The following is a 262,588-nucleotide window of genomic DNA, read 5'->3' as shown; positions in this document are numbered from 1 at the left end:
CCAAGGGCTATTTGCATTGTAGGAGAAAAATCCCAACCCATGGCTCTGCAGGAGCCTTCTTGGACTGGGTTGTTAGCCAGCTGGATCTATACTTGGTGTGACAGAACCCAGATAAAGCTGCTGACGTCCTCTTTGAGAGAGGAGCAGGGGCTTGAAGAAGGAGGGTGCTACCATCTATGCCTCTTAAGCTGTACAGGAACAGGGATCTACAGTTGCAGGGTTGAGAGCTGTGCCATGGCAGCTCCTAGGATACACAGGCATGGAAAAAGCAGACAAGTGGAGCTGGAATACTGCAAAAAAACAGGAATGCAACATCAAAAGGGAAATCATGCAGCCCCTCGCACGACTGCATTGCTGAATTATACACAGGGCTCAGTTTAGCCTTCCTGGGCTGCAGCTAAGTTATTACTCTTTAAGAGATGGAGAAACTGAGGCACAGAAAGTTGAAGCAAGTTGTCCAAAGCAGCTGGGATTAGAACTCAGGATTTCCTATTACCTGAGCCTTGCTCAGTCTAGACAGTGCCTATACATTTCCCCTAATATGTTTTTTGCTGCTGGAGCCTACGTTACTAACGCTGTGGAACCAAGGGACCTGTCTCCTGATGCGAGAGGACAGCTGCTGCGTTAGCGGACTCTGCAGAATCCAAACTGCCTCACATCCAAAAATGAATGAGTTTATTAGACAGTCAGTGACACTGGCTGACCTGCCCCGGAGTGGGAAGCGAATGGAGGTGAATGGGAGATGGTTATTTTGGATTTGGAGGGTCAATAAAGAGCAGAGTCAGGAACCAGAAGCCATCAAGAAAGCAAAGCAAGAGACAGAAAATAAGACTGTTTCCCCAGCCAAGCAGTGAGGCAGCCTTGAGGGCAACAGACAGCACTCAGTCCAGCTCCTCGTCAGCTCCCAGAGGCTCATGGCCGCAGTGTGCACAGCATGGAACCCCTTGTATCTCTGGCATGGTTCAGAAAACTTACTGCAGTGATCAGGATTTGTTATCAATCAGGATTGTTTCATGCTGCCTGGAGTTTTCCACTCTAGCAATTTTCCCTTGGGCTTTTCCCCCTCCCACTTGTTTCCATATTTCCTCTTTCTGGGGTCTCGCTTCCTTTCATTCAAGAAGCAAAGTGGCTGGCTGAATAGCAGGGAGGATCTTCTTGGCCCAGTGAGAGCCTGAGCTTCCTCCCTTTGTAGTCAGTTGCAAATCTTCCATTGACTTGGTGTTTAAAAATCAAAGTATAAAAGAGTATGGCTACACTATGGTGACTAAACTGGCATAGCTATCCACAGCTATGGTGCCATAACCCCGTAGTGTAACTCAGCCTCAGTGGAAGGGGTTTTCCCTTTACTGTAGGAACACCACCTTCCTAACTGATGGCCGCTAGGTTGACAGAAGAATGCTAGCTAGACACCTCGCTGTGTCTACACTGAGGGTTAAGTCAGCATATCGACATCATTCCGACCTGTGGATTTTTCACACCCGTGAGCAATGTAGGTATGTCTACCACATTTTTAAATGTGGATCAGGACTAAGCGTTGGTCAAAGACCTCTAGGTGTGTTGTATAGAATGTAGACAGGGACTCAAAGTCCTCAGCATGAGGGGCCAAATGCAGCCTGACATGAATGTGTGAGTCTCCCATAAGCCTCTGGGCCAACTGTTCAGTAATTGGGTATGAGCCAGTGCTAACAGGTAATTTACACCAATTGGCATCTCATATCTGAATTTGGCCCACTGAGCCAGAGCGTATGAGAGTGGTAGGCCTGGTCTATGCTTAAAAATTAGATTGACCTAGGTATGTCACTCAAGACTGTGAAAAATTTCTCACCTTGGCGACCGTGACTAGAAGAGGAATTCTTCTGTTGACCTAGTTACCACCTCTTGTAGAGATGGATTAATTACATCAGTGGAAACAACCTGTCCGTCGACGTACAAAGCATCTACACTATAGCACTATAATTGCACCGCTGCAGTGCTGTAGCTTTGCCACTCGACAGACTGTAGCGTTAAGCATGCCCTTAAGTTAGATTCTCACTAGAGTATGCCTACACTACAGTCTCACAGCTACAGCCCGGCAGCTATGCCTCTGTCTTGTAGATGCTTCCTGCACAGACTGAAGAGTTTTTCCATTGATGTAGGTAATCTACCTCTCCGAGAGGCTGAGACTAGGTCTTCCATTGAGCTGGCTGCCACTCCACCAGAGTTTAGGTCGACCTAATTATGTTGCATGGGGCATGAAATTTTTCACAGTCCTGAGCGATGTAGCTAAGTTAACCTAAGTTTTAGGGGACAGAGATGCATGGTAGAAAAAGGGCATCTAAGAGCAGGGGGATCAGAAGGTGTAAAGGCTAATTTACACCTTCTCATGACTCCTCAGACAATAATTCATACTAACAGATTACCATACACATAGGTAAGTGGGTCTAAGTAGGTCTAAGGAAGTTCTTTTCCATCTTTCACATTATCTCTGCATTTGGCTCAAGTGTATCCAAAAATACAATGAACCAGGTCTAGCCCTCAAAGTTTTATAGTAAAACCTGTTGTGCTAGCAACCTACAGATACTCATTTGGTGAATTACCATATAAAGGTTTCAGCACTATTTAGGACTTCCTGTTCTTGTCTATCTGTCTCTAACTCATCCACAAAGCCAGTACTAAAGAGATGTCTATGGTAGTAATTTAAGGCTAGATTGCACAACCTTTACTTACTCATATTCGTGAACACTTAAACAAGTAGTTACATTAGCCCAGTGTAAGGGTTACACAACCTCACCCTTGATATTTGGCAACCATTTCCCCACTGATCTTTTGCAGGGAAGCTCAGAAACACCTAAGGGATCAAACTTCAGATGGTGTAAATTGAAGATATCTAACTAATGGCAGTTATTCCTTTGCACCGTAGCAGAAGAATCCCAATGTAAGGGGTTTCGGATCTCCAGGAGGTCCTGATACAATATATCTCTGAACTGGGGATTCTAATCAAAGGTTTTGTAAGTCAATAGAGCTAGGACTCTGGAGTGTTTACACTAGCTGATGATCTGCCCTATCAAGTGTCAGAGTGAGCATTCTGCAATTTCTGATCAGCAAAATCAAACTTACTCAGAAATAATTAATGGCCACATGCGAACTCATACCAAAAACAACAACAAGAGGTGAATTAAAGCCAATTCTGTTATTTCGGTACAAGTATGTGTTTGGATGAGGCCAGAGATGTGGCCTGAAACAAGGGGGGGGGGGCTGATTCCTAAAATGAAGAGCCTTTTCTCTCAAGTGTTTTAGCCAAACAGATGTTGAAACAATTCAGCAGTGCCAACTCTCAGGATAGCTGGAGTTTTTCCTCTAAGCCCCAGCTTCTGACCATTGCATGAAAACGTTGCCTTTCATTTGAACAAAAACAAAAACACACTTCTAGACTTCCTGGTATGGTTTCAGAGGGAGAAGAAAAAAAACCTCTGAAATACAAACACTCAAGATTAAGATAGCAAAAGATGAACACAATAAACCCAACGTGTATTCTTTTTGAAGTCTCAGCTATGTTAAACCAGTCGCAGGATCTTTGATTGCTTGGGCTCAGCAAGTTTGCCAATATGAGTGCCCAACATTAGGCACCTCCTGAAAAGTGCCCTGATTTTCAGAGGTGCTAAGCAGCTGCAAAGTCCAGTGAAGTCAATGGGAATGGCAGGTGCGCTAAACAAGATCTCATTTAGGTGTCTAAAGGCACATTTAGAGGGCTACAGTGCCATTAAAAATCTCTTTCACACAGTGCCTAACTTTGAACATTTTGACTAGAGAGTTAAACAGTCTGAATAAAAATCGCTTCCTTTCTCAGTCAGGTTTGACTTCTTTCATTTCTCAAGGATAAACCTACTAGTTTCCTAGTCATCCATATAGTCCTCCAGGGGAGGGGAGATTAAGATCTAATGCAAAAAAACAAGGCTTGAAAAACAAGACGCTCTCTGGTCAACTTCCCTCACTCTTCTCAGAGAGCTGGAGTACAGGGGTCAACCAGAGAGTGCTCTGCCACTACCATCTTTGAGATCTTCTTTATACATTGAAAAAATGAGAGCATGAAACATACCCGTTCCCTTCCACTTTGCAAGTCACCTTTGGAGACCATATGAAAATGAACTAACTTTAAAGAGCTGAGCATCACTACTTTTATACTTCTCCCCCACCCCGCCCCTGTTTGTGGATCTCTACTGTTTATTTCCCCTCTGTGGGGTAGGACTTAACATTTATTAATAGTGACTATCCCCTCCTTGCCTGAGGCCTCTGCTGCTCTAGTCTTTCCAGGTCACTTGGTAGGTTGTTTCTGTCCCCCTGCGTGTTGGCAGGACTCTGCTGAAGGCCACACGGATTGGAAGAAAAGGAGACGACAAATCCTTGCCCTGACTTCTGGGGAGTTTGGAACCACAGGATCATCTGCTCCTGAAGGATCAACTAACCAGACACTGGTGGATCAATAAGCCTGGGAAATCAAAGGCATTCCTAAGGTTATGTCTACACTAGTCTGTTTTCTGAAATGTGTCCCACTCTATCCAACAGTAGTGCAGTTCCACTAGTGATAGCAATGGTGAGACTCCAGGCACCCCCCGCTGTGCTAGACACCCCATCATCCAGCCGTGCTTGGAGAGGAGCATGAGACACTCGGAGCTTTGAGTGGCCAATACAGATTGTAATTATTATAGAAGGATGACATATTTAAGCTTTTGTCTAGGAGATATCTGAGAAAGCGGTCACCGAACAAAGAAAAAGATTGACTGAGATGAGGGTGCCATTAATAGGCCTTGTTTTTTAAAGAACGGAGAGGAGATGTTTATTCATAACTAGTGGCTATCTTCTGGGGAAATGCCACGCAACACATAGGAAACACACTTGAGAAATTCTTATTGAGTCTTTGTAGAAGATCAAAAAAAACTTCTGAATGCTGATATGCCAATTACAACCATAAACACTAATTGGGGAGCAGCTCCCACAGTTTGGGGGATCAGAAACCATTAATCACGTTGTAATTCACTGAGAGTATTAGTGGCACAATGCATGTCAATAAAGATATCTAACCCTTAAATCACAAAGACTCTGAGATCTATTGAGCTGACACAAGTCAAAGGAGATACCTACTGAACCTGTGGAAGGAGGAGATGTGAATTGATTGGCTTGCTCAGTCCATCACTGAGATGTGAGACTTGTGCTGTAATTAAAATACTCAGTCTATTGACTAAGCAGGAGTAGAACAGGCTAGTCTGTTGCTCAAGTCATTTACTTGGATTTTCTCTCTAATTTCTTGATCAAGCCAACCTTGGTTTATTTAAGCGAATGGGAATTGTGGAACATCATGGGGAGCAGGTACAGCTGGCCATTTCCAGAGGAAGGAAGCTCAGAGGAGGCGGAATGGGGATAGAAGTGCCAGCATTTTGGATCTGTCACTGGAGCCTCAGTTTGCTACGCCTGCTGGCATTTCTTGTTGTCAGTGATTGGGTGGGTGCCTAGGAGTTCTCCCAGCTCAGGAGCACAGTTCTAAACAACATACTGTCCTCAAGAACCAGAGAGCCAGTGTCCTCACTTTGCTTGGAGTTTTTCTGTCACTCCTGAAGGACCAATCCTCAAAAGAAGCTATGCCAACGTATCGTCTTGGGGCAGAGTTATTACTGTGTCTGAAATCTTACTGCTCCCTCCCACTTATGGGTCAACTGTTTGGCATGCCTGTAGTATTGCTTCTTGTCCAATTTCCTGGCACTTAGTTATTTGCAACTATTACATCCACAGAGGAAGGAAGGTCCACTCATGAGGGCGTTTGCCTGGGATTCCAGAGACCGAGGTTTAATTACCTGCTCTGCCACAGACCTTGGGCAAATCACTTAAGCTCAGATTTGTAAGGGTACTGAAGTCTGTGGGAGCTGGGTGCCTAAACAACTTTACAAATCCAGCCCTTAGTCTCTCTGTGCTTCAGTTTCCTGTAAAATTAGCTTCAAGGTTCAGGGCACACTGCACCTGGGTTCCTGCTCCATGGTTCCTCGAGGGCTCCCACTCTAGGCTCCTAGTTCCTCAGCCATCACCTCTCTTGGGCAGAGACCCATGACAGTCTCAAAGATGTTCTGGGTGCACTTCTCCCCACACTTTTTCATTTACACATTCCCTGTCCATGGCCACAGAAAGTACTGAGACCTCCTCCTCAGTCTTCTCCTGCCACTGGCCAAGATGACCAACCAGCAGTCCCAGAGGAAGAAGCTGGATGGGCTGGTCCTTTGGAACCCTGGGGGCCAATTTATAGCCATTAACTATTTACAGATCTCCATGGAGTTCCTTTTGGGCAGCATCCACTAACTCTTGGGATACTTTCTCACATAGTGAGTGCTCTCAGGTTCTCAGCTTGGTGTCACCCTCTGGATTCCTTGTTTTGCCCCACTCTGTTGTTTGTATTCTTTGCTCTCTCCTTCCTTCCCTTCCCCCCATTTAACTGATTTCTGGGCTCTGCAGCCTCTCCTCTCAGGAGAGGAGAGAGGCCTTGTTTTCCTTGTCATCTCTGCTCACATAGGCTGATTGTAGCTCTGTTGGGTTTTAGAAGCATATGCCACCAGGCAATCGTCTTGCAGGACAACCCCCAACCCGTATGAACATGCATTCACTGAGATCGCCGGTTCTTAACCCAAAGTATTTCAATACCAGTGCTTCTGTGACAGCTTGTTTGTAAATAGCTGGCTTTTGCTAGTCATGACTCTGCTATCCTGTACCATCCACAACCAGAATTCTGAGGAGACTTAAGTAACAGGTGACAGGTGAATCTGTTTAGATACGTTAATGAACTCATTCATCTCCGTAATAACTTTTATTTTTAGGTCCTTTTCAACTATGCAGTTACTTCCACCTTTCTGGAGCGGGGTCAGATGCCTTTGTCACCAAGTAGGTGTCCTACATAACTAATATCCTCAGCCTAGTTTGGCAGCGGTTCCTGTTCAATTTAAGGCTTTATTATTTTTCATGCTGGAGAACACTGTAGTTTTTTATTGTGCTCTTGATCGTTTTCAGCCCGTGTGAGGAGACTGTCAATTCTACCCGAGCCAGATTCTCAAAGATCCAGGACATGATGTTTTGTACACCTTTGGCAGAGGCAATTCCAAGGGAAAGTTGCTTAAAAATATCTGCCTGGAGGGGAGTTGAAGGTGTTGAGTCAAACCTGCCAAAAACCCTTGGCTTGTACCCAAAACCAAAAATATTCTTGTATTTCAAAGTCGAGACATGACCTCCTCAAGTGTTCTCAGGGAGGTGGACTCACATTAGATACCCTTACTTGGATCTATACTACTCCTGAGCTTGTTTGATTTTATTACAGTAACCATACTATTAATCAGAGCTGGTCTCTACCTGGTGTTTATCACTGTATTCTCTCTAAGGGTAGACTTTGCATTCTAGAAAAGCAGTCAAAAGGTCTGCAGTGTCACACTTTAATTTGAGAAGTGTAGTTTTCATAGCCCTGCAAATAACCACTGTTCTTTACAATGCAAAGTCCATGTTTCTCACAAACCTTGGCCTGGCTATCAATTATACTATCAATGCCTTGGGTTCCACTTTGGCTATCTGCCCAAATTCACATAACAGCTTTAATACATAGGACTGCAACATGACAATCAATGGTCTCACCTGGCAGCTAGAGTCTTGCAAAGAGAACATGATTTTCCCAGGTAACACTCTTGCCGGGATTATAGTAGTCTTGGAATTCATGAATGATCCTATCTTGCTGTTTGCAATCCCCTTCATGCTCCTACTAACACATGCAATAGCTCTTCAAACCTGCTGCATGCAGCAGAGTAAGAAATTTCACTTCCTCCAGTTTCTCTACAATTCCCTTGCTTCCAGAAAAACTTCTAAGCATTGCAACCACCTCCTCCAGTTTCCTGATCCCAGTCACCTGATATAGGGCTGGGTTAGAAAAGGACAAGGATCAGCAACCACTGATTGCAGAGGTGGTTGTTATATTCCCTGTTTGTTTGGGGGCTTCACTTTATAGCCTCTTGTGAGAACCCCCAAATTGATTAGGGAGCTAGAAGATGAAGCCAAATACAATTTCCCCGGATGGGGATTGCAATCAGGGAACTAGTCTCTGCTGAGGTTTCACCCTCCACAATCATTGTGATATTCCTGTGCCTTTGAACAATAATAAAAGGCAAAGCCCCTATAGAATCACAGGACTCTGAACAATAAACAGCTTGTCAGCCTGGCTTAGTGGATAAGGTACCAGTCTGGAAGTTAGCACAGCCAGCTGTTGGCCCCATCTTTGACTTGCTAATTCATGACCTTGGGCAAGTCACTTGCTCTCTTTCTGACCCTTCAGAGTAGCAGCCGTGTTAGTCTGTATTCACAAAAAGAAAAGGAGGACTAGTGGCACCTTAGAGACGAACAAATTTATTTGAGCATAAGCTTTCGTGAGCTACGATGAAGTGAGCTGTAGCTCACGAAAGCTTAGAGACAAACAAATTTATCTGAGCATAAGGTGCCACAAGTACTCGTTTTCTTTTTCTGACCCTGTTTCCCCATCAATAAAATGAGGGTAATTAGCCACACCTTTGTAATGTGCTTGAGATTGAGGGAGGGAAATGCCATGAGGGTTCTATGTATTCCATAATGATTAGCAGGCCCTTTTTATTTTTCCCCTATTCCCAAAGGAAGGGCATGCAGCTGACATGCTGTATAACTCTGGCTGGATGTAAAGCATTTGATACAATGACTCATGGAAATCTTATGAGGAAAATCAGTTCAAAGTGGCTGGGACATGCAGGCTGCAGGTCTGTGAACAAAAGACATGCTAAACGGCAATGTACTGAGTTGGGGCGGGGGAGAAATCAATCCCTGCAGGGAGCAGGGTAGGCCTGATTTCATTGTTAACGCTCTGGCTGCAGAAGTAAACAGCACACTAATTAATTTAGCAGCTGACACAGAATTAGCAGACAACACGATGCGAGAAGGGGGAATGATAATTCAGTGGAGCAGAGGTGTTGGAAATCACTGAATGAGATTCTGGAAGAAGGGGAGTGAATCCATTGCGGGGGGTGAGGGGGAGATAGGAAAGTTGATCAAGGGGAGTAAGACTGTGTGTGGGTGGTGCAGTATACTTGTGTGTGGATGGGGGCACAGACCCATATACACTGCTGTGAGTTTGGGTGGGTGGATGGACAGCGCACTGCTCTGTCTGTGGGTGTGATCGTACAGTTTGTGTGAGTGGGTGTACAGCATACTGCTGCGAGTATGTAGGCTGTACAGCTGGTGCCTACATTGTGTACGCTTCAGAATACATCCTGACAGGCAATAACACAGCTGGAGAAGGTGCCTGTGACACTGGAACTCCATCAAACTTCCCTGCAGACAGAGAACGCAAGCTCAGAGAGGGCCTTCTGGAGAGATTCTCCAGGGACTTGGAGTCACAGTTCAGGGCACCCACTCTAGGTTCCGAGCACCCACCCCTCAACCCTCTGGGTAGAGACCTGCATCTCTGTCCCTCCTAACGGAGGGTTTTCCAGGCTGCACAGTGCCTTGCCTACACTGTGATATCCCCAGCAAGACAGACTGCCTAGCCAGACCAATGTCTGCACTTTGCTTTTTCTATGAAGGCTAAAACAAGGTAATTGGCAGCAGTTACAAGTCACCGCACAGCTCTCTCCAAGCAGGCACACTTATTCTTCGGGTGAAAGCATTCCCAAGAACACACATAAAAACAACATAAAAACAACAAAAGTTCTTATATGCATGCTAACTCTTTCAGAGGTCACCCATTAGTCATACGGGGCCATAGTACGCCGAGGTCCTTCCAACCCTTCCCAGGCAGGATTGGGGACCCCCCTGGACAGAAGGTTCTGTCCATTTAGTGGATCAGAAAGAAGGCCCTGAGTCATTTTAAACTCAGGCTATTTATACAAAAGTCCATTCTTCGTCGGTCGGTCTCTGGAGAATCCAGTTTAACCCAGTACAGAGGAGCCTCCCCAGGGGGTGGCACCTCTCTGGAGTGTTACAGCCTGAGTGAATTTGCCTAGTTACCCCTCCCTGTTCTTAGTTCCGGGGGGGCTGTGGTTCCCCCTACCCCCAATGGAATCATATACAAACCTGGCCCACAATGATACATACATTAATACAGTGAGGTCACCCAAAGAGATTGTAGGAACTTGCCATCTCTGTCACCTCTCCCCACTAAAGGAGTGGGTGTAACTAAGGTGCTTGACCTGTATCCTAGGAGAACCCACAGGTTTATTCTCTGGACAGCGTGTCGTAATTCTGCCATAGGCTGGGCAGTGCACCGCAGCTGCTTCAGTCTCCCTACGTTTGGCTGGAGACACTGCCATCCCCATGCTCTGTGCTGTCTCTGGGTCCCTGGCAAGGGCAGGCAGAGAGCTTATTTCCCTGGCCTGGGCTTCAGGCTTCAGAGAATTTCCCTTTAAGTCAGTTGGTCTCATCCCTCCCCTGGAGCAGGCGGCTCTCTCACCCCTTCTCTCCTCAGGTATTCGTCTGTGTAACCCTTCTGCCCGTCAGAGTTGGCAGCAACAAGGACCAGGTTCAGCATCTAGGGGTTCTGTTCCAACAACACAATGCAAAACCGGCTCGAGCCCCCACCCAGTGACCTGGGATAACTACATACCACCCTCCCTGGGCACCTCCAAGAGGCAATACTTCCCCTCTGGCAAGCACAGAGTCTGAGTGTAGCAAAAGCCTTTTAATAACAGAGAGAAACAATGTGGCATTATGCTGGGGAAACACCACAAACAGGATTTGTAACACAAACCATGAGCAAAACCCACCCCAGCAAATTGGGCCGTGTCCTTTCCCTTTGGTCCTTGAGTCCAGCAACCCCAAAAATCACCCAAGGTCCCAAAAGTCCAATAACCCAAAAGTCTCTGTCCCTGGTCAGTGCAGCCCCAGAGTTCGAAAGTTTATCTGCAGAATTTTACCTCCCAGCTTGGGTGGAAATGTGGGGGGGTTAAGGGGCACCTTACATGGTCCAAAGCCAACTGCTCCGCCTCTCCGTGGGGCTCTGCTCTGCTCCGCCAGCCATCCCACGAGTCACTCTGCTCCACCAGCCGTCCCATGAACTGCTCCAGCCATCCCATGATATATTGTCAGCCCCCTCCCCCCTACTTAACACAGCGCTCAGTGACTTCAGCTCTTAGTAATTTCAGCTTGTAGTAGGGGAGCCTCAGTGCTGGTACACCATTAGCCCAAAGCGAATTCAGCTCAGCATCCTGTAACTAGACTCCTAATAGAATCAAAATTAGCTCTGATATTCCACAATGGAGAAAGTGCAATTACTGTTTCAGGCCCTCACACCCCCCAAGATTTAACAATTTTACTAATACCTATCTCCCAACCTCTCTCAATTCACTAGGTTTTGGAACCCACATCCCTTGCCTAGCAAGTGCTGCTTAGTTGATGGCGAGTCCCTCCATCATAACAAAAGGCCAAGTACAGTTCCACTGTCCTAGATTCACATAATAAGGATAATAATAATTTATTCTTCCTGTCCCAATAACAGAGAAATTGGGGCTCCTACAGCAGCCAAAGTGACCATCTGTGCAGGGTGGGTGTGCCTATGCAAATGAGATCAGCCCCTGAAGTTCTTTTCCACAACCCACCACAGCTCACCACCAGATGTCAGAGTAGAGCTCATCCTGACTCTGCTTAAATCTGCATACACTGGGAAGGGAACCAGATTCCTCTTGGATACTGGAGGGGGGAGCCACCGCCCTCCTCCTTGTCAGTTACCCTGTTTGCGTTTTGTCTGACAGTCCCTTGCCTATCGGGAGATCACTGTGGGTCTGCCCTCCTGCTTTTAAAGCCTTAACATAATTTCTCCAAAAGCAAGTAATATGGAATATCTACACCCAGACACCTGACCCTTCCTGGGTCTCTACAGAAATCTGTGATGGTGTCTACACCAGGGACTTTAACCCAAATTTCACCCCCTGAGAGTGTTTGATGGTTTCATAACATGCAGTTTAACTCTAGTCTTAGCAGCCCCAAAGTCACTCCCACTGGTGATTCCACAGATCAGCACCCAGGCAGGTTCAGCTGGACACGTGGGTGGTGCTTTGGGGTGTGGATGTCTCAGTATGAGCATTAGATGTCATCAGGGGACTGGCTGTGCAACTTTCTCCTTCCGGAGATTCAGCCACACAGTTAACTCTGTGAGGTTAGGGTACAGCTGGCCTTCCCAGCAGTGCACTGGGTATCCCTGGTAAATTGACCCCACTGGCCACATATGGGCCACTGCTTTTCCCCACTCACCCCCGGGCTTCTCAGAGGTGGCTTCCCTCTGCTTGGACCCAATCCCTGTCTTCTGATCTCATTCCATTCCTGTTAGGTTTTCTATCAAACCCAGGCTGACTAGCCACATAATAGTCTGCTTATTTCCCAACTATGGTTACCTCTCTGGATTTTTCTGTTAGCCATGATTTCAGGTCAGGGTAGCAGAGTTAACAGAAACATTCTATGCCCATTAATTTGTAGGCCTCATTGATCGTGGTATTCCCCCCTCCAGTTTCCCTTTTTTTTACATAACCCCTAACTTGAGTTGAAGCCTCAGCAGAGGTCATGTCCCCTTTTTCTGACCCCCCCCCCAATCTTCTCCTACATGCTTCACGGGGCAGTTAAACTTGTGCAACAAAGCTTGTTTGCATGGCTCATAGTATTTTCCTCTCTGCCCATAAGGGTGGAAATTTCCAAAGCCTTGGCTCCTGACAAGGTGGAGCCAGATACTGTCCTCCAGCCCCACCTTGTTCAACTGACATCCCATTTCAAAAACATCTAGAAACAGCCCCTCCCTAAAGTCATGTGGTACCTAGGCCACTCACTGGGACAGGCACACTGGGCACACTGGGACTGGCTCCACATACCAGACTATGTCTCTCCATCTCAAGGTGATGTTGTTGAAGCTGGTCCTGCTGGTGCAGTCTCTCCATCTTCAGCTGCTATTGATGCTCCTTGTCCTTCTCTCATTCCTTATGCTGGTGCTAGTTCTCCTTGTGCTGGCACTCCTGGTCTGCAAGCAGTCAGGTGTATCATCTCTTGGTCCACCTGCGCATCTGACCATGATCCCACTTGCAGCGACGCATTCAGTCTGGTAGCCTCCTCCCAACCTCACTCCATGGAGTTGGCTCCAAGATTGTCTCTGCCTGCTGGACCCTCTGCCGGTGGGCCAGATGTTCCCTGTGAACCTGGACTATCATTCCTCTTCTGGTCATGAGAATAAAGTAAGTCAACTAGCTTTGTCTTTCTTCACTCCTTAGTGCAGAGTTACCTTTCTCTCCATAGTTCAACCAGCTGACCTTTCTTCAGCCATCCATAACTCATATTGACCTGTTTCTCTTTTCGCTCTTCCATTCCTCAAAAGACCATGAGCCCTTCCTCTGGGCTTTTCCCATCTACGCTACTTGCTGTCACTGCACTTATGGCAATTCAGGCTGTTACAGATTCCACACACGTTCCCACAATATATATCACAGTTCAGCACAACTGTACCTGTATTTCCTCCTCCTGGGCCACCAAGTGCACCCACTTTAGGTTCCTTGGACCTCTGCTGCCACCTGTCTTGGGCAGAGACATGCGTCTTGTTCCCTCCTGGCTGGGGTTTTTCCAGGCTTCACAATTCCTTGCCGACATCCTTGATATCCCCAGCAAGTCAGATTGCCTAGACAGGCCAGTGACTACACTTTGCTCTAGCTCTTCAAAGGCTATAAGCAGCATAATTAGTCACAGTTATAAGTTACCACCCAGCTCTTTCTAAGCAAGCACATTTATTCCTAAGCATTACCGAGAAAACATAAAAACAATAAAAGTTCCTACAAGCAGGCTAAAAGCTTACCAGGGGCCACCCATCAGTCTTATGGAGCCCCAGGGTTCCTTGTGGAACCCTTCCACAATGATTGCCGTCCGTTCCCCCCAGACAGAAGGTTCTGTCCATTTGATGAATCAGAAAGAAGGTTCCCCCCGAGTCAGTTCAAACTCAGTCGATGTATCCAAAAGGCCTTTCTTTGTCTGTTGGTCTCTGGAGAATCCAGTTTGAATCAATATACTCTACCATCTGGCAGTGGTACTGCCCTGGCGTCTTAGGACCAGAGTGAATTTGCCTACTCACGCTGCACTGTTCTTAGTTCCTGAAGGAGCTGTGGTTCCCCCTCTCCCATGGACTTTCATCCAATCCCTGGCCCACAATGATACATGCCCTGAATATGAGAAGCTCTCCCAAAGAGAGTGGAGAAATTGCCATCTCTGTCACACCCAGGTGAACTGTGCCACTTTCGGCCCAATGGAGGCACTGGATGAGAAGCTACTGATGAATGCCAAAGTGCATGAGTGGTGGGAGAAGGGATCTGATGCGATGTAAAATTCATAATGCATAGTAATATTTTGCCCTCCCCACCGAGGCTACATGTGCATGAGGGGGTGTGATTTCCCCTGCTTGTGAATGCCTACTGGCGTTAGCGCACATCACACTAACGTGAGCACAAGTAGTAGTGTGGCCAAGGTAGCAGAGGTGGCAGCAGAGAAGACACAGCTGAGCCATTCTGAGAACATATCCTCTAGCTAAGGCATGTCGCCTCTGCTTGTTGTGGGTGCTACCGGTGCTACAGAGCTATACTCAGGTGCTGAGCGCTCGCCCGAGTATGTGTCTACGAGCAATGGCATCACACCCCAAGTTTGCAGCGTAGATGTAGCCTGAGGAGCTCAAATCCTTTACAGGTGTCACTGAATTAACCCGTGAAGGACCTCACGGAAGCAGGTCAGGAAAAGCCTCGTCCTCATGCTACAGCTGAGGAAACCAAGGCACAGAAAGGCTAAAGCACTTGCCTGGGATCCCCCAGGGTGTCAGCAGCACAGCCAGGAATGGAGCCCAGATCTCTGACTTGAGCCTCCAAGGCACTTCCCATGAATTTCGATGTGCAGTAGGTACCTAAATCCCTTTGAGAAGCTGGGCCATGGTGCTTTCACCAGACGACCTCCTAAACAAATGACATATGGCATCAGGAATCTCTGCATGTTGTCTTCTCCCTGCAGAGAAAGAGCCCTTCTGATCAGTGGGGAACCCCAGAGGGGCAGTGTGGGGAAGCGTGCACTGGTGCTACCCAAACTGTACCTGCTCTGGGCATGACGATGACCTCAGTCTCCAGGCCTAGCCATTGGGCCCCTTTCCCTGGCGCTAAAGTCACAGGTACAAACACTCACGAAATCATGGTATGATGATCTGTCAGAGAGCCAAGCGGCTGCCCAACAGCACCTTAGGAGAGCTGGATGGACTTGGGGCATTAGATACACTTTGACCATAGCGCTGGCTTGGCTGAGAGCTGCAGTCCCCGGTTCAACACAGAGCAGGTAGCAACAGGGCAAACTCCATACCACAATGTGGCTCACCTGCAGGAATTCAGTCTCCACAGCTTAGTGCTTGGCCTACTAGGACTGCCAATCAAGGGGCTTTCTGTGATGCAGACAGCTGCCTGCTGAGAGCCCCATTGCATTCCACACAGCCTCACAACCAGCCATGAGATGGTAGCAGCTTCAGTGCTGGGCTGGATTCGAGCTGGCACCTTGGGGTGGTGCCATGCATCTCATCACCAGCTCCCACCCCCAAGACAGCCACTCCGGCCTCCCACCTCTCTTCTCCTGCCCATTTCATCTGCAGCTTCCTCCAGTTAGAAACCAGAACAGTCACCAATGGCCAGTAAGCGTAAAGAGAGAAAAGGGCAACACCGTCAACCCGTGGCTCTGGGGCCGGATTTTCAGAGGGGCTGGGACTGGAAGTGAGCCTGACACACCTCAGAACCGGGTGTGGTACTGCCAAGTTAAAGGCCCAGCTCCTCAGCTACTGTGAACAACCATCACTCCACTAAAATCAGAGCTACGGTGATTTACTGTAGCCGAGGAGCTGGCCCCACACTCAGCTGGTGCAAATCATCTTGTCTACACGTGACTGTTAAACTGGATAAAGTAGGGTGTGACTGGAAAGCAGATGAACTATTCCTGATTCACTCTTATTCCAGAATCAGAGTGCCTTCTTGCAGATTAGCTAAATCCACATCCAAAATGGATTTTGTTAGAACAGAACACTCTTAATCCAGAATAAGAGCGTCCACAGAGGGAGTGAATCAGGAATAACTCCCCTTGTAGCCACGCTCCCAGAATCTTGGCATGTGGGACAAACTACAGCAGCACTCAATGTATGGGCCATTGGTGGAAGGCAGACCCACTTCAAATACCCAGTCCTTTGCCAGTCCTCCCTCATCATCAGCCACAAACCTGGATGTCACAAGTGGCTCTATGTGGATGAGCAATTTTCCATTTGGGCCACAGCAGATGAGGATTATGTCCCATTCAGCAGTGAATAAGCAAGCCTGGCTTCTGGTTCTTTGCCCAAGACGGGGAAATCTAGTCCTCCCCTAGGAGGAGCCAGGGAATGGATGCAACACTGCAGTGGAGACAGACAGAGAGCAGAGCCACATGGTGTGCAAAATATTTATTTATACTCCAAAAAGGGTCAGACTTCAAATGCGGGTCCTGCCTCTTTCCCTCGGCCATCCCTGCCCCTCTCAGCATGAGGCACCAACGCATTGCTTGGGAAAGCTCCCAGCAATGCCTGCTGCCGTGGAGCGACTCCAGGAGGTGTTTCACACCAGCTATTGAAAGCTCTAGGGTGTGCAGGCTTTGGGACCTGGAGAGCCAAACTCGGGGTCACAGCTGAAACGAGTCTGGCTGGTCTCAAGCTCTGATTTGGCGCAGAAAAAATCTTGTTGGCACCAGAGTCCGTCATGTAAAAGAGCAATTTGTGTTGGGAGGCCCTGGCCCCTGCACAGTGGGTGGGTGCTCAAACTAACCCTGAACTGTGTGCCATGTGAGCTCTTAAAGGATTAAATAAGCCAGGGAGCACTGTAACTGCCCTTGGTACAGAGACCAGAGCTTGACATGGCTGTTTCCTAGGGATAAAGGAAAGATGGGCTCCCTCCTGACCTGCTTCCTGGCCTGTGGCTACACTGAGATTCCATCAGTCGCTGCACCCAACTGTATTGGCCCTATCTTCTGCAGAGTCAGGGGGCACCCGTGGCTGCTGCTGTCTGCCGGGTCTCTGCTGGCCATGGGCAAATGGAGTCCCCTCGCTACTCTCTACTGGGCCTGGAAGCAAGGAGCAGAGATTTCATGCAGGGAGCTTTTCCACCCTTACCGTGCTGCCCCCGCAGGGCTCTGCCATAAGGGACTGCACGGAGAATGGGGTGCAGGGATGGGGAGAAGCAGGAAAGGAGGAACAGAGGGCATGAGAGCGAGCGAGAGAACCACCTTCACAGGGGAGCAGTATTTTACTGGGGTCCCTGCTGTACTGGTGCTGCCCAAAGCAGAGTAGCTGGGCTGCCCCCGCCCCCAAGAGAGCTAAGGAGAAGTAGGGGCAGGGAAGAGGTAGGGGCAGGAAGACTGTACATTCAGTAGGGAGCATTGGCATACCCAGCCTGGCACAGGGGGGCCGGTCAGCCGATTCACTCCCACTCACGCTCACCCGGGGGGCACACTCATTCGCTCACACGCACGAGGGCGGAATAGCTTTCTGGCCGAGCTCGGCTGCGCAGGGAAGGAAGGGGGGTTGCCTCGGGATTTGCGAGTGGGCAGCGTTCCTTGTTTCCGTGTCACGCGTCTGTTGCCTCCCAGCCTCAGGCAGGGGCCGAGGAAGATCCAGTCCGGCATCCGGCTGAAATAACACACTGATAGAAGAAGTGTGTGGCTGGTAACAGGCAGGGCTCCGGCTGGGAGGTTGGCACCCGCATTGTCTGGGTTTTGGCACTTTCAGGGTGGGTGTGGAAGGCCGGGGGGATGCTATGGCGGAGGAGGGATATGTGTCCCCAGCAGGTCATAGGCGAATATGTTCCAGAAGACGGCGAAGACAAGGAAGGTGGCGTAGGAGAGCAGCACCACCCACCAGACACACTGGTCCTGCAGGTTCTCCTCGTAGCTGCGCAAGATGGTCAGCCCCATGCTGATGCCCACGATGGCGCCTGCCAGATGGGCCATGAAGCTGGGTTGGGGGCCAGAGGCCACCAGGGGTGGAGAGAAACGGAGCCATACGGCACGGCCCACCTCGGAGCTCACTGCAAGGGGGAGGACGAAGAGTGAGAATGTTCGCCACAACTCTGCTGAGGAGGCTATTGGCTAAGAGCCACCGCTGCCCTAGAGAGTCTTCCCTTCTCATGCCCCAGTCACCTCCCCTGCAAGTCTATCCCATAGAACCCTGCTGATCCCCAGCAATCCTGCCCACTGTGCCAGGCCTCCCTTCTCCCAGACGCAGACAGGGGGTTCCCGGTGGAAGGTTGTGCAATTCTTCACCATCAGCATCTGCGTATCAGTGGGGGTGACAAGCCATAGGAAGTGGTGGGCTCTCCATCCCTGCGAGTCCCTACACTGAGCCCAGATGCCTCTCTAAAAGAAATGCTCTAATTCAACTCATCCCTTAGCGGTGGTCATACAGGCCTATGGGGGTAACAACCACCTGCCCCTCCTTTTGGCACATGGGAAGGGGGTAACATGGGGTCCTGGCATGGAAGAGAGTGAGAGCTAGTTCAATCACAACGTACTGCACTTGGGAGCAGTCGCTTACGGAGTAAGGAAGATAATTCTCCCCAGGGATTCCTGCAGGGTTCCAGGCATCCGGTTTTGGACTGGAACGCCCTATTGAAAAGGGATCCTGGCAGCTCCGGTCAGCCCCATGGACCAGGCCATTAAAAGTCTGGTCGGTGACACAGTGGGGCTAAGGCAGGCTCCCTGCCTGCCCTGGCTCTGCTCAGCTCCCGGAGGCAGCTGGCTTGTCCCTGCGGCCCCTAGCTCTGTGCAGCTCCTGGGAACCACAGCCAATGGGAGCTGTGGGGGTGGCGCTTGCAGGCATGGGCAGCGCGCAGAGCCCCCTGGCCCCTCCACCTAGGGGCCACAGGGACATGCCACCACTTCCAGGAGCTGCACAGAGGCAGGGCAGGCAGGGAGCCTGCCTTAGCCCCACTGTGCCATCGACCAGGAGCTGCCTGAGGTAAGTACCGCCTGGCTGGAGCCTGCGCCCCGATCCCCCTCCCACACCCCAACTCCCTGCCTCAACCCAGAACCTCCTCTTGCACCCTGAACCCCTAATTTCTGGCCCCACCCCAGACCCCACCCCCCCAGCAAGATCCCTCACCCCTTCCTGCACTCCAACCCCCTGCCCCAGCCCTGCACTCTCTCCTGCACCCTAACTGCCTCCAAGAGTCCACACCACCAGCTGGAGCCCTCACCCCCTCCCACACCCCAAGCCCCTGCTCAAGCCCAGTAAAAGTGAGTGAGAGTAGGGGAGAGCAAGCGACAGCAGGAGTGGGGATGGAGTGAGCGGAGTCAGGGCCTCTGAAGGGGCGGGGCAGGGGCAGGGGCGGGGCCTCAGAGAAGAGGAGGGGCAAGGTGTGCCCTTTTGTGCGATTAGAAAGTTGGCAACCCTATTGGGTGAGGTTCTCTGGCTTGCGTGAGACCGGCAACTGGACTAGGTGATTAGATTGGTCCCTTCTGCCCTTGAAATCTCAAGACACCACAGTGCTGCCAGCAGCCTCACCCAGCTAGGCTCCCACAGGCCCTGCTCTCCACTGCCTGACCACATCTGACATGTACTTACTGCACACCAGAGCCAGGACCATCCGGAGCAGCTTGTATGGGCAACGCATCCCCGCCCAGTTCTGTGGACAGAGACCCCAAGTTACGGTGGCATGAGAGCTGTGGTCTGGGATCCCCTTTGGACCATTTCAAAGTGGGGAGGGACCTGAGGGTGGCCGGCCAGGCTGTTGCTCATCATTCAAAATGGCAGCGGGAGTGAGTGGCGCTCCGTGTGCACAGGGAGCCCACCGCCTGCCCACAGCCGCATCCCATGGAACAAGACATGGTGGCCAGAGCCGGCTTACAGGACCTGGAAAGCAGGGGGCCTGTGCTGGGCCCATCAATGGGCATAAGCACAGAGATAGGACAGCCTGCGGGAGGCAGATACCCCACACTGAGCCTACCAGAGCTGCCCAGCTGTCACTGGTAATGACAGAGGCAGAGGCAAAGGCTTCTCCGGGTAACTATCAGACCTCTCCCACTCAGCATTGCCCCCCCTGCCAGTGCAATGCCCCAGTTGGTGCTGGACAGGAGATCAGGAATGAACCGGTCCCTCCTGCAGTGCTAGTCCCCCAGCTGGTTATGTATCAAAAGACACAGACCAAAGCTGTTTGTTGGAACGTGAGCAGAATGGCGACTTACAGTAACCCTGCAGGCCCAGACACACCCCTGGCCTGCCATGCTACTCTCCCCAGTACCTGGCCAAATCCCCTCTAGCCTCGTCTCACTGGGGGCTCCTGGCCCAGGGACATCCTCTCTGCTGCCTGTGACCCTAAGGGACACCAGATCTCCAGTGCCAGGGAGGAGAAGCAGATCAGCGACCTCTCAGTCTGTCCTTCCCCAGGGCTGGCCTGGCTGCAGAGCCAGGTACCTACCATGACAACGTTGGCCAGGTGAGCGGAGCAGAGGGCGTAGACACCCCCCGAGCCTCCGACCAGAGGGGCCCTCATGTCTGTGATGGAGACAGTCAGGGAGCCTGCGGGGGAGAGAGGAAAGGGGGTTACAGAGTGGGGGAGAGAGGATCACCCTAGGCAGGACTAGACCCCTCTCCTGACGAAGGAAGATGTGGGGGGGCAGGGCAAACAGGTGCTCCGGGGCGTCAGTCGTTCACTTGCTCAGCATCCAATTTGAATGGGAGGTTTCCATACTCGGGCTTTTCCTCTCCATCTGCCCACGTGACAAACTCAGTTACACACGCTCCACCTATCTCCCCCACCCCCTGCCCCAGCGCACTCACCCCTCACACGGCACGGTAACTCTCGGCACAGCCAGCACACCACCACCCAGAACACACAGCACTCACCCCCGGAGCCCACACTCCACACGCACCCCATAGGCCCCAACCGCATCCCAGGAGCTCACACCTCGCAGCACACGTGCCACACCTTACCCAGGCCATATATACACACGGGCTAACAAAACACACGCACCCCGCCTACAGTCGGCACACTCCACACCTTACCCAGGCCGTATATACCCACTGGCTAATACAACACACACACCCCACCTACAGTCAGCACACTCCACATCTTACCCATGCCGTATATACACGCTAGCTAAGACAACACACACACACCGCCTACAATAGGCACACTCCACATACTAGAAAGAAGTTACTGGACTTGACGCTGGTAGAACCATAGGATCATAGAAGATTAGGATTGGAAGAGACCTCAGAAGGTCATCTCGTCAAACCCTCTGCTCAAAAGGTAATAACAAAATGTTTTTTTAAGTACATCAGAAGCAGGAAGCCTGCTAAACAACCAGTGTGGCCCGTGGATGATCAAAATACAAAAGGAGCACTTAAAGACGATAAAGTCATCGCAGAGAAACTAAATGAATTCTTTGCTTCAGTCTTCACGGCTGAGGATGTTAGGGAGATTCCCAAACCTGAGCCATCTTTTGTGGGTGACTAATCTGAGGAATTGTCACAGACTGAAGTGTCACTAGAGGACGTTTTGGAATTAATTGAGAAACTTAACAGTAACCAGATGGCATTCACCCAAGAGTTCTGAAAGAACTCAAATGTGAAATTGCAGAACTATTAACTATGGTTTGTAACCTGTCCTTTAAATCAGCTGCTGTACCCAATGACTGGAAGATAGCGAATGTAACGCCAATATTTAAGAAGGGCTCTAGAGGTGATCCTGGCTATTACAGACCGGTAAGTCTAACGTCAGTACCGGGCAAATTAGCTGAAACAATAGTAAAGAATAAAATTGTCAGACACATAGAAAAACATAAATTGTTGCGCAAAAGTCAACATGGTTTCTGTAAAGGGAGATCATGTCTTACTAATCTATTAGAGTTCTTTGAAGGGGTCAACAAACATGTGGACAAGGGGGATCCGATGGACATAGTGTACTTAGATTTCCAGAAAGCCTTTGACAAGGTCCCTCACCAAAGGCTCTTATGTAAATTAAGTTGTCATGGGAGAAGAGGGGAGATCCTTTCATGGACTGAGAACTGGTTAAAAGACAGGGAACAAAGGGTAGGAATAAATGGTAAATTTTCAGAATGGAGAGGGTAACTAGTGGTGTTCCCCAAGGGTAAGTCCTAGGAACAATCCTATTCAACCTATTCATAAATGATCTGGAGAAAGGGGTAAACAGTGGGGTGGTAAAGTTTGCAGGTGATACTAAACTGCTCAAGATAGTTAAGACCAAAGCAGACTGTGAAGAACTTCAAAAAGATCTCACAAAACAAAGTGATTGGGCAACAAAATGGCATATGAAATGTAATGTGGATAAATGTAAAGTAATGCACATTGGAAAAAATAACCCCAACTATACATACAATATGATGGGGGCTAATTTAGCTACAACTAATCAGGAAAAAGATCTTGGAGTCATCGTGGATAGTTCTCTGTAGATGTCCACACAGTGTGCAATGGCAGTCAAAAAAGCAAACAGGATGTTAGGAATCATTAAAAAAGGGATGGAGAATAAGATGGAGAATATCTTATTGCCCTTATATAAATCCATGATACACCCACATCTTGAATACTGCATACAGATGTGGTCCCATCATCTCAAAAAAGATATACTGGCATTAGAAAAGGTTCAGAAAAGGGAAACTAAAATGAATAGGGGTTTGGAATGGGTCCCATAGGAGGAGAGATTAAAGAGGCTAGGACTTTTCAGCTTGGAAAAGAGGAGACTAAGGGGGGATATGATAGAGGTCTATAAAATCATGAGTGGTGTGGAGAAAGTGAATAAGGAAAAGTTATTTACTTGTTCCCATAATATAAGAACTAGGGGCCACCAAATGAAATTAATGGGTAGCAGGTTTAAAACAAATAAAAGGAAATTCTTCTTCTCTCAGCGCACAGTCAACCTGTGGAACTCCTTGCCTGAGGAGCTTTGAAGGCTAGGACTATAACAAGGTTTAAAAGAGAACTGGATAAATTCATGGAGGTTAAGTCCAGGATGGGTAAGGAATGGTGTCCCTAGCCTCTGTTTGTCAGAGGGTGGAGATGGATGGCAGGAGAGAGATCACTTGATCATTACCTGTTAGGTTCACTCCCTCTGGGGCACCTGGCATTATCCCCCTTCAGGTAGTTGAAGGCTGCTATCAAATCCCCCCCTCACTCTTCTCTTCTGCCAACTAAACAAGACCAGTTCCCTCAGCCTCCCCTCATAAGTCATGTGCCCCAGCCCCCTAATAATTTTCATTACCCTCCGCTGGACTCTCTCCAATTTGTCCACATACTTTCTGTAGTGGGGGGCCCAAAACTGGTCGTAATACTCCAGATGTGACCTCACCAGTGCCGAATAGAGGGGAATAATCACTTCCCTCGATCTCCTGGCAATGCTACTACTAATGCAGCCCAATATGCCGTTAGCCTTCTTGGCAACAAGGACACACTGCTGATTCATATTCAACTTCTCATCTACTGTAACTCCTAGGTCCTTTTCTGCAGAACTGCTGCTTAGCCAGTTGGTCCGCAGCCTGTAGCTGTGCATTGGGTTCTTCCGTTCTAAGTGCAGGACTCTGCACTTATCCTTGTTGAACCTCATCAGATTTCTTTTGGCCCAATCCTCCAATTTGACTAGGTCACTCTGGACCCTATCCCTACCCTCCAGTGTATCTACCTCTCCCCCCAGCTTAGTGTCATCCGTGAACTTGCTGAGGGTGCAAACCACCCCCCCATCCAGATCATTAATGAAGATGTTGAACAAAACCGGCTCCAGGATTGACCCCTGGGGCACTCCACTTGATACCAGTTGCCAACTAGACATCGAGCTGTTGATCACTACCCGTTGAGCCCGACAATCTAGCCAGCTTTCTATCCACCTTTCATTTATCCAATCCATACTACTTTAACTTGCTGGCAAGAATATTGTGGGAGACTATATCAAAAGCTTTGCTAAAGTCAAGGTACACCCAGCTGATTTGATACCTCAAAATACATGCAGTGCACAAGCATGCATTGGGCTGAATTCATCCCTGCTTGATCCCTGAAACCAACAGGGTTACACCAGGGATTAACTTGGCCCATTAGGATGACTGGTGGGCGACAGCCCCGCAGGGCTCTTCCTGGCTTTTTGTGCTGCTCTAGAAGGAGTGGAGGTTCAGAGTAGAGGAGGGACACAGCTCCCTGCACACCCCATCCACTGCTGCCCTGGACAGCCGTGCTGGAGCTGACTCCCCGAAGGACTTGGCAGAGCAATTCCATCTAAGGCCACTGGGCGTGGCAACAACAGGATCTGGGACTGCATCCTGCCAGGTGGGAGACAAGATCTCCCTGTCACACAGGGAAGAGGTGTTTGGGGAATGGAGCCCTGCCCCACACTGCACTGTGTGCTGCCTCTCCCAGCTACGCCACCATGGCTTTGCGGAAATCAGACAGCACTTCTCATGCTGCTCCCAGTGAACCGGGGAATGCCTATCACTATAGTATCTAGGTATCAGTTCTGGGGACTCAGGCTTCACCCAAAAGACTCCAGCAGCACAGTGCCCCCTGCAGCATTGATCTGGTACTGACTCAGGTAGCCAGAGCCGCCACCACCACTTCCTGCGCTCTTGGGTGGGCTTTCCCATCCACGACGAAGTCTAATGCGATCACAGCGCAAGGTGCTAGGGGGTTAGCGACAGTGGGGTGGGGGAAAAGTCTGGTTCCGATACTTCCCCAGGGCCCCCGCTCCCGTCTCCATGGATGCAGGACAGGCCACGGCAAAAACCATGGTGCGGGACTGCAAGAGAAACAGAGGTCCCTGAAATGAGGATGTCGGGGTGGCTGGGGATTCCACCCTCCACCCCGATGCCAGCTAGTTCCCACCTCACGGCCACACAAATCCACAGGTTTGAAACGAAGCTATTGCAAGAAGCTGGTGCGGGGACACTGAGCCCCTCAATTCTAGGTCACTGGTTCAAACCCAACTCAGCTATGAGCGAAAGTCAGGGTCATGTGAAGGCTATTTTGGAGTCTCAGTGCTGCTCCTGGGGGGCACAAACCCATCGTGCCTGGCCCCGATTTTCTCCCATTTTTGGCAGCAGAGGGGCCTTGCATGGAATGTGCTGTGGATCCTGGCCTTCCCTCCAGCCTCAGGTCCCTCCAGGTCAGGCTGGGCAGACCAGGGGAGTTGGCACTGCTCCTGCTACCTCTTCTGCAGCTGCAGAGTGAACGTGGTTTACAAGGGCATGGCCAATTTCCACCAGCTGAATATAAAACCCAAAGCTGGGGACCCTCCTGCATGTACTTCCCAGGGTAGCATCATCCGAGCTAGAGGAGAATCTCCATTCGCTGTGGGGCATGTGATGCAGAGCTGAGAAGTTCTGCTTCCATCCAATAGAGGGCAGCGGTATCACACACACAGGCACTTTACTACATGGCTGTCCTGGGCAGATGAGATGGGATAATAGCCCTTCCCCAGTGTCCCAGGGCTGGCTGCAGCTGCGTTCCCCCACAGCAGGGTTACAGTACAGGACTCCACTCTCCCCATGCACTCCAGATATCACAGGGACAATATCAAGACCCACTGGAGGAGCTCTGAACCCCTGTTAAAGGGAGCCAACCCACTGCAATCACTATCTGTGCCTGTGGAACCCAGATCTGGTTTACAGGAGAAGAAAATAGAGCCGTAGGAAGGGGACCTCTGGGAGCAAGTCAGTAACCAACTGAAGCTCAGCAGAGATCTGGGTCACCATCTCTACAAGCCCAACAAAGCCCAGCTCTCCTGGAAATTGCCCCTGAAGGGCAATCTTTCTCCCAGCCCTGCTGTCCTCAGCCATTTCAGTGGGGCTCCGCCTGACCTAAGGACACGTAATGTATCACGAGCAGCTCTAATTCTTTATCGATCTCAGCTGGCGGTGCTGACCCGCCTTCTGGGAATAAGGGAGATGGAAATGCAGAGCTCTGACAGCTTAGCGGGTGGGTGTGGGGAGAGCCCAGGAGCGGCCTGCACCGCCAGGGGGAAGAGGGGAAGGCGGAGAGAACATGGGAAGGGAAAGACAGGCCAAGAGAAGAGCAAAGGAGAAAAGAAGCTGGCGGGAGAAGACAGCGGTGAGCTCTCAGGCTGACTGCCACAGCGTAGGCACACACCTGGGCTTTTGCAGCCATCTCAGGAGGGGCCCAAGGGACAGCTGAGGACTCGGTTCTAGGAGGATACCATGGGAATAAGGAGGAGCTAACGGCTGGGTTGGCAGCGGGACGGGGTCTTGAATGAGCCTTCGCCGCCAGTGCAGGGGAAGGGAATTCCTGCAGGAGGCAGCCTCCAGCCAGGTGCTCCCCACCCACCTGCCAGCACTCCCGCCAGGTAGAGGAAGCTGATGCGTAAGATGCCATGGACCATCTCCAAGGGGACCCCAATCATCAGCTGAAGGAGGGCGTTGAATCCCAGCTGTTCCAGCCTAGACAGAGAGACAAGGAAACATTTATCCAGCAGTAACTCGGTACGGACTAGGCAAGCAGAGGGCGCTGGCCAGCTGCGCACACAGGGCAGGGGAGGGAGGGTACACGGTGCCCTGTGCAGGAAGGCAGCGGGTTAAACCCAGGGCCCAGGATGGATCAGGGAGTTTCTGGGAATAACAAATGCAAATTGAGACTGTGGCCCAACCCTTCCCTTCTGAAGGCTTTAGGATCCCATGCTGGCCTCATCACAGAGCAACTAGGCCCAACCGTGGGAGATGCTGGTGAGCACCTGAAATTCTCACTGGCTTCAGTGGGATACCTGCTGCCTCTCAAGAGCCTCCCTCCCCAGCCCAGCCAGTGTGCCAAAACCCTGAGCAGGGAGGGCCTCTGTACGGGGGGAAGGGAAGGCCGCTCTTCATGGCCCAGCTCTGCACATCTGCAGCACCTCGTCTCTTGGCACTTTATACACACCAATGAGTCCTTCCAGCACCCCCGCTTTACTGAGCAGGAGTCGAAACAGAGGGGCAGTGACTTGCCCAAGGGCACAGACTAAGCTAGTCGCAAATAAAACCTCCTGCCTCCCATGCTTCCTTGTGTAGCCCAGACCCTTCTCCTGCAAGCCTCGCTGTGATGGCTGCTCCCAGCCACACCTGTGGATATCCACCCAGGAGGGAACTGAATTGAGCCCACCTAACCTGGGCAGGATTGGAAACGGAGACCAAAAAGATCCCTCTTCCAAGATCCGCTCCCTGAGACAGTCCATCCCATTGCAGCTTGTGTAAACCCCACTTCCAACTGAATTTGTTTTCACTTGGAGCCTTGAGAGCCAGTGGCCACATTCACTCACTGAGCTGAGACCTCCCGGGACCGAGGGTGGAAGGTCTGAGATAGGAAGACCCGGCTGCAGCCTCCTGCCATGGGGCCTGTTCCCGGGAATGCCCTGGGTACATAGCAATGAGTCCTGGCCGAGCCCTGAAATGCCAGGCAGCCTCTAGGATCCCACTGACATTGGCATCGGGGATCTATTTCAAGATAACACCACCCCAGTGCTAAACGGGCGACGTTTCACCAAACAGCCTCCAATTAGAGGGCGGTCTGTTGTTAATCCCACCAATCAAGAGGCCATGATAAGCGTTAACTGCAGCTAATCCCACCAATCGGGGGAACGGGCTGCACTCCCGTGATCAGACCTTTGTCGTTCCTTTCAATGATAATTATTTGTATCATCCCTAATTGACATTCTTTGCTGTTACCACGCTGGTGAGCCCCACAAAGCCGTGGTCTCTGCGCTGAGAGCATCTATGAGGGAGGGAGATGGCTGTCATCCCCGTTAGACACTAGCTTGGGAAGGAGTCGAAGCCATGTCTCTCCCGCGCTGGGACACAGAGCCACGTAACAGAGCGGCTTGCTTTTCTGCTGCTATTCGTGGCCATTGCTGGCCGTTGGCCCCTTTGTGTGATCCCTCTTCCCCCTTACTCTGCCTTTGAGCATCAGTGTGTGTGGGTCTGGAGCCGTTCTCATGCAAAATGTATTGGGAGGGCCCCTGGGGTCCGGCCTATTCTGAGCCACTGGTCACTTGCTTCATTCTCCAGGCATTTGAGGTGAATGCTTGTGCCCTGACACAGATGGAGAAGGGGGAAAAGGAAGAGAAACCCGGCAACTTTGGCATGAAATACATTTAAACATGGATAATGCATCTGAGCTCACCCTCAATGTGCCCCAATTCTGGGCAGGCACAAGCAGGAGCCAGGTACAAGAGAGCACCTCCAAGTAGCTCACGAGGAACTTCAGTCCTGCGGAAAAGCTTTCCAGCCCTACGCTGTCACCTGCCACCTCTCATCTCTCGTGACAGTGCTTGGCCAGCATGCAAATACCTCAAGAATCGACAAGGTGTTTCCTACCCCATCATAGTCCCCCTTATCCTGCCTCCCACAGCAACATCATAAGGCTGGATTCATGACATCGCAGCTCTTTCCATGATGACAGACTGGGAGGTGAGCAACCTTGGGATTCGGTCTTGGTGCCAGGATTTAGCTGCCAGGACACAGCTTTTCTTTCACAAATCCTGACAGCTTGGATGTGGGGAGTAGTACCAGGGAACGGTTGGCAGAGGTGGAAGGGCCTGGACTGTCAGTAATGCTAGGCCACAGTGACTTTATCCCTTTTTCCTGTTGGGGAACTGTCTGCTCCACAAATCTGACCCTCTTCAATATAGTTTGATCAGCGTTGTGTGCGAATGAATTGCAGACGGTGGGCTGCTCACCCACTGTCCCAGCAACCATTTGATGCTAAAACTCTTGTGTATTTATAGGCTTTTCAGTGGGGCTCATTTCCATCCCAGTTGATGTGCTTACAAGTGTTAATGAATTAAGCCTCACAACTGTGATGCACCCTGTTTTACAGGTGGGGAAACTGAGGCACGGAGAGCCATTTGCCCCAAGGTCACATAGTGAGAAAATAGTAGAACCGGGACTAGAACCCAGGTCTTCTGACTCCAAGTCTTATCCACAACTGTATCCTTCCTTCCAAGTCACCTGGTATTGCTTTTGCTTCCTGATTGGATGACCTCCCCTTTATTATCTGCCTCTGCCCATAAGGAATGTCACTTCATCACAAGACAAATGTATTGAGTCAAGTCTTGACCACTGGCCCAAATTTGCTTTCTGTGAAATTCGACCAAACCAAACTGCCCGTCCAGGTATTCGAACAGCAAATCAGATCATTCTCCCAGCCCATTGCTTTGACCCTGCCACCCCTCTCTCTGCGTCCCTCCACTGGTTCCGCCTTCTCTATCGCCTCTAACATAAGTTTCTTGTCTTCACTTTCTAGATCCTTCATGTCCTAGCCCCACCCGACCTGTCCTCTCTCATTCTGCATCAGTAGGTCAACTCCCGCCCCCGCTCGGCCCAGGAACTCAGCCCCTCTGTCGCCCACTTCTTACATTTTCAAACAAGCACTTTTGTGCTTTCTCCCTTGCACTTGAGAGAAGCTCCCTGTGCACAGCTGCAAAGCCACGTCATTGTCCTCCTTCAAACCCCTCTTTCCAACTCTCCTTTGGCATGAGGCCTACAAAAAACTGGACAATGGTTGGGCTGCAGGTGCACTGAGATCACTGCCTACCATGGTGACTAGACTTGTCTCACTGTTCCGCCCCCATTTTTCTGTCCGTATCTGTCTGGCATCCCTTGTCTTTTACTTAGATTGCAAGCTGACTGTCTTTCTGTTCTGTCTGTACAGCACCTAGGACCGTGGGGTCCTCTGACAAGGGGGTTCTAGATGCTACGATCATACAAAGAGTAATAATAATTATCATAATTAATAACAAAGAAGGGCTGCAAACCCAATTGAGGCTAAATTCTAGTCCCCAAAATGTAACTGTCTCACTATTCATCCAGCTCAAATCCCCCTCCTGGAATCTGATGTCCTTTATTACCCACAAAGCAAGGCACCATGCTGGCAGCTGCAATACAAGGTACCGCCCACCCTGTGCCCTCTTAGGGGATGTCTACACTGCAGCTGGGAGCCTTCCTCCCTCCCAGCGTGGGTAGAGACAGACACATACTAACTTTGCTTGAGCTAGGCCTCTCCGACTAGCAGCACAGGTGATGTGGCATGGGGGAGGCTCCAGGCTGAGCCCAGGGGGTTGGGTGGCCAGCCCAGGCGGTTGGGTGGCCAGCCCAGGCCACCGCCTGTACAACAGTATCCACCCTGCTATTTTTAGTGTCCTACTCAAGCAGAGCTACCACGAGCCTGTCTCCCCAGCTGCCATGTAGACAGTGTAGACAGACCCCCAGCGGTACCTGAGCTCTGACCTGGAGGGACCACACGTACGGGGGAGAGGATAGGCCAGCCTCAAAGCCCATTCAGCCCTTGGCCTCTCTTCTGATACTGCCAGGGAGGCGCTGGGGGCTGTTGTGCACTAGGAACGCACTGAGACCCCCCCACCTCACTCCACGTAGGCCAACAAAAGGCCCATCGGGTGGGAATACCTTTCAGCCATTCCTGATCTGAGCTAGAGACAAGGAGGCAGCCTAGAGGTGACCGGTTCCCAGGAGCCATGCAGTGCCCCAGGAGTTAAATAAATGGTTCTAGTCTGCAGTTCAGAGCAAGCAGAGCGAGCTGTCGCCCATACCTCGACCTTAGCCATGATCTGCAGGCTCTGTGATCTCCGGGGGGGGAGATAGGAATTCATATGCCAAGTTCATCCAGCCCTGGGCTGGCCCACCCTGCTTCAGTGACAGTCCCCACCACCCCACCTGCTGCAGAGAGACAGGAACACAGTCTCTCCACACCAGCTGAGCTGGCTACCCGCAGGGGGCATGGGAGTGGTATGTCCTTACCCGACGTGCATGAACATGTAGGTGAAAAATCTCCAGGCCCGGGCTCGGTGCCCCGGGTGGTACACCAGCGGGCTCTTCATGTACTCTGGGTGGTAGGTCTGCAGGACCCACCGGTTCAGCCGGGCCCCGTAGCAGAGGAACACGATGATCTGCAGAAGGGAAGGGGCTAGTTGTCAGTTATAACCAGAAGGAATTCCCCGCCGCGATGCTAGGCCGAGCTGAGCCTGTGATAGCCCTGCCTGCTGCCAGGCTGGGTGACGCTGTGACATCCTCCTCCTGCCCTGGCTTTGGAGCTCAGCATCCCGCAGGAAGGTGCCCAGGGTGGATTATTTCCTTGGATCCCATGCAGGCGCCAGGGAGCCCTACCCCAGTGACTGGTTGCTAGGGCTCCCCTTCTCCCCCAGCAGATACAAGGGCAGGACAATGTGGCCCCCCGGAGCAGTCAGCATACCTGGGTCAGCGTGATGGCTGCCATGAAGATGGGCGGAGGGCAGGTGCGGTGCTGGTAGAAGTACCAGCGCCGGTCCATCTCGCAGGGCAGGATCTCATAGGCCACGTAGCGGACAAAGCGCTTGTAGAAGCCCAGGCCGGTCTCGTCCAGCAGCACGTCCCGGGGCAGGGCCCTCTGCCCATTGGCAATAGCTCGTTTGAAGCTACTGGAACGTTTACTGCTAATCTGCAAAGAGAGACTGTGAGGTACACAGCCCGCCCAGCTACTCCACTCCCAGCCCCTGCCAGCAGGGGTCAGCCCAGGGCAGGGATTCCTCGTCCCATTCCTTCCAGGTCCTGCCATCATCAGGGAAGCACTGTGACCCAGGCCTTCTCCATCCTCAGCTGAGGAGAGGGGGAGGAAGGGCTTTTGCTGGGGCCGTGGCGGGTTTGGGATTCTGAGCACACAGCAGGGACGGGGACAGCATGCCAATGCCTCTCTCTTGCCGGATCATTTCCTCGCTCGGCCAAGGCAATCAGGAATAATCTATGGAGAATTAAGGATTTCTTTCTGCATAGCCAGCGGTGCTGCCTGCTTTAGTCGAGAGCTCAGCAAAAAAGGGGGAAAATATTCTTTATTTTCCACCTCCCTGTTTGCTTCCCTCTTGGAGGCCTCTCACACGGGTCCTGAACCAGCAACTTAGGTCAGAGCGAAAGCCCGACCTCCCCGGTTGCAGCTGCTAGAACAGAATGGGGCAGCAGCCCTGGCTGCGCGGGAGCCCCTAGCTGTAAGCTGTCCCACCATCACCCTGGAGAAGGAGCTGTAGGAGCTCCCTGCAGCAGTCAGTGATAAGGGTGGCTCTCGATGGCGGAGTCACATGAGTTCCCCTCCTTTTGCTCACAACTGTCTTTTCCTCTCACCCAGTGTTGGCACCACATGGCCAGCCCTGGGGAGGCCTCCCGAGAACAGCAATCAGCGACACAAACCATCCCCACCATGTCTCAGTTCAGGGAGGGAGCGGCTCTGCTCCTGTGGCCCGTGCCATGCTGGGCCTCCCTGCTCAACAATGCTGGCTTGCGTGGAACAGCCTCTTGTCCCCTGGGAGCTGAGCTGAGACCTCCCCAATTCATTTAACACAGGCCAGCCAGCAGGGAGTGCTGACTTGGAGTTCCTTCTCCAGCACCCCAGCCCAGCTGCCCACAGTGGGCACTGGGCCGGCCTGAGGGATCCCACCAAATGGGCTTCATTCCATTCTGTGCAGCGGGCACCCTGGGAGAGTGGTGTCTTTGAGTCTCAGGGCCACGTTCAAGCCTGGCGTAAGCGGGGGCAGAGGGCATTGACATCAGCAGGAGCCGGGCTCGCTTACACCAGGGATGAATTTGCCCCATGGTCTCTAACACCGAACTAAACGGAGGGCTGGGTTTTGCACTTCCCCTCCCTAAAACTCCTGCCTTTGAGTGGCAGGTCCGTGCATATGAGCGATGCCCATCTGTCCTTCAGTTGCCACCCTGAGCCTGTCCTCTTGGGAGCTGCAGGATTAGAACTGCCAGGTGGGTTGATCCAGCTGCCATGTTTCCTGGGCAAAGCATTCCCCGGCCGCACACAGATCTACAGCACTTGCACAGCGCCTCAGGGCTGTTACTAGTACTCACGTTACTGACCAGGTCTACCAGCTCCTGATAGCAGATCTGCCCTTCATCGTTGCTCTGGGCCAGAGCCACCAGCATCTCCAGCTTGGCAGGATCCAGGGGCAGCTCATGGCTGTGCACCAGGCTGGCGAAGGTCTCTACACCAATGAAACCGGTGTTTTCTGGATCAAGCTGCAAAAGAAACCAGAGTCAGAGAACCCAAGGCCGAAGCGGGTCAGCTCCAAGCATTGGGAAGATGGCACTGCGGCTGGAGTAGATGGGAGCTTCCCTATACTAGGACTCTTACACTATTCCCTAAGGTCACTTCTTCTAGGAGAGACTGGCACTGGAGTAGCTGTCAACTTGTGGGGAGTGGAGTGGCTGGGCGCTGCCCACAGTCCTCACTCTGCTACAATGCCTGGCACAGTCATGGGGGGAGATTTTTAAAGCAAAGGATTTCAACAATGGGTTTTACTAACCCTGGAAACCCTCAGCCCAGCTGCTCTGTCTCTCTCACTCTCCCACATGAGTGCAGCCAAGGAAGTCTAGGACATGAACCAAGAGCTCCTGAGACTCAGTCCAGACCACAGAATCCTTCCACTCCATCCCTCCTACACAGCTCCTAAGATGGGAGAGTGGGCTCTGCTAAAGGCAGGAGAGAAAGTTATGGGGTGACTTGATCACAGTCTATAAAATGGGGCTAATGCTGCCCTGTCTCACTGGGCACACTCATTAACATGCACGGAGCTCAGGCAATTGGAGCTCTGGAAGGACAAAGAGAGGTAAGTCAGCATGTGCAGGAACCCCTAACCCTAGCACCTTTGTTTATGACACTCCTGCCTCTTCCTCCTTCACCAACAAGCCCCCGAATTCTTTGCAGGTCAACTTCCAGAAAGCAGAAGCTGCACGTAAAACGAGGGCCCTGGAAAAGGAGCAAAACTCACAGGCCTTCAAAAGGCTTGGGGAAGGGGGTTTAGGATGTTCTTCTCGCTCTACAAAGGACAATGTTCCCCAGGTGGGTGACCCCTTCAACCTGCCCTACATTTACTGGGAGAGCATGACTGGAATCAATAACCAGCTGTGATTACGGAGTTCAGAACCAAGGTGTCCAAACCCTGAGTCCTTTCAGAAACTTCCCAGATTCATACCGCAAGTCCCAGCAATTCCAGCTGCAGTATGAGCAACGGATCAACTCTGAAGACCTTGAACCTGAATCAGGACACGCAGCCCAATGTCGCCCCATTTCCCAACTTCTTCTGAGCTTCCCATGCAGTTTAAGAACACAAGAAAGGCCACACTGGGTCAGACCAATGGCCCATTTAGCCCAGGATCCTGTCTTCCAACAGCGGCCAATGCCAGATGCCCCAGAAGGAATGAACAGAACAGGACAGTTATCAAGTGATCCATGCTGTGTCGCCCATTCCATTTCAACGTGTCCACATCTGCACCCTCCTCTCAGCTCCAAACTCTTTGAGATGCAATGCCCCTTCGATGTGCAAATGGAGGGATTCTGATGGGCTGATGAGCGGGCCTTTTTCAAGTTCTCCTTTGCACTTCCCACCCTTTCCCTCACACTCCCATCTCCTGCTCCCACTTCAGAACAGGGAGCCAGACTCACACTGTTATTACACAGGTGAACAGAACCCTATCGAATTCCCCGAGCACCACCTTCAGCTCTTCCAGAAGTGTCACGTCCTCACTCACCCAGAGCAAAGCCACAGTCATGCTGGATTTACCAGGAAGGTTTGTATCCAATTTCCTCCTTGAAAAGTACTTTGAATAATGTGGGGGAAGGGCTAGTCTTTTAAAAAAAAAAAAAACCACGCTGGAAGGTCAAGAAGAAAAGTCAGAGTGTGGCTAAGGGCCCTGCCGAGGGCATGACAGAGGCTGGGTTCTGCCCCGGGGAGGCAAAGCCAGTAAAACAGAATTATTCTGCAAATAATATTGTCTCTGTCATCTTATTCTCCAGGGAACAAAATGCAAAACACAGAGCTCCCTGACAATGTCCTTGTGGAATGGGCAGGACGGAGAATGCTGTGGGACACGGACACGCTATTCTGGTTTGAGCTGAGGGAGACTGCAGCCTCTCCAGCCCAAAGAATCTACTGCTCCCTGGGGCTACTGACAGATCTAGTGGAGACTTCGCATCTCGCCCTGGAGGGCGCAGCAGCTGCAGAGAGGGCCCAATCCAGGGAAGGGGAAGGGACCCTCCTCCCCACAAGAACATGAGAAAGGGGATTACAAGGAGGGGGGATGCAGCATATGGCCAAATTAACCCTTTGGAGGCTGATCACAGCACCTAGACCTTGCTCTAGACAAGGAAAGCAAGTTACAAGCAGAGCTCTCTAGGGCAGAGGTTCTCAAACTGTGGCCCGCAGACCGAGCTCCACTCAGGTGGTCCACAGATAGTTCCCTCTAAGGTGCGCACCTGGGTGGCTGCACACAACAGAACAAAGGGCCAACCACCTAATTAGGAGCCACGCAGGCTCGACTTCACTAATTAGGTGCCTGGACCCTGGAGAAGATGCACGTGTAAGGTGAGGTGGGGACCTTGGGGGGAATGGGGGTAAGTGGGAGGGAGCAGTGGGGTGAGAAGAGGGGGCGGGGGGAATTTGGGACGTGCAGGGCTGTGGCAGCCAGAGAAAGAGGCGACTTTCCCCAGCTCCAGGCTGCTGTGGTGGGGGAGAGACCCCCCCCTCCTTCCCAGCCCCAGCTCAGGGGCTGCCGTGGCAGGGGAGAGAGGGCACATCCATCGCATTAGAAAGGTAAAACTACTGATATAAAAATATGAGTTGTGTGCTTTTCTTTGTAGAACAAAAAAATATTATTATAAAGATTTTTTTATATAGCGCTTTTATCCAATGCGCTTTACACTCGTTAGCTAACGGTGCAAACAACATTTGGAAAGGTCATTAAGTGGTCCGCCGAGACCCCCTGCAACTTTCAAGTGGTCTGTGAAAAAAAAAGGTTTGAGAACCACTGCTCTAGGGGTTACTGCCTCTCCACAGCGCTTGCTCCTGATCCTTCATGTGGCTGGCCATGTGCCCTGGGCTACATTTCCAGAGCCCAGTGAGCCTAGGACAGCTCTGCTGTAGGAGGGGTGGGGCAGTGCTCCAGGAAGCAGTCAGGAAGGGGCTGTGTGGGGGCAGTGTAGGACATTGCACCCCCACACACACAAAAAACCCATGTCGGGTACCAATTCCACTTTTACTTTCTCCTTGGAGCCCCCAGTTCCCTGCACACTGGGCCTAGCAGGGAACTGGGGGCTCCAAGGAAGCTGTGACACCCGTGTTCACTGAACAGCATCTCAGGTAGGCAACCCCCCAGCATAAGCAGCCACACCCAAGTGTGGGCTAATGGATAAATAGCTACGGTGCTGGACTGGGACTCAGGAAACTTGGGCTCTATTCCCAGCTCAGACACAGACTGGCTGGGTGGCCCTGCCCATGTCACTTCACCACTCAGTGCCTCCCTGTGCCTCCCCTTCTTTGTCTCTCTAGGTTGTAAGCTCTAGCACCTGTCTCTTACTATTGTACGTACAGCGCCTAGCGCACAGGGGCTCCCACCACACTTGTGGCCTGTAGGTATGACTATAATACATATACCAGGAATAATAATCCCTAGGGTACTTTCCAGTACCACTGGGTTTGGCCTCCAGTAAACGACCCACTTCCACCAGCCAGCCACTTGCCCCCTCTCCCTGGGTATGAAAGCTGGGCCTCCATTCAGCTCACTAGAGTCAATAGCTATTCACTTGCTCTTCCTATGGCCAATACCATTGCCATCGCTGCCCCCTAGCCCCACCGTGTACCACAGCAAATGCACATGCTCTCACCCGTGCACACCACACACAAATGCAGACCCAAGCACACACAAAACCCGTCTGCATGCACGCATTCACACTGCACATACATGCATGCCCTATGTGAATGCACACCCATCTACACGCATATATAGACACTACAGTATGTCCACACTTAGGATCACACACTTGTTCTGCATAGGCACACATACACACGGAGATGCACACATAGTATACCTCCACATCTCGTGTACACGCATGCCCACCGCACGTACACACGGAGATGCACACATACTATACCTCCAGATTCTCATGTACACGAACGCCCACCCACATGTACAGACGGAGATGCACACATACTATACCTCCACATCTCGTGTACACGCATGCCCACCGCACGTACACACGGAGATGCACACATACTATACCTCCAGATTCTCATGTACACGAATGCCCACCCACATGTACACACGGAGATGTACACATACTATACCACCACATCTCGTGTACACACATGCCCACCCACATGTACACACGGAGATGTACACATACTATACCTCCAGATTCTCATGTACACGAATGCCCACCCACATGTACAGACGGAGATGCACACATACTATACCTCCACATCTCGTGTACACACATGCCCACCCACACATACACATGGAGATGCACTGTATACACATGCCTCACACATATGTATACCTGTACGCACACGATACACACGATAAATATGTATGCCTGCAGCCTCCCCACCACACACGCACGTGCATGCACATAGTATACACAGGCACACACCCCATGGGAAGCACACCCACCCACCTGAATATGCACATAGGCATCTCATACACACAGTGCGCACTTAGAAGCACACACATACCCACATATGAGCATGCACACTTGCTCCATGCTTGCACAATACACACGGAGATGCACACCTACCATGCATGCACAAGTACATACATGCGCTCAAACACACACTTGCCCAGCTTCTCTCTTGCCTTGTGCATTTCAGTGCAAATTGGCCAGTCCATAACAGACCAAAGCAGCAGCAGCAAAGTCATTCCCCACTCAGTGGCCTGCTGAGACCCCATCTCCAGCCACACTCCAGCGCCTGTGGCCAGCACCCTCCCAGATCAAACGGTCATCACCGATGCTCATATCCCCTGCACCTAAGGCTGCAGCACCACAACTCCCACAGGGCACGAGGACTGGGAAGTTTATTCAACCTCTAGCTGCTGAGAAAGGTTGGACATGGAGGTGACAGGATCTGAAGCCAATGTCCTCCCCTAAGAAGCTCTCTAACCTTTGAACGATCATCTATAGGCCAGTGGTTCTCAGCCTATTTACCACTGTGGGCAGCATATGCAGCTCTCTGTGTGTTGTGTGGGCTGCATCCACACAATATATATACTGCCTGTATGGCCCTGAGGAGGTCACCTGGGCTACAGCTATGTGCTGATTGGGCTGCAAGTGGCCCACAGGCTGCAAGTTGAGAACCACTGCTCTAGGCTGACTGGCATTGCTGCTCCCCTTCCCCCAGGAGTGTAACAGGCCCAAGCTCTCTCCCTTTCCTTACAGAGATATTTAGACACATTTGTACCCCTCAACTCCTGGAGGTTCAGCTCAGATCCCACATCCGATTGCCAGTGAGATGCCTGGTAACCCAGCTCCCCCCTCCAACGAGGTTGTGGGACTTGCCCAAGGTTATGCAGTGAGTCATAGGGATAATTATTGAAACGGGAACTTGGAGTCTAAATTCCTAACTGAAATTAACGACCAATCTCCCCCACATCGGAATCCCTGGCAGTGCAGGGGACCGGCTAAAGAGACTGAATTTGGCTGCCAGAGTATATGAAGGGGTTCCAGCCGGGAAGCAATCAGAACAGAGTGCCGCTCGGTGCCACCAAGGGTTAATGTATTAGGGCCCAATCCTGCAACCAGAGCAGAGAGCTCAATGCAACACAGTGTTAACACATTAGGGCCCGATCCCGCAGTCAGACCACCATGTATTAATGCACTAGGGCCCAATCCTGTAGTCATGTCACAGGGCTCAGTGCCACCATGTGTTAATGAATTAGAGCTCAGTGTTTCCAGGTGCTGGACACCCCTCACCCACTCTTTGCCCAGTCTGAGGGCAGCTGCTGCTGCTCAGCGCTGCACTGAATCAGGTCCTTAGCCTCAAACTCTGAGCTAGAGAGCTCTGGGCTGGGATGAATGAGGAGGTCAGAAGTGAGAGGAGCTGCATGGTCACTGAGGCTGCTGGCTACAGCACGTATTTACCCCTCTGCTGCTCGAGCAGGTGCCCCGATCCAACACCCTTGGCAGCCGGTGGTTCAGGAGGTGCCCCCGGAGCTGGAATAGCAGGGTCACGGCAGGCCAGCTTCAGAGTGCCTCTGACAGAGCTGGGGGGGGGGATGCTTGGCTCTCACTAGTGTAAGCCGCCCCCTCGCTGCCAGCAGGCACCACATCCATGCTCACGAGCGCATCCGTTCTATTTCAGAGGCACGACAGAGACGGTGCTGGCTGAGGACACCAGGGCTCCCTGCCTGGACGCCACCAGGAGGGGAAGACAGACCCCAGAGGTGCACGTGGCCTGGTCTGCTCGAAGCCACGAGCTAACCACACGGCGTGGGGGGAACCCACCAGGGAGATACCAAGGGGATGGGCACAGAGCCGGGATGGCACATCTGCAGAGAGCCCCTGTTCCACCGCCCCCCCCATGGAAAGTTAGCCCCCTCCCCAGCCTGCATGCCAGAGCTGGGCTGGCACCCACCCCTTCCGAGCTGGAGAGGAGCAGCAGCCGCTGCCTTGGAAACCAGCACTCACCTGCTCCTGGATGAGCTGCAGCAAGGAGCTCCTATCCATATACCTGCCGGGGCTGGCTGGCTGCAGGGGCGGCCGGCTGCGGGGCTCATCGGAGGCACGAGGCGGCGCGGGGCGGGTTTGCTGCTCGCCTCCCAGGGCGCCGGGAGCGATGGCGGGGGGGGGGGGGGAGCCGCGCTGCAGCCGCCGAGCCAGCCAGCCAGCCCCGCGTCGCTGCGGAGCGATCGGAGAGCGAGCGCCGCTCCGCTCCCGCACAGCCGGGCTCCGGGGGCGGGTGCCAGCGAGAGGGGCTGCGGGAGACGCGGGGCCGGGAGCCAATGGCAGCCCAGAGGGGGCGGGGGCAGGGGGCAGCCGCGGAGCGCCGAGCCCACCGGAGCCGGGAGCGACGCTGCAGCCGCCTTTGGCGCTGGCGAGACACCTGCGGGCCCGGCCGCCGGGGAGCGCACGGGGCGGGGTGCGCGGCGGGCACGCAGCAAACGCCGGGCGGTCACCGGGATGCTCTGGGCACCTCCCCCCTGCATCCCGGGTGACACCCGGCCCGGGCGCAGCGCCCGCTGCCCCTGCATCCCGGGTGACACCCGGCCCGGGCGCAGCGCCCGCTGCCCCTGCATCCCGGGTGACACCCGGCCCGGGCGCAGCGCCCCCTGCCCCTGCATCCCGGGTGACACCCGGCCCGGGCGCAGCGCCCGCTGCCCCTGTATCCCGGGTGACACCCGGCCCGGGCGCAGCGCCCCCTGCCCCTGCATCCCGGGTGACACCCGGCCCGGGCGCAGCGGCCCCTGCCCCTGCATCCCGGGTGACACCCGGCCCGGGCGCAGCGCCCGCTGCCCCTGTATCCCGGGTGACACCCGGCCCGGGCGCAGCGCCCCCTGCCCCTGCATCCCGGGTGACACCCAGCCCGGGCGCAGCGCCCGCTCCCCCTGCACAGCGCCCCCCTCCCCTGTACCCGCGCACAGCGCCCCCTGCATCCAAGGAAGTACCTGGCCCGAGCACAGCACCCCCTGCCCCGTGAGTGGTACCCGGCCCAGGCACAGTGCCCCCCCCTTGCATCCAGGGTGGTACCGGGGCACAGTGCTCGCTGCCCCCCTGCCTCTAGGGTAGTACCTGGCCTGGGCCCAGCACCCCCTGCCCCCTAAGTCCAGGGTGGTACCCGGCCTGGGCACAGCACCCCTAGCCCCCTGCATCCAGGGCAGTACTCGGGCACAGGGCCCCCTGCCTCCTATAACCAGGATGGTACCTGGACACAGCACCCCCTGCCCCCCCATAACCAGAGTGGTACCCAGGCACAGCGCCCTCAGCCCCCTGCATCCAGGGTGATACCCGGGCACAGCACCCCCTGGTCCCCTGCGTCCAGGGTGGTACCACTGCACTAAGCCATTATCTGTCTCTCCACGAGTCCCCTGGGCCAGACCAAATTGCTCCCCCTGCTGGTGTCTCAAGTGAACTGTAAGCTCTGGCCTGGCCTGCAGATGTGCACAGCTGTGGGCATAGGAGGTGCAGGGTACATGACTAGCTGTTGGGTGAGTGAGCCACGTCCATGGTAGAGGGGGTGGACAGGTATTTGAGATGTAGTTTCATTGTGATGGCTGCATGAGTTTGAGCTCCTGGCTCTTTGGAGCTTCCTTCCCCAGTGTGATCCTCCGCCCTGAGACCCCTCAATAACTTCACCCCTCAATAACTGCCATGGAGCTGCACGGCGGAGATAGGGGATGCTGGCAGCAAGGAGGCAGGTTAATAAACTGTGGAATCCTCAGAGCCTTGTGCTGTGAATATTCATCCACTTCCCAGCTGTACCCGCGCGTTCCATAGGGCGCACAACTGGAGGCAAGATGCCAGCTCTGCTCCAGCCCTGCAAGAGAGGGGGCAGCCCAGGGCACATGCCTGCTAGAGCCCGACCCGGGTGGAGGGGCTTCACTTGGGCAGTGGAAGGATGCCAGGCTGCAAGTTCCTTTGGTGCTGGGCTCCTCCTGGCTGATCCCAGCTGTGGCTGTGGGACAAAGCTGCCAGAGGAGGTCCTGCCACTGGGCTGGGCCTGAGGACATGCATTTGCACTTGCGCTTTCAGGCCTTGCTAGCTCTGGTGCAATTCAGCTACAGCAGCAATAGTGAGCTGAGGAGCCGGTCTGCTTGCTGGCCGGGGCTGCCTTGTCCTCTGTCCCTTCCTCTGCCCTGCTAGAGGGGTCCGATGGGCCATGCAGACTCATCCCTGGGAGACAGTGTTGTCCTCAACACTATGACCCCTCTGATATGGGTGGGATGGGGCCCTGGGGTTCTCTGGGATAAATCTCTCCTCTGCAATCTCAGGGCTCCCTCTGCCCCCCTCCCATCTGGGCATTTCGATGGTGCAGCCTCGCAGCCAGCCTGCCTGGGGATTCCAGCGTTGCTAATATCCAGCATCGCGCTTCTTTTAGCATGTTGCTGCACTCTGCCTTCGGGCAGCGAAGTCGAATTTAGCTCTTCATTAGAGAACACTGCGCACCAAGGACAAGTCCCACACTGGCATTGCACTCACCCCCTTGGCCAGAGGCTTCTCCCTGTACAGCTTACACCCCTTATCCTGAGGCTCCCTCCCACCCCCCACTATTATGTGCTGTGCCCATCACCTTGGTATCTGAGCACCTTCCACAATTAACTATGAAGACTATCATCTAACAGTTACTCTGGATACCACATAAAGCCTCCATCACCAGGTAGTGGGTCAAGGGGACGACCTTTCCCCTCCCACCCAGCCACAGCTGCCTCTGGACTGGGAGGGCCTGTCACTGCCCTCGAGTGCCTGGAAGCAGAACTGCTCAGCTCTGTGGTGCAGTTCCCCTACGAACACCTGAAGAGCACTCTCCTGTAGCTCAAGTGGCAGGGACCACTAGCCCCATAGACCTTTCTCCCCTTCACAGCCCCGTAGACCTTTCTCCCCTTCGCAGCCCCGTAGACCTTTCTCCCCTTCGCAGCCCCGTAGACCTTTCTCCCCCCAGCTCTCCCTGTCTCTCAGATAAGTGGGCTGCTCCAGTTTCTAGCCACTCCCTGTTTCTCTGGAGGGGGCAGATGGGGCTCAGCATGTTTAAAGTGCAATGACAGTTTGTGAAGGGCCATTTTTGCCGCTGCCCCCGTCTATTCAAGCGTCACACGTCCTCAGTTTCTAGGTCATACTCCCCACCCTGCGAGCTGGGCCTGGGACCGGAGAGGCAGCTGGGTTCTTTCTGCTTCTTGCACCATCCTGAGGCCTGGCTCTGGGGTGAACTGCGCAGGGCCCTGGTGATGCACAGGCCAGGGCACAGCTAGAGGGCTCTGCACCAGGGCTGGCAAGTGGAGGAGCTGGGTTTGGTCAGTGAGCGGAGCAGCTGGGGTTCTGAGTGCACAGGGAGCCCGGACAGGCAGGCTCAAGGAAGGAGAACTCCCCCCCACTCCCCACAGGTAACCCCATCTGAAGGGAGCATGGTCCTGTTGCTTTAATCACAACCGCCAACCCTGCTCCCACATGAAGCTGCAGGTGCACTACACTCAGCCTCTCAATCTGCCAGCCAATGTCCTGCGCTGGGGGTTAATGCTTGGAATGTCCCAGGGATCCCAGCAATACAGCAGGGTAGCTCGAGGTCGCCCTCTGGAGGAGTGCTGCACACTTACAGTAGCGAGCACCATTCAGCTGCTTTTCTAACCGTCAGAGCCCCCCCCCCCCCAGAGGATGCAATGTTGCATTTTACAAAGGAAACTGAGGCACAGGGAAGGGGCTCACCCAACTCAGATAGATCCCAGCAGTTCTGACCCCAGCCCTCACGCTAACTCACACACACACGAGTGTGTGTGTCAGGAAGGGGTGGTTTCCTGCCTCAGGCACTGGCCTTGTACGCTGCACACCTTGGGCTAGTCACTGATGCCGTGAGCCCCTCCCCTCTGTCTGCCTCCCCAGGGGATGAGGACACTTTCCTGAGGAGCTGAGAGGCTGAAGCTAGCCAGGTCTGGCAGGTGCTTTTGACCCCTTGGTGCACGCAAAGGGCAAAGGCTGGTTACAGTAGCAATCCCGCTCCGCTTCGAGCGCTGCCTGCCCCACGCTGATTGCTAACACAGATCCCTGGGAGAGACAGAACTAATTCAACCTGGTTAATTAAAGCCTCCTGCAACTTATCTGCAACGGGCAGGACTTCCCCCGCATTGGCTGGCAGCTGATTTTTTCCACATGCCCTGCTCTCACTTGGATGAACTGGAAACTCCTTCATCCACAGCCTCCCCATCAAAGGGGCTCACTAGCAATGGCAGACAGCATGGAGCTGGGCTGCCTCCACCTTCCACTGCCCTTGAGCCTCCCAGCACCAGTACTGAGCAAAGCTGGCCATGTCACTCAAAGGCTAGGCCTTCCCCAGCCCCCTGTAGATGGGTCAAAGCCCTAACCTGAGCTGCCTTAGCCCACAGACTTGGGCATATCAGACCACTTCACAGAGATGCTATGTGGGGGCGGGGCCAGGGGGCGGTTTCAACAAGTATTTTGGACTGGTGCTGAGCTGGCCAGGTATTGGGCAGCATGATTCTGGCAGGTAATGACCCCCGGGGTGGGGTATCAACAGGGCTTGCCCCCAAGGCCCCTCACCTCAAAGCATGAGCCTCTACAGGACTGAGCCGAAAGCCCATGGGAGTTAATGAAAAGATGCCCATTGCCTTCATTGGCCCTGCTGCTCTTACACTTCTATGACTGGAAGGGATCAGGCCCCGAGTCCCCTAAAAAAGACTCATTACCTTCTTGTGGCCCAGCCATTAGATGGGGACAGAGAGCCAGGCTGGATTATAGGGGCTCCAATCCAGGACCAGTTCCAAAACAGGATCATGTTCAGTCTTAGCCACACTGCCCAGATCCCTAACTCACTGCCATCTGCCCCTTTGGGGGCCCAGAGTAGCTGTGAGCAGTGGGGGGCCAGGGAGCGCTAGGCATACGCAGTGTACCCACTCCCCTGGCACTGCTCAGTGTCCTGTGGAAAGGGAGGACCAGCCAGAGAGACACAGGCTGGGCAACGCCAAGGGGCACGTTTATGCTGCATTAATCACTGAAGGATCCCAGGGCACCGCACAGCCCCTGGCCTCACCCTCCCCTCCCACATACCACCAGCCAGTACCCCCACTGCAGTGAACTGGCTGACACTGGGGTGAGAGGAGAACCAGGTCCCCCACACATGGATCTGTTAGCCAATTGCTCAGCATTCCCAGATTGACAGTCCTTCCTCATCCAGAGAGCCCCAGGCCCCTGTCCCCACTTCCCCTCCAGGATAGCTGGTCCTAGGCTATGTGAGGCCAGGTCCATGCTAAGAAGGGCCACATGGGACCTCCTTTGGAGCCTGCTGCTGCCCTGGTTAGGGAATGGGGCAGTTAGGAGCAGCACAAGCCACAGGAGGAATAAGCTGTTCCCACAGCCCTTCCGGCCAGGAGAGCATAAGGCCGGGCTGAGGAACTGAAATCACATTTAGGCAGAGCAAAGTGCTAAGTCAGGCCGATGCCCACCTGTGGAAGGGGCTTCCCGGGCCTCGCGGTGAGCTGAGCCCATGTGCTGCAAGGCTGGGGCTGTGACTCTAGGGCACCACAGGGGGCGCCAAGGAGCCTCTGCTGGCTGGGCTTCCTCGTAGCCATTAGCTGGAGCAATGAGCGGATGCACATTGCTCCCTGTCCAGGGGAAGGGGCTCAGACTCTCCCTCACCCCAGCTCACACAGGAAGAGGTTTGCAGCCCAGCCTGCTGCTGTTGGGAGTAAAGGGCAGATGTGCCCAGCTCTGGGGAGACAGCAGGGTTAGAGAGAGACCCTTACCGGAAGGGGTGGGGGGCTGCTCTGCTTCTTGAAGGCTGGAGAGTTTCCCCTCCCCATTCTAGTCTATGGGGCTCCACAGCACAAGGAGGGCAGGCGGTTGGGATACCTCAGCTGCCAGGAGTCCAGGACCGAGCACGTGGACAATATTGGCTGACCCCTGGAGGGAGCCCTGAGCTTGCAGTTTCCACGCTTCGCTGCAGACCTGGAGGGCCAGCTCAGTGTGACACCAAGCCCATCTCCTAAGCAGCAGATAAGTGAGGGCCCCGCTGCGCTGGCTCCCCTGCTCTGCACCATCCTGCAATCTCCTGCTGGGAGCAAGGACCTTGGGCTGTCCTCTGTAATTAGCTCACCTCATCAAGAGAGAGATGGAGAAGCCAAGAGTGGAAACTGAATGCTCAAGGGCCTGCCACTCCCATCCAGAGAGGGAATGGGGAAGGAGCACTAGCAAAGCAGGGAGTCACAGCGACTGCAGGGTCTGCTGGCTGGACTAGTGTCGGCATGCTGGATCTAGGGGGTGAACACAGCTACTGCAGGGCCTAGCACTACCAGCAGGAGGTGCTCAGGGCCTGGTGCTGTCTCCCAGCAGCCCTGCCTGCCCTCTGAGCCAATGTTCATTCTGCATAGTCTCCTCTCCTCCCAGATGTGCTGAGAGCCCCTGTTAAAGGGGAGGCCATAAAAGCCCAAGCGATTAACTGATTTTGTCCTCAGGGGAGCCATTGCTCAGCAGAGGTGCTGAGAGGCAGAAAGAGACAGCAGAGTAATTCTCAGCAGAGATGGGGCCTAGAGAGAGGAGATGGGCTCTTTCTTCCCTTCCTGCCCCCTCCGGGGGAATAGCACAGAAAGGCCAGAGGCTGGGCTGGTGCCAGCCCACTGGGAGCCCTGAGTAACCCCCCTGCCCCAACACTAAAACAGGCAAGTTCTTATAATAAAAAGTGAACAGGCGCTCCCTCCAGCTGCTTGGGGCCCAAAGCAATTGCTAGTCTGCTTAGGTGCAACACACAGCCCACCAAACCGACAGCAGTACACTAGAGCAGGGATCGGCAACCTATGGCACACGTGCCAAAGATGGCACACGAGCCGATTTTTAATGGCACGCTGCTGCCTGCCGGGTCCCAGGCGCTAGCCCCGCTCAGACCGCTGCCAAACCCAGGCCGGCAACGGGCTGAGCGGGGCGGGGGCCCAGACCCCGGCAGGCAGCAGCGTGCCATTAAAAATCCTGCTGGCCCTGGCCCGCTCTTCTCCGCCCCACCTTGCAGGGGCAGGGTGAAGAAGCTTGGTCCTGCCAGCTGCTGCTGCAGGGCAGGGGAGCTCCCCCGTCCCACGCATGCGGGGTTCCTGCCCCTCCTCCTCTCCCTCCCTGCCGCCCATCAGCTGATGGCCCTTGCGAGGGAGGGGGAGAAGCGGAGCAGCAGCGTGCTTGCTGCTCCAGGGAGGAGGCAGAGAAGGGGGGGGACGGGCCTTGGGGAAGGGGGGTGGAATCAGGGCATATCCCCTCCAGCCCCGTTGTGAGCCGCTCTGGACAGGGGGCTGGGAGCACCGCCACAACCCCAGCCCACACCCCCAGCCCTCTGCCCTGACCCCTACACCCCCCACACACACTCCCAGCCCTCTGCCCTGACCCCTGCACCCCCCTCACATGCTCCCAGCCCTCTACCGACTCCTGCACCCCCCACACATACCCAGCATCCTCACACCCCATGCCCTGACTCTTGCACCCCCCACATCCCCACCCCCACCTTGAGCACCAAACGGGAGCTCCTGCACACACACACACACACATTCCCACCTGCACCCCTTGCACCAAATGGGAGCTGCCCAGGTAAGTGCTCCACACCCAAACCTCCTGCCCCAACCCTGAGCCCCCTCCCTCATTCTAGCTCTTGGCGAGGCCCTTCACCCCCAGCCCTATGCTCAGTGCACTCCCACCTCAGCTCAGTGCAGAGAGAGAGGAAGAGAATGGGCTAGAACCAGGGAGAAGGTAGGTACCCACTCTATACGGGCAGGGCCGGGATCCCAGACTGGCAGCGGGCTGAGTGGCAATGGGCTGAGCCACTCAGCCTACTGCCAGTCTGGGGTCCCGGCCGCTGGCCCCACCCAGCCCGCTGCCAGTCTGGGTTCTGGCTGCCGGCCCCTTGCCAGCCAGGGTCCCGGCTGCAGGCCCCGCTCAGCCTGCTGCCGGCCTAGGTGAACAGAACCCCAGGCCGGCAACGGGCTGAGCGGGCCAGTGGCGTAAGAGCAGCATTTTAATTTAATTTTAAATGAAGCTTCTGAAACAATTTGAGAACTTGTTTCCTTTTCATACGACAATAGTTTAGTTATAGAAGATACAGACTTACAGAGGGAGACCTTTAAAAACGCTAACATGTATCACGGGCACGCCACACCTTAAATTAAAGTGAATAAATGAAGACCCGGCTCACCACTTCGGAAAGGTGGCCGACCCCTGCCCTAGAGCCTCAGTAGCTCACCATGAGTCCTAGGTAGGGCCCTTCTTGTTCGTTTTTTATTTTATTTAGTTTTTCCTGGGAATTTATCTGTGTTTATTACCACAACAAAAATCGGTGAAAATCCGTGGAAAAAACCATTAATACTTTTTTCTAGCTCAAGATGGGGGTTTATTTTGGTGGATGAAAGGATGTGGGCGGGGGGAAGTATTTGTAGCTTAATGCTTTGATGAATGGAATTCAATGTGGTTTGCTGCAGAACTAAAACAGAACTCAGAACACAACGCCGCCTCGGCATTCAAGAAAAGAATATCTCTATAATCCCCCAATAAAACTGTTCATTTGAATAAGCAGTTTGCTGCTGGAGACTTAGAACTATTAGCCTGTAAATATTTACATTTAATAATTGGGCCCCACCATTTGCAGCGCATAGGCTCAGCTTCACCCTTTTCTCCTGGTTTTGTTTTTTTAAAACTGTTGAATACTCCTTTGTGTTGCGAAACATATTCAGAGAGAAAAGGAGTACATATTCAGAGAGAGAGTTGCATTTTCTTCCCATTTTAGCATGTCAGATCTTTACACTGTTATCTGCGAACAGCTTGAAATGCGTACATGGTGGGAGTGAGATTCATCAGAGCTTGCATGCATCCCTGTTTGTTTATTGTGTGTGTCTTAATTTAGACTAATACATAGCCTTGCTTCAACAGGAAGCTTTGCATACACACACAGGCTCATGTATTATCATAATCCATATATCTCATGTAATAGATTGTATTTTCCTAATAAAACAAGTTTTTGTCTATATATATTTGAATGATACAAAAGTTGGGTGAAAATTGGGAAAAAAATGAATACTACTTTTTGTAAGCCTGGGATTTTTTTGGTAAAAATCGGTTTAAATTGCAAACGAAGGGGATTAGTAATAGGAGACACAGACCCTTTCAATAGTCTAGCAGGATTAAACCACTGGCTTCCAGATCAGGAGCTAGCCAAGCTGTGGGGGGCACAGGGAGATCAGAAAAGTAATGAAATTGAAGTAAAGCAGCCTCCCTCCATCACCTCCTCTCTGCAGACCCGCTTTTCCTGGGCGCCTGCTAGCAATCAACCAGTACAGGAGGACCAGGCTGAGGGGATGTCTGGGGAGAGTCACTATATCTATTATGATGTTTATTACAGTAGTGCTTAGAGATCCCAGCCGAGATCAGGGCTCTGTTGGGCTAGGTTCTGCAGTGGACGTAGACCCAAACCATCCATGCCCCCCTGAAGAAGACAAGAGGGACAGAGGGCAGGAGGAAAGCAGGATTATGCCCCTTTGACAGCAGGGGAGATGAAGCGACTCACCCCAAAACCCGTGACAGAGTTGGGAACTGACCCTAGGACTCCCAGGTCCCAGGCAAGCGTCTTGACCACAAGATCAACCAATATAGCCAGTGTATATTAAACAGGTATCCAACTGGCTGGCTCACACCTCTCGCCCCACCACCCTTTGAATGTCATTTGGCTTCTGAGACTGCGTCTACTTCTGTGTACTGCAACCGACGTAATGAGCCCTGCGACCGCGATCAAGGCCTCCAGGTGCTACTTAACTGACACAACCTAAACGTAGCAGTGACATTAAGCCCCAGTGGAATGCAGCCATCATTGGGGTGGCACACACAATCTTTGGCACAGCAGTTTAGGCCAGGAAGAGGAGAGGAGCCCTGCAGCTAGTTGAAACCACAGGGCAGTTTCCTAGGCAGAATGGACTGACCCAAGTTAGCATTTGGCCAGAACACCCCAATTAACCCCCCAGCACTCACACAAAGTACCAGAGGAGCTCTAATGACTGCAAATGGGCAGGGCCTTGATCCTACTTCTCATGCAAAAAGCTTTCCACTATGCTGCGGTCTGGGCTTCCACACCAACTCAGGGGACAGCACCCCCTAGCAAATCACCACTACCACCCTCCCCGCAGCACAACGCCCCCTAGCACCAGGCAGGGGCCATCTGCTTCTGAACTCTTTCCCCTATACAGCACCACCAATGCTTCCAGCAGCTCTGGCATGTTCCTTGCCTTTCAGATACTGGCAAATCAGCCCGCCAGTCTGGAGCCGGTTTAGAAGGGAAACGGACGAATCTCACAGCATCCCAATGAGCGCCCGTCTGTAGCTGGGCCCCAGCACAGCCAGTTCGATGCACACGGAACCCGAGGAACCCTCATTAGGGTGATCGGTCTCCCCCCACATCAAGCTCAGATGGGTCCTGGCAAAAGCATGTTGCCTGGGGGTGATTCAGTTTCCCTCGGCAGCCCTGCCCCATGCCGTGCGCTCCTGCTGACCCTGCAGAGGCAGAAATAGCTGAGGCAAGAGCAGCACGAGGGAAAAAACAGAGCCAAAGGGAGAAAAGCGGAGAGAAGTCGGGGAGGGAGGGAGCTGGAGGGCTACTCAGAGGAAACAGAGTGATGGGTGGTGAGGAAGAGGGGCAGGAAGCAGAGGGGTGGGGCAGCAAGGGCAGCATGTACCTTTAGCCACAGAAAATTATGTGCAACTGCAAAGGTTTAGTGCTGAGCAACAAAACCACCCCTGCTTACAGCTCCCTGTGACCTCAGCCCCATTCAGCAGGACGCTCAAACGGGCTGGACTTTAAGCACAGGTGCAGCCCCACTGGCATCTCTTACACTCTTAAAGCTAAGCTTAAGTACCTAGCTGACTGGGGGCCTCCAGGCCTGCTGAGCCCCCGCCACACCTATTGGCTTCTTCAGCCACTGTATTTATTTTTCAGGTTCCTTCCACATGAGGCTCTTTAAAGAGCTTGCTTCATGTTTAGCCTTAGCATGCCCCTGCTCAGGAAACCGCCCTGCCCCACACACTCCATTGGTAGCCTCTCAAACTCATCTGCTAAGCAGTCTGTGCAGGGTGTGAAGCTGTGGGGACATTCAGGGAAACATTTCCCCTAGGGCATGCACCCCACCCCCTGCCCATCAGCACCCCAGGGGTGGGGGGAGAGTGTGTGGGGTAACCAGAACCAAACCCTGCTCCGCCTCACTGCAGGGCGGGAAGGCAGGCAGAAAGGGTCTGGGCAGCACTGTGGGTTTAATATCCATTGTCTCTGCCCACGGGCTCTCCATGGCTCTGTTTCTGGGTGGTGGCAGAGGCATGGCACACCGAGGCGGATGGTGCACCCTTTCGTCGGCTGGAAGGCCCACATCAGATGAGTTTCCGTTCAGCTGAGCTGCTGGAGCTTGCTGGCTAAAGGCACATGCTCACGGAGCTGGGCTGACAGTCCCCTGCCGGCTGTACCTGCTGAGCTAAGAACTAGGGGGTCATTCCTGAGCACGTTTGCTGCTTCAGTACCAACAGGATGGCTGGATGCCTCTATGAGTTCAGGCGAGCCGCTGTCAGCTTTTCCCACCCCGGCTGATTGAAGTAGCTGGCCTGTTCTCCTAAGACCAGCAGCCCCATGATCTTCCTTGCACCAGCACTGGATGCCCTTATACCAGGCTTAGCCAAATCATGCCATGGCCACTCTGGGAGCGGGGGCCGGATGAAAAGAGCGTGAACAATCCCATTCGTCCCTAGACAGACTGGGTGTCAGTGGGGCTGTACGGGGAGAACACCTGGATTTCATACACCTTGCAAGAGAACGGTGTGTCTGTCCCATCCCGACACGGTCTGGCACTGCTGCTGGAAGGCAGGGTGTAAGAGCTCTGTTAACAGCGAGCCTCCTCTCTCTCCTGCTGCATTCCCCAGCTCTGGCTGCTGCATTTTTCCTAGGCCTTTGTCATGTGACAGGAGTAAAACAGCCAGCTTTATTCCTGTGGTTTATGGAGTGCAGCAGCTGGCAGATCCTGTGCAAGGATTGCTGTGGCGCAGCGAGATCCTGGGCCAGGGAACCGCCTCAGGCTGCCATGTGGACCCACATCTGCTTGTCAGAAACTAGGGGAGCTGGAAATGCTGAGGTGTGAGGCCTACAGAACTGCCCACAGCTCTCTGATACCCCTAAGATTTCACAGCTGTCACTGTGCTGCACCCCCACAGCCACTCAGAACTTCACAGCTAGCACCGAGGCTACATTCAGACCCTCCTTCTCCTCCAGTCACTGACAGCTGAGTCAAAGAAGAATCTCCATTTGGCATTAGCAGTGGAGGGCCGATGACACGCAGCTGAGCAGTTCTGATCCTATCCAATAGAGGGCAGTGGTGCACACGCAGTATTCCAAATGACATTGGAAGGCTACTGCCACTGCCGTATCTGAGCACCTCCCCTACGTCAGGGACTTTACACTCATTGTGTGGTTACAGAAGCAGAGGCTTGGCGACCCTAAGGGACTCACCCAAGGTCACCCAGGCAGTCTGTGGCAGAGCAGGGAACTGACCCAGGTCACTGGAGCCCCAGCCCAGTGCACTAGCCGCTAAACCAGCCCGCCTCCACAGCTGCAGCTCTGACGCTTTCCAACCTGACTTTCTGGAAGGGACTTTAATTGCTCTTCCCATGTATTTCCCACCTCCAGCCTACTGCTCTGCCCAGCCCTGGCTGCTCTGCTCCACAGCGATGGTTGGTGGGGCAGCGCACCACGCCTCACCCTTTTGGCTGGAAGCCCTGCTGGCCCCTGGCATTGCCTCAGGGCATGGCCCTTGCTCCATCAGTCCCGCAGAGCCCACTGAGTGTGCTCTGCTTGCGGGGCCGCAGGGCTGGAAAGGAGGCCTGAGTGGCTGGGCTGAGGAGTAGGCTGGAGATGGAGCTTGTACCAGCTGTGGCCAGGGCATGTAACTGGAATGGAGGACTGCTTGGGAGGGGGCCAGCAGCCCAGGTGCCCCCAGGGTAAGGGTGCCTCTGGTGCCATCGCAGTGGGAGCTGGGAGGACGTAACGGACTCTTCCCGGAGCTGTATTTGTTCTTGGGGTGGCAGCAGTGATGACAGGAGAGGAGCAGGGCTGCCGTCGGGGGCAGATCTCAGTGTCACCTGCATAACCCGGGCAGTAAGACAGGGGGCGATACACACATCAGCTCGTCCCTCCTATGGTCACACACAGCACACAGCCCAGACCCACTCCCCCCGGCTGAGTGCATGTGTGACACCGACAGACCCGGGTCGTGCTCAGACGAGATCAAACCTGGGACCTCTGAAACTAAATGCCTGAGCCGCTACTGCATGAGCTAATCTCTAAGTCGGGGTGGCCAACCTGCGGCTCCTTGTACAGGCACCGACTCCGGGGCTGGAGCTGCAGGTGCCAACTTTCCGATGTGCCGGGGGGGGGGGGGGGCTCACTGCCCGACCCCTGGCTCTGCCCCAGGCCCTGCCCCCACTCCACCCTGCCCTGCCCCCTCCCCTGAGCCTGCCGTGCCCTCGCTCCCCCCTCCTCCCCAGAGCCTCCTGCACACCAAGAAGCAGCTGATCGGGGAGGGAGGGGGAGGTGCTGATTGGCAGGAGGCGCGGGGGGGGGGGCTGCTGCTGACGTATTACTGTGGCTCTTTGGCAATGTACATTGGTAAATTCTGGCTCCTTCTCAGGCTCAGGTTGGCCACCCCTGCTCTAAGTGGTCTCGGTGCCACTAGGGGGGACAGAGCACCACACCCAGGAGGTGTGTGGGTTACACATGCACACACGGCAGGCACATCCCCCCCTTGCTGAGTGCATGCACCCTCCCTCTCCCTGCTGCGCTCATGCACACACTATACAAGAAACCTCAATCCCAGATTGCCCTAATCTCCCTGTTTTGCTGGGGAGGGAGGGGGAGGAAGAAGGATTCTCTCAGCTGCTCTGCTGGAAGTCCAGGGGGAAAACACATTGATGGTCAGGTGCCTTGCAATCCCTTCAAGCCCCTTACCGGAGAGAGGGGGAGGCCGCAGTGACCATCTTTCTCATGGCTGTGGATTCCTCCCATCCAGATTGGAACCGGACACCCAGAACAGATTCTGGGCAAGGGCTCCTGAAATGTGTCTCCAAGGCCCTAGCCAGATTTCCAGAGATCAGATCTGAGCACATCATACTGAGTCCCTGGCAGCCCTTTGCTGAACACACACCCTGTCCAAACAGCAGCACACACACAGGACAAAGCCCCAGGGGGCTACAGGGCAAAGCCCCTGCCTCAGGCTGCTCAGACCCCGAGAGCTGAGGAGCAACCAGCCATGACAGCAGATCTGAGGGCTCTGCTGTCGGCACCACGGCAGGCTGCTTCAGCACCCCTGAGGAAGGAAGATGATCATTCGCGCCTGGCAGCTGTTCCCATGCAGGCAGGTGCTGACCTCTGGGAGGGATGGAAACACACTCCTGGCCAATGCCTGGGCTCTCAGGGCACCAGAGCATCCCAGGACCCTGCCGGCGACACAATGGCCCCGCAAGAACCCAGGCGAGCAGGTGCGGCTCAGGGTCACAGGTACCAGCATGGTGCTTCCTACCCTGGCATCTCTAAGGTGATCCACCAGAGCAGCCGGGCTCTGCAAACCCAGCCCCCCCACACCATCTGATCATCCTCCGCATTCAGGAAACATTGGGCTAGCAGGTCTGACGTGCATAGCTCGAGGTGCAGCATCAGATTGAATGGCAGCCATTGGGGGGAAGTCAGCATCTGCCCCATAAACCAGGTGGGGCAAGCCAATTAGCCTCATCTTACACAAGGGGAAATTGAGGCGTGGCGAGATTAAATGACTTGCCCAAGGTGTCACTGCACATCACTGGCAGAGCTGACTCCCCCCGCCGAGTCCAGTCCTGTGCTGACCACTAGCCCACACTCTCACCAAACTGAGAGCACCCTTCTGACGCCGCATACCAGCTGCAACAGAACCGGCAGGTCCCCTTAATGTACCCACGCCTGATCTTGCCAGGCTTAATTGCTTGCATGGCAGCTGTAAATATTCACATAGTAATTAGCCCTATTGACTGTAAGAAGTGGCCAGCAACGCCAAGGTCAGTCAAGTGTCTGAAGCTGAAGCCAGACTAATTCAAGTGAGAACTAAGGCCTGGGTTTTACAGGGAGGGTGATTAACCCCGGGAACAAACTACCAAGGAGTGAGATGGCTTCAAAGCAGGAGTGGAGGCCTGACTGGGAACCATGCAGCCATGTCCCAGGGCTCAAGACAAAGGTCACTGGGAGAAAGTGAACACTGCAGCTCAGAGTAGGGGGATCTCTTTGGCCTTCAACTCTAGGACTGTTGAACATTGAGCAACACAAACTCATGCGGCACAGTCACGAGCTACCTTGAGACAACCATCCAGTGACAGCCCGCTGTCAAATGGAGCGTGCACGTCACCAGTGGGTCGCACAATTCCTAGTGGGGCTGAATGGTCAATGACATCCCACTGCCTTCTCGACTGACAGCTCCCTCCAGGGAGGCTCCCAGTGATACTCGCCCACCAGCTGCTTTCTCTCAGCAAGGCCCTATTACATGGGAAGGGGAAAGGGATTCTTCTCACTTCATTCCCTCTGTCATCTCGCCCTCTTCAGCATTGCAAGGCCCCCACCCTAACTCACACCCACCGACCCTCTAGCTCCTTTCCCCGTCCAGATCGCTGCCCTGGTCCGGACACCAAGCGTCCAGCTGAGGGACATATCTGTCACCGTCGCTGTAACATCTGGGCACCTCACAGCCTCTGGTGTATTTATCCTCACAGCGCCCTTGGGGGGCGGGGCAGGGCTGTTATCCCTATTGGACAGATGGGGAAACTGAGGCCCAGAGAGGCAAGTCCTAGAGTTTCAGACCAGAAGGGACCGCTAAGTCATCCAGTCTGAGGCCCTGCATAGCACAGGCCACCCGCACCCAGCCCCAGCCTGCCATCCCAGCAACAGAAACGAGATCCACAGGAGACTAGACTATTATAGGCCACAGGCAGAGAACAGCCACTTGCCCAAGGTCACCCAGCAAGGCTCTGGCAGAGCAGGGAACTAACCCCGCTTCTCCAGAGTCCCAGGTTAGCATCCTACCCCCTGGCCCCCCCTTCCTGTCCTCCTTCTCCTCAGTCCAGGGCCCATCCTACTGGGCGTTAGGAACGTAGCAGCATGTCCTCTTTGCAAAGGGTGGCGTGGACCCTGGCTGCACTGACTGCACCCGGGGAAAGAGAACACTGGGGCTAGCTCCTTGAGCAGCACCGTAGACTAGAGGACAAGCGAGGCCCATGTCCCCTGAGAAACGTTGCCTGGTGTGGCAGTCCAGTAGATCCCTATCTAATCCAGGGATGGACTCAACCCAGTAAGGGAACCAAGAGCCAGGAGGAGAGAGAAACCAACAGGCAGAGGAGAGTGGAAGGGGAGAGAGGGGAAAGCCTTAGGGAGACCCAGAGGCTGGAGCTGGGAGGGACAAGGAGTCACTGGATGGGGAAGAGAGGAGACAATCCGAGAAGCCCTGTTACCCTGCACCACGGTGCATGATGGGCCCAGAGCAAGTTGCTGGTAAGTCCATTTCAGGTGCACAGAGCACTACCTGTGAGTCCTGGGGCTGGAAGGTGGCCCTCCATCCCACACTGCCCTGCACAGTCTGGGGTGCTGTTTGCACCCGTTCGCCTTCGCTTTGCACCAATGGATGTGTCAATGGTTCTGCCCTGCGTGAGACTCGGCCCACAAGGGAGCTTGTAAGCAGTGCAGAGCCTGGGGGCATGTTGCAGCGGCAGTGCAAACTTCTGTGCTCTGCTGGCCAGTGCTTGGGGAGCGGGAGAGGGAGACAGAGAGGGATCACTCCACCTGCAGCAGCATCACGCTGCCCCGGGCTATGACACACCTGTGCCAGCACCCCGAGCCAAGATCCATGCAGGCAGCGAGCCAGCGGGAGAGTTCCGGCTCCGTTTACTCCCCTCTGACTGGCTGAGGAGACACCGCCGATAGCTCTGCACATCATGCAATGGTCTGCCTGGGCCGGGCCTGGAGAGCATCGTCCCATGAGACCAGCTGCCCCAGGAGAGTGTGGCCCAGATACAGCACCTGCCTCCTCCGCCGGGGCAGCCTGCCACGGAGGAGAGAGACGCAATGGGAATGGCAGCGTTTCCCCCTGTGGCCAGCACGTTGAGGTCCAGAGGAAGCGTCCCTTTTCTTCCCCCTCTGCAGGCCCTCCCCAAGGCAGCGACTGGAGAGATCGCGGGGGGAGAGGGGAGAAAAGATGCAGGATCCATCTCGATGGAGACGTCCTAGAATGGGAAATGGAATTGAGAGTCAAGACCAAGGGACACTGGCAGAGCTGGAGAGGGAGCCCAGCACTGGAACAGCAGGGGGGCTGGGGCACTGGCAGACCTGTGGGGTGGGGAGCCCAGCACTGGAACAGCAGGGGGGCTGGGGCACGGGCAGGGCGGGGGTGGAGCCCAGCTCTGGAACAGCAGGGAACTGCCCATCAGTTTTGACATGTGCAGGACACTTGCCAGGGGCCCCTGTACCCTGGCTCCAGCCACTCAGCAGCCCCTGCCTGGCTTAAGTCCCCTCTGCTCTCTGAAGTGCTCAGATCCCATCAAGCTGTGAGGAAACCCCTGCTCTACAGTCAGCCTCTGCCGGCTCATCCCCCACTCTCATTGTTTATTCCAGAGGCAAAAGCTGTTTTCCATGTTGCAGGCAGCTCCCAGCTACGTTCCCGCAGGGGGCTGGGCCGCCTGATGCTACAAAGAGGCAGGTGCAGATTCCTCCTGAACCTGATCCTTTCCCCCCACCCCTCCTCTGCGCTACGGTCTCCCCTTGCCTGAGGGATCCCAGCCTCACATGGTGCTGCAAACAGCCAGGCCAATTGGGAGCACATGGGCTAGAATCATCCCCATGCTACAGGCTACCACCCCTTGGCATTGGCTGCGTATCAGCCCTAGATCTCAAAGCACTTTGCAACAGAGCCACAATGTCACTATATATCTATGCTCATTTTACAGATGGGGAAACAACTTACCCCAGGTCACACGGCACAGGGATGGCGGAGGCAGGAATGGAACTGAGGAGCCCGGATGCCCAGCCTGTCCCATCTGCCACACTGCTTCACCTGCAGAGAAACCCTTCACACAAAACAGCCACAGCCGTGATCTTAACGGTCTGGCTTCTGCTCTCTCCTTCACACAGACCTGTCCCGTTCTGTACTCATTGTGTGCTCCTGGGGGTAACCAGCATCAGCCCCCTGTTCAGCCTATATCCTGCAAACCCAGAGTGCTGTAGAAAGATCAAACTCCTTCCTTCCTCAGTGGCGCTCCTTTAAGCTCCCCTTCCCACTGTTGCCAACTTCCCTGTTGCTTGGTGTGTTTCCTAATGTGCCAGCTCCTGGAATCATGTGATCGCCAGGGGCTCAGCTTTAGTTTTAAAATAAGTTTCTAGCTCTCATGGCTGCAGAGGAAAGCTTGAAAATGTGACCCCCTGAACATCCTAACGGCAACCAAAAATAAACAGTGATTTAACATTGGCTACATCGCCTCACTTTTACGGCAGTCTCAGGATTTTTAGAGCTTGGGGCTGGACAGCCTGCCTTCCCCTGCCCTCCAGAGATCTGCAGGGCCATGCTAATCCCCTTTACTTTCCAGGCCCTCTGGGGCATAGAATGTTGATCTTGTCCAGCTCTTCCCTGCAGCAGCTGCAGTGACTCAGGTGCAAAGAGGTGTGAACTTTCCTGCTGCCCACTGGCGCACACAGTCATGGTGGCTCTTTCTTTCCCCATGCTGCGGTGGTAGCTGTTTTCTAAGCTCCCAGCAGCCTCATTCGGTGCCTCAGGCTTGGGTTGAGCAGAGGAGAGGCTGTGTCCAGGAATGGGTGAGATTCCTACCTATGGGATTTGCCACCTTTGCCTTTTCCTCTAACACTGGCTGGGATCTTCCCCCAGCACCTGAAATAACCTTTAGTATTTGCCAAGCTGCTAACATAGGAAAGAAGGGCCCTTTGGCTGGGGACCAGCATGTAACCATATCCCAGACACTTACTACCAAGACACATGACCAGGTACGCTCCTGGCTGATATACCAAGCACAAGATCAAGGTGGTTTCATCTGCATGAAACACTCCAGAGGACGACTCACCCTCTCCCACCCCGCCAATAAGAAAAGCAGACAAGGAATTTGCAGTCAGAAGGTGCATAAAAATGTATCTTTTTTACAGAATTTATCTGATAAAATCATATGGCTTTATAGGATCCGGACTGTCACTGGAACAATGTCAAGAGCAGACAGCCTTCCGGCCTCTGCACTTCATTACAGTGTTTTTCATATAGAAGATGCCACATTTGGGTCTTGGCTGTGACAGCAGGCCACCACAGACTTAACAGACTCAAACCAGGACAGGGAACAGCCAGTGAAATGGGAAACTTGAAGTGGACCCGGCCCCCCCAGCACAGACAACATGGCTTCTGGGGGCCCAAAAAATACTTCAGCCAGAAGATTGTACAGATTCCACTGTATGATGGAATCAACATTACTCCCACCAGCAATGAGAGGTGGGCAAGGGAACAAGGGGGGGGAAAAGCCACAGAACTGTGTCCTCCATTTCAACCAGGACGGCAGCTGTCATGAGAGTGACTCTTAGAGAAAGCTCAATCCCAGGCCACCGGTGGGCTGTCGGCATCTCACACGGACACTCACAAAGAGCCAGCTCCTCTCAGCTGCAGCAAGCCCCAAGGACAGAGACAGCTGGGCACTGCTAGCTGAATTCTGCTCCCTGCTGTTGTGGGGCAGCCTGGAGCACGACAGGAAGGCTCTCTGGCAAAGGCTGTGCACCATGTGAACACTCAAAGTTCACTGAAAAAGGGGAACGTGGCTCGGTTAAAAACAGAAATGCTCTGGAGCCCTTTGCCTTGATTTAGCCAATGCCCCATGGCCCGAGGGAGGGCACTCACTGCCAGTCAGCTCTGTGCTGCAGAGCCATGCAAGCATGGCGACTCACTGATCTGTGCAACAGCACCCAGCACAGGTGTGTCTGTCAGCTTCTGGCAGCCGGTAGGTGCTCTTCCTCCACCCCCTGGCGAGGAGACTTAGACCCACAGCCACAGGCTCCACACCGCAAAGCCAATGCCACAAGTTCAAAATCTCGCCACCCCACCCTTCTCTGCCTCAGCTCGGAGAGACAGGCTCCGCAGCAGGAGCCACTCTGACTAGCACACACGTTACACGCCACCAACAATCAGAGAGGATGAGAGCTGTGCTGAGCTCCTTCAGAAGGCCACTGGAGCAGGCCCAGCCTGAGAAGTCTGAGATGCATTGCCCCCAGACCAGGGAGCCAGCCCAATCCCCACCCCAGCATGCCAGTTAAGGAGGAACACGTTGTACTCAGTCACCAGAGGACCCCCTACACAAAAGGATTTAAACGCATGCTCCTGCTACGAGCCCTGCCTTCAGCCCGAAACTAGTTTAAACTATAGACAAGCATACAGGAAACAGGTACATCTTCCATCAGGTCATCCCACAAGGATACTGTACACAAGCCTGCCCTGAGTGTGTGCCAAAGGTGCTCGCGGCATTTCCCGAATCAACACTTTGTTTTTCTTCAGCTCTCCAGCAAAAGCCATAAACAGAGTGGAAACTTTATGTAGATCGGAGGTGAGGAAAGCAGAGACAGGCCTGGATTGGCTGGTGGAGAAGACGGTCCTTACCCCTGGGATGGCCTTCAGCTAGTCCCACTGGGGCTTTGTGCTGGGCCAATGAAATGGGAGCTGGTGTCTGTACCAGAGAAGGAGCAGCAAGGGGCTGGCAGCCCCTGTGTCTGCCAGTTAACCACTTTGGATCAGAAAAAGCCAGGGTGTCAGAGAAAGCAAAACTTCCAGTTCAAGGAAATTCCAGGAGACTCAACAGTGAAAGCTACGTATACGAAGTATTGTGTGCCGCTGGAGAGCCCTGCTCAGACCATGGCCATGCAGTACGGACATTGGCTACTTAGCTGCACAATACCCGTCACTGAGCATCTGCATCAACGGCACAAATTCCATCAGGGACTGCGGCTGACACAGGAACATTACAGTACTGGTTTGACACTGTGCAGGTAATATACCAACCCCACACTTCTAACGGCGAATTCAGGCACATCAGTCCTTTGCTTAAGCAGCCGGTATACCACGCTGCCAAACACGCCATCCTTGCCCAGGTTAACACACCTCCCATGATGCCTATTAATACTGGTGACCCAAGCGAGATGGGGTAGGAAAGGGGGAAACGGTCTTGTGAAGGGCGGCATGGGACAAGCGGATGACGGATCGGGCAGGCAGCAATCCCCCATACCTGTGCATGGTGGGACTGGCTGGAATAGATACAACAAAAGCAGCTGCTAGGAAGCTTGGCTGAGCAGGCAGGCGGTGAGCACCTGGAAATCATTTTCTAGTGACTGCCTTTGGCTGACACTGGAGTGATGTCACAATGCAGGGTCTTTCACAGGGACACCGGTAGGTTAGACCCAAATGGAAATTTAAAAAAACATCTGAAAAAGCCCACTATTAAAAAGTCATTTCATGACATTGAATGTAAAAGTCACAGAAAACAGGCAGGCAGATTCCAAACCAAACCGCTCTACCCCTGCAGTGTTTGCAACCCCAAAATGGCAGCCTTGAGCTAGTGCAGGAAAGCCAGAAAGGGAAAGTAACTAAACAATTTCCATTGCCCAAAGCCAAGTGAAGTATAGGAATACTTAAGTAGTAGATGAGGTTTTCAAAGGCTCCCTTTCACTAATCTAAGGGGGTTGTTGGTGACCATTGTAAAGGCTTCCGATATTAACTTGAACCGGATGGCATCCCTGGACATGTGGAAAGGGCAGAAGGGTCCCTGGAATACCTTGTAAGTCACAATGCTTCCAGAAGTGTAGCTTTGCTAAACTCCGGCTGCTTGGAGAGTCACAATGCCTCTAAGGTAAGGAGGTATTCAGGACAACTGCTCACAATAGGGTTTGGCCAGCAGTCAACTCAAGGATATGCCAACAAATACCAGGAGACATTAGATGGCTACTAGACGGCAAGGAGCACGATGGGTAAATCCCCCTCTGTGTGGCACCTTTTACAATACATTCTTTTAGGTAGCCTAGGCTTCCTAAGTCCCAGTTTGTCCATTGTTTCCTGATAGACCTTGTGCTATAGGGACAGGGCCGCGAGCTCATTGCACATCTCCACCCCAGAGGAGAGAAAACACAAGTTGGCACCAACTCTGGTGCTTGCAGAGTCCCCACGGGCTCCAGGAAGTCCCCGTGAACCACACTATGATATAAAATGATACCTTCCCTGGGAATAAAAGACTGGACAGGCGTGATCGCTGCCACCCCGCTCTGAAAGATATGTACAGCTTTCCCAGGGCACGTCGTTTGTTTCAAGTCTGAGATGGTGTTAAAAACAATATAAAAAGAGACACAGGTGACCCCCTCAATGCCCCGGGAGACTGGACTCCAGGCTCTGCAGATGCTCAGACATGGCAAGTGGAGACCATGACATTCCCACAGCAGAGTGGACTGAGGGTAACGTTGAGCAATGGGGCGTTCAGAGTCAAACCCCTAGTGATGGGTACGTTAGAAGTGTAGAGAACGACATTCTTGATCATTCTGGTTGCTGTCATTAGGTCTGGAGGATCCTGTTTGTGGGTCTGCTTTGCTGGTGCTGTAATCAGGTTTGGGGGAGGAAGGAATTTCCTTGTGAGGGTCCAGGCAGGGCCAGTTTGATCCTTCCTATCTGGGTGCATTATAGTAGGAGAGGGAAGCTGGTGTCTGTCTTAGGTAAGCATTGGGAAGGGAAGGGGGGGAAAGGTCAGTTCTCTTCTTGCTTATTTGCTCTTTGCCAGTGCTTTGTAAAGTGCAAATCCTACCACAGCCGTGATACTGGCTCCCAAGGCTACCCTGAGCCAGAAGGAAGCAGCTCCCAGGTCGGTGTCGTTCAGGTGACTGCAAAGAAACAGACAAGAAGCCATTCAGCGAACTGCACAGACGAGGGTCGTACAACCACACAGACACACACAGAGAAACTGTCAGCCCAAGAGGACAGGATGCACTTGGCCATGGGATAGATTCCTGTGGCCAGCCCTCAGCTTACAGAGCAGTAGTGCTGGAATAAGCGCTCTGCACTGGCATGACAACGCCATACCTGCAAAAAGTGCATGTACAGAGAGCCCCAGACCTAGCTCCTTTCAGTCCGCAGCTGACAACAAAGGGCCAGCACTTCCCCAGAGGACGGTGGAGCTAGCCTCACCCCTTGAGTAGAGCAGAGAACCTGTAAAGCAGCAGCAGAACGGGGGTGGGTGTGGAGGACAATTCCCCCCCTCCTTTTTTTTTCTTCTTAATTTGGAAAATTCAAAATTTAAAGAAAAAAATGTGCCCAGCTCTATAGCTGGCTCCAAAAGGGGAACCCGAGAATTGTCTCGAAATTTTGCAATCTGGAAATCTTTCACTGTCTCTAGGGAGAAAAGAGGAGAAGGGATATGGAGGACCAAAGGAAGCATTGTAAGGTTGGTCCTCGCCATCATCTGTGCACTGATCCCTTGGTAGCTCATCAGATCAGATTACAATGGAATGAAGCTATTCCTTTGCCCTTCTGAGTGCAGTTATGAATGGGTGGGATGGAAACAGGCTTTACCAACATGCTTTCTTCTTAGCAAGGGTATAAATAGCACATCATCATCAAAATAACTGGTACAAACCAGGAGTTCTACTTCTTCCTTTCTAGGCCAAGCTGCATTTACACCTTTCAACGCTGAGATCAAAATACATCAAACCCACTAAGGGCTGCTGAGACGTGGCAGTTACTGGCAAGCCCTAGAACAGCGTTTCTCAAACTGGGGGTCCCAACCCAAAAGACAACTGTAGGGGGGTTGTGAGATCACAGACAACATTACAATAATCTTTAGATCCTTTGCATTTCATTCCAAATGCTTAAACAGTTCACCCTTAATTTAGGGTTACTATACATTGGGATTTTCCCGGGCATGACCTCTGTTTTGGTCCGAAGGGTGGCATGGTATAGTATTGCTACCTTACTTCTCCTATGTTGCTCACGGCCTGAGCATGGCAGCTGCTGTACCCGCCTTCCCCGTGGCCTCTATTTGGGAACTTGAAATATGGTAAGCCTATATGTACAGTAATTTGCTAACCCCTTTTAATTTTTTTAGAGGGTTGGGGGGGTCCTCTCAGACTGAAATATTTTCAAAGCGGGGGACTCCATGCCCTGGAGGATCAAGGCCAGTAGTTGCCCACAGGACAGGTCGGTGGAGCCTGCCTGTCTGGAGTGCATTACAGTGCAGTTGCGAGGATGTTAAGCAGAACTGGACCAAGCCTCCCCATGCGAGTCAGCTTCCTGAGCAAGCCTGCATCATCCAATTCTATATAATCCAGGCACATCCCCAAGAAGGAGAGAAAAATCCATTATTCATACACTGCTGAATCAAAGAACAGCCAATCCCAGGGCCTCCATGATGCATGTTATTTACTCATACTGAATTTCCTAGATATATTAGGAATATTTAAATTTTAATATTGTGGAGAAAAAAGCAGCAGCGCTAAAAGAAAAAATGTTTACTAAATGGAGACCAACGAAAACATCTCATATCTGCTTATCGTTCTTCTAGTATCAACAATCTAATTTACTCCCAGTATGAGCTTTCTCCCTGCACCTAACTAGACAGGTCAGCTTCATTTTCTAGCTTCCCTCTACTAAAACAATGCTCTTACTGCAGGCAGTGGTCTATCCAGGAACTTTTCTAGTTACTTTCTTTTGCCAAACCTAAATATTGAGCCTAAATCTGCTTGACTGGGCGACCCATTTCTACTCCAGAAAGCAACTCTGTACAAATGGCCTCATGGGGCTCCATTTTACTGATCTCGGTATAAATCTGATCAGTTTAGGGGGAAAATACAAGACCGATTCGCCTGGGTCTAGAAATTCTCACTGGGCTCTTTCCAACTCATGCATCAACAATAAAGATCCTGCAATGGGACCATAGTTGACAATTCTGTTGGCGGTGCATGGGCTGGAATGGAATCCAGCTCTCTCCCCCAGAGCTGAGTTGGCTGTGCAGGGCTACACACTTATTTCAGTTTTTAAAAATAAACTTTGCTCCCAGGCCAGTGTGAACGAAGGTGCTGTTTTTACAGACTCGTTCTGCAGACCCTACTCACACTAAAGGACAGGAAGGCTGATCCTATGGCTAAGGCAGATCCGGGATCTTTTCTGGGCTCTGCCACTGACTTCCTGAAAGTGCTCTCAGGCATACCACGCTATGCCTCAGTAAGATGAGGACAGAAATACTTCCTTACCTCCCAGGCATGCTAGGGTAAGGAGCTCAGATCTGACAGCAATAAGCCATAAAATAAAAATAAACGGATGTATTTAAAGTGCTTTTTGGCTTAAAAGGGATCCTGTTCACCATCATCTAAGTGCCATAACATGGGCCTGAGCTGGTAACATTTGCAGGCTGTGTTAACATACACCCCTCAGTCTCACATGCATTCTGCCTGCCCACGGTCAGGCCGTATGCCTAGAAGAGTGCACTCTAGTGATTCAGAAAGAGTACTGACGGGAAGGCAGCTGCCGTGGCCAGTTTGGTATAGATGGTAGTGCTGGGCAGGCCAGGGCTGTTGCAGGTGAAGTAGAATGGTGGCGGCAGGCGATGCTTGTAACAGAACTCAGCAGGCGAGAGTCCATGCTGCTGAGTTGTTTCTGGCAGGTCTGACTTGGAGGCGACGAAGATGCAGGGAATTTGTCCATCCATGTAGTGTTGCTGTGTAGGAGACACAAAGGTCACGAGAGGGAGATAAAGGGAAGTGGTCATCACCCACTAAACATCGAGGGGAAAGGGAGCAGCAGAATCCAAAGCTGGGATGTGGCAGGGGTGGCCCCTGTGACGGGAAGGTCACCTTGCAGAACAGCAAGTGAGTTCTGTTGTGAGGGGGGCTCACCTGCAGGATCCCTGGTGGAACTGGTAGCTGTCATGGTGCCAGCACTAACAGATGGGACAGAGCAAGCAGGAATCCTCGGTATGGTACAGCCTGCCCCTCCCATTAGGATGCGGATTTCCTTCCAAGGGACTGGGGCTGCTGCTCAGGGGAGGACGTGATGCTTACCTTATAAATACAGGCGCAATAGTTGAAAGATTTGGGATCATTCACATTGTACATTAAGCAGGCGACATCGCACGCCGCGTCCGAGGCCTTCATGAACTCCGTGTCCACATCAATCTCATACAACTGGAGCAGAGGAAAGAAAAGGAAAGTGGCCCAAGAGAAGATAGCCAAGACATGAAGCCAGAAGATCACATGGCGTCTGGAGACTGTGGCACTTCTCCCACCAACGCACAGGTCACGCCAACCCAAGGCTGTCGCAGGAACAGCATGTCAGGGCAGCCGCTGAAGCAGAAGCCCCAAAGGCTGCTGTGATCTAGTTGCTACAGCAGAGGGCTGGGAGTAAGGACTGCAGCGACCTGCTCTATGACCCATGATGAGTCATTACCTTCTCCATGCCTTTGTAGGTGGTGCATATGCCACTCTCTAGAGAACACCCAAAAGTGGTTGCCTAGCAGAAAATAATCTTTAACTACAGGACAAAGCAAACAGCACTGGAAACCATGAGGATACTTCAGAATGGACTCTTAAGACCAGGGGTTGCATATTGGAGAGGTCTTAAATGCTGCTTGCATCCTCCTCATGACCATTTCCATTGAGACATCTCTAAGATCCCCATGAAGCCTTTCTGCTCTCCGCATGGCCAAGGAAGTGGCTAGTCCATCCTCGAGAGCTTCCCCAGTCTCCTGCTCCATGGGACTTACTATTAAATACTTTTCCTGGCCACTGACTTGGACAGTGTTGATTGCATAGAAGGACAGCTCTCCCGGGGACTCTCTGTGTGCCTGCAAGGAAGGGGACAACAGCAGTACAGCCATGAGGAAGAGAGAACGTTTACCATGGCTTGGTGCCTGTGAACATTGTCCCAAGAGTCCCCAAGTGCTACAGCAACCTGTTACTGGAGGCAAAACTATTACAGGGGAGCGGCTCCAGCACACTGTGCTTCTGGCACGTGAACAAAGCCATTCACAGCAAGCTGCTCTCTGAACCAGAGAGGATACAGACTTATTGAGTAAGCAACTATGAAGACTAGATGCTTCCTCATCCATTCATCCCAGGGAACGGGCAATTCCCCCAAAACCCCACAGCAGAGAGGGCCTCCTAGTGCGGGAAGCAGTGTGAGGAAGGACCCTGCTGCTCTGCTCCAGGAAACGAAGGAAAACTTAGGCTGAATATCAGGGGAAAACACCGTCAGTGAGATCTACCAGATCTCAGGTGGAACAGTCTGCCCACAAGAACTGGTGGGAGCCTCACAGTTTGGGACATTCAAACTAGTCGGAATAAAGTATGAGGGAACGTGCTGTAGGGAACAATCCTGCACTGGGCCAGAGGGATGAAGTAGATGAATTAATAGGTCTCCTCACTGATACTCCAGGCATTGGGCTCCCAGCCCTTAGTCAGTACATGCCCGGGACTGCTTTACATATGCACAGCGACACAGAAGGAGTTTGAAGGCCTCATCTTTTTAAGCTTCCAGGTGAGAGATAAGGGGTTTTGGGGGCAGGAAAGCATGCATACTCACAGCCAGGTTCCTCCCGAGGAAGGCCTGCAGAAACGCAGATTTGCCCGTGCCCCTGGGGCCAATCACTTTACAGAGGAACACATTCCTCTGGGTCTGACCCTTCTCCAGGTCAATTCTCTTCTCCCGGGTAACTGGAGTAGGGGATGCAGAGAACCCTGTGTTAGCACTAGGAAGGTGGGCACCAAGGGTCCAAGGATAGCAGAGGCAATGCTGGAGACACTGGAGGGATGACGTACCTGTGATTGCCTGTGTCTGAGAGTTGTGCTCAGAGAAGACGGGGTAGCCCAAGTAACCCAAGTACTCTAGGCAGTGATGGACATCCAGATAGGATACCAGCCTGGGGGATCCAAGCAAAGAGAACCCTGACAGTTACAGAGAACCCTGACGGAGCCAGGGATGTGCTAAGTGAACTGGAGTAAGGGGGATGGAGAGGGACTGCGCTTACGTCCATTGGCAGAGGAATCCATGCAGTGAAAGCAGGCCTTTATCAGTGGTGCATACCGTGTTGTAGAGTTCAGGTCCCCAGGGCACATAGGGGAAGACACTGAAGAAGCTCTGTAGTTCTACAGGTGAGAGGGCTCCGTCTCTGTCCTGGGAACACAAAGGGAGAGTTGATGCTTGAAGCGGGAGCCACCTGGAGACCCAGAGCATTATGGATACACTCTTGTGCACAGCTATACATGCCCACATGCTGGCTAATTATGCTGAAGTGATGTATTTATCCGGGCACAGCCAGAGCCCCATAGACTCTGCGATTCGGTAACAGCACACCCGGGTGAAGAAATCACTTGCTGCTGCAGAATTTTGCTCCCGATCAGCTTTCGCTGAAAAAAATATTTCTAATCCTTAGAGCTGCAGAGAGCCCCTCCACAACGGGAGCCACCTGTAAACAATGCAACCTTGTCTTCTTGAGTCTGCAGAAAGCCTGAATCTGCCTGAAACTGACATCTATCCAGTGTGAAACGGACATCATTCTTCAGGAGTGCAAACCCTGAAGCCTAGAGATGGTAACTTCACTGTCAACAGCTGTTTCACTGCTGATTGTTTTAGCAGAAACACCCAGCCCATGTGCTTACCCTACAATCCCCAACTTCCTTCCACACTTTTTCAGGGGCCAAAAGCTCTAACTGCCCATCACTCAGCTGCCAGCTTTGCCCCAGACAGCTTCTATGATGCAGTAACACACTGAGAATGGAAAATGCAGGAGCAGTGTTACACAGAATTGAATAACCAAATAAAGGGGGAGACGAGCGATTGGGCTGTTTGCCTTCAGGCTGAACTCAAGAAAACCCTCCTTTTTAAAACACGTAAAGGAAACTGCCACAGAGTTATCAGTTCGCCACACTGGAGTGCTGCAGATTTGAGGCTTGGCCTGCTTCAGAGCGCACAGGGGCTTGGGTATTTATGCAGCGCACAGCACTGCGGAACTGGAGCATCACGCCCCAGATGAGTGAGTTGCACAGAGGTGGCACGCTCTTCTCTCACTCTTCAAAGAGCCAGAAAAGAGCAAAAACTGCTTTCTTCCTTCTCCCCTCTTTGGGCCTTGTGCTCTCCCCTGATGGCTGTCTGGTATGTGGTCATTTATAATTGTTCCACTGCTGTGGGCCAGCTGCCAAGGTGGCTTTGTCTCCAATTCCTAGTAGCCTCCCCTTTGTCACTAAGACTTCACTGTTCGAGGATGGGCACTATCATAGGTTATGGCTGTGTGCTCTCAACAAGCTGTGTTGGTCAGACAGCTGGCTGCCATGCTCTGCACCAGCTGGAGTTTCCAGAGAGTCTGGTTTAACTTCTAGCTACGATGCATTGCAAAATATCCTCTGTATCCAGAGGTCACATGCATGCGACGAAGATGCTTTCTCTGGCCCTGGGCTGCCTTACCCTAATCCCCCCAAGGAAGGAGAATGCAAGGACAACAGAATAAGCAGATGGGACTGCGTGAAGAGCAACTGCAAAGATGCCCCTGTGAGCAAGAGCGCAGAGTCAGCTAAGCATGTCTGCGAGACTGTGAGGGTACTCGCAGTGGGATTGGACAGCCTGACAGCCACCTGCCTCCCCACTCCCTGCGAAGCCCAGTTCACCTTATCGTGCTTCTCAAACATCCGCTGCAGAAATTGGTATCCAAAGTGATTGAGCTCCGTGGAGCAGCCCTGGGGCACGCGGAACCTGCAGGGAGGGAGAGAGAACAAGTCAGTGCAACCTGTTAACCAGGCACTCAGGGACACACTAACTCCCCCACTGGGGACGTCCACTTAGACTTCTCTTCATTGAACCTGGTGACTAGCACAGGAATCGCTATGGCTGCCCAACGCCATCCAACAGCCCATGGCGGGGGGACAACACAAAACAATTCCACGAGAAAGGAGGATCTGGCCCATGGTCTGGATCCTCTGAACAGAGCCTGTTGCAGTAGTTTTCACTGGCAGCATGCACCCTCAGAGTCAAACAGGCCAACCACCTGCACACAGCTCCAATGGGCAGGCAGAGGAGACCTGGGTCAGTGGAGTCCAAACAGCCAACTTCCCAAACACCAACAACAGGCGAGGCCAGAGTGCATCCCCTGGCGCCCTACTATGGTTTTAAGAGACTAGCTCCCAGCTGACTATGCCTCATCTTGATCCCAGTGGCCTGGCTGCAATCTGCTCCATTTCAAAGCAACTGGGCGCAGTCTGTGGGCAAGTTGCTAATGCAGCCCTCAGTTGGTTATGTTTGGGTGCCCCTGATTTACAGAAAAAAGAACAGGAGTACTTGTGACACCTTAGAGACTAACAAATTTATTTGAGCATAAGCTTTTGTGGGCTACAATGAGGTGGGCTGTAGCCCACGGAAGCTTATGCTCAAATAAATTTGTTAGTCTCTAAGGTGCCACAAGTACTCCTGTTCTTTTTGCAGATACAGACTAACACAGCAGCTACTCTGAAACCTGACTTACAGGAATACAGGATTCTTCCCTGGGCCTGGGATGCTTATCTAAGTTGGGGGGGCGGGGGGAAATGCTGCTGCAGCCCCTTCTGTGTTGATTTTGCTCTGTCATAAGCTCCACGTGCAGTATTCAGCAAGAGACAGAGTGGCCGTGACAGAATACACCCATTTTCACACCCTACACGCTAGTGCAATAATTTTTGTGCAAGGCATGTCTTGTGAGGTATCATTTGAAAACTCAGTTTGCTGGTCAATATTGTCCTGTTAAAAAAAGTGTAGCAACACTATGTGACGTTACAAGAGTTCCCTGTATGAAGTTCTTAACACATGTTCCAAACCCCACAGCCCCACCCAAACTGAGGCTGGTAAACAGGTCTGTCCTCAACAAAGGAATGTGTGCTCTGCTTCATTTGCATTTAAGCAGGGAACAGAGTTATCACGCAGGACAGAAAACGAACAAAGCTCCAACAGGTGAGAAAAAGCCAGTGAGGAACATCCTTCCACACAGACAGTCTCCTAGTGCCCCGCTGGAAATGTTTTTCAAGAGAGGGACTGAAACTAGAGAAAGGAGGGACAAACACCCCCACAAGAGACCCTTCTTCTCTCTCCCTGCACCTGGAGCGACAAAGGAAGCATTCGTTGGACTCTGCGGGATGGGTCCTGCCCTACAGGGTTTGGTCAGTAAGACTGCAGAGGGCATGTTGTGAGAAACTTTGCTTGAATCTGGTATCATTTGTTAAATCTGGTATTAAGAAAGGTGTTATCTTGATTTTTCTTGTAACCATTTCTGACTTTTATGCCTCATTACCTGTACTCACTTAAATCTCGACCTGTAGTTAATAAACTTGATTTTCTGTTTTATCTAATCCAATGTGTTTAAACTGAGGTGTCTGAGTAACTATTTGAGACAATCAATCAGCTGGCATATGATACCCTTTAAAAAATAACGGACTGAAAATATTGTGTACTGTCCAGGAGAGGGCTATACATACATTTCCTGGAGAAATCTGGGACTGGGGGTGTGCTGGGGTCACCCTGCAGTATAACCCAGGCTGGTGAGAGCTGGAGTGTAACCCACGTGTGGCTGGCATGCTGAAGCTATACACAGACACTCAGGGCATGGCTTGCATGCTGGAGACTGTCTGGGAGCAGCCCAGTTGGGAGCTGCTTCAGCAAAACATTGTAAGGCACCAAAAGTTGCAGGGCAGGGATGACACAGTCTCCCACTAGCCTGAATTATACCCTGGTATGTCACAATGGTGCTTAAGTCACAGTAGCTCCCCTTCCAATGGTGAGAGCCCTGTTATACCCCCCACGAGCCCTGCTGCTTTAGCTATAGGATTCTCTAGCTCACAATACAAACCCTTTCGTTAGTTTGGGGGCATGACAGGGATCAGAGAAGAGGAGGCAGCTGCAAAATCCAGCTGAATACTGAGCTGACGGTTTACTGCTCCAAACAGTTTTGCTGAGAGAGAACAGACTTCAAAATCCCCTTAGTGATTTCACTTGAAAGTCACAGTCCAGGTCCCATTTGTTCCCCTCTGTGGGCACCAATGGAATCAACAGTGCCACTGGGGTTAGTGGTCTGTCAGCCCCCACATCCTGACTTCCTAGACAGGCCAGTGCAGGGGCACTGAGCGTGACTCTGCCCTTGCGAGAGAACTGGACTGGGTGCTGTGCGCTGTCATCCGGTTGGATTTCAGCTCCTGCCGCGCCAGACCCACTGGGAGTAAAGGAGAACCTCACTGCTCAGAGACCACACATCGTTGCAAACGGTCAGTTAGGACGGAAGGGAGACCCCAAGCCTCCTCAGAAAGGAATATGGTGGTTGAAAAGGAAGGCTCATCGAGATGGCTCTGAGCCGTCTCCCTGGGGGACCCCATCCCCAGCCTGCCAATCCCTCCCCAGCATCGGAGACGATGAGCCCTGTACGCACAGTGGGTAGAGATAGTCATCCGTCAGCTCCAGCTCATCAGCATAGCCAAAGCGGCGCAGGATGGTCCAGGTGGTCTCGTGCCGCCCCCTCTGGATGAAGAGGGTATTGAGGAAGAGGAAGCCTGTGAGCAGAGAGGCAGGGTCTCACCATGCAGACAGCGCTATGGTGCAATGGAGCAGCAAGCTCCGCTCAGCCCAGCCAGCAAGGTGCTTCAGCACAAAGTCAGAACAGGACGTTCCCTAAAGAAGCCTTCCTTCCTCTGGGAAAGCGGGGCCTTGAATCAGGCGGCTCTGGGGCTCTAGGCCAAGCACCAGCTCATCCGAGAAGATGCCCAATGAGCTTTTTCATTATGGTGTGTGGGCCGGGGTACAAAACCATGGCCCATGCTCCTGAAGATCTATTGCCGTCCTTCTCTGCCCAGCAAAACGCTTGTCTCCCAGCTGCCAGAGGGGAGAGTGGCCAGGAACGGAGCAAGGAGACAGTGACACCAACACAAAAGCTGCCCGCTTCAGTTACCGTTTAACGTCAGGCCATTGTCCTGCACCCCATCCGTGGTGTTCTTCCACACAACTGTCTTCACGTCTTCCAGGGCCTGGGGGGCCAGGGGATTCCCGAAGCAAGACTTCTACCTCCGAGAGAAACAAGGGCAAGGTCAGGAAAGCCCCTTGCCAGCAGAGAGCCTCCCTGTCTCTTTCCAGCTCTCCAGAAGGAAGGGAAGGAATTGAAACCCACTCCAGAGCCCTCCCCTGTTAATTACTTCATTTCTCTACTCCAACTAGAAGGCCGCTTCCCAAGAGCTGCCAGACTCTTGCTATACAGGTACCTATGCACACCCTGGGACTCCAAGCAAAACCTGCCACTGAATCACAGGGAGACAAACTCCACTCACCTCATGGATTGCCAGCTCTGCCTTATTCCTGTTACATGAGTCCCTACTCCTCAGTCAATGCAGCAGAACTCCTTGCTACTCTCTAGGGGTATCCTGCTTCACACATCACAGAGCAATCCCTTCCACAGCTCTGCTTGGCCCTGCTCACAGTGTGTGGGCATGAAACCCTTCTCTAGACAGATGATCAGATACACAGATCTCTGTGTGCCAGAACACTAGCTGCTGGCATTCCCCTTTGGCATCAAGGACCAGGAGTCCAAAAAGGTCTCAATGTGCCATGCAAGGGACTCTCTCTTTACCCTGGAGTTAGAAGAAAGTAGGAATCAAAGAGGCTTTCCAGAGAACAGGCAGGAGGGGATGTGTGCAGCTGCTGTAGGTAACACTACTGGTGAAACAGGAGCAGTGGTCATGGTGATATCACAGCCCAGGGACAGGGGACCCCCTGGAAATCCAAGCGCTAAGGAGTCTGTACCTGGAAGTAGTTGAGCTCATCATCACTTAGGATCTGGTTGTTATCCTGGTCTGAGATGTTGAAAATCCGTGTAAGTGCTCGTGCACACGTTGGTCTCAGCTGTGGGTATAATGAGTCATAGTGAAAAGCACACGAAGAGGTTGTCTTCAGCTCAGTGCTCCCTCCCACAAACCCACCTTCCGAGGCTTCCTGTACTGGCTCAGGGCAACGGTCCACCTAAACCAGTACTCTGGCTCTGACAATAGCCAGTACGAGCTGCTGCAGTGGTAGGGGTAAGTTGTGAACCATAGTCAGCCCACATGGGAATTTTCTTCCTCACCCCTGTCAGTCAGAGGCTGCTTGTGCCCTGAACTATGAAGGTATGCCTCCCTTCCGTGTGACCCCCTAACATAACCGTGGATGATCTTGTTATCCATGTAAAAGTCCAGTCCTTTTCAGAGTCCTCCTATGCTCATGGCCTCAATGACATCTAGTGGCAGAGAGTTCCACTGGCTAGCCATATGTTGCACAAAAAAGTATTGCCTTTTCTAAACATTAAGATGATTTGCCACCTTTCAGTGTCACTGAACATCCCTTTGTTCTTGTACCATTGGAACCAGGTGGACAGAGGTGGCTGGTTTCCCTTCTCCACACCAGTCATTCGTCTGGATACCTCCATCAAACCCCTCACTATACAGTCCCATGCTTTCCACACACTCTTCTCTGGGGAAGCCTTCTCAGGGCTCCGAATCACTCTGTCCCCTGCTGGGGCTGGTGATGGATCTATTGTATCAGTGCAGCATGGCTCAATGTGTACAAGAGGCACTTCTGGGTGAGAGACTCACCAGGGTGTGCTTCAGCTTCCCTACAACAGCTGTCTAGCACCCCATGAACTGCACCTGCGGAGGAGGGCAGAGCGCACACAGCGAGTTTAGCAGCAGAGGGGGAAGACTTAATTCTCTAACTCCGCTGAGAGGAGTGGCGCCTGTCGGCTGGCAGAGCACAAGGAGAATCAGGCAGCAGTTAAGAACAAGAGGCTTCACAATCATGCCAGAGGACTGAGGGTGTACAGGCAGGATATGGAAGGTTACTGGGAAGTGCGTGGATGCCTGGGAGGGAGAAGAGCAAGGCTGACTGGAGTTCAGGGATGGCTTCGATTACCTGTTTCTCCTCTGGATCGTACAAGGGGGCTGTCGGGTGCAGAACCGCTTTCTGGGCATAGTAGAACAATTCAGAGATATTCTTTAAGTTCTTGGCCGAACACTAGTGCAACGACAGAGAAAGGGACCATGAGTGGACATGGCCTGGGGCCAGATGGAAGATGGAGCTGAGGGCACAAGAGAGGTGTGAGTTTCAGCTCCAGGCAGGTATCAGATCAAGGCATGGACTGAAGTCAGTGACAGTTACCAGGAAACAAACCGAAAAGGGAAATTCCCCATTTACATGTTGGTTTCACTTGGCCCATTTCATGCTCCCAGAAGCCAATGAGAATTCTGTCATGTTCCCCTGTGGGCTCAGGAGACTGGATCCCACCAGGGCTGGGCTAAGGCTCTTTCAGGGATCAGTGTTGAGAAGGCAGATCCAAATCAGGATGGAGAATGTTCCTCCTACTCACTGTGGTGACAGCCCATGGAACCAGGGACAAGGCCTCTCGTTAGTAATTAACATTAGAAATTCACAGGGATGGACAGCCCCCTTTCACTAATCAAAGTACAGTGCTCTGGTTTCCCACCTCCACGCAGGTCTCTATCTCAGAGAACTGGTTCATGATGGGCAGGATGATCTCCATGGAGCTCCCAGACTGTAGGTCAGACTTGTTTCCCACTAGGATGATTGGGATTCTAGGAGGGAGAAGAGATGAAGTGTCATGGAGTGGAAAGACAGAGGCCAACGCAATTCCCATCTGGGCTCCCACATTGCACATGTGCTCTTAGGGCGGCTGATGAGAAGAGCACTCAAAGGAACAGAACTGCCAGCCCCCTGACTGCTCTTCCACCTCCAGCTGCTGGAACCAGGGACCGGATCAGCCAGAACAACCTAGGCTGATGAATACATCAGCAGGACTAACCAGACTATTGGGCACGTGAGACGACCTTATGTCCAAGCAACCCACGGTTAGCTTAGGCCTCTGTGGTCCTGCGCTGACTCAGCAACTCACTTGCTCCCCTACATCGGGAATCATCTCACCAGCAGATCCTCTTGCCTCGGTGGCAGCAAGACCCTGAGAGGAGGAAAAGCCTCCAGAGTCTCCCCACCTCTATCAGATGTGGGGCCCATGAGCTGGCCGGCCGTTCCCTAATACCGTGTACTGCTGTTCGCAGGAAGCTCCCAGGCAGCACCAAGCTATTTTCCCTGCAGGATCTCCCAGTTCCCAAGCCCATGTCAAACAGCCAGCAATCATCAGGCTGTACTCAAGTGCTTGTGTGCCCAGCCAACACACTGAGCAATATGGGAGCAGGACCCAGAGCCGGTCCATTGCGCCACTGGCACGCCCTCTTCCCTACCGGACTCCAGAAAAGCTGTGTTTGGTACAGTACCTGGAACCCTTTTCAACTCCCCCATTCACCAAGGGAATCCACTTTGTCCGAATCTGAAAGGCAACCAGGAGAAAGCCCTGTTAGAACAGACTAGCCACTGCTGTGAGTGACAGAGAAGGTGGGGATGTGGCGTGTGCACTAATTGGAAGCCAGCGGGGGGCTGAGGCAATACAACAATCTCGTCATCACAGCCCATCTGCTCCACGTAACCCACAGATAATCAGAGTGCATGTGACAATAAACAGGATGCAGGCTGCAGCCCCGAGGGTCCGAGGCCAATTCCTGGGGTGGTGGGCTGGCCGTGATCCAATGTGGGTTGCACCTGGAGTGGGCAGGAATTGCTCTGTCTGATGTGATGGAGTCCCATCGTGTCTGAAGAAATCCCCAGCACTCCATGCCCTGAATCACTTTAGGAACTGCCTGTGGCTGATAATGACGAGGCGCTAAGTGATGGCTCTGAGCAAAAGTGGCCTGGCTAATGACCAACTCTTGGCAGTACATTCCCTTTGCACACAGAGCTGGGGAGATGGGGCTGGGGTGGCATGTCTTGGAGACTACAACCAGCTAGCAGCTTCAGCAAGAAGCAAGAGCAATCAAATTACCCCCAGAAGCCCCAGCTTGCATCTGAGAAGCGTGTAGTGCTCCATGGAGAACATGGAACAGGGCAGTGTTGGGGCCATGGTCTGTGGCAGATCCCTTGGGGACAGGAGGAGGCAGCAGAGCAGAGTGAGGCCAAACACGACTCTGCAGGTCAGAAGCACACAAGCCTGGAGTCAGCCCATTACCTTCTCAATTGTGGCCTCCACGGTGACATCGTACACCACGCAGACCACGTTGGCCTGCAGAGAGAGCAGCAGGGTGAGCCGTGGGTAGCACTCCAGAATGCCCATCGCTCAGGCATGGCAGAGGTTGTTCTACCCGAAGGCCAGCATGTGCCACAGACAATGCTCCTCTCCCAGTGTGGAGAAGACAGGGCCCGGCCCGGGCATGGTACAGCTCTGTTACCAAGCAGACAGGCCTCCCACAAACAGCCAGGCAGGCTCACCACTGCCCTGGACTTTGTACCAACGCCCGCCCGCCCCTCCCTGCACACCCCGCCACACCCATACCAAGAGAGGCTGCCCCGCAGGCCGTTCGTAAGCTCTTGAGAAGCCAGATGATCTTAACTGAACAGATGCCGCCTGTAATTCCAGCTGCCAAAATCCACCCTCGGCACCAGGCCGGAGCTCCGATTTCATTACGTGTTGATCTTCAGTGAACCGGCTGCTGCTGAAAGGCAACAGCCCAACAGCCTGACACGGTGTCACTCACAGTCCAGCCCAGAACGTGGCCCTGGCAGCTTCCCCGCCCCCGCATCCTCATAATGGGACTCAATTCCTCTCTGGGAAAAGCTCCTTCGAGGAGGCGGGAGAGGAGATCAGCTGCAACTGGGCAGCCGTACGAACCCCTCAACCAGCCCTCTCTGCTCAGACTGCCAAATCGGCCAGCTAACGCCAATAATGAGGGTGGATTTTACAGCGTGGAAACTTGCTCTCTGGGAACTTCAGTGACACCCTGATCCACAGCCTAGCAAACAGCCGCAGATGGCACTGCCTTGCTTGCCGCTAGCCTGGGTTGGCTCTGAACTGGGGACAGACTCCATAACCAGCACCTTCCCCACCTGGGGCAGAACCCCTAATCCTCACCACCACCATGTGATATACCCCACATAGCTCCCAGCCACTGCACTGAGCCACTAACAGCTTTTCCACCTACTTGTTATGTTTTGCCTGGGTCCCCGCCCTTCCCCTCCAATCCCACCATGACCCCCGCTTCAGATAGCTTTTAAATAAGCAGATGGGCAGATCATTGCCCCTTTTGGGAGAGAGTTTATTCCTAACCCCAGAAAGACACAAGGGTTTAAGGCAGGGTTTAATGTAACCCACTTTAAGCCTCTTGTATACACCCTTGCTCTGGTGGGGTTGAGGGAGCAGGTTCACACAGCCACTCCAGCTTAGTTCCTTCCCCATGGGATCTCCGGGCTGGAGAGGGCAGAAGGCTGAGCTCAAACAAGGATTAGAAAAGACGTCCAGCTGTATTAGACATAACAATGGGACTTCCCCCTCCTGCCCTCACTCAATCTGCCAGACCTGCCAAGAACTGCTAACAGCTGGGTCCTGTCCACTCTTCTGGGGATCATCACAGATTGCTCACCAGAAGGTTGCTCTGATGATCAAACCATGCCACCTTGCCCACGCCCGCAATGCTCCGTCTTCTGCCTCTCCTGAGAACCCCCCCCCCCCCGGCAATCACTTCAGAAAGCAAGAGCACTGACCTTGAGCTAGCTCAGTGAGAAGAGAGAAGAGGTTACGCAAACTGTTAACAAACCACTACTCTTGAGATGGCCTATTGCAGAGCTCGGCGACGCTGATGGGCAGGCTGCCCAGGCAAAGAATCAGACTCCCTGACTTGCCATCTCAAACCCAGCTGCCCCAACCTCCTTTCCTCACTCACCTTGGCGATCTCCTCCTGTAGCTCATCCTCTGTTTGCTCCGATTCTGAAAGGGAAAAAGGCAGAGTCACCCGGCTGCCGCCACCTGCTTCATGACAGCCACGTGAACTGGCAGCACAGCACAGCTGGGAAGGGGCTTGGGCACAGTGTGGGTTTTGGTGAGGACGGAAGGAGTAGGAAGAGCTAGAGGTGAAGCAGTGAAGGTGCAATGGCGTGCAGGAGGAAGGGGCCCTACCTGAGTAGTCCACAATGTGGGTGGGGACTTTCTCAGGTGTGACGTCGGCTGGGATTGTGATCTCCTCTGCACGAGGGGGCACCTTCAAAACAGACAGACACAGTCAGCGGGGCAGCATGAGGAGGAGCAAGCCCCAGGGGCAGAGCATGCAGGGTTTGAGGGAGGAGACAGGCAGATCTATGCTGAATACAACAAAGAGGAGACACACAAGACTTCTGTCACCCTAAAGACGCAAAAGAGGAGGGGTCAGGGACTACATGAGCTTTTGAGGCTCAGCACTATCCCCTCTGAGGCCACAGCATATGCCTCAAAACAGCCACAGCTCAGGAGTGGGAGACACGGGATCAGCCTTGCTCTCCTCCAGGAGGCGCTCCCTCCTGGGCAGATCTGGGCCCATCAGCACAGAGAGGCTCAGGAGGAAGCTAGCCCAGGAGTGAATGGACATGGAGAGTGGGCGTTACTTCCCAGCCTGTTGATCAGCTAGCAGGAGTAATGCCTGACTTCTTACTCAGGGCTACTCCAGTGCTCACATCTCAGCCCAAGTTCTGCTGTGGCTCCAGGGCAGGGGCCAGTCGATGTTCTGGCACAACTCACTATCAGCCTGCACTGTGCACCCCACTGGCTCTGCATTAAAATAATCTCCAGCTTTGGTGGTGTAACGTGGAGGGAGAGGCTGAAATGGCATTACACTTAATGCCCAGGGGAGCCCCAAACGGGGCAATTCTACCTTCTCTTGCCCAGGAGAAGAGGGGACATGGAAGGGCAAACCTTCCCCTTCCTGGCCTGCAGATAAACCCCTAAGCACTTCCATCACCCCTTAAACCTTACACAAACATTGACTTGAAGCACTGACCTTCCAGCAGCCAGGGAAGAGCATTAAGCCGATTAGCTGGGCTTTGCTGTGGAAATGGGGCAGGCATTTAGATCTATCCCACCGAGCTGCAGCAGTGCAAGTGTCACTGAAGGCCAGCAAGGGGCTGAGGGACTTACACCATCTGTTCCACGACAGGGGGAGATGCTGGCCATTTGGGCTAATTGTGTTTTCCCTTTCTAAAACAGCCCACGCCCTGGAGCTGGAAAGGGCTCTACAGTGCATGAGGGCAGGCTGGCTATTCTGCATTTCACACAGATGGCTGCAGCTCAGGGATCTCTGCATGTAGACAGAAGAGCAGAGAACACTGACCATTTCAAGGGACTTTCCCAGCTGGGCCAGAGACAGCAGCCTGAACTGCCTTGCTAGAGAGGACACATTGCAGCTAGGAGGTGGAGGCGGGGACAGGGACACTGCTTTGTGCTGACTAGGGAAGCATCTTCTAGTGGCCAATGTATGGAACAGAGCAGACAGCTGTTCAGGTGGGCTGCTCATTCCAAAGGCCCAACAGCAGCAGGCTACAGAGAAAGGCCCAGGCACCCTAGAGCACAAGGGCAGGCTGCTCTCCAAAGCAGGACTGCGGTAAGAAAACCAAGGGGAGAAGCCTGCCTTTCAAACGCAGTCACACCCCCAGAAAGGCAATGAAGATTTTGCTGCTCCAAGATCATTCTGCCCTGGATAGTAGAAATGAGCCTGTTAACGCTGGTCTCACATCTAGAGGCTCTGCTGGTCTTTGGCCCATGACAGACAGGCAGACAGACATTCACCCTCCCAGGAAGACCAGGACACATTAAAAACCCAGGAAAGGCAAACCACTCCTCGCTCACCTCCTCAGGGAACTCCTCACCCACTAGAGCCATAATCAGCGATGTCTTCCCCACCCGGGCTGTGAGAGAAAGAAAGGCAAGAGGTTCAGGCTGGACCTTTGCAGGCCTGGCATTTGGGAATGGAGGTGGCAGAACCATCAGATACTAGGGACTGAAATCTGTCCAGGTGGCAAAGCAAAGGGGTGGGAGGTTGGGGCAAAGAGATGAAGGCAAATTCATTCCAAGCCCAGAGGCTAAAGGGTGAAATTTCCTACAACCACTGAAGGTCACAGGCTCCCTTTAACATTCATACCCATCCTTAAACCTGAAGTCCCAACTGTTTTGTGAAGCAGAGAGGGAAATCAGTGCCACATTACCACCAGGGCCCCCCACCAGTAAATACCATAGCTTCCTATCAGTAAACGGTTCAGAAGCTAACCACGCTTTCACACACTCCTAACTTCCCAGAGCATTTGCTCTTTGGGGTGCAATTTTCTCTGCTCAAGCTCAGTCTACGGGGAATCTGTTTGGAAAGCTTGAGGACAATCCCACCAGCTATTTTTTTGAGTTCTGAGAGCATGACAAAGGTAGTTCCTTCATCATCATCATCATGTTCCTATTACGCCTCTGGCGGTTAGGGCAGGGACGAAGCTTCTCTACTCCTCACTGTTTCTAGCAAGTCTTTCAATGGTTCCCCAGCTGTGCCCCAGGTTTTTCAGCTCAGCTTCCACAGCTCTTCGCCATGTTGTTTTTGGGTGGCCATTGCCTTCAGATGTCCATCTTATTGCTACTCTGGTGATGGAATCAGTTTCCATTCAAAGCACATGACCAATCCAGCTCCAACGCCTCCTGGCAATGACGGTGCTCAGATCCTCTTGGCTGCACTGTGTCAATAGATCTTGGTTTGAGATTGTTCTGGGCCAAAAGATATAGAGGATTTTTCTGAGGCAGGCTGTATGGAATGAAGATAGTTTGGACATGTCCTACTTTCTCATTCCCCAGCATTCTGCACTATAAAGTAGTGTTGAAAGTACGCAGCTCTGATAAATCTTGAGTTTGGTTTTGGTGGTGTATTTTGATGATTTCCAGACTGTATTTAAGCTCCTGAAGGTGTTCCTGGCTTTACTGATTTTGTTCCAGATGTCCTGGCTTGTTCCACCGTCCTGGCTGATGGTGCTGCCCAAGTATGTGAATGTTTCTACACTGGTGAGAAAATAATAATCCTCTATCTGTACTGGTGATGGTGAGGCAATATTAACGGTCATGATACCTGTCTTATTGCGGTTGATTTTCAGTACAATTTACTGACTGAATGCGTTGAGTCGAGTTGTTTTTTCTTGTATATATGGGGTTGGGTATGTGATAAGAGAGTGACATCATCTGTGAAGTCCAGGTCTTCAAGGAATGAGAAGGGTGTCCATTTAATGCCTCTTGGCATGTCTTCTATTGTATGCCGCATTACCCAGTTGATGGCAATGTTGAAGAGGATTGCAGACATGACATACTCCTGTTTTGACTTCAAAACTGAGCTCACCGTGATAATACACAGATAAAAGTGTGATACCATGCCAGTTATTACAATCACTGAGAATTCCTTTCTTTGGTATCTTCACTATAACCCCATTGGTCCACTTATATAGCACTTTTCCCCTTTCCCAGACTGATGTAAATAGAGGGGCCAGGATAGATGATGCTAATTTAGGATTTACCTTGAACAATTCTGCATTCAAGTTATCCTTGCCAGGAGCTTTCCCATTTTTTAAGGATTTGATGGCTTGAATGATCTCTTCGTTAGGGGTGTCTGTGTTGATATCAAGATCTTCTGCCTCCTGGATGTTTGCTTCCTCTTTAGGTGGCTCCCTGTTCAGCAATTCTTTAAAATGCTCTGTCCAGCACATTTCTTGTTCTTTTTCGGTTGTTCGTACATGTCCTTGTTTGTTCCTGATGAGAGTGTTTGTTGGTGTCTGCCATTTACCACTGATAAGTCGTGTCATTTTGTAGACAGTTCCTAGTTCACCACAAGCAGCTGCATCCTCTGCTTGTGTTGCCAGATTATCAATATAATGCCGTTGGTCTGCTCTCACAAGGCGTTTGACTTCCCAGTGTGCCTTGCTATACTTCTTGTGGTATCTGTCCTTTAGCTTCTGGGATTTTGTGTCTAAAACTTTTTTCTTCAGGGCTCGTCCGGTTTCTATGACATTCCATGTGCTGGGCGTGATCCTCTCCTTCCTTCTCTTCTGCCCGTAGCCTAGCCAGGCTTCACTGCTCTGTTTTGCTGTTACTTTGTCCCACTTCTTGTTCATCTCCTTAATAAGGAGGGGAATTTATATGGATGGAAAGAACTAGATGGGAGAGAGCTTTACAAAGGTGGGGGATTACAAATGGGGTCACCAAGAAACAAAAAGGTCAAGGGACTTGCCTGACATTACACTGCAAGTTGGAGCAGTCAGGAATCAAACCTAGATTTCCTGATAGTTAGCTTTGTGCCACTAGACCACTAGAACGCAATCGTCTCCTGAACAGGCCGCACTTTTTTAAAAAGAAGCTCCGAACAAACAATAAAAACCGAACCAGAGTGCTGCACCTTGCAAGATTGAAGAGCTAAGTGTGGAAAAAAGGAATAAAGTTATTCATATTGGAAAAAGCTGCATGGAGCCGGAACAGTGAGGAATGTCTACATTGTAATTGCACACGTCCCAGCTGAGATGCCTGTGTGCACACAGCTCTGGGGGCTGGTCCGCATGGGGAATTTACCAGCAGACCTAGAGTTATACTGATTATACTAGAGTTATACTAGAGTTATACTTAGAGTTATCCAGTTATACTGATCTGACTTCCCACGTGGACCCACTTATTCTGAAGAAGACAGTGCCTTTCTCCAGATTAATTTACAACACTTTCAGAATGACATAAAATAAACTGGAAAAGCACTCTTTCTGGAATAAGAGTCTCCTCATGGGGAGCTAGACAGGTAGAACTAACAGCTGACTAGCAGTACAATTGTCTTACCAATACAATTATACCAGGGAATGCCCCCATGTAGACAAGCCCTGAGGTGCATCTCTGAAACCAAGGTTAAAAGACATCTCTTGGCTCGAGCCTTCTCCTGGCCTTCACATCCGGCCAGGCCCTCAAAGCCCTCTTGCCTCCTCACACCTAAGGTCATATTTTTAAAACAAGGGACTTTTGACCATTTTAAGTCTCCTATGTGGTAGGAGTCTACATCCTAGAACACGCTGGCTCAAGGATTATGGGCAAGGATTGAATCCTTCTGCCATTCCTTTCCCTAACCCACTCCCCGGCTGGCACTGGGTCCCATGGCTGAAGCCCTAAAGCAAGAACCATTCTTGTTAATACTGCCTCTGTGAAGAGCACATGTACAAGCAGAATGCTGGGGTGCTGCGATTATTTCCCCTGCTCCTTGCCCCTCTTTCTAAAAAAGGGAAATGCAATGCCAAAACCCAATGGAACCCCACTGACGTACATTTCAAACAGGGAACGTAAGGTTCTTAAAGTCATGTCCATCCACCCCACTTCACACATTAGAGATCTTTCTTTTCTTTGGATCAGTATAACAATAAAAAGGGGGCACCTGTCCAGGGCTCTAAGTGCTGTTGTCCCACAGGACAAAAGTAAATACAAACTGCCAGTGGCGCAAAACCTGCCCCGTCCTGGTGGGCAATCTAACAACTCCATCCAAAGCCACCCTCCGCAGCGCCGCATAAAGAAATGTGCCTTGTAGAGCATGTTCTATCACCAGCTTCCCATCTTTAAAAGCGCGGGGGGATCCCTGCTCACGCACCTCTGCTGAACACAAACATGCCACCCGTCATGATAGGGAAGGGACATATTAAGTAATCTAAGCATTAATGGAAAATCCAGTGTATGTGGGGTCAGTTACTGTTAAAAGCAAAAACAGGGCCAGATCCCTAGTCAGTGTAAGTCTGTGTCACACCTCTGATTTCAATGAAATGAGGCCAGTTTACACTAACTCAGGATCTGGTCCCCCAACTTTTGCCGGTTACCAAACTTGTAAGTGTTTTCCCACTGAATTCAGCAATGCAGACCCAGCACAGCAGCAGCCCCCTCCTTGGGGCTGGTCAATGGGACATCCCAGACACCCTGGCAGTCATGGAGGGAACAGGAGGGACTTTGGATGTTGCTATGTTTCATAACTGGGGCTAATTTTACAGAAAATTCTGCTCCTGGCAGGCTGGGCTCCTCTGCCCTAATTCACAAGGCAATGGTAAGTTAATTTCTATCAGCTAATTCCTTCCAGATATAGGCCAAAGTAGGCAGAATGGTCTAGTGGTTACAACACAGGCCTGGGGTGCAGGAGAGCCAAGCTCCACTCCCAGCTCTGGGGCTGATGAGCAGCATGACCTTGGGTGAGCCCCTCCCCTACCTCTGCCTCAGTTTCCCCAACAGATCAACAGGGATGACAACTCCCACATCCCACTCTCAGGGGAAGTGTTCATCAGTGTGTGGAGTGTGGTACAGGGGCAGAAGGGCTCGCTAGGAACAGCCCTGAGCCCAGTCACCCAATTCCCCCCCGTCCAAGGAGAGAGGGTCTCTTTCCTCCCTGCCAGTCCACCGTTTCTTCAATTCCAGCCTCCTGCCTGGCAGGAAGCAGGAGGAGGGAGAGGAGATTGCCTGCACCCAGTATGACCTGCATGGATTTGATCTCTCTGCACGAGGGGGGAAGGGTTCACTCTCCATTACCCAATCTCTCTGCAGGGAGTTCTGCCCCCATTACCCAGCGTGCCCCGGGGGGGGGGGGGGCTGATCTCTCTGCAGGCAGGGGGTCTGCCCCCATTACCCAGCGTGCCCCGGGAGGGGGGACTGATCTCTCTGCAGGGAGTTCTGCCCCCATTACCCAGCGTGCCGCGGGGGGGGGGGGGGGCTGATCTCTCTGCAGGCAGGGGGTCTGCCCCCATTACCCAGCGTGCCCCGGGGGGGCTGATCTCTCTGCAGGCAGGGAGTCTGCCCCCATTACCCAGCGTGCCCCGGGGGGGCTGATCTCTCTGCAGGCAGGGAGTCTGCCCCCATTACCCAGCGTGCCCCGGGGGGGGGCTGAACTCTCTGCAGGGAGTTCTGCCCCCATTACCCAGCGTGCCGCGGGGGGGGAGGGGGGCTGATCTCTCTGCAGGCAGGGGGTCTGCCCCCATTACCCAGCGTGCCCCGGGGGGGGGAGGGGGGCTGATCTCTCTGCAGGCAGGGGGTCTGCCCCCATTACCCAGCGTGCCCCGGGGGGGGGCTGATCTCTCTGCAGGCAGGGAGTCTGCCCCCATTACCCAGCGTGCCCCGGGGGGGGGGGCTGAACTCTCTGCAGGGAGTTCTGCCCCCATTACCCAGCGTGCCGCGGGGGGGGAGGGGGCTGATCTCTCTACAGGCAGGGGGTCTGCCCCCATTACCCAGCGTGCCCCGGGGGGGGCTGATCTCTCTGCGTGGGGGGGTCTGCCCCCATTACCCAGCGTGCCCCGGGGGGGCTGATCTCTCTGCGTGGGGGGGGTCTGCCCCCATTACCCAGCGTGCCCCGGGGGGGGCTGAACTCTCTGCAGGGAGTTCTGCCCCCATTACCCAGCGTGCCGCGGGGGGGGAGGGGACTGATCTCTCTGCAGGCAGGGGGTCTGCCCCCATTACCCAGCGTGCCCCGGGGGGGGGCTGATCTCTCTGCGTGGGGGGGGTCTGCCCCCATTACCCAGCGTGCCCCGGGGGGGCTGATCTCTCTGCATGGGGGGGGTCTGCCCCCATTACCCAGCGTGCCCCGGGGGGGGCTGATCTCTCTGTGGGGGGTCTGTCCCCCTTACCCAAGCTGACCCTGCAGGGGGAGCCGAGGCCCCTCCCACTCCCCTCAGTTGCCCTCCTTTACCCAGCGTACCCCGGGATCCCCTCCCCCCCCGGCCGCCAGGGCCCGGCTCTTACCCTCCCCCACCAGGAGGATGCGCACGTCTCGCTTCATCGCCGCCGCCTCCTCCTCTCCCGCGCCGGGGGTGCCAGGCCGCGGCGCTGCCCCCTCCCCCTCAGCCCGCCGCCCTCCCGAGTCCCGCCCCCACTTCCGGCCTGCCCGCCTCGGCACAGAGCACGCGGGCCGGGGACGTGGGGCACGAGCGTCGCTGGCCGAGCCACGGGGCGGGCTGGGGCCGGCAGCGCCGCCGTGCGGCGAGTCGGGGCACGGCCGCACCTACCCGCCCAGCGCACAGCGAGGGACCGACTTGGGGAGGCTGCCCCGCCCTCCTGGGGTGGGGGCGAGATCGGGGCTTGGCTGTGCTTATATAGCGCCCGACCCCGGCTGCCAGTGACGTTAGCCTGGGCGGTGGGAGAAGGGTACCATGGGGCAGGGCTCCCTGTGCCCCAGCCCTCGCTTCTCGGGGAGGGGGTGACACCCGAGTCAGCACCCAGGGGGCGTTGGGGGGAATGGCCCCCTGGTTAATTACAACTAGCCCTAGCCTGGGTTGGTGTATTTAGGGCACAACAGGTCTGGCTGCCCTGCAAGGAAAGGCCAGGTAGGAGAACTCCAGTTGGCAGACCCTGGCTTGAGCGTCTACACAGAACCCCAGGTTAGGAAGTGTTGAACCTGGCTCCCAACCTGGGCCTGATTCCACCCACCTGATCCCAGACTTCGTAGCACCCTCTCAAAATTTGGGCACTCTAGCCCCTTGTTCAGGATGCACTGTCGGAAAATTTGATTGCCACCTAACGTGGCTGTCCAGAGTACAAAGAAAGTCAGCCTGTGGGATGTTAGGGGTGGATTCCCAGAGCACAAGTCCACTGGGGCTGCATTTACACTACCAAACAGTAGGACCTGAACTTGAAGCCTGCCGTTGACTCAGACCCAGACCCTCCACCCTCTGGGACCTTGGGTCTGAGCCCTGGGTTAGCAAGATTTGTGTGGAGATGGAAGGAGGGTTAGGCTTGAGCCTGAGTTCAAACCCTGGGCGATACAACCACCTCTTTCATACACAACCTGGTCCACAATGACGAGAGGGCCAGCATGCTTCCGTCGTAGGCCCTAGATACAGCTCTCAGTAGACAGTGCTCTGTTCTGAACCAAAACACATGGGTGCAGATAATAGGAATCTCAGGTTCCTGCATGCAGATAGGGATGGCACATTGCAAGCTAAAACATCCTGATACTGCAGTCAAGCACTCAGTGCATAATGGGACCAATGCAAATTAAGGGCAACTCTCAGAACCCTGGGAAGTTGCCAATGCAATCCTCTCAGTCGGCACAGTTGCTAAAATTTGAGCTCGTTTTGCAGTCACAATCTGATGAACTTCACCATCCCATACACACCACCCCATTACTACCTACTTGTCCCACATGCCTGTTTTGTAGTGTTTGCAGTCCAACCTAATGGAAAACTGCAGAAAGGAGTACACACCCACAATTTGTTTAACTACTTTAGAATTTCTGCTGTTAAAACATGCAGCACCTACACACATAGACCAGAGTGGTACTCTCTCAAAGAGATAATGCAGGTTTTCCTGGTAGGGCAGCTTGGCCCCTTAGAATAGCTGCTTGATTTTAACACCATATTTCCTTTGCCAGTACACATACTCCTGATCCATCAGCTCATGATGGTGTCAGAAGATTGTCCCTTCTTGTTGCCAGGTTATGGCAAAGCTATGGTTGCCACTTGTTCAGGTACTTAAGGTTTGCCATGCTGCAACAAACCAGCAGTTCTTCTGTTCGAACATCCCATCTCCGACAGCATCCAGTATTGGGTGCGAACTCCACATTCACCCACTAAATACACTTACCTGTGTACTTACTTAAATCTGGTAGGTGGCAGGGGTGCTCTTGATCACAGCTGTTGATCAACATGCAGCCTGAAACATTAAGCTTGATTGATTAAGATTAGATGCCAAGACATACATGCCATGTTGTGCAGTTAGAAGACAGCCTTCTAGTTTCCACCCCGATATCCCAAAGCAGGACAGTAGCTCCGCCCCTGAAACCAAGCAGGTTCATCATATAACTGGAGTTTCAGACAGGCACCATTTGTCTTAGATGTGTTTAAGTGCGAAAGCAGACCCTTGATGTGCTCATCATGCCACTTTCTACCTCCTAGCTGGTGCTCCCACTGCCTCTCTAAAACTCCCCGTTTCCAGAATTATACTGCAGAAGTTTGAAGCTGGTACTATTTTTTGTCCTGCATGTATGGTTTGTAGCAGCAAGATGATCTCCTCAGACACTGCAAGACCAGTATCACTGATCCAGTAACGATCCAGGAGGTCCAATTCTGGAGCTGCATTGCAGAATCTGGCCCAAGTGAGTAAGTGCAGAGAAGAGCACAGTGGACCACTAAAGAGGAACACTTCCAAAGCAGAGTATTACTGTCTAGTGTTCTCAACGCTCCTCAGTCACCACTTGTATGATTTAAAAACAGCTCAGCCAGCTAAACACGCCTTGCACCAAAGCAGGAGACTTTAGGCCAGATTCTGATCTCAGTTACACCAGTGTAAATCCAGAGACAATAAAGTTACTCTCTATTAACTCTGGTGAAACAGAGCAGCATTGTAATGCAAAATTATAGCTCATTCAACTAATTTCTTCAGGTAAGTAACACACTTATGCCTCCTGTCAATACACAGAGCAACAGAATTTAGACTTAATATCCAAGACTGCAGCTGCAAAGGAGCAGCGAGAGAGAATGACAGAGGCTCTACTTCATTAGATTTGAATCTGGGAAAGGGTCCTTCCTATTTCAGTTCCTTGCTGTGGTGTGAAAGACGTATCTGCAGGCAGACTGAACGGGCACCCTTTTTGAAACAAGCTCTACATTGTCACATACAGATCCCACTAGAAATGCTACTGACAATTAAAGAAACTAGGGTGAACCAACCAGACAGAAAATCAACCCAACACCTTTATTTAAGAACTATACAGCTTATAAAAACCAATACAAAACTCTTCCCAATAAAAATCGATGCTATGTTACATACAAAATGACACCCGGAGCCATTGGGTCCTGATAATTTACAAATAAAAATGCCACGTGTCTGCATCAGGTGGGCAGGCCAGACTCTTCCCCATGGAGAGCCTAGGAATGAAAACCCTAAAGGAGCATGAAAACAGAAAGAGGTCAAGGTACAGCCATGTCTTTCGCGAGCGTGTGGGGTGTTTTCTTTTGCAAGAGATGTTAGTGTGAGTGAAAGACCCTGGCTTGACAGCCCTGGAGATTGTCCTCTGTTTAACCACAGAACACAGCACAGGCAGTGGCAGGAAAAACTTCCCTTCCCTGACACTACAGTGTTCCTTAGTCCTGACCTGGTGGACCACTTCTAGTGGGGGAGAGGGGAATCCAGTCTTCTTGCCCCCATTCAATTGTCAGCCTCTGCTTAGACTGCCAAGAAGGTACCAACTGTGGGGGTGCCTTTTCTGATTTGGATACTGCCCACTAAGACCCCAAATTCCTTTCACATCCTGTAAGTCAGGTTGCCTGTTAAAGCAGAATTAGATTTATGATTAAATACCGTCCAACCCCAATTTCTGGTTAGTTTGGGCGCTGTGCCTTGTGAACTGGAACACAATGGCTGGTAGAGACTCTGAAAGGGGATTACTACCCAGCAGTGACTGAGGATTGAAAGGGTCTGGATCAGATTTATTCAGTTGCTAACAGCCTGAGACAGATAGAAACGCTTCTCTTCTCACATTATCTTCCTCAATTCATGCTGGAGTAAAACAGCTGTTTAGAAAACCTCTCTCAACTCTGATAGGAGCCAAGCTAGCTCAGTTCATGTGCTCGTTATCTCCCACACCAGGATTTCATTGTAGGAAGCCGTGAAGAGGCGTTTGCCCGAAGGGGTGAATCTGCAGAGGTGAATGGAGTCATCGTGCCCCACAAAGTCTTGTTCTGTTCTTGTCGTGCAGTCAATCAGCCTCAGTACACGCTCTGTGGAGCAAATACAGCCACATACCAGACTCAGAAACCGACCCACTCCTTTTGCCACATAGAAAGGCCAGCACTTCTGGGATGCTACTTGGTATATCAGAGTCCCCTTGCAGCCCTCTCCAGTTTTAGAAGTAAAGTACATTCCGTTTTGTGAAGGGCATAACAGCAATGGAGATCAAATATCTCTATCCACAGAACAGGGACAACCTCTCTTACAACAATCCCCTGCTTCTGGTCACGTCTCGTCTAAGATGAGAAGGGCCACCTGTAAGGATAATTCAGTCTCCATGTTTATTCATTAGAGACTGGCATCCTCGCTGGCAACTAGAGCCAACTCTGTGACAAAGATCTGTCCTTGCCTCCATGGGTCCTGCGTTTCCTGGCAGATTTTGCTAGCCTCAGAGGCTCACTGTGACCCTCCACGTAACCCTTCTTTCTCTAGAGACAAAGGTCACAGTCTACTGAGCCATTTTCATCATAAGCCAGCAAGGGAGGTGAGGAGAAGTTATCCTTCCTTGCACAGTCTCTGTTGTCTCCCAGTCTCAGTGATTAATCAGGGGGCAAAGGTGGGGGGGGAGCCCAGGCCCACCCTCTACTCCCGGCTCCAGCCCAGGGACCCTAATAGTATCAGCTATGGTAGCTGACCTTTTAGAAACATGACATGTAGAATTCCCTGGGCTACTTCCCCCACAGCAGCCCTCACTTCCTCAAGCTCCACTTCACTCTTACCTCAGGGCCTCCTTCCTTGTGCGTGATAATGGTGTGTACTACTCAGCCTCTCCAACAGCGCAACTTCCTCCCACAGCTCCTGACATGCACACCCACCTAACTGACTGGGAGGCATTTAACTAGTTTCAGCCAGCCCCTGATTGGCTTCAGGTATCCCAATCAACCTAGCATTCTCCCTGCCTTCTGGAAAGTTAATTGGCCCCAGGTGTCTTAATTGACCTGGAGCAGCTTCCATTTAACTTATCCTGGTACCAGGGATTTGTTTAGCCTGGAGCTAATATATCTATCTCCCACTACTTTTCTATAGCCATCTGGCCTTGCCCTGTCACACCTCAACTGCAGTTTTTGTGCTGTGTGCTCCTGTCTGAGAGGAACTGACAGGACACAGTTTTTCTCTCCCACAAGCCACCCAGTTCCTTTCACTGGGGTCAAACATACATCAGATGATAACGACTTTAGGTCACTGCTGATCTGGCCAGGATTAGAATCAATCACCTTGATGGGAAAGGGAAAGAGATTCTTTCACAATTCCGTGGACAAATCTCCCCCCTTGTGATACCCCTGGGTATCTGGCTGGTGAATCTTGCCCATATGCGCAGGGTTTGACTGATCACCATATTTGGGGTTGGGAAGGAATTTTCCTCCAGGGCAGATTGGAAGAGGCCCTGGAGGTTTTTTGCCTTCCTCTGTAGCATGGGGCACGGGTCAATTGCTGGAGGATTCTCTGCTCCTTGAAGTCTTTAAACCACAGTTTGAGGACTTCAATAGCTCAGACATAGGTGAGAGGTTTTTCACAGGAGTGGTGGGTGAAATTCTGTGGCCAGCATTGTGCAGGAGGTCGGACTAGATGATCATAATGGTCCCTTCTGACCTTAGTATCTATGAATCTATGACTCAGGGTTCAACAACTGCAGAGATGAGTCACTTTCCTTGCACCCATGGACGTGCATAAAGACACACGGGTGCCTCTTGTTCCCTAGCTCTGCACTAGAAACAACAATGCTGGTGGGATGGGGGAGCCAGCAGGATTAAGAGTTGAAGGCAGTTTCTTTGTGCCCGAAGCCCCCTGATAAAGCAAAAGCTCCCACCTTCATCCGTTTTATTCTGTTTAGCTGTTTACTGATAATTACCATCTTGCCCTGAGTTTGTAGGAAACCTTCCCCCACACACTGAAACTGCTCCTTGATTAGCTGAGAGATGTGGAAGAGTTGCTAACAGAAGCAAGCAGGCAATTAGTGGCTGGTAATCAGTATGAGGGGGTGTGACAATGGCAGTGCCATGCTGTGTGTCAGACTGTCATGCCACAGAACATACGCTGCAGAACATGCACGTAGAGATACTGCGTCATTTAGAGCTTTCCTGGCAAACCTATAGACAAGGAGACAATTTAATGAAATGTTCTCAAAAAGGAGGAGGACATAGCTGCATAAATTTTAAAGCCAGAAGGAACCAATATGCTCATCTAGCCCAACTTCCTGCATAATACAGGGCAGAAAACCTCAGCCAGTGATTCCTGCATCTAGCTTATAACTTCTGTTTGTGCTAGAGCAGCCATTCTCAAACTGTGGGTCGGGACCCCACAGTGGGTCACGGCCTCATTTTAATGGGGTTGCCAGGACTGGCTTAGACTTGCTTGAGCCCAGGGCTGAAACCCAAGTCCCACCACCAGGTACCAAAGTCGAAGCCTGAGAGCTTCAGCCCTGGGCATCGGGGCTTAGGTTACAGGCTCCCTGGCTGGGGATGGAGCGTTTTGGCTTTGGGCGGTAGGGCTCGTGCTTGGGCTTTGGCCCCCATCCTGGGGCAATGGGGGTCAGGCTTGGGTCCTGCCTCCTGGGGTCATGTAGTAATTTTTTTTGTCAGAAGGGGGTTGCAGTGCAATGAAGTTTGAGAACCAGAGCTAGAGCATCTGTTTCACAAAGACACCCAGTCTTGATTTAGAGAGATGGAGAATTCACCACATCCCTCGGTAAGTTGTTCCAGTGGTTAATTACCTGCACTGAAAACAAAATTGTGCTTTATTTCTAGTCTGAATTTGTCTAACTTCAGCTTTCAACCATGAGATCTCATGCCTTTTTCTACCTGATTAAAGCACATCCTGCTCATGGAGCTGGAGGAAACTCCCTGCACCCCACAGGCAGTACCTCCACATAAAGAAGGGGTTTTTTTTTGGTTGCTAACAAAGAAAGAAAGACTTGGCTGTTCATGCAGAGATGGGGAATGGAAGACACCCCCAGAATCACAGGTGAACTGTTGTTCCTGGTGCAGCCACCGCTAACAGTATGCCAGGAAGGAGGGGATCCATGTGTGGCAGTGTTTGACTTGAGCATGTCCTCTGGACACTTACCATTGAAGCCTACAGCCAGGAAGTGTGCTGCTGGAGACAGGCTCAAAGATGTGGCAAAGTGTGACAAGGGGATCTTCTCAACTACCTGCATGAAAGCAAGAGAAACCCTGACACCAGCGCCTCAAACTGAATGTGCAGCAGAATAGAGCCGTTAACTGATACTCTGCTGGAGGCCAGCTGACAGACGGTCACCAGCACTGACAGCTGCACATTTATCCTTCAGCCCCTCTGAGCTCAGGAAGTTGCCAAGCTCTTCATTTCCAGAGCAGTCTTAAGAGTTTCAAGCTTGTCTCTTTCACCAACAGAAACTGGTCCAATAAAAGATGTTACCTCTGAGAATATTAATGTTCATGAAAGCAAAAAGCAGAGCAGTGGCAGCAGATAGGTGCTTTGCAAGCTTCATGCATGCAGCTCTACCTTGAGCCTCAGCACTCCCAGCTATTCACTGGTGACCCATGTCAGACTTAAAGAGGTTTGTGGGAGTGAAAAGCTGTACCATTAGCTGTCTGTTAGGCAGAATCTACCATCCCCAACCCCACCACACACATGCACCATGTTTCATTCTATTTCAACTGCTAGACTGCTGGCCCACATCAGTTACACTGGGTGCTGCTCTGTATATTGGGGTGCCACAGAGAATACTGACACTCAAGCATCATGGCTATCTTTCACTGCAGCATTCCCATGCTACATCTGTTTGGCCTTTAGGTTTCCAAAGCCATGGCAGAGGAGCACCACATTATCCTCTATATTATTTTTGTTGTGTGTCACTCGCCATGAACTAAAGCTGGACTCAGTGACCAGGGTGAATGACACAGTTTTCCAATATCAGCACAGAGGAGTTTGTAGCAACTTGTAACTCCTCTCGTGAACTTGCCCCATTGATGATGGCAGATTGGAGAGGGAAGACACAGTGTACCTGTTTCTGGCGCAAGCTGTAAAAGAGGATCTCCTTCTGCATCCCAAAGCCTACGTACACCAAAACACCATTGTCCCATGGACAGAAAGCCGCCAGGCTAGGAGGGAGACTGCTAGGGGCCTAGGAAGGGAAACAAAAAAGGAGCAGAATTAGCACTAACTTCTCCCCACTTATTTCAGCAAGGCCAGGCATGCTGGGAAAAAGAAAGGAGAGTGGTTAGGTGGGTCAGCATTTCCTCTTTGGATCTGTCAGTAGCAGAAGCTTGTGACCCACTACACTATGCAGCTAATATTATGGAGGAACTTTCCCCTGTTCTTATGCTGCACTACAACACAGATGTGCTCACTGCTAACGAATGAAGAACAAATGTATATCGACCTGGGCACGTAACATGAGTCTCCACTGTATACTGTAGTAGGATTTAACATACTAAATACCACTCAGCATCATTTACACTGTTAGGAGAAAATACTAGAGTAAGTCATGGATATTGATGGGGTGGTTAATTTCTCAGGGAGTGAAAATAGTTTCAAAAAGTTCAAATCCCTGGTACTAGATGCCAATCTAGTTGAAACAGTAAAACTCATTCCAATTCATTGTGGTGAGAACTCAGCTGGACAGCCCATTGCCTGCACAGTGAGTACGACTACCTCTTTAACATTTGAGGACAAACAGAAAAAACTTGAAGTGGCGTCACCAGACTTACTGCTGAATCTGCCAATGCGGTATCTAAGACTAATGAAGCTTAAACTTGATAATCTGATGAGCCGCTGCTTCACATCAGAAGAGTTACCTACCACTTACATCCTTCCACATACCACTCCACTTCCTGTGCAGTAAGGATCCTCCTCTTCCCCCAAACCCACTTCTTTCCCAAAGCCTTCTTACATCAATCTCCTCACTGTCTCATGTCTCAACTGTTGTTCTAGGTCTTGTATCTAATTTGGGGCAGAAGTTCTGGTCAGGGACCCTGCCTAAGTGTTCTGTGAAGTGCCATACACTTAGGATGTTCCGTGCGTAAGACAGATTTGGAATGGATATACCTGGACTGTATTCAGAGTAACAGCCGTGTTAGTCTGTATTCGCAAAAAGAAAAGGAGTACTTGTGGCACCTTAGAGACTAACCAATTTATTTGAGCATGAGCTTTCGTGAGCGCTCACTTCATCGGATGCATACCGTGGAAACTGCAGCAGACTTTATATATACACAGAGAATATGAAACAATACCTCCTCCCACCCCACTGTCCTGCTGGTAATAGCTTATCTAAAGTGATCATCAGGTGGGCCATTTCCAGCACAAATCCAGGTTTTCTCACCCTCCACCCCCCACACAAATTCACTCTCCTGCTGGTGATAGCCCATCCTGGACTGTAGTAACCTATGTAACCATGAGGCTACTCGATCAGAACATTAATGCTATTTCTGAGCAGCCAAGTTAGTTCTCTCTTTGTATACCGACCTTGCTGACTCCTGGTTCATATACTCAGAAAAATCCTGTCCCTGTGTTTTATATAGCACAGAGGTACCAACTATTTGCAAATTTAATGTTTTGACTTGAAATGCTTACAAAGCAAATACCCTCTCAGGAATTATGCAGTGCTGCATTCACATTGAAAATCTACATCTTAAAGGAAGATTCAAAACCCCACACTGTTCTGTTTATATACACACACCTTGATTGTTAACGGTTCCTAGGTAAACCTTTCGCAAGTAGAAACAGGTAATAGTGCACATGTGTTGGATGGATCTGCTCTACTCCTGGCTTTGGCTGTAATGCTGAATGTACATATTATATAGTCAGTAAGGTTTAATCTTACCTCCAGGCTTGCAGGAGCTGGGAAGCTTAGCCAATCGATGAGCTCACATTTATCCTTCAGCCAGGCAGAGACCCAGACACTGACACGTCGATCTGAACTTGCAGCCAACCAGAGTTCACCACCTTCAACGCCAAAGTCATGGTACTACAGAATATAAAAGCACAGTTATGATTGTACAGACATAAAGCAATAACACAGCAGAGCTTTCAAATAAAACTGAACACTAAGGCCTGGTCTACACTGGGGGGCGGGGCGGGGGGGAGGATCGATCTAAGATATGAAACTTCAGCTACGAGAATAGCGTAGCTGAAGTTGATGTATCTTAGATCGACTTAGAATCACTTACTCCACGTCCTCGCGGCGCGGGATCGACGGCTGCCGCTCCCCCATCAACTCCGCTTCCGCCTCTCACCCTGGTGGAGTTCCGGAGTCGACAGCAGAGCGATCGGGGATCAATTTATCGCGTCTACACTAGACGCAATAAATCAATCCCTGATAGATCTATCACTACCCACCAATCTGGCGGGTAGTGTAGACGTGGCCTAATAGGCTATCACAGGGCAAAAGCTTATCTGCACTAAAATCTTAGAGAGTGGGAGATTAATGACAGAGGATTAATGCGCAAGCTTTTCCCATCTGGAGAATAGTGCTTAAGTCTATTTTATCACAGGTGAAACAGGCTTGGTGCCTCAGACTGGCACTCGGTAGATGTCTGTACACATCAAAACAACTCAGCAGTTTGTGGCATAATTTTCTCTAAGCTCAGGGTTGAAGGAACAGGGTTGCTTCAGACTGTTCACTGGCAGAGAGTATGTGGCAAGAGACTGTAGCGTCTAACTTCACTGTGCTGGCTCTAGCCAGCGCTGTCATGGTCTCCTTTATATAAAAGTCCCAAATTCCCTCTCCCACTCCATCGGCACAGTTAGTGGTGGATACTTCCTGGTCTTGCAGCAGAACTCCTCAAGTTCTTTGGAGCTTCAAGTGCTACTTTTGGTAGCAAGGGAACAGCAGCAGGTGATTAGACATTTAGCTCCCCTGGGTGGTGGGAAGCTGAGGACCCACCCACTCTGCGTACATCATGCTACTACTGCACCCTGTCATACTTGACTTTACTCTGTTGAAGATACTCCTAAACAAACCAAACAAGATTCAGTGGAGGTGGCATAGGCTAGAGAAGGAAATCATGTAGAGTGACAGTAAACGAAGCAGCTCAGTAATTCATCTGTCCCCGTATCTGCAGCTTTCTATGGCTGTGGAGTAACAGTACAATGGACACCTTGCTCTAGCATAAGAGTGCTACAGCAGCTGGACTCAGGCCTCACCTGTTTCCTTGTGCACTGGATGACAGTGATGGGGGATCCTTTGTGGTCAATGAGCACACGAATGGTCATTCCAGTCCGAGGGCTGCTGACAGCCATTAGCCCATCCTTGCCTCCAGACAAGATGATTTCTCCTGCAGATAGGGGAGAGGAGAGAGCTAATCAACTTCCTGCAGATGGAGAAAAGGCAAAAAGGGGAAGCCTGCAGGAATGCCTGACTCAAGCTTTCTGAGCGCATGCCGGAGCTGGAACAATCTGGTCCTGGGGGTGAGAGAGGAGAAGTGAGATGAAAAGACACAGGAACATTTACTTCAGTTTAAAACACTGCTTCAGAAAAATAGCTAGCATGAGTTTTGAGCAGAAGCAAGCTTCATTATGTGCCAAGTCCCTGAGCTGTACCAAAGCTACTGTACCATGGCATGGTGCCAGATATATAGCTGGTGAGAACTGGCATAGTTTCTAAGATGGAGAATAGAAGTCAATGAATCTGGCCCGGGGTCTTGGGAGGGTCACCAGTATTTGGAGTGGCTGGAGGTTAGAGCTGTCTCCTCCAAGCACAGAGAAACGGAGCTGCAAGGCCAAACTATGCTCCTTGAAGCAGCACCAATGGATTGGTTATGAAAAGCAGCATGTGATCTCACCATCTGCAGAGTAGGCAATTGCAGTCAGCGCAACCGAGTGTGGGTGCATTTTCAGTTCCATCTCTGTCCTTGAAATGCTGAACACACGGATGGTGCCATCGCTGTACCCTGCCACAACATGCTGACCCTCAGTCCCACCACGGGAGATGGGGATAGGGCTCCAGGCCAGACACTGGCAGCTCTGCAAAGGAACAAGATTAGAGACATGGGAAGAAGGAGCAGTATGTTCCAAGGAGGTGCGTGTGGGTTACTTCTCCACTCCCACACAATGAAGACATGAGAATGCTGCTAATCTCCATAGATTTCATACCTAAAGCCTTCAGTTACGAATATTTCTCCCAACTCTAGTTCATTCAGTGAAGACAAAGATCTCATCCACAACAGGTAGTGGCTGCTATCAAGACAACATAGGACATTGACACACTCTAAATGATTACCTGATTCAGCACTTGGAACTGTACCACCAGCTCCATGCTGGCCAGAGACCAAACCCTCACACTGCCATCCTCCCCACATGTGGCACAGTGAGACTCACCAGGGCTGAAGGTCACTTCATTCACCTGCAGCAACAAAGGGGACTGACACTCCACAAATGCAAAAGCAAGTTGCACATCTGCCCCTATTCCTTACCCATAGCTTCCCCTGCCCCCATCAAGTTCTCCTCTGGTAGGAGACAGCACACAAGAAAGGAAAGGAAGATTTTTTTAAAGGATGCCGGGGGATGGTGGTAATTAAAATTAGTGAGGGCTATAATGGAAATTTAGAACCATAATAGCAAAGTTCTGACTGCTTGTTCCATAATGAAGGTCTCAGAAGGGAAGTCTCCATATCCCATTACCAATCTAGTTACCCTCTCTTCCAGCCCTTTTTAGTGGCACAAATGTAGTGCAATGTAGCATCAAGACTGACACCCGTCAGACCCATTTTCCAGTATTCTGGACAGAAGACCACTTTATCCATTTGAGAAGTCTAGCTAATAAGTAACACTGCACTTCTAGAGTGCCTTTTATCCAAGGTCCCAATGTTGTACATAAATTAAGCCCCAATGGTTCTGTGAGATGCCTCAGGATTTCCCCCTTTTTACTACAAGAGATAGACACAGAGCAGTTAACTGACTTGACCAAGGCCATAAAGGAGGTCTGTGGCAAAACAGAAAAGAGAACCCAGATTTCCTGGCTTTCAAGTCCTCTGCTTTAGCCACAAGACCATCTTTCTCTCTTGGAGGAGATAATATTACCTAGCTCTTCTATAGCACTTTTCATCCATAGATCTCACAGTGCTTTACAAAGGAGGTCAGTATCACCATCCACATTTTACAGATGGGGAAACTGAGGCACAGAAGTGAAGTGACTTGCTCAACAGGCCAGTGGCAGAGCCTGGAATAGTCTCTCAAGTCACAGTGCAGTGCTCTATTCATTAGGCAACACTGCCTAGATTACAGTGACAGCTCTTTCACCAGTGCCCTATCAGTATTAGTCAAGGTTTGAGCAGTGCAACTTTTCTCAGTAGGGCCAATCAGCCCGTCTGTGATGTAAGCATCCTCAAAGTGCGTTGGACCTCAGGCTCAGGTGGCACTTGGAACACGTGCTTCCTTACAGCACAGGAACACCCCTTCCAATCCCTCTCACCTTGTTCTTATGTCCGCTGATTAGTCGGATGCTGGTGCTCTCTGCCCAGTTTATGTACCACAGTGTTCCTGCAGTGGTGCCCACAATTCCCATATCCAGAGAGTCATCAAAGGTTGCACCAACTATTGTCCCATCCAGGGTCATCTCGTGTTCCAAAAGGACTGAGCTAGACCTGGGGGAAAGTGGAGTCCAGAGTGGAATATACAAAATAACTAGCTACATCCTCAAGCTGGTAGAAGACAACCATTATCCCACCTTCATGGGAAAATTGTCTGGGAGTGTCGTAAGGACAATATGGTTATCTTTAACTACATAGATACTACAGTGATGGGCTCATTAGAACTGCAGCTAGTGACTACCTTAACCATACAGTGTAACCATCTTTCTGGGGGAATTAGGAAAGAAGCTCTAAAAGGATTATTTTGATCACCCACTATGCCTTCTTAATTTGATCCAATATATTCCACAGGTAAAAAAAAAAAAAAGTTAGAAAAAGAGAAGAGTTGACATGTACAAAGATATTTATCAAATACTTGTGCTGTAAAAGGCTTAGCTGTCTAAATAGTTTAGTTTAACAAGACAACTAAGGCTGACTTAGCTTTCCAACAAGACAAAAGCACATGCAAGGGTTCTGAATTGTAGAGCAGACACATTACCTCAGTATTGCCTTGTTCAACGTAACATGTAAGTGGAACAGTAAAATAAGCAGCTTTATGTAAGGCTGGGACAAATGACTACATGGCAAAAGACTGACTGAATAGCAGGTCTTCCTTTAGTGAGCTGGAATCATTCTGCAGGAATTACAATTCTTGACAGGAAATCTGGGGAAAGGAATTCGGGGAAGATTTCCTTGTCCTTGGAATTTCAGAGTTAGAGTGGGGCATCAAAGCTTGGCTCAGCTAAGGGATACATTAGCAGTTCACAGTGCATTCGAAGACCACACTTAACTTGAACACAATATAGCATATTGCAAGCTGAGCTTGCCTTTAGGATGCTTAGATACCATGGTGACAGGTGCCTTATAAAAACTTAAGACAAAGCAGAAGTACATCCCAAGGAGACCAGAAGGCTGCTCAGATCAGGATGGCGTATTGCATGCTAAGATCTGTAGTCTCCACAGGCTGAACTCCTGTAGGAAAGATGATGGTGGCCCCACATTGTGCTGGGATAGACTTTGCTGAGAAGAGAGGGAGTCACAGTTGTTAAAGGGGAAGCAAGGGATGCAATTTTCCAAGACAGAATAAGCAAATTCAGTTCTCTTTCCTGCTAAAAGAGGTTTTACAAATCACCAAGACAGAGATCAGGTGAGGTAAACCCAAATATTTTTAGTACCAAGAAAGTCTACCACTAGTGACATGATCAGTAAGGAGATGGAACATTCTTTAAGCCTGCCCAGGATTAAATACCTATCTGGACATGCTAAAATACGCCAATGAAGAAAATGCAAATTGTGTCTGGTTCAAAAAATGTGATACTTGGGCTTGTCACAGACATACACAAAAAGAATTGTAGGTGTTCTAAACCCCAACTCCTTCGGACAAGGATAAGAAAGGAACAGCCAGAAATTTCCACCTTGAATTCCAAGAGAATCCAGACCCAATGAACCAAGAGTCACAGGAATTTAGAGGAGGAGCTAAGAATTAAAGGACAAGGGAAACAATTGCATAGGCTAGTCAAAAGCCTACCTCTGCCAATGAAAAGATACCACCTACTGTGTTCAGGGAGTACAAGAGGAAGGAGAAGGTATGTCCAGAGAGTGGACTGAGTAGCTATGTATCTCAGCACAAACCTCTCTCTTCAGGTTTGTGCAACCATGAGTTAGACACTGCATACACAAGCCACCTCACCTGGCATCGGAACCTTTCAGCCTCAGCTCCTGCACCGCTGCCACTGACCACAGTCGAATTCTCTTTGTGTTGCTGCCACTGACCAGCCTGTTGCCACAACACAGAAGCACACCTAGGACAACAGAAAGGAAATGCTTTAATGCAACGTTAATACCCATACTTGTTGATCATTATAAAGGGATTGATAGACTCTACCAACTAAGTTCGCTGGTAAATGTTTGGGAGGAGGAGGAGTGGCTATACTAGCAGGGGTCTGAACCCAAGGCCTCTGGTTTGCTATCCAGAGGTTTCTAGAATTTGGAGGCTGAACCCAGGCCTCTTAGCAATTGCACAGGAAGTATGCATGCATACTTGCACCAGATATGGCATGAATCTAGCTCCAATCCATTCTAGCATCTGCCAGTGACTTAGCATTAAGCACTGAGAAACAGCTGGAATCAGGGTCCAGCAGGGCCAAGATTCTTCTTTCCTCTCAAGTCTCTGTGGAATTTAAGACGCAATCCCGTCAGAAGCCAGCAGCATCTGTACTTACCAATCTCACCCTCATCAGCCTCCCAAGTCATGAAACAGCGATTGGTCTGTGTGTCCCACACACAGATCTGTCCTGTGTTGGTCCCACTATAAAGAAGGTAGTTGGTGCTGTAGCAGAGAGATGTCAGTTCCACCAGTCCTACCGTATCAGGGATTGCAGCTCTATGAACCTGCCACATAACAAAAAGCAGCAAGGTCAGAGAGATCATGATAGTTTATTTTTAAAAACCACCCCCAAATTAAGTTAATTCACCCAATACTTTAGCATTAACTGAAAACCAGTCACCATCAGTAGGTGTTGCATCACTGAGGCTATGTGTACACTACCATGGTAAGTCGACCTAAGTTATGCAACTCCAGCTACGTGAAAAACGTAGCTGGAGTCAACATATCTTAGGTCAACCTACTGCAGTGTCTAACCGCGCTGGATCGACAGGAGACACTCTCCTGTCGACTTACCTTACTCTTCTCATTCTGGATGGAGTGCAGGGGTCAACTGGAGAGTGCTCTGCCATCGATAAAGCGGGTCTTCACTCGACCCATTAAATCGACCCCTGGTGCATCGATCGCCAGAGCCTTGAACCCGTGGTAGTGTAGACATAGCCTAAGAGAAACCAATCGCCCCCACCCGCTGGCACAGACTAGAAATGGCAGAGCCTTTCATATCAATTACTGTGTGGGCTTTAAAAGGAGACAAGGCAAAGTCTGACAAATAGAAAGGAGAAGTTCAGATGTTCAATCTGCAAACACCTAGAAGATAATAGGGTGATAAGTAACAGTCAGTATGGATTTGTCAAGAACAAATCATGTCAAACCAACCTAATAGCTTTCTTTGACAGGGTAACAAGCCTTGTGGTAATAGCTTTCTTTGACAGGGTAACAAGCCTTGTGGTAATAGCTTTCTTTGACAGGGTAACAAGCCTTGTGGATGGGAGGAAGCAGAAGATGTGGTATATTTTGACTTTAGTAAGGCTTTTGATACTGTCTCGCATGACCCTCTCATGAATAAACTAGGGAAATACAAGCCTAGATGGAGCTACTATAAGGTGGGGGCATAACCGACTGGAAAACCGTTCCCAGAGAGTAGTTATCAGTGGTTCACAGTCAAAATTGAGGTCCTGCAGGGATCAGTTCTGGCTCCAGTTCTCTTCAATATCTTTATCAATGATTTAGATAATGGCGTAGAGAGTACACTTATAAAGTCTGCGAACGATACCAAGCTGGGAGGGGTTGCAAGTGCTTTGGAGGATAAGATCAAAATTCAAAATGATCTGAACAAACTGGAGAAATGATCTGAAGTAAATAGGATGAAATTCAATAAGGATAAATGCAAAGTACTCCATTTAGGAAGGAACAACCAGTGGTACACATACAAAATGGGAAATGACTACTTAGGAAGGAGTACTGGGGGTTACAGTGAGTCACAACCTAAATATGAGTCAACAGCATAACACTGTTGCAAAAAAAGCAAACATAATTCTTGGATTTATTAGCAGGAGTGTTGTAAGCAAAACACTAGAAGTAATTCTTTCGCTCTACTCTGTGCTAATTAGGCCTCAGCTGGAGTATTGTGTCCTGTTCTGGGGATAAGACAAGAAGCAATGGGGTTAAACTGCAGCAAGAGAGTTTTAGGTTGGACATTGGGAAAAACTTCCTGTCAGGCTGGTTAAGCACTGGAACAAATAGCCTAGGGAGGCTGTGGAATCTCCATCATTGGAGATTTTTAAGAGCAGGTTGGACAAACACCTGTCAGAGATGGTCTAGATAATACTTAGTCCTGCCTTGAGTGCAGGGGACTGGACTAGATGACCTCTTGAGGTCCCTTCCAGTCCTACACTTCTATGATTCTATGTACCTTGAGGCTGATGTCAGCTCCCCGCTGCTCAATTAGCCAGAAAGCCACTGCTCCCCTGCCTACACAGGCAAGTTCACCATCAAAAAGAGGGTTAAAGGCCACCTCATGAACTGGTTCTAAGAAATGGGTGGACGACATTAGGTCATAAGTATGGGTGTTCCACAGGGCGAGGGTCCGGTCACTGTAGTCCCCTATATATGACATGAAAGACAGTAAGAACTTTAGGATATCACTTTAATTTCCTATACATGTTGTACATTTCCATATTAATCAGAATTCCCCCCAGTTTAACGTAGACACAACTTAAACTTCAACTCCCTTTGCTTAAACATGTACTACCAGCTTCCCTTATGTCAAGTCCTATACCAACCTAGTGATCTTATACAGAAGAGACACCAAAAATGACCCTATCACATCGTGTGTGCATTCTGTAGACATCCAGTGACCCAGGTGACTGTGTAACAGCAACTTGACATCCTAACTCTATGCCCCAAGTAACCTCATTACACCTAAATACCCTGTGGATACCATACCCTCAGTGACCTCTTTATACCAGCTGGCTGTCCTGGAGACATCCTACACAAGCTCATAGCTTACAGGTTCAGATGACTAACCTAGTGTAACAAGGAGCCTATCGTCACGAGAGTATGCCATGGCCTGTACTTGGGTCTCGTGATGGAAAATAACTTTTTGGCAAGTCCCATCCTGTACGTTCCAGATCCGGATCTGACAGCATGAGTCTCCATTCCCCTGGCCAGAGGCAGAGGCGAGAACCTGGCAAAACAGTAATATATCACCATTGGGAACTCAATAAAAAATGATATGGGTGTTCTAGGAGAGTCAACAAGCCCTATGCATTAAACCAGAAGTGAACTCATACAGATGGCAAGAGGAAAGCTCTACAGATTCATAAGGATGGAGGCACCTGATGAAAAAACACACAAGAGAAGAGTGAAAGCTTCATGGCCACATACACACAGCATTAAGTGCCAGAGTTAGTTGCAGATGTGGCATGAGGATTAGCATATGCATGCTTTAACTCCAAAAACCAGAGTCTCTATGCAGTGGGCTAGAGAAGCAGCTCAGGCAGAAGAGGAAACAGATACACATAGGAGCTCATTCAGCAAAGTCCATCCAGTCAAGGGCAAATAGTACATATAGCCAAACCAAAGCTTCTCCAGGAGGACAGGAGACATTCATACCTGGGCATCATGGCTGACTGCTAAAGTAGAGATCTCTTCAGGGTGGCCAATCCAATGCTGCTGCGATCCTGAGTGCAGGTCTTCAACCACAATCACGCACCCACAGGTATAGGCAAAAAAACCTAGGTGCAGTGTGAAGACGAGAGATATGACATCAGGAGAGGTCTGCACGGAGGCCTTGTGTACAGGCCCATACACTGTTGCATCTAACCTACACAGCATAATTACAGAAGTGAAACTAACTCTTCTGTCTAGAGTGCTTTAGAGTTAACTGCCTTTTCATTACAGGCCATAGGGTGTCCTTCCAATCAGGGAATGGGCAGAGGTAGAAATCTCTGTTCCTCCCACTTTGATAAAGAAAAGCTCTTCTGCATCTTCAGCGCTGACGCAAAGAGGTGAGACGGCCTATAAAACAACAAGCTCTCTTCCCTGCCATCATGTGAGATGAACAACTAAAAGCTGGAAATTACTTTGCTAATAGGATTCTCCAACATGCCTGTATCGCTGATGTATCGCTCCAACATAAAAAGGGTCCCCTGTGGTACAAAATAAACTCACTGCAGCAGAGTGAAGCTCTCATGTGGATGGCAACAAGACTATTTAACTCAGTAGTTCTCAAACTTTTGTACTGGTGACCCCTTTCACATAGCAAGCCTCTGAGTGCGACCCTCTTATATATTAAAAACACTTTTTAGTATATGTAACATTATAAATGCCGGAGGCAAAGCGGGGTTTGTGGTGGAGGCTGACAGCTCGCGATCCCCCAGGTAATAACCTTGAGACCCCCTGAGGGGTCCCAACCCCCAGTTTGAGAACCCCTGATTTAACTCATCTAACTGTGCAACGTTTGCACATTTAATGTACCATTACAGAAGTGCTGGGATACACACACACACACTTCCCTGAAGACTAAGCCCTAGAGTACCTGTGTCTGGGTTCCAGACCATATTCCCCCTTCCATTCCCATTGTAGCCAATGACTGCCTTTAATTTCAGGCCCTCGTTACCAGCTGGGGGATACAAGACACTCTGCAAGGAAAACAGACACTGGTTCAAGACCACGTTTGTCAGGATGCTCCATGTCAGTTCAATTCTAAATAGTTGCACAGGAACTACCACACACACACAAAGTTGAACAGTCAAACACATGCCCACCCATTTCTGTAGTTACACATACAAAAAGTGAAACCCAAACTAGATATATATACTCTTCCAGATACATATATACACCAGCATCCTGTAACAGGTTGGCAGTGTTTCCCCGAACACCCCACCTGGGGAGTAGGTGGTAGTGCTGTTGGGAAAGGGTTAAATGGATGCTGCTGACTCACTGACAGGGATGCTTATTTACCCCACTTGGAGATAAGGGAGGTGGGAGTAGCTCTCTGCAGGACAGGGGATCTAGAGTGTGAGTGAGCAGTCCCGAGGGAGGAAGTCTAGGAGCTGCGAAACCAGGGAAGAAGGATTGAGCTGAAATTTATGTTCTCATTGATTTGTTTGCCAATAAAGCTGAATCCCAGGAAGGGGTAAGTTTGGACTTTCTACACGGTGTGAATTGTGTTGGTACAGCAGACTGGGAAAGGCATCTGCTCTCAAACACGTGCCTACAGACTCTCTGAAGCACTCTAAGTACTTCTCTTGCACTCTCAGTATCTTTTGAACAAAGAATATACAGATGTGCACAGAAAAATAAGTGACCCAAAACCACTTATGGAAAGATCATAGTCAACTCATCTGTGGTCATAACAGAAAGTGAGACTAATGCTAAGGGTTTCTAAAACGTGGGAGTGCATTTCACAAAATCCTTTGCACTGCCGGAGGTATAAAAAGGAAGCTACATTAGGAAAGAACCAAACCAAAACCACCTTTCCTGCTCTTTATCTGGCCAGACTCTTAGCACTGCAGCAATTCTTACCTTGGGGAGCACAGATGCTTTGAAGCGAGGAGTAAAGTGCCTGTAGGAATCTGGGCGGATATAGTGCTGGGGTTCAGGACCCTTGGTCTCCTTTCTAGGTTCTAGCACAAAACATAAAATAAGCCTAACTTTGCTCATGGTAATGGTGCATCTTGAGCAACTAGGCCAGTTAATGTTCTGGTTTATTAGCCTTCTGGATGTTGAAGAGGTGTGTACACATGGACACACACACAGGCTGGATTCTCCACTGTCCTGCACCTTGTGTAGTCATTTATACCAGTACAAAGGGGGTGTAAAATGACCCAATCAGAATATAACATTCACACCCACTCTGCCCAGGTGCAAATGGCTGCACCAGGTGCAGGGTCATATACGTATTTTCCTACACAATCTCCTCTCTGGTTGGAAAATGCCAGCATACCAGGTGTAAAAACAGACTATAATTCAATAACCTATTTCTGTCATTTTGTCAGGGTGACAGATACTCCACAAACTCAAAGTACTATCACACTGTGCACTATGGGTCTCAGTACCTGAGGAGACAAGCCAAGCAAACAGAAAGCCATGACTTAATAGTGAGACAAGCCTTACTTTTAAAAAGGAAGCTCTCTCACAGATCTTGCCTGAGGCTTTGTGCACTGGCAGCTTCATGCCTCTGGCAGCTAGCCATGAGGTGCTGCAGTGTTGAGGTTGTATTTCTATTAATAGACACATTGAAAGCCTTAACAGAAAGCACAACTTCAAAGCAGAGACAGGTTACATGGTGGAAAGGACTCCTGTGTGCTTAGAAGCAGCAGCAGCAGAGATGGAGATGGACCAGGGAGGGAGACAGAGAAACAACAAATGGTCACAGAGACCAAAACAAATTTCCCTTACTCTATTCTTTTCGGCAAATGATATCCAAAAGAAGGAAAATATCACCTGGGAATTCTAGGAATGCATACTGCATTTGATCTTGTGGCTTAAATCACATCCCTCCCAGAAACCCATGGCAGGCCATTAGTATTTCTACAGACACCATACAGAATGCAACATACACTTTCCACTTGTGTCTATATTTTCATGGATTTTCCCTCATTTATTTTATTACTAGAAGCACACTGCCTTGCAGGTGAATGCTCTTTTTGTTCCCCAAAGGAGCGAAGCTCTTCAAAGGCCCAGAATACCCCTTGATTTACCATTTCCTGAGTGACTGGGAGACCTCGAACACTCCTGACTCACTTTGGGCCTCACAACAAGAGTTTCCTCATTCTCGACTGGTTCCTCCATGACAAGGGTCGAGTGGTCTTTGTTTCCATCTGAAGCCTCTCTGCTGCTACCTTTCAGACCTGCTTCCTCCCCTTCATCTGATTCAGAGAAAATATCTGCAGAGGAACATTGGTAGAAATGAGGGGAGAGTTATTCTGTGCTTCTCAGGGTTTATTTTATGAGTGGCTGACCCTTCAATTACAGAGAGGTTATAAAACAAAGTAGGATTTTCCTGTTGCCTGTGGGGAGAATCTGGGCATTCACCAAAGGTCAGAGATCAGAGATATTCACAGAACTCCTGGAAATGCTTGGCCAGCAGTTCAGTAGATGGAACCAGGGGGCAAGGGAAAAAGTGGCACCAAAAATTACCAGACAGTACTAGGCTGGGAAGGAAAGGTGCAGAGCTGCTCATCTCAACCTACAGGAAGAAATGGAGGTGGAGGGAAGAGGTGCCAGGGCAACTGTTGAATTATAGAGGGAGTTTTCCCCAACGAAACTTTAATTCCCCTTCTCTACAGGTGATTCCTCTTCTCACCATCACGTCCTGCTTGGTGGATAGAACTGATGTCCAGACATGGTGGTGAGGCCAGAGATGGAAGAGGAGCTGACTGGCGGGGTATCTCATTGGCACTGGATGTAAAATCCTTTAGCTTCTCAGAGCTAGTTTCTGTGAACAGAAAAGGGGACTGGGTAATTCCCTCTGATGTCCTCTGAAGACAGGCTGAGGCAATGGCAATACAGTACCAATATGCTCAGCTCTCCAGCTTCCTCATACCCAGATGAAGTCATTTACAGATGCCTTATCCTTTTGTCCTCAGGAGAAGAGAAAAGGGAGACAGGGAGAGGTGAGAAGCAAGAGACAGCGGAGAGAGAGAAACGCAGGAGAAATTAAGGTAACAGAGCAGAGGAGGAAGAAGAGTAAGAGATAGAAGAGATGAGGAAGAAGTTTATCAGCTAGCCCATGGCTGACACACTTTGCCCTTGCCCTCCTCAGCAGTGGTCTCTGTGACAAGGGGAAACACTAATCAGTTGGAGATTTCAAACTGAAGATTAATCCCTAGCACTAACAGGAAATTAGCTCTTAGCGCCCTGGCATCCTTGGCCAAAGAGTAAAAACCCATTTATAACCAATTCAAGGCTCTCCTGTGTCCTGAAAACAGATTTGGAAAAATGTGTCTGAATGTGCAACAAAATGAAAGAGGCAAACTCACCAGCTCTCGGAGGCACAAGGGACTCAACATAGGGATGAATGCTGGAAAGGTAATGAGACAAGAATTACAACAATGGGGGTGAGAACAGGAGAGAGAGGGGAACCATGGAAAGCGTTCCCAAGCCAATGAGATTTGATGAAGGATTGTAGTGCCCTTACTCAGCCTTGGGTGACTCTGCTCTGGACACAGCTAGGAAGTCCCAAAGGAAGATGGCATCTCCAATGCTGATGATGTGCTGTTGGTCAGGGGTGAAGGCCACCTGTCGCACTGGCTCCGAGTGGCCAATATATACCTGGGAGAAAGTAAGAGCGGAGGGGCATGTCTTGTACTTCCAATGCTCAACTGCTACACCTTTGCATGTTCTCAGGACCATTCATGGTTCCCCTCAGCACAGAAAAGGTGGTAAAGGGCCTTCCCAGAAAAGGCTCTTTAGTATTTTTCTATATAGTTATCGTACCATATTGGATATACAGTATGGCGGAATTCTGTCCAAAACTACCTAACAGAGGTTCTCTTATGTACCTCCTGAGGGTGCATACACCAGGCCTGCACTGCTGAGTTCTGGGGTCATTCTTTAATGAGGTTGCAATGGTCTGGAGGAATGAATATGGGATTGGAAACTGGAAGAACCTGAGTCCTCATCCTGACTCTGCCAAACTCCTGTGTGACCTTGAACAAGCCACTTCACTGCTCTCTGTTGTTCCATCTGTAAAAGGCGTAACGCCTACCTATCTATGTCCTGGATAGTGGTGTGATTAGGATTACTTAATGATGGTAAAGTGCTATAGAAATACTAAGTATTATTATTAAGTGAAATGAGTTTGGTGTTCTCCATCCATGCCCCATTGGACAAAACTATCACAGTTATGACGGGGAACCATGGATCAGTACTGGACAAATCAACGTTGAGGGCCATTGGCAAACCCACGTGGAGGAGGTTAGCTGCACTATTGCTTTCTGCTCAGAACAGCTAAGTGGCATTCATAGTGGAAAAATGTAAGGTGCCACTGATTTTTCCCTTGTGTCCAGTACCTGAAAGTTGATGTCGAACCTCATCTGATAGTCCCACACTTTGACAACCCTGTCACCGGCCGTCAGCAGGTACCTGGCATCCTCACTCAGTGCCAATGAAGAACAGGACAGCTTGTGCACACGAGACACCTGTGAATAAGACAAGACATCATCATTGCTAGCTGAAACGGCTGTTTCCAGCTTGATCAGAGAGAGAAACATAAGGACAGATTGTATAAGGTGTCCAATCGGAAATGGGAGGAAAAGGGGTTTATGCAAGGGAATACTTTTGCCCTCTTCTGATAAAAAAAGTTTCAAACAGTAGGACAGAGGGGGCAAAGATGCCCAGCTGTTCCAGACATGGAAGGTCTGTGATTGCTTCCAATTCTACATCACTCCGTAACTATGCATAGACTGCAAAGTTTGTTAGACACACCGAATCTGGATAAACGTGGTACTCTTCAGCCGGGTGACAGGAGTGTGAGGGAGCAAAGCAGGAGAGAACAGATTTAACCTCATCTGGGGAATAACCATATTAGCTACGTACATCAGGTGACTCAGTTTTTCTTAGAAGCCTGTGACTGCCAGGACTTCATCACGGAGTCCCATGTCCACATGTGTTCACTGTCAAGAGGTGTGGAAGCTGAGGGATATCTTACAGAGAAGATCTGGATGACCTTGTAAACTGGAGTAATAGTAATAGGATGAAATTTAATAGTGAAAAGTGCAAGGTCATGCATTTAGGGATTAATAACAAGAATTTCTCTTATAAACTGGGGACGCATTACTTGGAAATAACAGAGGAGGAGAAGTACCTCAGAGTATTGGTTGATCACAGGATGACTATGAGCTGCCAATGTGATATGGCTTTGAAAAAAGCTAATGTGGTCTTGGGATGCATCAGGTGAGGTATTTTCAGTTGAGATAAGGAGGTGTTAGTACCGTTATACAAGGCACTGGTGAGACCTCATCTGGAATACTGTGTGCAGTTCTGGTCTCCCATGTTTAAGAAAGATGAATTCAAACTGGAACAGGTAAAGAGAAGGGCTACTAGGATGATCCGAGGAATGGAAAACCTGCCTTATGAAAGGAGACTCAAGGAGCTTGGCTTGTTTAGCCTAACTAAAAGAAGGCTGAGAGGAGATATGATTGCTATCTATAAATATATCAGAGGGATAAATACCATGGAGGGAGAAGAATTATTTAAGCTCAGTACCAATATGGACACAAGAACGAATGGATATAAACTCGCCATCAGGAAGTTTAGACTTTATATTAGACAAGGTTTCTAATCATCAGAGGAGTGAAGTTCTGGAACAGCCTTCCAAGGGAAGCAGTGGGGGCAAAAGACATATCTGGCTTTAAGACAAAGCTTGATAAGTTTATGGAGGAGATAATATGATGGGATAGCCTAATTTTGGCAATTAATTGATCTTTGACTATTAGCGGTAGATGTGGCCTGTGATGGGATGTTAGATAGGGTGGGATCCGAGTTACTGCAGAGAATGCTTTCCTTGGTATCTGGCTGGTGAGTCTTGCCCACATGCTCAGGGTTTAGCTGAATGCCATATTTGGGGTCGGGAAGTAATTTTCCCCCAGGGCAGATTGGCAGAGGCCCTGGGGGTTTTTCGCCTACCTCTGAAGCGTGGGGCACAGGTCACTTGCTGGAGGATTCTCTGCACCTTGAAGTCTTTAAACCACAATTTGAGGACTTCAATAGCTCAGACATAAGTTAGGGGTTTGTTACAGGAGTTAGTGGGTGATATTCCGTGGCCTGCGTTGTGCAGAAGGTCAGACTAGATGATCATAATGGTCCCTTCTGACCTTAAAGTCTATGATTCTATGATATCCCAGAGACCACAGAGCATTTGCTTCACAAATTCCTTACCTCTCGGACCAAGCGGCCAGTTTTGGCATCAAGAACAAGGACTTTGTTGGAGGAAGTGGACACCAAGAGGTGACCAACAGGCATGGGAGCGAAGCAGATTCTCAGAGCAGAGTCCAAGTTGGTGCTGTCCAAGTCCAGGATGCTGACGTCTATCCTCAGTAGCTGTGAAACAAGACGCTATTGAACACTAGCTTCCTGAAGTGAACAGTTCCACATGAAATCATCCAGATGGCAAGGAATCCTAAGGAACTTCTACACAATCTGAGGATATTTTTAGACCATTTTCCCCACTGCTTTATTGTCTGAGGCTGCTAGAGGAGGAGGAAAATGTACCTCACTCTCTTTCCCCTTTAATCTTCTCAAGCTACCTGATTAAGTGGTGGCTCTGGGCAGGCATTGTAAGAGTGCATTACTCAAGAAGACATTTCCTCAAAAAGGTACAGATGTTGTAAGATTCCCTATTGCTTTTCAGCAACTTCACCTCTCGCTTCATAAGGGCTGCATGTGATTGTGGAAGGAAGACAGTCTGATTTGGTGTTTCCATCCCACAGCAGCATCAAAAAGGAGGAAATCAAAACCACATCCCAGGACCATCAAGTATTTTCCACATGGCGAAGGACACGTAAAGGGGCTATGTCAGATCCTATTTGGTAGAGTCTATGGAGTTCTCTAACCATCTGGGAAGAAATCTCTTTTCCTTTTCCTGCAAAGCATTCTGCAGTGTGTGACGCTAGGAATGCCCTCCCTCCTACTCTATTCTCCCTTTAGATCAAGGCAACTTCCTTCTGGTTACCTCATCTAGAGAATGGGCGTCCATAACGGTCACAGTGTACTTAGAGGGGCCCACAAAGGCGAGGAAACGTCCATCCCCGCTAACGGCCAAAGTGTTGGGACCATGCTCAGCATCTTGGGACACCACATTGGCTGGATATGACAAAACACAGGGTAAATGAGATAAATGGGAAGGAGAGAAAGCTTAAAGGGAGAATGACTGATTATATACTGCAGCTGAGATAAAATTCATGCTATTAAGGTTTTAGGGGGTGCTCCTCTCTCTGAATCAGCACTGAACCAGTGCCCCAGCATGGTGCTAAGGATCAATCTGTGCTGTGGAAGGTGCCAGACTTGAACAGATATTATATACACATTAAAGACAGATCTGAATCAGAACATTCACACCAAGATCTGGAACAGCCCCAAATTTGGGGAGGCCTGGAAATGGGGTTCCAATTTGAGCAAATGGATTATATTTGAGGCACACAGTACCACAGTGCAATATCAGTGGAGGAAGTTGGATTTTATTGTAGTTTTTTTTTTTTTAGCATAGGCAGGGGATTGTGACAAGCAGTTACTGCACATGGATCTCAGCGAGGGTTTAAACAGCTTAAATCCATAAAGATAAGTGGCTGCAAAAAACTGCAGTACAGTGAAGTAATTTTTAGCTAGTAGATGAACTCAAAGAACATCTTTTATCATAAAAATCAAGATGACTGCTCTATATTTAGCCTATTGCTGAAAAAGGCCAGTCTAGATTTAAGACCATGTGTTATTTCTGGGAGTGGGCAGGAAAAAAAGGGAGGCAATATGGCTAAGGCATTGGCTTCAGATCAGAGTCAAGAAGCTGTGGGTGCTATCCCCAGTTCTCACACTGGCATGTTGTGTGACCCTGGACAAGTCCCATCCTCTCTCTGTGCCTCCGCTTTCACTCCCAGCTTTTGTCTGTCTTGCCTATTTAGATTGGAGGCTCTTTGGGGCAGGTGCCATCTCTCACTGTTTGTATGGTGCCTAAGAGAATGGGGCCCCCTACCTCATTTGAGGCCTCTATGTGCTACTGTAATTCTATCATCACTCTTTTTTTAAAAAAATAAGTGTGCATTAAATCTGAAAGAGGATATACATGCAATCTGAGCCTATCTGCAATGTTAAAATACATCAATCCAGTTACAAACCTTTGGAAACCAGAGTTACAATGGAAGTGTTAACAGACCCTCAGTGAGAGCAGTGTTAACAGGCATGAGAGAAATACAGCTAACTTGTCCCAAAAGGTTTCAGAGTAGCAGCCGTGTTAGTCTGTATTCACAAAAAGAAAAGGAGTACTTGTGGCACCTTAGAGACTAACCAATTTATCTGAGCATAAGCTTTCGTGAGCTACAGCTCACTTCATCGGATGTTTATCACTTCAAAAGGTTTTCTAACACCCATTTTTTCATGGTCTGTGTGTATAAAAACATCCTCACTGTGTTTTCCACTTTGTGCATCCCATGAAGTGAGCTGTAGCTCAAGAAAGCTTATGCTCAGATAAATTGGTTAGTCTCTAAGGTGCCACAAATACTCCTTTTCTTTTTGTCTCAAAAGGATCATAGGATGCCCTCTGAAAATTACTTCATGGAATTTTGAGCCTGTTAGCCCTGGAGAAAATACCAGAAAGAGGGATGCAGAACCCTTACCCAGAACTCTGAGGACGTGACTCTTCTGGGCTGCACAGTTATAAAGAGCCAGAGTCCCATGGGAGCAGGAACTGAACATCAAATTGCCATCTGGGGAGAAGGTCAGACCAGTGACTGCACCACGGTGCTGCCTACATAACACAGAAAACACGGGAGACAGTGGGGCAAAAAAGCAGAGCGGACTGATGTGAAGCGCAGTGAGGGGTCCCTGAATCAGGAAGGAGATCAGAAACAGTGTCAGGGACAGTGAGAAGCCCACCCTATTTTTCCCCTACCGTAGTATAGGACGGTTGATTGTCTTTATTCCCAAGGGTGCTGGGGGAGACTAATCAACAAGTGCAGTGCTCTTGCTGCCAACAGCTTCCAGGATGGCATATCCACACACTGACATGCACTTTTGATCATCCTCCACTCCCCAACAAAAATGTTCTCAAGTGCGTCCTGTCTGGTTGACCCCCAACAAGCTTGATCTGCCTCCCCTATTCTTGGCCACCTCCCTCCACAATGGAGAGTCCCAGTCAAGCCTGACTCTTAAAACAAACCCAAAACGACACACCCCACAGCTATGACCCCACTAGGCTTTTCCTCTCTGAAAACCAGCTCATTGTAACTCACTTGATGAGGGGCTAAGTTCTAAGGAATGTCTCTTCCATTATGACCCAACACTAATGTTAGCTCCTGATATGTCTCTCACGAGGATGGACATCTTACTTACACCACTGCCATGACTACCACCATTTAGATTTGTACATGTGAATATACAATATCCATTTGTCAAACGTACTTGTGTTCCATTAGTAGATCAGAGGCAGCCAGGCTGAAGGTTCTCACCACTCCACTGCTGAACCCACATGCAAAGATCTGTTGTGCAGGATGAAAGGCCACAGTACATGGCATCTCATCTGAGGCAGTGAAGTCATATAGCTGTGGGAAAGGGACACACAGAAGCACCACTTGGGGATATGCAAAACCTGGCAGCAGTATGTGGCAGAATGAGATAACCCCATATCCCAATTCCCTGTCACAAGCCTATCATTACAGTGAAGCTGTGTAACCCCTTGGGGCCTGATCCAAAGCTCAGTGAAATCAGTAGGAGTCTTTCTATGGACTTCAAAGGGCTTTTGGGCTGCGGAGCTATAAAACTGCATTGTAGACATTCAGGCTTGGGCTGAAGCCCAGGCACGGGGACCTTCCCCCCTTGCTGGGTCTCAGAGCCTGGGCTCCAGTCTGAGCCTGAACGTTTATACTGCAATTTTACAGTCCCACAGCCTGAGCCTAGGTCAGCTGACATGGGCCAGCCATGAGTGCTTTATTGCAGCGTACACATACCCACAGAGACCTCACCATTATGGCCCAACATTAACCTACAATATTTAGTAGATGGAAGAAAAGCAAGTGGTATTTTAAATATTTGACTTTTGGAGCTAAAGCCAAACTACACAGAAAAATCTTGAACTTCATGCAGTAGTTCTGGAGGGATCTGTTGTTGTTGGAGGTAGATTTAAGTGATTTTAAAGGGAGATATGTTGTTAGCACCAGCTACAGTCAGTTGGAATAAACAAAGATTGTGCAGACTTCCTTTTACAGCTCTGCCAGCAAAGCTGAGTTTTGACTTCTACTACCCCTATCTTGACCAAGAAAGTGAGCTTACGCTACCTGCTGCATGGACACAAGGTCCCAGATCCGGATGGTGTTATCCTGAGACACCGTAGCCATCTGCTTCCGGAGCCCATCCACAGAGAATGCCAGAACAGAATCAGTGTGAGAGCGCATGAGGGTATTGTAGCCCCGGGACTGTATATCCAGGTAACCCAGGTTCCCAGTGGAGGTGGTGCACAGAACTTTGAGACTATCTGGACTGATGCTGACAGAACTCACTGCACCTTCATGCTCTGGGGAAACAGATGTACCAGTTAATAAATTATCCCAGGATGCAAAAAAAGTGGTACATCTAGACTATAGCTAAGTGACCACCCTTTTATTTCTGCACTTTCATTTCTATGTCCTGTACTTTCCTGAGTGCTATGAGACTAACTGTTCTCAGGTTTTAGTCTAGCCACATAATCAAGCCAGTGTCATTTCTAAAAAGTCTTTATTTTTCAGTATCACTGCATTTCATTCCAGGATGGATGAAGAACTACTGTGCTTCTCCCATAGATTTTCATTGGACAGATATGCAATAAGCGTTAAGGACTAATGTTTAACTTACTCAGAAGATTCCTGTCTTTCTCTAGAATTCCAGAAGAACAAGGAAAACTCTTGAAGAGATAAAACCCAAGATTCATTCTGTACAGACTTGTCTAACTTTTCACTGCAGGAGGTGGCAGTTACTCCACACCAAGGTCTAGCCCACTGAGAGAGCACCACAAGAGAAGCCTAAGAATGAATTTCTGTTGCTCTTCACAAGAGCTCAGGTTTGGGAATGGATCAGAAGAGCAGCGTAGTGGAACCCTAGGCTGCATTCCCTTTTTGCTCCAGGAAAGCTTTGGCCCCATAGAGCTAGGTTGATATGAATGCAGAACTGAGTGAGGAATGAGTGAGAGAGATCCAAGGTTTACTCACCAGCCTCCAAGAAGATTGCCGAGAAATCCAGAGGCCACAGCCGCACGTAGCCATCCTCTGAGGCTGTGGCACAGAAGGTAGAGGAGATGCTAATACTGTTTATAGCAATCCCAGGGCCTGAAAGGACAAATATTACCAATTGGCACAATGTAAGGAACCAAAAAATTACCAGACTGGATCAGACCAATGACCCATCTAGTCCAATGCTGAGCAATTTAGAGGAAGGTGCAAGAAACCCTGCAGTATCAGTTATGGGATAAGTTGTCCCCAGGGAAAATAAGAACATCCATACTGGGTCAGACCAAAGGTCCATCTTGCCCAGTATCCTGTCTTCCGACTGTGGCCAATGCCAGGTACCCCAGAGGGAATGAACAGAACAGGCAATCACCAAGTGATCCATCCCCTGCTGTCCACTCCCAGCCTCTAGCAAAGAGAGGCTAGGGACACCATCCCTGCCCATCATGACTAATAGCCATTGATGGACCTATCCTCCATGAATTTATCTACTTCTTTTTTGAACACCTCCTAACCTCCAATTGCTAGATGACGGATCATGCCCCAAATCAGAAGGGTTTTTATTACAACCAGAACTCTTGTTCATATTTAATATTAATATTATAACTATGGGTATCCTTAAAAGCGGCAAAGAGTCCTGTGGCACCTTATAGACTAATAAACGTATAGGAGCATAAGCTTTCGTAGGTGAATACCTACTTCGTCAGATGCATGTAGTGGAAAATTATGCTCCAATACGTCTGTTAGTCTATAAGGTGCCACAGGATTCTGCCGCTTTTACAGATCCAGACTAACACGGCTACCCTTCTGATATGGGTATTCTTGTTATCCATAGAAATGACCAATCACTTTTCAAAGACTGCCATGCTCTTGACCTTAACAATACATCGTGGCAATGAGAGTCACAGGCTAATGGTGTGAAAAAGTGTTTCCTTTATCTTTTCAAATTGGTTCATCTATGTAGAGAGAAACAAGAGAGAGTAAAGAGAAAGAGGAGAGAGGGAAAGGGGATGGGAATGTAGCAAAGGAGACTGTGTGCGTTAAGAAATGGCTAAGACATCTAATGCTTACGACTATATCAATGAAGTCTAGTCTAATCAAAAGCACTGGGAGCCAGAAACTCTGATCCTAATACAACTTGTGACCATGGTCAAGTCTTAAATTCTATGCCTCAGTTTCCCCATATATAAAATGAGAATGATATCTACCCTCCACAAAAAGGGGTTTGGAAGCTTAATTAATATACATTATATTAAAGCCTTATAAAGTGAAAATGGCAGGGATCATGGTAGTGGTGGGGTCTATTAGAGATCACCAAATCAGAAAAAGAAGGTGGATGAGACATTTCTAGGACAGACAACAGCAATATCTAAATCACAAGACCCATGGAATTAATGTGGGACTTTAACTACCCAGACATCTGTTGGAAAAGTAATACATCAAAACACAATTTCCAGTGAGTTCATGGAATGTACTGGGGACAACTTCTTGTTTCAGAAAGTGGAGGAAGTAACCAGGGTGACAGCCATTTTAGACTTGATTTCTGACCAAGAGGGAGGAACTGATTGCAAATCAGAAGGCAGAATGCAATTTGGATGAAAGTGACCATGAAATGATAGCTTTCATTATTCTAAATACAGGAAGGAGTGAGAGCAGCAGGATAAGGATAATGGTGTGATGTTGCACTCCATATGTTTTATGGAAATATGTCTATGAGTGTAAATATAATGTAACTGGAATATGCTTTATGCAAAAGGTCTCTTGTAAGGTATCATTACAAAGCTTATAATCTACTGAGTGTGTTCAACCTGTTTGTATGAATGTATCATTCTTGTACCTGAAGCTAGGAATATGAAGTATTATTAGTCCTATTGTACTTATGCAAAGTATGGGCCATTAATGGTGGCTTGGAATCTTGATGGCTCCCACTGACTAGGACAATTGGTTGTGAATTGCTATGTTTACTTGCAGACCTTCCTGTGTAGGTGTGGGCCAGCCGTGGAAGAATGAAGGCTGGGGTCTCACAGGACATGTGACCATGTCACATGATACTGGAATCCATCTTAAACCTGGTGCTTTTCCATTTAGAAGGAGGGGTAGGGAGCAAGAGAGACAAAAGCTATAAAAAAGGGTCAAAGCTATAAAAGGGGGTGGAACAGAACAAAGGACGCTGCCAGTCATGAGAAATCCCCTGGTTACCACCTGAGCTGGAACTAACAAGGAAAGGATTGGGCCCAGACTAGGAAGGAGTCTAGTCTGTGAAAGAAGCTTATTGGAACATCTCAGAGTGAGATTTACCTGTATTCAGTTTCTTAATATATTAGGCTTAGACTTGCGTGTTTTGTTTTATTTTGCTTGGTAACTTACTTTGTTCTGTCTGCTATTACTTGAAACCACTTAAATCCTACTTTTTATACTTAATAAAATCACTTTTGTTTATTAATGAACCCAGAGTAAGTGAGTAATACCTGGGGAGCAAACAGCTGTGCATATCTCTCTTTCAGTGTTATAGAGGGCAGACAATTTACGAGTTTACCCTGTATAAGCTTTATATAGAGTAAAACGGATTTATTTGGGGTTTGGATCCCATTGGGAACTAGGTGTCTGGGTGCTGGAGATAGGTAACCTGTTGAATGGTTTTCAGTTAAAGCCTGCAGCTTTGGGGGTGTGGTTCAGACCTGGGTCTGTATTGCAGCAGGCTAACATGTCTGGCTCAACAAGGCAGAGTTCTGGAGTCCCAAGCTGGCAGGGAAAATGGGCTCAGGGGTAATTTCAACACATCAGATGACAGTCCCAACAGGGTCTCTGTGACCAAACCCATCACAAATGGACTTCAAAAAAGCAGACTTGAACAGACTCAGAGAAGTGGTAGGTAAGGTTCCATGGGAAGAAAATCTAAGGGATAAAGGAGTTCACAAGTGCTGGCAGTTTCTCAAGGAGACAGTATTAAAGGCACAACCGCCAAGTATCCCAAACTGAAGGAAAGATAGGAACAATAGTAGGAGACCTATCTGGCTGCATCAGGGGCTATTTAATAAACTAAAACTTAAAAAGGAATCCTACAAAAAGTGGAAACATGAGTACAAAAGAACAACACTAGCATGTAGGGACTAAACAGAAAGGCTAAGGCACAAATTGAGTTACACTTAGCAAGGGACATAAAAGGAAAAAAGAAGAGGTTCTATAAATATGTTAGGAGCAAGAGAAAGATGAAGGAAAGTGCAGGTCCTCTGCTTAGCGGGGAAGGAGAGCTAATAATTGACGACAAGAAGTAGGCTGAGATGTTTAATGCCTATTTTGCTTCAGTCTTCACTGCTGAATTGGAATTAATTTGCAAACTGGATACAATTAACTTAGGCTTGAATAGAGACTGGGAGTGGATGGGTCATTACACAAAGTAAAACTATTTCCCCATGTTTATTCCCCCCCTCCACTCCCCACTATTCCTCAGATGTTCTTGTCAACTGCTGGAAATGGCCCACTTTGATTATCACTACAAAAGGTTTTTCCCCCCTCCTCTCCTGCTGGTAATAGCTCAGCTTAAGAGATCACTCTCGTTACAGTGTGTATGGTAACACCCATTGTTTCATGTTCTCTCTATATATAAATCTCCCCACAGTATTTTCCACTGAATGCATCCGATGAAGTGAGCTGTAGCTCACAAAAGCTTATGCTCAAATAAATTGGTTAGTCTCTAAGATGCCACAAGTACTCCTTTTCTTTTTGCGAATACAGACTAACAGGGCTGCTACTGTGAAACCTAAAAAGGTTAATGATTACCAGATACTCGACATGATTAAAATTAACTAGGGAAAGAACAGGTTAAGGAACATTTAGCTAAGTTAGGTGTACTCAAGTCAGCAGAGCCTGATAAAATACCTAGGCCAGGTATTAAAGGAATTAGTGGAAGCAATCTCAGAACCATTAGCAAGTCTCTTCAAACACTCCTGGAGGATGGATGAGGTCCCAGAGGACTGGAGAAGGAACAATGAGTACTTATCTTTAAAAAGGGGAACAAAATCAAAGAGCACCTGGGGAATTATATACCAGTCAATCTAACTTTGATACATGGAAAGATACTGGAACAAATTATAAAACAATCAATTTATAAGCACCAAGAGCATAACAGTGTTATGGAATAACAACATGGATTTGTCAAGAACAAATCATGCTAAATCAACCTAATTTCCTTCTTTGACAGGGTTACTAGCCTAGTAAATAGAGGGGAAACAATAGATGTGATATATCTTTATTTTCTTAAGGCTTTTGACACAGTTCTACATGACATTCTCGTAAGCAAACTAGGCAAATGTGGTCTAGATGAAATTATCAAGGTGGGTGCACAGCTGGTTGAAAGACTGTACTCAGAGTAGGTATCAATTGTTCACTGTCAAACTGGGAGGGCACATCTAGTGAGATCCTCAAGGGGCCAGTCCTGGGTCGGGTATTGTTCAATATTTTCATTAACAGCTTGGATAACGGAGTGGAGAGTATGCTTATAACATATGCGGATGACAACAAGCTGGGAGGCATATGGAGGGTCAGGATTAGAATTCAAAATGACCTTGACAAATTAGAGAATTGGTCTGAAATCAACAAGATGAAAGTCCATAAAGACAAGTGGGAAGGGAAAATCAAATGCATTAATACAAACTGGGGAATAACTGGCTAGGTGGTAGTACTGCTGTAAAGGATCTGGAGACTATAGTGAATCACAAACTGAATTTGAGTCAACAATGTGATGCAGTTACAAAAGAGTCAAATATCATTCTGAGATATATTAACAGGATATTAGCCTTTTTTGCAAATGCGTCACAGGAGTGTCGTATGTAAGACATGGTAGGTAACTGTCCCACTCTACTTGGGACTGATGAGGCCTTACCTCAAGTACTTTATCCAATTCTGGATGCCACACTTTAGGAAAGATGTGGATAAAGTGAAGAGAGCCCAGAGGACAGCAACAAAAATGATAAAAGGTTTAGAAAACCTCACCAGTGAGGAAAGGTTAAAAAAACTGGGCATATTTAGTTTTGAGAAAAGAAGACTGAGGGGGGACCTGGTAACAGTCTTTAAATAAGTTCAGGGCTGTTATAAAGAGAATGGTGATCAACTGTCCTCTATGTGCACTGAAGGTAGGACAAAAAGAAATGGGTTTAATCTGCAGCAAGGGAGGTTAGATATTAGGAAGAACTTTCTAACTATAAGGGTAGTTAAGTTGTGGACAAAGCTTCTAAGGGAGGTTGTGGAATTACCATTTTTGGAGGATTTTAAGACCAGGCTAGATAAACACCTGTAAGGGATGGCCTAGGTTTACTTGGCCCTGCCTCAGTGCAAGGGGCTGGACTTGATGACCTCTTGAATTCCCTTCTGGCCCTACATGTCTATAATTCTATAAAATAAAGCGATATGTGCTGTCTTACAATACGAGTAGCAGTAGCACTTGAAAACAAATTCTAACTAATGTCATATCAGCAATACAAGACTTGCTGAAAGTCATAATACTTTGACTTCTGTAGCATTAAAAAATTCTAAATACTGTTGAGATCTTTCAAAGAACAGGCCAGTTGTTTCATTTTGTATGTTTAGCTTTTTACATGCTACTGGGCACAGGATTCCTTTTGGCTGATTAAAACATTGCTTTATGTTACTAAAAAGGGTGTTTATTCTAAACATTCATCAATCAAAACACTAAAATTCTTCTTAAAATGGTACTTAGCCATTTTTTTTGGTAGGAAGTTTTTTTTTGGTAGGATTATTTTTGGTAGGAAGTTTGTCACCACTTATCTGATCGAAACCAGTCATCTGTGTTAGGCAGAGCATTGCTTTATTTTCAAAGAATTTGCTTTATTTATTTCAACTTCAATCCCTCTAATAGATTTTACCTTAATTATTTAATGAGGCCACTCCATTCTTATTGTCTTCACAAGCAAAACTTTTCCCTCCCAGCTGAATTTATTTACACTCATTGTTTTTAATTCAGCCCCTAGGGACAAAGTTTCAAAGGCCTCCATCTGCCCTCCAAATCTGTACACCTATACTTCTGCATATATACTTTCTGGAGCATGATGTTTTACATGAGCAAAACCTCAGATGTGAATGAAAAATCATATAGATACTCAACTGCTCGGTTTGCATACATAAGTACAGCTTGTGTATCTACATGAGATTTTGCATATGCAAAAATCTTTAGGACTCAAAAAATATATGTGCAAAAACTAACGCTCACACATTTAAAGACTGCTTCTGAAAATGTGACCCTATTGTCCAGTAAAAAGAGCATTTCCCAATATATTATAATCTTTAAATAGTTATACACAGTGTCATAAATATAAAGGGAAGGGTAAACCCCTTTGAAATCCCTCCTGGCCAGGGGAAAGCTCCTCTCACCTGTAAAGGGTTAAGAAGCTAAAGGTAACCTCGCTGGCACCTGACCAAAATGACCAATGAGGAGACAAGATACTTTCAAAAGCTGGGAGGAGGGAGAGAAACAAAGGGTCTGTGTCTGTCTGTTGGTCGTCTTTGCCAGGGACAGAACAGGAATGGAGTCTTAGAACTTTTAGTAAGTAATCTAGCTAGGTATGTGTTAGATTATGATTTCTTTAAATGGCTGAGAAAAGAATTGTGCTGAATAGAATAACTATTTCTGTCTATCTTTTTTGTAACTTAAGGTTTTGCCTAGAGGGGTTCTCTATGTTTTTGAATCTAATTACCCTGTAAGATATCTACCATCCTGATTTTACAGGGGGGATTTCTTTATTTCTATTTACTTCTATTTTTTATTAAAAGTCTTCTTGTAAAACACTGAATGCTTTTTCATTGTTCTCAGATCCAAGGGTTTGGGTCTGTGGTCACCTATGCAAATTGGTGAGGCTTTTTATCCAACATTTCCCAGAAAAGGGGGGGTGCAAGTGTTGGGAGGATTGTTCATTGTTCTTAAGATCCAAGGGTCTGGGTCTGTAGTCACCTAGGCAAATTGGTGAGGCTTTTTACCAAACCTTGTCCAGGAAGTGGGGTGCAAGGTTTTGGGAAGTATTTTGGGGGGAAGGATGCGTCCAAACAGCTCTTCCCCAGTAACCAGTATTAGTTTGGTGGTGGTAGCGGCCAGTCCAAGGATAACGGGGGTAATATTTTGTACCTTGGGGAAGTTTTGACCTAAGCTGGTAAAGATAAGCTTAGGAGGTTTTTCATGCAGGTCCCCACATCTGTACCCTAGAGTTCAGAGTGGGGGAGGAACCGTGACACACAGTTACAATCCTTTCTCCCAAATTCAGATTCATAGATTAAGGCCAGGGGGGACTATCAGATCACTTAGTCTGACCTGCTGTATAACACAGCCAGAGAATTACATCCCGTTACTCCAGCACTGAGCCCAATAGTTGGGATTATGTAAATTAATGGGTAATGGGTAATAGAATCATAGGGTTAGAAGCGACTGCAAGGGTCATCTAATCTAACCCCAAAATAGGGTACATTTGGGTTACGTATAGTCTCGCTTTCTCCCCCTTCAATGCATAGGAGATTTCACTGGAGAAGAAACTGGCTGAAGCCCCACCTGTGCTCCCCAAAACCTTACTTCTAGTGTGATGTCAGATTATCTCAGCCTACAGAGGATCCCCTGCAATTCTGCCTATTTTGCACCTAGTCTTATGAAACTTGGGTCCTCGGTTTGCTTCTGTCTGGTGTTCCCTCACAGGGCTCTTCCTTCAAACTTAGCAAAATTTCAGCAAAAACTTTTCTAGTGAAAGTTCATAATGTAGCATGTCCTGCTTCCTCTTGGTCATCTATCCATCCCCCACCAAAGCCCATACCCGAGTTGAAGGTTTGCTTCTCCCGCCGGTGAGAGTGCTGAATCTGAGAAGGCAGGAGGCGCCGGGCATTTCTGATAGTGACATTCTTGTAGTCAATTTCCAAGATGTGGCCGCTCCTGCTGCAAACAAAGCTGAAAGGGAAAGGACACCACCATTAGACACTAATGACCACAATAGGAACTTCAGAGACATTATTTAGCAGAAGAACTGTATTCTGCATTTTGTTTCAATGTTAACTTTACACCACACTTTTGTAAACAACCTTGAAATAACTTTAAATATGCTGTTCGTCTAAAAACTTTAGCAATTCTAGTTTGTAATGGAATGATAGCTTGACTGGATGACAGGATTCAAACATTTGATTTTCAGCAGGAGCTAACTTGGGAATCTATAACTGGTAGATGGAGTTAGACCTCTCCATCCTTCTTTTCCTTTCCCCTTTGAAAGAGCAATTTAGAGAAAAATCTCAAGAGTTAATTCAGCCAATATAAAAGATAAGGGAAAAAGCAAAACTAGTGAGCTTTGAGTCTGTAAGTGCCTAGTCAGTCTCAAAAATGATCTTCAGTTATCCTGTATGTCTATATAAACTATAGACTTCAGACTCCGAAGTCTGGAAACAACTGAAAATTTTAATCAGGATGTTGCTACTTCTTACTAAGAGATCATATTTTTTCCTTTGTGAAGGAATAAAAAAAAGTAAACTCTACCAGCCTGTTATGGAGGAATCATTAGAAAGATTTTTTTCCCCCATCTTTTCTAATTTAGGAGGAAAAAATAGAAGTAAAGAGGCAGAGACCTGCTTCCCAAAGTGTAGCAAACCTTAAAAGAAAATATACAAATGCTGGATTATTATTATTTCTATTATTGTACGACACAGACCCCTCCATCAAGAATCAGTAAGGAGGACTGCTGACTCTCAGGTATCCATCCCAAAACCAGCTGGAGACTAAAGATGGAAGTATTACTAACCTGTATCAGAAGGAGATTAGGATCAGTTCGCAGAAACAAGATCTCTGGCAACTTTTGCCCAATACTCTTTCACTAGCTCAGACTGAGAAATGGATGTAACCATAAGTCATGACCCTATGGGAAATAACGGGGTTCTAGGCAAGTTTGGCACAATTGCTATCCTGAACTGAATTGAAATAAATGGAGCCAGAGAAGCTTCACAGAAATGAGCCCTGGAAATCAAAGTCACATTTGCTTATGTTTAATGGAAGTGACTGTTAAACTTTTGGAGGAGAATAAATTGCAATATTTCAGGAAAATTATTATTGCTTCAGATAAATTGTTCTGGAAAGGCAAAGATTTTCCCCATATAGGAGATCTGGATGTAAAATGTACAAATAAGATGAATGCATGATTTTGGGGAAGGCTTTTTCACTTCTGAGTTTTGAACTTTTTGTTCACAATATTGGTAGATAGTTTAGTTTGTGATTAAATACATTACATTTTATTTATGTATACAGTGCCTTTGATCGAAAGCACTGAATAAAACATTAGGGGAAAGTGATTTTTCCCACAGCACACCCATGAACCAGAAATGAAGCAATACTGGGCAAATCTACACCCACAGGGCTCAGACCACAGAGGGAAGGTGAAAATGAACAGACCTGGCAATTCTTTGTTTTTGTAATATCTCTCCGGTAGCAGCAGTCTTGGTTGAGTGATTAAGCTGAAGTATAAAAAAGTCACGGGGAATGTAATTACACCACACCCCTCCCACTGCCAAATGAACATTAACAGCAAATCCATGGGCAGATTTCTTGTGCAACTCTACAAGGTATTTTAAGCTTCTTTTAGGATCTGAAATCTTAGAAAGGAGGAGACTAAAGGGTAGGCTGGCTTTGTATGACACCTTTGTTTCTGCAGAGAGAATGCAGACAAAGGACTGTAGAATGCTCAAGTTAAGGACAGGGATGAGCAAGTCAAAACAATGACTGTTCAACCTTTTCCTTATGCTTACTAATCGAAAGCTCAGCATGCTAGTGTAGACAGCTCCCAGGAACAGAGGCAGACTGAATCACAGTGTCCCTAAAAAATTAACTTAAGGAAAGTGATTTAAGGAAAGAAAAAGTGGCTCCATCCTTACAGTGTCCGGTCCTCAGGTTCCCGCTCAGCGGAATGCCCTTTCTCGAAGGCCAGGTCGGTGAACTCCAAGGAATGGTACTCCCCCAAATTCACTGGGCACGAGCGCAGCGCTCCACTCCGCACTCGCCACAGCCTCACATTATCTCTGCCGCACGACACCATCCTGTTACACGAGAGGCTGAGTAAGGAACCAGGGAAGACTCATTCTATACTGACAAAAGGCCTGCTCCCTGAAAGCAGCTGAAATGGACACACTGACACCAGGGGAGAGAAGAGGAAGGCTAACAGCAGCTTCCTTCCAAAAGTACCTTTTGTCTGCAAGCTGGAATTCCAGCAATGCAGTGAGCTTCCTCCCAGCAATGCCTTAATACCGGGGTAGTCAATTATTTTTTGTCAAGGCTCAAATTTCTTGATCAAGATATAGTCAAGTCCAGACTCCAGAGAAAATAATCAAAAAATAACAACAATAGTGATAAGTAAATAAAAAGATTTTGGGGTCCGTTCAAGTGTCTGGCATCTGGATTTTGCCCACGGTCCACCTGTTGACTACCACTGCCTTTATCTAGGCCAGGGGGGGCAAACTTTTTGGCCTGAGGGCCACATGGGGATATAGAAATTGTATGGCGGGCCATGAATGCTCACAAAATTGGGGTTGGGGTGCGGACTCTGGGGTGGGGCTGGGGATGAGAGGTTTGGGGTGCAGGAGTGTGCTCTGGGCTGAGAGCTAGGGGTTTGGAGCGTGGGTGGGGTAGGGGCATGGGGAGAGGCTCAGGGGGTGCAGGCTCCGAGTGCCATTTACCTCAAGGCTCCTGGAAGCAGTGGCATGTCCTTTCGCCGGCTCCTACACGGAGGCGCGGCCAGGCAGCTCTGCACGCTGCCCCATTCACTGGCACTGCCCCCTGAGCTCCCACTGGAGCACGCAGGAGTCGGAGCAGGGCCATGCTGTGGCTTCCAGGAGCCGTGTGGTGTGGCCCCCGACCCAGAGGCCCCAGCCGGAGCACCAGGGCGGGGCCGGGTCACGTGGTGCGGCCCCTGACCCAGCGCCCCAGCCGGAGCACTGAAGTGGGGCTGAGCCCCGTGGTGTGGCTTGCAGGCCAGCTTAAAACAGCTTGCGGGCCAGATCCGGCCCGCGAGCCGTAGTTTGCCCACCCCGATATAGGTTATTTTACCTTATTCTCACATTCACCGATTCGCACATTACCTGGTGTCATCAAAAAAAGCAATCTTCAAGGTTTGGATGTCCACATCTGTGTGAGCTTTGGCCAGCACAACCACCTCTCCGCCCTGGTTCACCTGAGCAGTATTCCACACCACCACCATCTGCAGAGATAGGACAGCAAGAGTAGAACTGCTGAAAACATAACACCTTAGGCCTTAGACCATAGAAGCAATGGAGAAGATTGCTAGCCTTCTCACAACAGGTGAAACTGCAGATACTGCTCCCAATTGCCAGGATGCTGGTACTGTGCACTGGGGCTTTTACCCACATTGCTGTGAACAGAGTGGAGAAAAATCTCTCACAGAAAGGAGGATTCAGGACAATCCCAGAGAGCCTGGTGATTTTCATTTTAATAGGCTAGCCTGTCTGATAATCAGTTTCCCTACCTGCAGCGTTGCCTGGAGAGGGCTTGAATGTGGGACTAAGATACAGTACTTGCAAACTGAGAAAGAATGGAAACCAGTGTGTAACTAATTACAAGGAGTGCTAGAGCAGCAAAGGTGTGTAAGAGTAGGAGCTAGGAGAACTGTAGAGGAATGTGCTCAGCACCTTCAGAAGGAAATGCCTTGTGTCACTTGTAGTGACCCCAGTAGAATGTAAGTGGAACCAAAAAGGCTCTAAAGGCAGTCCCACCCATTCATTAACTGTGAAGTTAGTTAATAAACGATGTGAAGCAGGGAAGTTCTTGAGATTCAGCATGAACAGGCTTCCACACCAACAAAAAGTCGTGACTAGCTACAAGAACCAGGATTTACTCAGTAGAATTTGTGATTCACAAAGGTGTGTGTTCACAGATGTATAAATATCAAGTAAGAAAGTAAATATTCAAATATTTTCTAACCAGTTTGGTGATAAGACGATTTTACGTGATTTACAATGAATGGTATTGCCTAAGGACATTTAAGGAAACTAGCATTTAGCCACTGTGTCTTGGAAAGGACATATGATTGGTTCTATGTGCAGAAGAAAAACAAACAATTATTTCACTTGTTTTTGTCCAAAGTCATGCATGTTGTTGGGTAAGTGGAACCCAAATAGCCCAAGAGCTTTATTACTCACTGTTTTGCCATGTCCATCTTTCCCAATGCCACAGAGAACAGCTCCACTGTAGGAAAGGCTACAAGAGGAGAAAACCCAGGGTGAAATGAAGTATCCTACACACTGCCTGGATCTCAATGGGAAAAATTAAAAGCCCACTCTCAACTCCTCCCCAACACACACTGCCCAGAACATGCCTGCAATGTACCTGAGGGATGAGACTGAATGGACATGGGTTTTAAACATGGATAGGCATTTCCCCTTCTGAAAATCCCAAAGCCGCACCATGCTCAGGTGACCCATCTGTGCAGAAGCCAGCAATGCGCTGTTTCCATTAAATGTCAATGCGGATACCTGCAGGAAACATCATGTTAGCAAAAATAACCCCCAGCTGCTGGGAGAGGCTAGCACTGGAGTAGCTGAAAATCCCACTGTTGTCGATCCAATATCATTCCTTAGAATGACTCTTGCTAGGAGCTGGAGTTCTTGTAACTTCCCCCCAGCCAGTGAGCTGATACAATTCCCTAGAATTAACCATGCTTGCGATAGGAGTAGTTTTGTATTCTCTCACACATCAGATATTTACAGTTGTTGCATATTCTCTGGGGGGTTGTCATATCTGTTCACGCAAAGAAATCCACTTTTACCTTATCTGTATGTCCAATGAAGAACCTTTGCTCTCCAGTTTCAATCTGCATGGTTATTATAATAGCATGACAGGGGTAAACCACTGCAGAGCTGTTCTTAGTCCACAGAGCCTGCAGGTCAAAGGCAAGAATCAGAGCAGAGCAGAAGAGAGGATACTACAGATGTGACCCAGTCTACAAACTGAGAGGAGAGCCCTCTTGTGCTTACACAGATGGACATGCATAGAATTAAGGCACTTGGAAATATTTGGATATCTGGTGAAATATGCAGGTGTATGTTATCTAGATGATTGCTGTTTCACACAAACACAGATGCAAATTTATAACTATCAAAGGAAAACTAAGTGGTCAGCTTATAGTACATCCCAATTAATTCAGCTGATCTTCCATCCCAGTCATGTTTAACATCATATATGCAATATATAAGAAGGGGACAATCCTTTGTTCACAGGAAATGGACTAGATGACCCAACAGGATTTTTTTTTTAAACTGTAACATGGATCATTAAGAGGACGGTTGGAAGGATCCGAAGGCAATACCACAGGAGGACAAACTGACACACCAACCTAAGGCACCAATGCATTTTTGGATTCCAAAGAAATTCTAGATGTGTGATACATTAATCAGTCTGGAATCTGTAAGAAGATCTGGCATGGGGCACACAATTTCAGAATTTTACTGGGGCAAATTCCATGTCGGGAAATGAGCTTTTCACCCCAAAAAATTTGTAGTCGAAAGAAACCGGGTAGTGTGGGGTGATTTCCAAAGGCAAAGGGAGTTAAGCATGAAAGTCAATGGGAGTTAGGCACCTAACTGCCCCCGGTGCCTTTGAAAATCTCCCCCTATTGCAACTACATTCTGAAAAGCTTCTTCGTTACTGACCCATTTGGTGCTGCAACCCCCAAAGCCAATAATTGTCCTCAGCTTCAGGATTGGATCTGGTAAGAGTCTCTGAAAGAAGAAGATATTGTCAAAAGTACCAGCGTGAATAAAGCATGTGAGCCCTAAACTGTATCAGCACTAACTGCAACTTACATCCCAGTGATCTACCAAGTTCCCTCTGCCCCACATTAATCTGTGTCCCTCTGGACCGGTTTCATGTTTCTCCCTGAAGTGAGAGGGCTGTCTCTCTACTTCAATTTCTTCACATTAAGGGAGGAGTTTATTCAGTAGGAAATCATCATTACAGCAAATCCAAAAGGAAGTAAGAGCAGGAATCGACTGAAGTCTTGTTTTCAGGAGTTCCATCTCCTCCAGGACCAAAGCACACAGTGGATAGTGCTAAATGGAATAATCTCAGCAATGGAATGACTCGGTTAACCTGAATCACCTTTCCAAGAGGGCAGCCAAGTCTTCCCCATGGTTACATACAAATGCCATGAAAATTCAAGGGAGTATCTGTAAAGTTGGAGAGGGGGGAATCTTTCTTCTTACCCTGCAGGGAGATGCTTTCTTGCTGGAGAGCACTTCTGGTCCAGTAATCTTTGTGTACACAGTCTGGGCAAATCAATACATAGGTGTTATTTGTGAAATGCTAATAGCATGATCATCTCTATAAAAAACACATTAGCTCTGCCTGGATAAGCTTAACGTATACGTGAAATAAAGAAACAAGATCAAGAGAGAATTCCAGGTAAGATGGCTCACAACTGCCCTTAGTATAAAATAATCATCTCTGCCAGCTCCAACCAGGAGTGGGTATTCCTGTTGCTCTTTCTGCCAAGTTATTGAGCACCAGCAACAAGCATTCCAGACCCATCCTACAGGAACAAACTTGCAGTTTAACTTGTTTGTTCCTAGTACATTGGAGTCCCTTACCTCTATATATCTTCTCCTATGGTCAGTAAGAGTTTGAGCAAGAAGTCTGGGTTCAGGAGCTCTGTTTCCATATGAAGTCTTGGCCTAATGCTCTCTAACCCACCAGTCAAGCCCCAAGAATTGGGATAATCATGTTTCTGCATCCCAGTGCACAGGGCAGTAGCATGTGGGTCTGAAAGGCAACTGATCTGTTCTACCTGAATTCTTCCTTGAGAAGGTATTTACAGATGGAGGCTGGTGTAAATTGGCATTGTTACACTGAAGTCAACAGAGCGACAACAATTTACACCAGCTGAGGATCTGGTGTGAGGAACTTATGGGAGTAGTGGAAAAGGAAGCCTGAGCCATTAGGCTGTAGAGTTCAGCGCAAGGCACACTTTTCTTCTAATGACAGCATCATGCGTTCTCAGAGCCATCACAGGGGCAGACTTGGGGGAAGAGTTAAGAAGATTCTGTACAAGTTAGAGAGGGGATGTGGAGCTACACAGAGGATAGCCAATAAGATCAGGTTGTCAGAGTCCAGCGATGCTCTCTCACTTGCCTCATCTGAGCTAATGCCAACAGCATGGATGGCGACATTACCCATTCTGTGAGCATACACATGAATACCACCATCAGTTGTTGCATGTAACGGTACAGTGGAATCCCCGGCAGCTTGTAGTCCTTCTACCCTGCTGAACTCCTGATCTCCAGAGTACACTTCTTCCAGAGGCCCAGAGGTTGCTAAGTGAACCTCAGGGATGCTCTTTGTAACTAAGGGAGACCAGCGAGGCATCTGAGAAAGAGTAAACAAATGACAACAGATCAGGCCTGCCCCACAACTCCCTACGATTGCTGTGATTGGAGAGAAAGGGAGAAATTAATTTTACGTTTTGACTGACTCTTACTCAGTCACCTAATACTCAAGACATCCAACATGTCAAAAACATTCAGGCATGCCAAGTGATGCAGGAGAATAACATAGAGTGCTCTGTGTGACTTTCTGATTTGGAATGGCAGAATCACTGCTTTTACTAGGTTTACAATGCAACTTCTCTCTCTCCACTGTATGATAGCCAACAAAAATATCTAAAACACAGACTCTCCCTCCCCCATCCTACCCCACCAGAAACAGATCCATCATGCCCCTGAGAACTTCACTATTCTTCAGTGCCTCAGTTCCCCATCTGTAAAATGCAGACAATAACACTTCCCTATCTCCCAGGGGTGTCAGGAGCAAAATTACATTAAAAGACTGTGAGGTGTTCATATATTACGGTAATGGGGGCCAGATAAGCATCTTGGATAGACTGACAGACTGACCCCCCAAAGTCATTAAACTGCAGAGTTTATTGACTGTAGGACGGGGCACAGCCCAGGCCATAGAACACAAAAAGTAGCCACTACAAAACCCCAAAACATTCCAAACACAAAGCAGGACATGTGGAAACCCTCTGCCTAGAGGTGGTACAGGAAGCTACACTTACAGCCTAAGGCCATACTCACATCCTTGGGACTGGTTATCTGTTGGATGAGTGACACTCGGTCCCGGACAGCTTTGGTAAGCGTCACTGGCCGTGGAAGATGACGGATTGGGTCTTCTAGCACTTGAACACCTAGATTATAACAGCAAAGTGTTTGGCTCTTTCCTACAATCTGCTTCCCCTCCTGCTGATCACACAGCTGCAGATGATGTAGCTGAACAGCTACTTCATTCTACTACTTATTCCTTCCTTAAAGAACTCAAGGAACAATTTGGAAACACAGGCCATGTCGCAACAGAGGAAAACAAAGGACACATTATCTATTGGGCACACACTGCACAAAACCCAAAGGAGCTGGCCTGATGCTAGTCACATGGGAGATCAAGTTCAAATCCTGTTCCTTTTGCCCCTGTGTCAACAGGGATCGGATGTGCTGCCAAGGCAGCATGCTGTGCTCAGGGAGAAGGAAGTGCTTTGTGACACTCAACAGCAACCATTCTACCCTTGAAGAAGTGGTGTTAATGGACTCCAGTGGGAGCTCCATCAGATCCCTTGACTAGGGTAATGGCTGCAACAAGATGTCATAACAGATAAGCAACAGACGGGGAATCCTCATGGCTCTGACAAAGATGTAGATGAAGCAGGGCAGAAGAGGAGAGTTCCCAGAAGGATCACTGCAGGTCTGCTTGCTATACCATTGTGCTGTACAAGGGCTCTGTGGAGCAGCTTCCTGAAGATGCCGATTGAAGTTTACTTGCCAACTAAGGTATTTACTACAGTTACCTTCTAAAAATTCAGCAGCACTTTAGAGAGCCTGCATTTGTTTCTCAGCAGCCCATGCACACTGATTTTCCCCTTGCAAAACTATCCAGTTCATTTGGGTAGCCCATAGCCTGCAGAAAGCCAATTAGCCTGAGCTGGGAGAGCTACCACCCACAAAATAACCGGAGAACTTTCACAAGTTCTTCCTAATCCTTGGTAGATGCTCCACACTCCTCGGGCTGAGTGTTTCTAATGAGGGCAGGAGGGGAATATCAAAAAAGGGACCTTCATCACCCAATCCCCTATTGCTGCAAGAGTGATCTCTAACAGGACACAGCAACAGATTGATGGCATATGCTAGGAGCAGAACACTGATGTAGGGAAGACTAGTCAACAGTTGCTAACTTATCATATTGATCATATGAGTGAACGGATGGATCTTCTACACCATGCTGTACCGAAGTTGTACTTTGAGTTTTATTTGGTTAACAGCAGCAGTAAATGGTGCAGGTGGCTTTGTACCATGTCATACTTTGTTTTAAGTAGGACAATAACCTAGATAATCTGGAAGCCAGCTTGGCACATTGCTCAGTCAGACACCAAATGGGTACCACAGCCTATGGTCATTTACTTCAGACTCCCTACCTTCTGCAGGATTGGAACAGCCTTTTTGAATTGAGTCATATGGCAGCTTGGATCCATCAGAGGGAAACCTGAACAACAAGATCAGAGGAAAGTCACCTCATAAACGGGTGGCAGGTTCTAGGACCCTTCACAGGTATGCAGGGCTCTATTTTGCTGACTTACTGTTGGTGCTAAAAGGCTTCATTCACACAGAAACAGAATTATTTGGCTGACTCAACCTGACATCTGGATAGGTGGGTCCTATAAGCTCCAACTCAGGATAAGGGTTGGAGTCTCTCTCTGGTCTGATTTATACTATGACATTTTTCTGTGTCTCAACATTCATTAACTGACGTAATGCTGACCACAAACTAGCAGTCAATGTAAACCAAGCCTCTAAGGCAAAGAGAACTAAGGGCAGGGCCACAGCACTCCCTAGGAATAACCAAGCTTGGGAGAAAGGTTCATGTGCGGTTAAGTTAGCAATACAAGCTAACCCCACAGAGGAGGGAAATTTGGATCATTTCCAGGGCATGGCGGTGATATTAGAAGTATGGTGTGAACTGTATGTTCTTACTGACCTGTTGATTAGGAACTGGCAGTTTCTATAGTTGATACCTTCAACAGCCCTTTACCTACCCAAAATATTAGTTGCCAACAATTAAGTGCTGAAGATGCGAGTTGTGCCTTGGTCCCCATCATTACAACTACAGCATTAAAGTGGCCACAGTGTTTCCGCTATAATCCCAGTTTTATGCAAACTATTGCATTTCCTTACTTTTGCATGCTTAATTCTGCAGCCTTCATATTCTCAGACAGAAGTGTTTTGACGAAGTATGTTACGTACACAAAATAATCAGACTCCTCCTTGAAAAGCAGCAATTCGTAAACATACCTGATATAGTCATAGCGGTCATGCCAGTTCTCTCCCTTTGGCACAGGAAATGCCATTTCTCGTGGCATGGGGGAAATGCCATGAAATGCCAGCTTAGCTTGTCGGGCCTCAGAGAACATCACCCCTAAAAGCACAAAAGTAGACAGATAAGGACATAAAGCATTCCTAGAACATCTGAAGATGTTTACAGAGGTAGCTGGAACCATGCACTCTTAGCAGACCACGTGCAAACAAATACTTTAAGAACAGAGTTTTCTGTAAGTCTGAAAAAGAAAGGCTACAACATGAAAAAAGAACAAAGATTATTGTAGCAAGTGCATAAGCCTTTCCGTGGGAATATCCTTGAAACTCTCAGCTTCCAATAAGACCTGGAAGTTTAGAGCTTTGTTATGAAAGATTATCTTTTTCTTCCTTAAAATGTAGCTTAAACGCTCTACAAGAGGATTTGGAACTTAATATTGATGATCATATCAGGTTGCTAAGTGGATCAGCTGGTGATTCTTTTTGAAGTTCTATGTGATCTAAGTTTTTCTGTTTTCTTTTTTCATTTGATGCATATGCAACTTTATGGAACTAAAGTGCTTTTCGTGTGCAACAGCACATTTGAGACCTGTTTAGTGGTCCACTACGATGTCTGTAAGATTCCTTTCTTGTGATGTGCTGTAGTTGGGCAGATTTCAAACAAAGGATAATGTGTTAGTAATAAAGGTCTTGACTGAAGTTTCTCTGCTGCACTGAGCAGTTGGATAAAGAAACACTGGAGGAAATCTGGATTTCAGAGTGACAAGGAAAAGAAGCTTTTCAGAAAGGATGGTCTAGTGATAGGACTGAGAGACAGAAAATTTGGGGTCCATTCTCTCGTCTGCCACTGATTTGATGTGTGATGTTGGGCAAGTCACCTAATCTTTCTCTGTCCCTCAGTTTTTCCAGCTACAGAATGGGAGAAGTTATGAGGCCCTTTGACATCCTCAGATTGAAGGCACCAAACAAGGGAAAATTACTGTCATTATTATTAGTGTTGTTTTTAAGGTAAGGGTTTTGTTGACAGTGCCTTGTTATTATTGGCTGAAAACAGTGTCAGACAGCAATAGACATGGCCAAATGGTCCTGGTGGAATTATGTCTTGAAATGCAGCAGTAAGAATGGATTAGGCCTAGTGCATCCTAGCAGCCAGCTCTGATTTAAATATCATACAAAGCTTCAGCTCCTTACCTGGCTCAAACAGTAAGTCACTGGTATAGAGGTTTTTCACCAACAAGTTGGAGCAGAGTTTGATGCTCTTCAGATGGCTGTAACGTCTATTCAGGTACATGGAGAGGATGTAGTGGAGGTCAAGCATCAGGCAGGTCCAGCGCACATTGGCAGGGGCCACACCCACCAAATCTGAGGATCAGAAAAACCAGTGTCAAAACCAGCATTAAACACTGACATGTTACTTTAAAAATATCAGAAACCCAGCTTTACACACGTACTGAAATCCTTACAGAAAGGGAGGCATGAGGTTGATGTGTGTGTGCACACTTGTGCACATGCACATTTAGAGACAATTGCCACACTAGGAAAATGGATAGCTAGATTTCTAGTGATCATTTGAGTCCGTATGTTGATTTGCAGCACAAACCGTGGTAGCTGCATGTGAATAAAGACAATTAATTGCACAAATATTTTTATGCATGGATCCCATGGCCTTCATTCCTGAACATTTAGACTCTAGTTACGATTCCTCACATTTTAACATCTTCCAAAACAGGTCAATTTTTTTGTCCAAACTGACCATCCTTTTAGGAACATAATTTCCATCACAAACTAAAAGCCCATCTAATCCAGTATCTTGTGTCCAATGCCAGCCAATGCCTGAGATTTCTGAGTTGTGTGTCAAATAACCACAATGCATCACTATTTCTTACTATACATTGAGGGAATTTCTTCCTGATGCCAACTGGTGGTTGACTGAGATGTTTATGTGGCTTGATCATCCTAGTAATTTTTATTCTAGCTAGCGCAGTTGCTGATGCTACTGTTATTCACATAACGTGTGTAATCCTTTTTTAATTCAGTCTCCTGAGCCAGTGAGTTCCACAGGTTAATTCTACATTGTGTAAAATGAAAAAACCCTGTAAAGTCTAGTGTTAAAAATACTTAATGAAACATGGATTTAATAATCCACCCCTCGTTGTCCCCTAAAATTAACTGATTAAATCCATGACTTCAAAGCTCAGGTCACATGTGACTATAGTAATACTGGTGTACGATACGTTATTTTCTCTTTACAATAGCGCTAATTCCCACACTGAGGGACCAGCCACACTATTCACACTATTTCTTTACCTTGCTTTGAAGTTCTGGCTGTGCACTCATATACCGACCCTTTGGCTGCTCCACAGATGAAGGGAAATTGAAGCCAAGTGGCTGTGGACTTGAACTCCTTAAAAAGGTTGGAGAAAGAGATGCGGACAACCTGGCTATCCTGAGAACAAAGACACACACAATGTTATCCACCTGGTAGACCACTAGGGAAATGCTGCAGATAACGGAGGATATAGTTTCTTGGTTGACACTACTCTGTCGAGCTTGGATACCCACCAAGGCTAAGGGACTACTGCCAGCTTGCCTTCTATATGGTCTACCCCACACAATGTGGCCCTAAACAGGGAAGAGTGAAGTGAGAAGAAAACACACAGTAAGGTCGTGGAAGAGTGGGTTTGAGATTTTTACCTTGAGTCCACAGATGTTAGATCAAAATGCGAATCATATGAGGTTCAGGGCAATCACCACTGATAATGAGGCAAGCCTTCTAGTAAGTAAATTAAGAGCCAAGGGAGAAATGACTGGAGCTCTCAAACTCTAAGAAGTGAGGCACAAAGGTGATCAAGAAAGGCAGCAATCCTCTCTTTTAACTTCATTTAACAGCTGCTATAGCAGTCTATGGGACTTCAGCATGGGACACTTATGGCAGATGATTATCTTGCTCTAGAACACGCAGGCGACACAGTTCAGTTCTCTATGTTCAAGCTCTATGTTCAAGCTATGTTCAGAGTAGTATTTCAATCCCTACTCCTCTACTCATATTAGAAAACCAGTTACACCAAGGGCCATGCAACGGACTCTCTCACATACCTCGGTGGTAACATCCAGGTGCACCACAAAACATTTGCCAGGCATGGGCTTGAAGAGCAGGTAGAGGTAATGACCAGTGAGCCCCAATGACTGTGTGCTGGTTTTGGGAAGCTGGATGTAGTTACTGGCAGGAATGGAGCCACGGATGCGATATACTGTTCCCTTCAATGTCTTGTCCTAAAAAAAGAGAACATGCATTGATGCAAAGTTCTGCCCTACAGTAAAGTAAGAGAGGAGATCCAATTGTGGAAGTCTTACTGCTTGTTCACTCGACTCATGCAATTGCACATTCCATCACTGGCTCCAAGTCAAGTGTATGACAAGATTAGTCTAATATAGCTCTGGAGAATGAGGGGTAGAAAGTTCTGGTGCCATACATCGAGGTTCTCAAACATTTTCTGGGTGGACCACATCTTAACAGAGACATTACCCCATGACCACCTGTCTTCCCATTTGTGATTACATTACATCCCCTGTGGCAACTACAGTGATTGCCTAAATGGAAAGGTAACTTTAGGGATGTAATGTATTTTTTAGTTGTCTTGAATGTGATGTAGAAGTGAGAAATGACAGCCAGCACCATTTGACCAATTGTTCTCTGGGGACCACCAGCAAGTGTTCTCTGGACCTCTTTAGGCACCTCTGTTGCAACAAGCAGGAGGCAGGATGGAAAGATTTCATTGTTTTCTCTTTTGATGACACAGAGCAAGGGAATCTGAAATCTTCCTCTTTTTTTGACATCACAAAGCAGGGGGACTGGGAAATCCCTCTCTCTCTCAGCATCACAGAGTGCCTGTCTCTCTGCAGTACAGCTGGTCCAATCAGGAAACATTAGGAATACAATGTGTTACCATAAATGTTGTCACATCTCCCTCCTTAGTTGATCTTTTCCACTCCTCCACTTTGAAGTGCTTGAAGACATTCAGATATGGATGCTGCCACACTGGAGAGAATCAGAAGAGAGTGAAGATGCTAGGATATCGATGACCATCAATGTGTCCAGTTATACTGATTCATCAGCACACAGCAGGGAGTTAAAGCAATCCATTGGCACACTTGCCAGACTGTACTGGCCTCTGAGCCTGTTTTATTGGCACATGCACTATTTGTTCCATGAGGCCAGGACAGAAATTATTCTGAAATGCAGAAGCTGATACCTCACAGCACAAAACAATGCCAAGCAGTCCTTTAAGAAGACCAGTGTAATACCCTGGGGGCAGGTAAATCCCAGACCTCCAGCCAGGGGTCTTTCCACTAGTGATGCTGCTGGTGTGACTTTTGCCCCTTCCTCCAGTGGAACATGGAGAGCAGACTAGTCAGTTTCACTGTGTTTATAACCAGCTCCCAAGGCCTGTCAGGCGCTCATGCTCTAGCACAAGGCTGCGATGGGGGACGGGCCTAGGTGCCCCCAGCCGCATGGCTCCACAGAGCCCCCTCCTCCAGGTCCTACCCCTCAGCTCCGCCCCACTGGGCCCCAGTCAGACTCCCCCCAGGGATCCCTCCGACACCCCACCCGGAGGCCTGGCCTCTCAGCCCCGCCTCCCCCCACAGGAACCCCCCAGCTCCCTCGGACTGCCCGCCCGGGGGCCTGGCCCCTCAGCCCCGCCTCCCCCCACAGGAACCCCCCAGCTCCCTCGGACTGCCCGCCCGGGGGCCTGGCCTCTCAGCCCCGCCTCCCCCCACAGGAACCCCCCAGCTCCCTCGGACTCCCCGCCCGGGGGCCTGGCCCCTCAGCCCCGCCTCCCCCCACAGGAACCCCCCAGCTCCCTCGGACTGCCCGCCCGGGGGCCTGGCCCCTCAGCCCCGCCTCCCCCCACAGGAACCCCCCAGCTCCCTCGGACTGCCCGCCCGGGGGCCTGGCCCCTCAGCCCCGCCTCCCCCCACAGGAACCCCCCAGCTCCCTCGGACTCCCCGCCCGCGGGCCTGGCCCCTCAGCCCCGCCTCCCCCCACAGGAACCCCCCAGCTCCCTCGGACTGCCCGCCCGGGGGCCTGGCCCCTCAGCCCCGCCTCCCCCCACAGGAACCCCCCAGCTCCCTCGGACTCCCCGCCCGCGGGCCTGGCCCCTCAGCCCCGCCTCCCCCCACAGGAACCCCCCAGCTCCCTCGGACTCCCCGCCCGGGGGCCTGGCCCCTCAGCCCCGCCTCCCCCCACAGGAACCCCCCAGCTCCCTCGGACTCCCCGCCCGGGGGCCTGGCCCCTCAGCCCCGCCTCCCCCCACAGGAACGCCCCAGCTCCCTCGGACTCCCCGCCCGGGGGCCTGTCCCCTCAGCCCCGCCTCCCCGCACCGGGAGTCCATTACCCCTCGGCCCGCCACCGGGTCCCACTGCCCCAGCCCCGCCCGGCGAAGCCCCGGGTACCTTTGGCCATTGCTCCCCCGCTCTCTCCTGCCGCTACAGCCCGCGGCTCAACCGCCCCGCTGCTGCCAACCCGCGCCAGCCGGCCCGCCGGTAACCATAGAGCTCACTCGGCTAGCGCGGCACGCACCCATGAGCCACGTGACCGATGTGCCGCGAGCCTGCAGGCGAGCGCGCACGGAGCGCCCCTTAGGCGGCGAGTGGGTCCCTCCAAGGCCCCTGTCGCGCTTCTGCCACGGTAAGTGTCATGGCCGCCTTGGGGCGCTCCAGGTGGGGATGCCTATGCTCTGGCTGGCGGTGTGACCGCCTCCCTGGCTGGGTCCAACCCCCCTCCCCCCAAGCTGGCAGCCTGGCGGCACAGAGTCCCTGTGTCACCCCTCACTGGGCAGTCCGGGTCCCACCTTGTCCCCCAGCTCCCTGTACCCGCCCACCTTTGCAAGGCTCGCCACCTTCATAAGGATCCTTGTACACTTGGCTGCGGGCATCGTGCCTAGGATGGTCTGGCAGCACATCAGCCTGTGGCAACAACAGGGTGGCATTGGTGGGCCTGGGCTGGTCACCTCAGGGTGGGCCTGGGAATGTCACCAAGCAATTGGGGGTGTAGCACAGAATGCTATCTGCATGTGGGCTTAAAAATGTCAGTGGGTACTGGGGTATGTCCCAAGTCCCACACTCAGGAACCATCCCATTACATCAGAGCCAAGGGAACACCTGCAAACCCTGAAAAACTCGTGGGACAGGTGGAATATTATGTAGGGATTTTCTACCAGAACACCACTATAACAATAAAACAACATACCTTCCATCCAAGGATCTCCAAGCACTTAGTGAATTAAGCTTCACTACACCACTCACAAGGGGAAGCTGAGTTTAAGGGCTTGCCCAGAGACACACACCAGCATCAACATAGCGGACATGAGACCTATTCGTCAAGACACTTTTTAGCTACTCACAGAAGATTTAATAGTCCTGAAGCGCAGATCACTCTGCTCTTACACAGAAGTGCTACTGCCTTCTACTTTGAAGTGTATTTAATCAGAGAATGAGACAAAAGCAAAAGTGCTCAATCAAGAATCTGCAAAATATAGATTCTTGGAGAAAAAAGCCCCATGTATATCCCTCTCATCACAGAACACATGTACACAGGATCGCTCTTGTAGTGCAACTGGCCTGTTAAATGATCATCTGTAATACATAGGGCCCTACCAAATTCAAGGTCCACTTTGGTCAATTTCACGGTCACAGGCTTTTAAAAATTGTAAATTTCATGATTTCAGATATTTAAATCTGAAATTTCATGGTGTTGTAATTGTAGGGATCCTGACCCAAAAAGGTATTGTGGTGGGGAGGAGTTGCAAGGTTATTGTGGTGGGGGGATTGCGGTATTGCCACCCTTACTTCTGCGCTTCTGCTGGTGTTGGCACTGCCTTCAGAGTTGGGCAGCAGTGGCTGCTGGCGGGGAGCCCAGCTCTCAAGGCAGAGCTGCCACCAGCAGCAGCGCAAAAGTAAGGATGACATGGTATGGTATTGCCACCTTTACTTTTGTGCTGCTGTCTGCAGAGTTAGGCCTTCAGCAGCTGCCACTCTCCAGCCACCCAGTTCTGAAGGCAGCAATAAGGGTGGCATAGTATGGTATTGCCAAGCTTATTTCTGTGCTGCTGCTGGCGGGTTGCTGCCTTCAGAGCTGGGCATCTGGACAATAGCCGCTGCTCTCCCACCACCCAGCTCTGAAGGCAGTGCAGAAGTAATGGTGGCAATACTGCAACCCCCCCTAAAATAACCTTGCAATCCCGCTGCAACTTCCTTTTGGGTCAGGACCCCCAATATGAGAAACAATGGTCTCCCCTGTGAAATCTGCATAGTATAGGGTAAAAGGACACACAAGACCAGATTTCACCAGGGAAGACCAGATTTCACGGTCTCTGATGTGTTTTTCAGGGCCTTTTCCTTTCTATCCCTGCTGCCAAAATCTTGGTTCACACCGTTGTTGCATCTTGCCTGGATAACTAATCTCCTCCTTTCCAGTGTCCCTGATTTTCTCCCCATCAATCTATCCACCATTCAGTAGCTCAAATATACTTGCTTTCCAACCTCTCTGGTAATGTCACCCCCAGAGTACCTTCATCGAGTTCCTGTCTCTTTTTGTGTCAAGATCAAAATCATCTTCACTTATGGTTCTGCACAGCTCTGCGCCCTGCCCATGTTTCATCTCTTGCCTGCTATTGTTTCCCGCCTTGCCCCATACAGTATCCGTCTTCCTGTGTATCAAGCATCTTTGCCATCCTCCCTCCTCAAAACACATAGCATTTGCCTTACTTTTTACCAGAGACCTCTACTCCTGTACTCTCTACTCTTCTCTTTCTCCTGTCTCACTCAGTCTCTACTTAAAAGCATCAGAAGTTATGAGATTCACTTGCTGTATAATAATTTCAGAGTGGTAACCATGTTAGTCTGTATCAGCAAAATGAATGAAGAGTACTTGTGGCACCGTAGAGACTAACAAATGTATTTGAGCATAAGCTTTCATGGGCTAAAACCCACTTCATCAGATGCATGCAGTGGAAAATACAGTAGGCTTCGAGCCCCTCGGTTCCTTTCAGCACACTTTCGGGAGGCAGGGCGCTGCCCCAGAATGACAACTGATTGGGGATCAGATATATATAGATGTAGATTAGATTATATACACACACACACACACATATCTACCAATGTGATATATGCCATCATGTGCCAGCATTGCCCCTCTGCCATGTACATTGGCCAAACCGAACAGTCTCTATGCAAAAGAATAAATGGACACAAATCAGATGTCAAGAATTATAACATTCAAAAACCAGTCGGAGAACGCTTCAACCTCCCTGGACACTCAATTACAGACCTAAAAGTCACAATTATTCAACAGAAAAACTTCAGAAACAGACTCCAATGAGAAACTGCAGAACTGGAATTAGTTTGCAAACTGGACACCATTAAATTAGGCTTGAATAAAGACTGGGAGTGGATGAGTCATTACACAGACTAAAAACTATTTACTCATGCTAATTTCCCCCCTACTGTTACTCACACCTTCTTGTCAACTGTTTGAAATGGGCCATCCTGATTATCACTACAAAAAAAAGTTTTTTTTCCTCCTGCCGATAATAGCCCACCTTAATCGACTAGTCTCATTAGAGTTGGAATGGCAACCCCCATTTTTTCATGTTCTCTGTATATCTATCTATCTTTCTACTGTATTTTCCACTGCATGCATCTGATGAAGTGGGCTTTAACCCATGAAAGCTTAATCTCAAATAAATTTGTTAGTCTCTAAGGTGCCACAAGTACTCCTCGTTCTTTTTGTATAATAATTAACCCTCATCTCTCCTTTCTTTAACCCCCTTTCCACTATCTAACTTCATGGTCTATACTTGCTAATTTAGATGGAAAATTCTTTGTGGCAGAATTATGGCACTACATAAATGTTTATTAATCATAACAATGCAGGAGGACAAACCTCCAGCAGTTTCAATCACTGTTGCATCTGTTGTAGTTTGCAAAGCCCTCTTCAGCTTGATAGGTGAACTACACCACCCAACCAGCTGACTTACAAAGCATCTCTGTTTTTTGTGTTGATTTTGTATCTTTCTTTGATAATTTTCTAGGTGAGGTGGACTCTTCTTCAATACACATTGGTCTGTGTTTTTATGGTGCTGGTACCATAAGCAGTTCTCATAATTACTGAACTGTTTTAAAAATCAAACAAAAATAAGTGGGAAAAAGAAACACACGTCTCTTTTGAGAAGTATCAATCTGACTAAAGGATGGAAAATCATCATTTTAGACATTAAATAGTATAAAAGTTCTGCCTATCTTAGGATAGCAAGAATTCAAATAATTTAAAAAAAATCAGTAATTGTAAGCTTTGTGGGCAGGGACTATCTTTTTTGTTCTGTGTTTTGTACAGTGCCTAGCACAATGGGGTCCTGGTCCATGACTTGGCCCCCAACCATTACAACAATACAAATAATAATAATGTTTGTTTATGAAGTGCCATCTCAACCTCTAGGTTGTAAAACATACCAGTAAGTGGTGTACAACATAGTACAAAGAAATTAATCAAAAACAGCCCTCTTAAAAGTCAAACCCAAGCAAGAGAGTAGATTTTTTTATAAGGGGATGGGAGGGAAAGATAATACATACGGGGCTTGTGTCCTTTTGTTTTTTGAACACCCACATAAACTCTTTGGGGAAAAGGTTTTTGGTGTTTTTAGATGCATAAAAAATGGACTAAGATTAATTTCAGGTGCAAATAGAATCCCACCCTTGGGGAGGCCCTAAAACAAAAGCACAGCCTCTTGCTGATTTAAGACCTGCTGGTGATATATCGGTAAAGGCAGGTAGCATATGAGCACAGAAGCCCATCAGGACAAAGCTGGAGGCTTTACAAACAAGAAGCATACAAAGATTTTTTCAAGTACAGAAACTTAATTTTATTAGGAATAAAATTAACACAGCATTATAATCTCTCCTACCCTCCCTTCCATATGGCTGCCAAAACTGCTACAATAAGAACAAGACTCCAAATAAGGAAAAGATGTATAATAATTTTTAAAGGTATAATCCTGATGAAACCAGGCTTCAGTTCTGAATGATGGAAATATCAGTGGTTAACTGCTGGTTTAGGAGTAGTTTTCTTTTACCAGCCCCACCCTAACAGAAAACGATGGTGGTTGGCTATCTAATGGTCAGGTGTCAGTGTATTATAATAAAACCACTCACTTACTTACTTTTTGACTATAATCACTTCCTAAGATACCTTTCTGATAATGGCCCTTAAAATATGGTTCTACTCTGAAAAGTGACTGTAAAAATGGTACCTTCTTACTCAATAAATCTGCTCACTGTAATTATTTCAAGTCATATCTGCTTACCGACAATAAAAAGTTTTTACTATTTTATACATTTTCTGCCACTGCTTACACAACACAACTATGGGAGAGAGAGCTGGAATCCATTCTGGCTCATGCATTATCAACCAAACTGTTAACTACATGTCAACTGCAGAAGCTTTAATACTGGTGAAGATGAGTAACCCTGAAAGAACTCAGTTTGACTTTCGGATCTCAGATGGAGTTTATAGAACTGGCAGTTAGGAGGAAAATATTTTTACTTCTAAACTAAGAGAATGGGATCTGAGAAATTAACAACAAACTATCCACTTGTAACCTCATGATACCATTTTTAGAGTTAATTTTCCGAGTCTCACCCCATGTTAATTGCTTCTAAGCTATTTTATTTCTTATTTTATACATGAGAGTTATTTTTCATAAAGCATGTGAACTGGGCTGATGAATGTATTAAGGAACTAAACATAACCAGTACATCATAAAAGGGGAATTAATTCCCATGGTCTTCTATCTAGAGGTACCCCCTTTCCCCCAGCACCATTGAGGGGTTTAATTTCTCCAGACCACCTGATGATCCACTATAGCAGCAGGAGTTTGGAATGTTTCATTACTGAATGAGAGCCAAGACCATGATGTTCACCCATCCCCTGACTGAACAGAAGAGACCGTAGATCAGAGAACAGGAAGTGCTCAGAATGATGGATTACCAAAGCCAACCATTCGCTGTACCTCATGGATTTCCTGGAGCAATTCCTCATTCTTCAGCTCTAACTGTATGGAAAAGAAGAGGCTCAAACAGGGACACATGAACAAGTCTTAAAGCACCTAAGATACATCTTCCTAGAATACTCTGGGCCATGAAGGAGGATTCAACCAACTAATCCCACTTAGAGACTATAAAGGAAATAGAAATAACCTCTTTGTGATCGTACCAAATATTTTCCTACTGCTGATATCAGAAGTGATATCACATGCCAGCAAGATGATAGCAGCTGACAGGAGAGGCCTCAGTCACCTTTAATTATCTTGTTTTCAAATATAATTCACACCTGAAAAAGGGCAAGTACGTCTCACCATAGGAATATTCAGAACCCTCTGATGAGAAAATAGATGTCTTCCTTTTTAATTGACAACAGACCATGAGCTGACCTCTGCATCCTGCTTTTTTCCCCCAAACTAGAAGGGATGAGAAAAATACAAACCTTCAATGCATATTTGTAAGACTGCTCTGCCTCCAACTGCCTTCCTCCCTGAAAAACACCAGTAGTCAGTGAGAAGCTTGTTTGACAGGACAAAATCAGGTGTTTCAGCTACTGTCAAGAGACACATTTTAACAAGGCTGGGTGACAGGAATACCTCATCTCTGCAGTATTCAGTAGGAGAAAGGGTAATGAGAAACAAAGGGGAAGATTGTTTCTTTTGGCATTTAAATGCTTCCACATTTTGTTTTTCCAGAAAACAAACCCCAAACCTATCTATATTTACCAATGGAATCTATGAGGCACCTTGTAGACATATAGACAGATGTTGATGTAGATAAAGCAGAACATGTTTCCTCACATTTGATCTTGAGATAGGACACTCACTTGCATGCAGACTAGCGCTAGATATGCCCACACTTCGGCCTTGTTGTTATTCAGCGCATTGGCCTCAGAGAGGGCATCTTCTGCCTCCGCCATTTCTTTCAGCTTTACAGAGGGAGGGAGAGATGAGAGCAAAAACCAAACAGCAGGTGAAATATTGCCCAGAGTTTAACACGCACCTGGTATACAACAGCTAAAGAAATCAGTGTGACAAAAACCTTCAGAAGTGATCCTCACTCTGGGCTCCTTTGAATTATACAGTAATAATGACACAGTGTAACAAATTTAGAGCAGAGGGAGTGAGACAACTGCAATGTTGGACTCTCCAGCTCTCCTGACTGGAGGGCAAGCCCCTCATTACTGATTTAGCCAGCCAGTAATGGAGCCCTGTCCTCTTACAAATTACCCATGGACTATTCTCACCGAAGAAAGCAACAATCACTCTTCCACCTCCATGTGTCTAGAGTTTGGAAACTACTGGGGAACCCTTACGATGGTTGAGGAGGAAAGTAGAGTCATCCTGACCCTCCCATTCACTTTCTTCAGATGAGGGAACCTTGCAAAGCAGCTCCTTGGGAGATGCTACACTCTTTATGTCTGCAGGAATCTCAGGCCTGTGTCTCTGTCTTTATTAAACTATTCTGAAAATCCTCACATCTTTAATAAAGAAAGGAATATTCTTGGTAGCCCTTCCAATCTGCTGACTTCCGTACATTCCTTCCAAGGGAGAAAGCAAGGTGAGCCAAAAGAAAAAGGATCCTTCCTGTTGACACTTAGGTTGCATACAGGTAGGTGCTCATTTAGAATGAAGTCCAGCACAGTGATTGCATGCCTATGTGACAACGTACTGAGTGTGACTCTGGGAGCCCTCAATACCAACTGGTAGAGGGCATGTCATACTGTAATTCACAGCAGGCCTGACACACTCAGTGCCCCGAAACATTGTTGTCATAACCTGTATCTAATAGGTGTTACGTAAGGTATCTTATGCAAACTGGTAACATGCTGGTCCCCATAATCATTGCATAGTGTGTGTATGTATGTATGTATGTATACAAAAAGTTATAGATGTGTGCTGGAAATATGTTAAGATATGTCTGGGAGGCAGCACGTAAGCCCAGCCTTCCCTAGACAAAGGAATGTGTATTTATTTGTCTCACCAGCTTGATCACAAGCAGAGGACAATGCAAATATATATATATTTAAACTAAATAAAGCCATCAAGCTAACAAGAAGGGGAGGAAACTGCTTAACAATCATGATGGGGGATGGAATCTGCACCCCAGGAAGCTTTCCTGGCTCCAGAGACAATGAACTTTAGGGGATATAAAGACAAGCAAAATCCCATTTTGGTTATCCATCACTGAGGGGACTTAGTGTTCAGCATCTTCCGAGCCTATGAAAGCTGGATTTGTTTGGCCTGAAAGGCAAGAGTCACTGGAAACTAACTACAGGTGTCTAACTTGCTTAGACAAAGATAGTAACTTGTGAAATTAAGTTTTAGTCACTTGAAAGTGTGCTGTGTTTGGTTTCAATTGTAATCATACCTGTTTCTTTTATTCTTATTTATTAACACTTATGTCTTCTCCTTGTTAATAAACTTATTCTTGTTTTACTTCAAAGCCATCTCAGTATGCTGTGTATTACAGTAAAGTGTAAATCTTGAGGTGACCTAACAGGCTGGTGTGTGTTCTGTCTCTTTAGAGGCAGCAAACTTAACTTCTGTGAGTGTCCAGTGAGAAGGACTGGACATCACAGAGAGATGTTTCTGGGGAACTCGGGAATTGGGGTTCATTGACTGTTACCTGCAAGGCAAAGGTTGGACTGGCAGAATCCTGGAGAGTTTGCTGGGAAGGCAGATGAGCTAGTGTCAGAGACCAAAGCTCTCAGTTGCTGAGGCTGAGGGGTAAGACAGTGTCTCCCAGATCTGGGTACCCCAAGCAGGACGTCACACCGGGAAAAGAGACTTTAGCCCCAGAAGGAGTTAATTGCTATACAGTGATTGTCTGTTGTACAGCTGGTTAGAGTAATTTTTCTCTCACACACTTTCCATTCTAGCATCAGTGAGTCTCATGCTTGTAACCATGATGGCATTCACTGCAATGTGGTCTTTACCCTAAGAACAGCTGTAGAGAACTCTGGTCCCCCAGATAGTTTGGGTGAAAAGCTTTTACCTAAGGAAAGGGGAACAGTGGAAAGTCAAGTCATCGTCTCATCTTCCCAAGATCCATGCAATTATCTAAAGACTGGACAAGCACGGATGCTTTTCACTCTCTTACCCTGTAGCAAGCGATTCCTACTCCCAGCCAGGTCAGGCAGGATGAGGACTTCTTACAGGCCAGCATATAGGTGCGCTTTGCCTTATCATACTGCCAGGAGAAGAGATCAGTAAGTTGCTCTCTCTAAGGTAACCATTCACTCTGCACCCTGGCTGCTCTTCCTCCACAGGCACTCTAAAACCACCATATTTCCAACAGGGCTCATATGGGAGGGGACACTACCATCCAACTGCTGTTGGTTGTGTCCAAGAACCTACTCACATTTCCCATAGCAGGCAGTTCTGCCTGTATAGCCCCTGAGAGCCTCAGATTAACAAGCTAATAAGAAATGTTTATCTAGCACTAGAAAAATTATTGGGGTTATTATTACAGCAGCACCTGGAGATCCTGATCAGGATTGGCGCTAGGCACGTACACACAAAGAATCATAGAATATCAGGGTTGGAAGGGACCTCAGGAGATCATCTAGTCCAACCCCCTGCTCAAAGCAGGACCAATCCCCAATTTTTGCCCCAGATCCCTAAATGGCCCCCTCAAGGATTGAACTGACAGCCCTGGGTTTAGCAGGCCAATGGTCAAACCACTGAGCTATCCCTCCCCCCCATGAGAAGTAAAACAGATCTCTGCTCCAAAGAGTTGAGTTCATTAAAAGACTTAATTGTATTATCTGATCTGCAGCTAGGAAAATAAAAGTTGTAATTCACCTTATTCACCCAGAATAGTTACTTTCCCTGCATTGGTTTATCTCCCATTCTTAGATCCCATGTTCAGCTCCTCACCTCTTTCTCTTCCAGATAGATGGACCCCAATCGCAGGTAAACAAAGTGCATCTCAGAAGCGTCTGTTACAAAGCTGATGGTTCGCTCATAGCATTCCTTTGCCTCACTAAGATTTCCACTCAGGTAGCACAGGTGTCCTTTCTGTGCCCAAACATTTGGATTCTATGTAAACAAACCCAGTAGTTAGACAAAGTGAGACAGATAGGGCAAAGTGGGCAAGAGATTAATTGGCTAGCATCTAAGCCCAGAAGTAAGGGAGATGATGAAGGCTATTTGCTTACAGATACGTATTTTACATACAAGCAAGTTTGAGTCTGTAGCAAGGAGTACTTGCACAACAACTACTGCACCTAGCACAATGGGGGCCTACTCCGTGATAAATACAAATATTAAAAAACATGTAGCGATATTAGTTCTGCTGCTGTCTGCGTGCTCCATTCAACCTGACAATCACAAAAGATCCATCTCCCTTTCATCCGAATATCTGCAGTTCTCTATTTCATTCATATATATAATGAATGAAATAGAGAAGTGCACATGTTCACACAGGGAGAAAGAGACATATTACTCCTGGGGACATGCACCAAAAAATTAAAAATTCTGCACACAATATTTTAAATTCTGCAAAATTCTGCAAATTTTATTTGTGAAAATAACACTGCATAATCACGCCAGTTTCAATTATTTTTGTAATTTATTTCAAAATGCCTGTCAGCAAGTATGTCTGTAACAATACAGACACACACAAAAATTCCCCCCAGGGTAGGGAGTTAAAGAAAGCCCTATGACAACCCAACTTCTGTTTCTCTGTCCCCTTCCCCCTCTCCCCCCACCCCACAGAGCTCAGCCACCCACAACCCCTCCCTTCCACAGCCCAGCTGGGGAGGGGGCCTCAGCCAATACACCTGAACCCCCTCTCCACCCAGCCCAGACACGGGTTCCCCCTAGCCCAGATATCTGCTCCCCTCCCCACCAGAGCCCAGCTGTGGTCCGTCCCCCCCACCCGGCCTAGATACCTGGCCCCCAGAGCACAGGGATCCAGAGGTACAAACAGCCTGATGCTCAATCCCAGGCTTGCATGGCGTTTGCTGTGTGCTGCCCTTTCCTTCCCACAGGGCATGCTGGGAACTGCAGCTGTCAGGAACCCTTTAGCTTCCCCCCCTTCCCTCCCCCCCACCTTCAACGTGCAAGCTGGGCTCTGCGGCCAGCAGCACTGCAGCCCATTTCTGTGGGGGAGAGGAAATTCTGCATGCACAATGTTAATTTCTGCAAAATTCTGCATTGCATAGTGGCGCAGAATTCCCCCAAGAGTAACATATACACCGAGGGGAAAGAAAGACAGAGATATGCGTCTTCACCCTGCTGTGGTGCCTCTAGAAGATCAACTAGAATGCAAAATAATGAACTAAATAAAGGGGAGAGAAGTGAAACAGGCCAAATCCTGATGTTCTTAATCAACTTTTATGGTGCATCCGAAGAAGTGGTTTTTTTACCCACAAAAGCTTATGCCCAAATAAATCTGTTAGTCTTTAAGGTGCCACCGGACTCCTTGTTGTTTTTGGGGATACAGACTAACACGGCTATCCCCTGATACTTGACTCAACTTTCATGTAATCCTTGCTTAGGCAAACTCCTACTGACTGTAATGGGAATTTGATTGAATAAAGATTGAGTCAAGACCTCAGGATCTGACCCATTGGAACGAACATAGCAGGGGACAGACTGTATTGTTCTGCAAAGCTCATTGTGTTCCGAGAGAGCATGGTGACTGCTCAGGGCAGCACAGCGCTACAAAACATAGTTACCAGGTAGTCAGTCTGGATAGCCTCTCGCAGACATTCTTCAGCCTTAGAGAAGTCCTTCCTGAGCAAGTGTGTTTGTGCCAGCACTAGGTAATACTCACAGCTGGGTCCTTCCTGCTGGCAGAGTAGCTCATGTGCTAGCGCCCTGTGAACAAACTGAAAGAGAAAGCCACACACAGGCATTGTAATGAAACTAACTCCAGCCATGGACATCCCAACCACTGTTCTGCTCCCAGCATGGAGCAAAGGGAAAACAGGCAGCTTCCTCTGTGACAGACAATCTGAATGCTCACCATGCACTGTACATTTCGGAACACACAGGTAATGTTTCAAGATGACTTTACATGTTCCCTCAAGGCACCCTCTGATTTAATGATAGGGTGTCTCATTAGCAGTTCAAACCCTGGACAGATACATTTTTTCCTTTGAAATTTTAGTTTCAGTTGCTTTTAGTTTTCTTTGTTTGCTGTTAACACTCAGAAGATTTTCTATCCCTTCTCTGTCAGGTTAACGTCATACAGCACAATGTGGAAGTCACGGCATTCGAGGAGGTCCCTGTCAATACAGGCTAGGAGATAGTGGGGACAGAACTGAAAGACAAGTTGCCAGACAAGAGGAGCTTGGAGTGCTGTTATGACTAGTTCCTCTGACAAACCCCCAGTGGTTGCTCAGAGTGTCTCTGGTCTAATGGACAAGGGTTGTCCAATAGACTGATACTGGTGCTGCTGGTTTTAACTTGAAGGGAGGATGAATGTGTAAGAGACAGAATGTGGATTAGGGGATGTGGGGCACATACAAGTTGGCACTGGGACTGAGGAGGAGGTCTGGGCAGTGAGTCTCCCAGGTACCTCCATGGCCTCCCACTGCACACCCTTTCCTAGAGCTGCTGTTTTTATTGTATATTGGTTTGGAAAGTGTTTTTTGCTCCTTTGGGATATTAAAATTGCATGGTTTTAATGCATGAGGCAATATGATAAGAAAGCATTGAACTGGGTGCCTGAGAGAGGAAAGCGAAAATGAGGAAGGCAAAGGAAGAACGGCAGAAGACAGTGTTAGAAGATAGTGAATGCGCTGGCATCACCTGGGAAGAAATACTACAAGCAGTGAGTGACCGTAATCAAAGGAGGAACTAGACTGCCCAGAGCATCAGTGATAGAGGAGCACTAAGGTCAAAAGTGTATGCTTATACATCAGAATGATGGGGACAGGTGAAAGTCTATGGAACAATATATGTGCCAGGAGTCCTCTTCACAACTCTTTTAGTTATTCTGTACTGCTACGATTAAATGCAACATATGTTGGCTATTGTGAAATCCAAGGTCACAGGGGGAGTTCCAGCTGATGAAACCCACAGGGAGCCATTGTTTTGGAAGGGCCTACTCCACATGCATGTGAAAGGTTACTCAGATGCACACAGAAGTGCCTGGATGGCTATTCTGATCCAAGAAGTGACCACCTGGTCTGTAGGATGCATCAAAATAATAGGTGTTTCCTCTCAAAACTATCCTTGAAAGAGGCCGTGTTATGGACAAAAATTGGATTACTTGTTCTTCCTGCAACAAGCCAGTGGTGGGTTTGAACACTCCTATTACTTTGCCTAGCTAAGGTTATTTTGATGCATCTTAGGATCATTTCAGTTCTGAATTCTCTAAACAGCCATATCTTATCAGCACTTGACAGTAATGTTGACTTGACTGATATTCGATGAGTTGAGTCTGCATAGCCCACTCTTTAAACCCATAAGAACATCCTACTGGAAGCTGCCATGATCTCACTATTTTAATACCACAGGGAAGTAAATGTCACCCATTGAAATGAGTTCAAAATCCTAATGCCACCTTCCTTCCCCAGTTTATGCTGCACAGACCTGTAGAGCATTGACCTCCATCAAGAAGTGTATGGTCTCCATGAAGATTGTGTGGGAGGGCTGTGAAAGTCCAGAAATGGGGACAGGAGCCACCGCATGTGATGGATCAAGTGCTCCTCCACTAGGTTTCTTCATTACTGAAATAACAGCAAGAGAGAGAGGCTCATGGGTGCTGTAAAGACCAGAGGTTCAGAATAACAGTGATAATCCAAAACCAAATCAAGTATTTGTTTATTATGTGAGCCAGATAGGCCTCAGCTGACCTTAACTAGTCATTTCTTTGATTTTTTAAGTGCTTAAGTTTTGATAAATGATGCAAAAGGAAGCTACACTATTGTCACAAAGGGTACATCTATAGTACAATTAAAAACCCAGGGCTGGCCCGTGACAGTTCACTCAGGCTTGCGGGGCTTGGTTCAGGCGCTGTTTAATGGCTGGGCTCTGGCTGGACCGTTTACAAGATAATCCACTTTGCTGAAGATTCCTAACCTGGGTTGGAGAGCAAACCCTGCTGCTTTGTACCCTATCTGGATGAACTGAATGGCAAGTAAATTAGCTTTTACTGACTATCTCCAATATTATCTGTACTTAATCTCACCACATCTTTGCCACTGGTTGCTGTGAAGTCCCAACCCTCTGCCCCGGTACTCTAAGCCACGGACCCCACTTTCTAACCTTTCTGGGACGTCTCCCTGTTCTTATTGAGAGTGGGAGAAAGCTTCTTGGTCAGTTTCACTGCAGGGTCATCTTCTGGCAGGTGGATAGTTACAACAGGCTCTACAGAATCTGGCTGTACTTTCAGGGAGCCATCTGGAGCCTCATCTGGAACTAAACCCCACAATGGATTAAGTGCAATGAAAAGTTCTCCATAAACTGGTCACTTCTTAGCAAGACGCTGTACCCGAGAGAACTCAGAAAATTGCAGAACTAGCACAGTTCCAGGTCTGCTGGGAAAATACTGCCCTGGATGCAAATCACTGGGAATGGATTTTTCGTTACATTAATACCTTGCAAAGTTATAATGAAGTATCAGTAAGGCCCTGTCTACACTGACAAGTTTCTGCACAGTAAAGCAGCTTTCTGCATTGTTACTCCGAAGTTGTGCAGTTGCAGCGCTGTAAAAAAACCACCCCAACAAGAGGCGTTGAGTTTTCTGCGCCGGGACTACAGCACTGCAGTGCCAGCATAGACACCCTGGTCGATTACAGTGCTGTGATCGGCCTCCGGGAGGTGTCCCACAATGCCTCTTCTCACTTCTCTTGTCATCGGTTTGAACTCTACTGCCCTGCCCTTAGGTGACCAACCGTCATCCCCCACCCCATAAATTCCTTTGGAATTTTGAAAGTCCCCTTCCTGTTTTCTTGGTGATACGTGCAGTGGTCTCAGCGCGTCTTTCCAGGTGGCCATGCCTGCTCCACGCATCAGGTGATCCCCCGCTTGGAGCAATGCCGAGCTGCTGGACCTCTGCAGCGTTTGGGGAGAGGAGGCTGTCCAGTCCCAGCTGCACTCCAGCCATAGGAAATATGATACCTACAGACAGATTTCACTATGCATGACAGAAAGGGGCCGTGACCAGGACACACTGCAGTGCAGGGTCAAAGTGAAGGAGTTGCGGAACGCCTACCACAAGGCATGGGAGGCAAACCGCCGCTCCAGTGCTGTGCCCACGAGCTGCCGGTTCTACAAAGAGCTGGTCGCGATACTCGGCAGTGACCCCACCTCCACTGTAAAGACCACTGTGGATACTTTGGTGGCTCGCGGGTCAGTCAAGAGTGGACCGAGCCAGGAGGAGGAAATCTTGGACAAGGATATGGACGGGGAGGGAGACCCAGAGGCAGAGGAAGACTTGGAGGCCAGAGATGCATGCAGCCAGGAGCTCTTTTCTACCCCAGAGGAGGCTAGCCAGTCACAGCTGTTGGATGTTGGCGAAACGCAAACAAGAGAGGAGGCCCCTGGTGAGTGGGTTTGATTTTGGGACTCACTAAAGCGAGTTGTTGGGGGCAAGAGGGTTGCAGAAAGCAGGTTTGTCTTCCACTGCATGCCTAGTCTGAGCTGCAGAACAGGCTGTTGATTGACTCCCTCACCTCACAGGAATCTGTCTCAGAGATCTCCAGGAAACTCTCATGGAGATACTGGACAATCCGCTGCCGCAGGTTCTTCGGCAGAGTTGCTTTGTTTCTTGCCCCATTAACAGTAACTTTCCCGCGCCACTGTGCCATCACCAGAGGGGGATGGGGGACACCATTGCTGCACACAGGCAAGCTGCATAAGTGCCAGGGCAGAAGCCACAGTCTTGGAGAAGACCCTCCCTTGATTCCCTGCTCACCCTCTGCAGTGAGATATCTTCCATAACGATCACATCCTGTGGAAAATGTGGGGACAGAAATGATTATCAGGCTCCCCTACAGTACTGGCTCTCCCCAAGAGACACGTGCCCAGTGTACAGCAGGGTCCGGGAAGAGTGATTTACCCTGCCCCTGTGGCTACTCACCATTTTGGGGGTCTTGTGGCTCATGTGTGCTTGCCTGGGGTCAGCCAGTTAGTGACAGGTGTGAGTACTGGCTGTGTTTTAAATCACTGAATCACTGTTGTCTGTGTGTTGCAAACAATACTGCTTCTGTAACATGTTGCATTTTACCTTGGGAGCCCAGCCTCCCTCTTTGTTATCGGTGGCTGAATGGCTACGCAGAATTAGAAAGTGGCCACAAAGAACTGAGGACTTTCTGCATGATGTTATGATGCATTCCACCGCTGAGAAACAGGAATTGAAGGAGTGGCAGGACAGCGAGAAGGGGACTAAAAGGAGAATGCAGCAAGCCAGAAGGAAGCCACGGAGCGGCTCATTCTCCAGGCGATACTAGCACTGCAAACCGAGCAGCTCCGCGCCCGCCCTCTCCTAAAGCCACTGTTACAAAACTCTTTCCCATGCTCCCTGCAGACACTGCCAACACGCTCTTATCTACCTCCTGGCTCCAGTCTATACCCGCGGCATTCCACTCCTCTCCCGTCACAGTCCAGCACTCCGGACTCCCACTACCCACTGCATTCAACACCCATCCCTCTGCAGTTTGGCCCTGCTGAAGTACAGTACCCGCTGCATTGTACTCCAAAGGAGAAGACTGGATATGATCCCTGGACATATAGAAATCTTTAGCCATTCCGGGATCCCACCTCCTCCTGTGACCTTTCCTTCCCTCATCCCCCTCACTGCTGATGGTTTCTTTGTTTGACTCTGTCCTCTGGTTGTTATTTTTTAATAAAAGAATTGTGTTGGTTTGAAAGCAATCTTTATTCTATTAACTGAAAGCAAACAGAGCCCTGCAAAGCAACAGACAATTATGTTAAACCTTCATATTGCATTGTCTGTACCAGTCACAATCACCTCCTAGCATTACAAGCACTGCACTCCTGTGCATAGCAACAAATATTAGTGGCTTTCAGCTTCAAATTGCTGCCTCAAGGCATCCCTGATCCTTATGGCCCCGCAGTGCACCCCTCTAATAGCCCTGGTCTCTGGCTGTCCAAACTCAGCCTCCAGGCGCTGATCTCAGTGGTCCAGCCCTGAGTGAAACTTTCACCCTTTCCTTCACAAATATTATGAAGTGTACAACATGCAGCTATAAGCATAGGAATATTGTCATCGGCCAGGTCCAGCTTCCCATCAAGGCAGCGTCAGTGGGCTTTTAAACGGCCAAATGCACTCTCCATTCTGCACTTGCTCAGCCTGTTGTTGAACTGCTCCTTGCTGCTGTCAAATTGCCCCGTGTATGGCTTCATGAGCCATGGCATTAAGGGGTAGGCGGGGTCTCCCAGAATCACAATGGGCTTTCGACTTCCCCTATGGTGGCCTTCTGGTCCGGGAAGAAAGTCCCTGCTTGCAGCTTCTTGAACAGGCCAGTGTTCCGAAAGATGCGTGCGTCATGCACCTTTCTGGACCAGCCTGCGTTAATGTCTGTAATGATTCACAAGCGCCTGGAGAACCATTGAGAAATACCCCTGGCAATTAATGTACTCGGTGGCTAGGTGGTCTGGTGCCAGAATTGGAATGTGCGTGCCACAATTAGGGAAGCCTATTTGTGCAAAGCCATCCACAATGTCGCACACGTTGCCCAGAGTCACAGTCTTTCGGAGCAGGATGCGATTAATGGTCCTGCACACTTCTATCAACACGACTCCAATGGTCGACTTTCCCACTCCAAACTACTTAGCGACTGATCGGTAGCAGTCTGGAGTAGCTAGCTTCCACAGTGCTATCGCCACATACTTCTCCAGTGACAAGGCAGCTCTCATTCTCGTGTCCTTGCGCCGCAGGGCTGGGGTGAGCTCATCACACAGTCCCATGAATGTGGCTTTCCTCCTGCGAAAGTTCTGCAGCCACTGCTCGTTATCCCAGATGCATCACGATTTGATCCCACCACTCAGTGCTTGTTTCCCGAGCCCAAAAGCGGCATTCCACTGTGGTCGGCACCTCTGTGAATGCCAGAAGCAATCTTGTGTCGTAGCTACTACATGTGGCGAAATCCATGTTACACTACAAAGGCAAGAGGAGTGTAAGGAATAACTCCACTACCACCCATGACATGTTGGTCAGAGCGAGCAGCATACTGGTCAGCAGTTCGGGATCCATTCATGCACCCTGAAAGAGGCAGGGCGCGCAGTACACAAACGGTTGAAAGATGGCGCCAAATGCGGACGGAAGCACAGGGATTGATGGAATGCAAAGCAATGAATCACGGGGCATTGGGAATGGACCCAGGATGCTCTGTGACCCCCTCCGCCTTCCCACAAGTCTTAGCGGCAGAAGAGAAAGAGGTGCTCTGTGGGATAGCTGCCCAGAGTGCACCACTCTGAATAGTGCTGCAAGTGTGAACACGCTATTGCTTAGGCAGCTGTCAGTGTGAACACACAACAGCGGTTTCCCTTCTGCGCTCTCTGAGTGGTGCTGTAACTTTGCAAGTGTAGATATGCCCTTAAAAGAGAAAGCTAGAACTTTCAGATCTGGTGCTGGTAGGCTTGGGGGTGGTAAGCTAAGAAGCTGCTCCTTTTGTTCTTGGTTCCTTCTGCAGTCAGAGAAACAGGACTTTGCATATTCTTTTTAAATAAACAAGATTACAATAAAGAATATACCAGACTCCATCAATTTCTTCTTCCAACTGGAACATCCCCAGTGCCCCCACTTTGATTGACTGCTTGGGTCAAAAGAGCCAACACTAATTTTCCTCTCATATGTTTCACTGGACACCATCCCTCCACATTAAATCTGAGTGCCCTTCTCGCTAGTCTCTGATTGGCTGCTGGCTACACTGCTGACTTACCTGGTAGGGTGTCTTCCTGGGGAGAAGTGACAGGTCTTAGAACTGTGGCAGAAAGAGAGTGTAGCTTTTTTCCTCCTTCTTCAGCAGCTTCAGCGATATTTTTCTCTTTGGCCAGTTGTGCCTTCAGTAGTTTGTTAGCCTCATGGAAGGCCATCTCCACCCGAATATCATTTTCCTGTATTTCATAGAACAAACCTGAGAGGAGACAAAAAAATTGCACAATGAGGAGTTGTTGCAGCTATTTCCCTCTGTTCTGCTGGGTTCCATACTCCTGCTCTTACAGCACCAGAGCTAGCAATGGGGATCAGGACCAAAATAAGGAGCAAAACATAAGGTCTACAGAGTTTATCAAAAGTACATATTCAGTTGATCTCATACCTAAGAGAGTCCAGGACACGATGCTGGATGGCTCCAAGCAGGTGGCATCCTCAAAGAAGATTTCTGCCTCTTCATAGTGCTCCATCATGACAGCTATGATACCACACAGCAGCAAGCTAGAGACGGTGTCAAACAGGTTATCCATAAAGATCCACAACTGATTAAATCAGTGACATTAAACAGACCCCTCTCTCTGCCATCCCTCCTAGCCGGAACCAGCAGTACCTGTGCAGGTGACTTGGGTTCAGAGAAAGAGCTTCACGAAAACACTCCTGGGCTTTGATATTTTCCTCCATCAGGAGGCAGAATGCCCCATAATCTAGCCAGTGCTGGACAATCTGGCGGTCACGAGCCAGCCTCTAGGTATAAGATATAATTGCTACAGTTAGGATTCCTGGAGTTTTAGCTGATGAAGAAGAAGTTTAGAATGAGGGGTTCCAGTTTTATGCTAATTTCCCTTTCTGTACCTTCACCCCAACATTTGGTTGCCAACTGTCAGCTTTTATTTGCTATGAGCTAGAGTTTCTCCTAAGCAGGGATCATGACCAGTATCAATTTTCAGTCTACCCACTTTCAGTCTTTTTGCCTCCTTCACCTGGCAGTAAGGAGCAGAGACTTCTCCATCTTTAGCCAGTCTTGTTGCTTTTCCTTCTAGCTCCCTCTTGTTAGATGACATAATCTTCCAGTTCTCACTCTAGCTGCCTTTTGTGACAGCTCATCAGATCCTTTCTTTTCCCCTCCCCATCAGGATGAAAGCCCACAATGACATGGTCAGCCTCTGTTATGGTTCAGCCTGAGATAAACATTATCCTGACAACTCACAATGCTAAGTGCTAAGCCTACTGAGCAGCATCTTTCTTCCTTCACTGTGCCCAGCCTACAGTGGATTTACAGTAAGAAACTTGAGGTCTTCATTCATAGAATCATAGAATATCAGGATTGGAAGGGACCTCAGGAGGTCATCTAGTCCAACCCCCTGCTCAAAGCAGGGCCAATCCCCAATTTTTGCCCCAGATCCCTAAATGGCCCCCTCAAGGATTGAACTCACAACCCTGGGTTTAGCAGGCCAATGCTCAAACCACTGAGCTATTCCTCCCTCGTTGATTTCAGTTCCACTGTCATCCCTATAACACACTGTGTACCAAACAATATGCCTGGAGAGAAGGAAGGGAAGGGAGAAGCTCCCTTACCTCGTGATAGTAGACAGATGCCAGAGCATAGTCCTCATTGACTTCGGCTTCATGAGCAAAGAGTCGGAGCTGCTCACAGCTTGTGAAGGTGGGTGAGGCAACGTCAGTACTCTCTTGTGACAGTATCTGTTAAGAGACAAGGACACAGGAGATAAAATTAAGTCAAATCAGCACACAGAAGTTTGGCAAGGATGAACTAGGTCACTCTGTGGCATCACTGTACAAATCCAGTGTGATACAAAATGCAATACATTACAGGAGGGGCGACAAATTATAAATCATTCCGACTTTTGATGGCAAATGGGACTCACTCCTGCATCTCTCTCATCTGTACCTCACTATCAGGTATGTAAAATCATGTCGGACTTCAAGCTATCTTCACCACATAAGCTAGGTGTCTTCCTCATTATTTACACCTGTGGTCTAGTGGTATCAGAAGGTCACAATCTTAAAAACCGAAGAAACATCTAAGGACTTCCATATGGACCAAGAATATTGCAAGCTTCCTACTTTAGTAATTTGTGTAATGTCACCAGTGTGGGTCTTTGATACACAATGAAAGATCTGTATCATATATAGGAGTCTGCTAGCTGACATCTCCTCATCCACCCCTAAAATACATCAACCCAAAGACACCTCATACGCATACATACTCTATGGCTATGGGACTGAAGGGCCGAAATCCATATGCTGTTTATGTAAAAATCTGATATAGGCTGTGTCAGTTCTTTTTACAGGCCCAAAGTCCAGAGTTTGGTCAAGAGGCCAGAGGCCTAGCAAATAGTGGACAATATTAGCTAAGAGAGCAGAACAAATGAAAGACAACCATGCTTTTTGCTAAAATAAGCTTGGTCAGCAAAAGCCAGGTGGGAGCTGTAAATTGGTGGCTTTATCTAAAAGCTGCAAACAGACCAAAGGAATGAAAGAGGCCCTATGTCTGGATCTGTGTGTATACTCCTCTGCAAGGAGGTAACCATGCTCTCCCCACATACCAACCTTGAGTTTATGGAAAAGGTTCAAACATGTCAGTATGAGATATGGCATCCTCTTCCCCACCCCAGATACCAGTCCCTGCCTTAGAAGCACAAATGAGCAACTTGAAAGACAATTTCTATTACCATATACTTTTCAATGTTTCTTTGCTTTAACCCCTAGGTATGTACCTTTTGGACAATCAGAGGAGCTACTTCATTCCTATGGACCCCAAATCAGAATTCAACATATATATTATACTAACACACTCTATACATTGTTTAAAGGAAAACACCTGTGTACTAATTATGTGTCATGTGTTAACCTGAAACCATGGGGGGAGACATCATGTAATCTTTGACTATTGGCTACTGTGCTTATCTTGTCTTGCTGCTAGACCTATCCAGGGGTTTGGGACTGCCTACCCCGTCATTTCCCTCTGCCCATGGAAAATCCATATAATCCATTGTAATCAATTGTTTGGCAGTGTCTCTGAGCCTAATAAGCAAGGTGACACTCCGCCAGCGCTGTGCGTAATAAACCCACGTGCTTGATTCTACACGGTGTCCATATTTTGTTCCTTCAGGGACCATAGAAGTACCTAGATAATGTAGATTAAAAATGTCTCAGGGTCTGCATGTTAGGCTAATTGTAGTAATTGCATATTCAGGGCTTGATCCTGCCCCCACTGATTTCTAAGAAAGCCATGTCAGGGCTCAGCTCCATAGTGAAATAAATACATTCCAAGTCACACTTGACAATGTTCTTACTATGTGACTGGGTGTCTTCCTACCTGGTTTAGAGCAATGTGCATCTGATCCACCAGGTACACATACAGCTCACTCAGGAAAGCTTGTAGCTGCTCCAAGTTGTTGAATGCTGTTGTCCTCAAGTACTTCTCTCTCACAATCTTCACCACTGCATGCTGCAGAGAACATAAAACAACTACTTGACAATAGGGCCCCACCCTTCAACCTACCACTTTCCCCTGTGGCAGCAGCAGAGAGCCAAAAAACACCAAGTTCATTTAGCATGAACCCATAACACATATTTAATGAAAGAAGGCCATGTATAGCACTGATTAAGGGGATGCAGCTGAATTCCACTTTCAGCCTACCAGACTATGGTCCCTCTTGGACAGACCCAAGTCCACTGGTGGAGCAGTCCATGGTGGAGCATTGGATAAATACACATGGAGACTGAATTCTGCTCTTACCCCAAGAAAGGGCAGTTCCTCCAACAGCTGGGGTCAATTGGCAGAGCGGTACAAGCATAGGCCAGGACTAACTAAATCAAAGAAGTGAACTCTTTTTTTTATCTTAGTAGGATGGTTCAGGTCCAGAATTGTACACAGAGGATTACTGCATGTGGAAAGCTGATTATCCATTCCTTTCTTTAGCTCGAAACTAAACTAAACCTGCCTAGAAATGTGGTGCAAACACATGCCCTTTGTGAGTCCAGGCTTGGAGCTGTACCCCACTGACAGAAAAGATTCTCCTGACATGCAGCCAAAGTTTGGACAACTGCCTGCCCCATTAGAACAGAAACCTCAGAATTTATGCTCCTGCTGGAACAGGTACTGACTATTTGAAAGGGATTCCTCAGTTGCAGTAAGGTGGCACCTGTCATTTAAAGTTCCTATTGAAGTACAGAAGCTCTCTGCTGAAGAGAAAGAGTCAGGAAGGAAATGACAAGGCAATCAAAGAGATACAAATGGAGGATTTGCCTTCAGCTGTTCCTTAAAAGCAAAGTATTTTCCTGAGCTGTTGAGCTCATAGTTCAGTTGACATTTCTGTTCCTCCAGGGTGTGATGATCTATTACACCACCATCAACCATCTGCTTCCCAAACAGCTCATGGTACTCATCCAGGATGGCTCCAGCAATACTAGTGATCTGACTGTGGTAATCTTCCACGGCCTAGAAAACAGAGAAGCTGGAGCTGAAACAGGAATCCGGCCTTGGGATTCAGACTTTAAAGGTAACTTCTAGTACAAAGCTTGAAACTGACTTATGTTACAGAGACCACTCCTCCTGCTAAGTACGACTGACTCAGACTCAATTAACCTGTCGTATCCTTCCCATCAGTGATTGATAACTACTAAGGTGTCTGTGTATAAATAGAAGCTTTCTCCTTTATAATTAGATATTCCTCCTGTTTTATTTTTCCAGCATAATCTAGTATATCAGACATTATCATCTCTTCCATGGTAGTATAATAGGCTTTACATAAAATATATTTTGTTTGTCAGGACCACTTTAAAGTCATGGACTCTGCAGCATAGTCTGTAATCTCTAGCATATAAAAGGCAGAAGCTTCCAACTACTGCTGTTATCAAAACATATCATTCTGTCTACACCAGACACAATAGTACAAGTCGATTCAATAGCAGCACTTGGCATCAGTTATCTTACATCTTTCATTTCTAGGGCATACGTTCAAACTCAATCCTAGCTAACCGTGATCAAAAGTCATTTTTTCTGAAAGTTGTTTGGTGACCTATGGGAAATGAGTCAGTGGTCTCAGTCCAGTTTCCAGAAAACAAGTGGCCATATCTCACACAAAACCCTACAAAACTTGGACTCGTTGGCAATCTCAGAGAGGCCATGGATTGAGTGGGTTTAGTGAAACTGAACTCAGTTCTTGTTGGTAGAAGTGGGACCCTCCAGGTCTGAGCTGAGGCACACTGGTTTGTCGGAAAGGTGAAGCTGGCCCTGCCTCTCCCAGGCTGTGACTGTTCTGGGGATAAACAGAAGGTGTCAGTATCTAGAGCTGTCAATTTGACACCTTTCACCAGCATTAAATTCACTTAAAACCCAACTACTGCTGTTTCCTCCCTCTCTGATTTTCCATGAGTCTAGCTAACACAGATTAGGGGAGGAGCTCCTTAAAGGTGTGATGCAAGTACCATATACAAAATACATCCCTAAACGCTTTCTTCATTCTGTTTCTCCTCTAGAAAGGAACGTGTTCCCTGCAAATCTTAGGGCATGACTACACGTACAGTGCTGCTGCAGTAGCACATCTGGTGAAGACACTCTATGCCAACAGGAGAGAGCTCTCCCGTCAGCATAATAAAACCACCTCTGTGAACAGCCGAAGCTATGTCGGATAGCGCTGTGCACAAAAGCGCTTATGTCAGTGTAACCTATGTCACTCAGAGGGGTGGTTTATTCATTATGTTGACACAGGCTGTAGTATAGACATAGCCCTATTAGCTCATTCTACTACTGACTTCTTGGTAGTGTTGATCTGAAAACGAGGATCGTGGAGGGTTACTAGACACCTGTGGAGTGGAAAACAGTCACAGAAAGGACCTACCTTCTTAGCTCCTGCACTCCGGCGTGGTAGCTGAGGGCGTGGAGGAATCATCTCCTTAACTCTGTGTGAGAGAGAGCAGAAGGAAGCTATTCAATGTGCAGAAAGCAGCCCCAATCTGTCCTGGACCCAAGTATTTCTAGGGTTATTGGCCTGTTACAGTTATGGGGATAAGGCACAGAAACAATCAGATCATGGGAGAAATTATGAAGCCTCACAGGAAATGTCCAGACAGCAGCTGGAAGGGCAATTCCCAACTCAGCCAGACACACATGCACTTGAGCTATCATGCTAAAAGCAGTAGTGTGTCCGTGATGGCACGGGTGGTGGCTTGGGCTAATTGCCCAAGTACAATCCTGCCTGACCTCCTGGGTAAATTCTTGGACAGCTAGTCTGAGCTGCTGCCGTGCCATCACAGCCACATCGCTATTTTCAGTGTGCCAGCTCAAGTAGAATTGGAAATTACCCTGCCAGCTGCCGGGTAGACATACCATAGACCAAGAACAACTTGCTGCAGACAAAAATCTCTACATTCAGTGTGTGTGGCTCATGATGACTTCTTAGCTAACTAGTTCTTGTCTCACACCTCACTAAAGGCCCAAGGCCTGATTTTCATTTACCTTAAAGGGTGTAGAGGGGGCTTAGTATGAATGCGAATAAAGTCCCTAGGCTCTTTTCACAAATCTGACTGTCCTGTACTATCTAGTCTAGTGTCTAGTTCTTGGCCCTTTCTATTCCTGCAATGGGTTAACTGATCTCTAGCACCCACCTCTGTGCATTGCCATGGGCTGGTCTCTGAAAATGCTCAGCATCAGTACAAATATTCAAAGTACATCCCCTACCCCACTTACCTACCCACCTGCTGTCCTATGAAACCCCCACATGTCAGATCTTGTATGTTTGTCAATACCAGTCTCATGGAATCCATGACTACTGACAGGAATGAAAACTGTACAGCATTATCTACTTTATTATTAGAGAACATTGTGAAAATATTGTTAAGGGTCAATGATCAGGCAAATAAAGCTGGAAATACAAGTTTAGACTGATAGAGAATCTTTAACTCAGCCCACAGAAGCTGACTGTGGAACTCACAGTATTTTAAACATGAGTCCAGAAAGGATTCAGTATTGACATACACAGGAATAACATTTGCAATTAGATGAGCACGCTTCTGGGTGTAACCTGATTACCATCCAGGGCCAGAATAGATTCAGATTTCAAACCCAAAATCCAGATTCCCAGATCCCAAGGCCACTGTGGTCACCTAGTCTGACCTCCTGCCCAACATTCAGCATTATACAACTGGCTGCGCTTCCTCAGCCCAATTCCAATCTCTCTTACCCCAGTATAAATCAGGACCAATTACACCAAATTCAGCAAATTGCCCAGAAGTAGAACTGGTGTAAACAAAGTTACACTGAAGACTATTAAAAAGGGGTTTCAACTTCCTCTCATTCACCAGACATAGACCATTGCTACAGCATACCAGTTTATGTAGGCCAATGACCTACTTTGAATTGTGGCAATTCCTGTGTTGTTCCAGGGGCAGTGGGGCGTAGTGCCCCTGCAAAGGAATTATTGCATGGGCTCTGCCCCCATGTAACCTTGTGCATGGAGATGGGGGGACAAGGGGGCATGGGGTGGTGGAAGTGAGAGCGGTGGAAGCAACAGCGGGACCCAGAGGCCTGGAGAGTAGGTAGGAACTGCTGGGACCACCCTTCCCAGCCTGAAGTGGGCTGCCACCCCCTCAGCCAAGTCTAAGTGGCTCCTCTCACACCCTCTCCTATCTCTCTGCCCCCCGTGCTGTTCCCTTAGGTCTGTTGATTCAGTTGTGCAACGAGAGAGTTTGTGAGACTCTTCTTCCACACATGTTGGATTTTATCTGTTTTCAGTATTCTCTCTTTCCTATTCAATAAATTATACATTAAAAAGAACCATACGCGGCTGGGTGAAATGTGAATCTATCTTCCTGACTTCCAAGCCTACACCAGTTCCCTGTTCTTAATGAGCCTGATCCAAAGCCCAATGAAGTCAAGGCAATTCTTTCTGTTGATTTCAGTGGACTTTGGATCAGGCCCATTATTATTTACACAGCACCACAAGTGTGCGTGACATTTAACAGATACATTACAAAACAGTCCCTGGCCTGAGGAGCTTACAGTCAAACCACTGACTCCAATGTTACAGTCACGCCTTTACGTACCGGCTGGCGAGCTCCTCCGGCAATCGTTTTGGTACCAAGGCCTTGGCCAGCTCTATTTCTATCACCAGGAATGTCCCTGCATCTACATATTGCTGTGAAGACAGACATTGCTCTCTCAGTGTCACATTTTTCAGTGTCACTGCTGCCATGACTAAACCCTTAGCTCAATGTCAGATGTTTACCAAGGACCCTGCTGGAATCATAGAGTAACAGCTCGTTTTCTTATCTGCCCTCAAGATTTTATATCACAGCAAAATCCAGTTAGAGAAATGCACAGGTCTGGAGAAAATCTCCTCTGAGATTTAGTGTGTGCAACCAGTTTATTTATTTATTTATTGAGAAGGAAGCCAAAATATGAAAGCTATTGAAGAACCCTCCTAAATTCAGTCCCCGATATTTTTGACCCACTTGAACGATAATGTGTGCACAGATGTCACTGGAGAGATCTCACTGTGGTAGCTGCAAAAGAGATGAAAGTCCCCAGTCCTCAGCTCTCCTAGCAGAAGTCAATTATGTAGATGATGTTGGAATCTGGGCTATGGGAACTTACACAATGACAGTCTACAGATTCTTTCCATCTGTTTAAAGCATACACTTACCTGTCCTTCCAGGTTCTGACACACTGTTGCTTCAGTTTCTATAGCACTCTCTGACATCTGAGATTTTAGCGTAGTGGACATCTAGCAAGAGAAAGAAGGCCTATATTGTTCAGTATTCAAAGATCCTCACACTTCCCAAAATTAATCCAGTCCCTGTGACACCAAGAGAGCAGTAAAACAGAGGTTTATTACCTGCTTACCATGCTACAGTTTTGAAAGCCATAAATATTAAATAGCCATGCCATTCTCAATGTTAGATTTGGTTCATGCATCATGTATTAGGAAATTCAGAGTGATGACGATTTTTCATTCAGGAAGAAGGAATACTAGCTGGCCCCCTGCCTCCCTTCTGTCCTATAACATGCAACGTTTCCAAGTTTCTGAGCTCCGCAAACCTGCTTTCTCTTATACAAACTGACGCAGCATCTAATATGTGGGACGCTTTGTGATATCATAGAATCATAGAATATCAGGGTTGGAAGGGACCTCAGGTCATCTAGTCCAACCCCCTGCTCAAAGCAGGACCAATCCCCAACTAAATCAAATTTTTTTGTTTGGGGTTTTTTTTATTTGTTAGTCAAACATTGTGTTTATAGATGGACAAGCAAGAGACCCCAAATGGACATTTTTGACAACAAACACTGTATTTGTGGCCTGAGATGAAAGAGAAATTTGCTTTAACTTCATTGCCCAGCGGTGGAGACAACAGCCTGCAAGACAAGTGTCCCTGCGATATGCTAGGCTCAATACATGAAAAAAAATTCATATTCTTTACATATTTTGAGATTTTAGTTCTCTGAAGACTAGCACAAGAGCATACAAAATGCCTGCAGAGACCTAGAGGATGGCTTATGTCAGGGTGTCCCCCTCCCACCTTGACCTCTTTACTCAGTGGTCTACTGTGCCAGATAGCCTAGATTCAGCAGCACCCAGCACAGCAGACCATACAGTTTGCAGCATCTTTTTAATGGGAAAAACCATTAAACTGACTTTACACAATGTGCTACCAAATGCACAAAAATGATTACCCTGTAACAGTCATCATAGGGTTTACTTTTAGCACAGAATATAAAAACAATGAACAAAGATGTGATTTAAAAGTGGTAATATTTTGCCGCAGATTTATCTGCTGCATACACTGGAAATGACAAATCATCTTGAATCTAATAATTCTCAAATGTGTAGTGCTCAAGATTAATGTATTACTGATTATTACTGATACCATATTATAAAATTGCAAGGAATCTGACCAGATATGCAATGTAAGGTATCTGTGAAAATACTATAATTTGCCAAGTAGATAATCTTGTTTATATGTTTGCATCACCTTTGTATGGTGAGTTATAGATATGTAGGGTATATCTGTTATTTCCAAACTTGTGCTGTGTATCTGGGTAACACCCCCAGACAGATTGGCATCAGCCCTGCCCAGCTTGTTCAATGGCCCATCAAGGGTCATCAGCTATACAACTGACTCATTGAAAGAAGGCAAGGGATACACCTTATGAGATAGCAAGGCATGTAGGGGCACGCCGGTAGACAGAAAACTCTGAGGCTTTTCCATGCCATGTGCTGTGAAGCTTGTGTTTGGGACACAAAAAGTACAAGCCACATGGCAAAAGAATATAAAAGGCAGCTGCATCTTCTCCATTTTGTCTTCATTCCTGCTTCTTACCCTCGAGTAACTTTTCTACAAATGAAGCTCTGAACAAAGGACTGAATGACCCATCCAGCTGTGGATGTGTTCCAGAGGGACTTTCAAGCCAGCAATCTCATCAATATTGCTAAGAACCTGATATATGGACTTTGAAGTCTCTGTATGTATCTGAGTGCTTTACCATTTAACAACTCTCTTCTTGTTCTTTTTTTTTTCTTTATGACAAACTTTTAGTTTTAGACACTAAAGGATTGGCTGGCAGCGTAGTATTTCGGTTAAGAACCAAACCTATACTGACCTGGTAACGTGGCTGACCCTTTGGGGTCAGAAGAACATTTTATATCGTGAGTGGAGTTTTTTAAATAACTTCTCACTATACTGGACTTAGGTGCTGATTGGGAGCCAGAGAACTGGAATGCACTAAAGGGGCTGTGTGATTTCTTTTTTAGCTTCTTGATAACCAGTGTCGGGGGATCAGAAGTACAGTTTGTGACTGGTTGATGAGCTTAACTTCAGTGTTTGGGTGTATTTGCTCTCCCTTTTGCAGCTTGCCCTGACCTTGGCATTTTCAGTGAGGTCTGAACTTACACTTACCTTTCTTAGAACATCCTTCTCTTTGGTCATTTTATCCTCTTTCTGGTTCCTATTGGGAATAGCTTTTGAATGAGGGGAGCTGGCTGCTGCGATCACTGGCCCTAATTTGTTCAGATTGGCTTGATGCCCAAGATCACGTAAAATGCTGAATAGACACTTAGTCTGAAAAAGAAGGAAATTATAAAATTGAGGCAAAAAAAGAAATGCAGATTGATGGACTGGACATCACCTTTCTTGCCTCAACCCTTCACATGCTAGAGCACAGCAATGAATCATTAAATTATCACTAAACATTTTTCAGAGGTTGCCTTTTCAAATAACACTTTATCTCTGCATAGGAGGGTTACATCACGTGCAGTTTAGCACCTATTTAAAAGCTATGGTTAGTGCAATAACTTAGGTTGGTTTGAATTAGCTACATCATCTGGACAACAGCTCTCATCAAGCATAAGGTCCAGCCCATGGCATTAAGGAGACCAGGAAATGAGAATGTGAGAGACAGAGAGAGCATGTGTTGTTTTATTTGCAAGTTACAATGTATTTTTATAATTGTGACCCGGGGAGGAGTACCATATGGGAAAGAAGACATCACCAAAGCACTGCTGGGATATTGTGGAGAGCAGAGACTAAAGGAAAGCTGTCTGCCTGGACCTGCTTTTCAATAATACATCTCCTAGAAGGACAAAGTTTGTGTGACTCACACAGGAAAGGGCTGGTGTTTTCATCCAGGTCCAGCTACTAGACTGCACCTGGGATATTTATGATCCTCAGTCAACAGTTAAGGTGAACGAGGGGACCAGTAAAACCAAATTACTTTCCTGTGTGTGTGCGTCTCTCCTGCTTTGGGACAAAGATGGAAACAAGTTCAACATTCTATTATTACTGTGGGAAACATGAATGTTAATATTTGCCTAAATAACATGGTTGGGGTGAAGGGGAGAAGAGAAACTAAAACAGAAAAAACTGTATGAATTACAACCTCAATGTGGTCCTTTTATTTAAATTAAAACCTTTTGAGCATCCCTATTGGTAACTACACTGATCCAGTAACCACTAAATTTTCCTAGGGAGGACCTGCCTCACTAGGAAGTGGTGGGAAAACACCTACCATAAGGGGGAAGGAGGATTTTTACAACACTGATTAGCTGCTGCCAGAGAAAGGAGCGCAGAAAAGTCATGTCCTAAGGGTCCCTTCAATCCCCAAAACCCATTGCTCAGGATGTCTGCCTCATACTATGGCTTAGGAAATAAATCTGCTCTTTTAGGAAACTGCTCCAATAAGCTTGTCTTATTACTTCTCCCTGGAGCACTTGGAAATCCAGTGAAGTCTCAGAGCCAGCTTTATTGTAAAGGCAAACCTAAAGTACCATTCTGATAGCCCTGACTGCTCCCAAACATGTGACGCATGAACATAGATGGACGAGGAGATTGTACTGCAGTGTACAGTACAAGCCCATTCTCACCTTCCCAAACACCTCACTGTCTTGATATGCAAATACACGGAAAGCTCCTCGTATGCGCTTCACACCAGGGTACAGCAAAGGCACCATGTTGACGTATGCCACGCCATGGAAGAAAATCTGTCCATCATCATCTCCCTGGAAAGGCAAACAAGACCAGGCATGAGTTAGCTAAATGACTTATCAGGACTGTTCTTTGCAAGGTTTTTAGGCCATCACTGCAGGCTTCTGCGTACTGCACCAATTCCTAATAAAATAAAGTTATATCAATGGTGTCCTGTCTATGAAGTTTCCCCAGCTGGCATAAAGCTATGTCAGCTTGAAAGAATATGCTGTAGTCCTTCCATACCCAATATTATTCCAATCTCTGCAGGTCAAGGACACATTTTCTTAGTGAAGCCAAGTGCTCTGTTCCTGGTGGGCTGTACCGTGGCACTCAAAAATATAAGCCTCTAAAGGCACTCACCATCTGATTAGGAAACAGAATGTCTTGCTAGAGTTATGAGGAGCTTAGTGTCCTGTATGGGGCAAGGAGAACATAGTCATTGCTGCAAAATCATATGGCCAGTTTAGGATCCTGAACATCTGAGAGGTGCTCAAGGAACATCTTGGCCAAAGGAAAGATCAGCTAATCACTTTCCCAAGCAGTTACTTTCTCAAGTAATCCCTCTTCAGTTGCCATGGTACTAAAAAAAGAAAAGGAGGACGTCTGCATTCTTGTCAACTGCTGGAAATGGCCCATCTTGATTATCACTACAAAAGGTTACGTCCCCCTCCCCACCCCCCAGCCCCGCTCTCCTGCTGGTAAAATAGCTCATCTTACCTGATCACTCTCGTTACAGTGTGTATGGTAACACCCATTGTTTCATGTTCTCTATGTATATAAATCTCCCCACTGTATTTTCCAGTGAATGCATCTGATGAAGTGAGCTGTAGCTCATGAAAGCTTATGCTCAATTAAATTTGTTAGTCTCTAAGGTGCCACAAGTACTCCTTTTCTTTTTGTGGATACAGACTAACACGGCTGCTACTCTGAAACCTGTCACTAAAGAGCACTAACAAGATAGTTCTGTGTTGTAACTTGAAACCTTGCTATTTGTTTGACAGCTCTGTAAGGCTTATTACTCCATTACCAAAGCCTCTAGCTCTCCCTAACTCACCTCTGCCATTTGGAAACTGTTCTTAGCTTAGCAGAACCTCTGATGGAAAATAGCACCAAAATACAATCATACGCACATACACAAACCTCTAGGCATATTTACCTTGTCTAATTTGCTAGATTTCCCTTTGGTGGAAGTAACCATAGGGACCCTGGTAATCTCCACTGGCCAGTACCGGCATTCTGCAATGCGCTTCTGTAAGCTGCCACACCAAATGAGACAATTGAGACATAGAAAAACAGTCCAGAGATTAGCTTGTGCCACTTAGGGAAAGTGAGGCTACACATTTACAGTAAGCTCTATGGAAAGAAAAACTGGTAGAATACTTTTCTTTAAAAAAAAAAATCTACCAATGCCCCCAGTGAAATGTTCTATACTAACTTTCAGTTTTTATTAGCAGGGACAGCTGCATGAAAACAGGAATGTTATTCCTTAAGAGTTCATCAGCTCTTATGGCTCATTCTCCATCGTAAATCGCAGTGCTTTGGCTGTGCTATCACAGCATTCAGCTGTAAAAATCACAAAGAATAGAATCACAGGATAGAATCGCAGAAATGTAGGGCTGGAAGGGACCTTGAGAGGTCGCCTAGTCCATCATCCCGAGCTGAGGCAGGACCAAGTATACCTAAGCCATCCCTGAAAGGTGTTTGTCTAACTTCTAGGGATTCCACAAACTCTCTTGGTAGCCTATTCCTGTACTTAACTATCCTTATAGTTGAAAGTTTTTGCTAATATCTAATCTAAATCTCCTTTGTTGCAGATTAAGCCCATTACTTCTTGTCCTACCTTCAAATGGATATGGAGAACAATTGCTCACTGGCCTCTTTACACCAGTCGTTAATATACTTGAAGACTGTTATCAGGCTCCCTCTCAGTCTTCTTTTCTTAAGACTAAACATGCCCAGGTTTTTTTAAACTGTTCCTCACAGGTCAGGTTTTCTAAACCTTTTATCATTTTTGTTACTGTCCTCTGGACCTTCTCCAACTTGTCCATGTCCTTCTTAAAGTGTGGCACCCAGAATTGGCCACAGTACTCCAGGAGAGGCCTCACCAGCATTGAGTAGAATAGAACAGTTACTTCCCAGGTCATACTTATGACACTCTGGTTAATACAGCCCAGCATGATATTAAGTTTTTTTACAACTGCATCTATAGTTGGCTCACAGTCAACGTGACCCAGTATAACCCCCAGATCCTTTTCAGCAGCACTACTGCCTAGCCAGCTATTCCCCATTTTGTAGTTGTGTGTAAGTGTAGCACCTTGCACTTGTCTTTACTGAATTTCATCTTGTTGATTCTGAACAATTCTCAAGACTGTTTTTAAGTCTAATCCTGTCCTCCAAAGTGCTTGCAACCCCTGCTAGCCTAGTGTCATCCACAAATTCTAGGTGCTTACAAATGGATTATTTAATAATTTATTCCAGTATCTTTCCTGGTATCAAAGTTAGGCTGACTGGTTTATAATTCCCTGGGTCCTTTTTCTTCCTCTTTTTAAAGATCGGTACTTTGTTTGTTCTTCTCTACTCCTCTGGGATCTCACACATTCTCCATGAGTTCTTGAGGATAATTGTTAATGGTTCCGAGACTGCTTCATCCATAGGCGCCGACTCCATGGGTGCTGCGGGGCTGCAGCACCCATGGGGAAAAATTAGCAGGGGCTCCGTACCCACCGGCAGCCAAGCTCTCCCCGCCTCCACCCTCTCCTCACCTCTTCCTCCCCCAAGCGCGCCGCATCCCCACCCTTCCCCCTTCCCCTCCCAGCGCTTCCCGCCCACCACTTAACAGTTGTTTGGCGGCGCTTAGGACTTTCCAGGAGGGAGGAGGAGGAGTGGGGATGTGGCATGCTCAGGGGAGGAAGTGGTAAAGAGGTGGGGCAGGGGTGGGGACTTGAGGGAAGGGGGTGGAATTGGGGCGGGGCAAGGGTGGTGCAGGGGCGGCAGGGATGGGGCTGGGGTGAGGGGGGTGTCAAGCACTCACGGGGCAGAGGGGAAGTCGGTGCCTATGGCTCCACCTAGTTCCTTGAGTACCCTAGGGGTGCATTTTGTCAGGCCCTGATGATTTGAATAGATCTAATTTACCTAAATATTCTTTAACCTGTTCTTTCCCTATTCTGTCTTGTGTTCCTTCCACCTTGTTGTTAATATTAACTGTGTTAAGCATCTGGTCATAATTAATGTTTTAGGGAAGACTGAAGCAAAAAAACATTAAACACCTCAGCTTTTTTTGTGTTGTCCATTAGCTCTCCTTCCCCACCAAGTAGTGGACCTACACTTTCCTTCACCTTTCTCTTGCCTCTAATGTATTATAGAACCTCTTCTTGCCTTTTATGACCTTTGCTAGGCATAACTCAATTTGTGCCTTAGCCTTTCTGATTTTGTCCCTACATGCTTCTGCTATTCTTTTACACTCATCTTTAGCAATTGGTCCAGGTTTCCACTTTTTAGGATTCCTTTTTGATTTTCAGGTCATTAAAGAACTCCCAATGCAGCCATGATGGCCTCTTACTATTCCTCCTATCTTTGCATCAGGATAGTTTTCTGTTGATAAGCTAGGATGATCACTTAGGGCAGGGAGAGAGCTAGTCAGGTTTAAAGAGGAAAGTTCATTATAACAGATGATATCTTATGTCTTCTTTAATGCTATTTGTTATGCCTGGAATAGCCTTCCATTTAATGTGAGCCAAGTCCTCCCTCTCTTTCAAAACACTCCTGAATATAACCACCTTCCCCCTCCTGAAAAGCATCCAACTATAAAGACCAAACTCCACTCTGTTTGTTCGGGACCCTTTGCACTGGACAGAACAAACCATTTTGTGACTTTAGAAAACAAGCATTTTGGGGCTGTGACTCTCATTTGTTTGGCACATTTTATTCACTGTACAATGCCATCTGCATCTATGGCACATTTGATATAGATCTATTATTAACTGTCAAATTAGTCTGAAACATGTTGGAGTTTTTCTTTCTTTTCTCCCCTTTACTTTAGAAAAGAGATTAATAAGAGCAGATATGACAAAAGTTTAAAATAATGAATTATAGAGAAGGTAGAGTAAGCATGTCCATTCTTCCTGTCTTATAGCTCAAAAACAAAGGGAACATTCAATGAAATTGAAAAGTAGCAAATTCAAAACAGATACAAGAAAATACTTCTACACATAATGTATAACTGGACTATGGAACTCATTGTGACAGTATGACACTGAGGTCAAAAACTTAGCAAGATTCAGTGGGACTGGATATTTATATGGATAAACACAAATATCCAGACTTTTAATTTTTTTAGCATTCACTATTATAAGTACTGAAAGGGATATAAAACCTCATGCTTCAGGATTTAAAACAAGCTCTATGAGGGATTAGGCAGATTACCCCACATCTATAGTGGGGTCTATTGTGCCTTCCTCAAAAGCACTTGGTGCTGGTCACTGCCAGAGACAGATACTGAAATAGATGAATCATAGGGCTCGCACAGTCTGGAAATTCATATGTTCTTCCCCATCCCCATCACTTTTTGCCCAGGGAATTTTCCTTTGTTTTCTTACCTGAGTACTGCTGGAGGGTCCAGGTAACAGCGTCTTTCCAAGTCCCAAACAATTCTCTTTTTTATGCTCTCTGCCTGAATCCTAAATTCCCTGTCCTAGGAGAAAGAGTCAGATGTTCAAATCACACCCTGACAGAGTACACTGTGTTCCAACGGATGGGCAGTGCCTAGCCTAGCAGTGAAATGCTTATCTCCTCCAAGGGGAGAACTTATTGCAGAATTCGACTCCACTCAGAAACAATCAGCAGGTGAACAAAATGAGTTAGTAACGGTTACTACAGTTCTGGGGCCAATTAAAGTTAGATTTATTTGTGTCACCAGCAGCCTGGCTTGTGATGGTGCTTGGACAAGCACCAGGTCTCCTCCTCCAGACCTTGCTTCCCATTTCTCCTGTTTTGTATCTTTTAAAGTAGGTCTTCAGTCATTAGTTTTGCTACGCACTCGGGCTCTCTCCCGGCTGCTTCAAGGTCATTTCTTCCTCACCTCTGTTTTGTTGAGCTCTCCATCCTCCTCCTCATAGGGGCCACCAACAATAAAAGAGCCTGGAATGTTTTGAGCTCCTGGTGCCAGGATGTTGCTAATGGGCCATTTTTTTGGCCGGGGTATTGGCTCTTTTTCCCCACCAAGCTTCAGGATACCGTTCTTGAACATCAAGGGGTACTCTTTCTAGAGAGATAGAGAGGAAGAGGATTTTCATTCAGAGGTCTGAGCAAAAGCAAGTAAACACTATAGTGAAGTGTGACCAACAAGTAAAAAGCAGCATTATAGCAACACAGCTGGGAAAACATGCTCCAGCCCACACAGGTATAGAAGCTACAAAGTATAAGCATCAAACTGCATGAACTGACAGAGACAGGAAAATCCCACCCATTTCAACACACATGCACATGGGAGTTGCCATGGAGACGCATAGACCAGGCAGCAATGGGCTTGATCTAAGTCACAGAAATATACACAAACAGCTGAAAAATCATTGACAAATATCAATATAGTTATGTGGCCACAGAAACGGTTGGACATACTCACATAATAGGCATAGGCATTCATTACTCATGCAGATTAACATCTTAGAAACCACAACCACAGAAGCAAAGATCTATCTGGGACATGTACAAAGAGTTCATTGACAGTTCCCCACCTCTCCAACAGTTGGTACTTGCAAGCAAACCATGTAGTTTTGCTGGGGTCCTGTGGGAACAAACACTTCAGGGACAGAATAAGCAGCCTCCAATGTAACCCTGAGGAGGTTGCCACCTGAAAGTTTCGATACAGAAAGCAGGGGCTCTTGGATGGACACTGACACTTCAAGGCTACACTGCAAAACAAGAGCAAACTGAAGTGACATTCCACTGGAAACAGCGAAGTTATTAAACAGTTACATGCATCTGTCTTTGCAGAGGAAATGAGTAGAGGTCTGCCTAAGCTAGAAATCTATAATATTATTTTATTCATTGATTCAAATGAAGAACAAATGGGCATTACTGTGTGCTAAATGAATCTTATGGCAATTAAATGATTTGTGTCCAAATTGTAATGTTTCTCTATTTAGAATGTAAGCTTCTCAGGACAGGGACCATGTCTCTCACAGTCACTGCTTAATAAACAAATGAAAAGTTAAATAAAACTTAGCTGTGTTGAAAGATCATTAAGGATGCAAAATGAATCACTCAATATTCAGGAGATGCCACAGTTAACACAAGCAACCTCAACTGAGCCCTTTATCTATATACATTATTACACAGTATTTAATCACAAGATCACATATAGGATGGATGGCATTCAGTGAATGAAGTAACTTTTGAATATTTGTTATCTTCACTGTTCAGTGTGATTGGCACTTGCCTCATTTATTACATACCAATTGACCTGTCTACTGATGGCAGAAATATGTTTTTAGATACACCAGTGTAAATTTAAAGTCCATTGATTTCAATGAATTTACACTGGTAATTGTAAACAGAATTTGGATTAAAATTAGACACACTTCCTAATTCACTATGTATCATTGCTTCATTCACTGAACACTGTTCAACCAGTGTGCTGAATAAGGCAGGGATCCTGTAGTAAAAATAGTATACGATAAAATAATAAAAGACCATGTAATATTTTGTTTGCACAAAGGGACAGAGTTAAGGTTATGCAGGCATCTTAAATGAGGCCATTTTCTGATTTGTCAGTGCTTCACTTTGCAACATTAATGCTCTTTCAATGTAGTTTTTTGTACAGCATATATTAGGGTTTATGGACCCAATCCTGCTCCTATTGTAATCAATGGGAGAAGGACAGGGCCACAAATTTTTATATGTATTGCCATAATGTATACATAATTTGCAATATGGCTGAGTCATAGTTCCAGAAATATTCATAGCTTTTGATTTAAATTGCACCATATAGCTGCATAGTTGAATTATTGAGTGAATGGCCCTGGGAAATTCCAAATACCTTGGCATCTGGGTGAAAGCTCTCTAGTGGAGAGCCAGGAATTGGATGCAGTGGAACTGTTGCTCTAAATGAACACTGTCCTGTGAAGAAACAAAGACAGAATCAGCATAAAGTCTGAAGCCTTCCTGTAGTGAAATCACTCACTCAATGGAAAAACTGTGCTATCTGCCCCCCATATAATCCAACTTTCTAAAGACAGCACTAGATATTATTTGTCAACAGAAGTGAAGCTACAATGAAGAAGCTTTGTGAGAGCAAGAGGTGGATGTGGACACAGTATGAATTCTACATTACACCTTCCAGCAGAGGTAGAAGATCCACAACAGCCTGACCAAGAGCCACAGTCTTTTCCTCCTTCTGCTTCTTCTCCTTTGGTAAAACTTCAATCACAGTCACTGGGGGGGGAAAAACATAGAATCTGGAGATGTTTCTCAATCACCCTTAAAACAGCAGCTGGAAACAGTGAGATCATTCAGGATGCTTAAAAAGTGTATTAGCTCTTAACCAGAACTCCTACTTGATTCCCCAGTGACTGACGGGGATAGAGTAGCTGAGCGTTTCCCACAGCCAGTGCTCAGACTTCATTCTCAAGCAAGTCCTGCTGGACGAGGATGAGAATAGAGTACTGTCGCTGAGAGTTCCCCACAGCAATGCTTCTACTCCATTCTCTAATGAGTGACTCCTGCTAGGAGCAGATGGGATGGAATATTGAGAGCTCCCCATGGCCAGAGCTCCTTTCAATTCTCTAGTGATTCATTCTGGGAAAATATGAATGGATAGTTAGAGTGACAGTTACTTACAGAATAAGGGTTTGTGTGCGATGTCATCTAGAGAGTTTGGCCCATCAGAGTTGTATTCAAAGCTAGTGGTGAAGTTATATTTCACTGTCCCATCTGAAGAAACATCAATTTTCAGGGAGTCACCCAGGATAACACCGTTATACTCTGCACGCACATAGGTCACTGGAGTGTCTCCTTTGACACCTTTCTGCCAAACACAAACCAACAATAGGTTAATTATTTTATTCTAAAGCAAAAGGCAGATTTCAAACTGCTCACAACCAGAGCTGTCCACAGAAGGTGGTTGAGCTAAGGAATGCTTGTTTGGGAAAGAAAGGGTTTTTTTTCAGTTACTCCACATACAAGAATGGGTTTATGAGGAAAAGTTCTAATCTCACTGAGATTTCACCCTCTTCTCTCCATTCTATCCCTCTGCAGCGCCCCAGAGGTTACTAGCACCCAGCTGTGGAAGGGGCATTTAGAAGTAATAGTCTTCATCAACATGGATGAAGAGAGATAAGCATAACTACACTGACTTTCATCCAAAGGGGCAACATAATAATAATAATTTCAAGAAAGGTTCTGATTTTTGTAAACAACTGAGGAGGTAGCTCACAAATGGCATGGTTGTGTTAATATGAAATTCTAGAATACTGTATAGCTAAAGAACTCCTTGAAATCTAGTGAGAATTTTAGCAAGCTTTTTGGAAATATTTGGATTCTATGGATTCATTAACTCTACCTTAGTAGCTTTCAAGAAGGGTACAGTTTTTAGCATGTGTTTACCAGTGTTCTTAAACACAGGAATATAGGAAATTCTAAAGTATATCAGACCAATAGTCCACCTACCTTGCTAGCCTTTCTCTGACAGTGGCCAGGAGCAGATGCCTCCAAAGACAGTGCAAGAAATGATGAGGTGGACAATTATGACATAACCTCAACACAGGGGGAAAAAATTTCCTAACCCTCTCAAGATAGAGGTTGGCTTATGCCCTAAAACACAAAAGTTGATATCCTCGCCAAACTTTTCTTTAATGCTTATCCATATAAGCCAAATCTTTATTTGAATCCTGCTAAGCAATTTTGCCTAATGATACCTCGTGGTAATGAGTTCCATGATTTTATTGTGTATTGTGTAATCAATATATCATTTTATCAGTTTTAAATTTCCTGTTTTTCAGTTTCATTAAATGTCTCCCTATTAATCCATTAAGAGAAAGCCTAAATAGAAGTTACCGTTTCTATACCATTCATTATTCTGTATTCCTTTCTCATGTCCTCTCTTATTCATCTCCTCTCTAATTACACATTCCCAAATTTCTTCTATGTACCTTCATCTGGAAGTTTTTACATATCTCTTAACATTTTGGGTTTTTTTGTCCATCTCTTAGCCCTCTCTGTACTTGCTATTTTCTTTTTGAGAGGGGGTGACCAGAACTGAAGTATTCCAGTTCAGGTTGTACCACTGATTTATAAAATAACATTATAATATTTTCAGTATTATTTCCCATCTCATTCCTTTTTATATTTCCCTACTGCACAAAGACTTAGCAAGGATAAATCAATGAATGCGTGAGAGGTATTTTGATACTATGGTATAAATGCCTAGACAGATAGCTAGATGCATTCCAACATTTTATTTGCTTTTCTAACTGCTGCTACATAATGAGCAGAGATTTTCATTGTTCTGTTCACTGTGGCACCCAGGTCTTTTTCTTGAGTTGTTACAATTACTCTAGACTACTGTTTCTCAACTGTGGCCACCATGGCCTCATGTGGCCACCAGGGGGGGTTTCCCTGTGGCAATGGCAGTTTCGGGGGAGAGGGGGAAAACATCAGCCCCATCCCCTTCCTCCCTGTTGCTCCTGCATGCACCGCCTCTCTAGAGACACAGGTGGGACACACAAGGCTTAAGGAGCTAGCAGAGGAGGCAAGGGGTGGGGGTGAGAAGGTGAGCGGTGAGCCAGCAGCAGGGTGAGGAGGTGGGCAGCGGAGGGGGGAAGAGGGGGCTGGCTGCGAGTGGGGGAAATGAGGAGGCAAGAGGCAGGCGGCCGAGCGGGGGGGGGGGGGGAGGTGAGCTGCGGGCCTGCGGAGAGCCTGGCGGAGGAGTAAAGAGGCGAGTGGCAAGCCAGCAGCAGGGTGAGGAGGCAGGTGTGTGTGGGGGGAGAATCTGGCTGCGAGCGGTGGAGGGAGGAGGTGAGCAATGAGCCATGAGTGAGTGGGGTATTCTCACGGCGGGCAGAGGGGTGTCTGTGGCAGGGGAGTAAGGAGGTGAGTGGCGGGTGTGGGGGTGAGAGGAGGTGAGTGGCGGGTGGGGGACTGAGGAGGGACACAGGAGGCAAGCGGCAGGCGGGGGGTGAGGAGGAAAGCGGCGGGTGCATGGGCAGCGGGTGGAGCCCCCCCTTTGTGGAGGCTAGCTGCCGACTGCACCCCTTCCACCGCGCCCCTACCCCACGGCAGCCAGAACCCCAAGGCTCCCTGCGCCCCCTGCAGCTGGAGCCACAAGCCCCCACCCGGAGAAGCCCTGAGTGTCTCCCCCCCCCACCTGCCCAGAGCACCCCTCATCCAGAGGCGCTCCAGGCTGGCCAAAGCCCCGAGTCCCCCCACCTGCCCAGAGGAGCCCCGGCCAGCCGCAGCCATGCCTTCCCTCCCCTTCTCAGACCCAAGCCACGCAAATATGTTTTTCATTATTATTTGGACTTCTATTATGTCAAAGCATTTTTAAATTCACTTCAGAATTGTTATACAGACAACCACTTTTACCAAAAAAGCAAAAGAAACAATAATAAAAAGACAATAAAGTGCAAAGCACCTTATTTATGTTTCTATTTTGTTAGGTCCAATAAAGAATAGAGATAACTGCATTATTTTTATTATTGCGTCTGAAAACAAAACCCCAAAACCTTACATAAATAAATTACAAAGATTTGGATGTATATATGTGCATATTACTTCATTAACTTTAGGAAAAATAAATAAGGTTAGGAAAAGGTGTCAGTACTGCCACCAGCAAGAGTTGGTGGCTGCACTCTGAGGCCACCAAAAAATATGCTGTGAGAACCCGAGAGTAAGGACAGCCAGGAATGTAATGTGACACAGAGTTCACAAATGGTCAGATTTTGATTTTAGTAAACTGGCACAAATTTCAATTGAGTTATTTGAGATTTACATTACTGTAACTGAGATCAGAATCTTCCCACATATCAGGAAACAATGGAGGGGGTTTAAAAAATTTTTTTTATAAGTATTTGTCTCTGTATTTTGTTGGTGAGGGTGTGGAATTCAAAAAAGGGTGTGGAACTCAAAAAAGAAAATAACATGTTAGCAATCGTGCATTGCTTAGAAAACTCTGTTGTAAAGATACTGATAGTAATACAGGAGGAGGCATGGCAGGCCACGTTTCAAATTAATGTTCACGCAATGCAATATTCCTGGATGGGCTGTCGATGGGGATTGAACCCAAGATTTTTGGACCAAAAAACAAGCTCCTTTACTCTACATATGGATTAGCCACTACAGGGGAACAGAGAGGTATGCTGTGTAACTATGGGTTATGCTGAGGTCCTGGTGTCATTACAGATTGCTCAGTGTTGTGTTCTCATACCAAGTTTTTGAAGGGTTTACAGTATAAAAATTCATGCCTGCCCCATTTACTAAAGCAGATATATTTAATGACAAACAAGCTGAGACATTTCAAAAGCCTTTACCAGGTCACATCCCTCGAACACTGTGATCTGTACCGGTTTGATTGGGGACAGAGATGCCTCAGTGGCAAAAGGTGGAGCCTGTATAAGGGATCCTCTTTTACTAGCCTGTCCAGAAAGAAGAGCCATGTCTCTGCAGAAATAAGGAATGAAAAAAATTAAACATACCAATACTCTTTCTTCTGGGCTTTGTTTTGCAGTAATTCAGCACAGCCTCTTGCTATGCTCTCAGAGGCACTATTCCTTGTGTTGTGAGCTCTTCTACTTTCTCTAAAAGTACCCCCTCTCCCAGCTAATCAAATTCAAAATAATGTAAATGATACACAGAAGCAACACGTTCGAACAAGATTCAAGACCTGGATGTTGAAACATCACAATATGCACAGAGTTTTACTGATCACAGAAACACTTTTTACAGTTCAGTTTTCTTCAGTGTGAAGCTCAAAGTGAAAAACATCTTATGGAAAGCATAAACCCAGTATGGTACACGACGGGGAGCATGTCAAACGTTTGTGTGATGGATCTAGCTATGGAGGGAGAGTAGGATGAAGGGATCCCCAAAGAAGGGCAGGTCCCAGGGAAAGGGATACCCAGAGCAGGGGCAAGGGAAAGGTATACCCACAGTGTGTTGGAGGGTAAGTTCCTGTGGCAGGGGATAGCCAGTGAGGCAGGGAGGGACGGGGTACCCAGAGGCAGTTCCCAGGGCCTGGGGTGGGGGGAGAGGGGACAGCCGCGGAGGGAGGGGGGGAAGAAGGCGGCAGTTCCCAGGGATGGGGATAGCCGGGGGGGGGGGAGTTCCCGGGGGAAGGGGAGGAGCGGAGTGGATACCTGGTGGGGACCGCAGTTCCCAGGGCAGGGGATAGAGGGGTGAGGATACCCAGAGAGGGCAGTTCCCAGGAGGAGAGGGGTGGGGGACAGCTGCGGGGGGCAGCAGTTCCCAGGTCAGGGGATACCCAGAGGCGGCAGTTCCCGGGAGGAGGGGGCAGACAGCTTGGGGGGGCTGTTCCCAGGGCAGGGGATAGGCGGGGTGGGGGCGGGGATACCCGGTGGAGGCCGGTTCCCGGGGCAGGGGGATACCCAGAGGGGGCAGTTCCCGGGAGGAGGGGGCGGGGGACAGCTGGGGGGGGCAGTTCCCAGGGCAGGGGATAGGCGGGGTGGGGGCGGGGATACCCGGTGGAGGCCGGTTCCCGGGGCAGGGAGATACCCAGAGGGGGCAGTTCCCGGGAGGAGGGGGCGGGGGACAGCTGGGGCGGGGCAGTTCCCAGGGCAGGGGATAGGCGGGGTGGGGGCGGGGATACCCGGTGGAGGCCGGTTCCCGGGGCAGGGGGATACCCAGAGGGGGCAGTTCCCGGGAGGAGGGGGGCGGGGGACAGCTGGGGGGGGCAGTTCCCAGGGCAAGGGATAGGCGGGGTGGGGGCGGGGATACCCGGTGGAGGCCGGTTCCCGGGGCAGGGGGATACCCAGAGGGGGCAGTTCCCGGGAGGAGGGGGGCGGGGGACAGCTGGGGGGGGGCAGTTCCCAGGGCAGGGGATAGGCGGGGTGGGGGCGGGGATACCCGGTGGAGGCCGGTTCCCGGGGCAGGGGGATACCCAGAGGGGGCAGTTCCCGGGAGGAGGGGGGCGGGGGACAGCTGGGGGGGGGCAGTTCCCAGGGCAGGGGATAGGCGGGGTGGGGGCGGGGATACCCGGTGGAGGCCGGTTCCCGGGGCAGGGGGATACCCAGAGGGGGCAGTTCCCGGGAGGAGGGGGGCGGGGGACAGCTGGGGGGGGGGCAGTTCCCAGGGCAGGGGATAGGCGGGGTGGGGGCGGGGATACCCGGTGGAGGCCGGTTCCCGGGGCAGGGGGATACCCAGAGGGGGCAGTTCCCGGGAGGAGGGGGGCGGGGGACAGCTGGGGGGGGGCAGTTCCCAGGGCAGGGGATAGGCGGGGTGGGGGCGGGGATACCCGGTGGAGGCCGGTTCCCGGGGCAGGGGGATACCCAGAGGGGGCAGTTCCCGGGAGGAGGGGGGCGGGGGACAGCTGGGGGGGGGCAGTTCCCAGGGCAGGGGATAGGCGGGGTGGGGGCGGGGATACCCGGTGGAGGCCGGTTCCCGGGGCAGGGGGATACCCAGAGGGGGCAGTTCCCGGGAGGAGGGGGGCGGGGGACAGCTGGGGGGGGCAGTTCCCAGGGCAGGGGATAGGCGGGGTGGGGGCGGGGATACCCGGTGGAGGCCGGTTCCCGGGGCAGGGGGATACCCAGAGGGGGCAGTTCCCGGGGGGTCCCCGCCGGGTGCACATGAAGGAGGCAGACCCCAGGGCAGGGTAAGGGGCCACCCCTGGTCCCGGGTGTACGGGGACGTGAGCGGGGGGTGCTCACCGCGTACGGCTGGGACGGGGAGGAGCGAGTCAGTGACACGATGCCTTTCAGGGGCGCGTCCTCCGTAACCGTAGCAACCGTCCCTACTCCCGCGCTTGCTTCGCCCCTTTCCCGACCCGTAGGGCACGTGACGGTGTTCTCTCGTCAACTCTCCAGCCGCCACGCTTGTTGTGGGCAGCAGGGGGCGGGGAGCCTCTCTCCTGAGCTGGGGCTGAGGCCCAGGCGGCCATTTTGGTTGCTGGCGCAGGCGGGCACCAGAGCCCTGGACTGACTGGCCAGTGCTTTCATTGGCGCAGAACAGGACCTTGGTTCCAGCTGCGTGGGGCCCCGAGGGGTATAACCTCATGCAGCCTAGGGTGCCAGGGACATAACCCCTCTGACATGCCTGTGTCCTCACCTGGCAGTGCCATGGGAACATGCTGTGACCTCACACAGTGACAGTGTGGGAACAGGTATGAGGTCGCATGGCTGTGCCGTGGGAATGCCCTGGGACCTTGCTTGGCACGCAGCCTCGCCTAGCAACACATGGGTCTGCAATGCTCCCAGTCAATCTGGGGCTCTTTCACTGCCATGGACCCTATTGTTTAAGGACTTATAATGCTGAAGTTGTGAGTTTGTGCCTCACTTGGAACACATGTTCTTTTGGACGATTTTGTTGGGGATTGGTCCTGCTTTGGATGGGGGGTGGACTCGATGACCTCCTGAGGTCCCTTCCAACCCTGATATTCTATGATTCTAAGGAATTCCCTTACGTTGGGTCCAATGCGCTGTATCCCATATCAAGTCACCATTGAGAGTGTTATAGCCTGCCCCAGGCATTCAAACCTCATTCGGCCCTGAAAATCATGAGATTGCCTTAAAAGTCACAAGATTTTAAAAAATAATACATTTGGGATTCTTTTTATTTGATCTTTAGGGTCACACTTTCAAGCTTTTCTCTTCAACCATGAGGGTTTAAAGCTTAATTGAAAGAAAGAAAGAAAGAAAGAAAGAAAGAAAGAAAGAAAGAAAGAAAGCTGAGATGCTCACATAATGAAATGACCCCATGAGTTGCAGCTTGAGAAAAATATCAACTATTGCAAGACTCATGAGAGTTTGTAACACAGTTGTCAGGGTTCCCCAACACACACACACACACACACACACTCTGAACTCTGGAGTACAGGTGTGGGGACCCGCATGAAAGACCCTCTAAGCTTATTGTCTACCAGCTTAGGTTAAAACTTCCTCAAGGCACAAATTCCTTTCCTTGTCCTTGGGCGGTATTGCTGCCACCACCAAGTGATTTACTCAAAAATTCAGGGAAAGGTCACTTGGAATCCCTACCCCCCCAAGCCCCTTCATGCCCTTTCCTGGGGAGGCTTGAGAATAATATACCAACTAATTGCCTGAGCAATGTGAGCACAGACCAGACCCTTTGTCTTCAGGACACTGAAATCAATCAGGTTCTTAAAAGAATTACTTTTTTCTTTATAATAAAGTTCAAGAATCACACCTAATGAAAAGATCTAAAACACAGAGGATTCCCCTCTGGGCTCAGCTTCACAGTTACAAAAATAGGAATAAAACTACCTCTGTAGCATAGAAAAATTCACGAGCCAAAACAAAAGATAACCTAATGCATTTCCTTACCCTACTTACAATTTCTGTGGTTTTAGAGGGATTATTCCAGGAGATGTTCACAGATCACCAGGGTTGGAAGGGACCTCAAGAGATCATCTAGTCCAACCCCTGCTCAAAGCAGGACCAATCCCCAATTTTTGCCCCAGATCCCTAAATGGCCCCCTCAAGGATTGAACTTACAACCCTGGGTTTAGCAGGCCAATGTTCAAACCACTGAGCTATCCCTTGTACCTGGTTGACTTCTCCCTCTGTCCAGAGAGGGAACAACAAAAGAGCAAAAACCAAATCCTTCCCTCCCTCCCCCAATTTGAAAGTATCTTCTTTCCTCATTGGTCCTTCTGGTCAGGTACCAACTAGGTTATTTGAACTGCCTAACCCCTTACAGGTAAGGTGATTCAGTATGTCTGCCAAGCAGGGATTTTATGCTATCCTTCCCTCTATATTTATTACAACAGTAGAATGCATTTTGTTCCCCATTTCAGCAACAATTACATGAAGTATCAAACAGTGCCATACAAATGTAGGGCTTTGGTCCAGGAATGGAACTATTGGCATTTAGATTGATAGATAGATGATAATCTTTTATTTCCATGACACATAGGTGATCACCCTACCTGACTTGCAGGACATGTGACACAGCTGTGAGAAACAAGAATCCTTAAAAGAAGAGTGGATAGTATCTTATAGGGGCAGTATCCCAAAGCAGGGGAGAAGGAAATCCATGGCTCTGAATGTCCTCCTCATCTACAATATTTTTAGTGTCCATATTGCACTGGAAACACAGTAACAAATTAACAGGCACACGCAGTTCCTGAGCCACAGGTGCCCTACAGGTCTCATCCTCAGGCATGGAGGGATGTGGGGGTGCGAGTGATGCACAGTATCCTTGGCCATGGGGAAAGGGTGGGATGGGGTATATGATATGCGCTATCCTCTTCCAGAGAGGTGAGGTGGGAGACACACACTCCAGGCACGGGGAAGTGATGGGATCAGATAGGTGATACTATCATCCAGCATAGGGGGGAAGTGGGTGATTCACAGTATCGCCTGGCATGGGGTTAGTGGATACCACCATATTTTCCAGCAGGTGGCAGGTGAGACATAGGATCCTGGAGCTCCTGTAGTCAGGACCTGATAAGAGTTTTGCACGTGTGCCTCCTAGGAGCCAAGCCCCAGCCTCTCAGTCACTCTACCCAATGAGAAGTAATTCCTCACAGGGTCTGAGTGGGCAGGATATTCTTAGACCACAAAGTTCTGCCTAACATTTCTGCAGTTAGAAGCAGAAAACGATCCAGGAGAAGGCAGGCAGCTGCAGCACTGAGACAAATCCACAGCAAAGAAGAGAGCAACAGAGGGGGAAAGAAAGAAAGAAAGAAAGAAAGAAAGAAAGAAAGAAAGAAAGAAAGAAAGAAAGAAAGAAAGAAAGAAAGAAAGAAAGAAAGAAAGAAAGAAAGAGCACCTAGAAGGTTAGTCTGTCTTGTAAACGGTTATCGTTTCAGGGAATGGATGGTTTAACTTCTCAAAGTTTACTCTGGTCCTTAGATTCCCTCCCTGCACTGTTTTCTTCCTCCCCTGTCATCATCTCCATTTAGTATTCTCTTATATTCCCCATGCTGAAGCAGTTTTTAGACACATTAAATCTCTCCCTGTTTGTCCCTTCTGACAAATGGAGCTACAGATGTATCAAGAAACAGGCTAAGAGGATTCAAACGGCAGGGGAAATAACCTTCTCTGGTCCCTATATTCAGGGGCTGAGCACAATTTTTTCTCTGCTTGGACACCTCAAACTCCTGGCTGGCATGGGGCTGAGGACCAGGTGAGGAGGGTTTCAGTGAAATAAACATTTTTAACCATTTCGTTGATCTGGGTTGGAAGAGTACTTTGAGTATTAATATACCTACTGGTTTCCTGGGGGGAACAGGATCTTGGGACCAGCTGTGGCTAGCTCGAGGAGCTATGTTTGGATGGTTGGGGAGCAGAATAGGGACTGAAATGATCTGAAAAGTTCCAGGGCAAACAGTTAATGGAAATCACTCATGCCATTATAATTGCTTTTGGCTTGATTCCTAGGAGGTCTCTAGCCTGTGCTATAGACAACTGGCTGGCTCCACATGGTGACCCAGGACCAGAATAGCACTGCTATCAGATTTGTGTTGGTAGTGGTTGTTTTTTCTCCTGGGTCTATCTTCTTGCCCCATGATATTTGAGCATGTCTGCCTTTGCTTTTCCTCCTTTATTCCTCATCAACCTATCTCCATAGCTCCAGCAGTGCCTTTTCTTACTCGGGCTTGGAAAAGGAATCATACTGGGACAAGAATAGATCAAGCATCTGTCAGGTGGTGTGGAAGGCAGTCAGAGTGATCCAGCTGGCAAAATCCTTCTGCCCCCCGCACCCAGCTCTCACATAGAATTCATGCCCTGCTGCCTTGGGTGAGTGATTTTTACCATTCCACAGCCACTGGCTTCTGTTGAGCCTGGGTTATTATATGCCACAAGGTTCAGGTCCCTGGAGCTGGCACAGAAAACTATTATTTTAAAAACCCTGGCAACTTGCGCATTGGTACACACACACATGCAGGAGGAATTCTATCTGTGGAGCACACAGGTAGAGAGAATGTCACTGCTGGTATATGTATGTACGTGGGGCGGGGGGGAGAGCATGCTCAGAGGCAGCAGCTAGACCTCCTTTTTGCAGGTTCAACATATGCTCCCTCATGGGCTAGCTGCCGCTAGTGTGGAAAAGGGGTGAGACCATGCTCATCACCAACACCCTTCCCTTCGCAGTGTCTAGCACCACCAACACCCATGTGCCCATGGAGTTCAAGTATGATCTATCCCTTCCGGAGACAAACCAAACATGGACTCGCTGATGGTGGCATCAATGTTTTCCCTTTGCATTTCCTAATTAGGCGATTGACTTTGTAAGAGCAACGTGGTAGGTGCTCAGAGGCCATGGTTAGGGGTAGAGCATAAAGCCGGAATAACAATAGGCTAGAATTTAATACTCATCAAATGGAGACCAGGGGGTACCAGACTTGTCCACAGCCAGAGAAGGAACCATGATCAGGCCCTTGTAAGGCTGACAGCAGGGCTCAGCTCTTTGCCAACCAGGTCAGCTGGCTGGGCTGAAAGCGTTTTCCTGGGTTTCAACCAGCTTTGCAAGCGAGGCAGGCACTGTCCACCTGTTAGCAGTTATTCCCCTAGGCCAGACCTCCTCATGCGTCTCCAGGCCCTGCTGAGAAACAGCAATGAACTTGCTTATCATAAAGAGAAACCAGCCCACTGTACAGATCACCTTTTCTTAGTCTATGCAAGTTCAGTGCTGGGAAAATGTGCTGGATTGCCAGCCCTGGAGCTGGAGTCCTCTCTCTACTAACAGAGGAGGTACAACACAGGCAGGGAGAGTGGAGGCTCACTTCCCAGTGTTGCTCTGCAGGGACGTGTTCCAACAAGGAGAGCTCACTCTATCCATTCAATCTTTGTCTTCTCTGTTGGGACTGCACAGAAGGGGGCAAATACTGTAAGAGCCAATTATGGTGGTGTCTTGGGTGCTAGGAGCACCTTTCCACGGACACTACCATCTGATGAGTGGTCTGTATGAAACTGGTGGTAACTTTTGTACTACTGAGCTGTGCCAAATTTGAACCTTTGATCTAGAAGTAAAAACACACCACCGTCTGTCAAGGGGGCAAGAGAATAGACGGGCAACATGGCAAAGGAGGGAGGACAGCAACTCCCTTCACAAACGAGAACGTGACTGAGTCATTGTTGGAGGGGTAGGTAGCGATACTAGTGTATAATGCCAGTCAGGGCAAACGCCTGAGGGAGTAGATGGACTCAAAAAGCCTGTGGTCTGAGAATATGCACAGAGCAGAGCACCAACACGCCCCCTTGGGGAGGTCTCATGCATCTGCAAGCCAGCAAAACCAGTCTCCCTCACCTGTCTGCAACACACCTAGGGGTGAAAGACCCAATACACAATATTACTTAGCCCACTGGGGTGTTTTTACCTGTGAACGAAGCCACATTCTCTGATGCCCGGTGCCTCCCAGAGAGACCCCCCCTAACGTGCTACATAATCAAATGATTCCTCTGATCAGGTACACAAGCCAAGAGGGCAGGGAAAGTCCATTTGCAGGCGGAGAACAATGGGGTTGTGGCCAGTCTTGGACATTCCTGCTGTGCCATGGAACGTTCCAGACTCAGCCAGGATAACAGAAACAAACTGGATCCAAATCACTAGTGGGAAGGGGAGCTGATGGAAGTCAGAGGTGGGCAGGGGGAGAGAGAGGGGAGGTAGACAGCTATTGTAGAGAGGAGTGTTGAAAACCACCCAGTAGAAGCGACTTCTAATATTATGCACGTTCCATTTAGCCATGGCTGTGAGTCAGAGCCTCCCATATTCAGCATCCAGATCTCCATTTTGCATCTCAGGTTTCTCCAAACTTCCATACCAGGTGGGATCTAAAACGACTTTGCGTACGTGAATTAATTCAGCCTCAACTTGCTGGGGAAGTGAGGAGATATTAGTACTTCTCCGTTTTAGGCAGGGAAACGGAGGAACAGAGACGTGAAGTGACTTGCCCCAGTTCACACAGAGCAGAGCAGGTACTGGATCCCAGATTACTAGGCTCCCAGCCACGTGCGTGCTAGACCCTGCTACTTTCCCTGCAGGTTGTTAGTGGGGAGGACGTTTCCAGCATACTAAGAGAAGGCGTCTCAGGCCTGGGATAGATGGGGGGGAGCCTGTTCAAGACCGCTGCAGTTATTCTCCTTTATTCGTTTTCCTTATTTCCAGCCTGCCTAATTTCCAGCACTGACAGAGATGGCCCACAGAAACAAGGGCGTGACTTCCAAGTCCAGCCACTCCAAGAAGAAGCCTGCAGAGGAGTCAGTAATTACAAGCCCCAACATGGACTCCCTGGGCTTCCAGGCTGTGGATAGCAACGTCCCTGGTCTGTCGCAGGTCATCCTGAAGAAGCTCAACATGAAGAGCTATGATGAATACAAGTGAGTAATGCCAGAGTGCCCCCAGTGGCTTCTGCACAAGGTGCGTGCTGCCATCTGAACACCTGCATGGCACACGACCTCAGACACCTCTAGGACTCTGTCTCCACTAGTCACTGGGAGCATTAGACTTCTGGATGGCCTGGGGGAAAAGAGCAAAACAAACGCTATGTCCCCCTGGGCTAGAAGTGAACTTGCTGGACTGATAGGGCCACTTCCAGTGAAAAGAAAGTTAAACTCCCTTGTTCTGAAAGGATCAGAACATCATGCCCTGTTGGTTCAGACCCTAGTAGGGATAAAGTTCTCTCTCCTAAGGGGTCCTCAGATGAGGCCTGGCCCTGCCATTTCACATCAACATGTGGCTATAACTTCCCTTCAGTTCAGAACAGTCCCTGATTATAACAAGCATGCACAAAGGCATCCGCTCAGGACAGTCTTTGTTAGCTGCCATCAGGGTATTGATAACATTCGGGCTGGCCCCACAGAATCCCTCATCAAAGCGGTGGTAATGAATTCATACTGCAGCAGTGAGGAAGCAGCACACAGTACCCCTGTGCAAGCTGAGCTGATGCTAACATCTCCCATTACACAGCATCTTTGGGCCCTTCTTGTGGCTATGAAAGGAGGGCAAGTTTGGGTTGTGCCCTGCTCGCCTCTCATCAACTTTGCTACTTTGGCTGTTTTCCTTCAGGTCTGCGATGGACGGAAAGAAGCTGGGGATAGATTTCGGGATCCGGACTTATTTCGACATGTTTCAAAAAATGGAGGACACCTTCAAATTCTGTGCTGAGTGCAAGAAACTCCCTGATGCCCTCCCTGACCCCAGAAGCCTCCGGCGATGCAAAAGGTACTCAATAGCGCCTAGTGTGTGGCTGAGGACAGCTATAAAGGACTGAGCCATAGCACAAGGCAAGATCCTTCCCTTGTTCCCAGTGGAAACATTCCCAGAATGTCTATGGAACAGAAGGACAATTCCCTCTAACATACAGAGGCTTAGCTAGGCTTCTGAATGGGGCCCCATAATAGAGGTTACTCTTCTGAATAGCGGCGGTGTGCATCTGTTTTCTTGTAATTCCTCAGAACCTGATCCAAAGTCAATGGGAGTCATTCCATTAACTTCAGTGAGAACAGGCCCTCAGTGTCTAAACCTCTGTGCTCTCTGGCTATCATGAATGGAGGATGACATGTTGCAGGGGGTATAACTGAGGACAGGGGCATAGCTGCCCCTTGGTGAGTAGTTTGTACATCCCAACAATGCTGCCTGGCTGCCTTCTGCATGAAGGCGGCAGTACCAACGCAGTGGGTGACACCTGCTAAGTGAGGAGCTCTCTGTTCTGACCAGCCCCTTTGATAGACACTGCAACAGCACCAAAGCCAAACTAATCCCTGGTGTAATCCCAATGGATCAGTGAAGTTACCCCAGGAACGAATTCATGTGTTTATGTCTCATGTTCACATGCAGGGATAGGTGAGGGCAAGAATGCCATGCAGTCCAGAGGGGGCCCATCAACTGATGCACTGAGTTTGGTTTCCTTGGGGCAGCTCTCTCAAGCTCACTCCTGATGGTCCTGTCCCATCAGGTGCTAGGATGTATCTTGAATTTGCTGCCTGGTGGAGCACCATATTCTTTCTCCTCTGTCCTGCTCTCTCTAGGTGCCAGAATGTGTATTACTGCAACTCAGAGTGCCAACGGGCCAACTGGCCTATGCACAAGAAGTTGTGTAAGAAGCTGAAGTTGGTAGCTCTTGACCGGCTGGTAGAATGGCTTGTCTTCACAGGTAGGTTTGCAGCCTACATCCAACAGAAGGGGACAAGGGCTCCTCTTTGACTGGGTCAAAGCTGGCTGGGCCATCTGCAGCCAGAGGCCATTTGGCTGCCTTCGTGTAGATTCATCTGTCTGCTGCCTCATGCGGGAAGCAAGGCTCCAAGCAGACAGTAAGAAGATTGTACCAAGAAGGGAATTGGGCAGGGGTCTCATGGTGGATCCTATCCAGACCTGCTCACGTTCCCTCCCCAGCTCCCAGACCTTCGTGGCCTGCCTGGGTTTCCATGATATCAGTGACAAGCACTGAGGGCTGTCTTTGAAGCCTGACATAACCCTCTCATGCTGTGAAGCCAAACAAGGCGGTGTCTGGATACCACTGAGTGTTAGCTAGGAGGAATCCAGGAATTGCGTGCACGCACACACACATCCCACCCCCCGCCCCTGCAAGGGCTTCCAGTTTCCTCATTAGGCCTCATACACTCAACTGTTCAGGGGATTTGTGGAGTCATGGATACCTGCAGCTGCTCTCCTAGTTTGGCTTGCAGACTCCTGGGGTATCTGGGGTTCCAACGTCCTTCACAGAGTTAATGGCTCAGACTTCTGTTATATAGTCAGCTCCTCCATCTCCCTATTGTTTCCCCTTCATTACCACACAACATATCCTTGTTCACTGGCAGGGCTGCTCTGGGCTCAGCATCTCCCGTTGAGCTGAATGGCAGAGCTCCTTATCCAGGGAAAAGATCAGCACAGTATGAGCTGAGAATTCTGGGGTTCTCCTTCTAGGTGACATCCCATTCCCCACGGCGACCTGGACAAAGCGTATACAGGAGGTGAAAAGCTGGGAAGACTGGTTCTCCATGCAGGAGCTCCTGGAAGAAAAGCTGAGCTCTATACTGACTGGGCGTTATATGAACATCCTCTGGGCCAACGTGGGGAAGCCAAAGCCAGAGGAGGGAGAGCTGCTGGAGTCTGTCAAACGGCTGACCACAGACTTCCAGTCCAGGCCAATCACCATCGCCATGGCACTGCATGCTTTCGCCATTGATCTCTATACCAAGCCTGTCACAGTGCATATCGTAGGGGCTTCCCATATCGAGACCCTCAACACCCGGGTGACCGATTATGATGAGCTGACGCGGGTGTTTCCTAGGCACCAGGGCATTGAGGTAGTAATGGTGGGAGTCAATGTGGTAGATGGACCCATCATGAGGCCTCCGCTGACAGCATTCGGGCCCAGAGGAAGAGTCTATCTCAGCAGCTACAAGGCCCTGTATCCTGACTTCTGGGAATCCCAGGTGGAGACTCATCAGGCTGCCCGCCCAGACCTTGTGGTGGGCTTTCATCCAGGTGAGTGCACAGACAGAGGCTAACCACTGTCTCAAATGGTGCTGCCCTCCCCTCTGATACTGCCCATCTGGGGCAGTGCTCCTCGGGTCCCTCCTTCCAGGCCCAACCAATGGTATCCTTCAGATTTCCTGCTCCTCCCTGACAGCCCTCCCCCCTCAATCTCCTCTCCTGAGGCTTGTTTCTGCACCCTCTGTTATCACCCCACCCCGCAGTTGGGTTTCCTCCTGCTGTACCTTCTCCACTTCCAGAGGGCAGGGGACACTCAGGGTGACAAGGACTGGAGACAACATAAAGCAAAAAGAAGGGAGAGGCACCGAGACAACATCTTATCAATGGTAATACCAAGGAGGCTCTGGGAATTAAAGGCCAGAATGGCTGTGGTAGCCTATATCCTGGGAAAGGAGTCGTCAAACCCAGGTACTTTGTTAGCTCCTAACCAGATTGCTTTTCAACCTGGTTGCCATATGCCATTAGGGACCGGCTGCCAGAGGAAGTGCTACATAGCCAGGATCCCATAGGCCTAATATCACAGCTCAGACAGGCTGTCAAGATTTCAGTCCGGGTGTCTGCTGCCCCCTAGCAAGCACAGCCAAAAATGGTGTGTGCTTTCCCCCTCTGCCTATGCCAGACCCACTGTGTGCTTTTTAGATACCTTGGGAAGTCACCAAGAGCCCCGTCTATTGGGAAGCGGAGACAGACCTGAATCAGATCATCAGATTGGGAATCTTCTCCTGCCTGGCGCATCCCGCTCTGAATCCTGTGGATCAGCCCAGCCTCTGAACTGAGAACGCAGCCCAAGGGGAAAGTTTGCAAGTGGTTAGGAAGTTTGTAGGTGTAGTTACCCTGGCCCGAGCACTAGCCCCTGCTGCAGTTGGGCATAGCGTTGGAGCCTGCTGCCCCTGCGATGCAGCAGCACAGAATGCTGTCCTGGGTGGGGAAAGAGACCCCCGGAGAGAGGGCAGCTCGAGCTGCGGAGAGGGCTCGGATTCCGCCGGAGAAGAGGCCGTTGGAAGGTGATTAAAGAAGGCAGCAGCACTGGGGTAAAAAGGAGATTTGCCAAGGAAACTGGATATGAAGGGCCGGGCGGGGCACAGACCGTGTGACTGATGAGATTGACCACTGGGACACTGATAGAGGGAATACAGTATAGGCACCTGGGGAACGGGCATGGCTCTCTGGGTGAGGCACAATCACTTGTGGGCGAACCTGCTGGAAAGTGGTACGGTCGTAGCAGATCAAAGGAGATCGCAAGTGGTACGGTCGTAGCAGATCAAAGGAGCATCGCAAGCCAGAGGGAGAGGAGAAGTCAGGACAGCCAGGGTGAAACTAGACTTTGCAGCTCGAGGGAGGAAGAGTTGAGTCCTTACTGGGGGTGACACAGCATGTTGGCAAAGTTTCTTTCCTTGCAATGATTATTTACAATTTATTACTTTCCTAACCAAGTATTTGATGTTACTTCATAGTATTTACGTTCTTGCCTAATTTCAGGGGTTTCCTTTTCAAAGTTTAAGGTTCTCTCCTCACAGTAGGCAAAGCCTAGCTGAGGCCTGCATCACTGCACTGGAAAGGGCAAGAAATACTTGCAGCAAGCATGTAGAAATGGCCAGAGAATTACAAGGGTTTGTAACATATCAGCACTTTTTTTTAAAAGAAAGAGAAAGCTACTCAATAGTCACTACCGTAGTGCCACTAACCCAGTGGCTGGAAGGGGAACCCAGGCCCACCATCTACTGTGGGTTCCAGCCCAGAGACCCTCAGCTCAGCAGTCTGGGCTTTCTCTTCCTGGCCTCACTGCTTTGTCCCTGGGCTGCTTCCAACTACTGGTTCCCCTTTTATTCCTGGGCCTACCAGTTCCCAAAGCCACCTCCTCCCCTTTTCCCAGGGAGTGACTGCAGCCTGCCCACCACACTGGCTTCTCCCATTCTTCTGGCAGTGTCTCTGCCTTTTCCCAGCAGCCTCTTCTCCTTCCAGCTCCTGGGCTTTATAGGTCCCGCCTATTCCTGCCCAGTTGAACCTCCTTAATTAACTGCCTAATTGGTTAATTGGCCCATCTGGGCTGCATTAAACCCTGCAGGGTGAGTGTGGGGTAGATGCCCCATCACACCAGACCTAAACAACTCTCTTACATGTTCCACCAAAGAACTGTGTTACTCAGTTGGATCTATCACCAACCCAACCAAAACAAGCCAGGGAAACTTTAGTGAAGTCCTCTCTCTGCTTTTGCCATCTACAACCATGTCCACCAGCCAGAAACCTCTTCTCTGTACTTCAGCCCAAAACATGCAACCGTAACCATCTAGTTATGCAGCCCCTATTGCCATGGTATCTGGATGGCTTTATGTGCCCCACACCCTGTGTGGCAGGGAAGTGCTATTATCCCCATTTTATAGAGGGGAACTGAGGCACAGAGAGAATGAGGCCAGGTCTAGACTAGAAATTTAGCTGGTATAATAATGTTGGTTAGGGGTGCGATTTTATTTATGGTCTTCCTAGGGTGGCAAAAACCCTAGTGCAAACATAGTGGTAACTTATTTCATTTGTGGAACCAGGATTAGCTATACTGGCAAAAGCACTCTTTTGTCAGTGGAAGCTGTGTCTTTCACTAGAAGGATTGACTGGTATAGCTGTATTGACAAAGCCTTTCTAGTATAGACTAAGCAAGGTGTCCCAAGGTCACACAGTGAGTATGTGGAAGAGCAGGGAACTGAATTCAGATCTTCCAAGTCCCAGACTAGCGCTCTAACCACTGAACCATCCTTAACTCAAACATCAACTGCTGGAAGAACAAAACACAATCTCGGAGCTCCCCTGTTACCACACCTAAATAACAAGACTGTGATCGATAACTGTCCAGAATGATCAACACTGCTCTAGATTGCTAAGAAAACAAAGAGTGTCCAGTGTTACCCATTCAAACCATCCACTAAAGAACCCGCACTGCACAAGCACGCTCTTCTTCAACATGGCACTGGGTCAACACTCAGAACAATCCAAATCAGCCATTTCTGACGGGGGCGTGCTTTGTGGAGGGCAGAGACGTGTGTTATGGGAGGTGAGTGTGGCTGTCGTAAGGTGGAGGAAGGGGAAAATCCTAGATGTAGGTTACAAAGGTTGGGTGAGAATGTAACTGGTGTGCTTCTGGGTTTCGGGGTTGTGTTTATAGGCTGTGGATTTAGGCAACCTCTGGTGGCTTTTACCAAAGATTCTGGTTTGGTGGCGTGTGTGTGCGTGCCCACACATGCACGTTATTCTGTTGTAGCCCTTGGTTTCTCAGTATTAAGGCCCAGAGCCTCAAAGGTATTTAAGCACCTGACTGAAATCAAAGGTGCCTAAGTACCTTTGAGGATCTGGGCCTATGGCCCTCTGTTCATGGTCATCCCTTGCTGGTATGTCTACACTACAGAGATGATAGCTATGTTGGCCTAGCCTCCTGGTGTAGATGCAGCCTCCACTGACAGAAGGAGATTCTGTCAATCTAGGAATACCACCTCCCCAAATGAAGTCAGCTCTGTCAACAGAAGCCCTCTATGGTCGACACAGCTGCATCTCCACTGGGGGTTTTGTCAGCATAGCTATGTCAGTCAGGGGTGTGATTTTCAATCAGGGAGTTATGCCAGTATAATGTTTGAGGGTGGACTGAGCCTCATGCCTGTGCTAGACTGTAAACTCCATGGAGCAGCGAACTGCCATATTCTACCTGTCCGCAAAGCATCAAGCAGGCACCTAGTGTTGTTAATAAACAGATTCAACAATAATACCAAAACATAAAAGCATCAGTTGCAAGCAATGAAAAATACCTGTGGTTTTCTCTGTTTTCACTTATGTAGATCATTGCTGTTGGCTGGAACAGAGAACTGGGAGTCAAGAGCCCAGGCTTTTAGTCTTGGCTCTGGGCAAGGTCCATGGCTCTGTGCCTCAGCTTCCCCAGCTGTAAAATGGGGATAATGCTACTTGCTTACCTCACAGGTGTTGTTTAACATTTGTAATGTGCTTTGGGGCCCTGCAAGGAAAAGTATATCAGTGCAAAGGCTTATTAGGCCTTTGCCAGCAGTTTGAGGGTACTGTGGATTGACTGACCCGCCGTGTCTTCCAGGACCAACGTGTTGGGATCCAGTGTTCCTGGAGGAGGAAGACACTCAGCATGCCGGTGTGCCATGACAGCATTTTGCTGGACATATGCTAGCACTAGGACAATAACATTGCAAGCAGAGGGCTGGCCTGGTAGAGCCAGAGGGAGCCCGTGAAATCCCCAATGGCTCGCAAGCTGGGAACGCTTCTCAAGCCCCCACTCCCCAAACACTACACGCGCCAGTCAGCTCATTCCATCCAGGGTGCCCTAGCTGGGGGCAGGCGAGGCAGCTGCATAAACAGCATTCCTTGTCACCCCTCCCTTCTGGGAAAACTCCAGGGGCTTGTTGCGTCTGCCCCTCCTCATGAGAGACATTGAAGTCATGCGAGCTACTTGTTTGCAAGGCAGGGAGAATGGGGCCTCCTGGAAACATGATGCTATGCAGGGCATGGGACAATGGGCAGGCAGGGCGTGTGTGCCTGCCCGTTAGTGCACATGCAGCTTCGGCGCCTACCACAGCAAGGCTCTCAACTTGCTGCCGGTGACACCAGAGGCAGGACTGCTGTTGGCCTCACTGGGCAGGGGATCAGGCTCCAATGCTTTCTGGTGTCCTTCCCTCTGCAGGATTACATGCCTGCCTGGATGTGATGGATGGCTGGCTCCCCACACTGCTGCTGCTGCGGGACTACAAGATCCCCACCCTCTTCACCATCTACAGGTAAGAAAGGCCCTTCCCCCTGCCCCGTGCTTTCCCTTGCGGGGCTGAGTACGTGTGGGGCTCCGCTGTCCTGTGCCCCAGAGTCCGCCAGCCAGTCATTTGTATGAGACAGCTGCTCTCTGAACCAGTCACCTTGTAACCACAGGGTGTTTTTGGCTATTAGCGCCTGACTGCCAAGGGAGCGTTTCGGCAGCGGCCACTATCAGAGCACTGCAGTGAAGGTGGTGCTGCTGGAGCCCTGGCGCGCAGCGTCAGGGCACCGCTGTGGGGAAGCTCACGGTGCTGGAGTCCCAGCTGGCACGGACGTGGCACCGCTGTGGGGAAGCTCACGCTGCAAGTCTCCTGGTGCAGTGTCAGGGCCCTGGTGTTTTACTCTGGCAGGGGTCAAGTCCCAGGCGGTGTCTGGAGGTGCAGGGGTGGGGTGAGGCTGGCAGTGTGGTAACCATGCCCCATCCCCTCCCAACAGCGAGCAGGAGCTGAAGTACTCCCTGAAAATCCTGATGGAGCTGGAGACTCAGATCACAGGCTACGGAGCCAATCCCTTCTCCTCCCTCAAGCCGGAGCAGGTCTATTCCAACCCCAACAAGTCACCCGTCTACTGCAATGCCTACTACATCATGTGCCATGGGCTGGCTGGCACCCCGGATGAGCCAGACATGGGGGGGCTAGACGGGGCTGAGGACAGAGGGGAGTAGAGAGGAGACACCGTCGCTATATGCGTTGTCAGCTACTGCCACCTCCCCAGCCAGAGTGCAGGGCTCCTCCTGAGCTCCTCCTCCCCAGGCTCCCAGCCTGAGCTGGACAGGGACTCTCCATGCCTAGTGGCTCTTCCTCGAGCCCAGGCGGGAGAGCTGCTTGCTTGGGCTGTGCAGTGCTGGGGACCTGGGAGGTGGGTGGGCCTTTTCTGGGGGGCTGTAAAGCATACTTCAGCTAGTGCCCTCTGCTGGGCAGGCCTGTGTGTTACAGTGACACATCAGCATCATGGAAGAGGATCTTTACAGTTAATAAATATCACCAAGGCCTTGCTCTCCTATACCGCTAGCTAGTAGCAGGTCTCAGAGGAGGCCGGGATCATAAAGTATATAGTTACTAGGGCAACATCCAGGGTGGCTGCTCCAGACTGCCGGTGCCAGTGTTTGGGGGTCTGCGTGCCTGGTGTCAGCTCCCCAGCGGCTACCTTAGCCCACAGGTGAGAACGCCCATCTCAGCTCAGCGGGGGGCTCTGGGGAAAGGTTCCCAACCTGCCCCGGCACCCAACGTGCGAACAGGCACTTGCTCCCACTCAACCAAGGGCAGGGCAACCAGCCAAGAGCCACCGTCTCTGGGACCCGGGCCCAAGTTACAGCCCCACCATGTTTATTCTACCCATTCATTTCCAGGGCTACAGCAGCTCCACTTGATGCATGGGGAAGGTGTTGTCCCCTTAGGCCAGAAGAACATCTGGAGTGTGGAAGGGCAGGCAGTTATCTCCCCCGGGCTGGGGTACTTAGTACAACTGGAATGAGACCGGAGATGGTATTGCCATGCAGTGAACACATCTGGATTGGGAGTTTGCGGGGAGGGAAACCCTGGAGTGATATTTGTGACCCTGGCTTGTGCATCACTGAAAGGCAGGCTTTTCATTAGACCCAGCCTGCAATCCTCCTTGAGCACAGTTAGATCCACCCCCAGTGAGCCTGCTACTCTTGTGTTGCCCTCTGCCTTGGTGACCCCGGAGGGCCACAGCCCCGGGAGATGCTGGTGACCTCAATACGCAGACAGGCTCTCGTCACGGCGGTGCCTGCCTCAGCGAATGCAGCTCACTCTCTCGCATGGGCCCAATTGCTGTTGCAGCTAGGTGCTGTGTGCAGCACTGGAGAAGGATCCTTTCTGTCCACTAAAGAGCCGTTTGCCTTCCTCTGTGGTGGTCGCCTTCCAGGGCCAGTGATGGCCATGCTCCTGAGCTAATGGTGCATCGTGGAGAAAGGGCAGGGGCTGCACCCAGGAGCAGGCTCATGGCCAGACACCCCTCTCTGCCGCCCCTTTCCCTGCAGGTGACTCACACACCCAGGAGGGGCACAGAGAAGGGACGGGAGAAGCAGCAGAGATTAAAGAACACCTGAGAGAAGCCAGGAGCAACAGCTTTATTTCTGAAAAGGGCTTCATTGTAAGAAAGGAAGCCAGCCCCTGCCCCCTCTTTAGCTGGCCTACACCGAAATAGCCTCTCACATGCGAGGAGCACGGAGCCGCAGGAACAAATTCAAAAGAGAAAAACGTTTCACTTTGCCTGCCTGGAATAGACGGAAGGGGGTGCTGGTGTCACCAGGACAACCCTGCTTCCCTCGGCCCAGGCTGAGCCCCCTGTGTATCCAAGGGGTGTCCCTGGCGCCCTGAAGGGAGTGCGGGGTTGGGGTGTCCCCATCCTTCAGGAGCTGATCTAAGCCTCTCAGCAGGGAAGGTCTATGCTCCCCTTTCCCCTGTCCCCCCAGGATCTGCTGAAAGGGAGCGCCCACAGCTACCAGCTCAGTGCACATCTGGCAACCTGCACCCAGGGCCTCCCTCAGCCTGCAGGTCACACACACACACAGTGCCCTGGCTGCCTGTGAGGGGAGCGGGGTGGAAGAGAAATAAAGAAATTATTGAGGGTGTGAGAGGAGGACGGAGCACAGGACAGGGAGGGAAGGGGGTGAGAGCAATTGGGAGCTGAGCGGGGAGGGCTACATCATGACACCTGCATGTGAGATACATTCCCACCGATCCTCCAGATCCCACTGTGATGCAGACCCTCCCGTCTCACATTTGGGTTTTGTCTTCAGCAAATCCCTATTTACAGGCTGGCAGCGGCACCCCTGGCCCCATTCAAAGCACGGGGGACATGGGCTCTGCACAAACACACCCATGGACTCGAAATGGGAATGGGGTGGAGGAAGAGGGGAGTAGCTCTTGGACACACACGTATGGCCAGGTGCTATTAATAAGAGAATGGTCCTTCAGTTCCAGAACTTGCCTCCAACCGCTATACATGGTGGTCGGCACTCACTCACAGGGCATAAATCAAGAGCCAGTCTCCTGTGTGCTCCCTGCAGAGTCCCTGCCATTGCCAGCTACTGCACACTCACCCAGGTGGCACCTCAGGAAGCCAAGGCCCGGGACACCCATGAGAGACAGAACCCCAGTTCAGGGCCTCTGGGGACCAAAACTGAAGCAACCCAAACACCTCCACGTTGGCTGCAGCGGGAACACATGCTCCTGGCCACGTGAGGCTAGTGGTCTGCACACCCACATGCTCACACACACATTTTCCACGGGCACAAAGCGCGAACCCGTGAGGGCTCACAATTAAAGACACAAAGCAGAGAAGTCCAGACTGGAATGTTGCATCCGGGCAGAACACAGACCAAATCCCAGCCGCGCAAGGCCCTGAGACCCAGGAAGCACCAGACACATTAAAAAGCTTAGTCCATGCTGCCCAAAATTTAAGTGAGGTACATAAAACTCAGTGACACCAGAGGGGGCTTTGTAAAATTCATCCAACCAGGGACAATGATCTACCCCAGAGATAGGCTCAGATCCTCCGGGGCAAGGCTCTGACTTGGAATTCTGGTCTTCAGTGTAAATCCGAGGGTGCAAAATCTTGCCATGTGGCTTTGTGAGATTTCAGCTGTATCCTGGAAGCAGAAAATAGATCCCTCCCAATTCTGGATTTGATCCAGAACCTGAACCACACTCGGAGGATTCAAATCCAACTCCTCACTCTTGGGAAGGGTTTGAATTGGAGTCTCTGGGTCTAGCCCATCTCTAATATCCAACCTTCTATAGCACATATAAAAACACTTCCTTCCATTGCACATTCAGCACTGCCAGGGAGTGAATGGATTTTCTACACAACTGCATCAGCCCTTTGCACTGGCCCTGGGGCAGACAAACCAGCCTAGATCAAATTAAAAATAAACCCAAACCTTCAGCTAAAACTCAACTTGTCCAAAACACTTGGTTAATGTTCCCCATTTTCACGTGGCCTCCAGGGGTGACAAAATGCCACGAGAGCCTGTCTCATCAAATCCCAGTCCATCTTTGCAGATTCAAGGGTTTGGGATAGTTTGTAAAAGGTTGGGAAAAACATCCAAATCTGGGTGCATCTCCAAACCCAGCCTCCTCCCGTCACGCCCCAGTGCTTCTCAGCTGGCAGCTACGAATCCCAAGCAGGGGCCAATCTACTCTTCCAGTGGCCTCATGTAACACACGACAAGCTTGACCCTGCTCGCTGCTGAGGCCCCTAAACCTCAAGGGAAGGCACACAGAGCTACGGAAGAGGTTCTCGGCTCCTCACAGGATCAGGGTCTTGTTCCTCAGGTTCACCTTGGCTTAGACCAGGGGTCCCCAACGCGGTGCCCATGAGCGCCATGGCGCCTGCCGGGGCATTTTTCTGCACTCGCAGGACATCCCGCCGCCAAAATGCGTTGCCGTTTCTTGGCAGCATTTCGGCAGCGGCACTTACTGCCGCTTCTCGGTGGCGGGGTGTCTGGCGCCCGCCACAGTCTTCTGCATATTGCTATTCCCACAAGGTTGGGGACCACTGGCTTAGACCATCCCTATTCCTGCAGCAGGCCCATGCACTTTCCTGAAGCAAACGCTGACTATTTCATTTCTGCTGGTCTGGGACACAATCTGTAACATGGATAATTACAACCCAGACAAACAGAGCCCAGCCAGGAGGCCCTAGCAGAGGGGAGTTGGGGAGATTCCTGTTTAGGAATAAGTGCAATTCAACTTGTGCTTAGTATGGGCGGTTCAAAACCAGCGTTATGGCTGTTACGGATGGTGGTTGACACCCCTGGTCCCAGAGTCTGCACATTTCCAGCATCCCCTCTGCAGGGGCTGGGGTCCTGCTGGCAATAAGACCCCGCTGCATCGGGGAGCTGGATTAGCAAGAGGCAGTTTCAAGGCTGCTGAAGTCCGAGGCGCAGTTGGAACAGGTGGTAACAAGGTGCATGCGGGGAGAGGGAGCAGTGCAGGCCAGCCTCACCAAGGGCCCACAAGGGCACTAGGAAGCATGCATGGCGATAGTCCTGCTCCTGAAGGCACCAATGGAGAGAGCGCTGGTTGGCTGAAGGGCGGGGTGGTCAGGCGTGATGGGCTCCATTCTTGCCAGTGTCACCAGAGGGGAGTGGTGAAACAAAAGGGCACCAGGCAGGGCCCTCCCACACCTTCCCCTGGCAGGGCTCATGGACACGGGGCAGCTCAGCTGGGACAGCAGAAGCAGCAATTCAGGCTTCAGGGACCTGTCTACACTAGAGACAATGGCTGAAGCTGCCGCCCCCTCCCCCATTCCTAACACTGAGACATACCCACCGCTTAGCAACACTGGGGTCTGGCAAATCCGTCTTGCTGTCTGCCAGCGCCAATACACACCTCAGCTGCTTTGCGCTACTGGCAGGGCAGGACGGGGCCCTGAGTGTAAATGACAATCAGGCCCGTGTCCCATAACCCCCTACTCAGAGCGAGTGTACAATCTGGTGGGGCCTTTTCTACACGGGGGCTCCTAACACAGCTAGTGCCAGAGAACCAGAGCTACTGACGGGTAGTAAACTGTCCCTAGCATAGATAAGGCCCCGGCCTGGCTTTTCACCAGTGCCCTGAGGAATCTCATCTGGCCACAGGGGATTGTCCCCAAAGCAGTCTGGACAGGGCTGTCGGCAGTGCCTCCCTTCAATCTAATACCTGGCTCTCCTATTAGCATGGGAAGGAAGCAGGCGACCTCACTGTTGCTTTGCAGCTGGGAGGAGACTACAGTGAGGTTAGGTGGATGGTCGGGGCCACTGTTTTATATGGAAGCCAGGCATGCAGCCAGAAATCACAGGAGGAGGAGGCAGGGACATCAGCTAACAGTCCTGGCAGGCTCCCGTGGGGACGAGGGGCAGCCAATGCCTGGCAGTTTTTATGGATATCGTAGATTCCACTTACGAGTAATCCTGATGCTAACAACTTCTGGTTAATAGTAGTGTTTGGCCAGCTGATCCTGCCCCCTTGACTGTAATGTTAATGGCATTCGCACACTGCCAGTGGCCTGCTGCTTACTGACAGCTTGGCCACGGCTGCAGGGAGGTTTGCAGGGCTGCACAGGAAGGAAGCGCTGGGGTTGCAAGGTACCTTTCCCTGCACTCTCCAGGCTGTGTCCTGCCCTGGCACCAAGGACCCCGCCAAGCATATCCCAACACTTCTTTCCCTAGCAGCAGCCCCATGCACCTGCCTCCTGCTCACTGGTAACTTGAGATAATGGCAACCAAGAGGTTGCTAATCAGCAGAATCCACTGTCATTTCTAAGGTGCTTCTGACTTCCGTAGGGAGAGGTTGGCATGTCGGCCTCCTTCCCCAGCCTGGCTCCAGTGGAGGGTGCTTGGAGGAGCATCACCCACCAGGACAGATGAGGGGTGGCTGAGCAGCGCCGCCAACGCAGTCTGGTGCAGCGCATCTCCCCCAGGAAGCGGCACCCATGTGCTGGCTGGACCAGGAGCCCTCCCTGAGTTGATGGCTGGAAAAGCAGAGCCCGTGCTGGAATGCTGAGAAGAGAGAGACGACCACAGGGTAATAGGGAGACGGCAGTCTCAGGCCGTCTGTGGCAGCAGGGAAGTCTGCAACCTCACAACGGGGCTTCCGCCGTCCAGCTCTCGAACCGATCTGGGGTCTCTTTTATTGGGGAGGGAGGGACCAACATTCTGAAGGACAACGGTAGAGTTCAGGTGTCTCAAGGCAGGTTAGGTGGGTTGCGTTGTCCCCAAGTCATGGGGGAAGGAATTGGGGCTCTGCGTCCATCCGATGGGATTGGCCCAAGGGTAGCTATTACTCAGCATTGGCGCGCTCCCTCAGTGCTGGCAGCGTCAGCATTTCCGGAGCGGATTTCTTCCGGGCCCTGTCCTTGGGGGCGCTGAGGAATTCTGGGGGGTCGCCGCTCAGTGGCGTGGAGGGGGCACTGGCAGGAGCGCTGTGAGTGGCCGAGGGCTGCCCCACCTCACTGATGGAAATGGAGGGCGTTACCCTGCCGATGATCTCGTTGGTGGCTTCCTGAGTTTCCCTCTCATACTGGCGCACTTCGTCCATCGTCATCTCTGACAAGAACAAAGAGAAAGAGAGTTCACAGGCCTGTCCCGGAGAGAGCAGAGCGGGTGGCCCCTGCACCCTTCGCTCTCCGAGTGCCAGGCAAAAACCAGCTTCTGCCTCCACAGCCAGAGTAACTAAGGGTGGCCTCTTCCTCTTAAGCCTCTGTCAAGTTGAGGGCCAGCTGTCCCATAAACCTGGGTTTGCTGAGGATAAGGCTGCCCAAAGTAATTTCTGCCATCTGTGGAACAATCCTGCTCCCTCTATCTCAGAGGTCCCCAAACTGTGGGGCGCGCCCCCTAACATTTGGGGGCACAGCTGGGGCCCAGGCCAGCCCCCACAGGGGGCAGGGAGGGAGCGCCAGCCAGTTCTGCTCCTGGCCCTGGCTGCCAGCCCCACGCCCGCCCCCAGTTGTGGCCCCAGCCTCGGCCCCCTTACCTCTGTCCTGGGGGAGCACAGATGGGGGGGGCATGAGGTAAAGTTGGGAACCACTGTTCTATCTATCTATAACCCGACCTAAGCCCATCCCATCCCTCTGCACGTTTACACAGGGCCCATCACTGCTGTGGCTAAAACAGAGACTGGACGAGGCCAGGCAGAGCAAACTATGGCCCAAAAGGGCTGTAAAAGGGAGCCACAGCCAAGATATGGTGCTTGAAGCCCCCTGCTATTCCCCACAGGAGCGTGCCAGAGGGGCGCACTTTTCCAACCTAAGCAACAATCGTTTCCCTGAGGTCTCTGACTCGTCCCTAGTACGGCCCTCACCTTAAGAGAAGTTGCCCCACCAACACCTCCCCTCCCATGAAGCCGAGGGATGTGGGAGTGAGTCGACTCAGCTGTGACCACCACAGGGCAGCTCCTGTACATGGCTGGATCGACAGAGCCAGCAGGTGAACTGACTTGCTTCTTGCCTCTTGGGCAAGCCAGCTGCGTCAGGTCCAGCAACAGCCTGGGGACTGCCTGCGTACCTCTGCCATGGGCCAGGGCCCAGGTTTCCATTCTGGGCTGTTATCTTGTGGAACAGCAGGGGATGTAGGTGGAAGGGCGAGGTGGACTGGGGAAGCTGGCACAGCCTCTGCTCTGCCCACCCTGCTGTCAGCCTCTGCCTCTTCCGTGAGTACTCACTAAATACTCACCTGACGGACACAAGTTAAGGGCTGGGCTGATCCAGACTCTCAGGAGACGCGCAAGGCACCTGTCTGGTACTGGGAAATCCATCTCGTTCACCAAGAGCTCCCAGTGCTCATTGGTCACATTTCTCTGGCTACATCCACCCAGCCCAGAAAAGCGAAGGGCAAGGGGACCCAAGCAAGCAGCTCTGAAAAAGCAGGTGGTCGTGCTGCATGCTCAGGATCCAGGACACCGGGGGCAGATGCCAATGGAAGAGACGGCATGAGCTGTGAATGGGAAACAGGACTCTGGTGCAGTTGTGAATGTGTCCCTCTGAAACCACTGTGCTGCCCTAGCTTCGGAGGGGGGTGGGGGGGACACCGTGTGTGTGTGTAATCTCAGGGGGACTGGGGTGTAGGTGTCTGCGTGCAATCTGCCTGGAGGTGAATACGTGTGTGTCTCCGATCTCCATGGGGCTGGGATGTGGGAGGGGAACTCTGTGCCTAGTTTGCCAGCAGAGCGGAAGGAAAGCCCTGGCCTGACGAAGACATGGCAGCGTAACCAAACAACACAGGAAAGGAGGACACTCTCACAGCCCCAAGCACCTGCTGCTCCCTCCCCACGGCTGCTAGGTCTGAGCGCTCCCTGCTCGCACATTTCTACGCCAACTTCCTGACGATCAGATCTAAAGAGAGCTGGCACAGGAGAGGGCCTGCCAGGCCACCTGGCTCCAACTCCTCACCCCACTTTAGCAGTGGGGGGCCCACAACAACGCGCACGCTCTCCAGACTGGCTGTGCTGCTGCCCGACAGCTGATTTCAGACTGACAATCGGGGAAGGAGCTGCTTCCATGCCATGCCCTACCACACGGGGTGGGGCTGGGAGGAAACCTGAACAACAAAGGCTGCAAGAACTGGAGAAAGAGAGAAACCAAAAAGGAACATACATACAAAAGAAAGTCCTGAGCGGGGTGGGTGGGAAGCTAGGGGTCCTGGCTTCCGAACTTTTGGTTTGTGGCCACTTGCATCTGAGTCTCGAAGGCGCGAACCTCTTCCAGGGACATGTCTGTAACAGGCAGAGACCCTCTCACTGCTCCGTTAGCAAGAAGAGCGCCTCCGGGGAGCTCCTCACACATCCAGCCCAGGGAGCCGCAATGGGGCCAGCTGGCTCAACAGCCAAGGCACTTCTCAGGAAGGGAACCCCCAGACAGTCACAAATGCATCCAGCTGGCTATCACTTGGGTCTCTATGCTGGATGTATGTACACACGCACACGCACCCCCCCATCACTTTCGACTCCATTCTGGACCCCCCTTACCCATCCCTTGTGCCTGAAGTCTGGAGGTACACCCCACACACAATGCACGTCTCCCTTCTGAGTGTGCACGCGCAAACCCCCACCACTTGAGTATCCTCTGTCTTTGCATGCACCCGCCCCCCGCCCTGTACCCATCACTTGTGTATCTATTCCGGATGTACACATACACATGTACCCATCACTTTTTCTCCACTCTGGATACACGCACACACACAAACACAACTCCATTCTGAGTGTGCACGCACACATCACTTGAGTCTCCAGTCTGTCTTTGCAGGCACCCCCTCCTCCCCCCCATGCACCCATCACTTGTGTCTCCATACTGGCTGCCCCCTCCCCCATCCTATACAGAAACCGCTGCACATTGCCCCTCCAGAAGATGCATGCATGCTTTCCCCAGTGCAATATCCCCTATATGAACACACACACACAGTGCATTCAGGCCAGGGTCTGTCTGAAACAGACATAGTCAGACACCCTCTGCTATGTGCCCTGCACCTGTGCTCTGTGCACACAGCTTATAAAGTTTTGCTTGTAACGGCTGGGACCAAGGTGATGGTGGGAATGATGAGACGGTCTCCATCCCATGCATCTGTCACACTGGAATTCCAAGGGAGGCCATGTCACTGTCCCTCTTACGAGCATCTCCATCAGGCTGGCCAATGTGCTCAGGCCAGGCTCCTCCTTAGCCAATGCCTCCCTCCTTCTCCACGAGGAACTCAGGACACACACACACACAGTCTCACTCTCTCTATGCACGAACACACACACACAGTCTCTCTCTCTCTGCTTGCCGCACGCTCAGGCATTCTCAGCCACGTGCTCATGAAGAGAATAACACAGAGAACCCAGCACAAAGAAAGTCACAGAAACAATCATGCACAGGACAGAGACATTTGGACAGACTGCAACAGGCTACCACCAGGAAAGTGAGGAGAAGAAAGACCCTTCCCTTTCAAGGCACCTGCTTCACAAGAGGACACCCCTGTGCCCCCAAAGACCAGCCAATCCCATCCACATGATGGGAGGCAGCTCCACTCCACATCGCCCGGCAGCCAAGCTAAACTTCCTTTGCCAAACCTCAGGCTGACCCCAAGAGCTGCCGAAGAGCCCCCAGCCTCAGGGAGCCCCAGGAGCCAGATGGATGGCAGCCCTGGTGCCTTGCCTCTGCTGTGATCACCCAGGCTGTGAGCTGGAGAGATGGTGCCCTGTGTGGTCAGCGCAGCTGAGACCCAGCAAGAGCAGCAGACAGGGTCCGAGTTGTTAGTACTGTTACCCAGGAGACAGATCGGTAACCCAGCCCAGGAAGACTGAAGGGGAAGGAAAAGAAAGCACCAGCAAATTGCACAGCCATCATTTCTCAGACTACACCTCTCTGCTGGGCAGAGACCTTGAACCACCAGCTCTGACCAGTTAAAGCATCACCTTCCAAGCCCAGTGCAAACACTAGCAACCTCCGAGGGGCCCAACACATGCCCCTCCCTCCCTGTGCAGTGGTTGAAGCGTTTCTCCAGTCCCAGCCTCTCCCAGTAGGAGGCACTGTAGGGAATGGTGTGGGAGTACTGGTTATGGGGGAGCTCCCATGTCCTCCAATCCCAGCCACTCCCAGCAAGAGCAGCTGTACAGAACGGATAGGAGCTCTGAGAGTGGGGTGATTTCCTTCTGCCGGGACTTACGTAGGAACGCCAGCTGCGGGGCACTCCCAGGTCCTCTCCTAGCAGCAGTCGCCATAGGCAATGGCCTAGCAGCGCTGGCTGGGTGAGCTCACAGCTAGATCAGCCGCACTCTCTCCAAGTGGAAGTTCCTGTAGGGAACGGGGTAGAAGCTCTGGATAGAGATTTCCCACCTACTCCAGTCCTAATGTCTCTTCTACCGGTGTCACAGCCACTGCTCCCTTCCTGCTTTGTGTTTGCCTGGGTCATTGGGATGCAGCTCATTCCGCTCCTGGGCTAGCCTTCCCCATCTCCTTACTGCAGGGGGTCTGCCCTCCCCTTCCCCACAGAGATCCCCTTGCACCAGCCTTGACCCCTGCCCCGACGGTGACACAATTCATCCAGCAACGTCCCCCATCTGCTCACCGAAGAGAGCGCCCTGCAGAGGGGCCTTTCTGGGGCCCTGATGCTGGCCAACTTGGAGGAGGCCAGGGAGTGACTGTCCGCAGGGCAGATACCCCAAAGACGCAGTGACAGGAATAGCTTCTTCTGCCAATTCCAAGAAGAGAGGGGTGCCGGCAGGCCCAGAGGGGAGGGAAGATCTAACTGGCTCTGGCTGCATGTGCTGGCTGTGGGACCCTCACTGGCAGGATTCCCTGGGAGTTTCCAAGAGAACTGGGGAGACGGGCTGGCTCAGCTAACTCAGAACCACTGGGTTGCTCCCCTTCTCAATACCTCTTCCTCTGCTGAGCACCAGGGGGCAGTACAGCCCAGCACACAGCAGCCCAGCGCTAGCACTGAGTTATGCTCCCTCCGTGCCCTGTCTGTCTGTCCAGACACAGCCTTCCCCTCCGCGTCAAAGCCCACAAGCTTTCAGCACTGGGGGTGGAACACAGCTGTGTCTCTGCCAGCCCCGCCGAAGAGCAGCCCTCAGGTGTCAACCCACAGCTCCATCCCTGAGGTAGCCAGAGCCCGAAACGCAGAGTGGCTTGCAGGCTGGCGGAGGAAGCAGACCGGGGGGCTCCAGAGTCTTCTGGCTGGGAGCAGAGGTTATTCCTGATCCTACCTGGGCACGTCTCCTGCTGTCCCACCCCAGTACCCCGAACATAACGCCAACCCCAGGTTAGCCCCCCAGCACCGCGTGGCTGTCGCCAGCTGGACATGCAGTGAAGGACTCTGGGGGCGGGGGATGTAAGAGGGGGGAGAGCAGTGCAGCTGTGCCAGCCAGAAGGGAAAGGGCTCGTGTGGGACTGGAGGGGAGGTGCAGGTGTGGGGGGCTCAGAAGTTGAGTCAGCGAAATGAAAAGCCCCAGCAGCAATGAGACTCAGAGGAAAAGCCAGGAAACGGTGGCATCAGCTGGAGTGTGGGGGGGAGGAGAAATTAGTGGGGTTAGCAAAGGGGACAGGACTCTGCCCCTTTGAGATGATCTCTAAAGCATTTTCGTGTTCAACAGTCACTGACACCCTGAAAGGGACAGCACCCCCTCGAGGGGGTTGGAGGAGCCCCCTGTCTCTGCTGCCTTATGCACCACAAATACGGCTTCCCAGCCCAAAGCAGTGACACTTCACAATCTACAGGGCCAAGTTCAGCCCTGGAGGAAGCGCCAACCTTCCCTGGGGCATGAGACGGGTCACATGCCTTTATCAGTGGGAGGGACTGACCCCCAGTCCAGCACTGGCAGTGACCCTGCCATGGGCAGCTCTGCTCCCAGCACCAGGAGAGTGCTCACACCGGTGCTTTGCCTGCATTAGATGGAGCCAGGAGCAGAGAGAGAGCGGGCACCTGGAAGGGCAGGTCTGGGGAGAGTGGGTTTGCCTTGGGAAGGGACGAACATTCTGATGGCTGGGCCCCATGTTCCAATGTGAACGGCACCTTTCACTGTGGCAGGGAGGGGCTGCTGGGAAACCCTGGCATTGTAGCCCAGCCCAGACACAGGGCAAGGACCAGGGCTGGGGGGGCGGAAGGGACCAGGGCAGGAAGCTCCTGCATTCCGCTGCACCGTGGGTTTCATCTACTGCTCACTCACCGCACCACTCGTCTATCCAGGCGAAGGCTTGCCGGTGTCCTATCAACAGGATGTCCCGGATCACCTGCAACCACAGCACAGTTATACCCCAGCAGGCACTGCCAGGGCTCCCCCACCTCAGATCCCTCTGCTCTGAGCCCTGAGTCCCCCCCGCTCTGCCAGAGGTGGGCAGAGATCTGGAACTGACGGCTTTGAATTAGCCCCGAAAGCTCCTCATGGCAGAGAGCAGGTGGCCCCTCCAGAGAGAAGAAGTATGGTCTGTCATGCTGAGCTCCTGCATGCAGCAGCAAGAGCCTGTGCCCTCTCTCAGTGCGCAGGGCTGGGGCAAGAGCCAGCATCCAGATACAATATGATACATGGTAAGAAATCTGTGGCCATGCAGGACTTCACAGCTGTCACTGTGCTGCGCAGCCCATGTCCACCTGGACCATAACTGCAACAGTGGCGACAAGACTCCCGCTCTCCTGCACCAAAAGCACAGGTCACTTGAGCTCAAGGATAATCTCCATTAAGGGTTAGCAGTATAGGGGCTATGACACACAATTGAGAGGTTTAGGTTCCATCTAGTAGCAGGCAGTGGTACCTCTGTATGTATGCTTGTGTACACACACACACACACACATAGAGGTACGCACACTCATTCTTTAACCAGCTCATTAAAACATAGCCACAGCCAGCACGGTCTACTAATAATCCCAGATCAGGTGCTAATGACTGCAGGGTTCTCAAGTCTTCACGTGGGTTGGGCATGTGCTCATCTAGGTCTGGAGCTGCGGCGCTCTGGGGGTCTCTTCTGCCACCAGGCAATGAGCTGTGTGGGCCTGACCTCCCCTTGTCAGACAGGGACCCTGGCTGGAACATGGGAACGTTGGGATCTTGCTGCCTCTCTCCCCACAGCGCCTGGGGACCCAGAGGTCTTGTCTCATGGGAGAGGCAGAAGCACCCCGCCCACAATGCCAGACCACCATGCACGCACCTTGTGGACAAACTGCTCCACTCGTGTCTGCAGCCCCCACACCTCAAACTTGACCGTGACCAGTTTGTAGGAGCACATGATGGGCTTGGTGTGCTCCTGCCAACCTTCTCTCAGGGGCCCCCGGCCCGTCTTCACTGAGCTGAAGTACCTTGGGTCCTGCCGTGGAGAGGGACAGAGGGGGACAGCTCAGCATGCCAAGTCTGGATGCCAATCACAACTAGAAAGGAACTAGCCCAACCCCATGGCCTGTGGGTGTTTCAATGCTCTATTTCATTCCAGCCCCAGAGTTGGTCTCCTCCCCACTTAGAATAGCTCATGGTTAATAGTGGTGGTCAAGAACATCTGGCCCAGGCCTCACTGATACCAGACCGACCAGCTGAGGATGGGTGGATTTGAATGTATGAATGGGCAGGAATGTGGATAGGCAGGGGCAGGCAGACCGGGTAGGAGGGCCAAGGAGGCCACAGCAGGCCAGGTGGGAGAGCCGAGGAGCAGGTTTGTAGAGGATCAGGTCCGTAGCTGTCTGGTTGGGCAGGCGGGTGTGGGTACAGGGGTAGGCTGGCGGGTTGGTGTGAGGCCCTGTAAGTGTGTGTTCGGAGCAGTGACAAGGGTGGGTGGAAGCGTAAGGATGTGCTGGCAACACCTATGTGCATCCTGCCCACTCCCTGTTCTCCTCATGGGCTGGCATTACCTCTGGGCTCTGGTAATAGCGCTCAGGAATCTCATCAAAGGCGATATCCAGGAAGGTGACCTCATGATTGCCCAGGATTTTGTCACTGAGGAAGATCTGGGGGTGGAAAGGACAGGGTAAGAAACACATCCTCTTCAGCTGGCCCTGAGCACCCATCCACACCCACCCAGTGCCAACACAAGTTAGCAGGGAAATGGGCCCTAGAACTAGCTCTGTGATGGGCAAGAGCCATTGCCAGCTGGGAGGGCTCCTGAAAGCTCCTTGAAGATGACTGGAGGATAATTAACATGACTCCAATTTTTAGAAAAGGCTCCAGGGAATTACAGGCCAATAAGCCTAACTTCAGTACCAGAAAAGTGCCTGAAACTATGGTAAAGAACAGAATGATCAGACACATAAATGAACACAATTTGTTGGGGAAAAGTCAACATGGCTTGTGTAAAAGGAAATCATGCCTCACCAGTCTATTAGAATTTTTGTGGAAGTCAACAAACATGTGGACAAGGACCCTCAACAAAGGCTCTTAAGCAAAGTAAACAGCCATGGGATAAGAGGGAAGGTCCTCTCATGGATCAGTAACTGGTTAACAGATAGGACACAAAGTATAGGAATATATGGTCAGTTTTCAGAACGGAGAGAGAAACAGCGGTTCTTCCCAGGGAGCTGTACTGGGATCAGTGCTGTTCAACATATTCATAAATGGTTTGGAAAAAGGGGTAACCAGTGTGGTGGCAAAATTTGCAGATGATACAAAATTACTCAAGATAGTTAAGTCCAAAGCAGACTGCGAAGAGTTACAAAGGGATCTCACAAAACTGAGTGACTGGGCAACTAAATGGCAGATGAAATTCAATGTTGATAAATGCAAAGTAATGCGCATTGGCTAACATAATCCCAACTATACATACAAAATGATGAGGTCTAAATTAACTATTATCACTCAAGACAGAGATCTTGGCGTCATTGTGGATAGTTCTCTGAAAACATCCACTCAATGTGCAGCAGCAGTCAAAAAAGCGAACAGAATGTTAGGAACCATTAGGAAAGGGATACGTAATAAGAGAGAAAATATCATAATGCCACTGTAGAAATCTATGGTACGTCCACATCTTGAATACTGTGGGCAGTTCTGGTTACCCCCATCTCAAAAAAAAAAAATCGTAGAATTGGAAAAGGTACAGACAGAGAAGGAAAACAAAAAGGATCAAGGGCATGGAACAGCTTTTGTATGAGGCAAGATTAAAAAGACTGTGAAAAGAGATGACTAAGGGGGGATGTGCTAGAGGTCTATAAAATCATGACTGGGGTGGAGAAAGTGAACAAGGAAGTGTTATTTACGCCTTCTCATAACACAAGAACCAGGGGTCACCCAATGAAATTAATGGGCAGCAGTTTAAAACAAACAAAAAGGAAGCACTTCTTCGCACAACGCACAGTCAGCCTGTGGAACTTGTTGCCGGGGGATATTCTGAAGGTCAAAACTATAACGGGGTTTGACGAAGAACTAGATACGTTCCTGGAGGACAGGTCCATCAATGGCTACTAGCCAAGACAGTCAGGGATGCAACCTCATGCTCTGAGTGTCCCCAGCCTCTGATTGCGAGAAGCTGGGACTGGATGACAGGGGATGGATCACTTGATGATTACCTGTTCTCTGAAGCACCTGCATTGGCCCCTGTCGGAGGACAGGAGCCTGGGAGGCTACATGGACCATTAGTCTGACCCAGCATGGCCATTTTTAATGTTCAGGCTCACTCAGAAGAGATGCTGCCAACAGAGTGATGCCTGGGGTCTGAGCGATGTCCTCAGTCATGTGTGGCATGCCCACACTGGCCCCAGGGAGCCTGCTGCCTAGGCAATTGGACTGGAGGCTCTGGCCTCCTCTGGGAGAAGCCACATGCCCCCCGGGCATACACAGAAGCCCAAACACACCTAGTGGAAGGTCACTGGAGTGGTGCGGGGCTGCATACCACTGCCCCATGCAATAGGGGAAAGAAGCCTGAGGGCCTCACCCCAAAGCGTCCCCTTCAGCACCCCAGCCAGAGGCACTGGGCGGGTCTGGGCTAGGGATGGCTGGTTCCAATGGAGTTCAGCAAATATGGTAGAGGAGTGGCAGAGTGTGTGGAGTGCACGTTGGAGCCACTTACATTCGTGTTGTCTCCGCAGTTGTCCTCGTACTTGGTCTCAATGTAAATGGAGAACTTTGGCAGGAAGGAGCACTGCAGAGAGAGGGACAGGCCGTTACAAGCCAGCCTGGAGAACGGCACCCGACGCTAGCTAGGCCAGCCCAGGGTAGAGTTCTCCTCTCCGTTGATGGCCCCCAGTGAACCCCATGTCAGACCCACTTATCATCAGAGGCTCTCATCAGATTGCTTGTCGGGGCAATTCAGTGCTGGTGCCAGCTTGCTAGCCCAGGCCACTAAAGCCCCCTATCTACCCAGGCACAGCATGGGCAGTGCCGCCTCCCTACCAGCTCATTGGCCTGCTTGTGTCTGCCCTGGAGGGAACCGATGTAGGGAGGAGAGGGTTAGCGCAGCCTCATCGCAGTCTCCCTGCGCCCTGGGAGTGAATGATGCTGGAGGCAGAACCACCCTGAGTTGCCCTCAGGTCAGGGACTGGCCAGATGGTGGGGCGGGGCCAGCCGTGGGGCCATCTACCCCAGGCGCACTGTAAGCATGATAGATGGAGAAAGGGAGCGGAGGGGACTGAGTCTAGCTGTACAAGAGGGGCTGGTGTTTTAGCCTCTGAACTACCAGCCAGGAAAATAATGGGGCTGCTCTGAATTCACTCTCCTGCACACACATCCCCCGTCCCCCAGCCATGCCTAGCAGTGCAGCAGGGCCATGCCAACCAGCAGCTCCAGTGGCGAGCCCCGTAGGGGTGCTGGGATCAGTATAATGTCAAGTCACTGTTCTTACCGTGTACTCTGTGCCGACAGCACGGCGATCACAGGGTCCGGCAGTGCAGGAGAGCAGGGCGCCAGGGAGAAAGACGAGAGAGATGAGACCGATGAACGGCTGCCGGGTCTTCATGCAACCAAGTGTCACTTTGTGACTCAGTCCAGCTAAACAATGAGACAGCTCCCCAAGCGGGGGAGTAAGGCACCCCTGCTGCCACTCCCCATGCCAGCAGAGTTACTGCAGGGAGGATCTGCAGGGGATCTGCCCAAGCAGACAGACCGACTGTACCAGAGCTGGGATTCGAACATGGGGCTCCTGGCTCCCAGCACCACGCTCAGACCACTAGGAAACTCTGCCTTGCTTAGTGACACAAGGTGTGATGAGCTGATCCTCCCTAGAGGGGAGTTTGGCTCCATCAGAATTGCACAATGCAGGGGAAGGGAAGGGGGGAGCAGCTTTTCTCTTCAGGCCTAGAAACAAACCCCACTCCCCAAGGGGAGACCCCCAGTCCTACTGGAAAGATCCCTGCTCCCCAGGGGGAAGAACCCCCTAATTCCACCAGAGAGACCCTCCTACTCCTGGAGCAAAGAACCCTTAATCCAGCTAGAGAGCCCCCTGCTCCCTGGGCAAAGGACTTCCACCCCACCAGAGAGACCCCCTGCTTCCGGGGCGGAGTCCCCACTGCCAATGCAGAGAGTTGTCAAACCCTCTAAAACCCTCATGAAATTGACTCCTGAGCTTCAAAAATCAAGGATAATATGCTGGCGATGATGAATGGGGCTGGGTTTCAGCATGTCCCTTTTTGCCTCACCCTTGCGTGGGAACCACTCCCACCCATTTGTGAGATCACCGCTGGGTGAAAATACCGCCTCAGATGCACACTCAGCGTGCTGCTGGGAGGGGAAGCAGCTTGCTCTGTGTGGAGCGGGAAATTCAGGCCCAATGTCTGTGGGCAGAGGACACAGACGCTGCTGGCACTCAGCACTGCTAAGGGCCTGACTGGTTGGATTCCCCTCCATGCTGTTCTAGAGCAGATTATTGTCCAGCATTTCCAGTAAACAACAAGCCTGGATTTTGCTGAGGGAGGTATCTGAGGTGCAGCTGGCTGGGCTATGCGGGAGGCTCTGGATGAGGACCTGGCACTGTCATACTGTGCAGAATCCTACAGGTTGGGCATGGGTCACTGGGAATCCCTGGGCACACAGCTGGATGCTGGAACGGCCCCATCCAAAGGCGGCGAGGGCTGCTGTGCAGGATCCGGCCTGGCATGACAACCCTCGTCCCTTTCAGCAGGAGAAGAGCGCCCCCTATGGAGGGGGCTCAGGCAGCTGCTGGCAAGCCAGGGCAGCGAGGACCCTGCGGGAGGTTCCACATTCATCTGCTCTGGCTGAGGACTCGCTCCCTGCACTCCTAGCTCTGCAGTGGCCCAGCAGGACTCTTTGTGCTCGGCTTTCTCTGCTGGCAGCATGTGGGGGGGGAGCCGCCAGCGGCCCAGCCATGGGATGGCTCAAGCAAGGCTTAGTCCTGCAGTGGAGATGGGACCAGGGACAGCTAACACATGGTCTAGGCCTGTCCACACTGCAACACAAACACACTGTGTGTGTGTTTGGGGGGGAGGACAGACGACTGGGTCCCCCAACCTGGGATGAAGGACCTTGAATCCCTGCCTCAGGAGGCCAGAGGGCACAGGGAGAATTGCTTTGTATTTATTGATGTGCCCAACAATGGGAGGATCTGGGCCTGGGCCTGCTGTCCCCTATGCCGGTGTGAGTCGGGAGTCACTCCCCTGTCAGACCGGTGCCGGTGGGAGAAGCAGCTGGAGGACGGGGAGGAGGAGAACAATGGGGTCTCTCAGCATGCCCAGAGAGCAGTGGCTGAGTCGGGGGCAGGGTTGGGGGCCTCTTACCTGTAATGGTGTAGGGATAATAGTTCCAGGCCTTCTCTGTGATGTAGAATATCCGGGGTGTCACTGCGCGGGCCCAGCTGGGCAGCTTGCTGCAGGGGAAGAGAAGAGCAGAGCAGAGCGGGGGGCTCTCGTTAGCACACAGAGCTCGGCTGGTTTTCAGCCCTCTAGACCGACAGCCCTGGGCCTGAACTCCTCTGCTCACCCCCACAGCAGGTTCAGCACAATCCCTGCCAAATGCACCTCAGTGCTGACCTGCAGGGGCAACCCCTGGGGGAAAGAGGGGCTGCACCCACCTTGTGGGACCCAGCTAGCCCTCACTGCCCTGAGCCCAGGCTTGAGCTCCTCACACCTTTCCAGTCCTGCAGCCCCCGAACCAGCCTGCGGCTTCCCAGCTCCATACGCACCAAGCTAGGAGACACTGTGCTTCCCAGCTGTCCCCCCCCCCCCACAGTATTACACTCCCCAGTGGGTCCACTGCCATGCTCCCCAGCCAGCCTGCACCCCTCCAACGCCATCCAGCCCCCCACAGCCCCACGCCCTCCCAGCTCACCCACCTGGGCCCAGCCTCTCATGCATTCCTCCCCCTCCAGGGAACACAGTTTTGGCTCCTGCTCCCACCAAAGCAAAGGCAGCTGGGCCCTTGATTTCAAGGGGAGCCAGCTCAGGCCCCTGCTCCCAACGACTGCTTTTGCCAAGTGTTTCCCCCCAGGCACTGGAAGCACAGGCCCCGCAGTGTCGGGGCAAGGGACCCCGGGTATGTGTGCCCTGGGGGGGAGATGACTGTCGCTGGGCTGGGCAAGGAGCCTCCGCTCACAGGCAGAGCTGCAGCAGCCGGGGCTGGAAATGAAGAGTCAGCTCACGCCAGCTCGCCGTGACACCTCATCTCTCCCTCCTCATTGGAGGAGAGCTGGAGGGGGGGGAGGGAGAGATGAGGTGTGGTTTGATTAATTTTCAGCCTCTATAAATAGCATCCCCAAGAGGGGAATCGTGAGCACCTCGGCTAAAAATACCCTGTCTAGCACCGGCAGCTCCCTCTGTGAGTAAGCAGCTGATCGATGCGCTGCGAGGAGACGGAGCAGCCCAGCCAGGGCTGTCTCACATAGCCAAGCTGTCCATCGCCTCCCTCCGTCTATGGAGGGGGCCAGGGCACAAGGCCAGTTCACAGGCATCTGCGCTCTTCTCCAATCTATTCGCAATTGCTGACGGATCAGCAAGGGGAAAGCCAGAGGGTTTTGCCGCAGCAAATGGAAGAGAAAACCAAGGATGGGAAAGAGACAAAAGCCAGGGGAAGGGGCAGTGAGAGTGAGCGTCAGTGAAACACAGAGACAAAGGCCCACTCAGCTAACCCAGGCCAAGCACCCCGGTATCAGACAACTAAGCACTATAGTGTAGGCAGAACCCATCTGAGTCCTTGTAACGGGGCTAAAGCCACGGACAGCCCTGGGTCTCAGCTTGTTTAAAGAGTCCTGTCTACACTACAGTTTGCAGTGGTCATGTAATTGGGTTCTCCAACTCAGCTGTAGGGATGCCCTGAGAAAGACAGAGAATCCTGAACCAACCCTAGGACTCTGTGCCCATAAAATACTTTGGTGACTCTGCTGGAGTCCCTGCAGTCCCTCTATGGGTCTGGCACGGCCCCTGGAGTCAATGCGAGCTCTGTACGTGGCAAGATCAGGCTGTGGGGCTGTAACGAGCCGGACACACAGATCTTTAGTGTTGCACTGCCACTGGGTGGGAGGACAGGCTCTGCCTTCCTCGGCTGCCTCAGTAGTGCCCATTTCTCTCCTGCTTCATCCAACGCCAAAAGGCTTGGGCCAACGTTTTCAGAGCTGGGCACCTCAAACTCAGCTTCTCAATCCATGTTCAGGCACCTAAACAAGTGCCGCCTGCACAGAGGTGCCCAGCCACTGCACCCTCCATTTCCCTGCAAGAGCTCAGCACCTCTGTAAATCAGATCACTGATCTTGGCACCTACAGTCCCCGTTCTGCAAATGCCGGTGAGGAGTCCCACTGCTTTCCAAGGGACTGGAGGTAAGCCTAAGGGTGTGGACGGGTGGGTCCCTTTTGCGGAATCGAGGCCTGTATATGGGAACGTTAGTCACCCAACTTTGGAAATTGGGCATAACTGACTAGCCCAAACAGTGACACCGTTGCAAGAAAACTCAGCTCTCCTGTACTCCCAGTTCCAAGTGTTGTGAGTTGGCTTAACCCTTTACATTGTCAGGTGTGAGCATGAGCCTCCACCACCCCTCATTGAAGACAGCTGTAAGAGACAGCTGAGCAGACTCACCTAAGACAAAGGGGGTACGAGAGCCCACCCTAACAATTTGAACTACGAAGGCACAGGGGTCCACAGGGTGTTGCCTTGGGAGCGGGGTGTGTGTGTGAGAGAAAGAGACTAATAAGAAGGGGCAAAAGACACACACAGCCTGGAGGCATGGGGCTGTAAGCAAAGATATGATCTTCTGTTCTTTTGGCTCCTCCTGCATTCAGGGAAACAGGACTTCTTATGTTTCTTGGAAACAAACAAAATTGCTTAACACTACCAGACTCCATCATCAATTTTTCCCCCCAACTGGAAAAGACTACAAGACCCGAATTCTGGCTAGCCCTCGGGTCAAAAAAGGGAACACAAGCTTGAAGCAGATTATCTCTTCCCCGCTTAGCTGAATGAGAACCTCAAAGTGACCAAAACTGACTAACCCAGTTTTCCAGCTCCTGAGGAGTGCTATGCAAAAAGGGAACAGCCAGTGACAGTGATGACAGGCACATGAGGTTTCTAAAGCTCTTTCCATTCTAATCACAATTGTTAATACTTCAATAAGGAGCTAATTTAAAATATAAGAGTTGGCCCTTAAAACCTTGCCATTGTTACCTTAGCTAAATAGTGGCTGAGTTATTTCCTTGTAGTTCCCTATATGAGTCATAGGGAATAGCTTGAATACTGCAAATATTGAGCTGATCTATTGGCAAATACTTATTTAGCTTTCCAAGGCAATTGGCAAAGCTCAGTGCAGCAGCATGGTAGGGTTTTTAACCTGCTGGTGTGCTTTTAATAACAGGTATTTTGCAGCGTGGCTGGACTAGGTGGCAGCACTGAGCTCGCTAGCAAGCTGTCTGCATTTTTCATTCTGGAGCGGCCCCCCAGAGTCATCTCCTGTCTCAGCAATAAGGGCTCAGAGAGAGAGATTGCAACTCTCTCCGGAGTCATGGGCAGACTGACACCTTACGAGAACAGGGAAGACATGTTCAGCCCCAGGGAGGCTCGTGACTAAATACAAACTGAAAGGAGCGCTAGGTGTGAGCAGGCCAGATGCAAATTGCTCCATTCGGCAGGTACCAAGGAGTAAGCTGATCACTGTGCTGCTAGACAGCATGCAACCAGCGTGGGGGTTGGCTGAAACATCAACTACTGGCTACTGCCAGAAGTCAGACACCAGGCGAGATGGACCAACAGTCTGATCAGGTATATGGCCCCAGCGCCTGGCCAGGCTTTGAAAGGGATTTCTAACCAGAAAGCATTTAGAATGTGGGGGGCAGGGAACTTGCCTCCTGACAGCTCTAAGGAGTGCCCTGCACATGGCTGGTGCACTCAGCACATTATCATCATTTAGCTTGCGCGAACAGGACAGAACCCATCACGCTGGGGCGATCCCTGCACAAGCCCCTCCTCACAACCAACACCATCCCCACAGGGCTGTAGTCTGACTTCCAAACTCTGAGCCAGCCTGGGGCGTTCTCCCTAGAGCTCTCTATGGTGCATCAGTTGACTGACACCATTTTCCTTCTTGAGCAGGGCTGCTAGACAGAGCCTTTGCTCCTTCCAGACTCACTGGATCTTTGGGGCAAAAGGTTACGGTGTGTGAGGAGGGAAAGGGGGTCAGAAAACAGCCTGACCACCTTCTCTGCCATATGGGGTGTGATACAGACCTACCCAGGCAGGTATATTACCCCATCTTCTCTGTGTTTCACCGAAGGGGATGAAAGCTAAGAACTAGCTGATTGTCATGGTTACTGCAAGGGGGTTGAACAGGACTAATAGGTTAAGAGATATGCAAAATATAGACTATTAGGTTGCAAAGTGAGTCTTGTCTCCTGAGCTGAGGTGGGGTCTCAGGGCAGACGTAATGGAGATCCCTCCAAGAAGACAGCAATGTGTTTACTGTGGCCCAGGTGGAGACTTGGGCATTTACAAAAACAAAGGAACTGCAGGAGGGTGCTCTGAAGACATAGGGCCCTGGGCTAAGAGACAATAGCATGTGAGTATAGAGGAGCAGAAGAATTGGTGGTGGGGTGAGCTGGGGTATCCTTTACAGAGGAGAAATTCTGCCAGAGGGGCTGTCTCATGAAAGGTGGATTCCAACTTTCTGAACTGGACAAGCATTGCAAAGACTAACCATTGGGTGAAAAATACCTTAGATGGGAAAGTAACCTGGGAATAAGTACAGGCTATCGAGTGGGGTTCATGTTTCTCTTTTACTGGTAACCTTTTGTTTCCAAACCCTTTGACTTGCTTTTATTTGAATCTCTGTCTCCAGCTCTGTTTGGTTTTACTGCAGACTGGCGAGGGGCCTTGTGCAAACTTTGCGAAGGTGAAACCCATAAATGGGGGGACCCTGCTTCCCGGAGGCAGTGGTTCGGTGCACACTGCGGGTGTCCAGAAGACCAGGGACTGGGCACTCATGTGTAACCCAGTGGGGTGTGTCCATTACTAGCGCGCAGAATGGGAGAGCGCAGCTCCTGGAGCCCAGAGTGGAGCGCTGGTGTTGCCAGCGGCCGGTGGCTGAGGATGGGGTGTTTCCCCCCAGTGGGGAGAGACAGGGCTCCCTCCCTGGGAGCAGATGGTCGTTATTCACTCTGGACCCCTTGGGAAATGTGCTCTCAACTGCAGCCATTGGCCCCGCCACCACTAACTATGGGGCTGACTTCTGCCTCCTGACCACCCCCTGCTTGAGGACACACTGCAGTTGGGAAGGCAGTAACCTACCTGGGGACTTGTTAAAGAAGGAAGATGGGGCAAGCAGCCACCCAGCACCCCAGAGGGCCTTGGAGAGGAGGGCTGGGAGCAGCGGGGTTCCAGACATCACCCCGGGTGACTCAGAGAGTCTGGGGATGAGATCAGCTGGAACAGATTGACTGGGGTTAGGAATTGACATGACCATGGTGGGGAGCAGGGGGTTCTTAGATGGCTGAGTTCTCTGAATGTGCAGGGATGGCCCACTGCCAAGCCCCATGAAGAGAGCCTACTAATCCTCAGGGACGAGCCCCTGCACTATCCGTCCTGCCCTGCTCATGGTGCCCATTTACCAGCAGGTTCTGTAAACCGGCAGCAGGCACTCTGGGAAGATTTATACAATAGCGCAATCTAGGGCTGGGAGCTCGGATTCCTGGGGTCTATTGCTAGCGCTGCCTTTGACCCGCTTGGTAGCTTTGGACACGTCACTTCCCCTCTCTCTCCATATGTGGGGTGGGGACAAGGAGACTGACCCACCGCGAGATTCTGCCCACGTTAGCAAAGCACCTAGATGCTCAGATGAGAGCTCTCCAAGAGCAAAGCACGCCTGACCCGCAGCATCCACAGCCCCTAATGCAGGGATTGGCAACCTTTGGCATACGGCCCGTCAGGGAAATCCGCTGGCGGGCCGGGAGGGTTTGTTTACCTGCAGCGTCTGCAGGTTCGGCCGATCGCAGCTCCCACGGGCCGCGGTTCGCCGTTCCAGGCCAATGGGGTCTGCGGGAAGCGGCAGCCAGCACATCCCTCGGCCTGCGCCACTTCCCGCAGCCCCCATTGGCCTGGAACGGTGAACCGCGGCCAGTGGGAGCTGCAATTGGCCGAACCTGCAGACGCTGCAGGTAAACAAACCCTCCCGGCCCACCAGCGGATTCCCTGACGGGCCACGTGCCAAAGGTTGCCGATCCCTGCACTAGTGGCTTCCCTGAGCCACCTGGGTGCCCAGCACAGCTCTCCTCGTGCTGCCCCAATGCAGCCGCCGTTCGCCTTAAGGAACTCATTGGGATTCAGACACCTGGAGGCCGCTACCAAACGAGGGCCAATAAATTAGGGAGAGGTGCTAATTGGCCCGGCTGCTGCTTCTCAAGATGCAGAGCTGAAGTGGCCTTTTCTCAGATCGGGGAAGCTATTAATCCATCGTGCTCAAGGATCACTCAAGAGGAGGCTCCGAAGGGGACATGCCAGCTGGAGTAGGAATCAAAGCTGAGCCGGAGTAAAGGGGATACTGATGTACATGCTCCTCCTGCTGGCAGGTGGGAACATTAATCTGTGGCAGCTAGTGTGAGACAATGCTGGGACGTGGTGCCTGGATGGGCCCCAAGAGTTATTTCTGCAACCATTGATTTCCTGTGAGCTACATTTGCAGGGAGCGGGATTCCCTATCAGGACCATCCGGGACTTAACACAAGAGGAGAGCTTTGCCTGGAGGATATAACACCATCTTGAAATGCAAGAGGAAAAGACACAAAGCGGCTGGGGATAGGGACCAGATCAGCAAGAACCTCAGGAGCTCTTGCTACTAAGAAGTCCATGTCACTGTAGCGGATGCGTCACATACTTCTTGGGATTCTGCTCCTGGGGGTGGGTGAAAGCAACCTTTCAAATGCAAATGATTGGCTGAGTTGTAGGTGAGTTAGTGCTTTCGGTGAGGGGTGAGTCAGAGAAAGAAATGGTGGGGGGACGGTGCTGGAGAGAGCCCAAGGGATTTCAAAGAGAAACCAACACAGAGAACAAGTACAATCCAGTGACCAGGTCTTTGGAGAGCCCGGAACAAAGGCTAGATGCAAAAAGCATGGAGAGAGAAGCGAGCTGGCACATAGGGGACAGGAGAACCAGACTGCAGGTTCTAATCCCATCCTTGCTGTTTGGTGGCCCTGTGTGAAATCCGCTGGGGATCTCAGTCTTGTGGCGAAGTGTCCACATCACAAGCCCTCTATCACCGCTGGCTCTAACTGGACCGGTCTCAGCAGAGAGGCCAAAGACTGACTGGGTCCCAGAGGCTGCACTGTCCTCTTGCCTGTAGAGGTGAGGGCTCTCAGGTGGCAACATGCAGGGGGAGCGTGCACTGCTGCTGCTTGTACTGTAGCCATTCTAGAGCCACAGCACTACATTATTATTTATGATTAGCAGTGTGGTAGCACCTAGGAGCCCACTGTGAACTGTGCAAGGTGCTGTACAAACAGAACAAAAAGAGAGGTGCAGCCCCACCACTGTCAAATGGGGTTTAATAAAACACCCTCCAAGATGTCAGGTTTGCGATTGGGGCCCCTCACTCAGGAAAGACGGTGTTCATTAGGGAAGCCTTAACCCGGCGCTCAGCCCCCAGGGACAACGGCAGAAGTAGCCTGTGCTTTGTGGATGATCACCCGGGAATAGCTCAGAGGAGAACTCTCACCTGGACAGGTGCACACGTTTTTCGGTGAACTGGCCAGGCCCGTGGACAGGGTCTTCGTGCGGCTCATTTTTCACCACCTCCACACCCTCGCCTTTTTCGCTCTCCTGGTGACTGTGCTTACTGATCATGTAGAGCTGTCCAATGCGGTACTGCAACAAGAAGGGACATGAGCAGGGATTCCACGCTGCTGTAAGGTGCAGGGCGAGAGAGGCCCCTCTTCAGCCAATGCAGGATTATTCCCAACTCTACAGCGAGTAGCATTCTGCCCGGCAGAGCTTGATGTTTCCAAGGGCTGCTAACCCTTCCTTGGGAAACTGGCCACAGACCTCTCCTCTCCATCAGGCTTCTTTCTCCTGGGGTCCTGCCCACCTTTTCCCTTTTATCACCTGCACCCATCACTCCCGCTTGCAGCCCACCCCAAACAATTCCTCTCCTGCCTTGGCATTTACACCCCTCGCAGACTTGCCGCAGTCTCCTCACTCTTCGCTTAGCTTTCCCCACCGTTCAGTCTCTCCCAATTGGTATTTTGCTCCTCCTCTCTGAAAAGCTCCCATTAGTCAATCCCTCTCTAGTAAGGCAGAGCCCAGAAATGAACACAATGGGCCCAGTTCTCCACCTGGGGTCGCTTACACCAGTACAAAAAGAGCATAAAATGCTGCCGCTGCCTGGGGGAGCGTTGCACTCTCACTGGGGTAAATAACTGGAGAATTCAGCACAGCGCAGCACCCCAGAGCTGGCCAGAGAACCTAGCACCTCCGCACTCTGAGACGCTACTGCATATGCCACCCTACATTGTATGAGCCTTTGTTTTCCCTGCCATATCACACTGCAAACTCCAGTGCACGGTACACACTACCCTGGGGCTACCCGGGCTGTCTAGGCTCCCCCACCCCCCCATAGAATGGTTTGTTTTTCTTTCTCCCCGTGTTATTTGTGTGCATTTTGCAAGCTGATCCTTGGTTTTCCTTTTCTCTTCATGTTTCCTTTGGATGAATACTCTGCCCTGGCTCTTATTTGCAGCTCCTCCCAATTTAGAATCATCGGGGAATTTCATTAACTTGCTGTTTACTCTCCCTGCCAGGTCATTAATGAGGATATTAAATGGGACTGGCCCCAACGCAGCTGGCACCCTGTTCACAACTCCCCCGTTGCTGCACACTGCTGGCTGGCACTCCCCTTTGTCAAGGGATGCAAAGACTAGGTGGATGAGGCACGTGCATGTCTTGTAGGTAGCTTCATGGAATGGAAGGCTCCACCATGCTTTCCCACCCCACCCCTCGCCCCCGGCTCACGCTGAGGGCAAAAAGGGGAACGGAGACCGCCTGTTCTTGCATTAGGCCATGCTCCCGAGCAGCAGGTCCGTACCCCCACACTGCAGGGCTCCTCCCTTTCTAGGGGAGAGAGCAGTTCACGCTCCACCTCCACTGGGGCTGCTCCCACCTCTCCAACTCCCACCTGCACACTGCTTTAGCCCCACACTACCCGATTCCCCAACCTTGTCATCACCCTTCTCTCGGTCCACAGGAAATCTAGGGCCTGAACCTGCAATGTGCTGAGAGCCCTCAACTCCAGGTGAAGTCAGTGGGATTTGAGGGCTCTCAGCACCACACAGCATCGGAGCCAACATGCATTCAACCCTAGGCTTTCCCACCCTGCTCCAGCCTTGGCCTAAAGGGGTCGCTGTTACCAGGGGCGACAGAGGGATTCCAAAGTCTACATCCAGCCCTAGGCATCTGCACCCTCCCGCTCTGCACCCCCTGCAACAGCAGCTCATGGCACAGTGCTTTGTGCAGACCACTGTTTTGATAGGGAAAACACCTCCCAGCAGGGGAAGGCTAGACATGGGCACTGTGCCCTGCACTTACCAGCAGGGGGTGCTGCGGAGAAGAGCAAGAGGCTCCCTCCTGGTGGGTGGGAATATGGCTGCACACCTAGCCTAGGGAAGCCTGATCCGAGACAGCTCTGGGAGAGCATAGAGCAACATACGAGCGATAACCACGGCCTCTGCTTCTGCACTACAGGGCTGCTTCTTAGATCCTCTGTGGTTTCCTCACTCATGTCATTCACCCCCAGAGCCACCAGGGTTCGCACCCCTGGTCGCCCGAACGCCACCCTTCCAGGGCCCCGTGCGTGAACCAGCATCACAGCGAGAGGAAACGGGTTCAGACCCAGCCCGTATCCCGACCTTCACTGTGGCTCAGCAGGGGCCAGTCACCCCTCATTATTGCCCCACCCCACTCATTCACCAGTTAGAGGGCAGCATATGGTGTGGAGCAGCCACTATGCACAACACTCAGGGGATGCAATCAGCACCCAGCTCCCCTCCACTGCCACAGTCTGGGGGTCAGGGTGTGGGGAGAGTGCAGCCCTGGGTTGCCATGGCAGCACCAGCCAGCTGGTAGAGGAGGCTCTGGAGTGGGGGACTGTGAGCACAGCATCATGTGGCTGACTCTGCCCTCGGCCTCCCCACCCCACCGTGAGCCCCAGCTGGCATGGCTGAGCAAAAGGCCTGGCCGCTCCATGCAAGCTGAGGGCCTAGCAGAGCTGAAGGCCTCTCTAGATCAGGTGGGTCCCAGACCTTCCTGTCATCCCACTGAGCGTGCTCCAGCCCCAAGCAAAAGGAGGCTGCACCAAATCATGCAGGGTGCCACCGTGTGGGAGCCTGGCCCATGTTGGGGATGGCAGCACCCAGAGTTGCATGGGGGGGCAGAGGTGGACAACGGGGCCCAGCACCCAGGCTGAATACCCTCATTCAGCAAGGCAAGGAGAAACGGGGCGTGGCTGTCTGCAGGAGAAGAAAGGGGTACAGCACCTCATGTTACTCAGTGGCACCCCATGTGACCTCTCAGTGGCGAGGAGGGGGGTGCATTGTGGTACATCCACCAGCCCTGCCCACTGACACATCCTGCAGACAGAGGGGGGTACAGCCCCTGGACTCCCCTACCCCCATACCTCCACAGGGGATGGCTGTGGTCCTGCAGCTGGCAAAGACCTCTGTGCCCCCAGGGACTGGGGGAGAGAAGGTATTTGCCCCTATTCTCACTTTCCAAGCAGCTCTTCAAACTCCACCACAAAACCCCCAGCCCTCCTGGGGGGAAGGAGGAGGGTGGGGGGAGGGGCCAAGTGGGACCTTTCAGAGGAACTCACTCAGCCCTCATTAGAGGCCTCTGGATTTTTTATTGTTTCCTGAGGCTGAAAAGGGTGGGGCTGAAGCTCAGCCCCCCAACTGGCTTCCCTGTCCCCTCCATGCTGGTCCTCCTGCTGCCTCAGGAATAACTGCCTGGTCTTTGTTCATATCACAGACCCCAGTGGATCCCTGCCTTGGCCCCAAATCTGTCCCAGCTGGGCACAGACAGAGAGCAGGAAGAGGGGAGGATCCTGTGTTATCCTCCCACAGCAGGAGTTGTTGCAGCCACTCATAGCCACTGAAGTCCTGGCCTCTCCTGGCAGGGGGTGCTGAAGGGAGCAGGACAGGAGCACTGGATGTAGGGGAGCTCCCAGCCGCTCCTGTCCAAGCCTCTCCCAGCAGAGGACCCTGGTAGCACAGGCTGGGGAGCAGAGCCCAGCTGTTAGTTCCCCCTACTAGGCCATGGGGCTGTACTAAGGTTCTAGCTGCCGTCTCCCCGCGGCTGGCTGAGTCAGCCTCCATTGTCAGCAGCAGCTCGGCCTTCCCATCCATTACCCAGCACTGCTGCCTGTGTAAATATTAATAATGAGCACGGCACATGGAAACAGAGCTGAGCAGATAAGCTATCAGCCGAGAGCATGTCCGTTCACACCTGCCTGCCACTGCAGGAGCCTCGGCGGCACCAGGCCGGGGCTCGCTTCCCCCCGCCCCCTCCCCGAGCGGGGGAGTATAGAGTTGTTCCCTTCTGGCGGGGATCTCCCTGGAGACGCAGTCTGAGGGCGCCCTGCCAGGGTCTCAGTCAGGCTGAGGAAAAGGTACTATAGGCAGACCTGGTGAGACACCTGGGTGTTGCAAATCTAAGCCACGGTGCAGTCGTCTCTCCCATCGAGTGGTTGGGCCTTAGAGAAACTACACTCCCTTTGAACAGAGGGACTTGGGGCTTAATAGAGGCACTGGACTGGGACTCAAGAGACCTGGGTTCTATTCTCAGCTCTGCTGCTGAACTGCAGCACGACCTTGAGCAAGTAATTTCACCTCCGGGTGCCTCAATTTCCCCTCCAGCCCTTTGTCTGTTTAGCCTGTCAGGTCTCAGGCTCACAGCCCCTAGCATGAGGGGACTCTGGCCTTGCTCAGGGACTCTAGCTGCTGCTACAATACAAATAACAGTGAGTAATGAAAGCTCTACATCCACACAATGACCTTTGGGCCTGGGCTTCCTGGCTAACTCTCCAGCTCATCCAGAGAGCAACCCCTGCACTGCTGCTGTCATAGACAAACAACCAGGGCTGACTGAGAGCTCTGAGCTGGGGGATCTGTGGCTGGAACACTCCATTGTTTTCTGTTCTGACAGTCCTCTGGGCTGAGCAGGGAGCGCTGGCATTACCCATGACATGGGGCTAAGGCCCATTTCTTTTTGTAACTGGAGTCTATGCCTCTCCCCGCAATGATCTCATTTCATGCCTCAGTTGATTGCCTGCAGCCAGTGAAGAGAACACACGTTCCCTGCCCCAGGCCTTGGGATCAGAGGAGACTGTGTGGCCTACTGGGAAGAGCATGGCGCAGAAGCTGGGATAATCCTGGGTTCCTGCGGATAATGCAACTGACTCACTTGGAGGACAAGTGCGCAAACTGATGTCTCTGGAGCTGACCCTAGGAAACCTCCCTGTGGCCCCAGACCCGTACAAGGATGATCCCAGCTCCTAGTCCAAGCTTGTCCCAGTAAGCCACACAGCCGCCTCCAATCCTGAGGCCTAGAGCAGGGAGAGCATGTTCTGTTTCTAAAGGCACGTATGGTAAGTCACTCCATCCAGCAGCCGGGGTACAGGGGAGGAGAGGAGGTTAGCACACTCAGACTCTTTCAGGCACATCCTCAGGCCTCCAGCCAGGCTAGATGGAGTCAAGGAAGCTGATAATTCTGTCCCCTCAGACTGAGTCTCAGTGTCTTAGCAAAGCCTCCCGCTCACATGGGATACTGCAAACAGTCTGGCTGGTGAAGCTCAAACAGCACCACAGAAAGGGCTAGTTTCTGCTGTGCAAACAAGAACCACTCCAAGCGGGTCAGCTTCCAAGTGCTCTTCCACTGGCTGCCTGGGCTGTTTGCTCAGCCCCATGTCAGACTTAACCTCATTTTAACCAGGATATTCTCAGGGTGTCCAGGGAGGGACGCTGCTTGCTTGGAATGCAATGGCTCCAGGCCACAATCATCCTTAATAAACAACTGTAGTACAGTATTGCCTATAGACTCCAGCTGAGATTTAGGGCTCCATTGTGCTAGGCACTGTACATACATCATGCAAGACAGTCCCTGACCCAATGAGTTTACAATCTAAACAGATAAGGGCTCAAAGGGGAAACTGAGGCACACATGTGGAAAGTGAGCTGCTCAAGGTCATACAGAAAGCCAGATCTCCCAAATCCCAGTCCCGGGCTCTAGCCACTGAACTGTACTACCAGATCCCTCCCAACTGAAACCAGGGAATGGCAGGAGTGACAGCTCCAATCACAGCAACTGGGAGCCATCTTTAGCCTATCTGTCGTTTCCCTTTATAAAGTGGAGCCGGGAGATAGTTTGCCACTTTTCAAGCACAATAAACCCTTCTGGAGGCATCTGCTGAAAAGAACACTGACTTTTTGTTCAACAAATAACATGGGAGCAGAAGAAAAATATTTGCTGATGCTTCTGCATAATAATGATTTTATTGTTCCACTGAAGATCCTATTCATCATTCTAATGGCCAGAGAGATCTTATCTCCACTTCACCTAACTGTAGATGTTCTCCAGATGCTAACATGAAATCTTCGCTCTCTTAGCACGCTAGAAATAGACAACCCTGCAGGCCCCAGAGTACATTTGGAGAAAGCCATGCTAGTGGGCATCCTGAATAAATTGCTGATGGGCCCTTTCTAATCGAGGCTACAAAGCAACCTTTGTATAGGGATGCTGTGGACCTACTGTAATTACTGGGGCTCGCCGATGGGAATTTATGCCTCTACATAAACATTAACACTCTAGTTTACTGTTGAGAGACTAGGGTGTAGCTCAGAGGACCCCGAAGCACCAGTGTTGTAAGCAGATTAGCCATGGCTCTCCATAGACATGGTTTGATATTACATCAGTGCTAAGACGGATACTTGGGAGGTCTCAGCAAGCATGGATATTTGAGATTACTATCAATATACTCAGTTTTAAAGCATGCCACTGCTGCTCCCTATATGTTACTAAGCTTATCAACAGTCTCGGTAGTTATGGGCACAGTAGCTTACTACAGATAAACTCACAGCTTTGTACCACAGACAGTGTCACTTACTATGGGTCTCCTCACAGCTCTCTGCAAGCATGGGCAGTGTGCTGTATGCTACTGCTGCTAGCCTCATGGGGAATCACTACTAGCACACGCCTACAGCAGTTAGCATGAATAAGGTCAAGATCTGCTTCTAAAAGTAGCTGCCTGTAACTATATTGTAGGTTACTAGGGGTAAATACTCGTAGCCCTTCTGGAGCTCGTATTATGCTACTGGCATAGGTACAGCTAGCTGTAAGCAATGACAATGCACAGCATTAGTCATGGAATAATTATTGACAACACTTCAGAGCTTGGATCTCCTCATCCTACAATACTGCGTGCTAAAGGAGACTAATTGCTTGAGGAGCGCATGCTGTCTTGAATTATATCCCATCAGCACATGCATTGCCGCAGACAGCTTCCCCAGATCACCTCAGGGCTCTTGTGCCACAGCTAGGAACCCTCAATCTGTTGTATTTAATCAATCACAAGCCAATTGTTGTTAGCACTAGGGAAAAGTCATAGGTTCACCTTGCAGGCTACTAAAGGCTTTTTGCCATAGCTCTAATAGCGAATTCAGATCCGGGGCTTAGGCCCCTAGGTGTCTGTACAGCGCCTAGCACAGCCTGGATCTCGGTTGTGGCCTGTAGGCGCTACAGCAGTACAAATAATATATGGATGTATGCACAGGCAGCTTTGTGCTTCTGCTGCAGTGACCCTGGCTGGCCCAAGAGAAAGCCTTGCAACCCCTATGCTCGAAAACATGGGTTTCAGTTTGGAGTGTCAATAACCAGACACAACGGAGGCAGCCTCTGATGCTGCACAGGGCCCCATTCTTCCAGAGCACCCAGAACACATGCATCCAGCCACCAGGAGGTTCCCCCTTTCACTGGTGCCAGCTGACCAGGGCAGAGATTGCATCACTCTCCCTGCCTCACTCCTGCGGAGTGGGTGGGTGCTCAGAGGCCAGGCAGTCCCACCCAAAGGAGGCTGCCCCAGCCTGAGGATGCGACCCACGGGAAAGCTGGGGGAAGCTCCACACAAGTCCCACCCACCTGAACCTGGATGTCAGAGGTGCCGAGTTCCGACGGCTGAGTGTCCACGGCTCCAGCCAAAATCAGTGGGAACTGCAGGTGCTCACCTCAGAAAATCCTGCCCAAAGGGGCCAGGCTTAGGGAGGACTTGCACTGGGCAGAGGAGCTAAACAAGTGAACACTATAAAGGCAGTCAAATCTCAGGCTTCTGGGAATAAGCTGTATGTGAATGTGTGTGTGGGGAAATGGGCCAACGCAAGCCCCCCTCTCCCCCTGCACACACACCCCTTCATGGCAATAGCATTGTCCCATCCCCTGAAAAGTAGGGGAGATGCTGGCCTAAGTAGGTTTGCTGGGATGCGTCCATCTGCCATGGCAAATCCAACATGCCTATCCCTTCCCACAGCTCCAAAAACCAGCACAACCCCATAAGGACAGGAAGTGTCACCCAATGGTTACAGGAGGGGCCTGGGGAGTCAGGACTTCTGGGTTCTGTTCCAAGCTCTGCCACTCATTGAGTGAGCTTGAGCAAGCCACTGCCTGGCTCCGTGCCTCAGCTTCCCCATACATAACACAAAGGCAATGCTCTCGCGTGCCCAGGTCCCCCGAGCATTGATCGATGAGTGTTTGCAGAGCGCTTGGAGCGCCTCAGACAGGAGGGCTGACAGCAGGGCCACTATTACCGTGGGCGCCATGCAGGGCTGCTGCCCAGGGCTCTCCGCACTCAGCATCTTAACATACCTTCGGTTCAGTTTCTCAGAAGACCTGTTGATGAGGAAGTTTCCATGACGCACACTGCCACGGTAACGAAGGCCTTTTGCAGGAGGCAGGAAGCTGCCTGCCTGACACTTCCCGTGCAGGGGGAGGCCTTAAATGTAGCTGACCCTGGGCTCCCATGCTGAGCTCCGTGCCTGCTATCAAACCACAGCCTCCCCTCCGGCCGTCTTTCATACACACCAGGGCCCCTCCTGCCCACAAACTGTAGCCCTGCACGGCAGCTTGAAGCCTTTGCCCCCCCTCCACCCTACAGCTGCTGTCGCTTTGTCCTGTTGAACAGCAGGCCGACGCAGACCACGACCGCATTGCAGAGCCTGCCCGAGCTCCCCTCCTCACAACGCACTTTCTGGCCAGTTTGGAAACTAGAGATCAGCTCCTGTGGGAGAACGCAGATCTGGATGTGGAACTGGCTAGAGATTGGGGCCAGGCGCAGCTGTGCTAGAAGCTAAGTCTACCTGCACGGGGCCCACTCCAGTCACTGCCCCACTAACTCACTGCTCTCCTCTTCAACCCCGCACCCGCACCAACCCCTTCTACCTCCAGATCACTTCTCCCAGCAAATGCAGTTCTCTGCGTCCATCAACCATATGCTCCCAGCACATGCGTGCGCCTGCACTCATGCCATACAGGTCAGCCCTCAATCTGCTTGGTGAGATAGAGCCTAAGGATTGACCCAAGCAGCTGCCTTCCACTTGCATGCGCCTCTCAATCTGCTATTGGCACCAAGTCCCTTTTCCCACAGCGACTCCAGCTGCCCTCAGTAAACCTGTGCCAAATAGGTGGCACGACACCAAAGGTCGTGAATGGGGCCATGGGCAGATATGATGTGCCCATTTCTTGTACAGGAGAGCAGCATGTCTGGCTAGCACCCAGCCATGGAACATATGGTGCCAGGGAAGCTGGGATTGTTGCAGGTCTGTGGCACGAGACAGAGATGGGCCCTGTGGACAGAGTGATCTTACAATTACCCCACACAGCATATTTCATCCAAATCCATCCCAAAGCGCTTTACAACACACACATACAGGAAGAACTTCCCCTGCCACTAACATGCAGCCACCTCTGAAGTGGAACAGAGCAGCTGTTTTAACAGTGCATAGCAACCCTGCGCAAGAGTTAAAGACAGGGAGTGGGGATGAATACTGTATCCAACTGAAACTGCCGGGGGAATTTATGATTGGTAGAGTGCAATGACCCCTCGCTGGAATAGGGCCAGGGCTATGCCTCTCTCAGAGCATGCTATGGCAGAGTTTTGATGCTCACAAGTGCTCAGAACCTGAGTTTCATGTTTCTTCCAAACAGCAATGAGCCAAATTCTGCTCTCAGTTACAAGACTGTAAAACCAGAGTCACTCCATTTGACTTCATAGGCGCTACTCCAGATTTACAGTGGCATAACCAAGGGTAGATTTGGGTCCAGCAGCCCAGTGGCCCTTAACATGTACCTATCTGCATGGGTATCTCTAGCACATCCATCACTGCAGCTTCCAGGGGTCATGCTAGGGAACAGCCAGGAGCACCGGTTACTGAATCAGCAGTGCTGTTTCCCACTGCACCCTGCGGTTTTCCATCCAAGTCATGAGCCTGCCCCACTCTGCTTAGCTTTTTCCCACAGTGAAAATAACCCTACAGCAGGCTTTCGGAAATGCCGCCCGCTGGTCACTGGCCTTTTTACCTGGTGGCGCACACTTGCCACCGCACATGGAAGCCATCACATTTAGCCCCCACCGGCTCCTGCCTAGCGCTTTCGCTTCGCACACAGTAGCAGCCCCGAGTGTCAGGTCCCCTGAGAAGAGACAGTTCTACAGTCAGCATCCCGCAGGCTATGGCTTACACCAGTGCTCTTAGCACAGAACAGAGGGCTCCCAAACTTCTGCATGGTGTGGGTCACATTTTAACCCTGTGCTTGTCCCCTCTCACCACCAGACCCCCTCTCCCTATCGCTCAACGCCTCTGTGACAACTCAGGATTGCTGAGCCCATTTTACAGATGGGGAAACTCAGGCAGGTGCCCACAGCCACACGGTGACTCAGTCGCAGTGCTAGGCAGATCATCTACTCCCAGCTCCATGCCTGCTAGATCCCGCAGCACTGGACCCCTCCAGCAAAGTGGGGAAAGAGCCCAGACCTCAGCAACTGCTCACTAAATGCGCACCAAGAACCGCTCGATGGCACTGCTAACAGAACTGGGATCAGAAATCCACTCTTATAGCCTAGTCCCCAGCTCAGCCCCTGGAAGCACGGGACAAATTCCCCAGGACGAGCCACACAGCAGCAGTGCAGGGAGCTCCCGAGTCTGCTGGTGTCACTGTGGAGGTTGGAACCCCACTGCCAATGGGCTGGGTTTGAGAACACTGCCCTGATACTGGAGCAGGGACTAGAGTGCGTGACTGGCTTGCGGCTGTGGGCCCGCTGGATGCTGACATGCCCAGGAGGTCCCACCCCAGGCACAGAAGGCTGCACACTCCTACCTGGCTCCCTCCTCCCCCACGTGATGCTGGAAGCCCAGAGCTCTCCCCGTTCTGCTGTGCAGACAGTTCCCACTCCCTCTGCCCCTCTCCCTGTGGACCCCCCATCCCGAGGCTGGGGAGTCTGAGACTGGCAGGGAAAAGGAGAGACACAGAGAGGGGAGGTGGGTGGGGCACTAGCGCCAGGTCTCCACCCACGCAGGGCTCCCCGCCTGGCGCCCTGGGGATCTTCCCTCCCCTACTGTCAGTTCTTGCAGCCCCAGAGCCCTGCTGCCCAGCTCATTCACCCTCGCTCATGGCATTTTCTCCATGGCCAGACACACATCACAGGGAGGAAGCTTTGCCCCTCAGCTGGATCTGGTCAGCCCTGGCTCTAGGATGGCCCCCAGCCACCCCCACTCCTCCCCTTCCCCCGTGCTCTGAGCTGGATCCTCCCATTTGGTACAGGGGGACGAGATCCAAGCTCCTGCACCTCACAGCCCCGACTCCTTACCGTTACCCCCCGCTGCCACCCTGCCCCATCGTACCTCTCACCCCCGGCTCCCCACCTCACCCCCCACTGCCACCCTGCCCCATCATACCCCTCACCCCCGGCTCCCCACCTCACCCCCCTGCTGCCACCTTGCCCCATCATACCCCTCACCCCCGGCTCCCCACCTCACCCCCCACTGCCACCCTGCCCCATCATACCCCTCACCCCCGGCTCCCCACCTCACCCCCCTGCTGCCACCCTGCCCCATCATACCCCTCACCCCCGGCTCCCCACCTCACCCCCCACTGCCACCCTGCCCCATCATACCCCTCACCCCCGGCTCCCCACCTCACCCCCCTGCTGCCACCCTGCCCCATCGTACCTCTCACCCCCAGCTCCCCACCTCACCCCCCACTGCCACCCTGCCCCATCATACCCCTCACCCCCGGCTCCCCACCTCACCCCCCACTGCCACCCTGCCCCATCGTACCCCTCACCCCCGGCTCCCCACCTCACCCCCCACTGCCACCCTGCCCCATCGTACCTCTCACCCCCGGCTCCCCACCTCACCCCCCTGCTGCCACCCTGCCCCATCGTACCTCTCACCCCCAGCTCCCCACCTCACCCCCCACTGCCACCCTGCCCCATCGTACCTCTCACCCCCAGCTCCCCACCTCACCCCCCGCTGCCACCCTGCCCCATCATACCCCTCACCCCCGGCTCCCCACCTCACCCCCCTGCTGCCACCCTGCCCCATCATACCCCCTCACCCCCGGCTCCCCACCTCACCCCCCTGATGCCACCCTGCCCCATCATACCCCCTCACCCCCGGCTCCCCACCTCACCCCCCCGCTGCCACCCTGCCCCATCGCATCCCTCACCCCATCACAGCCCCAGCTCCCCAACTCACCCACCGCTGCCTCCTACCCCATCGTACCCCTCACCCTCAGCTCCTCACCTCATCCCCCGCTGTCTCCTGCTCCATCGTACCCCTCACCCCATCCCAGATCCCCTCACATCTCCCACACACCTGCTGCAATCCTATTCTCTATTATACCCCATTAGACTCCAATTCCCCACCTTTACTGCCTGCTGCTATCCCACCCCATCATTCCTCTCTTCTCCCATTAGACCCCGTATGTCCTTTGTCCTTCCCCAACCTGTTCTGCCATCACACCCCTCCTCCCGCGTCAGACCCTCATCCCCCCTCCCCATCTCTGTCCCCCCCACCTGCTCTGCCCCATCACACCCCTCCTCCCCATCAGACCCTGCTCCCCTCTCCCCACCTGCTGCTATCCCCCCCCCCCCCGTACAGTGTCTCTTCCCGACCCTGATCCGCTCCTCTGCCCCTTGCTGCTATCTGCCCCTCTATCTGCCCCACAGCAGCGCTCTGGCATGCACGGGGACAGCTATGTTGCACCCCCTCGTGCTGGGCAGTGTCGCCTGGCTCACGGGAAGGGCAGACTCCCTCGTGACTGGTGTATCTGGAGCCCCAACGTCCCTCGCAGCAAATGGAGAGTGTTCCATCGAATCCTTTAGCCGCCTGGGGTCCAGCCCACACCGCCCCTTCCACCCGCAAGTGCCCCCCAGGACAGCAGCCGAGCGCTTACCTCTTCAGTGGTGAGTGGCATGCAGATCCGATACTCCTTTATCAGCATGGTGGCCCCCTCGTGCTGCTGGGCTCAAGGTGCACAGGCAGCCCCTCTGGAAGGAAGCCGAGAGCGGGGGGCAGACGGGAGTGCTGGATCAAGTGGAAATGTCGGTGTGGAGAAAGCAGAGTGGCACCCAAGCCTCCTTCGGAGAAGGACTCATTCTGCAGGGAGACAGAACCGCCCGCCCGTGGGGAGAGGAGAGATCAGAGCAGAGCAACAGCTGGGCTCTAGTCCGTACACCCGGGAACTCTCCGATCCCTTCTTAGTCAGAGCAAAGGCTCCTCTCTCCTTCCTCCCCTGCTACCGGCACAGCTCTGCTTGTGACTTCATAAGCCGTTGCCATGGCAGTGGTTGTGAGGTCACCAAACCAGAGTGTAACAAGCTGGTATGTACCAAGGGAAGGAGCTGGAGGATCCAGGAGTTGGGCAAGGAGGGGAGGCCAGCACCCCCAGCTGCATCAGCGCCCCACATCAGCCATTCGGGGCAAGAAACAGCCACACAGGGGAGGGAGGGAGGGATTTAACCCCTTCCCTGCTGAGGGAAGGTCTGCACCTCTCAGCAGCTGCTGGTGCAGGGACAGGTGCAGCCCGAGGGGAGCAGGTGCCTCTCCCTTGGGAGTCCCTGGGCCAGTACAGCTGTGCTGTTCACAGGGGTGCAGGTTACACACGTGGCTCCAAAAACAGGATGAAGTGGCACCGCAGGGTGTAGCTAACCCCTTGGTGGGATTTAACAAGTGTGTAAACACCCAGGTGACCCACACCCTGGGCGAGGGAGAGGAGGCCACAAGGAGAGGTTGGTGTAAGTGGCTGCCTCCTCACACTCCTTGTTTTACACTCATGCTAGCTGCTGGTGCCCCTGCTCCCTCGGCCTGTGAGTGACAATGATTCACACCTTCCAGGCGCAGCCCTGGGCCTCTCTGCAGCCAATGGGAATATTGCTTTTGACTCCAATGGTACGTGCAGTCGGTCCCCACTGAACAGCCGGTCAGTGTAGGCTGCACTGCGGTGCCTCTCCTTCCCCCGGGTGTCTGACCAACACTCCTGAAGTAGCTGCTGAGTTCTGAATCCACTGGGGCCATTGGGCTTCCCGCAATGTCCCCGGCCTTGCCCTGGGACCAGGCAGCCTCAGAGGCACTTAGTATTAACTGGGTATTACACACCATCACAGTGCGCAGTACTGAACAGTACACACCTAATGTCAATTACACCAGGCCAGTCCCACAGTCTTGACCTCAAGGAGTTTACAGTCCCAGAGAGATAGACCCAGTCCAAACACATGATCCCTGAGCTGCCAGGGGAGGTAGATTTCTTTAAAGGATTCTCTCCACTATCCAACTCCCTTTTCCTTCCTCTCTTCCGCTTCCATGTAAACTTACACAGCTACTGTAGCAGGTTGGCAGTGTTTGCCTAAAACAGCCTGCCCTATAAGCTCATGCTGAGCCAGCTGGCAAGGGGTTAAGTGGGCTCTGCTGACTTGTTATCCCAGGTGGCTAAAAAGGAGGTGGGAGTGGCTCTACAGGGACAGAGAACCATGAATGCGGGCTGAGCACCCCTTAGGGAGGAACTCCAGGAGCAGCCAAGCCTATGGAGAAGGACTGATCTGAACTTTGTGCTGTCGTATGGTTAGTACCTTGGCTAACAATGCCAGGGCCCAGGATGGGGGTGAGGTTGGGCTCTACAGGGTATGTGGAATGCATCTGGGAAAGGCACTTGCTCAGTTATTTACTGGCAATTATTTGTATGCAGAATAAGTGAGTGCTATCAGCACTGAACAGCTTCCCGGGAGGTATTTAAGAGGGCTGAAGTGAGGGTGGTTAACCAGCCCAGGAGAAGCAGGAGACTCTTCCCACACTTAAGAGCCCCATGGAGGAAGGTGCAAAGAGAATGGGAGTAGAGAGCAGAAGGGGCTTTGAGGAGGGCAAGTGGAGACTGTTGCAGACAGCAGGTGAGGGAGCAGGAGAGAAGGAGAGCAGAGATACAGCCAGGAGCAGGGAGAGTCTGATGGTGCCTTGACTGAGAGGCTCAGACCTGAGGCAGCCACAGCTGATGGAGAAGCGTTTTCTGGGTGCTGCTCATACATGGGGCTGCCTGGGGAGGAGTGATCCCCATATGCACCTTGCAGGCTGTTCAGGGCACTAGCAGCCTGGGCAGCAAGGCTTGTGTGGTTTCTCGCCATTCCCCTCACCCCCACACCTAAGCAAGGGCTTGAGCTCCAACCACACCCTGTGCTGCAGATATGGGAGTTGCTGTCTCCAGTGTCCGGGAGGGCATGGTGCCAGGCGTAAATCCATGCTGCTTACTGGGCTTCCTCTGGATCGGGTTCCACTGCCCTTGCCCCCTCGGCACTCCCATGGAGAATGGGCTGGGGGGAATCCATTCTACCACTGCCACTCAGTACTGAGCTGTCCCACCTTTCCGAGGCCAATCACCCCCTTCACATAACATCCTCCCTGCGAAGCCCTCTCCCTGCTCAGCCGCCTGCTCAGCTTTCTTTTCAAGCAGTAAGAGTCACATGTCTCCTCTTGAGACGCAAAGCTGGGAAGCGGGAGCAAGACCTCTCCCCTGGTTCTCTGTAAACCCTTCTCCATTAAGACTGGGGGGGGGGGGGATGAAAACGCAGGGAGAAATGCAGGTGGCTAGGGAAGGAGCTCTGCTAGGAGAGGGAGCAGAGCTAGAACAAACGGGGGGGGGGAGGAGCTGAGGAGGGAAAGGGCTGGAGGAAAATCCAGGGGCATGCTCCATGCTGCAAAAGCTGCACTTCTCCTGAGATCCCAACTGGAAGTGGAGCAGAGGACAATGAGAAGACAGGCCTCGCCGCACAGGCTTGGGCTGGATAGGGAGCTAGCCCAGATCCAGCTGCAGAGAAGTGGGCAGATGTAACTCCTACCTGAGGATGGATGGGCAGGCAGAGAGACCAGCCAGGTGGCCAGACAGACATCCTGTGTCCATTGGACTGAGAGTAGAGAAAGAGTGTATGAGCCCATATCCAGCAGACAGAATGCCCCTGTGTCCCTATGCTGGTGGCAAGACAGAGAGCCCATACCCCCTGGATGGCTGGGCAGACCGACTGCTTAGGGTGACGAGGAAATCAGAGCCAGAGAAGCCCTGTCAGGTGCTCTAATGCATATTCTGCTCTCAGGGCACTATGTGCCAGCTCACTGCAGAATTAAAGAGGGCAGGTGGCGGGATGGAAGAAACAGATGCAGCATTCACCCAAGGAGGGATGCTACAGCCAGGCTGGTAAGCTCAGGGGCCTGATCTGTGAGCCTCCAGCCCGTTCACCACAATCTCAGCACAGGGACTTGGAGAGAGCACAGGGCAGGAGGGGGACACCAAGCAAGAGGAGATCAGGTCCCTTCAGCTTATGATTTGGATTGTGGTAGAGGGCCCAGCCGCAGTGAGCTAAGCACTATACACACTTCTAGCAAAGACCTGGCCCCTGCCCTACAGAGACAACAGGGGGACACCACAAACAGATGGGGGAAGCAGAAGGGACCAGTGAGACAAAACCAGGCAAGAGTGAGACAAAACATGTTTTCATGCTATGGCAGTGCTATGTCCCCAAGAGAGGCTGAGGAGGCCAATTGTTTCACCTCCAGTAAACACTTATTGATTGGTGAGCTGCTTTCAGTGGAGATGCTGATCTCAGCTCCTCTGAGGAAACTGACTCCTGTGGAGTGGCTCTGGATTTCCTCCAGTGTAAATGGGAGCCGAACCTGACCCTTTGAAAGAGCTGTGGATTTGTCCCAGCACCACATGCACTGGACTGATCCGGCAGCATTTGTTCACGTGACAGCCCCATCGGCTTTGGTAGGACCTCTGACATGGGCATGGTGAGCAGCATTGGGACTCCAGTTTGGAAAATCAATTAGTATATTACACAGGGATGCTTATTAAGCATTCACAGACTTGTAATAACAACCTTATCAGCCATGCCATAATAATCTTATCAGATCCATGGTAAATTTTATTAGATGTGCTCTATCTAGCTAATGGAAACATTTAAATGCCATGCCCCAGCCATGCAACAACACATCTGGAGGTGGAGGGGGGGACAGAGGGAGTACACTGTGGATTACGGAAATAATTAGTTGGGAAGAGACAGACCAGAACCAAACGCAAATGGGGTATTGGGATCTGCTGGAGCCAACCCACAAGGCTTGTTTGGGGGACGGGAACTGAGTAAGGCAGACCCGTCCCATGTTCCTTTGCCCAGCCCTTAGTACCATAGGAATAGAGTGAGTGGGGACTCCATTCTGTTTGGGTTCTCGCTCCCTGTCCATCATTGTGGCCTTTGATCAGCAGTGTGAGAGATGTCAATTCTATGGCGATTCATTCTGTTGTTTGTGAAACACCCTGTCTGGTGCCCCCTGAGTAATAAAACCATCTGGCTGAGCCCAGCTCCCTGGGACAGGACAGAGCCTCTCCCATCTGATAAATTGACACTATACTTTGTCTTCACCCAAAGGCCAATTTATTTATAACGCAGCTGCTAATCCCCAGCAAATACTGGTTTTGTAGTAAATGTGTCACTAAGGTAACCTCCAAGCTGCCCAGTTAAACCTACCGCAAACAGGGATTCTCCTTGTCGGGCTCCAGGCCCGCCCTGTGCTGGGGGAAGGTGCCAGGTCCTCAGGCGCCGTGAGCCCTGAGCTCTGCTTTGCCTTTTCTTTGTTTGCCAGCCCCCCTGGCCAGGAGAACAGCTCCCGGGCCCGGCACACGGAGCTCGCAGACAAAGAAATCCCCCGACCCCGGGCCCTAGGGCTCGGCCAGCCATCACATGCCCGGGACCCGGAGATCAGGTGCTGCGGGCGGATAGGTTACCTATTAATGACGCCGTTTTCACTGAGGCTTGACCTGGGGGTGGCTGCCCTGCCCAGCGGCTAGCGCCGGAGGCCGAAACTCACCAGAGAAAGCGGAGTCCCGCGGCGCCTCGCCCCACCCGCTCCCGCCCAGGTCCGCACTTGCCCGGGCCCAGCACTGACGCGGGGGCCCGAGGCGATGGGATGGGCGCCCGAAGAGGGAATCCGCGCTCGCGGCCCCGCACGGCAGGGCAGAAACTTTACAGAGCCACAGCTCGGCTGGCAAGGAGATGTCTGCCTCCCCCCCTCCCTCCCGTGCCCCCAGCGCCCCCTCCCTGACCCTCCTCCCTCCCTCCCTCCCGTGCCCCCAGCGCCCCCTCCCTGACCCTCCTCCTCCCTTCCGTGCCCCCCGTGCTCCCTTCCCTGCCCCCAGCGCCCCCTCCCTGCCCCCTCCTCCCTCCCTCCCGTGCCCCCAGCGCCCCCTCCTCCCTCCCTCCCGTGCCCCCAGCGCCCCCTCCTCCCTCCCTCCCGTGCCCCCAGCGCCCCCTCCCTGCCCCCCTCCTCCCTCCCTCCCGTGCCCCCAGCACCCCCTCCTTGCCCCATCCTCCCTCCCGTAACCCCAGAGCCCCCTCGCCCTTCCCCATCCTCCCACACGTGGTTCCTCTGCCCCCCCGCGCGTTCTCCATCCTCCCCCCGCCCTCAGCTCACCCGGACCCGGAGCGGCGGGATTCTCCTTCACATCTGTCCGCCCCCGCGGCGGCCGCTCACGGGAGTTTGCCTCCAACTCCCGAGCCCCGCTAGGCCGAGGGACCCGCCGCCTCGTCCCCCGCCAGCAGCCGGGCTGCCTGCGCCCCAGGAGGGCCGGGAGCCAGCGATCCGCGCTGCCCACGCCGCTGCCCCTGGGCTGCGAGTGCGGCTCCCTCACTCCGGTGCCGCCGCTCGCCGCATCCTGCTGCCGAGCCCTGGCTCACGCCGACCCCTAGGGGAAAGCATCTGTCAGCGCAGGCGGCCCGGCCGGCCCTGCCCCGGGGGGGGCGTGCGGAGCGTGGAAATACCTGCCCGCCGCCAGGGAGCCAGCCGGGGCAGCGCAGCGAGAGAAACCTTACCCGCAACCACCGCGAGCGGAGCCAGCCGGAGCCCATCCGCCGCTGTGACTGGCTCGGCCAGGGGGCGGGGTGCCTGGCTCCGGCTGGCTGTGGGACTTGGAGAGAGAGAAGGGAGGTTCCCGCCTGTTTGCCCAGGAGAGGGGCATCGCCAGGTTAAACTCGGACCCTGACATTTGCAAAGCAGCCTGCCGAGCTTGCTCAAGCCTTGGGTCCTGCAGCCAGATTAAAGCCCGCGGCACTGTCAGGGGCGCTGCTTGGTACCTCTGCAAATATTTAGGCCTTTTTGAGGTGCCTAAATATGGGTTTGGGAGGCTAACTTTAGGCACCTTTGCAAATGTTATCCCAAATCTTTAAACACTGCCCCCCCCCCCCACACCACTCAACCCACCTCAATTCAGCAAAACCTTACAGGCAGTCTCTTCCCTTTTCTTAGCCCGCTGAAGTCATTGTCCTGTTTGCACAGCCTAAAGCTAAGCCCATGAGTAAGGCCTTGCAGGATCTGGGCCTGGCAGCTGGGTTACCAACACTATTATAGATTAACCAATTTATCTGAGCATAAGCTTTCCTGAGCTACAGCTCACTTCATCGGATGCTGTAGCTCACGAAAGCTTATGCTCAAATAAATTGGTTAGTCTCTAAGTTGCCACAAGTACTCCTTTTCTTTTTGCGAATACAGACTAACATGGCTGTTACTCTGAAACCTATTATAGATTAGTCAGTCTGAAATCCTGCCTTATACAGCTCCCCACCGCTGGAGCAAGGCTGCTGCTCCAAGAAGCATGCCCACTAGATAAGACCTAAACATGGCCCTTCTTGACAGAACAAGAAGCAATGGTCTCAAGTTGCAGTGGGGCAGGTCTAGATTGGATATTAGGAAACACTGTTTCACTAGGAGGGTGGTGAAGCACTGGAATGGGTTACCTAGGGAGGTGGTGGAATCTCCATCCTTAGAGGTTTTTAAGGCCCAGCTTGACAAAGCCCTGGCTGGGATGATTTAGTGGGTGTTGGTCCTGCTTTGAGTAGGGGATTGGACTAGATGACATCCTGAGGTCTCTTCCAGCCCTAATCTTCCATTATTCTAAAGCACAAATGGACCAGGAAGTTTTACAAATGCAATTTACTTCCCCCTGCTCATGCTCACCTCATTTAAGACCCACTTAAAACTCTGACCCTTTGGAGTGGAATCTCACTAATACCCTAAACAACCCCGTCTCTGTTTGTCCTTGCATGTTTTTCCTTCCAAGTGTCTCTGGCCTATGGGTCCAGTTCTGCAGTCAGACCCAGGTATGCACATTCTAACACCCATGCAAAGTCCCACAGACTTCAGTGAAGCTGCTGGTACGGATCCAGTTACAGCATCAGGGTCTTAGATTGTAATGAACAGGGGCTGTCTTTATGTATGTTTTACACAGATTATCAGCACAAAGCAAGAATAATGATCATTAATAAACAAGTAAGATTTAATGTGCCTGTTTCCCCAATGCACTTTCAGGTCAACCTGGTCATTAAACATAGATCAGTTCCTTTTACTTTTTGTTTCCAGTTAGTTTTTGGTGAGTTTCACTTGAGGGCTTTCATGCACTAACATGCCCTTGAAATATTTAGCTTGCAAACACTTTTGTTCATTTGATTTCTTGTAACATTTATTTTTTTTAATAGAAACATCTGTAATAGTTTTAAGTTTTACACAGCATTAATGAACCCTCACTTTGGGGCCACATTTAACCCAACAGTCCATGCTCCTGCTGACCTCAAAAGGAGTTGAGAGCATTCACAACCTCACAGGATTGGGCCCAAGTTTTCCAAACAGTATAAAGTATAAGCCAGACCTTCCCTGGAGACAGCACATACCACAGTCTGTTTGCAAACACACAAGCGCTGCCTAGTATCACTCTCCCTCACCTGATTCTGACTGATCCCTTTGGAATAGGGTGCGTGCCAGGAGGGTGGAGGGTCTGGAATGGATGAACTCTAATGGAACTCAGCAGGAAAACCTACAAACAACCAGACCCAGGGAACAGTAACTCATGACCAGCTGCACCTGCAAGGGCAAACCTTCTGGCATCACCACGTGAAGCAAGAGCTGTGTTTGTTTTTGGAAACAGATGACTTGACAGTTCCAGGACCCCTCTAATGACACCCATGCTGAGACCAGATGAAAGACCAGGGCCACTAGAATGGCTCAGCATTGTCAATTCAAACCCTGCTTCACACAGGGGTGGACGTGGGGTGGCCTATGGGTTGAATGCCATCCCCCGGGGTTCTAGAATGTAGCCTTCAGCTGACCTGGTCTTTAATACACAAAGCATGGCCCTTGAAACTTTACATGCAGTGCTCCATCTTGATGCATAAGAAAGGGTTGCTTAGATCAAAGTAGCACATTGCATGCCAGGATGTGTAGTCTCCAGGGATCACACGATTTTATACAAATTGATCCTTTGGGTTTCTGGAAGTTGCTAATGTGTGGCTCCCAGCTAGGCAAAGTTTGGGCATGCCCAACATGAGATGATGAGCTGGCTTCAGTCTCATGGGACAGAAAGTTTGTTTGTAGGAACCTTTCCAAGCCAGTTGGAAGAGGTGGCTGCTGGGACTTCTGTAAGGTTTCAGGAATGGCCTTTTCCTCTGTTGCTGTCATGACCTGACCCTGTCTTGATGCATCCAGGCAGGGAGGAAGAAAGGAGAGTATTTAACCACAGGCCCTGATTTTTCTCTGTTAAAACAAGAAAACATCCATCTACTTTTGCCATGGAGAAAATTCAGCAGCAGACCTACACCACCTAGTGGTGATGGGAGCCGTTGAATGTGACATCCTTGGGAAAGGACTTTGTGCACCATAGCATTCAGCCTAATATCCCAGATTTCTTTGGAAATCTGGGGCTAACAGCCATCCATTTCTGAACCTGCCACATAGGGAGGGGGGAAGATGGAAGCATCAGGCCTGTTATGGCCATGAGACAGACTGATGTCAATTCAGGGGAGTTCCTGTCAACACTCAGCGTGGCATCGTTTATCTGCCTCTGAGGCATTTTTAGTGGGTCCATCACCATTGTGTCTTGGCACAGGCTTCACAAATTTTAAAGCATTAATGAAGTCAGGAAGAGCTGAGAACCCCATGGGCCCGACAGGTTGCGGTGTGAACTAGCCCAAATCCACAGAAGCCAATGAAGTTGTACGAGTTTGCACCAGCAGGGAATTTAGCCCCAGATCTGATTCACTCAAGATGCACTGATCAGAGTGATGAAGGGCATGTGGATCAGGCGGGTATGTGTTTTGTACACGTGGTGGTGTTTGCATCCTGGAGTCTGTGTCCCCTAGGTAATAGGGCTGTGTGAGGGTTGGTCTACACTAAGTTAGATCGATCCAGTTACAGCTCTCAGGCGTGTGAAAAATCCATACCCCGAGCGATGTAGTTAAGCCAACCTAAGTCTCCCTGTAGACAATGCTAGGTCAACAGAAGAAATCTTCCCTCCTATTGGCATAGGTAACGTATATACTAGCTGTGCCACTGTAGCATTCAAGTGTAGCTAAGCCCTGAAGCTGGTCTGTGAACTGCCATCTGTGTAAGTGGATTTGGCCCCAGGCTTGTGTTTGTGGATGTTGGACATGCGAGATCCCCTGGACCACCAACGTCAGTGTGTGTGACCGGGCTGGGGTGGGGAGCATTTCTCTCGCCTCGCTTGGCTGATGAGGAGGGGGATAAATTTAGCCTTTGTCTTTCCAGGGAAGCAACACTGATGAATGGACAAGATGGATATCAGCTTTCCTTGCGGCAAACACATGCTGTTAAAAATAGTGCCAAGGACACTGGGAGCAGGCGCTGATGTAGCAAAACAGGCCTAGGAAGGTGAGAGCTCAGCATCACATTGGCCTGTCAGCTAGGGAGGAACTTGAGTAGCCCCTGGGGTGGTAGGGTGCCTGCCAGCAGAGGAAGAAGAGCTCAGCAATATCTTATGCTCAAGTCTGATTCTGCTCAGCAACCCTCCTCACAGCACACACACCTCATGCCAGCAAGCCAGTGCCCCCATCTCTCATGCAAACACTCCTATAATCCCCTCCCTGTGGCTGGAAACCCTTACCCCATTTCCCCACCCCGGTGCACAAACACTCCTATAATGCCCTCCCCTTGGCCCGAATGCCCCACCCCACAACCTGCTGAGCCCCAGTGCTAAATAAACACACCTGCACTTCCCTTTGTAGGAAAGTGGAGATTGAAGAGCAGATCAGACAAGTTATCGGCGCTCCACCCCCATTGATTCCAACTGGAGAAAAAGGACATTTAGTTGGCCACATGCAGAAGTCTCAGGATGACTGGAGAAGGGATGAATACTGACATTTCTCCTAAAATATTCCATGGAGATTTTCAGAGGCCGAAAGCACGTAAGTTCTCTGGCCTGTGCTATGCAGGACATCAGACCAGATGATCAGAACGATCCCTTCTGACCTGAAAAATCTCTGGGTGAAAACCTGGCCCCCTTTGAATCAATGGAAAAACTTCCATTGACTTCAACTGGGCCAGGATTTTACCGTAGGAATCCATGAAATAGCACTGACCCAGATGAACGGCACCAAGCAACATCTGTGTGGGAGTTGGTATTGGAACCAGTATTTAACAAGGAGCATAACATAATCACAGAGGCCAGGCTCTGTACCCCTCTAGCCCACCTTCCTGTTTTGGGGCTTCTCCAGCCCCTGTTCATCTTGATGGACATATTGGAGCACCACTGATGAAGACCCTACAATTGATCTACACTCGATGGAGTGGGGAATCCTCACTTGCCAAAGCCTCTCTGCACCAGGCCAGGGTAAATGGGGTGACCGCTCCTGCCATCTTCCGGGCAGAGCTTCTTCATTAACCCCATTCATTTTGTCCCACATACTGTGTGCCAGAACTTTATGTCCCCATACTGACCTTTACCTGCTACTGGGTCCCGTGTCTGGACTAGAGCCCCGGCCCAGAACCCAGCTGCGACAAGGGAAGCTGACATTTTCAGAGGGAGGTCACCAAACCAGACATGCTGACCCCAAGCTGCCCAGATGCAAGCGTCCCACTCCTCAGGGCAGGGAGTGATCTCTTTTCTCTCTGTACTATTACAGCAGTGTGGGCCAAGGGCAGTGTCAAGGTTCCTCCCCCACTCTGAACTCTAGGGTACAGATGTGGGGACCTGCATGAAAAACCTCCTAAGCTGATCTTTACCAGCTTAGGTCAAAACTTCCCCAAAGTACAAAATATTCCACCCGTTGTCCTTGGATTGGCCGCTACCACCACCAAACTAATACTGGTTACTGGGGAAGAGCTGTTTGGACAAGTCTTTCCCCCCAAAATACTTCCCAAAACCTTGCATCCCACTTCCTGGACAAGGTTTGGTAAAAAGCCTCACCAATTTGCTTAGGTGACTACAGACCCAAACCCTTGGATCTGAGAACAATGAAAAAGCATTCAGTTTTCTTACAAGAAGACTTTTAATAAAAATAGAAGTAAATAGAAATAAAGAAATCCCCCCTGTAAAATCAGGATGGTAGATATCTTACAGGGTAATTAGATTCAAAACCATAAAGAACCCCTCTAGACAAAACCTTAAGTTACAAAAAAGATACACAGACAGAAATAGTTATTCTATTCAGCACAATTCTTTTCTCAGCCATTTAAAGAAATCATAATCTAACACATACCTAGCTAGATTACTTACTAAAAGTTCTAAGACTCCATTCCTGGTCTATCCCCGGCAGAAACCAGCATATAGACAGACACACAGACCCTTTGTTTCTCTCCCTCCTCCCAGCTTTTGAAAGTATCTTGTCTCTTCATTGGTCATTTTGGTCAGGTGCCAGCGAGGTTACCTTTAGCTTCTTAACCCTTTACAGGTGAGAGGAGCTTTCCCCTGGCCAGGAGGGATTTCAAAGGGGTTTACCCTTCCCTTTATATTTATGACAGGCAGACGCGCAAGATTAATTTCAGCAGGGAGGGAAGCACTGTCCCTTAAAGTCATAGACCTGATTCATCAAGGTACGTGAGCATATGAGCAGTCCCAGTGACTTCAGTAGGGTTACAGTCTGGGTGACAATGGGAGCACTCATGTGCTTAGCCACTTACATGCTTCCTGTGTTTGCACCAGAAGCAGCAAGTGCCTGGTGCAGGAAAGTGTTGAGTTTAAGATGAATATTCTCCAACCTCCCATAGAATGCCATGGACTGGGTTTGGGGAAGGAGCACAGAGGTTAGAAAACCCCAGGTGGGCTGCATGCCCCTTGAACTTAGCACTCAGTCCCCTACCCCAGTGGGTCCGAGCAATCAGGCACCCTCTTGATGCAGCCTCCGGTTCCGCACCAGGGAATAATTAGTCCCTAGGCAAAGGCTGCATGGAATGTGCATCCATACATTGCTATGGAGATGCAATGTGTAAGTCTCTTACGTTTCTGCAACACCTTCCTGAAATGCTCTGAAATCACACGTGTTAGCCCCTGGTGCTAGTCGGAACTGACACCCCCTGTGACCATCAATCCATCCAACGTGTCTCGTCTGCACTATCTGTGACCTTGCCTTTCAGCAGAGTACATGAGGCCGTGGTCTTTTCCCACCTCCCCAGCCACCTCTCCTGTAACACTCTGCACTCATTTCATGCTGGGTATTCCACTTAGGGCCTGATTTTCAGAGGCACTGAGCACCCACACCTGGTTGTCCCAAGCTGGGAACCCAAAAACGGCAGTGCCCAGAATCAGAGGACCTTTGTGAGAATTAGGCCTAAATCTCCCTGAGGCCAACTCCAGCTCCTCTCTCTCCTGCTGAACTCAGACCTGCCCTTGGCCCTCATTGTCTGACCCTGGCATCACACCCTAACCTTGAACCCTCCTTCTCCTCCCAATTCTCCACCTCCCTATCTCTACCACTGTCCCATTGCCCCAAAATGTAGGTTGCATTATTCTCTCCATTCCTTTCCCTCGAGTTAGGATTTAACTCCAGGGTTGGTTGTTGCATGGGAAGAACTAACCCCCGCTTTCCGCCCAAAGGTTGCCCTCTCTTCTCTATCACCACTGGCAATTCCACTACACCCTGTCCAGCAGACTCACAACCTTGGTGTCATTTTTGACTCATCTCCCCACTGCACTGATGTTTATCACTAAACCATGCTGCTGTTTCCTTTGTAACATCTGCCTGTTCCTCTCCATTCCCACTGCCAATAAACCCCCTCCGGCCTTGACTATTTCTCATCTCAACCCCTGCAGCTCCCTTCTCTGAGGTCTCCTGCACTCTCACCTCCATCCCCTCTTCAACCAGTCCAGAATGCTGCTGCAGAAGTTGTCCACTGGGCATGCTGCTCTGACTGTGTCCAGACCTTCTTTAGATCTTTTCATTGGCTTTGCCTTCCTGCCTGCATCAAACTGAATGTAAGGGGACTGTTGCCCCCTTACTAACATTCAGTGAGGGTGTTTTTGGTTGGCTAGCTCCCAGTACGAAAAAGGGGGAAGCGTCAATGGAGAATCAGGACCCTGAGACTGACAGCTCCCAGGTACAATGGGAAGAGGCCAATGCTCCAGGTCAACCTGAATGACAGGGCGGGCAGGCTAATCAGGGAGTCAGGAGGCCAGGGAGGCCCCATCCTCCGTGTGAGCTGGAATTGCCTGGGTCAGACAGAGTGGGGCCGAGCTAAGGAGAAAGCAGGGGCCCAAGCTAAGCTGGGAGCAGAACTGTGCCAGATCCAGAGGCACCAGAAAAGCAGCCCAGAGAGAGCAGACCCTGTCCTGGGAGCAGAGCTGCAGCCCCAAAGCCAGAGGCACAGCCCAGAGAGAGCAGACTTGCCCTGGGAGCAGAGCTGCAGCAAGCAGAGCCAGAGGGGCCAGAAAAGCAGCCCACGAAGCAGGTCAGTGCTGGGAGCAGAGTCACAGAAGCAGCCTGCAGAGCAGACCTGTCCTGGGAGCAGAGCTGCAGCAGCCAGAGCCAGAGGGGCCAAAGAAGCAGCCCAGGGAGCTGGAGGCAGAACAGCAGAGACAGAGGAATGGAGCTGGAGCAGTCCGGAGCTGGGTGCGGTGAGCAGCTGGGGAGAGCGAGGGGGACCTGGGCAGTGGGCCCAGCACAGGAAGATGCCTCAGCCAAGAGGCTCCGCAGGCCAGGCTTGGATCGTAACCCCAACAGGGCGGGGGTGACACTGGGAAGAAGGGTCCTACCACCTAGAGCCTGAGAGCGTGAGGCCACCACCAGAGCAAGTGTCCAACCCACAGCATCCCTGCAGCACAGCCAGGGCCTGAGAAGAAGGCCTGGGACTTACAAGGAACAGACTGTGAACTGCCCTGATGTTCCAGAGACACTGCTTGTGATGTTCCCTGCCACAGAGCGGGGTGATGTGTTTCCTTTAACCTTTCCCATTTTTCCTTATTCTTTTTAAAATTAATTGCTGATTAAATAACTTGCATTTGCTTTAACTTGTATGTAATGGTCAGTGGGTCAGAGAAGTGCCCAGTGCAGAGAGAGTACCCTGGAGTGGGGACACCCTAGCCACTGACCTACGTGACCACAGCAGGGTTGGGGGTCGAGCCCCCCAGGAATCCTGGGCCCAGCCTTGTTGGGGTTACGAGGACTTGGCCAGTCCTCAAGGGAAGACAGGCCACTGGGTAAAGGAAGTGGGAGCGAGGACTCGGATCCTTTAGCTAGCCCACTTCACTGAGGTAGTGCAGAAGCCAGGAAAGTTCCCCACAAGAGCAGGACTATTCCCCCGCTTACATGAAGCTTCATGACTTCTAAACCTACCTTCTATCTGCTTTCTTCTTGACTCATCTCACCGACCAATTTATGGTCACCCCCCCACCCCCACACACACATCTTGGTCTGTGAGATGGTGGAAGGTTTCTATACTTGACTTCTGCTATAGCCCCAAGGTGCTAAAGAATCCCACAGAGCATTTCATTGGTGTGCTGCAGCCACTGGGATCTGCTCACTTCCTTGTGTGTGGCTCTCCCAATTCCCTTGGAAAACCTTCTCCACCTTGGCGTTTGCTGAACATCTGTGCCCTGTGGTCTCATTCCTCAGGTACGGTCTGTGCCCACCGATGTCAGTGAGTTGTGCCACCGACTCCCCTAGGAGCAGGGTCAGTTCCATGGAGCGCTGCCCTCCTCTCTGCTGCTTGGGAAGTCACCTCTGACCATTTCTATGCAGCTCTGCGAAGACACCTACAAACGCTATGATGCCATCCACTGAGCTGCCCCTTCCCCCACATAGCTCAGTGGCTGATTCCCACCCACTGAGCCCCCCATCGCTCAGGTCTCTCTATGCCTGAACCTGGCGATTCCTACCCAATGAGCCTCCTCTCTCCCTGCAGATTCGGACACAGAAAGGCAGAGCCTCACCCATGTTGGCATGGCATGGCACACACAGGGGGAGAATCGGACATTGGCCAAGAAACACACACACACACACACAGATGCCCCCTGGCACTGCGGTGCACTCACAACTCATGCCCAGTGAGCGGGATGGCAGAAGCTCACGGATCCACCTTTGCGCTGGGACCCTACCCAAGCAGGGACTCACAGGCGAGACACACACAAAAGCAAAGTCACACGGAGATACAACACAAACTGAAGCAGAAAGTCACGTGCCCACCCACCCCCCTGGCCTCCCCCAGCAAAGCAGATTACACAGGCCGAGTGAGTCATATCCACACACCATCACACCGTCCCAGCTGAGCGGCACGGACACACTTGTGTGCTGACACACACATCCTGAAGCTCTGCTGGATGAAGAGTCTGCGAGCGTGCGACTTGGTAAACGGAGCCCAGAACAGAGCAAGCTGAAGGATTGCAGGTTGCTTTTTATAGCAACGTATCAATCCTGGGAGACAGAGGTTCTACGGAGCGCGGCTCCTCGTAGACACAATTAGAGCAGCTCACTGGTGCAGTGCTTGCGTCAAGGGCCGGCGTGCGTCCCCTGGAGGCATCCTCACGCCTGCGGCCTCGGCTCCATTCTTGGAGTCCCAGCCCCGCGCCGTCGCAGTGTGAAGGGCAGAGCCGAGCCCTGCATCTCTGAGTGTGCTGGGCTTTTCAGCCAGTCGCTTGGTCACGCCTCTACTTTGGGCTGGCTGGTGAACGAAAGGGCATCCCACCCTGCCAGGCTTTGATGCAGGGCCTTGTGCAGGGAGGGGCGGGGGGGGGCATGACAACACCTCTTCATTGGTTTCTTAGCTAAGCATGTGAAATGCCTATAACAGGTGTAAACTGGCTCAGCCACCCCCAATCTACCTACCAGCTCCCTGGCCAGCAGCCAAAGCCTGTGCTGTGCCCATGCTGTGGTGACACTTAGGCGGGTCTCCTGTTAGCGCTGCCGGAGTGGTTCAAGGCGTGGTGCCAGGATCTGAAATCCAGGACGGAGCGATGCTCGGGCATGTCAGAAATAGAGCCCAGCGTGCGAGGCAGGAGTGGGGAGGGGCAGGGGGCATGGGGCGGGGCCCACAGCAGTGTCCAAGCACGCCCTGTATGAGTCTCCCTACCCCCCCGTTTCCCCAGCCAAGAAGAGGCCAGGAACGGAGGGGCCTGCGCCAGAGGAGGAGGAGAGTGAGAGCTGCAGGGGCGCTGAGTGGCACCGGGGGTGGCACCTAGGCGGCCCCCAGCTGGACGCAGAGCAGGAGGCTGGTTCCCTGGAGGAGGAAAAGGCGGCAGTGGAGGCCATGATGCAGCAGGCGGGGGAGCCCAGGGGGCAGAGCCCCCACTGAGGTTCACAGCTTGTATCCAGATGGGTGCTGGCCTCCTGCGCTTCGTCCTGGTGGCCTGGCCTCCGAACAGGGCCCCCTCCAGCAGGATGTCTCCCACTTCCTGCAGCGGTGCCTGTCCTGCTGCTTTTTTGGCAGGGGCTGCCTGTGTGCCTGGCGGGAGGGGGGAGGGGGAGTGGGGGCTGCCCTGCTGGACATGGGCGTGTTGCCAGCTACATCCCTGTGCCTCCCAGTTTCCTTCCGCTGGCTGCAGGGGGCAGGATCCCCTTGGGATACAGATATGTCTCCCATCTCCCCACCTGGCCCGGGGCCGTGTACGTCCCTGCATGAAACTGCAGCTTTTGGTCCTCTCTGGTACCCCGCACGCGGGAGTCACTGTGTGCTGGTCCGGTACCGGGGTTCCTTTGGTGCACGCGCCCGACCCCTAGCTGTTAAGGTATTCAGAATCCCCTGCCTATGCCAGGAGATCTGTGGGCACGTGGCTGGCATTGCAAGCTGAGCCCCAGCTCGTGGGGGTGGTTGCTCCCTGTGGCCCATCCCTCCACCCCAGCTTGACTAGGCTACAAATGCAACCCCACTGGGGAAGCAGCTCGAAGCAGTTCCAGTCTGGAGCAGGGATGCAGTCTCAGGCCAGATCCAGAACCAGCCTGGAGTCTTGCTCTGAGACACAGATACGTTCTGGATTGTGCTACAGGTGGGGCCAGGTTAGCCCACGGTGAGAGCAGGGTCCCTGCCAGGGCTGCATTTGTAGCGTGGGCACTGGGCAGATCCCTGGCAGAGGCCCTGTCTGTACTGCTGTCCCCACAAACGCTGGTACCTGACTTCCACTCGCCTGTGGCCACACAGGGCTCTAAGAGTGGAGCAGAGGGCGTGGCTGGGGCCTGCCAGAGGTTGTGACACCCAGAACACACCCAGCCAGTGCTCCCCGGGACAAATGTGGCGCTGCTCTGACAGGATTTACTCCTGTCCATTGGCCTGCCTTTGAGCTGATGTTTTCTGTCTGGATATCTGTGTACGTGCCTCTCACACAGTGTAGAAGAGGAACTCACCATGGGCGTGCACCTTCCTGGCTGAGTGTGGCATAACAGGGTCTTCTCTATGGGTGCCCCCGGCCAATGGCTGCTCCAGCCCTGCAGTCATTCATTGCTTCTTACGACTTGGCCAGCGAGTCCCACCTCTCTGGGCGTAAACTGAGTCCATCTCAACAGCAGCCTCCTGGCTTCTTGCTGGGCCTTCAGCCTCACTTCAAAATTTATTGGCTCTCCAGCCCTTGTCACTGGGGACCTTCATGCTCCCATCCCCTGGGAGCCAACAGGGAACCCAGGACCCTGTAGCAAGCAGCTAAACTCTGTCTATTCAGCCCCACTGCTGCCTCCCATGGCTACCTCCTAGCTCAGCCTGTCTCTAGGCCTCCCTCCCAGCCCCTTCCAATGCTCACTCCTCCACAGATCCCCAAAGGAGGGTGGATTAGTCACAGGGGACAAAGCCTATGCCAGGAGGCTCTGGCATCCAGCAGTCTCAGGCTTGCCCTGGGCTTTTCCTCTTTGAATTCCTCTCTCCAGACTTGGCACCGCTCACAGGTGTAACAGGGCATGGCTGATTGAGCCCGCAAGCTCTCCCGAACCCCTTCCTGGTCAGAGGGGGGCTGCAGACGCCATCACACTGGGGGCTGTCTGGGGTTGGTCGGAGATGCATGATGGCCAGCAGGCAGCTTCCCCTTCATAGGCCTTAAGGGAAGTGCTGGGACGGTTAGAACATAAGAACATAAGACTGGCCATGCTGGGTCAGACCAAAGGTCCATCCAGCCCAGTATCCTGTCTGCCAACAGTGGCCAATGCCAGGTGCCCCAGAGGGAGTGAACCTAACAGGTAATGATCAAGTGATCGCTCTCCTGCCATCCATCTTCACCCTCTGACAAACAGAGGCTAGGGACACCATTCCTTACCTGTCCCGGCTAAGAGCCATTCATGGACTTAACCTCCATGAATTTATCCAATGCTCTTTTAAACCCTGTTATAGTCCTAGCCTTCACAACCTCCTCAGGCAAGGAGTTCTGACACCTCTGGCTGGGTTGTCTGCGGAGTCCAAACCCCCATCGGCCCTGCAGGGTGACACGCAGGTGGTAGCAAAGGCTCCTGCTCTCAGAGGGTTGCCTGAGCCCCGTCGAGGGGCAGGGGGCCTGACCCCGGAGGGGTGCATTCCCAGGCTGGAGAGGGGCAGGGGGCCTGATGCAGGAGGAGTGAGTGCCCAAGCTGGAGAGGGGCAGGGGACCTGATGCCCAAGGGATGCTTCCCAGGCCGGTGAGGGGCAAGGGGCCTTACACCTGAGGGGTTCGTTCCCAGCCCGGTGAGGGGCAGGGGGCCTGACCCCCAAGGGCTGCATTCCCAGCCCAGAGAGGGGAAGGGGGCCTGACACTGGAGGGGTGCGTGCTCAGGCTGAAGAGGGGCAGAGGGCCTGATGCCCAAGGGGTGCATTCCCAGCCCAGAAAGGGGCAGGGGGCCTGACGCCTGAGGGGTGCATTCCCAAGCCGGAGAGGGGGAGGGGGCCTGACGCCAGAGGGGTGCGTGCCTAGGCCAGAGAGGGGCAGGGGGCCTGACGCCAGAGGGGTGCGTGCCCAGGCTGGAGAGGGGGAGGGGGCCTGACGCCAGAGGGGTGCGTGTCTAGGCCAGAGAGGGGCAGGGGGCCTGATGCCAGAAGGGTGCGTGCCCAGGCTGGAGAGGGGGAGGGGGCCTGATGCCTGAGGGGTGCGTTTGTGACCCAAACACCTTCAGGGTGTGGTGTTCTGTCCCATCTCGTGGCACCGAGACCACTTAGAGAGAGAGATTAATGAGTCTGCTCTACAGCCTTAGCTAACAGGCTTTTAATTCTTGCGGTAGAGGCTCATGCACCAAGCTCCAAAGACTCCAGGCTCCAGAGACTGCAGATTCAATCCTGCCCACTGACAACTGGGGTCTGTCGCTGTTACAAAGACGTTCCCAGCCCGGAGAGGGGCAGGGGGCCTGAGCCCCGGAAAGGGGCCAAAGGGCCCTGTAACTCTGACAGAGCGGGGGCACTTGGGGCACCTGCATTTCTTCCCTATGGGAACCTGTGACCAGGAATACGGTGCTTTCTGCAAACAGCAGATTGTCTAACAGCAGGGACAAAGCTAGAGGGAGCAGGATTTTTGAACAACTAGTGTACGTGCACATGTCTGACCTAGAGCCCTACTGTAACCGTCCCCAGCAGGAGCTAGAGAGCCCAGCTTCTCCAGCCAGCCCTCCCCCAGGCTCCTGTGTCTGCATGTCTTTTCCATCTGCTTCCCCCTCCCACTGCGCTGTCCCGAGAGCAGCTTTTAAATCCTGCCCCGTTCTTTGTTTGTCTCAGCAGGCTTTGTCCTGCCTGGTCAAACCAGTTTTGTAGGCTCAGCAAGTGATGGAGCAAGAGTCCCCAGAACTAAGTGCTGGCAGCACTATCCCCATACCACCGCTTGAGCCACCTCCATCCTGCCCCACAGCTCCCCTAGGGAGAGGCACTGAGCTACAGAAAACACCAGGCCAACATATGGTGCAAACAGATTATCATCGAGCAGCTCTCTACTCCTCACGCTGGTCTTCCTTTTCCAGAGAACAGGGCCCAGGCAGGCCCCTCTGCCCAGAGAGGGGTTTCACCCCTTGTGCTGCTGAGAGGCACGGGGCACACAGCCCTGGAGAGCGAATCGCAGTGTTTATACACAGGACAGGCCCAGTGCAGGCAGGGCAGACTTCCCCACATGACCCTAGGGGAGCCCTCTGCAAACCCAACCAGGCCACGGGTCAGCTGTGATTGGCCAGTGTGGACACTTCTGCATTAGGGACTGGGCTGACACCTCCCGGTACATAACACAACACACACACACACTTTCTACAGACCAGCTGGCAGGTCACAATGACCCACGTTGGATCTGATCTGGTGTTCACAATGTAAGTGCCCCCCCGTTCCATCTTCCATGCTGTACCACCACAACTCCCAGAACAGGCAGGGCTGGAACAGGCTGGCATTATAAATCAGACACTTGCAGGGTCAAGCCAGGACACATTTTTGGACTGGTCTGTACTGATATCCCCAAGTTTTACCACTAGATGGCAGCTCAAGAGCAATTATTTGTACTGTATTACTAGATGCCACCCATAAATCAGGACCCTGCTGTGCTAGGCGCTGTACGTACAGACTCCCTGCCCCAAAGCTCTTACCATTTAAGTCCAAATGAGGGGCTGGCCAAACTGCAGCTGACAGACTTCTGCAATGTATCCTGCAAGGGTGTGGAGCACATGTAGCATTGCATTCTGGGACTTGTAGTCTTCACAGGCTGCAGCTTCATTGTAAGGCTGATGCTCACACATCCTTAAACAACATCCTCTATTTCATGCGAACTAGGTGGGAACTTGGAAAGCTGCCAACGCACACGGTGACTCAGCATTCCCTTTCTCTCACACTGCAATGGAGAGATCTTCAAGACACTCCAGTCCTGACCCATTCCTGGCTCCTCCTTCCTTTGATCTGTACCTCTTTGCACTTTGCCACCTGCCGCCCTTCCAGTGCATTGGCAGCACTTTGCTTTGCTTCCCACACACTGATAAAGAAACTTCTGGAAAGCCTGCCTGGGGCTTTTATTACTGGTGTTTGTATCTATTGGCTAGAGCAGGGGTTCTCAGACTTCATTGCACCAAGACCTCCTTCTGATAACAATTACTAGAGGAGGGAGAGAGAAGCCTGAGCCACCTACTTAAACCCTGCTGCCCTGGGTGTGGGGGGGAGGGGGGAGCCTAAGCCCCACCACTCCGGGCAGGGGTGCCAAAGCTGAAGCCCAAGGGCTTCAGCCCTAGGCAGGGGGGCTGTAACTTGAATTCTGCCACCCAGGACTGAAGCCCTCGGGCTTGGGCCCCGAGCGGTGCAGCTTGGGCTTCAGCCCTGGGCCCCAGCAAGTCTAAGCCAGCCCTGGTGACCCCGTTAAAATTGGGTCCTGACCCACAGTTTGAGAACCGCTGGGCTAAAGCAAGGACTGCTGAACTCTGATCCCAACTTTCCTACTAGCTCCCACCTTCAGCTTGGGCAGGTCATGTCATTCATCTGTGCCTCGGTTTCCCCATCTGATGAATGGGAATTATGCCTCATGAGGGTCTGAAAGTAAAGTGCAAAGCCAGATCGGTTAGTCCAGTAAAAGCTGCCTACCATTTCAAGGGAACCATTACGGAGCCCCTGTGCCTTCCAGAGACACCTACCCGACCTACGCCCTGCTGGACTCTCCCAACCAGACCTCTAGGGAGCTCCCATTCCCAGCATACACAGTATCTCTCCATTAGCATGCCATGTGCTCTGGGGACCTGACAGTGTCTGCCGTGATCTGCAATTTGGAGCCTCTTCCTGGCCCATTGCTGCACCTCCCAATCCCAGCTGTCGCTGGAGAAGTCCCACTCCATACTACTCCCAAGGTCTTGCTCCACCCCCAGGACGTTCTGCTTCGCTGCCCCACACACAAGGGTTGGCTGGGGGCAGGTGACTCCTTGGGACTAGACTACCCTGGGCAGGCATTGCCCCACACTGGAGT

General features: G+C 50.5%; 6 protein-coding genes across 14 annotated transcripts; 1 reads left to right on the top strand and 5 right to left on the bottom strand.

Moving 5' to 3' along the window:
- Nucleotides 1-16,475: 16,475 nt before the first annotated feature.
- On the bottom strand, nt 16,476-39,630 carry RHBDL1 (rhomboid like 1). 2 transcript variants are annotated; one of them, XM_084641826.1, is made up of 8 exons: nt 39,494-39,630; nt 32,887-33,054; nt 31,256-31,480; nt 30,805-30,953; nt 26,351-26,463; nt 20,487-20,587; nt 19,634-19,694; nt 16,476-18,098 (listed from the first exon to the last, which is right to left on the bottom strand). In XM_084641826.1, exons 1-8 carry the CDS (start codon nt 39,530-39,532, stop codon nt 17,827-17,829), a joined length of 1,128 nt encoding a protein of 375 aa, XP_084497952.1. In that variant the 5' UTR covers nt 39,533-39,630; the 3' UTR covers nt 16,476-17,826. The 2 variants fall into 2 exon arrangements, with proteins under 2 accessions (XP_084497952.1, XP_084497953.1); XM_084641827.1 differs by having other exon boundaries at nt 32,896-33,054.
- A 19,069-nt stretch (nt 39,631-58,699) lies between these two features.
- On the bottom strand, nt 58,700-86,315 carry RHOT2 (ras homolog family member T2). 2 transcript variants are annotated; one of them, XM_084641824.1, is made up of 19 exons: nt 86,225-86,315; nt 80,321-80,379; nt 78,623-78,704; nt 78,390-78,433; nt 76,682-76,735; nt 75,897-75,949; nt 75,092-75,200; nt 74,521-74,622; nt 73,381-73,479; nt 72,536-72,644; nt 72,020-72,140; nt 69,243-69,327; nt 67,610-67,755; nt 67,401-67,501; nt 67,165-67,295; nt 66,347-66,427; nt 65,646-65,768; nt 65,100-65,302; nt 58,700-62,474 (listed from the first exon to the last, which is right to left on the bottom strand). In XM_084641824.1, the coding sequence occupies exons 1-19, from the start codon at nt 86,259-86,261 to the stop codon at nt 62,357-62,359; spliced, it is 1,857 nt and encodes a 618-aa protein (XP_084497950.1). In that variant the 5' UTR covers nt 86,262-86,315; the 3' UTR covers nt 58,700-62,356. The 2 variants fall into 2 exon arrangements, with proteins under 2 accessions (XP_084497950.1, XP_084497951.1); XM_084641825.1 differs by lacking the exon at nt 76,682-76,735.
- Nucleotides 86,316-89,154: 2,839 nt separating this feature from the next.
- WDR90 (WD repeat domain 90) lies at nt 89,155-141,442 on the bottom strand. 3 transcript variants are annotated; one of them, XM_084640406.1, is made up of 43 exons: nt 141,169-141,439; nt 139,662-139,753; nt 138,811-138,987; nt 138,022-138,160; nt 136,906-137,076; nt 135,694-135,817; nt 134,820-134,887; nt 133,435-133,544; nt 132,491-132,724; nt 131,566-131,628; nt 131,014-131,082; nt 130,131-130,241; nt 129,692-129,837; nt 129,505-129,562; nt 128,428-128,546; nt 127,228-127,389; nt 125,136-125,266; nt 117,313-117,429; nt 116,407-116,642; nt 115,535-115,674; nt 114,751-114,881; nt 113,097-113,227; nt 112,304-112,465; nt 110,437-110,565; nt 109,563-109,696; nt 109,405-109,445; nt 108,729-108,860; nt 108,124-108,309; nt 106,946-107,046; nt 105,957-106,059; nt 105,032-105,153; nt 104,444-104,603; nt 103,830-104,020; nt 101,976-102,144; nt 101,444-101,555; nt 99,597-99,768; nt 98,406-98,528; nt 97,969-98,149; nt 97,331-97,461; nt 96,009-96,152; nt 94,191-94,310; nt 93,272-93,356; nt 89,155-90,198 (listed from the first exon to the last, which is right to left on the bottom strand). In XM_084640406.1, the coding sequence occupies exons 1-43, from the start codon at nt 141,176-141,178 to the stop codon at nt 90,041-90,043; spliced, it is 5,595 nt and encodes a 1,864-aa protein (XP_084496532.1). In that variant the 5' UTR covers nt 141,179-141,439; the 3' UTR covers nt 89,155-90,040. The 3 variants fall into 3 exon arrangements, with proteins under 3 accessions (XP_084496532.1, XP_084496533.1, XP_084496534.1); XM_084640407.1 differs by lacking the exon at nt 141,169-141,439 and adding an exon at nt 140,020-140,238; XM_084640408.1 differs by lacking the exon at nt 93,272-93,356 and having other exon boundaries at nt 90,054-90,198; nt 141,169-141,442.
- Nucleotides 141,443-145,606: 4,164 nt separating this feature from the next.
- Nucleotides 145,607-186,096, bottom strand: CFAP70 (cilia and flagella associated protein 70). Of its 4 annotated transcripts, XM_084642278.1 has the most exons (28): nt 186,030-186,095; nt 183,678-183,807; nt 179,992-180,178; nt 179,488-179,586; nt 179,192-179,271; nt 177,888-178,064; nt 177,233-177,415; nt 176,751-176,845; nt 173,312-173,411; nt 172,053-172,187; nt 170,590-170,751; nt 168,339-168,419; nt 167,740-167,831; nt 165,537-165,597; nt 163,943-164,134; nt 163,010-163,141; nt 161,245-161,370; nt 160,280-160,413; nt 160,055-160,170; nt 159,677-159,871; nt 155,037-155,189; nt 154,362-154,498; nt 152,498-152,650; nt 150,693-150,854; nt 149,914-150,003; nt 147,638-147,739; nt 147,254-147,301; nt 145,607-146,822 (listed from the first exon to the last, which is right to left on the bottom strand). In XM_084642278.1, exons 2-28 carry the CDS (start codon nt 183,801-183,803, stop codon nt 146,742-146,744), a joined length of 3,399 nt encoding a protein of 1,132 aa, XP_084498404.1. In that variant the 5' UTR covers nt 183,804-183,807; nt 186,030-186,095; the 3' UTR covers nt 145,607-146,741. The 4 variants fall into 4 exon arrangements, with proteins under 4 accessions (XP_084498404.1, XP_084498405.1, XP_084498407.1 ...); XM_084642279.1 differs by lacking the exon at nt 147,638-147,739 and having other exon boundaries at nt 186,030-186,096; XM_084642280.1 differs by lacking the exon at nt 155,037-155,189 and having other exon boundaries at nt 145,608-146,822; nt 186,030-186,092.
- Nucleotides 186,097-186,363: 267 nt separating this feature from the next.
- On the top strand, nt 186,364-201,591 carry MSS51 (MSS51 mitochondrial translational activator). 2 transcript variants are annotated; one of them, XM_084641671.1, is made up of 9 exons: nt 186,364-186,481; nt 188,926-189,118; nt 189,913-190,082; nt 192,451-192,662; nt 193,351-193,506; nt 194,313-194,437; nt 195,208-195,771; nt 200,465-200,558; nt 201,025-201,591. In XM_084641671.1, the coding sequence occupies exons 4-9, from the start codon at nt 192,478-192,480 to the stop codon at nt 201,251-201,253; spliced, it is 1,353 nt and encodes a 450-aa protein (XP_084497797.1). In that variant the 5' UTR covers nt 186,364-186,481; nt 188,926-189,118; nt 189,913-190,082; nt 192,451-192,477; the 3' UTR covers nt 201,254-201,591. The 2 variants fall into 2 exon arrangements, with proteins under 2 accessions (XP_084497797.1, XP_084497798.1); XM_084641672.1 differs by lacking the exons at nt 186,364-186,481; nt 189,913-190,082 and having other exon boundaries at nt 188,899-189,118.
- A 1,076-nt stretch (nt 201,592-202,667) lies between these two features.
- Nucleotides 202,668-240,437, bottom strand: LOC311527561 (cytoplasmic phosphatidylinositol transfer protein 1-like). The gene is made up of 9 exons (XM_084641673.1): nt 240,387-240,437; nt 227,617-227,765; nt 220,211-220,299; nt 218,323-218,330; nt 217,552-217,623; nt 215,405-215,500; nt 214,714-214,869; nt 213,738-213,801; nt 202,668-207,643 (listed from the first exon to the last, which is right to left on the bottom strand). The coding sequence occupies exons 1-9, from the start codon at nt 240,432-240,434 to the stop codon at nt 207,378-207,380; spliced, it is 948 nt and encodes a 315-aa protein (XP_084497799.1). The 5' UTR covers nt 240,435-240,437; the 3' UTR covers nt 202,668-207,377.
- Nucleotides 240,438-262,588: the final 22,151 nt, after the last annotated feature.

Source organism: Lepidochelys olivacea, assembly GCF_965140295.1.
Source record: "Lepidochelys olivacea isolate rLepOli2 genome assembly, chromosome: 10".
NCBI classification, from domain to species: Eukaryota; Metazoa; Chordata; order Testudines; family Cheloniidae; genus Lepidochelys; species Lepidochelys olivacea.
The sequence above is the reverse complement of the archived record's forward strand: the minus strand, read 5'-3'. Positions and strand labels throughout refer to the sequence as shown.

What these genes read in the sequence shown, in the direction of transcription:
- MSS51 (XM_084641671.1), top strand. Translation starts at nt 192,478, where the DNA reads ATGGCCCACAGAAACAAGGGCGTGACTTCCAAGTCCAGCCACTCCAAG. An exon ending in AAGAGCTATGATGAATACAA is followed by an intron (nt 192,663 to 193,350) that starts GTGAGTAATGCC and finishes GTTTTCCTTCAG; the next exon opens with GTCTGCGATGGACGGAAAGA. An exon ending in ACCCTCTTCACCATCTACAG is followed by an intron (nt 200,559 to 201,024) that starts GTAAGAAAGGCC and finishes CCCTCCCAACAG; the next exon opens with CGAGCAGGAGCTGAAGTACT.
- CFAP70 (XM_084642278.1), bottom strand. Translation starts at nt 183,803, where the DNA reads ATGGCTCTTCTTTCTGGACAGGCTAGTAAAAGAGGATCCCTTATACAG. An exon ending in TGCACATTGCTCTAAACCAG is followed by an intron (nt 161,371 to 163,009) that starts GTAGGAAGACAC and finishes GTCTCTTAACAG; the next exon opens with ATACTGTCACAAGAGAGTAC. An exon ending in CCAGGAAGACACCCTACCAG is followed by an intron (nt 155,190 to 159,676) that starts GTAAGTCAGCAG and finishes TGTGGGGTTTAG; the next exon opens with TTCCAGATGAGGCTCCAGAT.
- RHOT2 (XM_084641824.1), bottom strand. Translation starts at nt 86,261, where the DNA reads ATGAAGCGAGACGTGCGCATCCTCCTGGTGGGGGAGG. An exon ending in CAATGGCCTGACGTTAAACG is followed by an intron (nt 72,141 to 72,535) that starts GTAACTGAAGCG and finishes CTCTGCTCACAG; the next exon opens with GCTTCCTCTTCCTCAATACC. An exon ending in TGTTTGAGAAGCACGATAAG is followed by an intron (nt 67,756 to 69,242) that starts GTGAACTGGGCT and finishes TTGTGTTCCCAG; the next exon opens with GACAGAGACGGAGCCCTCTC.
- RHBDL1 (XM_084641826.1), bottom strand. Translation starts at nt 39,532, where the DNA reads ATGGATAGGAGCTCCTTGCTGCAGCTCATCCAGGAGCAG. An exon ending in TGCAGCTCATCCAGGAGCAG is followed by an intron (nt 33,055 to 39,493) that starts GTGAGTGCTGGT and finishes TTTCTTTTGCAG; the next exon opens with CTTGATCCAGAAAACACCGG. An exon ending in CAGCCATCACGCTGACCCAG is followed by an intron (nt 30,954 to 31,255) that starts GTATGCTGACTG and finishes TCCCTTCTGCAG; the next exon opens with ATCATCGTGTTCCTCTGCTA.
- WDR90 (XM_084640406.1), bottom strand. An exon ending in ACCTTGTGTCCATGCAGCAG is followed by an intron (nt 115,675 to 116,406) that starts GTAGCGTAAGCT and finishes CCTTTCCCACAG; the next exon opens with CTATATGACTTCACTGCCTC. An exon ending in CCTGGCTGTAGGCTTCAATG is followed by an intron (nt 90,199 to 93,271) that starts GTAAGTGTCCAG and finishes TTTGCTCCACAG; the next exon opens with AGCGTGTACTGAGGCTGATT.
- LOC311527561 (XM_084641673.1), bottom strand. Translation starts at nt 240,434, where the DNA reads ATGCTGATAAAGGAGTATCGGATCTGCATGCCACTCACCACTGAAGAG. An exon ending in TGGAGCAGTTTGTCCACAAG is followed by an intron (nt 213,802 to 214,713) that starts GTGCGTGCATGG and finishes CTGTGGTTGCAG; the next exon opens with GTGATCCGGGACATCCTGTT. An exon ending in CTGGATAGACGAGTGGTGCG is followed by an intron (nt 207,644 to 213,737) that starts GTGAGTGAGCAG and finishes TGTTCTTGTCAG; the next exon opens with AGATGACGATGGACGAAGTG.